Source organism: Mobula birostris, chromosome 19 (genome assembly GCF_030028105.1).
Source record: "Mobula birostris isolate sMobBir1 chromosome 19, sMobBir1.hap1, whole genome shotgun sequence".
NCBI lineage: Eukaryota > Metazoa > Chordata > Chondrichthyes > Myliobatiformes > Myliobatidae > Mobula > Mobula birostris.
This window is the reverse complement of record NC_092388.1, coordinates 44,865,702-45,154,059: the sequence shown is the minus strand read 5'-3', so window position 1 is coordinate 45,154,059 and position 288,358 is coordinate 44,865,702. Positions and strand designations below refer to the sequence as shown.

Here is a 288,358-nt window from a genome sequence, read left to right as displayed (position 1 = left end):
GAGAATTAACAGGTCAGGCAGCATCCTTGGAGATAGAAGCAGGGTTAATATTTCAAGCTAAAGCCCTTTCATTAGGACAGGGATAGAGAGAAAGTACGTCAGTATTAGACTGCAGGGAGCGTGGGTGAGGGTTGGATAGGACAATGGGAATATATCAGAAATGGTGAAGCCGGGGTGCTCTTGGTATGAGTTGTCAAATTTATCAAGTTGACAGATTAATGGTTGTTATAGCTGGAGGTGGTAATGGCAACAGGCTCCCTCTACCTAGTAAATGCACCCAATGGCATGGGCCTCAAATAGCCTCTGACAACCAAGTCCAGCTCCTGAACTTCACGTGTAGCTTAAGCCCAGGAGAAGGGGTAAAGATGGGTTACGGGCACCTTAAAACTAGCTGCTTCAGGCAAATGGTGCTCATCAGCCAAGGTTGGCAGCTCTTCTAGAAAGAAAACTCTGATCTCAAACCTCCTTTGCCTTGTGGCTATACCCACTCGTGGGGAAGGCTTCGGGAGTGAACTCCAAGGGAAAAATCCAGAGCTGCAGAACCTAAGGCAGTCTTAAGTTGACTTCAACACTGACTGGCAATTCCTGTGACACTGCTGTGGCCAAACTGTATTGGTGTCTGCCGTTCCTTTGGATTCATCAGATGAGTGGAGAGGGGGAGCCCGCTACATGGGCAACTGCTTGCTCCCCATATTCTCCTGCCCAGGCTTGCATGTCCAATATCTAGGATGCAATATCCATGGCCGACTCCAACCGACAGAGGCCTCACTCAGATTATTGATGAGGGAGAGTAAGAACCTATGCTTTTGTTCATTAAAACAATGAAACGAAGACAATTGAAGAGTGAGAACACAGACAAAGCATTGTGAAAGTTATGAAATGTAGTGCTTCAGGACATGCCCAACAGGTCAGGCGATACTAATGAAGAGATTGTGGCGACCCACTTTCTGGCACACACGAACCGGCTCACAACAGCACGCGCAGGCAGAGGGCCGGCCCCAAAAAGGGCGCCAGGCCATCTTCACCAGCAGGGGGAAAATCCTGCGTGCGGAAAGAGTCTGGGAATATGCATTCCCCACAGCAATCCCGCCCCAGGGAGGGCGGGAACGGGAAGGCTTTAAAGTAGGCTGTGAAGTTTGAATAAATCTCTTTCATCGCAACTCTAACTCACCGACTCCGTGTGGTTGTTCTAGCACTGTGTGTAGCACACCGCTACAATTGGTGACTCCGACGGCCCAAACGATATTTGGACCAGAGATGACCGACGCTGCATCTGTTCACACAGTTTCGTTAAAACTGCCAAGCTTCTGGATGCTGCGACCCCAATTATGGTTCGAACAAGCAGAAGCTCATTTCCACATTCGGCAGATAACCTTGGAGTACACTCGCTACTACTATGTGCTGAGCTCCCTCGACCAGGAGACAGCTGCAAAAGTTGAGGAGTTTATACAGTCGCCCCCCCCCCCGGAGGACGGCAAATACACAGCATTCAAAGCCCTGCTCATAAGGACTTTCGGACTCTCACGGCGTGAACGAGTACGCCGCTTAATGCATCTGGATGGTTTGGGAGACAGGCCGCCGTCAGCATTAATGAATGAAATGCTGGCCCTGGCTGAAGGACACAAACCCTGCCTCATGTTTGAGCAGGCGTTCCCAGAGCAATTGCCCGAGGACATATGCCTGCTGCTGTCCGACGCAGATTTCAGCAACCTCCGGGAGGTGGTGGCCCGAGCAGATGTGCTGTGGAATGCCAGGAAAGAGAGAGGGGCATCCGTCGCACAGATCACCAAGCCACGGGCCCAACGACAGACCAGACCAGGCCTGGCAGCAGAGCCCATGAAACCCGGCGACGGGAGTGAGGAGCCCAACGAACAATGGTGTTTCTACCACCAGCGGTGGGGCACAGAGGCCCGCCGCTGCAGATCACCCTGCAAATTCCCGGGAAACGCCAGGGCCAGCCGCCGCTGTTGGCTATGGCCGCTGGCCATCAGGACAGCCTCCTGTACGTCTGGGACAAGCAGTCGGGACGCCGCTTTTTGGTCGACACCGGAGTGGAGATCAGCGTCTTACCTCCAACGAGTTATGATACCCGCAACAGAGAACCGGGACCCACCCTGAGGGCCGCAAATGGCAGCACAATACGAACCTACGGCACCCGCACGGTGCGGCCACAGTTCAGCTCCAGCCGGTTCACGTGGGACTTCACACTGGCTGCTGTGGCCCAACCACTCCTGGGGGCGGATTTTCTACGAGCCCACAGCCTGCTGGTCGACCTGCAAGGGAAGCGATTAGTCCACGCCAAGACTTTTCAAACGTTCTCCCTGGGTGAAGCACAGTTGCCAGCCCCACACCTGGACTCCATCACGCTGTCCGACGACGAATTCACCAGGGTCCTGGCGGATTTCCCATCAGTACTGACACTGCAGTTCACGGCAGCCATGCTCAGACACGGAGTACAGCACCACATCCCGACCCAGGGACCACCCCTCCACGCCCGTGCTCGAAGGCTTCCCCCCGGACAAGCTCCGATTGGCGAAGGAGGAGTTCAAGAAGATGGAGGAATTGGGGATCATACAACGGTCCGACAGCCCATGGGCCTCCCCGCTTCACATGGTGCCCAAGGCAATGGGGGGGCTGGAGACCATGCGGTGACTACCGCAGACTGAATGAGGCTACAACGCCAGACCGCTACCCTGTGCCGCACATGCAAGATTTCGCAGCAAACCTACACGGCGCAAGGACCTTTTCCAAGGTAGACCTCGTCCGGGGATACCATCAAATCCCTGTACATCCAGACGACATCCCCAAAACAGCACTTATCACCCTGTTCAGACTTTTCGAATTCCTCCGAATGCCGTTTGGTCTAAAGAATGCCGCACAGGCATTCCAGCGGCTAATGGATGCGGTGGGACGCGACCTGGACTTTGCATTCATCTATTTGGACGACATCCTCGTAGCAAGCAGTAGTCGGCAGGAGCATCTGTCCCACCTCCGCCAGCTCTACTCCCGCCTGAGCGAATTCGGCCTTATAATCAACCCAGCCAAATGCCAGTTTGGACTCGACACCATCGAATTCCTGGGCCACAGGATTACTAAAGACGGGGCAATCCCTCTGCCTGCCAAGGTAGACGCGGTCCGCTACTTCCCCCGACCCAACACCATCAAAGGCTTGCAGGAATTCGTGGGTATGGTAAATTTCTACCACTGTTTCCTCCCCTCAGCAGCCCGAACCATGCATCCCCTGTTCACTCTAATGTCGGGTAAGGGCAAGGACATTACCTGGGACGAAGAGGCCGCAGCCGCTTTTGTTAAAACCAAAGAAGCCTTGGCAAACGTCGCGATGCTAGTGCACCCCAGAACGGACGTTCCTACTGCCCTCACGGTGGACGCATCCAACACAGCGGTCGGTGGAGTGCTGGAACAACTCATCGGGGGTCACTGGCAACCCCTGGCGTTCTTCAGCAAACACCTACGACCACCTGAACTCAAATACAGTGCTTTCGACCGGGAGCTATTGGCACTATACCTGGCAATCCGGCATTTCAGGTAATTCTTAGAAGGTAGGCCCTTCACCGTGTTCACAGACCACAAACCGCTTACCTTTGCTTTCATGAAGGTGTCCGACCCCTGGTCGTCCCGCCAGCAGTGACATCTGTCCTACATCTCCGAGTACACGACGGACATCCGGCATGTCTCGGGAAAGGACAACGTCGTGGCGGATGCACTGTCCAGACCTACCATACAGGCCCTGTCCCAGGGGGTGGACTATGCAGCGCTGGCAGAGGCACAGCAGGCAGACGCTGAGATCCCCAGTTACAGGACTGCAGTCTCCGGTTTGCAGCTCCAAGACCTCCCCGTAGGCCCAGGTGAGAGGACCCTACTATGTGACATAGCTACCGGCCAACCCTGCCCCATCGTCCCAGCAGCCTGGCGCCGGCGCGTTTTCGAGTCCATTCACAACTTAGCGCACCCCTCCATCAGGACAACCATCCGGCTGGTCGCCAACAGGTTCGTGTGGCATGGACTGCGTAAACAGGTCAGTGAATGGGCCATAACGTGCATGCAGTGCCAAATGGCCAAGGTGCAGCGGCACACCAAGGCTCCGCCGCAGCAGTTCGAACCCACCCGCCGGAGGTTCGACCACATTCATGTGGATATCATGGGGCCCCTGCCAGTGTGGCGAGGAGCGCGGTACCTCCTAACTATGATAGACCGGTTCACCAGATGGCCAGAGGCAGACCCGCTCACCGACACCACCTCCGAATCCTGCGCCCAAGCACTGATCGCAACCTGGGTAGCCCGCTTCGGGGTACCGGCCCACATTACCTCCGACAGGGGCGCCCAGTTCACCTCCAGCCTGTGGTCGGCTATGGCCAACCTTTTAGGATCGCAGCTACACCACACAACTGCCTACCACCCACAGTCGAACGGACTAGTGGAGCGCTTCCACCGTCACCTGAAATCGGCTCTCATGGCCCGCCTGGAGGGGCCTAACTGGGTGGACGAGCTTCCCTGGGTCCTGCTCGGAATCCACACGGCGCCCAAAGAGGATCTGCACACCTCGTCGGCCGAGTTGGTGTACGGCGCACCCCTGGTAGTCCCAGGAGAGTTCATACCAGCCCCAAGGGGGCAAGAGGAGGAACCCACAGCAGTCCTGGACAGACTACGGGAGAGGCTCGGTAACCTGGCCCCCATCCCCACTTCACAGCACGGACAGAGCCCGACCTGCGTACCCAAAGACCTGCAGAACTGTAAGTTTCTTTTTGTACGACGGGGCGGACACCGGGCACCGCTACTGCGGCCCTACGAGGGGCCGTTTAAGGTGATCAGGAACAACGGGTCCACGTTCGTGCTGGACATTGGGGGGAGGGAGGAGGTTTTCACGGTGGACCGACTCAAACCGGCCCATGTGGACTTGGCGCAGCCGGTCCAGGCTCAGGCACCGCGGCGCAGGGGCAGACCTCCCAAACAGAGGCCGATCCAGACTGTGGACATTGGGGGAGGTATCGCCGGTTCTGCGGGGGGGGGGTATGTGGCGACCCACTTTCCGTCACACACGAACCGGCTCACAACAGCGCGCGCAGGCAGAGGGCCGGCCCCAAAAAGGGCGCCAGGCCATCTTCACCAGCAGGGGGAAAATCCCGTGCGCAGAAAGGGTCTGGGAATATGCATTCTCCACAGCGATCCTGCCCCAGGGAGGGCGGGAATGGGAAGGCTTTAAAGCAGGTCGCGAAGTTTAAATAACTTTCATCGCAACTCTAACTCACTGACTCCGTGTGGTTATTCTAGCGCTGTGTGTAGCACACCGCTACAAGATGTAGAATTTAGTACCAATATCAGAAACCTGCAAAGTGCCCAAATGAGAGATGAGGCAATTTCCTTGTGCTTACACTGGACGTATTAATAACTTGGCCGGAGGACACTGACAGATAGGTTGGGGTGAGAGAGTTGCCTTCTAATTGGTGCTTGGTTTCTCCAGTGTACAGGAGACCATATTGTTAATTCACTATCCTAGATTGAAAAAAAATGTGCAAGTGAATTGCCTCTCCAACTGGAAGAACTGTTTGGATCCAAAGGATGGTGGGAAGGTAAGAGGTAGAAGGACAGATATTGCACCTCTTGCATTTCTAGGAGACGATGTAAAAGGAGCAGTTAGTAGAGATGGAAGAGTGGAGCAGGGAAATACCCTTTGTATGAATGATCCATTTGAAATACTGAAAGGGTAGTTTAATGGTGGAATTTTCACTGGAGAGGGCACAGAGGAGGTTCACCAAGATATTGTCTGAGATGGGTGTGTGTGTGTGTAGGAGCAAACTAAAAAGCTACACAGAGTTGGTGTTCGAAAGAACGGGTGATTTATTAAGAAACTGATACGCACCAGGCGATTGGTCAAAACTGATCTTTCTGAGCTTAAATTTGGTACAACATTTACATTCTCAGTTGACAAGACTACATTTTGATAACAGATTAGTTACTACAGGAAGACTTAATTATGTACAGACTAAGCCCTGTTTACAGAATAAAATAAATATCCACAGCTGTAAATGTAAATCCAATTTTCTATTTCAACAGTGGGTGCACACTATAACATAATTAATGAAGTCCCTGCAACTTGGATGTCACTGCTGCTGCATTCCATGTCTCTACTTCTAGGCTCTGTCTGCGCTCCCTGTTATCACATTAGCACAATCCACATTCCTATTTACTGGTTATTAGCTTTCACTATTCTTTCCCCTACAAAAGGGCACTTCAGGGCTACAAGGAGTCTGAATAGAGTGAGTTTGTTTTCCTTGGAGTAGAGAAAGCTGAGGGGAGGGACAGACATAAATGAGATCTGCAAAATTATGAAGGGTGTTGATGGTGCCTATGAATTTCTTTCTCCTATAAATTTAGTATAAGGGTTGGCGCAAGGAATTCAAAGTGGATTTTCAATAAGTTTTTGATTCTTTCAGGGAGCGTTTGAAATCTGGTGCAAACTATAGAAAACTGGATCAGTATAGATAAGTGGTTGATGGCTAGCATAGAAATGCTGGGATGAAGGGCCTGTTTCTATGCTGTGGTTTTATGACTGGAGCATGGGTGGAATCGGATTATTGGAAAAGGGAGGTCATGTGAGACCTCCAGGAATATATCCAACCCGATTTGCTATCTCCGAATGGCGCACCTTCCAAGTGTAACATACAAAACTTTCAATTTTTTTTAAGAATTGAGTCTAGAAACACTAGGCTTTGCCAACTCTTTGATATGAAGCCTAATTCATCTATCATGTGATCAATACATACCATGGTAGCCACTAAATTATGTCGCCAATGTCTATTAGCCTTGGCCTCCTGGACATTCAGTAGCAAATGATTTTTTTTTTGCCTCTCGCTGCAGGCTCCAGACAATACCAAAGGTTATGCTAGGGTAATATCTGACTTTAAAAATACATCTGGATGAGCATGCCAGGAAGTCACAAGCAAATGTTCAAGTTCATTGTCATTCATCTGTATCCACGTAAATCGCCAAATAAAACAACCTCTGGACTAAGGTGCACAACACAGTACATATAACTCACACACAACACAAAGTAATATACCTACAAATAAATTAAGAAATAAGCTATATTCCAGATTCATATTTAGTACAAGGTGCATAAACACTGTAACACTATTGGCGCTTCATAATTGATGAGACCTGGGTGGTGGCAGGAGTTCAGTAGTCTCATGAGCTTGGGGGATGAAGCATCTTCTCATCCCAACAGTCTTTGTCCTAATGCAACAGTACCTCCTGCTTGATGGGAGCAGGTCAAAGAGATGAGAGGTTTGGTTGTAGTTATGTTTAGGGAGGGGAAAGAGTGGTGGAAAGAAAGGATGAAATTGGGATCAAAGTAAATATCGGTATTAATTATGAGATGTAAAAATTGCAATATCACAAAGGATTAAATGATGGCATGTTTAATAGAATGGTTAAATGATTTTATCAACCATTAGCTTATCATTTATCCTTTAAAACAGTCAACAGGTTTTAACATGTCGATTAATGCAAATGCATTTTTCTTTTATTAAACAGGTTAAGGTACATCACAAGTGTTGTTGATTCTAGTTGCTAGAATTTACAAATTCTACAAACGTTTGTAGTTGCCATAACAATAATTTCCAGGCACTGATGACTCAAAGTATAGTTATGTAAGAATAACTGTACCAATGACTGGAGAGGTGATGCACACTTTAATCATGTCATTGGAATCAAGGTTGCTGGAAGAAAACTAGTCAATTAAATTAATGTTGCTTTTGTAACAAATTAATTGTGGATTGCAAGCTTATGAAGTTTTATTGCATTACAAATAGACCATTACACTACAATGGGCCTTTTTTTTCTGTTCGAATTGTGTTCTTTCTTGGAAAAGTTGTGTATAATCTATGTTGAATTTGCTTTTTTTTTGTGAATATTGCTTATCTGACACCATGTGCCTGTGATGCTGCTGCAAGTAAGTCTTTCATTGCACCTGTGCATATGACAGTAAGCTCGACTTTGACTCTGATGTACAGGATACTAGAAATAAAACTGGGTAGCAGAATGTAATTAATTGCTCACAAATGCTTTTCAACTAAACATGCACAGAACTGTCAATTTTGTATAAGATTTATATAATAGCAGTGAAACTTTGAACTGGTTAATATCCTGTGGTCATATAATTATCTCAAGCAAAAACATACATTAATGGAAAATCACTATTAATGTTGCACAGCTAAAATTGTACTTAATTAAAGAGCAGGAAAGGGGCTCAAAATCAGGGAGTACATAATAAATACTTGCAGAACAAATGCACATCTTTCTACATGATTTCAGCGTAAAATGAGCAAATAAAGATTTGCTTTAACTTAATTCATGTAAGTATCATGGTATCTGGAGCATGTAAGCTATCCATACTTCACACTGAGACATCAGAAATAAGTGAGGATGCTTCTCTCAGTACACCATGGTAACTTACAAAGTGGTTCTCACGTGCCCTGTCAAAGCATAGATGTACTTAAGCAAAGGAAAAGCAACATTCGCAACATGCTGGAGGAACTCAACAGGTCGGGCAAAATCCGTGGAAAAGATTGGTTGACGTTTCGGGCCGGAATCCTTCGTCAGGACTGTAGAGGGAAGGGGCAGAGGCCCTATAAAGAGGGTGGGGGTGGGTGAGAAGGAGAAGGCTGGTAGGTTAGCCACCCACTTCAACTCTGCTTCCCACTCCCATTCAGATATGTCCATACATGGCCTCCTCTACTGCCATGATGAGGTAAACTCAGGCTGGAGGAGCAACTTCATATACCGTCTAGGTAGTCTCAAGCCCCTTGGTAAGAACATAGAATTCTCCAACTTCCGGTAATTCCCTCCCCCTCCCTTCCTCTATCCCTATGTCACTCTGCCCCATCCCCCAGCTACCTATCACCTCCCTCATGGTTCCACCTCCTTCTACTCCCCATTGTGTTTTCCCCTATTCGTTCTTCACCTTTCCTGCCTATCCCCTCCCCCACCCCCTTAGCTTTCCTCTTACTGGTTTTTCACCTGGAACCTACCAGCCTTCTCCTTCCCACCCTCCCCCCACCTTCTTTATAGGGCCTCTGCCCCTTCCGTCTACAGTCCTGACGAAGGGTTCCGGCCCGAAACGTCGTCCGATCATTTCCACGGATGCTGCCCGACCTGCTGAGCTCCTCCAGTGTGTTGTGAGTGTTGCTTTGACCCCAGCATCTGCAGATTATTTTGTGTGTAAGCAAAGGAAAAACTGGCTGAAAATAATGACTGATACATCCCAGATAGTGAAATGCACTATTACTTATCTAAAATTGTAATCTAGACAGACAGAACACTTCATAATCTATATAATGTAATGGATTTAATTTGGTGACTTCATCCAAGGGAGGTCGCCGTGTCCATTTAATTCTTTCTGTTAGCTAAAAGTTTGAAGTTCAAAGTAAATTTATTATCAAAGTACCTGTATGTCTCCATATACAACCCCGAGATTCATTTTCTTGCGGTCAATCTCAATAAATACAAGGAACACAATAGAATCAATGAAAGACTGCACCCAACAGGACAGACGACCGATGGCAAAACAATAATGAACCCGGCAGAAAGAGAAAAATAGAAGCTATAGTAATAACAATAATAAATAAGTAAGCGATATTGAGAACATGAGATTGAGTCCTTGGAAGTGTAAATTAGACTATGAGGAGAGATTGAGTCACCTGGGACTGTACTCATCGGAATTCAGAATGAGAGAAGATCTTACTGAAATATATAAAATTATGAAAGGGATAGATAAGATAGAGGCAGGAAAGTTGTTTCCACTGGTAGGCAAGACTAGAACTAGGGGACATAGACTCAAGATTCAGGGGAATAGATTTAGGACAGAGATTAGGAGGAACTGCTTTTCCCAGAGTGCGGTGAATCTGTGGAATTCTCTGCCCAATGAAGCAGTGGAAGCTACCTCAGTAAATATATTTAAGGCAAGGTTGGATGAATTTTTGCATAGTAGGGGAATTAAGGGTAATGGGGAAAAGGCAGGTAAGGTGGAGATGAGTCCATGGCCAGATCAGCTATGATCTTATTGAATGGCAGAGCAGGCTCAACGGGACAGATGGCCGACTCCTGCTCCATTTATTATGTTCTTATGAATCCATAGGTTGTGGGAAAAGTTCAGTGATGGGTGAGTGAAGTTAACCACTGTGGTACAAAAGCCTCCAAGATGGTCCTGGTGAATCATGGTGACATTTGCAGGCTGCTTCTGAAACTAACTCATCGTGGTAAAGATGTTATCTGATCCATTTGACATGTGTTCATGTTACTAGAAAGATTATTTTTTCCCCACACAGTCCGTCCCCATGGCTTCTGGATGTCCCAAGATATTTTATAGCCAAGGACAGCAAACAAAGTAATCAAACTACTGGACACAACAATCAAATAGGAGCAGATAATCAAATTGATCAGGGAAATTAAACAAGTATCTGTGGTAATAAACATTCCTTTTATTCTCTTCACCACCCCCCTCCACGCCTCTGCAGCATGATTTCTAACTTTCCTTAGTTCTCATTAAAGGCTGTCAACCCAAAATGTTTCTTTCTCCGTGGATGCTGCCTGAAATGCTGAGTATTCCCAGAGTCTACTATTTTGGATTCTGATTTCTAGCATCTGCATTTTTATGTTTGAATTGATTTTTTAACTGTTGGTTGGCCAAGATACCAGATAAGACTTATCTACTCTTCTTTCAATTGTGTGGTGCATTCTTTTACATCCGAGGGTAAAATGAACTTTGATTTAACATTTAAAATACAGTGCCACTGACAGATCTGCACTCCCTCTGCTGAGAATGGCCATGGAAATATTATGACAAGAGAAAATACAATTTCAATCAAATAGCAAATTGATATAACATATTCAAAATAACCACATTTATGCTTTATATTTCCTTTTATGAATGTAAATCAGTATGAATCATAACAGTATCTTCAAAGTTTATAATGATTAACTACTGGGAACAATGAGTCACCTAGGTACATGATTTAGGCAGGGCTCAAAAGTAGACTTCTCGGTAATTTCTTCCACTTTCTGTCTGAGTTACCATAAAATTTCAAACAGAGGCAACACTGAACGTTTTCACAATTTTGTAACATTTTTTGAAGCAGCCAACAGCATTTCTCAATTTAATTTTCCTTACATGGATTTCATTCTTTTTAAGTCAATAGTCCAAGCCAGGATTAGGGTGGATAGGTTCTGGCAAACTATTTTTCATGTATGAATGAAGGACACGAGGCTGGCAGTAGAACTGTTATTATCTTAAATCTAAAAACATTCACATTAGCAAATAGTGACCATCAGCGAAACCCCTGGTTTGTATCCACACTCCCTCTCTCACCATACAAAGCTAACTGTAGTAGCTCTAAAACCACTCCAGCTGAAATCAGCAAACACAGAACAGGTCAAGATTATATCCTAGATGTTTTCCTTACTTTTCTTGACTCGTCTTATTTGGCGCAGAGGATGGTAGTTGCTTAGAGTGGTTTCTCAGGATGAAGGCCAATGACTAATGGTGTGTCACAGGGTTTGGTTACTGTTATTTGCTATTTATTGTAAATGATTTGGATGTGAATGCACAAAGCTTAATCAGTAAGTTTGCAGATGACACAAAAATAGGTATTGTTGATAGTGAAGAAGGTTATAGTAGATTTCAAGGGGATTTTGAAAAGCGGGCCCAGGAGTGGCCAATGGATTTCAATACAGCTAAGTGTGAGGTGATGCATTTTGGAAAATCAAACCAGCATAGGACTTAAACTATGAATAGCAGGGTACTATGGAGTGCAATGGAACAGAGTGACCTAGAAATACAAGTGCATAGTTAATTAAAAACAGTGTCACAGGTAGACAGGATGGTGAAGAAGGTGTTTACCATGCTGGCCTTCATCAGTCAAGGCACTGAGTACAGGAGTTGTGACGTTATGTTGCAGATGCACAAGTCATTGCTGAGACCACACTTTGGAGTACTGTGTACCGTTTTGGTTACCTTGTTATGGGAAAGACGCAGTTAAACTGGAAAGAGTGCAGAAAAGATTTACAAGGATGTTTCCAGGACTAGAGTGACTGAGTTACAGGAAGAGGTTAGCCAGGCTGGGTCCTTATTCCTTGGAACGTAAGAGAATGAGGGATGCTTTATAGAAATGTTTAAAATTATGAAAGGCAGACAGGGGCCGAAGTCAGTGACCAGCTCTTTTGATTTGCTGACACTGAGAGAAAACTTGCTCTAAGATAGCATGTCATTAGCTTCTGTCTCTCCTTCTGTACTCTGACTCATAGTTATTTGAGATTCAGCCTACAGAGGTAGTGTCATTTGCAAAGTTGTAGATGGAGATGGAGCAGAATCTGGTCACAGTTATGAGTATACAGGGAGTAAAGTGGGGGTAAACAGTCTGCTTCACCCTAAACAAAACCCAATGTCTTTACTCATCAAAGACCAGAGCACAAAGTTTAGAATGTCATTTCAGCAAAGTACAGACATTTTGTCAGAGGCACCATGTTTCAATGGAATCATCATACCCAAGTCCTGCCTATTCTCTTAGATAAATGTAAAATATCCTGCCCAAAAGTGTTGAAAGAGTTCTGCCTGGGATACCTGCCAATTTTTTTTTAATCCACTAACATCAGCACAATAATGTAATCTGTTCATTTGCAAAGTTTCTATTTATGACATCTTGCTATTAACAAATTGGCTGGCACAATTGTTTCCATTACAATGGTACATTTCAAAAATATTTCTTGTCAAAAGATGTTTTGTCATTGGAAGGACCCAAAAGACTAAAAAAAATCTTAAATTTATATAAAATTTTATGTAGTTTAGACTCACCAGTTGGTACAGCATCTTTGAGCAATTAGATCAAATAGACATTTTAAACTTAATTTGTAACTGCATATTTTAGTAGTTGATTAAAGTTTCTGCCAATTGCTTGATGCAGCTTAAACATGAACTACTATTAATGTTTAGTAGAACCTTAGATTCTTCATCATGTGAAATCTGGCTAGAGTGTGATGGAACTTAACTCAGAACCAGATTTAAATTCACCAGCATATGTTGTGAATTGAATTGACTTTGTTTCTTACATCCTTCACATACATGAGTAAAAATCTTTACGTTGTCTCCTAAATGTGCAATCATAGTAATTTATAATAAATAGAACAGTCAATGTAACATAGCAATACATGCAAATCAGTGCAAATTAATCAGTTTGATGGCCTGGTGGAAGAAGCTGTCCCAGAGCCTGTTGGTCCTGGCTTTTATGCCGTTGGACCGTCTCCCGGATGGCAGCAGCTGGAACAGTTTGTGGTTGGGGTGACTCAGGTCCTCAATGATCCTTCGGGCCCTTTTTTCACACCTGTCTTAGAAGATGTCTTGAATCATGGGAAGTTCACAACTACAGATGTACTGGGCTGTCCGCACCACTCTCTGCAGAGTCCTGTGATTGAGGGAAGTACAGTTCCCATACCAGGCAGTGATGCAGTCAGTCAGGATGCTCTCAATTGTGCCCCTGTAGAAAGTTCTTAGGATTTGGAGGCCCATACTAAACTTTTTCAACCATCTGAGGTGAAAGAGGCGCTGTTGTGTCTTTTTCACCACACAGCTGGTGTGTACAGACCACATGAGGTCCTCGGTGATATGAATGCTAAGGAACTTAAAGCTGTTTACCCTCTCAATCCCAGATACACTGATGTCAATAGGGGTTAGTCCATCTCTATTCCTCCTATAATTCACAACCAGCTCTTTTGTTTTTGCATCATTGAGGGAGAGGTTGAACCCTTCGACACCACTGTGTCAGAGAGTTGACTTCTTCCTTGTAGGCCCCCTCATTATTGTCTGAGATTAGGCCAATCAGTATAGTATCGTCAGAAAAATTAATTAACAGATTAGAGCTGTGGGTGGCAACACAGTCATGGGTATGCAGGGATTAAAGGAGGGGACTCAGTACACAGCCCTGAGGGGCTCCTGTGTTGAGAGTCAGAGGGGTGGAGGTGTGGGAGCCCACTTGTACCACCTGCTGGCGATCTGACAGGAAGTCCAGGGTCCAGCTGCACAAGGCAGGGTCAAGGCCGAAGTCTCTGAGCTTCTTGCCGAGCCTGGATGGAATTATGGCGTTGAGTGCTGAACTGTAGTCCAAGAAGAGCATTCTCACCTAAGCAACCCTCTTCTCCAGATGTGTAAGGACAGTATGTAGAGCAGTGGCTATTACGTCACCTGTCAATTGGTTGTGTTGGTAGGCAAATTGTAGGGGGTCCAGTTTGGGTGGTAGCATGCTGCAGATGTAATCCTTGACCAGCTTCTCAAAGCTTTTGTTTATTATTGAGGTGAGTGCCACAGGACGCCATTGCTTTGCAACTGCAGTACATTGCAATACATAATAAAAACACAAATTACAATATACAAGTAAATAGTGCAAACACTGAAGTAATTTAGAAATACGAACACACAGCTAATGCATGAAGATCTTTTCATTCATGTGTTCTTGGCTCATCTCAACAGCCAATGTTGAAAGTTTCCTTCTAGTGTATCATTTTAGAGTGTCATAATAAAGCTTAAAACAGTTATGGAAAAAATATTGGAATCACTAACTCAATAGTGTAATCAAAAATTTTACATTATCACTTGCATCAAATTATATGTGATGCCATATTTAGTGTTGCTGGGGAAGCTGTTTAAAATAATTGCTGTCAAGAGTAAAGATAAACAATAATGGTTCCAGTGTTCTAAAAATCACAAAGTTGCATTATATTATGTTTTTTTTAAAAAAAATGTTTTAGACCTAGATCGCATTCCTTTGTGATAAGAACACTGCAGCTGACTCCTGACAATAACAAAGCCTTGATACTTCAAAATAATCAGTGGAATAATCATGGATTACTCATTGTGACCGTTCAGTCTGGTTTAAGGATAGGAGTATTTTATACTTGTCATCTTGTTCTCTACCCACTCGAAATTAAGCCTGAACAGTTACTTTATTAAGGTTTCACGATCTGGCAATTTTCTTATCTTTATTCCTATTGGCTAATTGCTCTACTGACATTAGTGAACTGTCATATCAAGCACTCGGTATCTCGGCCTTCATATCTGCTCAATATATGCAGCGACCATCAGTGTTTTATTCATCACAGGAAAAGCCCTCCCCACCATTGAGCGCCTCTACAAGGAGCACTGCCCCAAGAAAGCAATATCCATGATCAAGGATCTCCACCATCCAGGCCATGTTCTTCTCATTGCTGCCATCAGGAAGGAGATACAGAAGCCTTGGATCCCACACAACCAGGTTCAGGAATTTATTACCTTACAACCATCAGGCTCCTGGACCAGCATGGTTAACTTCAGTCACCTCAAGTCTGAAATTATTCCACAACCTACAGACTCATTTTCAAGGACTCTACTATTCATGTTCTCAGTATTATTTATATATTCATTTATTTTTGTATTTGCACAGTTTGTCTTCTTTTGTGCTTTGGTTGCTAGGGTGGGATATAGTGACATATCATACGTTGATAATAAATTTATTTTGAACATTGAGCTACATGGAACAGTCCATGTTCCAACGCAACAACGGTAACACTCCCCAATTCTTTCTCTGCTACATTGATAACTGCATTGGAGCTGCTTACCGCACTAATGCTGAGCTTGCCAATTTCAACAACTTTGCCTCCACCTGCGCTCTTGGTCCATTTCTGACACCTCTCTTCCCTTTCTCAATCTCTCTGTTTCCATCTCCAGACACATCATCCACCAATCCACTGATTCTTGAATATATCTCTTCCCTGTCACTTGTAAAACCCCTGACATAACAGACACAGGACTCCCTTTGCCCACATGGCCCTCCATATACAGCACATCATATTTCACAGCTTCCAGCAACTCCACTGGGATCCTACTACAAGGTACATCTTTCCCCAGCTCTTCCACTCTCCACAGGGACCACACTTTACGTCACCCCCTTGTTCACCTGTCCCTCCATATAGATCTGCCCCCGGCACTTATCCCTGCAACCTTGACAGGCGCAACACCTCCTTCCTAAACTGTCCTTCCAGGTGAGGCAGCATTTCTACCACATTTTAGTTTTGCCCCTCCACCGCCATTTCTGGTGGCCCCCCTCACCCCTTCTTTTCTACTCCTCCACTCTCATGCCCTGCCCATCACCTCTCTCTGATTCTCTTTCAACTTTCCTTTATTCCATGGTTGATTGTCCTCTTCTACCAGATTTTTCTTCAGCCCTTTCTTTACCTCTTTCACATATAATCTCCCAGTTTCTCACATCATCCCCTCTCCCCCACCCACCCATCTTGTATTCCTCCCCCTTCCCCTACCTTCTTATTCTGGATTTTGTCCCCTTCCTTTCCAGAGGCCGATGAAGGATCTTGACCCAGAATGTCAACTGTTTATTTCCCCCTACAGATGCTGCCTGACCTGCTGAGTTTCTCTAACATTTTGTGTGTGTGTTAAGCCATTGGAAGATTAGTTACACCAGCTCAGCTTTTCAAATTTAAAAACAGATTTTAATTGCATAATGTTTTATAAACAGTGGATTCTGGTTAATTTGGACACTTCAGGACCAGTACTTTTTGGCCCAACTAAGTGGCTGCCCCAATTAGTCGAAGTTTCATGGCAATAGTTAAAAAAGGTATAAAAAAGCAAACTACCATTTAACTGAGTAATAAATTATGCTTTTAAGTGAAATACAGAACAGATTAGAATACTAACCATACTATTAGTTCCCAACAGTCATTGACAGAGGAATTCATCCAATGTACATTACTGTGCCCTTTTGATTACTCCCGACCATTTCTGGCATCTCCAAGCCTGAATGCATGAAACTGCAGTGAGGAAAACACTTCTGAATTGTCTTACTGCTTATTACTTGACAGCTATCAGCGACAAAGTTCACTGCTTTTTGAACACAAATATATGCAACTATTTAAAAATTGACCAATGGCCACGCAAGTGCATGCGACTGATGCCAGTTAGAAACCGTTCGGCAACAGCCTTCTGTCCCAATCAAGTGGCGGCTTCCCAAATAAATGAAGGGAATCCCAACTATTTTCTTGGTGAATTTTTATTCTTTAAGAGTTGTCCCAAATAGGTGGCTGTCCCAATTAACCAGAATCCACTGCATTACCTTATTTCCACATACCAGATTATAGATGACTGAAGATAAGCACTCCATAAATATGTAAAATCTTAAGAGATTCAATTTATGCCCCAAAGAGGCATCTAAAGGTAGATGGTTGTGGTAATGGGAAGTATTTCAAGGACAATTTTAATAACTTAAATGTAAAATTACCTTTCAGACTTGTGTATTTTGAAACAATTAGTATGTCAGACCATATTGCAGTGCAATTGAAGCAAAATACTTTTACAACAACTGGCCTCAAGGCCAAGTTTTTCCTCAATTCATCATCTTTTCCGTGCTTTATTGAAAAGCCATATCATAAGAACGATTTTTAAAAGGGTGGAGGATAAAAATGAAGATTGATAATATGAGAAGATATACAAGGAAATAAATCAGCAATTCAGTTGAACAACTGAGAAGACATGGGAGGGTAAGCTTACCTCTGTGAACCACTTCCTTTCGATATCTTGAACTCAACATTACAAGGGCAAGAATCATCCACACCAGCAATGGTCATCAGCTGCAGATGGTCACAAACTAAAAACTGATCCCTTTTCTCTAGAAAAATGAGATCACATTGAATAACAGCTTCTCACATTTTGAGAACAGTCATATTTTGAATGGGACGGATTAGTAAAGACTTTCTGTAAAGTGTGTATCTTCAAACCAGCCTGGAAAGGATTAGGTAGAATATTCTGATCAGAATTACATCACTTCATTTTTATCTTCAAGTTTGCTACAGAGCATTGTTAAAAAATAGAGAACAAATTTGTCAAATACAACACATCTACAATTTCTTGATCAAGGGGATAAAAGGACACTGAAAGTGGATGGAAATGGATTAACCGAAAAAGTAAAATAAATTTGTTTGTAATTTATTAACTCACTGTCTACCCCAGAATAGGCATAAGGACATAGATTCCATTACAAGCAATGGCGGCTGCCCCAAGGACTTAATTGAAAGATGTTTCACAAAATTTTTAAAAAATTAAACAAAAGTAAGAGAAAAAGTTAACAGGCAAAAAAAAATTCTAAGGGAAGAAATAAGTAAGTTTCTGCCATTAATGGTTAACAAAGGGATTGAGTGAACAGAGACATGACACCTAATTTTTATTATAAAAAATATATTTTCCTAACTATTCAGAAATAATCCCGACTGAGAAATGTCTTAAATATTAAAATGTGGATTTTATTTTGAAGTCTCCTTTGTGCCTACTTCAGAGCCACCACGTGAAATAGTGAAATGCTGAGAAAAAAATACTAATTACCCTCTGCAGTCATTAAAATGAAATTATATTATTTTAAATAAATATCCAAAGTCTCTTGTGTGGAGGAAAATTTATTCCAAGTTTCTTTAAATCAGACCAAGTACCTCAAACAAAACTTGCCATGTGAACAAGCAATCTCTTCGCTTCTAATTTCAGTGACACAGTTTAACTTTGCCTTATGTTTTATTTTTAAACAAAATATTTTAACACTATGTTGTTCACCTATGCAGTGTCCATCTCATGACCCTACTGTAAACCATGATGGCCGCTTTCGGTTTCTTTCAATGATCCTCTTCCCGTTGTCAGCCTCTGTTGCTTTCTCCCCCTGGTAAAGCACAACTGTCTCTACTGCAGGTGTGTTAAGTGGCCTTCCTTCCTGCACCTTAATCTGTGCACGTACAAGGGCTGTTTCATGCGCAACCCTTTTGTAGCAGAAGGCACATAGCTGGTGCTTCAGTTTCAAGTAGCCACATTCTTGGCAAACTTCTATGTTGTTCTGAAATAGAAAAAAAATACCAAGTAAGATAAATAAAACTAAACAGAATTGCTGCATCTATTAATCTTAAAATTAAAACATTGTCACACATTTTATATTAGTTACTGATACTTAAGAGTTAATTGATACAAGTGTACAGCTCCAGTAAGGATGCCTTCCACTTGCCACCCAGTCTAACTAAAGCTAAAATAATGACAGTTTGGAGTTTGCTTCAGTTATGCTCAGTCAGTCTAGAGCCTCTGGTCACTTTGAGGTGATCCAGAAAGTTATTTTCATGCTCAGTTCTGACAGTAAGTTACTCACAAGCATTCAGAACACAGAGCATTAACTTACATGTATGAAACTTTTGGCAGAAAGTAAAACTTCATTTTAATCATAAATGGGTTACTGGTTATGGTGACTGGGAAAAAGCAGGGACAGACAAACAAGTTTTAGGGATAGTGGGGGCAGCAAGCACAAAAGAATAAAACAGGATAAAGAGGGTGCTCACTTTAAAGATACTGTATCATCCAATAAAACTCAGATACAAAATGCTCCTTTCATTCCCCAAAATTGACCTAACCTTGGAGGTTACTTCTGGTCTTATAATGATTTCCTGGAACTCACTGCCTAAAATGGCAGTTGAATCAATTTCAACTGTAGCCTTCAGAAAGGAAATTCTCTTGAAAAGAAAAAAAAAATACAAGGTTATGGTTAAAGAACAGGACATCGGGACGCAATGGAAAGAATCTTTCAGAGCACAATTTCCTTCCATGCTCTGCTGCCCCGGAGCATAGACACTTAAAAAATCACTGGCAACAAATAGGTATGTTGGAAGATTTGTCAGGACTTGGGGTGTTAGGAATAGAAAAGGGGGACACAATTCCCGGATATACTCTTGATCGCTGTTGTAAAAATCATATTGTTGCTTATTTATTTATTTACAAGTACCTTAACTTTCTCTAGTTTCTGAACATTCCTTCTCCTGCAGCGGTTAACCTCAATAGTGCGTCGCTTCTTTGGTGCTGCCATCAAGAAGATACTATCCAAGAAGCCAGAGTTGTCACCCTGGTCATTCTCATAGGCATCAGGGTCAAATTGAGGGAAGGCCACTGGAACCTGTATTGCCAACGCAGGAGCTGGAAGCAGAGAAGTAGAAAAAGCAAACAAATTAGAACTCACTGACACAGCAATAAAGGCTATTTATTCATTACAACCAATAAGACTTACATAACTACCCAACAGCACCTTTTGGGATCAGAATCAGGTTTAATATCACTGGCATATGTTGTGAAATGTCCTCTTTGTTGCAACAGTACAATGCAATACATAATAAAAAAAATGTGAATTACAGTAGGTATATATATTAAATAGTTAAATAGTGCAAAATAGAAATAAAAAACGTAGTGAGGTAGTATTCATAGGTTCAATGCCCATTCAGAAATCAAATAGCAGAGGGGAAGAAGCCATTCCTGAATTGTTGAGTGGGTGCCTTCAGGCTTCAGTACCTCTTTCCTGATGGTAGCAATAAAAAGAGGGCACGTCCTGGGTGATGGGGGTCCTTAAGGATGAATGCTGCCTTTTTGAGGCATCACTCCTTAAAAGCATTCTGAATACTATGGAGGCTAGTGCCCATGATGGAGCTGACTAAGTTTACAACTCTCTGTAATTCACTTTGATCCTATGCAGTAGCCCACCACCAGCCCCATACCAGGTGGTGATGCAGCCATTTGATGTAGAGATTTGGTGACATACCAAATCACCTCAAACTCCTAATGAAATATAGCTGCTGTTGTGTCTTTTTTGCAGCTGTGTCAATATGTTGGGTCAAGGATAGATCCTCAGAGATACTGACACCCAGGAACTTGAAATTGCTCATACTTTCCAAACCTGATCCCGCTATGAGGACTAGTGTGGGTTCCCTCATCTTACCGTTTCCTAAGTTTAAAGATTCATTTATTATCAAAATATGAATGCAGTATACAATTGAAATTCATCTTCTCCAGATAGCCAAGAAAACTATGGACGTCGTTCAAAGAAAAATGTCAACACACCACTGGCACAGAAAAAAAACACAAACATCAACATAACCCCCGCCCCAAACACATAAAAAACAAATCATGCAAACAAGAATGTCAAATCCCAAACCGGCACACAAAACTAACAAATTGTGCCAAATGGTAACATGATCATCAATAATCCCCACAGGCAAAAAAATTGCACAAATGGCAATGAGGGCATCAAATCCCAACCCCCCCCCCCGCACAATAAAACTAACACAACATGCCAAACTGCAGCAAGAAAGAATGACCAAAAACATAAAGTATATAAAACAAAACTGAAAGAGTCCAATCCAAGAATTTCAGTAACCAACTCTAACCGGGGGGGGGGGGGGGGGGGGGGGGGGGGAGGATGGAGAGGGAAGGAGTGAGAGATAAATAAAAAATGTATTTATATATCATGGGCTTCAACCCCGTTGCCAAGCTCCTTCGCCTCAAAGCCCCTCGCCCTACCTTCTTGGAATTTTCGCAGAGACAGCAAAGCTCTAGATCAATCAATCTCCAAACTGTATGCAGGCTCTAACAAATCCAGAAACATATTTAAGATAAAAAGAAGACGTAAAAGCATTGAAATAAATGGTTTCGTGGACTATCCGGAATATGTCGCCATTGTTCGTTGGTACCATCTTGTTATATTTCACAATACCTCAGAATATCTTAAAATGCCGCGAACCAATGAAATACATTTGATACGCAACCACTACTGTATTAAGGAAAATGAATTCTGGACTAATGATTAGCCATTTTTTTCCTACAAATACTGCCTTATCTGCTGAGTTTTTTTCCCATCATTTTCTGATTTACTGGCTTCCTATTGTCTTTTCTCAGGAGACCTGGAGACAAGACCACATTTAAATCTGTTCTAGTATACATTTTCCATTGATGTTTTATGAAGAAAAAGCATTTCAGGATGTATATTGTATGTGTTTCTCTGACATTAAATTCAACCTTTGAACCTTTGATCTGGAAAGGCAAGTTAAGAACAGCATTCATAAAACTCTTAAGAACATAATCTGTAAAATATGAGGTTGGAGAACCATGTGGCCAATGCTTGATCGTTGAAGTTTAGATATCTATGAGATAAACTCTGTTAAGCAGGTCAGGAATTAGGAACTGGTGGGAAGTTCTGCAATGTTAAAGAGCAATTAAAGCACTTGTTATCAAAACGGACTCAGGCTACACTAACTTTGGAAGTCTAACCTGAATTATCTTTTAATAAAACAGAAACAAACTATTTAAGAGATTAGAAAGCATTGGTGGAAAGAAGAACTAAGTTAATACTTCAGCTCAATGATCTTTTGTCAGAACTAGACAAAACTGGAAAACCAGATATTTTAACTTGCAGAGAAGGGGTGGAAAGAATAAAGGGAATATTCACAAGAAAATAGGAGTAGGAATGAGCTGCTTGGCCTCTCAAGTTTGCCCTGTCAGTTAATATAATGGCTGAGCAGCACAAAACCCTTAAAAGCCTTTTCTATTCCAGTTCACCATAACCCTCAGTTCTCTGATATTTCAAAAATTTAACTACCTCTCTACAACAGCTACTACTACTACGTCGACTCAGGCCTGGGGGGGGGGGGGGGGCGGCGTCGGGCACGATGACGGATTCTCCACTTCTCCCTCATCAGTGTGTTCAGTTCATCTACATTAGCCACGCCGCTGTCTTCTAGGAGCGTGTTGACCATAGTCTTGGGAGGGCGCCCAGGGTTCATCCTCCCGTGCTTGGGCTCCCATACGATGATTAGGCTGGCAGGTAGCTCGGGGTGGCGTAGACAGTGCCCCGCTAGTTGCAGTCTTCTCTTTTCCATTTTAGTGGTGAGCATCAGTAGGTCATTACAGAGCTCGACGTTCGTCATGGGCTGTTGCCAACACAACGGCCCCAACTGTCTAATCTCCAAAATCCAATGGCATAGAGAATTCACTACCTTCTGCAAGAAATTCCTACACACCCCAGTTTTAATTGACTTTACAGGTTAATGAAATTTCATCAGAATAGGCTCTAAGGTTCCGGTATGGCTATGTTTATTTGTCACATGCACCTTGAAACACACAGTGAAATGCATTATTTTATTTCAAACCAAATCAATGAAAATTGGGTTGGAGGCAGCTGCAAGTTTGCATGCTTCCTGCGCCAACACAGCACGCCCACAACTTACCGACCCTAACCGCATGCCTTTAGAATGTGGGAGGAAACCGGAGGACCCAGAGAAAGCTCATGTGGTCACAGGGAGAATGTACAACTTCCTTACAGACAGTGGCGGGAATCGAATCCCAATCAGTGATCACTAGCACGGTAAAACAATTACACTAACCGCTCTTCTACCGCGTGCCCAATGCTGAAAGCATTAGAGTGCTTTGCAGAATTAAAGTAAAAGGATATTACATATTCAAAATTGTGGATAGACAGGAGCAAGGAATTACTTATATAACAGATTTCATGACCTCAAACTTACATCGCCTAACACTTTAAATTATCTGTCCAAAAGGTGCTGCCTGATATGCTGAGTATTTCCAGAATTTGTCTTTATTTTGGATTTTCAGTATCTGCAATTTCCTGATGTTTGGATTTTTTATTTATCTCTGCTATTTTGCAAAATACACTCAATTCTGTTGAGGCCTGAACTTGTCTGACAAATTCAGTTATGAATAATGAAAGTTAAAGAAATAGAGAAATTGAAAGTATCTTCTGGAAAATGCAACCAGGAACCGAGATTAATCTGTCTGCATTTGTTATTTGATACTTCACATTGTGTTGTTCTGCTAAGCAAACAGATTTTGCCCTGCTTTTTAAAATTTTTCCAAACAACAGAAGCTTAAAGTCATTGCTGAGGTTGTGTAGTGTGACTGTTCTATTAGCAGACAAGCTGGGTAACAGAGGCACAGTGCACCATCCCTGGCCTTAAGCTCTAAGACATCTGTAATCAGTGGCTGTGCCTACAGACATCTAGACCCTAAGTTCTGCTATTCCTTCCTTCCTTGAACCAACTCTGGTCAAAATCTTTGACAAGGATTTTATTTTGCTCACTTCATAAACACGAGATTCTGCAACTGCTGGAAATCCAGAGCAACAAAGAGAAAATGCTGGAGGAACTCAGCAGATTGGGGAGCACGTATGAAGAGGAACAAACAGTTAACATTTCAGCAGGACAGGGCTTGCTTATTTCTCCTAGTACTCCCTTACTTGATGCTCAGTTATATTTGACAGTTTGCCACTGAAATGCTCTAGGAGATTTTTCTGCAGTGAAAGACAAAAATTTCACATTCCACACTGTATTTGACATTTTGATTAATATACAGAAAGACCTTATAGATTTACAGATCGTGAAAAAAAGATGAAATAAACTTGAGTATATTTGTAAGTTCTGTAAAAAAAAGACAAAAACTGGGTAGACAAAACAATACTTTTCAGAGTTAAAGGAATAAAACATCATACAGCAAAATGTAAAAGAACCACCAATGTTAGTCATTGTAATGTAGTCATGACTGCATAAGAATTCGATTGCAACAAACATTAGAATTTAAAATCTGCAGCACAAGGAACTCAAATGCTGCAGTACTCATTACTGGCGAAATTACAAACCATTAAATAGCTCACTGAGGTCCTCTTGTGTTGAGACCAGCACAAGCAAATACACCACGAATATACAAGCAACTGAATGCAAACATAAATTAATGTGACAAGCTACCACTATAAAATTTAACAATGTAAAAAAAAAATTTTAAAGTAAAAAATAATTTTTTATTGAAACTGCAGACAAGACAATGGAAATATTCTTTAGGTAATCTGATTATGAAACAACGGGTTCAGTTGTGACCATGTGCTTTTCACTTGTCTGGTCAACCAAGGTCAGGGGCCTTAAGCCCATAATTCAGATCAATATTTCTGTGTACAATTGAAATGATGCTCCCTTTGGCTAGGAGGTCTATCGTCTGCAGGATTTAAAAGATTAAATCCCCTTCGGTTTCCTTGGTCAATATTATTTCTTCAACTAAACTCACTGAACAATTTGTATTATCACTTTTGACTGCAGGACCTAATTGTGCACAAATTTGTAGTCAGTTTTCTTAAATAATGTTTCAAAAGACATTTAATTGGTTACAAAGTGTTTTCAATGTACCAATGTTGTGATAGAAATTGTATGGCTACGATTTTTTTTTTACTTTCATTGAATTATCATTAGATTAATACAAGATTTTTTCCATATCATTTCTGGTATTTAATTTTTTGGCTTGGCTATTAATTTACTAACAGTGGACCACTCTAATACCTATCAGCTAATTCATCACCTACAATAACAATCTTTGTTCTACTCTTCCAAGATCAAATGAAACAAAGGCTTCTCTGAACTTGACAAAGACTGTACCAAAATAGCAGGAAAAGAACATATCTGCAAAGTCACATAAAGTTTGATATATTACCAGGGCCTGACCAAGTGCACCCCCAGACCTTGTGGGAGGCCAGGGAAGAAATTATATAAGCCCTGGTTGAGATATTTGCTTTGTTGTTAACCACCGGTGAAGTTCCAGAAGACTGTAGGGCAACTAATGCTGTTCCATTGCTCAAAAGGCATCAAGGACAGGCCAACACATGAGCAACTAAATAAATATTGTTGTTGTGTGCCATTGAGTCATCATCGACTCATGGCAACCCTATGGATATGATAAATATTAGATGCTATAAAATCATCTTCAGCAGCAACATTACAGGAAAGGCATGCATGGTATAGTTAACAGCAACAATTTCCTCCAAAGCATTTTATATCCCAATCATAAATCTGTACAAACTACTCAGTCGAATCCATAATGCTTTTATTATACCAAACTTTTGTAACTTTACCTTCTTTTCCTCCCTCCCTGAAATTAATTATTCCAATTGCCAGTTAACCTTTGTACTAAAATAAAATTATTTATATGACATATACTGACTTCACTCTAAGTACACACGTTCTCTAAAACTGTTTCAATATTCCCTATATCAGTATATATAAAAGAATAGTGACATACAAGAGGTAGTAATAGTTTTGAGGTAGAGTAGATTGATAGTGCCCATTTTGCACTCATAACAGCCTAGGAGATCAGCGTACTTTCCATAGACTGGTAACAATGAGAGAACGACTGACGTCCTTCATTGGAAAGAAAGCGGGACAAGCAAGAGTGGAAGAATGGCAGGGTATCCTCATAATTCTGAAGTTATTAACCCTAGACTGCCTGTGGTTGAAAATTTCCCACAATGGAGTGCAGTAAAGCTTCAGCAATCAGAAAAAGCTTAGGTTTGTCAAATGCAGACTATAACTTCACAATGTATCAAGTGAACCACTTAACTAATATCCTGAGGGAATTTCATCATCAGTTCTGTACTTTCCAATTCAAAATGTCTGGCGTAGATCAGAGAAACCAGATGGAAGTACAGAAGTGGCAGAAATTAAATAGTATTTATATGGAGGGTTTCATGGATTCAATTACCCCAGAGTGTTTTGGCCATTGGATTACAGCAAGAACTTGAAGCAGACAATCAATCAATCATGCACTGCAGCATCCAAACCATCAATGTGATAAGAATCACACTAATCTGATCTTCACTGAAGAAATGGGGGGAGAGGTAGTCATCTGAAGGAAAGCACCTGACGACGTACATATCCTTATTTCTTCAATAAAGTATCAACCTGGACACTTGAGCTCAAATTCTGGAGTTAATCTTAAGAGTACAGTACATTCTTTTGGCTGAATCGGTCAGGTGCTACCAACTGAGCACAAATGACAGCCTACAGTGGAGGTATAGCAGAAACAACCCTGAAGTGGTTGAAATCTGATATTTTCTCCACTACCCTTTTCAGTTAAGTTAACTATCCATTTCCCTGCCTGTAGATTCATGTTTCACACCACAATTTCAAGCACAACATCAGGGTTGACACTAATACAGCACTGATGGAATGCAGCATTATAGGAGGTGCAATCGTTCAGAAGTAATATTATGTCATTGGATACTACACCGTCAACTGTATGGTCAAAATACAATGGCACTGTTCAGAAGAACAGAGGCCATCCAATGGCCATCCCTTAGTCTGTAATAAGGCCATTCTTGTACTTCTCTTTCTGGAATGATAAAGGATGCTAATTGGCTTTTGCAACTAAAACAATTCTGAAGTGCTAAGGTCATGAAAGCTATTAGATAAATTTTTGCTTTGCCCTCACGCTGGTAGGTGGAACAAAGTTAAATACAGATGCTGTTGGAATCCCTGATCTATTCCAACGTGGAGTTCTCTTTGAAACTGGTTACAATTATGGACCAAGAAGCACGACCAACTTTCTGCTCAATTACAAAATATAGCATAAATATTTGGAGGACATGTATCTTGTATATTTCCTATAACATGTTTGCTCAAAACAAATCAGTTTTTTCCACCCATTCAAAGCTCTGCACTTTGTAGCTTTAAAACAAGGAGTCTAAATGGAGAGCACTCTTACCCAAATAAGATTGTAGAGACCTGTGCACCATACACAGAATTCTTCAATATCAGATGTAGAACTCAACTGGTCATTTCAAACCAATCAAATTACATAACTGAATGCAATGCAAATAATGTCTTTATGAAAAATCTCAGTATGTTTTTGATTTGGAATACAGAGGTTGTCCTCAATGTTCTGGCCAAAATTTATCTCTCACCTTTTCAATAAGAATTTACTATGCACCAAGTAGTTGTCATGTTCCTACTTTACAGAGTACAACATCGTGGAAGTCACTGAGGCACCAAGTTGGCTGTGAGGTACTTCATCTAACATATACCCGAATCAAAATCAGGTTTATTTTCACCGGCATGTGAAGTGAAATTTGTTAACTTAGCAGCAGCAGTTCAATGCAATCCAAAATATAGAAGGGAAAAACCAAAATAAAATAATAATAATAATAATAAATAAATCACAGTATAAGTATATTGAATAGATTAAAAATCGTGCAAAAACAGAAATACTATGTATTTAAAAAAGTGAGGTAGTCTCCAAGGGTTCAATGTTCATTTCGGAATAGGATGGCAGAGGGGAGGAGGGTGCTTGTGAATTGCTGAGTGTGTGCCTTCAGGCTTCTGTACCTCAAACCTGATGGTAACAGTGAGAAAAGGGCATGCCCTGGGTGCTGGAGGTCCTTAATAATGGACGCTGCCTTTCTGAGACATCACTCATTGAAGATGTCCTGGGTACTCTGTAGGCTAATACTCAAGATGGAGTTGACTAGATTTACAACCTTCTGCAACTTTTTCGGTCCTGTGCAGTAGCCCCCTCCCCCCCACCAAACCAGACAGTGATGCAGCCTGTCAGAATGCTCTCCACAGTACATCTATATAAGGTTTTGAGACTATTTGTTGACATACCAAATCTCTTCAAACTCCTAATGAAGTATTGCTGCTGCCTTGCCTTCTTTATAACTGCATCAATATGTTGGGACGAGGTTAGATCCTCAGCGATCTTGACACCCAGGAACTTGAAGCTGTTCACTCTCTCCACTTCTGATCCCTCTATGAGGATTGGTACGTGTTCCTTCAGCTTACCCTTCCTGAAGTCCAAAATCAGCTCTTTCATCTCACTGATGTTGAGTGCCAGGCTGTTGCTGCGACACCCACCACTCCACTAGTTGGCATATCTCACTCCTGTACGCCCTCTCGTCACCACTTGAGATGCTACCAACAATGGCTGTATCATCAGCAAATTTATAGATGGTACTTGAGCTATGCCTAGCCACACAATCATGGGTATATAGAGAATAGAGCAGTGGGCTAAGCACACACCCCTTAGGTGCACCAGTGTTGATCGTCAGCGAGGAGGAGATGTTATCACCAATCCACACAAATTGTCGTCTTCTGGTTAGGAAGCTGAGCATCCAATTGCAGAGGGAGGTACAGATGCCCAGGTTCTGCAAACTCTCAATCAGGATTATGGGAATGATGGTGTTAAATGCTGAGCTATAGTTGATGAACAGCATCCTGACATAGGTGTTTGTGTTGTCCAGGCGGTCTAAAGCCGTGTGGAAAGCCACTGAGATTGCGTCTGTCGTTGACCTATTGTGGTGATAGGCAAATTGCAACAGGTCCAAGTACTTGCTGAGGCAGGAGTTCAGTCTAGTCATGACCAACCTCTCAAAGCATTTCATCACTGTAGATGCGAGTGCTATTGGGCGAAAGTCATTAAGGCAGCTCACGTTATTCTTCTAAGGCACTGGTATAATTGTTGCCTTCTTGAAGCAAGTGGGAACTTCTGCCCGTAGCAGTGAGAGGTTGAAAATGTCCTTGAATACTCCCGCAGTTGGTTGGCACAGGTTTTCAGAGCTTTACCAGGTACTCATCGGGACCTTTCACCCTCTTTAAAGACAGCCTCACATTGGCCTCTGGGACACAGATCACAGGTTCATTAGGAGCAGCAGGGATCTTCACAGCTGTAGTTGATTCCGTGAAACAAAGGACACATGTGGTCTTAATGTCCCTCTGATTCAGCACTCTAGCTCTGAGTTCATTGATTTTATTCACTGGAGACTGCTCGTTTGCCAGCAAGATAGTCGGTATTGGGAGTTTAAAACTCCGCTTCCTTAAACGCACTTGTATCCCTGATCCATAGCCACGCTTCTTCCATGGAATCCTGTGCTTCCATCCACAATCAGTGTTGTTTCCGTCAGTTTTAAGTAACGATAGATTGTTTAAACGCATTAAGATATCATTGTTGACCGTACTGACCTTGGAAGCAGTAGTGCTGTTAGCTGCATCAGGCTGAAACAAGAATATTGAATCATATCCATTGAGAGTATTGCTGCTACTCGAGTTGCTCTTAGGCGCACCAAAAGTGCTTTTATTCCTAAAAGCATTACATAAATACAAACTCAATGGAAATAGAGGTCAGTTGCACAACACACACAGAAGAAGCAACTTTTCCTTAAAATAAATGGCAATTCATTCAGATCAATCTGCTTTCCGTCCCCAACACCCTTCTTCACACTTCAAAACAGCGACCTCTTGTGTTCACACAGTTCAAATGAATCTTTCAGTTAACCATAAAGACATACAACTGCAGTGGTTTCCAGTGTATTGGGACACATCAGGACCAGTACATTTTGGCTCAATTAGGTGGGTGCCCAATTTGCCAAAGTTTCATGGAAATAGTTAAAAAAAAAAAAGACGCACTGCCATTTAAGTATCAATTTATTTGTTACTTAGCGGCTGTGGCTTGCTGCAGCTGCTCTGGGCTCCGTAACATCTACTTGGCTCTGCACTGAACTTGGGCTGGTGATCATGATAGTCACCATGAAACTTCCCTATCATGCACCGTTTTTTTTTCCTTTTTAAATCACCTAAATTTGTTATTTCAATGCATAATTCAAGTCAATTAAAATGTTGCCCACAACATAAGCTGATAAGTTTTCTATCTTGTCCAGGACAGGTTTTAGATTTCCATGAAGGACTTTGGTATTTGAGACAGATGTTTCCCAGAATAAGTGAAGCCAAGATTAAGAAAGGCATTTTTGTTGGTCCACAACTCAGACAGGTCATCAATGACAGGCAATTTGAAGAAATTTTAGTGGGACCCAAGAAAATCACATGGAAGGCATTCAAGGATGCTGTTGAAAATTTTCTTCCTAACCACAGAGCACCGAACTACATGCAGCTGGTTGACAACATACTTCATGCATACAAAACTATGAAGTGCAACATGTCACTAAAGGTTTACTTTCTGCATTCCCTTTTAGACTTCTTTCCTACAAATCTTGGTGCTGTCAATGACGAGCATAGTAAAAGACTTCACCAGGACATTGCAGTAATGGAGGAACAGTATCAAGGCAACTGGATTTCCATCATTTCTGGCTGATTATTGTGAGAAGCCTCAAGCACTGAGTACAAATGAAAATCATCAAAAACATTTTTAGCTTAGTTGAACTATTGGAAAGCGTCAGCACCGTTATGCAATTGAACTCATTGCATTCGATAAAAGTTAATTTCTTGTTTCTCCAAATTCCTACATGATACAAGTATTCTGAAATTACATATTTGTGTTCAGCTATCATAAACAAAAAAAAAAATTCTGAGGAGGTAACTCTGAAAAAATTTCCTCTCTGGTGCAATCTGCTGGATCAGATTTTTCTTGCTTTACATACTGCCAAGTAGACACTGGTCCTGCAGTTCTAGTACAGTACCACAGCGTGTTCTACAGCTGAGATTTCTCTGGTCTTGCAGTTCAGCATTGAAGACTTGCTTGATGTGTCATGTGTACATCAAAACAGAGTGACAATGACCAACAGAATTCAAGGATGTGCTGAGACAGCCCTCAAGGGTTAGCTTGCTTCTGGCACCATCACAGCACAGCCACCTCTTACTAACCAGTACATCTTTTTGGAACGTAGGATACTGGAGCACCCAAGGGAAATCCACACAGTCACGAGGAGACTGTGCAAACTCCTCTCAAGAGAGTGGCAGGAACTGAACCCTTATCTCTGGCTCTGTAACACCTTATGCACTACCAGGCTACTCAATGCCATCTTGATATCACATGAATTCATGGGATAAAAATGGCTAACCGTTGGCTTTTATAATGCCAAAGTGGTCAGGAAGAGATAGATGGATCATCCACTCAGGACCAACAGGTGGTTGCAAATATTTTGGTCTTTGGAATACTCCTGCTGGGCTCTGCAGGGATTATTCTTAAACACAGTTCCTCTCACACACTTCAGCACTTTGAGCCACGCCACCCAGCAATCCCCCCGATTTAACCCTTCCCTAATCATGGGACAATTTACAATGACCAATTAACCATAGGAAACGCAGTCACGGGGAGAATGTACGAACCCCTTACAGGCAGAGGTGGGAATTGAACCCAAGTCACAGGTATTGTAAGGCTTTGTGATAACCACTACGCTACCGTGGTAGGAACTGCAGAAGGGAGGGTTGGGAATGGGGACGAATTATCTGGGCCAGTCATAACAAATCATAATAGCAGCCTGCCCTTTACGCGTGAAAGACCAAATTTTAGTTCAAATATAGCAAGACTATATTCCTGCTGAAATCCTGAAGCTTAGCAGTGAAGAGTTTCAATCACAAGTTCACAGCCTTATTGCCGATATATGGAAAGAGCAGGTCATTCTAGGAGTCCTCAGAGATGCAGTGATTATGACTATCTGTCAAGATGTTGTTGACTGCAGTAACTACAGACTGGTTTTCCTACTGCCCTCCACTGGGAAAGGCACAGACTCTCACTCTTCCCAACAGCTGAAGAACTGCTTCTAGATTCATAATGTTGACACTGTCTATCAGTAATGCAAAGGACTGCATGGGAATTTAATCAAGAATGTAAGGAATGGCACCAGCCATTATACAAAGCTTTATTGACCTTACCAAAGCTTTGGTTCCATCATTTGAGAGGTAGTGTCGAACATTCTCAAATTTTGTTATCCTCAAACATTTGGCTCTATCTTACACGTGCAAACCATGGTACTAACCAAAGTGTTTGCAATAGAACCAATTTCAATGAAGACCATTGTCAAACTTGGCCGTGTCAATTGTCCCAATAGCTTTATCACCCTTTGTTGTCACAACCTTACATCTCTCTTCCAAAGAAACTAAATAGGAATGGAGCCACTCTTCAGAATTAATGGGAAACTGCTCAATTGAACAGTTACGGTGACTGCATTCTCAATGTTACCCAAACCTCAGCTGTCAAGCTGCAAAATCATACCACACTACCATTCGATAATAAAATTCCATGATGAAACCATGCAAAAAACCCATTTTCTATATCTTGCCAGACTCCTTTCAATAAAAGAATGGAATGTCCCATTGTGGCCTTTCATTAATTGATGACTCCAAATTACTTGTCAACCAGATGAAATAACGTTTCTCCCAACCATGGTGCACCCACAAAACATACGTCACACACACACCACATACAAGTTTAAAAAAAATATAATTGAAAATGCATGTAGTGCACAGCACAGGTAAACAGTAAAATGTACAGTAAACAGCTCACTGTCCCAGTGATGTGATCTCGGTGGTGGCAGGGTATTCATTAGTCTCACAGTCTCAGGGAAGAAGCTGTTACCCAGTCTGGCAATCCTAGTCCTGATGCTCCTGTACCTCCTTCCTGATGGAACTGGGTCAAAGAAATTGTGGGATCCTCCATCTCCACCCTCTTCTTTTTATTCTGGTGCCTACCCCCCTTCCTTTCCAGTCATGAAGAAGGATCTCAGACTGAAATGTCGACTGCTTATTCATTTCCAAAGATGCTGCCGGAGCTGCTGAGTTCCTCTAGCATCTTGTATGTGTTGTTCTTGATTGCCAGCATCTGCAGAATCTCATGTGCTTGTGGGATGGGTGGTAAGGATCCTCAGCAAAGTTTCAGGCTCTTTGTCTAAAACACTCCTAATAAATCTCACAAACTGGGGAAGGAGACCCCAGTGATCAGCTCGGCAGTTTTTTACTGTCCTATGTAGGGTCCGATGCCTTGCAGCTTCCGTACCATACACTGATGCAGCCAGAAAGGATACTCTTGATGGTGCTTCTGTGGAAAGCAGTTGGAATGGAGGCACAGAGCCTCCATTCCTCAACCTCCTCAGAAAGTGTAAATGCTGCTGCACCTTCTTGACTGATGAGTTGGGAGTTGTGGCTCCAGGTCAGATGTCAGTTACGTGCTCACATTACATGAATAGAATAACTGAAGATCAAGACTTCAGCCTCAGGGTCAGGGTCAGGCAGCGATCCTAACACTCTTAAGTGCTACAGGATTATCTGCAACAGACGTCAGGAATCAAACATGTGCTCAATGCTTCCTTACAGAAAAGCAGCATTACAGCTTCCTGGAGCTCTCAGGTCACAACTATTGAAAGGAGGTTTTGGGATGGCACTGAAAACATCGAGATCACAAGAGGTGCCGACCAGATGGATGAACCTCAAACTAACCATCAGCTGTTCCACTTGCAGAACGGCCTGTGGCTCCAACAATGGGCTGGGTAAGCCGCTCGATAATCCACACGCCAGAGAGGAAGCAAGTTATCCTCCACCCTGCGAGGACGCAGTCGATGTGGTATGACATCTGAAATACAACACTAACTAGAATCAAACAGATGGGAACAGCAGACCTACATTTCCCCTCTATACTGTTACCTCCACCTCTAAGCCATACTCGGTCCCTCACCTAGTCGCTGCTGAAGCCCGAACGCCTGCAGCAGAACACTCTCCAGTGCCGTCCACGAATAGGCCAACCGCCGCAGCAGCGCCATTATGGGGAGATGGTGCACCGCGCACGCGCCACCGCCGCAGAAGCCGCGGATTGGATTGGATTGGATGGCGTTCTGGTCACGTGTGAGTCAACCGGCGGAATTTCCCCTTAAACTACAACTCCCAGCGTTCCTTCCACGCATCCATTCCCCTGTTTCTACCGCCGCCCAGACCAACAGTTGTAGTTCCATTTGCCAGTGGCCTCAAGGAAAGCCATCGTAAACGAGTGACGTAATCAAGTGCTCCCATCGTTCCAGAGGGCGAGCGGCGGAAAGATGGCGGATCGCGGGTACAGTTTTTCCCTCACCACGTTCAGGTAAGTGAGGCTTCAACCCCTCAGCCTTTCTACGATTAGATGGGACCCTGGTGCTGGCACAGCTGTTGCACCTGTTATGCCGTCTGCATCTCCCTCATCGATATGACTAGAGCTTCGATATTACAAAGTGCAGTGTCACTGGTGCTGTTCTCCGCTGACACCGGGCACCCAGGGCCTAATCGGGCTGTCAGTTCATTGCAGAGAGAGGGAGAGACAAGAGACCATGAGTGCTGGGATCGGGAGCAACAAACAATCTGTTGGAGAGACCTCAGTTGGCTGAGTAGCATCAACGGAGGGAGGGAGGGAGGGCTGGTGGGGGTAGGTGGGTAGTTAGTAAGGAATTGGTCCTGATGCAATCACCACCCCCTCCCCTCTCGATTGCTCTCGACCCCCTGAGTTCCTCCAGCAGATTGTTTGTTGCTGACCTACTGCGTTCCTCGCCCCTGTTTTACCCCGAATGCGTCTTGAGCGACTTAGTTTCGCTTTCGTTAAAAAGATTGGAGTGGGCGGACTACGGGAAGTATTGGGATTGGAACAGTAAATTCAAAGAAAAATCAGATGTCCGATTTGTGTGCGTTTTAACCAGCTTTTGAAATATTTGGAAATTCTTTAAGGTTTGCTTTCCCTCTGCCCGTGACTATTTTGTATAGGCTATGAGGGCGTAATACAGTTGCTGGAAACACTGCCAACAATTAGTTCAGTATTGAAAAGTAGAAATAAACAAGTAGCCATAAAAGTAGCGGGGATGAAACAATTCTGGTTACTAATATCGTTTAGGCAAGGAAAGTTGCCATCCCTTTATGACTTCAGACCTACGAACCTCAGTCAGTTCAATTAATAGCGTGAATACAAAGAAAAATCCTTCTCCGTTTCTTTTTGAATTGAAGAATAATCTTTGTTCTTCGTCCTTTACTTTACCTGGTTATGCTTTTCAGGCCTTTGCCATCAGTTTTCACTGCTGCTAGGAAGAAACTTGGAAGTTTTGTTTTCAATGCTAGAGCTGGAAGCTAATGCTTTGGATGAGCCCCCACCAAGAAAAAAACTTTAACTGAAAGCTAAATCAATTTTATTGATTTATTGTGTGTTTTTACCAGGTCACATTCCTGGTATGTACTGAAAATTATAATTAAACATCAATTAGTGAGCATCACAATTGTTTTGTGCTTTGAAATGTAATAATCTTGGAATGCTTGTGGGGGGAAATATTCTAGATTTGAAACCTACTCATGAATAACTATTAGGTTTAAAAAGTTACTTGCAGTAAATCTGAGTTCATCAAAGATCCTGAGATTCAGAGTTTATCTCATCAGATGTTTCCCATGCTCCTTTTATGCTCACTGGGGCCACAGATCCTATGCTTCCTTCCTGCTCAGTGGATTCACTGGAAGCTTTATCGTAACATCAAAGAAAAATGAAGATGTTGCGGTATTAATAAATAATATACAATTGGTCCACAAAATCTAAAGAGACTGGCACCACCAAAGTCCCAAACACCCCAAATTATCAGTGTACTTTGCAAAGGAAAGTTAGAAATTATTAATTTCACACAGTTATGCTAATTAATTTTTGTATCTTTCAGTCCTTCAGGGAAACTTGTCCAGATTGAGTATGCTTTGGCAGCTGTAGCCGCAGGAGCTCCAGCAGTTGGAATTAAAGGTATGCACAATAATATTACGGCCATGTAATTGAACTCTGTTTTCCTATTTTTGTTAGGTACTTAACTGGGAAAAAAATGGCTGTATCTCAAAATAGGAAATGGGTATTGTTAATGAGGCAAGTGATTATTGTACTTGAGATAAAATAGCTGGAACACTGCCTTGAACCACTGCAGTAAAAAGTGCTCCCATGTTGCCAATAGTTGTATCTTGATTTTTCATGTGTAGTTGATGGAATGACAATTGGTCTGGAACATGAGATGATTTGTTACTTTGATATCGGAAAAGAGGATCTTGGGTAATCCCCTCTCCACCTTACACCCGTTTTGTTTACATAAATTTGCCCTTGCAGAATTCAAAATACTACAGAAAAACTTCAGTTGCAGAATAAAATTGTTCTTGTAATTTATGTGGGAGGGAAGAAAAGTAAATACTCCATTTTTTCTCAACTTGCGTTTCTTGACACATGAGCTGATGACATGGCATTAAGTCCTGATGTGGATAGATTGCTAGGAACTCAACCCTTCCACTCCCCTACGTGGCTTGCCTCTACTATGATTACTTACAGAACCCTAGTGAATTAAAAGTACAGATGTCTTCTTGAATCTTTCTGGAAGATGCACACTGGTTCACATATCGTTCACATATTGTTAATATGAGTATCATTTAATGACGTACAAGAAAGTTCAAAGCCTTGTATATGTTTACCTATTAATATCCATAACCTGCAGAACCAAGGTTTCTCAAAGGAATTAGTAAATTGGAAATAACTAATATATGAAAAAGCAATTAATGTAGGGAGAAAACGCTCTTGTTACTTGACAAATTGAATAGAATGATATACTGATGCTATTTTTTCATACAAAGTTCTAAATCAGAATTTAGTGATAAACATTCCATAGTATGTTAATTGCTCAAGTAAGAACACAAAACTGCATAGTACCTTATTTGATATGTGCAAACTAGCTGCTATTTTTCTGAATGCCACTGTCAGACATAGCCGTCTTTATAAGATGTTCAGGCACACGTCATTGTGTTATGCTCAGACTGTTATTTGAGATAACATACTGCACATCCTCATTAACTGTGGTTTTCCTCAAATTAAAGTATGAGTATAGGTAGGAATTTTGCTGCACCCACCGGCTTCACTTACCTTATTATCATTTTCACATTCTAGCCCCATATTCCTGTGTTCTCTTAATGTTCCAAAATTTGGGATTGAGTCGTGGTGAGGGACTACAATACAGAATTAATCCACTGAGGTGTACAGAGAGCATGAGTAGTGCTAAATGCAAATTGATTTGTTCTATTGAAATGTGAAGATCTGCATGTGTGTGTGTGTGTGTGTGTGTGTGTAGATACATGAGTGTGTGTGAATATATTCATCTGTTTGCAATTCTGACTATACTTTTTTTTTACAAATTCTCAGCATCAAATGGTGTTGTTCTGGCAACAGAGAAGAAACAGAAGTCTATTCTTTATGACGAACAGAGTGTGCACAAAGTGGAACCAATCACAAAGCACATAGGAATGGTGTATAGTGGAATGGGTCCAGACTATAGGTAGGTGACACAAATTAACATGAAAATTTTTTTTCCTCTTGATAGGTTCTAGGAAAGGAATTTTGGATTTCTTGGTTTCTGATATTTCCGTTTTTTTTATCAGAAAAATCCTGTCTGACTGTTGACTGTTCATTCCAATATCACTGACGTATACTGCATTCTGTGACATTGATCAATGTTGAGTTAAGGAAATGTGAATAATAAGGGGAATGAGGTAATTGGTTACAATTCATTGCTTACCCTGGTCTTGGATGTTCCAATTCTATGGTATCCCAGCCACTTAATTCTAGTTGATGACTTAATGCAGTTGGGCAGCAGAGGTAACAAGTTGGACACTGCATCGTCACTGCTGATTGAAACAGTAAAGTATACAAAGCTGTGTGGTGCTTTTATTAACTCTGCAGATGGACTATCTGGGACCAGATGGTATGGAACTAGACTCTAGAACACATTGAGAAAATTTTAAAGGCGTTACAGAGGTTGAAGAAGTTCTTCAGATTCTCTAGTGTCTTTTGGAGAAGCAGTTGTTTATCCTCAAAGGCATTCAGAGAGCAAATACATCCAACAGTGAGAAAGGACACCAGTTACTCATCTTTCTTCTCTTTTGGTTGTAGATGAAGGTATAATGCTGTTTGTCGTATACAAATTGCAACTTGAAACTTCAGAAAACTTGATAAAATCTCTCAGAATTTAACATGCAAAATTAAAGTACATTGTATTGAGGGTTATATATTGCCATGGATGGAAGTTTGGTTGATAAAGAAGATAGTGTGAATGAATGTTTTTTTTTTCAAAAAGGCAGGCAGAATCAGGGATCAGTGCAGCCCAACTATTTTGGGGATATCAGTAATTTGGTTAGGTATTCAAATATAATATCTTAAAAATTGCCAATTACACTCCACTGAGTGGGTTTTAAACTGTGAATACAGAGAGGCATCAGCATGATTCGGGTAGATCAAGTGAGTGGCTGAATACAAGGATATGCAGTAAATATGGATAAATTCACTTTGGATGCCTGGAGGCCAGTGACCAGTGGTGTGCCTCGGATCTGTCCTGGGACCCCTACTCTTCGTGATTTTTATAAATGACCTGGATGAGGAAGTGGGGGTATGGGTTAGTAAGTTTGCTGATGACACAGAGGTTGGGGGTGTTGTGGATAGTGTAGAGGGCTGTCAGAGGTTACAGCGGGACATTGATAGGAAGCAAAACTGGGCTGAGAAGTGGCAGATGGAGTTCAACCCAGATAAGTAAGAGGTGGTTCATTTTGTTAGATCAAATATGATGGCAGAATATAGCATTAATGGCAAGACTCTTGGCAGTGCGGAGGATCAGAGGGAACTTGGGGTCCGAGTCCATAGGAAACTCAAAGCTGCTATGCAGGTTGACTCTGTGGTTACATTGGCCTTCATCAATCGTGGGATTGAGTTTAAGGGCCGAGAGGTAATGTTGCAGAGGTAATATAGGACCCTGGTCAGACCCCACTTGGAGTATTGTGCTTAATTCTGGTCGCCTCACTACAGGAAGGACGTGAAAACCATAGAAAAGGTACAGAGTAGATTCACAAGGATGTTGCCTGGATTGGGGAGCATGCCTTATGAGAATAGGTTGAGTGAACTCGGCCTTTTCTCCTTGGAGCGACGGAGGTTGAGAGGTGACCTGATAGAAGTGTACAAGATAATGAGAAGCATTGATTGTGTGGATAGTCAGAGGCTTTTTCCCAGGGCTGAAATGGCTAGCACGACAGCGCATATTTTTAAAGTGCTTGGAAGTAGGTACAGAGGAGATGTCAGGGGTAAGTGTTTTTATGCAGAGAGTGGTGAGTGCATGGAATGGGCTGCTGGCGGCAGTGGTGGAGGTGGAAACGATAGGGTCTTTTAAGAGACTCCTGGATGGCTACATGGAGCTTAGAAAAATAGAGGGCTATGGGTAAACCTAGGTAGTTCTAAGATAAGGACATGTTCGGCACAGCTTTGTGAGCTGAAGGGCCTGTATAGTGCTGTAGGTTTTCTATGTTTCTATGAAAAATAAGTTGTTAGATTGGGAATTTCTCATGTACAAATATACTCCAGTGCCCTTGTACACCATTCATTAAAAGCAAGTGCAAAGTCACAGCAGTGTGTTAAGGCAAGTGGAACATTCACCATCTTTGCACTAGGGTTTGAATATAGGAATAAAGGTATTTTGCTGAAGCCACGCATAGAATATTAGGCAATTTTGGTTTCATTTTGTTTTTTAAAAAGAAGTTTATATGTGCTGGTTGTTGGGATAACAGAGATGGCATATGAAAGATTATGTTGACTAGGCTTGTATTCACTACAGTGTAGAACAGTGGTCCCCAACCACCGGGCGGTGAGGAAACAATATGATTTGGTGATATGAAACGATATGAGTCATCTGCACCTTTCCTCATTCCTTGTCACGCACTGTTGAACAAACACACGCACACACCCACCCCTCCACCCCCGGCCATCGGCCGGTCCACAAGAATATCGTCAATGTTAAACCAACCCACGGTGCAAAAAAGTTTGGGGACCCCTGCGTAGGAGATTGAGAGAGAATGTAATTTCATGAAGTTTGACAAAGCTAGGCTGACCAGATGCAGAAATGATGTTTCCCCTCCTTAGGTTGTGCCAAATTATTTGGGTCTGTGATGAGAAGTATCTTCACCAAGAAGGTGGTGTACTTGTGGAATTCATTGTAAAGCACTCCAGAATTCCGGCTACTCAATGAACTTGGAACGCATCTACCTCCTTCTACCTTCTTCCTTTTAATATGCTGATTTGAGTTTACGTTCCCTACAGGGTACTGATTCGCCGGGCTCGAAAGTTGGCACAACAGTACTTCCTAGTATATCAAGAACCCATCCCCACGGCTCAGTTGGTACAGAGAGTGGCTTCTGTCATGCAGGAATACACACAGTCTGGGTAAGTCAGTGATATGGTTACCAAATGCTCAAAATTAAATTACAATTGGTCACTACAAGCACAGGATCCGCACTTGGCTTACTAATTTTTACTCACTTCCTCGATGCGACCTATGCTTGCTGAAATTCATTCAATATTAGCAGCCTTCTAAGGACTTAAATGTATCTTGATTGTTGGCTAAGGAATGGAAGCAAGTGTAGGCCATTTGCTATCTTGCATCCTTCAATAAAATCACAGGTGACATTTTGCCCTAGTGCCAGTTGTTAGCATTACATGTATTTCTCAGTTTGCTTAATGTCTAAAAATCTATTGGTACTTGTCTTGCATATAATGAGTATAAGTGACTCTTGGGTACAAAACTTCAAAGGTATTGCTTTTTTCTGGTGAAGAAATTTCCTCTTAATGCTGTTCAGAATTGTTGACCCTCTTAATTTGAGCCAGTGATCCTTGATTCTAGATATCTCTTTAGGAGAAACATCAGCTGGCATCTGCGCTGTGGCTCCGTGTTTGTAGACAGCAGTGCGATTGCTTCTCATTCTGTCAAACTTTGCATCCACTTACCATCTATTCGTATGACCAACCTGCCACCTAATTTGGTGAATCTTTGTTGTATTTCTTCTATTGCAAATACACCCTTCTTTAGATAGAGAGACAAGATCCACATACATGGTCTTCTAAGTATCTATGGAGAGACTTATGTAATTAAAGCAAATTGCTTTTCTTGTACAGGTGGCCCCCGTTTTCCGAATGTTCGCTTTACGACACCTCGCTGTTATGAAAGACCTACATTAGTTACAGATTTCCCCTGCCATCCGAAGGTAGAGTGTTCCTATGAAACGGTTCGTAAGCCGGAATGTCGTAAAGCAAAGAAGCATTTACCACTTAATTATATGGGAAAAATTTGTGAGCTGCAGACCCAAAAATAACCTACCAAATCATGCCAAATAACACATAAAATCTAAAATAACAGTAACATATAGTAAAAGCAGGAATGATATGATAAATATACAGCCTATATAAAGTAGAAATACTTTTCCACAATCATTGCCTGCACTGTTCTCCGTAGCGAAAATCTCACGCAAGGGCGCTCGGCAAAAACATGGCGCAAGCGCTCTCAGCAGAAAATCTCACGCAAGCACTGTTGGCAAAAACACTCTCCAGTAACCTTTAAGCTGGGAAGCTGCCAAATCATACCAAATAACATGTAAAAATACACAGCTGATATAAGTAGAAATAATGTATGTACAGTGTAGCATCACTTACGGGAATCGGGAAGACAGCGAGCACACTGATGATGGTGTGTTAAGCTGAGTCGTCGCAGGTTGGGGTGGTACAGTGGCCCCCACCCTCCAGGCCACTGACCGATGCCGATCCGCGAAGCATGCAGTGGTGCGGCGGTAGCCGGGAGGCACACAGCACACCTTTAAGAAAAAAGCCGAAATAAACATGCTAATTAATTAGGTGCTGCCCGGCACGTAAATGTCGGCCCAGATCAGAGGCGATTGCTGATTGCGTGGCTTCTGACCTGGGCCGACAATTACGTGCCAGGCGGCATCTAATTAATTAGCATGTTTATTTCAGCTATTTTCTTAAAGATGTGCTGTGTGCCTCCCGGCTACTGCTGCATTCTCCACGAATCGGTATCTGCCTGCGGCCCGGGGGTTGAGGGTGGGACACTGGGGTGTCTTCTCATCATTGTCTGTTTCCATTAGGGCAGGCAGCTCATCTTCTCCTATGACTGCCTGCCTCGATGTCGAAGGTCGATGTTGGTCGTCTGCTGTGGCTGATGTGCAAGGCTTGAAAAACGACAGTATGCTTGACTGCTGAGCCTCGCGCATTTTTCTATCATACAGTTCTTTGTAAGTACTCAAACCATCTTGCAAATATGCCCTAAACTGACGTATCCTTTCAAAATTAAAGTTGTACTTTATCATTGCAGCGAAAATCTCATGCAGTTGCTTCATGTTCAGTTCTGGACAACTTCACTTTCGGTCCATTCGCTACTGCATTCGGTTTCGATTGTTATCCTTTCCTCTTCCAATTGCATCTGCTCTTCATCTATCAGTTCTTGGTCATGGGATGCCAAAACCTCTTCAACATCATCTTCGTCAGCTTCCACAAGCCAAACTCACTTTGTCCTTACTTCGTTCACCATGATCAAAACGCTTAACTATGTCTAGTTTTACGCTAAGTATAACACCCTTACAAGCTCTTTCAGGCTTTTCCTTTTTGTATTAGATCTCATCTTGCTAACGGCTGCTCACAGGCACGTGTTTAAGCAATGCCGGCGAGATTGCCATTCCGAATCCGAGGGGAGAGCGGCTGCTCAGGGTGTGCGCTGCCTTTTTTCGTAACAGTGAGGTTTCATAAAGCGGGGGACACCTGTACCTGTTTTCGCAAACAAGGTGTTTTCACTGTTACGAAAAAAGGCAGCGTGCGCCTGAACAGCCAACCTGCTCCCCCAGTACTGCATTCTAGCTGGCATTGCTTAAACACGTGCTTTATCTCGATTTATTTTGTGCATCCGTTAGCAAGATGAGTTCTAAGGTATGGGAAAAGCCTAAAAGAGCTCGTAAGGGTGTTACCCTTGGCGTAAAACTAGACATAATTAAGCGTTTCAATCGTGGTGAATGAAGTAAGGACATTGTCCGCGCGTTGAACTTGCCTGCGTTCACCATTCACACTATTTATACGCAGAGAGAAAGAATTTTGAAAGCTGCCAATGTTACTGTTGGTTCTGCTTGTAGCAAAGTGGTCTCTCAGTCGGCATCCAATAATGGATAAAATGGAAAGTCTATTGCTTGAGTGGATTGATGGGTGTACAAAGCGTAGTGTTCCGTTGAGTTTTCTTATACTTAAGGAGAAATCACTCAGTCTTTTTAATAAGCTGAAACAGAAAGCACTGGACGATAGTGATATAAGTGTTGCGGAAGTGGAATTTAAAGGTAGTCATGGGTGGTTTGATGGGTTTCTGAGGCGAGGGCGGCTTCATAGTTTAAGCAGTGGTCCCCAACCTCCGGGCTGCCGACCGATGCGGGGCCACGAAGAATGCAGTGGTGCAGCGGTAGTTGGGATGCACCCAGCACCTCTTTAAGAAAAAAGCCGAAATAAACAAGCTAATTAATTAGGTGACACCCGGCATGTAAATGTCAGCCCAGATCAGAGGCGATTGCTGATTGTGTCAGGTGGTTATTCGTATAAGCAAGTGTTAAACTGTGATGAAACTGCAATTTATTGGAGTCTTCCCGATTCTGGTAAGTGAAACTACACTGTACATACGTTATTTCTACTTTATATAGGCTGTCTATTTTTGTGTTACTTGGTATGATTTGGCAGCTTCATAGCTTAAAGGTTACTGGAGAGAGTGTTTCTGCTGAGAACACTTCCGCGAGATTTTCGCTGCACTAGACAGTGCTGCAGAAAAGTATTTCTACTTTATATAGGCTGTGTATTTATCATATCATTCCTGCTTTTAGTATATGTTACTGTTATTTTAGGTTTTATGTGTTATTTGGTGTGATTTTGTAGGTTATTTTTTGGGTCTGGGAACGTTCAAAAATTTTTCCCATATTAATAAATGGTAATTGCTTATTCACTTTATGACATTCCGGCTTACGAACCGTTTTATAGGAACACTGTACCTTCAGATAGCGGGGGAAACCTGTACTAAAGACCAACCTACTGTTAACTTAATTGGTTGTTGTACCTGCGTGTCAATCATCAGAGTAGATTTCTTTACCTCAAGTAGGAAATAAATGAGATGAGAAAGATGAATTTTCTCCAATAATGGAAGCTTTGATGGATTTAAGATCTAAAAAATCCATATGTATTTTAGACCCTTTTTTTTGCAGATTTTTCTGTAATTATGAACTTCATACGAGTTTGTTGCTTTAGGTTCTTTGTACTAATGTTCATTCATACCCCAAATAGTTGCTTTAAAATCTCTCATATAAACACATGTACAGTGGAGCACCCCTTATCCAAATATTCAAAACTTCTGAAATTCAAATTTTTCTTGAATGCCGACATGATGCCACAAATGGGAAATTCCACAAGGCACTAAGAAGGTTCCCAGGTGATGCGCAGGTCTTTGTCCACCACAGGTGGTTTTGAGAAGTGACCTCACATACTCTGAGTGGTTCCCTGTTGGCACCAGTTTGATTTCAGCAGTTTTTATTGCCAGACCTTTGTGCATTACTCATAGCGATTACCATGTGCTTTGCACATTCTCTCCTCTGTATTGTTGAAAATATCAGAAAGGCCTGTAGTTACCCTTATGGGTAATAGTGAAATGAAAAAGGGAAACAAGTCAGGTTGTTACGACTTGATGGCAGTGTAAGTGTGAAGCATCTGACAGAGGAGTATGGTGTTGTAGTGTTCACCATCTATGACCTAAAGAAGTAGAAGGACAATCTGTTAAAATTCTGCCACTGAGACCCTCCACTGGTTGAGATCCACCATGGATATTGCACCCTAGCTCTCCATGTGATGTGTAAGCCAAGTTTGTACAATATAGACAGCCTGTTGCCCCTGCAGCAGGCTTCCCCCAACTCATCTGATGAATGCAAAGGAACAGCAGAGACCCCAATATGGTACCAGTGGTGTTGCTGGATTTGCCAGTCAGTGCTGAACTCCATGTAAGGACTCTAGCTTTGGATTTTTTCTCTGTGTTTACTCCCGAAGCCTTTCCCGTGATTGGTGTAGCCACAAGGCAGCGGAGGTTTGAGATCAGAGTTTCCCTTCTAGATGAGCTGCTGACGAGCCCCATATGCTCGAAGTGACTGGTTTTAAGAAGCCATTAACCCGCCTTTGCTACTTCTCCTGTCAGTAGAAACTGTTCTGCCAAGCTTAGCTAAGCCACACGTGAAGGCCAGGAGCTGGATGTGTTTGTCAAAGGCTATTTGAGTGGCACACCATTGGGAGTATTTACTCTGTAGTGAGGGCTTATCCCCATTACCATCCCTGGCTGTGATGACTTTAAGGAACCATTAAAGTTCTATGTTAAAAGTAATGATCAGAAGATGATGAAAAATAGAAAAAAACACTGCATAAAGTGAAAAATCAAGGTCTGTCATATATTGAAAGAATGTATTTGTGGACACATGCTGCTTAATGGTACGTTGATCATAAAACAAGCAAAGATCTATCACGATGAACTGGAAATTCATGCACAAAATTATCAAAAATATATAAAACTACTTTCAGGGTATAAGCATAACCTGTATAGGTAATGTAAATGGATTTCATGTTTAAACGCGTCTAATCCCCAAATTATCGCATTATATAGATGGAAATATTCCAAAGTCTGAAGCAGTTCTGGCACCAAGCATTTTGGATAAGGGGTGCTTAACCTGTGCTTGCTTGGGTGACCAATTCTGCAATATGTTCTGTTTATAATGGTATTTCTGCAACCTAAGTAATGAAAAGGGCATAGAGAATTTGAGGCTTGATCTTTGCAAAGTTTAAAATAAAATTTCAAACGTGTTGTCTGTAAAATGGTCATAATGATTCCTACCAGGTATTTAGAATTTGTTCATAGCTCTAATTGGAGCAAGAATTTACTTCATAAAGTAATTCTTGGGATGTGTAATGTTCCTGGATATTCTGATGCGACAAGAGACTCTGGCCACTTTATTAGGTATGCCTGTTTGTTAACGTGACAGAAACTCAATGCATAAAAGCATGCAGATGTGGTCAAGAGGTTCAGTTGTTGTGCAGACTAAACATCATAATGTGAAACAAGTGACTCTGACTGTGGAATGATGGTAGGTGCCAGACAGTGTGGTTTGAGTAACTCAAACTAAACCTTCTGAGAGTTTCATGCACAAGTCTCTAGAGTTTACAGAGAATGATGCGAAAAACATGACAGGATGATGACACTAACTCAAATACCCACATGTGGTGTGCAGAAGAGCATCTCCGAATACACAACACATTGAACATTGAAGTGGATGAGCTACAGAAAAATACACACCCTCAGTGGGCCATTTTATTAAGCATAGGACGTACCTAATAATGTGGCCAGAGGATATATTGCCAGTTTGAGCTCTCAAAATGTTCAGCTTTGTATCAGCTGAAGGGCCTGTAATGTGAGGATTGATACTTATATATTTCCTTTTAGTGGTGTTCGTCCATTTGGTGTGTCCTTACTAATTGCTGGTTGGGATGAAGGAAGGCCGTATTTGTTCCAGTCTGATCCATCTGTAAGTACTTTGTTCTCAAGTGGTTTCTTCTCAAGTTTTCTTTGTGTGTAATACAAGTTCTATCATTACCAATCCTTATTAAAATTGCCCAGATGGCATTGTTTTTATAAAACAGAATACATTTTGTAGTAACAATCAATTGCTGTATAATATGTAAGAAATTAAAACTTATCATTAATATGCATCAATTCTTGTGAATAGCATAGAATTTAGGTCTATGAACATTTAGATCTAGTAACCTGCAGAAATAAGATTTTAGAACTCTGGATAGGTCATTAGCTTGCTTTCACTTTTCAGTTTAATTCCAGGCTGATGTAATGAAACTTTGCTATCTGTAACTCTTAAGAATACCATATGAAAACATGCTTGGCCCCTCTCATTTCATTTCCTTGTAAACTTTAGCTGAAACCTTCTAATTGGCAGGTGGTCTCAAAAGCAGTATTCAGAGCAACTGTAAAGCAAAGGGCCTGTAGGTGTTTGAAATCTGGAATGAAAGAAAAAATGTTGGAACAGGCAATATTTCTGGGGAAAGAAAGGACTAATATTTTTGTTTAAAGTCTTAAAGCATAAGACATAGGAGCAGAATTAGGCCATTTGGCCCATCGAGTCTGCTCCACCTTTTCATTATGGCTGATCCATTTTTCCTCTCAATCTCCTGCCCTGACCAATCAAGAATCTATCAACATCTGCCTTAAATATACATACAGACTTGGACTCCACAGCTGCCCATGGCAAAGAATTCCACAGATTCACCACTCTGGCTAAAGAAATTCCTCCTCTGTTCTAAAAGGACACCCCTCTACTCTATTATGGATGACTCCCACCATAGGAGACATCCTCTCTATATGGACTCTATCAAGGCTTTTCACCATTCGATAGGTTTCAGAGGTCACCCCTCATTCCTTTGAATTCCAGTGAATACAGGTCCAGAGCCTTCAAACACTCTCCTTATGACAAGCCATTCAAACTGGAATAATTTTTGTGAACCTCCTTTGAACCCTCTCCAGTTTCAGCATGTCTTATCTAAGATAAAGGGCCCAAAGCTCTGTACAGTACTCCCAAGTGAGGCCTCGCCAGTGCACCAGTCTCAACATTACATCCTTGCTTTTATATTCACGTCCTCTTGAATGCTAACTATGCATTTGCCTTCCTTACCACAGACTCAGCCTGCAAATTAACCTTTATGGAATCTTGCACAACCACTCCCAAGTCCCTTGTGCCTCAGTTTTTGGATTTTCTTTCCATTTAGAAAATAGTCACCCCTTTAATTTCTTCTACCAAAGTGCATGACCGTACACTTCCTGGCACTGTATTTCATCTGCCATTTCTTTGCCCATTTCCCTAACCCATCTTAAGTCCTTCCTATAGGCTCTCTGCTTCCTCAAAAGTATCTGCCCCTCCACCTACCTTCATATTGTCTGCAAACTTTGCAACAAAACCATCAATTCCATCATTCAAATCATTGACATGTAATGTAAAAGGAATCAATCCCAACACACACCACTGTGCAACACTACTAGTCACTGGTAGCCAGTCAGAAAAGGCTCTGTTTTATTCACACTCTTTGCCTCCTGCCAGTCAGCTACTGTTTTAGGAATACTCACAATGCGCTGGAGGAACTCAGCAGGTCAGTTGGCATCAGTTGAAAAGATTAGTCGACGTTTCAGGCCGAAACCCTTCGTCAGGACTGAAGGAAGAACTTTGGGGAGGGTTAGAAGAATGCTGGTAGTTGAAAAAAACAGTAATTTGGAAGACAAAGGGGTGGGGGAGGGGAAGCAGGGAGATGATTGGCAGGAGAACAATACGCAGTAGTAGAAGGAGGCGGAACTATGAGGGAGGTGATGTGAAGTAGGGATAGAGGAAGGGAAGGGGAGGGAATTACCGGAAGTTGGAGAATTCTTTGTTCATACCAAGGGGCTGGAGACCACCTAGATGGTATATGAGGTGTTGCTCCTCCAACCTGAGTTTAGCCTCGCCATGGCAGTAGAGGAGGCCATGTATGGACATATCTGAATGGGAATGGGAAGCAGATTTGAAGTGGGTGGCTACTGGGGGATCAGCATCTGCAGATAGTTTTGTGTTTAGGATCAGCTACTGTTTTATCCAAGCTAAAATCTTTCCTGTAATACCATGGGCACATAGCTTGTTAAGCAGTATCATGTGTGGCACCTTGTCAAAGGCCTTCTGAAAATCCAAATACACAACATCAATTGATTCTCCTTTGTCTATCCTGCTTGTTATTTCTTCAAAAAGCTCCAACAGATTTGTCAGGCAAGATTTTCCCTTAAGGAGACCACGTTGACTACGGCATATTTTATCATGTGCCTCCAGGTACCCTAAAACCCCATCCTTAACAATCGACTTCAACATCTTCCCAACCACTGAGGTCAGACTAACTGGCCTATAATTTCTTTTCTTCTGCCTCTCTCCCTTTTCAAAGAGTGGAGTGACATTTGCAATTTTTGCAGTTTTCCAGAACCATTCCAGAATTTCGTGATTCTTGAAAGATCATTACTAATACCTTCACAATCTCTTCAGCCACCTCTTTCAGAACCCTAGAGTGTACACCATCTATTTCAAATGGCTTATTTACCTTCAGACCTTTCAGTTTCCCAAGAACCTTCTCCCTAGTAATGGTAGCTTTATACACTTCATGACACCTGACACCTGGAATTTTTGCCATACTGCTAGTGTCTTCCACAGTGAAGACCGATGCAAAATACTTAATTGGTTCATCCACCATTTCCTTGTCCTCCATTACTACCTTACCACCATCGTTTTCTAGTGGTCCAATACCCACTCTTGCCTCTCTTTTAATGTATCTGAAGAAACTTTAAGTATCATCTTTAATATTATTAGCTAGCTTACTTTTGTATTGCATCTTTACCTTAATGACATTTAGTTGCCTTCTGTTTGTATATGAAGGTTTCCCAACCCTTTGATTTGCAACTAATTTTTGTTCTATTATATGCCCTCTCTTTGTCTTTTATGTTGGCTTTGACTTCTCTTGCTAGCTACAGTTGTTTTAGAATACATCTTCCTCTTTGGGATGTATATATCCTGTACCTTCCAAATTGCTTCCAGAAATTCCAGCCATTGCTGCTCGGCTGTCATCCCTGCCAGTGTTCTTTTCCAATTTTGGCCAACTCCTCTCTCATGCCTCTGTAATTCCCTTTACTTAACTATAATACTGATACATCTGGCTTAAACAACTTCTTCTCAAAATTCAGGATGAATTGGATCATATATGATGACTTGCCCCTAAGGGTTCTTTACCTTAAGCTCTTTAATCAATTCTGGTTCATTGCACAACACCCAATCTAGAAAAGCTGATCCCCTAAGTGGGCTCAACCACAAGCTGCTCTAAAAAGCTGATCAGGCATTCTGGAAACTCCCCCACCTGGAATCTAGCACCAACCTGATTTTTCCTAATCCACCTGTATATTGAAATCCCCCATGACTATTGTAACATTGCTGTTTTGGCATGCACTTTCTATCTCCCGTTGTAATTTGTAGACCACATTCTTACTACTGTTTGGGGGTCTGTATAAAAATCTCATGACTAAAAGTTTAAAAAATTCAAAAACATCCTTTAAGTTGCAAACTAAAAGATATTTGGGAAGAGTGAAGAGAATGTGTGTGATAGGATGGCGATCTAGAGAGACTGAAGGACAAAACTGGACTCATGCCAGCTAAGAGGGTGATAAAAGCATGTTAATTTTAGCTTTTGAGCAAAGGTAATAATGGAACTAAGATGTAAAGTTAATAAAAATAAAATATTAGAGAATGATGGACATACTCAGCAAGTCAGGCAGCATCTATGGAGAGGAAACACATTGATCATCTGGTCATTTCTAATGAGAGGCCATCAGCCTGTAATATTAATTGTTTTTCTCCTTCTCTCCAAACTATCTCATAAAGATCTTGTGTTGTTATGTTGTATATTCCAACAGGGTGCTTATTTTGCATGGAAGGCAACAGCCATGGGAAAGAATTACGTCAACGGAAAAACCTTCCTTGAAAAGAGGTAGAATAGCGATTGCTCTTCATTTTCAATGAATATACTAAGAAATGGGAATTGGGTGCCCAGGGATATGGGGTTGCGGGGCGGGGGGGGGGGTGGCTTAGACCAATGGCATATCAAGATAACTGAGATTGCAAGCTGAATAATTTTCAAGAGACTAGATGCTGTAATCTGGAACAAAAATCAAACTAGAGAGGTTCACCATGTCAGTCAGCACTGCAGAGACAGAGGAGATGGTTAATGTTTCAAGTCAAGGCCCCCCCCATCAGAATTGGGAGAGTAGAGGGGAAGTAGTCAGTATAAAGAAGTGAGAGTGAGGGTGAGGCAAGGGTTGGTTGGCAGGAGCTGGGTTTGGGGGGAGAATGATGGACAGAGCATTGGGTGGGTGGAGGTAATGAAGGAGGCAGGAAGGTGATATGTGAGACAGGCTGCAGCTGCTGGAATCTGATAAGCAGGGGAGGTGATGAGGGAGGAATGATGGAACCTGTTGGAGAAGGGGATAAAAGACTGTTTAAATATGGTGATAAGCCAATAGAACTGGTTGGGGGTGGCTGGAAGAGTTGTGGATAGATAAAAGGAGCAGATGATGAGAGAAATTTGGGCAATTCCTAGGGTTGTAGGAATAAGTACTGGGGAAAGGAAGAGATGGTTGGGACAGGTATGTGAACTATGGACAGTGGTCCTTGTGGGAAGGAGAAAATGTGTGGGGAAGGGATGATATAACTGATAGTGGGACTCTTGCAGCTGGCAGGAGTGATTATGGTGGATGCTGAGGCTGGTAGGGTGAAAGGTGAACTGCATTTTTTGCTTGTCTTTGCTAATTAATTAAAATGTAGAAAATCTGCTGGTACTTTGATGAATTCTGGTATTTGAGGTATGAAAAGTAGTGGGGAAATAGTCTACAATATATTGTGGATTTGAGCATGAGCATTTTTTCCAAAAGCAATTAATTTTTTTTAAGCTTTAGCAATGATTAAATAAATGATTCTTCTGGGAGAAAAGACATTTATTCAACTTTTTGACTATAGGTACAATGAAGACCTAGAACTTGAAGATGCTATTCATACAGCAATCCTAACACTGAAGGTCAGATACCTTGACTTCTACTGTTAATAAATGCTTTATCTGAAATTACTTTTATAGTGAATGCAGTATGATACTTAACAGATTGAAATATTTCCTTCACAAACAGGAGAGCTTTGAAGGCCAGATGACAGAAGATAATATAGAAGTTGGAATTTGTGATGAGGCAGGATTTCGCAGACTCTCTCCAGCAGAAGTCAAAGACTATCTAGCTACTATAGTTTAACATTCAATAAAGTTATTTTTTTTAATTTGAAAGAAATGCTGGTCAACTACAGATTACAATTTAACTTTTTATTCAGCTTATCTGATTTGACAATGGTTAAATGGTCAGTGCAATGTAAAACTATTGCACAAACATCTGATAAACCTTGTTTTAGAAATGAAAGCAAATTTGCAAAGGTCTGTTCATTTAATTTTTTTTCTACATGTCTATAAACAAAGCAGTTTATACACTTCATCGTTTATACTTCCACGGTGCATATCTTTTTTTCTCCTGATGAGGCCACTGCTTTTAATTGCATGCTTGTCTTTTGTTGTGGTTTAATTAACACCATTTCTGTTTTTTACACAAGGTTTTTCTAAAAATGTATTTTAACCCACCATTATCCTGTGGATTAGAAGAGATTGTTAATGAATTTTTGATTAAGATCTCTTCCTACAGAACCAATAGAAGAGAGTATAGGGAAAATACATTGTAATCTTGTCTGATGCTTGAGCATTTTTTGGAGTTTTCGAATTCTACATGCATACCACACAAAATTTATTGCACATACACCCTGATTAGTCCAACTGGCCCATCGCCAAATTGTTTGTTATAATTCTAAAATCTCCTGTTTTTAGCTCTAAGTGATAAGTCCCATTTCTAGAATCTTGCCTAGGAAGGAAAGTTTTCCAAAGCTTTATTTCAATGAACTGTTTTACAAATATTTAACTGCAATGTGTAAGGACTGTTGAAGAAAATTCTCTCAAACTTTGCTGTACTGTTAACTGCACCCATACTGTGGTGCTAAATCAAAAGGATTTCTGTTGATTCATCACCTGACTTAACTGCATTCTTGCACTCAAATAGCTTTATTAACCGTTTTGATTCAAGGGAGGGTTTGAAAATGGTCAGTAATCACATACATGATATTCCATTCATTCTGAACAATGACTTTGTAAATTTCCTATTCAATATACATTGTTATCTCAGTCATAATCTTGGTCTAATTTGTCCAAATCTCTGAATGTTCAATGTAGCTCTTGCCTATAGTATCAGCTGAAGTTCATTGATGGAGTCCTTGTACTTGAGCCAGATGATTTTGTTGGTGGTTGATGCACTTCACATAATCCAAGCTGATATTTCAATCTGCTACTAATGAGCTGCTGCACAATTGAATATAGTATATTTGGAGTGTGTCTTTGCATCAAAATGACTGCCTCCAATCTGATTCTGGATGTCTCAAATTCATAAACCTTGTTACTTTATAGTTTGTTAGGAGTTCTTCCCTTCCTCCCCCTCTCCATCAAACCATTCTCCAGTTTCAGTCGTAAGACCAAATAATATAGTGTGTGTGTATGTGTGTCAAAAATTACACTTGCAGTTGTTAACAGTCCAGTTAGTAAGATCACAGGAAATTTTTGAAATTTAGGTTGAATTAAGGGAGGCTTCCTTTCTTACTAGAGGGAAAAAATGAAGTAAATATAAGAGAAAAGTGGCTTAAGCAAAGGGCAACGCTAAAAAGACTGGTAAATTTTATCTAGATAGGATGCTGAAGATCGTCATCCATGATCGCTATTATCAGTATAAATACCAGAGAACTATAATCAGAACAACCTGTTTTCACACCCTCTTCCTAGCAAACAAACTATATACGGTCCTACAAACTTTTATGCCCTATCCATATCTAATTTTCAATTCAGTATTCTTGCAAAACGCGACTTAACTTTCGATTATGAAAGAGGCTTATTGAAATTTTATTCTGCGGTTGATTTTGGATGGCCTGATTTCATGGAATTTTATGGACAACCATTTGGTACATAAAGTAAAAATAAAGGCTAATCCAATTTCTCAGTTTTCAGTGTATAGCTTGTAAATTATGCACTTAATACTCAGATCCAGGTTGTTTAATATTAATGTGGGCTTCTGTCTCCATCAACCTACGCAAAAATATCTTAAAACAATGTTTATTGACTTGCTTAGGGAAATAATTTCTGCCTATTTCCCCCCTTTTTATGTACTATATTAAATTTGCCTTTTGTCTCAGTTCTAAAGAAAACATCATTCTCTGGCCCTGGCACCATTCTTAAATGTCCTCCATACCCTAATGCAATCTCTCCTGCAATGCAGTCACTGTTCCCTCTAAGCTGCGAAGCCATACAGTAACTGAAATACTCCCAACGCACAGACCCTTGCTTGCCTCTCAGCTGGAATTTTTTAACATATAAAAGTGCCGCGCAGTTTTCAAGCCCTGTTAAAATTTCCTGCGCAGAGCAATGGTTGATCCGTGGCAGCTGTAAAAAAAAAAGGGAACGTTGAATACAGTGACCAAAATGACACACAGTGCTTCGGTTGAAACTAATCTTGTGTTCTCTACAGTTGAATCGTTGCATCTCCGCCCTCGTGTTTGATATTCAATAAAGGCCGTTCTTTAATGAACGTATTTCAGCAATTTGACAACTGATGTGTCTAATTTCATTCCTCCATCATCAAATATCCCATTTAAATGTTTTTGTGGAAAAGGTGTTATAGTTACCACAACTTACCAGAATCTGGTTTATTATCACCGAAGTGTGTCGTGAAATTTGTTAACTTAGCAGCAGCAGTTCAATACAATACATAATATAGAAGAAAAAAATTATAAGTAAATCAATTACAGTATATGTATAATGAATAGATTAAAAATCAGGCAAAAAATGAAACAAATATTAAAAAATGAGGTGGTGTTCAATGTTCATTTAGGAATTAGATGGCAGAGAGGAAGAAGCTGTTCCTGAATATCTAAGTGTGTGCCTTAAGGCTTCTGTGTCTCCTACCTGATGGTAACAGTGAGAAAGGGGCATGACCTGGGTGCTGGAGGTCCTTAATAATGGACGCTGCCTTTCTGAGACACCGCTCACTGAAGATGTCCTGGGTACTCAGTAGGCTAGCACTCAAGATGAGCAGACTAAACTTACGAACTTCCGCAGCTAGCCCCCCCCCCCCACCCCATACCAGACAGTGATGCAAACTGTCGGAATGCTGTCCACAGTACATCTATAGAAGTTTTTGAGTATATTTGTTGACATAACCAAATCTCTTCAACTCCTAATGAAGTATGGTCACTGTCCTGCCTTCTTTATAACTGCATCGATATGTTGGGACCAGGTTAGGTCCTCAGAGATCTTGACACTCAGGAACATGAGGCTGCTCACTCCACTTCTGATCCCCCTGAGGATTGGTATGTATTCCTTCGTCTTACCCTTCCTGAAGTCCACAATCAGCTCTTTCGTCTTACTGACATTGAATGCCAGGTTTTTGCTGTGACACCACTCTGCTAATTGGCATATCTCACTCCTGTATGCCCTCTCGTCATCATCTGAGATTCTACCAACAATGGTTGTATCGTCAGCAAATTTATAGATGGTATTTGAATTACGCCTAGCCACAGTCGTGGGTATAAAGAGAGTAGAGCAGTGGGCTAAGCACACACCCCTGAGGTGCACCGGTGTTGATCAGCAGCGAGGAGGAGATATTATCACCAATCTGCACAGATTGTGGTCTTCCATCAGGATGTCGATCCAATTGCAGAGGGAGGTACAGAGGCCCAGGTTCTGCAACTTCTCAAGCAAGATTGTGGGAATGACGGTGTTAAATGCTGAGCTTTAGTTGGCGAACAGCATCCTGACATAGATGTTTGTATTGTCCGGGTGGTCTGACGTGTGAAGGGCCATTGAGATTGCATCTGCCATTGATCCATTGTGGCGATAGGCAAATTGCAGTGTGTCCAGATCCTTACTGAGGCAGGAGTTCAGTCCAACCTCATGACCAACCTCTCAAAGCATTTCATCACTGTCGATGTGAGTGCTACTGGGCGATAGTCATCAAGGCAGCTCACATTATTCTTCTTAGGCACTGGTATAATCGTTCCCTGTTTGAAGCAAGTGGGAACTTCCACCTGTAACAGTGAGAGGTTGAAAATGACCTTTAATGCTCCTGCCATCTCAATTCATTGTTATCTCAACTCTATCCATTAAATGCCATCTTTGTGCTTCTAGCTTTATGAGCAGCGTTCTAATTTGCTTGGTGGAACGAAGCCGTCCAAAGAGACGCACCACCCAGCAACCCACCTATTTAATACTTGTGACCTATTAACCTACCTACCGGCATGTCTTTGGACTCTGGGATGAAACCCACGCAGTCACGGGGAGAATGCACAACCGAAATTGAACTACTATCTCTGGAAGCCCCTGAGCTGTAATAGCGTCATGCTAAACCTTACGCTATCGTGGCGCCCCCAATTCAGGCAAACTGAACTTGGTTTACGTAAACTAAAATTGAGGCATTCCTGATCGCTTCATTAACATACTATTCCCCCCAAATATACCATAAAAATGTTGATCGTCAAACAGTAATTTCAAAAGCAGCAAACAAGCCTTACTAAAGCATAATGTTGGTTACACCTTATGCTGTAGGAAACAATGTTATCTTCTACCCAGCATTGCTCAGAATATCTGGTAATATGCAGAACAGTAACTAAACTCATACGACTGAGGCCCCAATCTTTTTTCCCCAAGCTTCCTGCAAACCGCTTGGAGGCCATCATCCCTTTGTCTTGCAGTATATTTTTGCTATATGAAACATAGAAACGTAGAAAACCTACAGTGCAATACAGGCCCTTCGGCCCACAATGCTGTGCCGAACATCTACTTACTTTAGAAATTACCTAGGGTTGCCCATAGCTCTCTATTTTTCTAAGCTCCTTGTACCTATCCAGGAGCCTCTTAAAACACCCTATCATATCTGCCTCCACCACCATCGCCAGCAGCCCATTCCACGCACTCACCACTCTTTGCGTAAAACCTTACCCCTGACATCCCCTCTGTACCTACTCCCAAGCACCTTAAAACTGTGTCCTCTCGAGTTAGCCATTACAGCCCTGGGAAAAAGCCTCTGATGATCCACATAATCAATGCCTCTCATCATCTTGTACACCTCTATCAGGTCACCTCTTATCCTCCCTCGCTCCAAGAGAAAGGGTTGAGTTCACTCAATCTATTCTTGTAAGGCATGCTCCCCAATCCAGGCAACATCCTTGTAAATCTTCTCTGCATCCTTTCTATAGCTTCCACATCCTTCCTGTAGTGAGGCGACCAGAATTGAGCACAGTGCTCCAAGTGGGGTCTGACCAGGGTCCCAAATAGCTACAACATTACCTCTCTGCTCTTAAACTCAATCCCACGATTGATGAAGGCCAAAGTACCGTATGCCTTTTTAACCACAGGATCAACCTGCGCAGCAGCTTTGGGTGTCCTATGGACTCAGACCACACAATCCCTCTGATCCTCCACACTGCCAGAGTCTTACCATTAATGCTATATTTGACCTACCAGAATGAACCACCTCACACTTACCTGGATTGAACTCTATCTGCCACTTTTCAGCCCAGTTTTGCATCCTATCGATGTCCTGCTGTAACCTCTGATAGCCCTCCACACTATCCACAACACCCCGGACCTTTGTGTCATCAGAAAATTTACTAACCCATCCGTCCACTTCCTCATCCAGGTAATTTATAAAAATCATGAAGGGTAGGGGTCGCAGAACAGATCCCCGAGGCACATCACTGGCCACTGACCTCCATGCAGAATATGACCTGTCTACAACCACTCTTTGCTTTCTGTGTACAAGCTAGTTCTGGATCCATAAAGCAAGGTCCCCTTGGATCCCATGTCTCCTTACTTTCTCAATAAGCCTTGCATGGGGTACCTTATCAAATGCCTTACTGATATCCATATACACTACATCTATGGCTCTACCTTCATCAATGTGTTTAGTCACATCCTCAGCAAATTCAATCAGGCTTGTAAGGCACAACCTGCCTTTGACAAAGCTATGCTGACTATTCCTAATCATTTTATGCCTCTCGAAATGTTCATAAATCCTACCTCTCAGGACCTTCTCCATCAACTTACCAACCACTGAAGTAAGACTCACTGGTCTATAATTTCCTGGGCTATCTCTACTCCCTTTCTTGAATAAGGGAACAACATCCGTAACCCTCCAATCGTCTGGAACCTCTCCTGTCCTCATTGATGATGCAAAGATCATCACCAGAGGCTCAGCAATCTCCTCCCTTGTTTCCCACAGTAGCCTGGGGCACATCTCATCCAGTCCAGGAGACTTATCCAACTTGATGCTTTCCAAAAGCTCCTGCACATCCTCTTCCTTAATATCTACATGTTCAAGCTTTTCAGTCGGCTGGAAGTCATCTCTACGATCGCCAAAATCCTCTTCCGTAGTGAATACTGAAGCAAAGTATTCATTAAGTACCTCTGCTATCTCCTCCAGTTCCATACACACTTTTCCACTGTCACACTTGATTGGTCCTATTCTCTCACGTCTTATCCTCTTGCTCTTCACATACTTGTATATCGCAACTTTTTATTATTTGCCCTCCCGTTTCAGGATACTTTGCAATAAACAATAGTATCCTCAATATAGAAATGTGGAAATCTACAGCAAATTATAGGCCCTTCGGCCCACAATGTTGTACTGACCATGTAACCTACTCTAGAAACTGCCTAGAATTTCCCTAATGCATAGTCCTCTATTCTTTTAAGTTTCATGTACCTATCTAAGAGGCTCTTAAAAGATCCTATTGTATCCGCCTCCACCACCGTCGCTGGCAGCCCATTCCACACACTCACCACTGTCTGTGTGAAAAACTTACCCTGACATCCCCTCTGTACGTACCTCCACGCACTTTAAAACTATGCCCCCTTGTGTCAGCCATTCCTGTCCTGGGAAAAAAAGCCTCTGACTATCCACACCATCAATGCCTCTCATCATCTCATATCCACCTTCGGCCAGTCTTTTTCTGTTTTTCTTCGCTCTAGTTGGATTCTTCGCTGCCGTTGCTCTCCCCGCCCTCAAGCGCAGTTTGACAATTTGCATTGCCGCGCTCTCCTACAATTCCCCGAGGAACCATCGGTGTCCAGCCCAGTGCGGTACCAGAAAACCACTTCCATGCCGCTAAAATCCGATATATTAACATTTACGAGCAGTGAATTAAACACTTGGTAAGTGCAATACTGTTGCATTTTAAATAAATAAAATACATCAGAATGCAACAACTGAAAATAAAAAATACAAGTCAAAGGAGAGTTCAGAAGGAAGGGGAAGAGGAGGAAGACGAAGTGACCGCAATGAGAAGCCCAGAACGCGTGACGGCCGTTTCCATGGACACGCTGGACGCTTGGATTGTGCACCGGCCAACGGCTGCCAGTTCCGAGGGGAGAGGCGGTGGACGGTGCGGTGGGACCGGACAGAAAACCGCCCGCACTCGGTGGGGAGTCACGCCGATATCGGCACCAACGGCCCTGCTACAGGAAATCGATACTTCCGCTAGAGGGGAATCTCTGCACACATCGGTAAGCGGTTACTACAGTGGAAATGAGCAATAACAGCGGGAGAGACGATCCACGCTGAACGAGCCGTGACTCAGTCTGTTACTGAGGTCACTTCTGGAGAACCGTGTACACTTCTGGCCATCTGATTTAAGGAGCCGCGCAGTGGCATTGGAGCTGGTTGAAAAAAACCCATCAGTTTGATCTCTGCGGTGGAGGCTTTCTGGCGTGAATGTTGAGCAGATCGTGATAAACAGAGGCCCGGTCTTTTTCACCTGACGTGTGTCCGTTTTTGGCCTCTGCGTACATTTATTGCCCAATTCTAGTAGCATTATAATGGTGGTGTGCGTCATCTTCTTGAATTGTTGCGCCCTTCTGATGAGGGAACTTGCCAAATTTTGTAACTCCAGAAATTAAGAGAAAAACACAGGAACAGGGAGTTTTCTTTAGTGAGCGCTCACATACTGTACGTTGTGGTGAAATGACGTATGCCATCACGTACTTCTTAAATCTAATCCATATACATACCGAAACTATATATATATACACACACACTTACTATACTGTATAGACATCCACAGCATAGTAAATTTTAAACTGTCCCATTCAGGCCTGAAGATTTAATCACCGTGGAGGATTCCTTACTCTTGTGGGATAATGTCTTTCCTGACAAGGGGATAACACAAAGCTGGGTGGCAGTGTGAAATGTGAGGAGGATGTTATGAGAATGCAGGGTGACTTGGACAGGTTGGGTGAGTGGGCAGATGCATGGCAGATGCAGTTTAATGTGGATAAATGTGAGGTTATCCACTTTGGTGGCAAGAACAGGAAGGCAGATTACTATTTGAATGGTGTCAAGTTAGGAAAAGGGGAAGTACAACGAGATCTAGGTGTCCTTGTTCATCAGTCACTGAAAGTAAGCATGCAGGTACAGCAGGCAGTGAAGAAAGCTAATGGCATGTTGGCCTTCATAACAAGGGGAGTTGAGTATAGGAGCAAAAACGTCCTTCTGCAGTTGTATAGGGCCCTGGTGAGACCACACCTGGAGTATTGTGTACGGTTTTGGTCTCCAAATTTGAGGAAGGACATTCTAGCTATTGAGGGAATGCAGCGTAGTTTCACAAGGTTAATTCCTGGGATGGCGGGACTGTCATATGTTGAAAGATTGGAGCGACTGGGCTTGTATACACTGGAATTTAGAAGGATGAGAGGGGATCTGATTGAAACATATAAGATTATTAAGGGATTGGACATGCTAGAGGCAGGAAACACGTTCCTGATGTTGGGGGAGTCCAGAACCAGAGGCCAGAGTTTAAGAATAAGGGGTAAACCATTTAGAACGGAGTTGAGGAAAAACTTTTTCACACAGAGGGTTGTGGTTCTGTGGAATGCTCTGCCTCAGAAGGCAGTGGAGGCCAATTCTTTGGATTCTTTCAAGAAAGAGATGGATAGAGCTCTTAAAGATAGCGGAATCAAAGGTTATGGGGATAAGGCAGGAACTGGATACTGATTGTGGATGATCAGCCATGATCACAGTGAATGGCGGTGCTGGCTCGAAGGGCTGAATGGCCTACTCCTGCACCTATTGTCTATTAAGGGGGGGGGGGGTCACTCTGCCTGACAGGAGAGACTTGTGGCTGTGAAACAATCTCAGGTTCTGGGGCCTCCTCTCAGGTGGTTGTAGGGGTTGACTCTGGGACTGCAGGAAGTGGTCCTGACAGCTCTGGACACCTATCTTCCCCAACAATTGACTCTGCTCTTCTCAACTGATCCATGTGTTATCTCCAGTTGACATCAGATGCAATCTCCACTGTGTGGGAGAGTGGTCCAGTTCTGTCCTAAATCTTTCCAAGTACCCACATTTGATCACCTCTGTAGTCCCTCACCAGGACTGCTTGTCCAGGAGTGAAATGTCAAAGTAATCAAAAGAACTTCTGAGGTTTTATAGTGGCTGGCAAACAGCCTTAAGGTGCATTAGCACCTCCTTCTGAATGGGAGTGTAGGTCAGGATATCTAAATCCTGTATTACATTCTATGAAAAAGACATGTATTCTTAATGGACTGCACTATATATTTAAACCAATAATCCTGTGATCCTTTCTTCAAAATACTGTTAATTTTAAATTATATTTTGTTCTGTGATAACTTTAAAATCAACCATCCCCTCTCTTGATTATATCTTGAACACATCACCAGTATATGTCCAACCATTTCTTGTTGATTAAAATACTCACACCTCTCATTATTGCGTTTTTCATTAAAAGCGAGATACTATTTAACCATGTGCCCAAACCTCAATCTCAATATTATCACCTCCTCCCTGCATTCCTTGACCAGCCGACTTCTTTCTGGATATTATAAAGATGTCTTCCTGTTCTCTCCTCATCCTGTTGTTTTCTCCACATTTTAAAAATGTCACTTTTAATAATATTTTTAATTTCTCCTTTACTGTAATTTATTTGAATGTCCACTACTGATCATCTAGTAGCCTCCTTTGCTAATTTATCTGCTCTCTCATTCCCTCTAATACCAACATGTGCTGGAATCCACATCTAAAACGTATACAGAGTCCTGTCATTTTAATTCTAAATAAGGATTGTATTACAGGTTTCCCCCGCCATCCGAAGGCAGAGCGTTCCTATGAAACGGTTTGTAAGCCAAAATGTTGTAAAGCGAAGAAGCAATTACCACTTATTTATATGGGAAAATTTTGTGAGCGTTCGCAGACCCAAAAATAACCTACCAAATCATGCCAAATAACACGTAAAACCTAAAATAACAGTAACATATAGTAAAAGCAGGAATGATATGATAAATACACAGCCTATATAAAGTAGAAATACTTCTCTACAACGATTACCTGCACAGATCTCCGTAGCGAAAATCTCACGCATGCGCTGTTGGCATAAACGCGCTCTCCAGTAACCTTTAAGCTATGAGGCTGCCAAATGTACCAAATAACACATAACAATACACAGCCTATATAAAGTAGAAATAATGTATGTACAGTGTAGTATCACTTACCGGAATTGGGAAGACAGCTTACCGAGCACACTGATGATGATGTGTTAGACTGAGTCGTCGCAGGTTGGGTGGTGCAGTGACCCCCACCCTCCAGGCCGCCGGCCCGATACATTGCCACGAAGAACACAGCAGTAGCCGGGAGGCACACAGCACATCTTTAAGAAAAAAGCTGAAGTAAACATGCTAATTAATTAGGTGCTGCCCGGCACGTAATTGTCGGCCCAGATCAGTGCCGATTTCCGATTGCACCGCCTCTGATCTGGGCCGACAATTACGTGTCAGCGGCACCTAATTAATTGGCATGTTTATCTCGGCTTTTTTCTTAAAGATGTGCTGTGTGTCTCCCGGCTACTGCTGCATTCTCCGCGAATCGGTACAGTATCTGTCCGGGGCCTGGGGGTTGGGGTGGTGGGACACGGGGGTGTCATCTCATCGTTGATCAGGGCAGGCAGCTCATCTTCTCCTATGACTGCCTGCCTCGATGTCGAAGATTGAGGTTCGTCATCTGTTGTGGCTGATGTGGAAGGCTTGCTTGACTGCTGAGCCTCGCACATTTTTCTATCATACAGTTGTTTGTAAGGACTCAAACCATCCTGCAAATATCCCCTAAACCTACGTACCCTTTCAAAATTAAAGTCGTACTTTATCATTGCAGCGAAAATCTCACGCAGTTGCTTCACGTTCATTTCGCTACTGCATTTGGTTTTGATTGTTATCTTTTCCTCTTCCAATTGCATCAGCTCTTCATGTATCAGTTCTTAGTCATGGGATGCCAAAACCTCTTCAACATCATCTTCATCAGCTTCCACAAGCCAAACTCACTTTGTCCTTGCTTCGTTCACCACGATCGAAATGCTTAATTATGTCTAGTTTTACGCTAAGTGTAACACCCTTACTCTTTCAGGCTTTTCCGACACCTTAGAACGCATCTTGCAAACGGCTGCTCAATGCAACGTGTTTAAGCAATGCCGTTCCGAATCCGGGGGAGAGCGGCTGCTCGGGGCGCACGCTGCCTTTTATCGCGCGCTGATTTTTTTATCGCCCGCTGCCTTTCTTTAACAGTGAAAACACCTTCTGAAAGCAAAAACAGGGTACTTTCGTAACAGTGAGGTTTCATAAAGCGAAGGTTCGAAAAGCAGGGAACACCTGTATCTCATACAGAATGTCTGGTTTTACCTCTGAATGTAAATGTTTTAGATTCCTGATTGTAGTGCTTGAATCAGACAATATTACAACTCTCATTGGTCTCTCCTCCTCTATTCACTGCAAAGATAGTAGTACAGCTGTCATTTCACCTGTATACTCTGAGAAATCATCAGAATCAGGTTTATTATCACTGGCATGTGTCATGAAATTTGTTAACTTAGTAGCAGCAGTTCAATGCAATAGATAATATAGAAGGAAAATATAATAAGTACTGTAATTGATTTACTTATGTGCATATTGAATAGATTAAAAATTGTGCAAAAACAGAAATAATCTATATTAAAAAGTGAGGTAGTGTTCAAGGGTTCAATATCCATTTAGGAATCGGATGGCTGAGGGGAGGAAGCTGTTTGTGAATTGCTGAGTGTGTGCCTTCAGGCTTCTGTACCTCCTACCTGATGGTAACAGTGAGAAAAGGGCATGTCCTGGGTGCTGGAGGTCCTTAACAATGGACGCTAACTTCTGAGACACCGTTCCTAGAAGATGTCCTGGGTACTTTCTAGGCTAGTACCCAAGATGAAGCTGACTAAATTTACAACCCTCTGCAACTTCTTTCGGTCCAGTGCAGTAGCCCCCTCCCCCCATACCAGACAGTGATGCAGCCTGTCAGAATGCACTCCACGGTACATCTATAGAAGTTTGAGTGTTTTGTTGTCATACCAAATCTCTTCAAACTCCTCATGAAGTATAGTCCCTGTCTCGCCTTCTTTATAACTGCATCGATATGTTGGGACCAGGTTAGGTTCTCAGAGATCTTAACCCAGGAACTTCCTTTTTTTTCAAATCTTTTTATTAATATATTATTATACTAAAGAAATAACACGAGTACATTGAAGTAACAACACTTACAATGTCTCAAAAAAGATGTTATCTTAAAGATTGAAAAAAAAATTGTGATAACAAAAAAAACCTACTAAGCAGAAAAAGTGAGAAAAAAAAAAGAACCCATTAGGTATACAACCCTGGAGCCATGCATCATACAAAAAGCTTCTAAAAATAAACATCAAACTGCCAGCAAGAAAAGAAAATATACCAAAAAATTTACAATTAAATCGTGGACCCAGGAACTTGAAACTGCTCACTCTCTCCACTTTCTGATCCTCCTGAGGATTGGTATGTGTTCCTTCGTCTTAACCTTCCTGAAGTCCACAATCAGCTCTTTCATCTTACTGACATTGAGTGCCAGGTTGTAGCTGTGGCACCACTCCACTAGTTGGCATATCTCGCTCCTGTATGCCCTCTCATTACCACCTGAGATTCTACCAACAATGGTTGTATCGTCAGCAAATTTATAAATGGTACTTGAGCTATGCCTATCCACACAGTCATGTGTATATAGAGGGTAGAGCAGTAGGCTAAACACACACCCCTGAGGTGCGCCAGTGTTGATCGTCAGTGAGGAGCATATAGTATCACCATTCCACACAGATTGTGCTCTTCCGATTAGGAAGTCGAGGATCCAATTGCAGAGGGTGGTACAGAGACCCAAGTTCTGTAACATCAATTAGGATTGTGGGAATGATGGTGTTAAATGCTGAGCTATAGTTGATGAACGGCATCCTGACATAGGTGTTTGTATTGTCCAGGTGGTCTAAGGCCATGTGAAGAGCCATTGAGATTGCGTCTGCCGTTGACCTATTATGGCGATAGGCAAATTGCAATGGGTCCAGGTCCTTGCTGAGGAAGGAGTTCAGTCTAGTCATGATCAACCTCTCAAAGCATTTCATCACAGTTGATGTGAGTGCCTCCATTAAGGCAGCCCACATTATTCTTCTTAGGCACTGGTAAGATTCTTGCCTTTTTGAAGCAAGTGGGATCTTCCGCCCATTGTAGTGAGGTTGAAAATGTCTTTTAATACTCCTGCCAGTTTGGTTGGGACAAGTTTTCAGAACCTTACCAGCTACTCCATCAGGACCTTCCACCTTGTGAGGGTTCACTCTCTTTAAAGGCAGCCTAACATCGGCCTCTGAGTCAAATTTCACAGGGTCATCAGGTGCAGCAGGGATCTTCACAGCTGTAGTTATATTTTTCCTTTCAAAGTGGGCATAGAAGGCATTGAGTTCATCTGGTAGTGAAGCATCACTGCCATTCATGCTATTGGGTTTCACTTTGTAGGAGGCAATGTCTTGCAAACCCTGCCAGAGTTGTCATACATCTGATGTCGCCTCCAACCTCGTTCAAATTTGTCTCTTCACTCTTGAAATAGCCTTCCTCAACTCATACCTGGTTTTCTTGTATAGACCTGGGTCATGAGACTTGAATGCCACAAATCTAGCCTTCAGCAGATGATGTACCTCCTGGTTCACCCACAGCTTTTGATTTGGGAATGTACAGCAAGTCTTTGTGGGCACACACTCATCCACACAGGTTTTAATGAAGTCGGTAACAACTGTAGCATACTCATCCAGATTCGAAGATGCATTCCTGAATACAGTCCAGACCACCGAATCAAAGCACCTCACCTGCTTTTTAATGTTAAAATCTGGGACTATCAATCCTAATCCCTAATCTACTACTATTTTTGAAGCATCTGTGTATATTTGTAAATATCCATAATACTTATTTACATAAGATTCAATACATCTTTATTTAACATCACTTCTTTATTTTTTCCATCTCGTTTCACATAATTTAAAATCCATCTCTGGTGCTTCACACAGTTATGGAGGCACATTACTGCCTTATTACTAATTCCAGTTTTTTTTGCTTTTCCTTCAATAGTCCAGGCAAAACTTCTGATATTCCTCCTTTCCTTTTCTTGGCATGGATCTGAAAGCTGTTTAGTTGGGTGATTTTCTCCAGGCTCTTGTAGGTTTACCCAATACGTTAACGCAAGTTCGAAATGTCTCTCCCAACTCCACCTGCATTGCCATCACTGCTGTTGTCATTATCGCCTCACTGATTAACCTTAATGCTCAACTTTGAGTTATATCCAGTTTCCTGAGCATACTGTGTGATGCTGATCCATATACCATACCTCCATAGTCTAGTATTGATCTTATTAATCCTATATATAAATATATTGCTTTCAAGGATTTCCTATTGGCTCCCTATATATTTCCTACTAAATATCGCATAACGTTTAGCACTTTCTTACTTTTGATTATTATTTCTTTAATATGTGTTGACTATGTGTGTCTTTTATCAAACCAAATTCCTAAAAATTTAAGGGTATGCATACTTTCTAATTCTATACCATAATGTTTTAGTTTTAAATATTGCTCTACCTCTTCCTAGTGAAAAACAATATTTTGGATTTCTCTGCTGAAAATCTGCAATCTTCCACCTTTTGAAGTGCCTCTTAAATTTTCCGTATTATAAATTCCACATTCCCACCCCTTTTCCACATAGGTCCTTCATCCATAAATAATGATACTCTGATACCACTATTTAAATTAAAAATATAACATTTATCATTATAGTAAATATTAATGGAGGGGTTCCATTTTCCACAGTTTGCTTACTTTCATAGATTCACACAATGATGGATCTACCAATTTAAAAAACCTTTTATCCAATTTAACATTCAACATCTAATTCCCAATTTTTATAGTTTGATGATCAAACCTCCTTCCACATCATATCATATGCTTTCTCTGCATCACAAATACTGCTACTACATTTTCTCTGTTCAATTGAGCCCTCCTCACTTCATGTTCTAGATATCAATCTGGATCCATGGTTCCTCTTCCTCTCCTAAACCCATTCCAATATTTAAAACCCCCCCCATCTTGTTTCAATATAATACAACAATCTCTAATTAATAGATTTTACCGTGGTTTTACATTAATGTGAGGTTAATCCTATTGGTCTATAACTGGCTGGATTGGTAGGATTCTTGCATGGTTTACATATTGGAACTATGATTGCTTCGTTCCATGCTTCAGGAAGTTTTTCATTTTCCCATACATGATTAAATAACTTTAAAATATCTTTCTTCCCTTTCTCACTCAATTTATTTAGGAAACATAACTTAACTTACTGATCCTTCCCAGGAGACGTTTTCTTCACCTTTATTCAATTCTGTCGTGGTGAACATCACATTTAATGTACCCTCAAAATTTCCATCTGTCACTAATGCTTCCTGACTTAATGTTGCTAAGTTCTCTAATAACGTTTTAACTCTTCTCCTTTTCCTTTCATACTCATATTGTTAGAATTGAGTATTTTAACAAAAGCATGCACTAGCATTTCTGCTTTCTCTACATTGGATACTGCAGCTCCCTCCCCATCACATAACACCGAGTATCCAGTTTCCCTGCAGCTCTCTCTCCATCACATAACACCAAGTATCCAATTTCCCTGCAGCTCTCTCTCCATCACATAACACTGAGTATCCAATTTCCCTGCAGCTCTCTCTCCATCACATAACACTGGGTATCCAATTTCCCTCCCCATCATATAACACTGGGTATCCAATTTCCCTGCAGCTCTCTCTCCATCACAGAACACTGGGTATCCAATTTCCCTGGTGATGCCATTCATTCTTTTTATCATCTTCCAAACTCTTTCAATAGATGTTTGTATTCCTACGGAGTTTCAAAACGTACTCAAATATCTGTTTCGCCTTTCAAATAGTTTTACTTGCTTGCTATTACTTGTGTCTTTTTATACTTGATTAATTATTGAAAATTGTCTGTCCTAAATGCTCTATTACAATGTCTAATTGCTTCCCCACAGTCATTTGTCACCATGGTACCATTTTCTTTTTAGCTCTATTCCATTTCCTTGCTATACTTATTGTTGTCGTTGTCATTATCCCTTCTATAATCTTGTCACATAAAAGATCCACATCCTGATTGATTTCAATATTCTGTGATTCCTGATCACTTATTTCTTTAGATTTTCCCCAATCAGCCTTTTCAAACAGCCGGTGTTCCAGCATACTTTCCTGATCTATTACTATTTCTATTCCCATTCTACATAACACAGGGTAATGATCACTGCCTATTGTTGTTTCTTTCAAAACCTCCCATCAACACTTTCCTGCTGAAGGTGCCATAACTAATGCTTAATCAATTGTTGATTCAGAACTTACAATTTAATGTACTCTTGTCCCACTTCCATCATATATACACATCAGATTTTCCTTTACCATAAATTCTATCACTGCTCCATTGATGTCATCATGCTCCCCCCCCCCACCACAGTGTGCTGTGTGCATTAAAATCCCCATAGAGTACTATACTGTATTTCCTTGCGTACCATTTTGCTCCAGGAATCCCATTTCTAATTTTTACAAGGATTATACAGTAGGTATTAATGATTTTAACTGTACCTTCCTTGTCCATACATCAGTTTCTACTTACTCCTCTCTTTAGTTCTCCATATTGTAAACCCCTTTTAACAAAAGTTGCACACCCACCCCCTCTTCCATTAACTATCATTTCTTACACCCTCATAACCATTAATTACAAAATCTATTGTTGGGTTAAGCCATGTTTCTTACACACATCACATCTGGTTTCTCAGTAAAATTCCTCACACAATTCTTAAATGCCTGTGCAATAACTATTAAGCTTCCAGCATTCCACAGAAGAATTAACAGGGTGAGTATTAGTTACCTTGTAAATGAACCTCAAGACTTGGATTATTCACACTCAGTTCTACTGGCACTTGCTCCCATGGCAGCTCTCTCATATTCAAAAACCTCATTATCACTTTTAACTTTCCTGCTTTAGTTTTTACTGCTCAGAACAATTAACAACGTTTGCCGTGAATTAAACTAATTTATCTGTACTAATCACGAATGTTGAATTTTTTGACTGACCTTGTCTTGCATTTGCATGTGAATCATTTCCTTCTTTAATTCTCTCATTGTGTGATCTCCTAACTGCTTCCACACAAGACACATTATGCTATATCCTCATTTGTTGGAATTCCATTGCTTTTTTTTCTAACTTCACATCCCCCATAGGCTACTATATTGGCCCCACCACAATTCCAACATTTTACTGATTCAGTGTCTGCACTGCACATACACACGTTCTCCTCCACATCTACCACATCTCCACCTTCCTTTACGCACTGTCACTACAAGCCCATATTTCTGATGTTTATAACACCCGAGTGGTGGTGGAACAAGGGCTCTGACATTAAGGCACATGAATCCAACTGTTTCTTTTTCTGGTAATATTGAACCCTGAAATATTAACATGACAGATGTGCTAGCGACCTTTTTTACAATTCCTCACTGCTTTCAATCTTTTTATCTCAGTCACCACCTCCTTTAATATTTTTCTTTAGTTCCTCTATGTTTTCTCCAATTGGTATTCCTCTTCCATTCCACCATTACTACTTGTTATCCCAACACATGCCCTCCATACTCTCCTGCATCGACTCTTCCCGTTGACAACAGCAGTGAGTCCTCGTTCCAGCACCTTGCACTGGGGGTGGGGCCTAGCAACTGAACCTCTTCTTTTTCTTCTTCTGACTTCTAATGGCAGTTGGCAATCCAACTTAAAGGTGCATTACCGCCTCCAACTGGACTGGAGTGTGGTGTAGAGAATTGGGGACAAAAACCCTTACTCTTCTCTTTTCAAATGAAAGCTAAATTACCCCAAACAGCACTATAGACTGTAAGTAGTGAAAGACAATACAGTGAATTAAAGTCACTCCCATAACTTGAAGTTTTAAAATGAAAACTATCAACCCCTAATGATTGTAATGAAGCTGACATTTGATTACTTTCAACCTTGTATGTTTCACATTGTAATAGTATGTGACCAAAACTTTACACAACCCAGAGAGATGTTTTCCAACAAGGTACAAGGAATAATTAAGCATAGTATGCTCAGTTCTAGGTTGTGTCAAAATAATTCCTCCCCCCCCCGCCCCATTTTCCCCGCTTCTCCCATAAACCCTACAGTTTCATGTATTCTGTAAAGGTGTCTTCCCTTATGTCTGCTATCCCATAAGTTTTGCCATAACCCCCCTAATTCTCAACCCTACCAACCCCTTAGCTTCAGATTTGCTAATTGGAAGGTCTATGTCCACCATTGAACTTTTAATAGCTTTTTTACCCAATCAACCCACTCATTTAGCTCTATGTGCAGGAACCTATATAAAAATGTGAACCAATACTTTTATATGAAATAACGTTTGATGAGCTTCCAACAGGAAAACTGACCTACTGCTAGAACGACCTGTTTTAAGACTCATCAAAATCAAAAAGGACTCTGAACAAATTACAACTTTACAAAGACAAATTTCCTCCACCCACTGCAACCAATTTTGCTGTATATACTGATAAATGGTTAGTAAGACATTTCTTTATTGTCATCTAGAATTCATTCACAAAAACAGCCACACCAACATTCCCAGTTAAATTAGCTTTTGACCCATCTGCAAAAGTGGTTAACATTTCAGAATCATTTTCTTTAATATATTGATGAACCAACAGACTCTCAGGCATAACAAAATCTTTAGACTTTATTAAATTGTGTAATCTAAAATCAACTAAAGTCATTGGAAAAAAACAAGGTGGAGTTACCAAAAAATAGTAGGACATCCAACAAACTCATATTCCTAGCGTGATGAGAACCCAACCACCTAAAACTAAAAACACTCTTCTTGTGATGTCTCCAACAGACCTCCAACACAGGGTGATCCTTGCTCTACCCCCTCAAATTAATCCAGTGAGTTAATATCAACTTCACCATCCACAATTGTAAGGGTAATTGTCCCATTTTAACCAGTAAAGCTGAAACAGGGGACGACCTTACTGCACCACAACACAATCTTAAAGCCTGTGCTTGTATCACATCCAAACATTTTACATTTGAAGATGAAGCTGATTCATAAGCCACACAGCCATAATCAAGAACAGATCTAATTACACAAATATAAATGACCAACAAAGATTTTTGTGTAGCACCCCAAGAATATCTGGATCAACACCTGAGAATATTTAATGCTCCTTAATGTTTATCAATTATTTTACTGATATGGTGTTTCCATGTCAACTTATTATTCATCCACATGCCTAGAAAGCTTACCACTGATACTTCTTCAAGAGTTTGACAGTAGAATTTCAAACCAAGTGCAGGTCTATTAATCCTTGTTGTAAAACACGTAATTTGAATTTTGGCTACTGAAAATTTAAATCCCCATCTATTTGCCCACTGCTTGACCTTATTAATCGCTAATTGCATCCTACATACAGGAAAACGGAAATTTCTGCCTCTAAAGCTCCATCATCTGCATATAGTGACTTACCCACCCCAATACCTACTTCAGAGAAAGGGCTACAAACACTGCCTTGTGTGGTCCCATTTCCTATCTCATAGAAACCAGAGTATACCTTGCCCGTCCAAATAAAATACTCAGAAAAAAAAGATTATACAATCTCCCCCACAACTTCCAATTTCTGTAGTTTAAGCAAAAGTTCTTCCTTCCATAGCATATTATATGCCTTTACAGTATCAAAAAATACTGTTATTACAACTTCTTTGTTTGCCTGTGCTTGCAAATCAAATACATTTATTATCAAAGAATGTATAAATTATGCAACCTTGAGACTTGTTTGCTCACAGGTAGCCATCTAGCAAGATACCCAAAAGAACACAATAAAAAAAAATAGACCAACTCCTGATGCTCAAGAGAAAGATGAAAAATAACACAAATCCTGCAAACAATTGAAGTGAACAACAACATTCCAAACCAAAATCGAATCCTCAGATCTGAACCCGGAGCAGCCCAGAGTAAGCCCAAAGCCCAGATCATCATATTAACAGGATCAGAGCACAGCAGCTGGAGCAGTCTTCATAGCCTGAGCACCTCTCCCGAGCAGTGACAATTGATACAGAAGTTAACTGCAGAATAGCAAAGGCAAGTTCTGCTTTCGGTAGACTGCGCTCCACTGTATGGGAACACCGAGGAATCAGCCCAGCAACCAAACTGAAGGTCTACAGAGCTGTGGTACTTACTACCCTCCTGTACGCCTGTGAAACATGGAATCTGTATCGAAGGCATGCAAGACAGCTCAACCATTTCCACATGACTTGTCTTCGCAGAATATTAGGCATCAGATGGCAAGACAAAGTACCAGACACTGAAGTTCTCTCTAGAGCAAGTCTGCCATCAGTCCACACACTGCTAATGAGAGCACAGACCCGGTGGGCAGGTCATGTCATCCGCATGCCGGACAAGCGCATACCCAAGCAGCTCCTTTTTGAGGAATCCTCTGCTGGAAGATGCTCGCATGGAGGGCAGAAGAAATGTTACAAAGACACACTAAAGGCCTTCCTGAAGTCATCTGACATAGACACGACCTCCTGGGAAACGCTGGCACAAAACCACCCTACCTGGCGTGGCCTCATCCCCAAGGGCTGTCAAGCTTACGAAGCAAGGCGCACTGCTGAAGCACAACATAAACGCGAGCTGCGCAAGTCCAGAGCCACCAGCGCACCAACTGCAGTGCTTACACCTGTCTGCCCAACATGTGCCAGGACATTCCGTGCCCGAATTGGCCTGACCATTCATCTTCAGACACACCGCATCCAGTCTCAAAGTGACTAATGGTGTCGAGGTCTTCATCAACGCGATGGACAAACAACAACCATGGAGAGAGGAGTGACCATCACAGAGAACGAGTGAAATCGGCTCTTGTCACAGATCCCGACACCCTGTCTTTTCAGTTTATCTGGGCCAGAGTTTAAATTGAACGAATAACAGAGCAACAAAAGGCTCCGGCCTCCTGGAGAGAGGAGTGAACATCGCGGAGAGTGAGCGAAATCAGCTCTTGCCTCTGATCTGTTAATAAATGATCTGGCCAGTTGTTAATATCACCCTCGAAATGTAAAACTGGATCCAATGTTAATCCACCCTTCAGAAACCCACTCTCTTTTCCAAAATATAGTTCAAACACTCTATTATCATACGTTCCATAAGTTTACATAAATGAGATGTTAATGATATAAGCCTATAACTAGAAGGATCTGACGAAATTTCCCAGGTTTTAGAATAGGCACTACTACTGCCTTTTTTCCATACAGAAGGAAGGTAGCCTACCTCCAAATATGATTCATAAATTTTGATATTATCTCAACTGAGTTGTCAGTCTTATGTCTAATCGTGCAATCGCATATATCATCCTTTCCTGGAGACATCTCGCCTGTATTAATACTAGCCTTCTTAAATTCATACAACGGAAACTCTACATCATAGTCATAGTCATAGTCATAGTCATACTTTATTGATCCCGAGGGAAATTGATTTTTGTTACAGTTGCCCCAACCAAGAATAGAGTATAAATATAGCAATATAAAACCATAAATAATTAAATAGTAATATATAAATTATGCCAGGAAATAAGTTCAGGACCAGCCTATTGGCTCAGGGTGTCTGACCCTCCAAGGGAGGAGTTGTAAAGTTTGATGGCCACAGGCAGGAATGACTTCCTCTGATGCTCAGTGTTGCATCTCGGTGGAATGAGTCTCTGGCTGAATGTACTCCTGTGCCGAACCAGTCCATTATGTAGTGGATGGGAGATATTGTCCAAGATGGCATGCAACTTGGACAGTATCCTCTTTTCAGACACCATCGTCAGAGAGTCCAGTTCCATCCCCACAACATCACTGGCCTTACGAATGAGCTTGTTGATTCTGTTGGTGTCTGCTACCCTCAGCCTGCTGCCCCAGCACAGAACAGCAAACATGATCGCACTGGCCACCACAGACCCGTAGAACATCCTCAGCATCATCCGACAGATGTTAAAGAACCTCAGTCTCCTCAGGAAATAGAGACGGCTCTGACCCTTCTTGTAGACGGCCTCAGTGTTCTTTGACCAGTCCAGTTTATTGTCAATTCGTATCCCCAGGTATTTGTCATCCTCCACCATGTCCACACTGACCCCCTGGATGGAAACAGGGGTCACCAGTGCCTTAGCCCTCCTCAGGTCCACCACCGGCTCCTTAGTCTTTTTCACATTAAGCTGCAGATAATTCTGCTCACACCATGTGACAAAGTTTCCTACCGTAGCCCTGTACTCAGCCTCATCTCCCCTGCTGATGCATCCAACTATGGCAGAGTCATCAGAAAACTTCTGAAGATGGCAAGACTCTGTACAGTATTTGAAGTCCGAGGTGTAAATGGTGAAGAGAAAGGGAGACAAGACAGTCCCCTGTGGAGCCCCAGTGCTGCTGATCACATGTACTATGGTCTGCCAGTCAGGTAATCAATAATCCATGACACCAGGAAAGCATCCACCTACATGGCTGTCAGCTTCTCCCCCAGCAGAGCAGGGCGGATGGTGTTGAACGCACTGGAGAAGTCAAAAAACATGACCCTCACAGTGCTCGCTGGCTTGTCCAGATGGGCGTAGACACAGTTCAGCAGGTAGACGATGGCATCCTCAACTCCTAGTTGGGGCTGGTAGGCGAATTGGAGGGGATCTAAGTGTGGCCTGACCATAGGCCGGAGCAGCTCCAGAACAAGTCTCTCCAAGGTCTTCATGATGTGGGAGGTCAAAGCCACCGGTCTGTAGTCATTGAGGCCACTGGGGTGCGGCATCTTCGGCACAGGGACGAGGCAGGACGTCTTACACAGCACAGGAACCCTCCGGAGCCTCAGGCTCAGGTTGAAGACATGGTGAAGTACTCCACATAGCTGAGGAGCACAGGCTTTGAGCACTCTTGTACTGACACCATCCGGGCCTGCAGCCTTGTTTGGGTTGAGATGTTTCAACTGTCTTCTCACCTGTGAAGCCCACTCTGGTGGTTTTGTGTGGGGAAGGGGTATAGTCACGAGAGCAGAGTGGGGGACAGTGAGGAGGGGTAGGAGGGGAGAGTGGAATATGTGTTGGTTGGGGGCGGACAGCAGATGAATCATGTGGGGGATGGGCAGGGGCCACAATGTCAAATCTGTTAAAGAACAGGTTAAATTCATTGGCCCTGTCCACATTGCCTTCAGCTCCTCTGTTGCTAGTTTGCCGGAACCCAGTGATGGTCCTCATCCCACTCCAGACCTCTCTCATGTTGTTCTGCTGGAGTTTCCACTCAAGCTTCCTCCTGTACCTGTCTTTAACCTCCCTGATCCTGACTTTCAGGTCCCTCTGTATTGCCCTCAGCTCCTCCCTATTTCCATCTCTAAACACCCTCCTTTTAGCGTTCAGGATGTCCTTAATGTCCCTTGTTACCCATGGCTCGCTATTTGAATAAAAAGGACAGTTCTTGTTGGAACATTGCAGTCCACACAGAAGTTGATGTAATCAGTGATGCACTCTGTGAGCCCATCAATATCCTCTCCATGTGGCTCACAGAGTGCCTGCCAGTCTGTCACCTCAAAACAACCCTGGAGCGCCTCATAAGCCTCCTCCGACCATTTCTTCACTATACAATCATTACTACAGCAGACTTCCAACACATCAGAGTATTCACTATGAACCTTATTCCTACATTTTAATCTCTTCACTTAAATTATCTTGATTATGAATTGCAGCAGATGATCTAGCCAGTAACTCAATGTTCCCTATTTCAGTAACAATCATTTTACCCTCATCAAACAATACTGGAATATTATTATCCCTATGAACCCCTCCCCATCCCATTTTTATAGTCATTCCCCAAACATCTCCAAGTTTGATCTCCCTTCCAATCTTATCACAATATGACCTCCAATAAACCTTTTCTGCAATCTTCACCACTTTCCTTACCATGGCTTGGACAGCGATATTTCTTAACTTTCCTAAACACTTTACTTCTCTACCCAATTGCCTCTGCACACTCCTCAGTTCATTGTGGCACAGCCTTTCTCCTATTAGTGCCCTTATTAATAGGAATTGCTTCCAACACAGTTTGATGAATAAGGTGACATAGCCCTTCAGTACAAAAATCCACATCATCCTCCACATTCAGCCCTGACAAACATTCATCACATAAAACCTTGGCTTCTCCCAATTTACTTTACCGAAATTCCACCTCCTAAAAGTGACCTCCTGTCCCCGATATAAATCCAAACCCAAGCTTATAAATATACGAAAATGATCAGTCCCCAGTGTTTCATCACCCATAACATCCCACATACTCACTCCAGACAGTATATTCAAAACTAAAGTTAAATCTATAGCTGTTTCAGAGCTATTATGAACATTAAATCTCATACCCCTCCCATCATTAATACACATAAGATGGGAAATATTTAAACATTTTTCTTCAATCAACCCATTACCACCATTCTGTGAACAGCCCTACAGTGAACTATATGCGTTAAACTAATTTTGCTGTATCTATTGCACCATATCACAAGGCCATAAGGCATGGGAGCAGAATTAGGCCATTTTGCTCATTGAGTCTGTGTCATCATTTAACCATGGCTGATTCATTTTTCCTCTCAGCCCAATTTCCTGCCTTCTCCCCATATCCCTTCATGCCCTGACCAATCAGGAATCTATCAATCTCTGCGTTAAATACACATACACACTTGGCCTCCACCGCTGCCTGTGGCAAAAATTTCCACAGATTCACCACTCTCTAGCTAAAGAAATTCATTCTCATCACTGTTCTAAAAGGACACCCCTCTATTCTGAGGCTGTGTCCTCTGGTCTTCGACTCTCCCACCATAGAAAACATCCTCTCCACATCTACTCTACCAAGGCCTTTCACCATTTGATACGTTTCAATAAGGTCACCCTCATTCTTCTGAATTCCTGTGAATACAGGCCCAGAGCCATCAGACACTCTTCATGTGACAAGCCATTCAATCCTGGAATCATTTTTTGTTAACCTCCCTTGATTCCTCTCCAATTTTAACACATCTTTGCTAAGATGAGGGGCCCCAAACTACTCACAATACTCCAAGTAATGCCTCACCACTGTTTGTAAAGTCTCAACATTACATCCGTGCTTTTATATTCTAGTCCTCTTGAAATGATTGCCAACATCACATTTGCCTTCCTCACCACAGGGTCAACCTGCACAAGAACTCCCAAGTCCCTTTGTGCCTGTTTTTTTTTGTATTTTCTCTCCATTTAGAACATGGTAAACTCTTTCATTTTTTCTACCGAAGTGCATGACCATACACTTACTGACACTGTATTCTATCTGCCGCTTCTTTGCCCATTCTCCCAATCTGTCTAGGTCCCTCCATAGCCTGTCTACTTCCTCAAAACTACCTGCCCCTCTACCTATCTTTGTATCATCTGCAAACTTTGCAACAAAGCCATCAATTCCATCATCCAAATCGTTAACATAATGATTAAAGAATCGGTTCCAACACAGACGCCTATGGAACACCACTAGTTACTGTCAGCCAACCAGAAAAGGCTCCCATTATTCCCACTCTTTGCCTCCTGCCAGTCAGCTACTGCTTTATCCATGCTAGACTCTTCCCTGTAATACCATGGGCTCGTAGCTTGTTAATAGCCTCATTATTGTCAAAGGCCTTCTGAAAATCCAAATACAGAATATCAACATTAATACAGACTAGATGTCTCCTTTGTCCATCCTGCTTGTTATATCTTCAAAGAATTCCAACAGACTTGTCAGGCAAGATATTCCCTTGAGGAAACCATGCTGACTATGGCACATTTTATCGTGTCTCCAAGTGCCCCGAAACCACATCCTTAACAATTGGCTCCAATATCTTCCCAACCACAGAGGTCTGACCAATTGGCCTATAATTTTCTTCTTTCTGCCTCTTTCCATTCTTGAAGAGTGGAATGACATTTATAATTTTCCAGTCTTCTGGAACAATTCCAGAATCTAGTGATTCTTGAAAAATCATTACTAATGCCTCCACAAACCCTTCAGCCCCCTCTTTCAAAACCCTGGCCAGGTGGCTTATCAACCTTCAGACCTCTCAGTTTCCTTCTCCCTAGTAATGGTAGCTTTATACACTTCATGACTCCTGACACCTGGAACTTCCACCACTCTGCTAGTATCTTCCACAGTGAAGACAGATGCCAAATACTTAATCAGTTCATCCACTATTTTATTGTCCCCCATTACTACCTCTTCAGCATAGTTTCCCAAAGGTCTGATATCCACTCTCACCTCTTTTACACTTTATGTATCTGAAGAAACATTTGGTATCCTCTTTAATATTATTGACTAGCTTACTTGTTCCATATTTAACTCCTTAATGACATTTTTATTTGCCTTCTGTTGGCATTTGAAAGCTTTCTGTCCTCTAACTTCCCACTTATTTTTCCTCTATAGTATGCTCTGTCATTGGCTTTTATGTTGGCTTTGATTTCTCTTGCTAGCTACAGTTGTGTTATCTTGCCTTTAAAATACATCTTCCTCTTTGGGATGTATATATCCTGTACCTTCCAAATTGCTTCCAGAAATTCCAGCCATTGCTGCTCACCTGTCATCCCTGCTAGTGTTCTTTTCAAATCAGTTCTGGCCAACTCCTCTCTCATGCCTCAGTAATTCCCTTCACTTCACTGTAATACTGATACATCTGTCTTAAGCTTCTCCTCCTCAAAATTAAGGGTGAATTTGTCAAATTTTGATCACTTGCCCCCAAGATTCTTTTACCTTAAGCACGCTAATCAATTCCAGATCATTGCACAACGCCCAATCTGGAATAGCTGATCTCCTAGTGGGCTCAACTACAAGCTACTGTTAAAAAGCCGTCTTGCAGGCATTCTAGAAATTCCCTCTTTGGAATCCAGCACCAACCTGATTTTCCCAGTCCACCTGCATATTGAAATCCCCCGTGACTATTGTACCACTACTCTTTTGATATGCATTTTCTATCTCCTGTTCTAATTTTTAGATCGCATCCTTACTACTGTTTGGGGGTCTGTATGTAATTTCCATCAGAGTGTTTTTATCCTTGCAGTTCCTTGGCTCTATCCACAATGAATCAACACCTTCCAACCCTATGTTACCTCTTACTAATGATTTGATTTCATTTTTTATCAACAGCACAACGCCATCCCCTCTGCCTTCCAGTCTATGCTTTCAATCCAATGTATATCCATGGACATTAATCTCTCAGCTCCTTTTAATCTTCTTTCAGCCATGATTCAGTGATGCCTACAAAATCATACATGCTAATCTGTAATTGTGCTACAAGTTCATCTGCTTTATTCTGTTTTGTGCATTCAAATGTAACACCTTCTGACCTGTGTTCACCCTTTCCGATTTTGTCTACCTTTTACTTGCAACTCATTTTGCCCTATCATCAGCCTCTCCTTGCTAGGAGACTCACTACACATTGCCTCTATTTGTAAACTAACTACTTCATCTTCAGCACTATCACTCCAGTTCCCATCCCCCTGCCAAATTAGTTTAAACTCACCTGAACAACTCTAGCCAATCTGCCTGCAACAATATTGGACCAACTTGGGTTCAGGTGTAATCTGTCCCTTTTGTACAGATCATACCTTCCCCAGAAGAGGTCCCAATGATCCAGAAATCTGCACCCCCGCCACTGCACCAATTTCTCAGCCACACATTCAGCTGCCAAACCATCCTATTCTTACCCTCACTGGCGCATGTCACAGGCAGCAATCCAGAGATTACTACCCCGGAGGTCCTGTTTCTCAGCTTTCTACCAAGCTATCTAAATTTTCTCTTCAGGTCCTTCTCACTTTGTCTTCCTATGTCATTGGTGTCAATATGCACCAAGACATCTGGCTGCTCACCCTCGCCCTTGAGAATGGCATGGACCTGATCCGAGACATCCTTTATCCTGGCACCATCCGGATGTCTCTATTGCAGCCACAGAACCTAGTCCCTGTTCCTCTGACTAAGGAATCTCCTGTCAACACTGCAGTCCTCTTCATCTCTCTGCTCTTCTGAGCCACAGCACCAGGTTCAGTGCCAGAGATCCAGTCACTGTGGCTCCCCCCTCGGTAGATCGTTCTCCTCAACAGTATCTAAAGTTGTACTCTTATTATTGAGAGGAATGGCCACGGGTGTACTCTGCAATGGCTGTGCATTTCCCCTCCTTCTCCTGACAGTCACCCAGGTACCTCTCTCCTGTGACCTAGGGGTAAATATCTCCCTGTAGCTCCTATCTATCACCTGCTCGAGCTATGTATACTTCCTAATAAATCAACAGCAAGTTTTCCACAAGGATTGTAAAAATTAACCACTTTAATATGCCTGTATGCTGAATTAAATATTTCTACAAGTGCACTCACATTCACAAATCTATACTCTAAACTTTTCCTATAAAATAGGCAACACAACCCCCTCTACCAACTAACCTATCACGCCTAATAACAAAATAGTCCTGCAAAGCAAAATTTAAATGTGGTAACAACTAGGTTTCCTGAATACATATAACACTGGGTGGATTTGACAAATCTGAAGTAAACTTCTTAAAATCTTAATCATTGGAAATCAGGTTTATCACAGTCCACTGCAATATTCTTAATCCCATTGTGTACCTTTACAAATAGAGTGGGATACAGATACCCTGCCCATCAGAGCTTCATCTACAGGTTTCAATATACCAAAATACTTTTCTGCAGCTTTCACAATAATTTTAATTTTCTCAGTATGACCAGATGTCTCTGAGCAGTACAATTCACCATATCCATTATAAACACCACAAACTTCATTTTATCCACTAGTAAATTTATCTTTATTAAGATAAATGTGATGCTGAGACCAGACTTCACAGTCTAGTCTCGACTGACAATATTTTATTAACATTCTGTTTAACTTTTTGCAAAGCCTCTGCATAAGATACACCCAAATGTACTTTAATCTGTTGAACTGTAGCTGCCTGCTTAAGCATTCAACATCCTCTATAAGCTGCGGCTTGTTCTCCTCCACAATTACAACAGTTAAACTTTACACTTTCTCCACAATCTTCATACTTATGTTTCCCCTGACATTTGCCACACCTTAGTTTTCCATACATACTCCTGTAATATGCCCAATTCTCTGACATTTAAAACATCTAAACCGAGCTGAATACAAGCTTATATGTTATAAGTAACATACCTTAAGCTAACTTTATCAGGGAGTTTCACCTCATCAAAATAAATCAAAACATCTTTTCCCCATTTCTAACTAATTGCAATCTTTTTACCTCCTTAACCTTACTTCCCAATAAATTAGATTTAACCTCCTCTATCGAAATCTCCATCGGAATACCTCTGATGACACCCCCTATCACCTCTATTTTCACAAGGCCACATGGTTACTAGCTTTTTACTAAGCAAAGTCTTCACATGTAATGCCTCCTTACACTGTTTTTTATCCTTACAAATTATTAACACATTCCCTGCTCTCAAAATGTGAGCACAATACAGCAGATTTTAACTTTATAGTTAATGAGATTGATGGAAGGAGGCTGTTCTGGATTCAATTTAAACACAAATACCTTAAAGTCTTCCGATCTTTTTTTTAAAGAAAATCCCTCTCTTGCCCTCCATCACTGAAATCACTTCTATATTATGTTTCTTTTTCCATTTTCCAGATCTAGATTCAACATCATTCCAACCTCATCCTGCCAACTGCACTGTCCCCCAACCTCCATTTCCAGTTTCTTTTCTGGATCCTCTGCACTACCTGAACCTACACTACTTCAAAACGTCCCCACTCCTATCATAGACCAGCAACACCAACTGCCATCCAAACGACTTACAAGCCTTCAAACCCAAGTCCACTGAACCAGCTGCTCCTCCCTAACTCAACTAGACCTCTTGACCATGTCTGTGTGATTTTATACATTGAGTTAGATATTTGCATTAATGAGCAGTTGTTCCTAATAAAGTATACTGAGCATATCCACAATAGTGAACAATATCCAATGGACATAAATATATGCACTAGTAAATAATAGTGCAATAGAGAAAATTAATTATGTTAAAGAGTGAAGGTAAATTATCAAAGAGAGCTACATGAATGTATATATTGAAGGTGAATACATGTATACTTTGGTTAACGATGTATGTACACTGGAGATTGTGCATTTTATTGTGCAACATTTGAGCAATGTATCCATATATAAGGGATTTTAGGGCCTATAAACATAGATATTGCTTAAAAATATACAGGTTTTAGAGGAAAGTAAATACATTTAATACTGAATTATAAATGTAAATTAATATTAACACTCAAAATAGATAAGCCATGCAGGAAATAGAGACATTAGAGGAAAAGTATGTATATGCAATGGTAAGAAATAGGATTAGATAAATAGATATAATGAGAAAAAATGTACAGGCAAGTAATTATCTTCAAGAATGTAACTTGTTCATTTTATTTTGGTGCCTTGCTTGTAGAACATGATGGTTCTCGAGTTGATGACAAGCAAAGAACAGAGGTGCCAAGGGCCTTTAAAAGTGAGATTGAAGGCCAAATAGCAACACTTAATTAGGTGGTGTGTTACATCTTTGCCTAAGACATCGTACTTTTGAAATGTAGTAATGTCACTAGTACAAGTTTTTAATTATCAAGAATATACATTGCAAGCACTAATTTTCATTGAAGACAAGGTGGATAAAATTATACAGTATATGTCATGCAAATGAGTAGTTTTTAAATTAGTCAATTATTTGCAGTTTGTATAAAGATCTGGATGATTAAAAATCCCTAAGGATTAGAGCTATTAACTCCTGGCTTAGGCACATAACACAAGAAATGTTAAAGTTTTTTTTGCATAAACCTCACTAAAAAGGAAATAATTTTATCAGTTCAGTGATGTTTATTTTCAATACCATGTTTTCATGATTACAATCCAATTCACCTTCTAGTTGAGTTTATGTATTATTGCTTATGTTACACTTACCCAGTGTTACCAAATGAAGTAAAAATAAATTAGTTAAAATTAAGCAATTAATATAAACCAATGAATATAAAAATTAAATACATTATTAGCCATCAAAACAATTGCTGATAAAAGTTGCAAAGCACCAACAAAAAATCTAAAAGTGCTCTGAGCAAATTTAAACTTTGAGTTCCAATCACTTATATATTCATTAATTTACCTTCTTAAAATGAAAGCAGATTCCACTTGATAAATAGGTAAGGTACTTTTCAAAACATACTCTGCAAACTTTACTGTTTGACCAAAAATAACACTTCTGTTTTTGTTCTCTAGAGCTACTTGCAAGAAATAAACAAATGTCTTCCTCTAGTCAATTTAGTGACTGTGGTAAGTCATTTACCTTTTGTTCCAAATATGTTAAGTTAAAGCACAATTTAAATTTCATGAGATGGACTGTGCTTGTTTTTAATTTGCCTATTTTAAATCCATAAACCTATGGTGACATCATTGAGCAGTGATTCAAAGTTTGAATGCTAATTGTAGCAATGTTGGATACTGCAATGCACTTTGATTGGTCGTAGGTCTAGGACCTATACTCTATGATGACTGAAGAAATCTAACATTAACAGGAAATTTCATTCTGCAGTTGACTGTTTTTCTGTTCTCTGTGATGGCACCTTACATCAAGGATTGCAGATTGTTAGGATCTTATTTATCATATACACAACATGTCCCTTATTTCAATAATGGTGTTGGCACTTAATGTCAAGAGAAGATGATTAGAATGGGCAGAGATCAGCCCATGTGTCGGTGTGTTTCTGTTTGCTGCATGCTGGCCTAGAATGCTTTTATTTTCTGAAAATTCAGTGAAACAAAACAGTATTATTAAGCATATGAACATCTGACTTCATGATGGGGGAAATAAGTTTGCCAAAGCAACCCATTAGCAGTCTCCTGGAATCCATAGAACTGAATTCTAACAACTTTGTTTGTGTTAGGAATGACTCAGACCATTGAAGAGTTCCCCCTCCCCCCCCTGCCAAAATTTCCTAAAGACTTCCTTTTCTGACAGACTCCTTGGGCCACACTTAGTTAAATGCTGTCTCAATGGCAGAGGAAATTCAGGAATTCAGTTCTTTTGCTCATTCTTGGACCAAAGCTATAATGAAGCCATGAAATTTTGCAAGAATTTTGTTGAAGTGCATGAAGTAAAGATTTAAAAAGTTATTGGTGCAACTTGTCAGTGTTTGATTATGCAAAAACTAGGAAAGCACGTTGGAGATAATGAAAGGGAACTGAAGAGAAGCTACTGGAGGACCATCTCTTGCCTTGTAAGACTTCGTGGAAGCGGAATGAGATGAGGGAAGGCTTATTTAGTTGAATGATAGAAATGAAATATGGGTTCAAGTGGGTGTGCTCGGCCTCATCAAAGTACATCCTGCTAATTTTCTCAGATGGCAATACCTGAAGCAGCTTTTGGAAAGAGAAACAAGAGTTCTGATTGAGGTTTTCAACTTGAAACACTAACCTTGTTGCTATTTTCACAGATGCTGCCTGCCTGTTGTGTGTATTTCAGCAATTTCTGTTCTTATTTTGGATTTCCAGCTCTGCAGTGTTTTGATTTTTATTTATTAAATAACAGCATCCATGGAGTCTATTTTATTCTATTTGTTTAAAGATGAACCTAATAGGTGCTTTTGCTATGTTAAAAGCAGGTTAAAACTGAAAACTGTGGGAAGAAAATTATGTAGAATCCTTCTCTCAGGTGATTTTAACTTCCCCTCTCATCAAGGAAGAAATATTACAGTCATTTTTTTCGTGTGGTCTGGATATATGATTATGAAAATTTGGACCAGAAATGGATTGCTTTATATGAAATTTGCATTTAATTTTGTTGAAAACTTTGTTAAGGATAGTTTGGAGGAAATCATACAAATTTCAAAGCACAGATTTTTTTTGGTGGGGGGGGGTGGTTCTGTTGTAGGCATGGTGATGCTCAGACTTGCTGCTGTGTGCAGTTACAAGCAAAGTACACCTGGAAGTCACTTCCATGATCCATGTTGGATCTATTTTTCTTCACTGGGCCCTCTGGGAAATATTTGTTGACCCATCAATGGATATACTGTATATCATTGTGGAGTTAGTGCTGCATTTCAGATTTTACTTCATTCATCTGAAAAAGCCATATTACTCATATATGACTTAATTATGCAAGAACTTCATGTATGTTTTAAGCCTGCTATGTTCTTAATGTTACTGGCTTTGTTCAATAGTTCCCTTTTAATATTTGCTTTTATTCCTTCATTGATTTTCTGTTTTAGCCTTGCATTTTTCCTTTCAATGATCCCTCTGCTCTGTTTAAATGTAATACTGTATTTCTTTTTTACCTTAATCTTATCTAGTCTGATCTCCCTATATGTTTCTAATATAACCTGACCCTTAGATCTTCTGGGTCTCTGCTGTGTGAGAAGTATATTCAAGATTTTCCTGGTTGTTTAGAACTATTTAAACTTTTTCCACAGTATTTCCAAAACAGAACTGAGTTTTGACCCATTCTTCTAAGACTCCAATTGCAGATAAATTCTATTTTATAGGATGTTGCCTTAATAGGTAACGTAGCAAATGCTAGTACTGGTAGAGAGCCTATCCTTTGGCAGTACACCAGTTTGTTGATATGTAGTTTGTAGACCAGTTTGTTTGTAGATTTTTTTAATGATATTATTTACCAACAGCCACAGATATCTAGGGTTAATATTTTCGGTCAATGCTAAGGGATTACTGTATTATCAGAAACAGTCCTTAGGGAGAGATGTTGAACTTTGGCTTCATCTGTTCATTATAGTAGATGAAATGGACATTACAGACCCTATAGCATTATTCAAGGTCAAATGGTAATTTCCAATGACATAACTGATATTATTCACCCAACCAAAAATACCAGACAAATGCTAATTGGTCATTTATCTCAGTGCTCTGTGTGCTGTCTAGCTGTAGGTGAAAATTAGAACATACTGATTTTTAATGTCTGATTGGGCTAGGCTAAGGCAGTGCATGTTTGAAAAGTGTTTCCTCTTGACTTTGTATTGTAGCATTGGGTATTACCATCCAGAATGTGCTATAATACAATTTGGAACATGTTGCACATAATTTTAATTGTATATGTTAATTGAAGTAGTTTCATATTTAATCCACTATACCTTCAATCCAATTTTAAAGTTCTGTTTTTATATTTTATCTGATTTAGACAGACATTTTATCTGATTCAGACAGACACTACCATTTGCAACCTGCAGACTCAATTTCAAGGACTCTTTTCAACTCTTGCTCTCAGTTTTTTTTAAATTAATTTTACCGTTTGTCCACTTTTACACATTGGTTATTGTCAGTCTTTGTGTTTTGTGTCATTTTCTTTGAAATTCTATTGCATTTCTTTATTTCCCTGTAAATTCCTGCAAGACAATGAATCTGAGGGTAGTATATAGTAACATAGGTGTACTTTGATAATAAATTTACTTTCAACATTGAACTTTGAAATGACATAGCTTATTGATATTTCTGCCCCTTTGAACCTTGTAGTTTTTCAAAATCCCCAAATTTGATTCAGAATTGTGTGTTCAACTTGACCTGCAGAGCTTGTGTATAGTTAATAACCCAGAACAGTTTTCAATGAGTTCTGCACTGTCAGAGGTGCGAATCTTTAGGTAAGACATTAAAGTAGGGTTCTATCTGTTTATTGTAATGATTCAGATAGGCATTCAGATGGAAAGAAAAAAGAAGTCTGTAGTAGGTCCGACATATATCTTACTTTAGCTAAAACTATTAAAATAAAAACTGACTTTCATGCATTTTCTTTCACAACCTCTTGAATTCACAAAGCGAATGAAGTACTTGAGGTGTGATCATTATTATATTGTGGTAAACATAGCAGTTAGTTTTGGACACAGTAAGTTCACACTGTTAGCAAAGTGGTTAACAGATAACCAGATAATCCATTTTGCTGATGTTGGTTAAATATTGGCCAAGATACTAAAATTTAATTCATTAGGTTTTTGCCTTCTTCTCTTCAATTTCCTGCCATGCACAATGTAACTACTGTTTTTAGCTATGTGTAGATTCAAAGTAATCCAATCAATACTAAATGCTTAAAATTCCTTCTAAGAGACATGGGAAGATGCTGCAAAACATTTAAGTAATTTCTTGAAACCTTTTCTCCTTTCTTTCACTGTAATGCTGAATGAGTGGCTGTTCACACTTGTAGACAGAATTTTGATACGTTATGGTGAAGAAGAAGCAGGAACATATTTACTTTCCAAAATATTTCTTTGATTCACTAGATTAAATGTAGGTTTTTCTTAATTAATGAATGAATGGAAAATTTAACAAACACATCACAATCAAATAGATAGCTGTCCTTATTAAACAGTTAGACTCAGCCAGATCTTCCAGGAGATCAGGTATTTGGAAAAGTGAGCTTACCTAGATGTTGTTTTACATTAATACATTTAATAGCAAATTAAAGTTTCAAAGAGCTGCTACTTAGCAAGAGTAACATCTGGAAGGTAACCCTTAGTGGATCACTGCAGCTAATGATGCCTGGTGTTCTCATCATTGTCCAGCAGATGGGGTTAAATGTCATGACAGATTACTGAATATAGAATTCGGAACTGTATATCATTTTGCTGCATGCAGTTGTCATCAAGAGTTCCATTTCAGCTGATGTTTTTGCAAAGAAATTCCAATGTGAACAGCTACACTTTAAATAGAAACATGGATGGTTGTTTTTTCTTTGAATATATAATACACATGACAAGATGGTGAGCAAAAGCTGTTGCTTTCATCACTGCTCGACACTTATATTTTTCTCATTATTTTTGAGCATTAAATACCTTTATACTTCAACAATTTTAACAATGCAGACTATCTTAAAACAGATTAATATTCCGGAGAGGCGAAATGAAATTGGAAGACAACAGCTCATAATAGTTATCAAAGAACTGTCATTTCACACCTTTCAAAAGGCAGAGAATTGTCAAAAGTCAAATATTTTGCTGTTGTGATTGTCCTCAAATTGTCCTTTAAAAAGCATTAATGCATTTGCAGGGCTTGAGTTTCTTCAAACAAGTTGTCATTGGAGAGTCCAGAAAAGGTTCACAAGGGTTGATTCCAGGAATGAAGGGTTTAACAACTGAGGAGCGTTTGGCAGCTTTGAGCCTGCCTGCACTCACTGGAATTTAGAAGAATGTGTGGGGATTTCATTGAAACTTACCGAATGGTGAAAGGACTAGATGAGGTGGATGTGGAGAGGATGTTCCCTCTGGTTGTGGTATCTAGAACTAGAGGGCACAGCCTCCAAATTGAGGGGCAACCTGTCAGAACAGAGATAAACATAGAAACATAGAAAACCTACAGCACAATACAGACCCTTTGGCCCACAGAGTTGCGCTGAGCATGTCCCTACCTTAGAAATTACTAGGCTTACCCATAGCCCTCTATTTTACTAAGCTCCATGTAAAAGTATCTTAAAACACCCTATCGTATCCGCCTCCACCACCGTTGCTGGCAGCCCATTCCATGCACTCACCACTCTCTGAGTAAAAAACTTACCCCTGACATCTCCTCTGTACCTACTCCCCAGCACCTTAGACCTGTGTCCCCTTGTGGCAACCATTTCAGCCCTGGGAAAAAGCCTCTGACTATCAACATGATCAGTGCCTCTCATCATCTTATACACCTCTATCAGGTCACCTCTCATCCTCCGTCGCTCCCAGGAGAAAAGGCCAAATTCACTCAACCTAGTCTCATTAGGCATGCTCCCCAATCCAGGCAACATCCTTGTAAATCTCCTCTGCACCCTTTCTATGGCTTCCACATCTCTCCTGTAGTGAGGTGACCAGAACTGAGCACAGTACTCCAAGTGTAGTCTAACGAGGGTCCAATATAGCTGCAACATTACCTCTTGGCTCCTAAATTCAGTTCCATGATTGATGAAGGCCAATACACCGTATGCCTCCTTAACCACAGAGTCAACCTACGCAGCTGCTTTGAGCGTCCTATGGAGTCGGACCCCAAGATCCCTCTGATCCTCCACGCTGCCAAGAGTCTTACCATTAATACTGTATTCTGCCATCATATTTGACCTACCAGAATGAACCACTTCACACTTATCTGGGTTGAACTCCATCTGCCACTTCTCAGCCCAATTTTGCATCCTATCAATGTTCTGCTGTAACTTCTGACAGCCCTCCACACTATCCACAACACCTCCAACCTTAGTGTCATCAGCAAACTTACGAACCCATCCCTCCACTTCCTCATCCAGGTCATTTATAAAAATCACGAAGAGTAAGGGTAAGGGTCCCAGAACAGATCCCTGAGGCACTTCACTTCAAAGAGTGGTTGTTGACAGGTCATATATGACCTCCATGCAATATATGACCTGTCAACAACCACTCTTTGCCTTCTGTGGTCAAGCCAGTCCTGGATCCACAAAGCAATGTCCCTTTGAATCCCATGTCTCCTTACTTTCTCAATAAGCCTTGCATGGGGTACCTTATCAAATGCCTTGCTGAAATCCATATATTCTACATCTACTGCTCTACCTTCACCGATGTGTTTGGTCACATCCTCAAAAATTTCAATCAGGCTCGTAAGGCATGACCTGCCCTTGACAAAGCCATGCTAACTACTCCTAATCATATTATACTTCTCCAAATGTTCATAAATCCTGCCTCTCAGGATCTTCTCTGCCAACTTAACAACCACTGAGGTAAGACTCACTGGTCTATAATTTCCTGGGCTATCTCTACTCCCTTTCTTGAATAAAGGAACAACATCTGCAACCCTCCAATCCTCCGGAACCTCTCCAGTCCCCATTGATGATGCAAAGATCATTGCCAGATGCTCAGTAATCTCCTCCCTTACCTCCCACAGTAGCCTGGGTACATCTCATCTGGTCCCAGCGACTTATCCAACTTGATGCTTTCCAAAAGCTCCAGCACACCCTCTCTTAATATCTACATGCTCAGGCTTTTCAGTCTGCTGCAAGACATCACTACAATCACCAAGATCCTTTTCCATAGTGAATACTGAAGTAAGGTTTTCATTAAGTACCTCTACTATTTCCTGCGGTTCCATACACACTTTCCCACTGTCACACTTGATAGGTCCTATTCTTTCACGTCTTATCCTCTTGCCCTTCACATACTTGTAGAATGCCTTGGGGTTTTCCTTAATCCTGCCTGCCAAGGCCTTCTCATGGCCCCTTCTGGCTCTCCTAATTTCCTTTTTAAGATCCTTCCTATTAGCCTTATAATCTTCTAGGTCTCTAACATTACCTAGATCTCTGAACCTTTTGTAAGCTTTTCTTTTCTCCTTGACTAGATTTATTACAGCCTTTGTACACCATGGTTCCTGTACCCTACCATAACTTCCCTGTCTCATTGGAACGTACCTATGCAGAACTGCACACAAATATCCCCTGAATATTTGCCACATTTCTTCCGTACTTTTCCCTGAGAACATCTGTTTCCAATTTAAGCCTCCAATTTCCTGCCTGATAGCCTCATAATTCCCCCTACTCCAATTAAACGCTTTCTAACTTGTCTGTTCCTATCTCTCTCCAATGCTATTGAAAAGGAGATGGAATTATGATCACTATTTCCAAAATGCTCTCCCTCTGAGAGATCTTACACCTGACCAGGTTCATTTCCCAATAGCAAATCAAGTATAGCCTCTCCTCTTATAGGCTTATCTACATGTTGTGTCAAGAAACCTTCCTGAACACACCTAACAAACTCCATCCCATCTAAACCCCTTGCTCTAAGAAGATTCCAATCGATATTTGGGAAATTAAAATCTCCCATCACGACGACTCTGTTATTATTACACCTTTCCAAGATCTGTTTGCCTATCTGCTCCTCGATATCCCTGTTACTATTGGGTGGCCTATAAAAAACACCCAGTAAAGTTATTGACCCCTTCCTGTTCCTAACGTCCAGCCACAGAGACTCCATAGACAGTCCCTCCATGGCGTTCACCTTTTCTGCAGCCATGACACTATTTCTGATCAACAGTGCCACGCCCCCACCTCTTTTGCCTCCCTCGCTGTCCTTTCTGAAACATCGAAAACCCGACACTTGAAGTAACCATTCCTGTCCCTGAGCCATCCAAGTCTCTGTAATGGCCACCACATCATATCTGAAAGTACTGATCCACGCTTTAAGCTCGTACGCTTTGTTCACAACACTCCTTGCGTTAAAATAGACACTTCTCAAACCTTCGGTCTGAGTGTGTCCCTTCTTTATCACCTGCCTATCCTCCCTCTCGTACTGTCTACAAGCTTTCTCTATTTGTGAGCCAACCACCTCTTCCCCAGTCTCTTCAGTTCGGTTCCCACCCCCCAACAATTCTCGTTTAAACTCTCCCCAGTAGCCTTAACAAACCTCCCCACCAAGATATTGGTCCCCTTGGGATTCAAGTGCAACCCGTCCTTTTTGTACAGGTCACACCTGCCCCAAAAGAGGTCCTAATGAATCCCTGCCCCCTGCTTCAATCCCTCAGTCATGCATTTATCCTCCACCTGATTCTATTCCTATTCTTACTGTCGTGTGGCACAGGCAGTAATCCCGTGATAACTACCTTTGTGGTCCTGCTTCTCAGCTTACTTCCTAACTGCCTGTAGTCTTTTTTCAGGACCTCTTCCCTTTTCCTACCTATATCATTGGTGCCAATATGTACCACGACCTCAAGCTGTTCTCCCTCCCACTACAGGATATCTTGGACGCGATCTGAAACATCCCAAACCCTGGCACCTGGGAGGCAAGCTACCATCCGAGTTTCTTCCCTGAGTCCACAGAATCGCCTGCCTGACGCCCTAACTATAGAGTCCCCTGTCACTGCTGCCATCCTCTTCCGTTCCCTACCCTTCTGAGCCACAGGGCCAGACTCTGTGCCAGGGGCACGGCGACTGTTGCTTCCCCCAGGTAGGCTGTCCCCCCCAACAGTATTCAAACAGGAGTACTTATTGTCAAGGGGTACAGCCACAGGGGTACTCTCTAGTACCTGACTCTTCCCCTTCCCCGCCCTGACTGTGATCCACTTGTCTGTCTCCTGTGGCCCCTGTGTGACCACCTGCCTATAACACCTTCCTATCACCTCCTCGCTCTCCCTGACCAGGCGAAGGTCATCAAGCTGCATCTCCAGTTCCCTAATTCGGTCTCTCAGGAGCTGTAGCTCGACACACCAGGTGCCGATATAGCCGTCCGGGAGGCTGGGAGACTCCAGGACCTCCCACATCTGACACCGAGCACAGAAAATTGGCCTCACACACATACTTCCTCCTTTCTGCAAATAACACCGGTAAACCTACCTCGCCTTGTCCCAGTACTGCCTAAGCCCGTTGAGTCAAAGCCCTTTCACTCCGCTGCCTGCTCCGAATGCTCAGATAAGTTGGAACTTTTTTAGCCAGAGAGTAGTAAATCTCTGGAATGCTCTGCCACAGATTGCAGTGGACACCAAATCCATGGGTATATTTAAGGTGGAAGTTGATAGTTTGCTGATCAGTCAGGGCATCAAAGGATATGGTGAGAAGGCAGGTGTATGGGGCTTAGTGGGATCTGGAATCAGCCATGATGGAATGGCGGGGCAGACTCAGTGGGCTGATTGGCCTAATTTTGCTCCTATGTCTTATGGTCTATGGTCTAAGTTTAAGTCCACCACAATTGTCCATTCCTTTTAAGCCATGAATTAGCTAGTTTCGTCAATGACATTTAATTACCATGTAAGGACTTTGACCTGTGAGGTCTTTTCAGTGATCGTGTAGCAAAATTAATACTGAGCTTTGCCCAATTAATAATTATTTAACACTAAATTTATTTATCCAAATCTTTAGAGATTTATGTAATGTTTATGTAAGTTTTTTTAGGTTCTAGCTGCAGTCAATCATTTTGAGTCTATACAGTTTAAAATAGGTTTACACGGCCAGTTTTCCAAACCAGACAGTTAATCCAGGACCCAGCAAACTTCCCAGCATTTGTAAGAAAACAGTGCCCTCTTGTCATTATCAGGAAATTATTTTCTAGTTACTGGCAGGTTCATCCATTCTGTTAAGGTTTCTGAGAAGAATTGAAGATGGACAATTGGGAAAGGAAATAAAAGAAAAGTTAGTGCTGCCCTGTACAGAGTGCAGAGGAGTTTCACCAAGATGCTGTCAGGAGTGGGGACATTTTGGTTTTAAGGAAAAATATGGATAGACTATATTTGTTTTTCCTGGAACAGAAGAGGCTGAGTGGTGACCTGACTATTTGTATAGGATAGGAATATATATGAATATACACTTAGTAGCTACTTTATTCGGTACCTCCTGTACCTAATAAAGTGGCCACAATGAATGTTGATAGTCTTCTGCTGCTGGAACACATCCACTTCAAGGTTTGACATATTGTACATTCAGAGATTCTCTTCTGCACAACACTGTTGTAATGTGTGGTTACTTGAGTTACAGTCACCTTCCTGTCAGCTTGAAGCAGTCTGTTCATTCTTCTCTGACCTCTCTCATTAACAAGGTGTTTTCACCCACAGGACTGCTGCTCACAGATTTTTTTTTTTGTTTTTCGCACCATTCTCTTTAAATTTTAGAGACTGTTATGCATGAAAATCCCAGCAGATCAGCAGTTTCTGAGATACTCAAACCACCCCATCTGGCACCAGTAATCATTCCACAGTCCATAAGACATAAGACAAAGGAGCAGAAGTCAGCCATTCGGCCCATCAAGACTGCTCCACCATTTTATCATGAGCTGATCCATTCTCCCATTTAGTCCCACTCCCTCACCTTCTCACCATAACCTTTGATGCCCTGGCTACTCAGATACCTATCAATCTCTGCCTTAAATACACCCAGTGACTTGGCCTCCACTGCTTCCTATGGCAACAAATTCCATAGATTCACCACCCTCTGACTAAAAAAATCTCTTCGCATTTCTGTTCTGAATGGGCGCCCTTCAATCCTTAAGTCATGCCCTCTCGTACTAGACTCCACCATCATGGGAAACAATTTTGCCACATCCACTCTGTCCATGTCAAAGTCACTTAGATCACATTTCTTTCCCATTCCGATGTTTGGTCTGAACAACAACTGAATCTGTTGACCATGTCTGCACGCTTTTATGCATGGAGTTGCTGTCACATGATTGACTGATGTAAGGTGTAGCTAATAAAGTGGCTACAGAGTGTATTTTCCTTTGATGACAATATTTAAAGTAAGAGGGCACGGGAATACGTGAGAGAGAGAGATTTACGGGGAATCTGTAATGTGCTAATTGTCGGAGTTTGATGTCAGAAAATCTCTCATTAGGGTGAACCCTTGCAAGGTGTTAGGCACTGATGGTGTACCTGGTAGGGCACTGAAAATCTGTGCCAACTTACCGGTGGGAATGTTCAAGGCCAGCTTCAATCTCTCACTGTTGCAGTCAGAGGTCCCTACCTACTTCGAAAGGGGTGATGATCATACCAGTGCCCAAGCAGAACAGGGTGAGCTGCCTCGTTGCCCATCATCCAGCTGCACTCACCTATATTGTGATGAAGTGCTTTGAGAGGTTGATCATGGCCAGAATCAACTCCTGCCTAAGCAAGTACCTGGATGCACTGCAATTTGCCTGTTGCCACAATGCGTCTGCCGCAGATGCAAACTCAGTTGTCTTCTACTCAGTCTTGGGTCACCTGGACAAAAGCAATACATATATTGTTTATTGATTAAAGCTTAGTGTTCAACACAATATTCAGTACTAATCAACAAGTTCCAAAACCTGGGCCTCTGTCCCTCCCTCTGCAACTGGATCCTTGATTTCCTCATTGGGAGACCACAGTCCGTACAGATCAGAAATCACGTCTCCTCCTCACTGACAATTAACACTTGAACACTTGTGTACCTGAAGGATGCTTAGCCCAGTGTTCTATTCTCTCTACACCCACAACAGTGTGGCTGGGCATAGCTTAAACACCGCCTATAAATTTGCTGATGACACAACTGTTGTTGGCAGAATTTCAGATGGTAATGAGGAGGCGTAAAAGAGTGAGATACAGTAGATCACCTGGTTGAGTGTTGTCGAAATGATAACCAACAACCTTGCACTCAACATCAGTAAGATTAAGGAATCGATTATGGACTTCAGGAAAGGAAAATTGTGAAGCAATCCCATTAGTCTCATTCTAATCAGTTTATACTTGCAAGCTATTACATCTTTGGATGATATTGTAAGGAGGAAAATGATATGACAGAATTGGATACAATGGATCTATATGATATTACAAGTAGACATTGGTCACTATGGTAGCATTGCAGCTGGTGCAACACTATGACAGCTCAGAGCACAGGGATTATTGAATTCCGATGGCCTCAACCTATCATTGTCTGTATCAGCATGACCCCATCTATGAAAGTGTTTTTTTTGTGCGATGAGGTGAGGGCGAGAGTTGTTCATGCATGTTGTGTCCTAGGATTTGGAGTTCAGTTCCAGCACCGTCTGTATAGAGTTTGTGTATTCTCCCCATGACCGTGGCTTTCCTCTGGCTGCTTCAGTTTGCAACCACAGTCCAAAGATGAGCTGGTGAGTGGGTTAATTGGTCATTGTAAACTGTCCTGTGATAAGGTTAGCGTTAAATAGTTAGGTTGCCAGGCAGCGTGGCTCACAGGACCAGAAGGGCCTGTTCCGTGCTGTATCTCTAAATAAAATAGATAAAAAATAGTGGCAATGTCTGAAATAATAGCGGAACTAATTGAAGGCATTTCCATTGAGTTAGACAATGGAAGTTATGTGTTAGGAAGCTCATTTTTTACTTAACATAGCAATATTTGGAAGTCAAGACTCAGTAGAGTTTTACTTAGCAATACCACTGTTCTCACCATTATCTGGCACATAGGGCTAAAGTGATGACGGGTTCCAAAATATGATATTCAGGGTTTTAGAAAGTCTGCTTGTACTTCTTACAACTACTGTTACATTCGATTCTGCAATGTTTTTTATTTTATGAAAATGGGTGTGATCAGTGATTAGTATTAAAAAGAACTAGAACAACATCAAAACAAATTGGATGCAATTTTAATAGTGATCATTCAACATGCTTGTAACATTTTAGTAATTAACACCATGGGATTAAATTTATTGGATTAATATAGGCTTTCATTTCCAAACCCTTATATTTTTACTGAATGTAGCAATTTCATTTGGGGAGATCCACAAGTGAAAACAGATGTGAAGAAGATAACAGAGAAATGTACCTTTATAGCTAATATCTGTGACGAAAAAATTCTTAGTTGCAGGGGTGTTGATGTTTATTTTGTTAACTACATTGCTAGGTTATAGCTTAAATCTGTCCACTTTTATTGAGAGAGATAAAGCCTAAAGTGGATCTATACCTATACTGACAGGAGGAAAACAGGCTGCCCAACTAGTTACTGAACAGTCAACTATTGAAGCACTTTGCAATAGGCAGGACCTTCTAGTTATCATTGGAATTTGTCCTTTATCTCAATCTACATCTGCTTCTCCCTTATTCCATTATAAGGAATGTTTCCTGACATTCCCATGCCCAGTGATCCCAATTGCACACCACATTTCCTATGGGACAATACTACTGGGGCCTCCCAATCATCTCCATTCCAGCCATCATCAGGTCAAATGCTTCCTGCAGCTATGTTTTCTCTTATGATCAGGTCCTAGGTCACAAGTGACCTCCCATCACAACTGGATCTGAGCTCCACAATACTATCTGCTTCTCGCCCCTACCATCCTTTTAACTATTGGATCCCACTCTGTAAATTGGACCTCAGACTCTAGGACTGTTACCAACTCAGCTTCTCTCAACCCAGCTTACTTACAGGCTGATGCAATTGAGATCCTTGTCAATGAGGTGAAGTGCAGGCAAGACATTGATATGGAAAAAATGACATTAGCCTGAAATTAAAATCTATAGAACTTGCTGGAAGCTAGAAATTTTGAGTTCAGTTACACTGCTTGCCCCAAAGCACCTTCCCCATTTCTAATTTATATATAAATGGGCCTCCACTAGTGGCAATGAGGGGTACCATTTGACATTAGCAACTGCACAGCCTGCACTATGCAGCATTATCCTGCTGCCTTTTTAAAATTTATGTACCATTCATATTATTACATCTCAATCAGGTCAAGTTCTCTTATTGTAATGCCTAATTCCTGGAATGATTTATTTCTGTTTACACAATGCTGTTCTGACATATTGATTTATGTGTTGCAGTAAGCAGTGGAGAAAGACATATGTAGCAGACTCGAGTTCTAATATTGACTGCTTCTTAATCTTGCCTGTCATGATTATTCCCTTTATTGAGGTTATGAATGAATCACACCTTGGTGACAAAACAAATGCCAGTCACTGCAAATACCTCAATTAAACTCTAACGAGGAAACTGTTGATGTTTTAGATCCCTAGTTTTGCTATGTGTTTGGCTTTAGGAAATTTATGTCCTTATAAAGATGATTTTAAAAAATCTATAAATATTACATATAGCTAACTCCCTGTTTTGATTCTTTAGAGCGTCATCAGTGACATATCCTTAGTTTTGGAATACTTTCCAGGACATAACATTAATACAAGCATATTTTTAAAATAATAATATCTTGCTTGATTAATGTAGAAAACCAAGTGTTTTCTCCTTGTGGCACACACTTTGCAGCTGATGGGATTGCTTCTCACTTGCTCCAGTGAACCGATTTCAGTTCTGACCCCTGGTGTAGTCGGTGTGGAAGGTGCATGTTCTCCCTTGATTGCATGGATTTCTTCTGGGTGCTGCGGCTTCCTGCCACATGCCGAGGATGTACCTCCATTGGTAGATTATTCAGCCACAGCAAACTGGCATAGTGTGTGAGTGGTAAAATCGGGAGGGGAATTCAGGGAATGTGAGCAGAATAATATAGTATTAGTATCAATAGTGAATGCCAGATTGACTGGCTGCTCCTTCTCTGCTATTTCATCCACGATTTAGCATTTTACTTGTAACTGTTTTTCTTTTATTCCATACTTTGCACTTTAAACATCTAATGTGGAGAGACAGGATTCTATTTGTTTTTTTTTCTTATTTCCCATTTCTATTTTTGTGTTGTAATTCTAAAAATACAGTTTCTATATATTTTGGCTTTTTAAGTTGATGAAATGCAGATAATTCATTTTGGCTTCCTCCTGAGATTCTCATCATTGATTCACTTCACATTCAGAGAACTCTGGATACAACAAGGGCTTTGAAACTAGACAATTAGAGGCTGGTAAAATGACGGCTTACGCCCAGAATATACTGCATTGTAAGTGTTCTGTTACGATACTGGCATCTACTTGACAATGTGGAAAATTGCCCTGCAACAGCAGAAACCTAGTGCAGATATTGTCATGTAGACCACATACAATCAATTGTTGATGCAAGGTATCATTGATAGAGGGCGTCAAGCAGCATTAGTATGCTTACCAATGTCTAGTTTGGCTTTCAGTGGGAGAAATTGGTTCCAGGTCTCAATCATAATCTTGGGGCCAAAGAAATAAATTCCAGAGATAAGCTGGAAGTGACTGCCCTTGATGTCAGGCATTTGATTGAATGTAGAATTAAAAAGCCTTGAATTCAATGGACATTGAATGAAAGGAATATATTTTGTGCATTGGAAGATAATTGTGATTGTTGGAAATCAATCTTGCCAGCCACAGGGTATATTTTTCCTCAGAAAAATGTCTTAGGCCAACCCATCTTCAATTGTCTAATCAAAGATTTTATTTCAATTTGTAAGGTAAGGAGGGATGTTTTCTGATGAATGTATAATGCTTAGTTACTTCTGCAACTCTTCAGAAAATAGAGCATTCTATGTTTGCATTTAGGAAGACCTGACAACAGTAATAGGTGGTGATAATGTTTTTGTACAAAGGTGCCAGGAATCTCCAACAGAGTAAATGTAATCACCTATTGTTGATGTTCAATGGCCATAGCATTGTTGCCATCAATATTCTGGAGCTGAGTTTAAGATTAGATCAGTCATGATCTTATTGAATGGTGGAGAAAACTGGTCTCCACTTGTTCCCATTTCTTGCATTCTTATTTATGAGTATTGAATGGTGTGGCCTGCCCCTCCTCCTCCTCCTCCCCCTCCCCCCACCCTCCCACTCCCTCCCTCCTCCCTCCCCTCTCCCACCCCCTCCCCTCCCTCCTCCCTCTCCCCCTTCCCTCCCTCCACCCTCTCCCCTTCCCCTCCTTCTCCCTCCCCTCTCCCCTCCCCCTCCCAGTTTAACATCTGAAAGACAGCATCTCTAGGAGTGCAGCACACCCTCACATAGTGGCAGCATATATTTTATACTCAAGATGCTTATGAAAAGATCAAACAACATTTCATAAAGGTTGAGTAGTGTGAACTGGGTGATAGCTAGAACAATAATAAGATTATTCCAAAATAAGCAGTGAATCAATAAAGCAGAACAATTAATTGGAATAACATTTTAGTAATGGGGTAATTAATTGACAACAACAGTAATTGATGAGTTAGAGTACCAACACTGGTGCCACATTATATAGCAAATGGTTAATTGTACAGCAAAGTTTACCTACTCATAAAATAGTCTTATTTAAAGAACAGACAAAATAGAAACTACATAAATTTCTTCCACTTGAGTAGCGTAACTTCTCCAGAAATGAATACTGATTTGAAGATTGTTATGTACATATAATTAACTTTATGTACATAAAATTAACTTGACTGATTGGCAAGATGTCAAATTTAGTCCACTTCGGCTGGCTAAATTAACATCACTATGTACATCAATTTCACAAAGTTACCTGTAAAATTGTTTGAAGTATGCAACAAGCCAGTTAGAGAAGAAATCTGAGAACACTGCCACACATTGTAATGCTTTTTACCTTTTATAGATTGGTTTTACCACATTCCTCGGAAGCCAAATCAAACTGACAAGAGCCAACTGCAGCTTCCACCAACTTCCCAGATCCCAGGTTTGAGTGACCTTGCAGAGCCTCACAAGGAGATCACTTTTGAGAGACGCAGATTATGGATTAGGGACACAGATTCAGATTATGTAAAGTTAGCCAAACAAGGAGGCAGGGCAGGTAAGAAGGAAGTCATTTTATTTGAAGAGTAATTGTGCAATTGGTTAACCCACTTGTGAGATATTTACAGATAAGAACTGTAATTCATTTGGTTTATTACGGCAGTTGGAACTTCATGATGATTCTTAAATTCTTCATACATGATTTAGTGAAGACCCCTTGTATGCTAATTAAATGTGTGGCAATTGATTAAAAGTTTTCTAGATTTCTGAACGACAATATTCACTAATTGTAGAAAATAGGAAAATAAGTACTGAATTTTATCTATCCATTCTGGGAATATTTCACCATTAGTTATATTTGGTAATATCTTTAATCTGTACATAAAACCAGGATGCAATTATAATTAAGTAACAGCTTCATAATTTCTGTCAGTAAATCATAATTTATATGAATATTAACAAGGTAAAGTAATTGCATTTGAAAGCCAGTTCTAAGAAGTGTTTTTCCTTACTTTACAAATTATATTCGCCTACCAGAACTGGAGCTGTAGTTAAACAACATTACAAACAACAGAGAACAATCTATTTTAAAGATTTGAGAATGTATGTTGGAATTTATTAGCAGCAACTAACAAAACCATTGGATGACATCTGATGACACAACAACTTTAGTGCTTAGATGATACGATATGTTATGATATATAATCTTGTCTGGTTATGTAGAAGTGAAGCTTGCTACTTGGCATATAGGTTTTGGAGATACCTGACCAACAACATAAACTCATTAGTTTTTCTTTAGTTAGTCACTTCCATGTATTCAGCTTGAAGTAGAGTGCCTATAAATTTTACAGGGGAGATTTAATCCATCTATGTTGTCTATATTTCCTGCAACAAAAAAACTTGTCTGATTTGGCTCTTGTACTATAACTTTATGGTCATTGTCTGCGTCCTTGAGCATCAGTTGGTTCTCTGCTGCTCATGTGTTAGAAGTGTATTCCTTTGGAACTGAAAAGCACATGAACTAGGGCTAGTTCAAAGAAGAACAAGGTATTGTGTGCTACTGAACAGACCTTGCCAAATCAAAGTTCTTATTCACAGTTTCCAGTGCAGGACATACAGAGGAAAATCGGTAAGTCCACGACATGGAATAATGGGGGAGAGTGGTTTAGAGGTGGGGCTGCTGCACAGATATTGAAAGAGAAGTCTGCACCAAACAGTAGGTAAATGGGAATGTACCTGCGTGAAGTGTGGTTGCCACTAATCATGTTGGTGGATGGGAGTCCAGCAGTAATGGGGGGGAATTGATGTTCAGGATTGATGAGGGAAACGGGGCTGAGTTGGCATATTAGTGAGTAGTAAGGGGTTTAGGTTGGGTTGGCAGGTCAGCATGAGGCTAATTGAGGCTGACCAGTTTGTTGAATTAGATGTATGTAAAGATTGCGGGGGGGGGGTGTAGTCAGGTGAAAATCACAAATTTAGGAGGAGACTGTACGGTAGCCAAGTGTTATGGATTTGTGGGCATCATAAGCCATGCATATATGTGTAAATATCCAAGAGATTGATGTCATCATGTGAGAAAAGATGTGAGAAAGAGATTTGTTTAAATCTGCAAAGAAATATACTCACCAATTTGTAAAAATAGTGCAAACAAAGAAGTACCCACTGTTGGTCTCCAGAGTGTATATCCAATTACTGTGTGTTGTGTCAACACAAGACTGATCTGGATAGAAATTTGTGATTGCTTGATTTTCATTACCTTTTAGTTTTCATTGAAACTGAATCACAAAGCATGCGAAAATGTGGTTCTGGACAGTCCCATTCCCAGGCATTTTCATTTGGTCTGTTGATGAGAAGTTTTACAATGGGATATATTTTTGGATTCCCAATGATGTATTTACATGTAATTACTCATTCAAAGGAATGTTTCCTTTAATGCTTTGGTAGCTATCTGTGAAGTAGTATAATCTGTGCTGCCCCAGCAGCAAAGCAGGGCAGTTTAAATTGCCCACTGGACACCGATAGGTCACGATATTTTATACTGGGATCACCAGTTGGTGAATGGTAACATTAAACATACTCTCAAAGCAACAATGGAGTTTTGGACCAGTGGTGTTTTGGCCTGATTTTGGTGTTTTAGAAGCATCAATGGTGATTTGGCATTTGGCAAAAAAAGAAAGAAAAATACATCAGCTCAGTATTGTGATGAAACTGCATGAAAAGTTTTCAGCCAGCAGATGGCAGAATTGAACTACTGTAATTGAGATTTTTTTTCTTGTTTCCCACTAAAAATGCGACAGAATAAATATGTATAAAATTCAGGAGGTTATAGAATTATAATTCATTGTTTTTCAATCATTTTTATAGTTTTGCTGTTTTCAGTTGTCTGTTTCTTACTCCAATTATCTGCATTACAGGGTGTTGGGAAACAATATTTACAGCTCCAAAACAGGCCTCCTGAAAATGGTTTATCATGCTGATTTCTATGTGTAAGATCATGCTTTAGTCCCTTCAGCCTGTAAAGCTCTATGAAATGGTGGTATCTATTGGTATTGGTCTGTTGTTGTCACAGGCACCAAGATACAGTGAAAAGCTTGCCTTGCATACTGTTCATACAGACCAAATCTTTACACAATAAGATATATGAATAAAGTAAATCAAAGGCAGTATGGAATCAAGTTAAAATCTACAGAGCAAATGCAGTGCAGGTAACCAATAAAGTGCCAGGTCAGAATGAGATAGATTATGAGGTGAAGAGTCTATCTTATTGTAGGAAAGGTCCATTCCAGACCCTGATAACAGTAGGATATCTTGAGCCTGGAGGTACATGCCTTCAGCCTTTTGTATTCTGCCCAATGGTATCTAGCAACCAGACCTTTTACTCTGTTGCATCTGATCTGGCTAATGAGTTGGAAAAACATAATTCTTAAATTGGATGACTAGGATGATTTTAGATAAATATTAGGGCAAGTCCTTATCCCTGGCAAGGTAGCTGACCAACTATGATTGTATATGCACTGTATCGACAATTTTACAATGCATCTTATAGTGGGCTGGGTGATCTCTTCTGGGAAATATACAGAAAATCAATCATATTACATATGCAGTTTATTAATTTACAGTATGTTCATTGTTGTTGGTGAGATAAAGATGTTTCTTGAAATTATTAAATGTGATATACTGGGATGTCTAGTCAGTTCAACTAATCAGTACGTTCAGAACCATTGTTTGGGTAAATGGTTTTGTATTGTTTGTATGTCTCTGTACTGACCATTGAACTGCCTGCAACAAGACTGCGATAGAAATACAGGAGAAGAAAATTAGGACTTTAAAAGTCAATCGGCCCATTATTTTTAATAAATACAAGCAAAGTCATTACAGCATTTGGAATTCTAAATCTTGCTAACAAGAAATAGCCACCCACCTGTTAATTCAAAGGTTAGACTTAAAGGGGGAAATCATGTGCTAAGTGGGATAATAAGATGTCACTGTTAATTAATTAAGGAATTAATTTTGATGCTAATTGATAATTACCATCATGTTAAAGTGGATATTTGCACATTTAACATTCAAATTCTGTATTGATTAGACACATTATTGCACTATGTAAAATTTAAATTTCTTTTGAATATTTCATTAATTAGCATAATGTACTTAAAATGCTTACATCACACCAAAAGGTAGATTAAAAATGCAGAAATTGCCAAATACATGGTAGCATTTGTTAATCACATTTTTAGTCAAGGTGATTTAGTATTGGGGTGGAAAGGGCAGTGGGGGGATCACAGGGTAGGAGAGTAAGCAAGCAGACACAAGGTGGCTGCGAGGCAGATTGTTTATCAGGGTGATGAGTTCAGTGTATAATTGGAGTGGCAAATTCTTGAGCAGGTGCTAATGATAGTTCGAAATTGCAGGGTTAAAATATAAAATCACTTGGAAGGGAGCACATAAATCTTAATGGGGATACTACATAAAGAAAAGTTAGTGAATTTTTAATATAGAGTAAAATATGATAAAGCAGATAATGGGGTTGTAATGTGGGAGTTTGTGGGCAGCAAGATTATCTTGATTGAATATCTGCAGTGGAGACTGCTCCTTCGAATTTAATCTGCTCACTCAGCCATTATGTGAAACAAAGATACTCCAGTGCATAAGGGAGAGGGGAGATCTCTGGATGATTTGTTGTAGACTTCAGCCATCCCTTGCAACAAGGGAACAGAAGATGGTTGTTGAAATTGACAATATACAAAATAACAGGAAATCAAATGGGATTCAGTACTCTCCGGAGGAAGGACTGCCAGAATCATGGTCATGATGTCATGGAGTGGGCATTGGTATCCAAAGAGGAGACAATGAGGGAAAACACAATGTGATGGTTAAAAAGAACCCAATAATTAAAGAGGACAAGTAGCATCATTTAAGAGTCCTAAATGAAAAGGACTCTTAAATGATGCTACAGGGTGAAGGATATCTTATACCAGTTTATAACAATATTTACAATATTTAATAGGGAAGTAGTGCACCCAAAGTGGCCTCCTCTACATTGGTGAAACCCAATGTAGACTGGAGAACCTTTGCTCCATTAGCAGCAAGCAGGATTTCCTGTGGCCAACCATTTTAATTCTATTCCCCATCCCCATTCCATCGTGTTGGTACATGGCTGTGCTGCAACAATGAAGCTACTCTCAGGTTGGAGGAGCAATAGCTCTTTGTCTGGGTAGCCTCCAACCTGATGGCACGAACATCGGTTTTTCTAACTTCGGGTAATTTCTCTTATCTCTTCCCTCTTCACCCTTCTGCCGTTCCTCATTATGGCTCCCCTCTAACCACTTCTCTTCTCCTCACCTGCCTATCACCTCCCTCTGGTGTCCCTCCTCCGTCCCTTTCTCCCATTGTCCACTCTCATCCTCCATCAGATTTCACCTCCCCCCCGCACACCCCACATTCTTATTCTGGTTTCTTTCCCCTTCCTCTCCACCCCTGAGGAAGGATCATTGCTAGAAACATCACCTCTTCATTCCCTTCCATGGGTACAGTCAGATCTGCTGAGTTCCTCCAACATTTTGTAGCGAGTCTGGTCTTTGGGAGCAGCAGATAGAAAGTATAAAGCAAGAGATCTTGATTGGAGAGTAACAGAAGCTAGGAATGGATTGCAAGTGTTCGCATCTACAGATCTTTCCTGAGCCATGTACACACTGACATAGGGATAACAATATAAAGGTAGAGACCACGTGGCTAAAGAATTCCTATAGAATTCTAGAATGATAGTGTTATAGGGCAACACTGTAGGAGGCATAGCCTAATTAATTATGTTTGAAATTACTTCAGTCATGATGGAGGATATAACGAAAGGTAATCAGTCAGTGAAGACTTTTAAGTGTATTTTAAGAAAACTTTGAAGTGTGTGGCAGTTGTGAAATGTTAAAATGTATAAATATAGAGATTAAACAAGCATGCAGCAAACACTGCGTAGTTTTAATGGGGGAAGTATGTAAAGAAACTTACAAATGTTACGGTAAAATTCCAATGATCCGCTCAGAAAAGACAAGGGTTCAGTGACAGCTTCACATTTTCTCACCTTTTACTCCATTTACAAGATCATTGTCGGTATATCTGATCTCTTTATATCCCTTTGTAGCCTCCTTTATCCTCTTAACAATTTATTTTCCCACCATCCTTGCGGTATCGGCAAATTTAGTAACTATACTTTTATCTTAATCCATACCAAGTCATTTATATAAATTGTAAAAAAGTCTTAACACCATTCAACATGGCACATATTACATCTTCCCAACAAGATAAAGAACCATTTAAGTTAAAGTCTCTTTCATTCACACCAATATGTTATCTTGTACCTTGTGAGCTTATATTTTCTGCGATAGTTTTTGTTGCTGAATCTTATAAAATGTCTTCTGGAAATAAAAGTTCCCATGAGATCATTGCTTCTCCATGATCTACAGAGGGTTATCTTTAAAGATCTCCAATTTGAGTCACAGAGTCGTAGAACACTACAGCATAGAAACCAGCCCTTTGTCCCGTATAGTCCATGCTGAACCATTATTCTGCCTAGTCCCATCGACCTACACCTGAATCTTAGCCTTCCATACCCCTTCTATCCATGTACCTATCCAAATCTCTGTTAGATGTTGAAATCGGTTCTGCATCCATCACCTTTGCCAGTTTAGTCTATACTTTCACCACCCACTGAGTAAAGAAGTTTCCCCTCATGTTCCCCTTCCACACTTAACCCATGACCTTTAGTTATAGACTTGCTCAACCTCAGCTTACTTGAACTTACCCTATCTATATCCCTCAGTATTTTGAATACCTCTATCAAATCTCCCCTCATTCTCCTACACTTCAGGGAATAAAGTCCCAACCTTTTCAATCTTTCCCGAAAACTCAGGCCCTCAATTCCCAGCACCATCCTTGTAAACCTGTAAATTAATTGGCAAATGTGATTTCCATTTCACAAAGCTATGTTAACTTTGCCTAATTGTCCTATTTTCTAAAAGTATTGGTACATTTTTAACAAAATATTCCACTATTTTCTTCCAGACGGACGTAAAGCTAACTGATCTGTAGTATCCTATCTGTGCCTTTTTGAATGAAAGAGTTATATTCATCTAATAAACCTTTCACAAATCGTGGGAATTTTGAAAAGATAAAAGCCAAGGTGTCAAATATCTGCAAGTTCCAAGAACTAGACCTTAATTCCTCCTTGTGCAACTGGATACTTGATATCCTCACTTGCAGACCTCAGTCAGTATTGAGTGGCAACAACATCCCTTCTACAATCACTGTCAGCACAGGTGCACCACAAAGCTGTGTGCTTAGCCCTTTGCTCTACTCACTTTATACCTCTGATTATGAGGATAAATACAGCTCCAATGCCATATTTAGGTTTGCCGATGACACCACTATAGTTAGCTGAATCAAAGGTGGTGATGAATCAGCATACAGGAGGGAGTCTGAAAATCTGGTTCAATGGTGCCAGAACAACAACTTCTTACTCAATGTCAGCAACACCAAAGAGGTGATTACTGACTACTGGAGAAAGAAACGAGAGGTCCATGAAGTAGTGTATTTGATATTTCAATAATACTGTAAATATAGTTTATTTGTTTACATAATTCACTACAGGTGATATGTAAGAAGTATGTGAATGGCATATGTTACTACACCACCACGCCATGTGTTCACGCTTCACTAAAGTACACTAAACTAAGTATACCCGCTCACCCCGGCTCCCATGTTCTTCTTTCAATTAGTTTCTGGAGTTACAAGACATAATAGTGGTGATGAGGCAACAAACTCAAGATGACTACCTTACCTGGTGAAGTGCAGCACATTTTTTTTTCATCACAAGGGGAGAGAGACGGTTGAGTTATAAAAAATCATGGCATTCTTCTGTGCAAGTGGAGCAAGACGGTCGAGTTTAAAAAAAGGCAGAAAACTAACAAAATTCCCAGTTTCATAAACAGTGAATACTGGGGCGATGATAACAATAATAAATAAATAAATACATAAGCAGAAATGGCTGGCTACATCGGAAAGATAGAGGCTTTTGATTGTACAACAGATAACGGGATGATGTATACTGAACAAGTTGAGCAGTATTTTGAAGCAAATGAAATAGCTAATGAAAGCAGGTGCCAGTTGTGCTGAGTGTAATAGGTGGGAAAGCATACAATTTGCTTAGAAGTTTGACTGCTCCAAACAAACCAACAAACGAGTTTTGCTGAATCATGAGAGTAATGCAGGAATATTTAGAACAGAAACCATTGCTGATTGGAGAATGCTATATGTTTCATGAGCAGAATCAAAAGGAAGGGGAGTCCATTTCAGTTTAGCTGAATTGAAGAAGCTGTTTGAGCATTGTCAGAACAGTGAATGGCTTAATGATGCAATAAGAGACTCAAAAACAGCTCCTAATTGAAGATCAACTCACATTAAAAACAGCAGTTGAAATCACTGTAAACAGCAGCCAGAGATGCAATTGAGTATGAACAAAATTGCAGCATCTGAACAAAAACCACCCTGGCTAAACAAACTATGTTACTGTTATGCCAGGGGATCACATACACCAGAACAATGCAGGTTTAAAAGTGAAAATTACAGAAAATGCAACAAAGTAGGACACATACAAAGAGTGTGTTGGGCAGACAAAGATAAATAGACTGCACAGGGAAGAGAAAACATAAAAAGACAAGTTGTAGTTTCAAAAAGAGCACTAATCTGCATGCTGTTGATGAAAAATCTGATAATGATGAGTGACAAAGGATTGGGTAGCCTTGAGATTTATAATTTGGAAACTAACAGGAGACAGTAACTATCCAGAAGTGAATGATGAATTAATTAAAATGGAATTGATCACTGGGTGGCTGCAGATATCCAACTAAGAACTTGTACTGGAGAAAAGGTAACTCCTGTGGGAATGACCTTAGCAGCAGTGAAATACACCAACCAACAAGCCACATTGGGCTTATATGCGGTAAAAACAGCAGGGCCAGCATTCTGGGGTCATGAGTGGCAAAGGCAACTTGATTTGAGATCCATCCACCGTTTATATGTGCAACCCTTGCAATAGAATCGGTTGAATGCGAATTAAGAAAGGGTACTGGATGATGCCACAAGGACAGCATTGGAAAAATCAACCATATCAAAGATAAAATAGTTTTAAGTGAAAATGCCACACCCAAATTTTACACTACCTGGTTTCTTATACCATGCATGATAAAGCAGCTAGTGAGCTAGATTGCATTTAGGCTGGAGGAATTCTTTCCAAGGTTGAGTGGGCAATGCCGGTCATCCCAGTAGCCAAGAAGAATGGGTCTGACAGGATCTGTGGTGATTTTAAGGTCACCATCAACCCAGTAATGAAAGGTCACCATCAGCCCAGGATAGGGTATATCTTTGCAAACCTTTCTGGACAGAAACACTTCAGCAAAGTGGACTTAACTGAGGCCTACTTACGGATGGAGATGGAAGAAGAATCCAAAGTTTTTCTGAACAGAAACACTCACAAATGTTTTTTATCACTATAATAGGATTACTTTTGGAGTAGCATCTGCACCTGCACTCTGGCAGAAAACTATGGACCAGGTACTGCAAGGCTGCCCAGGTACTGAATGTTACCTGGATGACATCAGTGTTACTGGTAAGGATGACAAGGAGCGTCTCCAAAGTCTCAAGACAGTGTTAAAAGATTGGAAGGTTATGGGCTCAGAGCACTACTTTAAATCAAGCATTACTTACTGTGGTCACACCATTGACGCACCAGAATTATGCAACTGTGCTGAGAAAATTAAAGCAGTGGTGGATGCCCCAAGGCCAAACGATGTGTCACAGTTGCAGTTCCTTTAGGGTTTGTCAATTACTATAACAGGGTCCTGCCAAGACTGGCTATTATGCTCCACCCCTTGAACTCATTACTACAGATTGGGAAGAGCTGGCCAAGGACAAAGCAGCATGAGGTGGCTCCCTAAAAGATAAAGGAAATGGTGACATGAGACACTGTACTCGCACATTATGACCCACGTTGCCCAATGAAATTTGTCTGTGATGCTTTGCCTTATGGTATAGAGTAGGTGCAGTCATGTCTCATATTATGCGTGATGGAAGTGAATGCCCCATAGCCTTTGCATTATACTCCCTTACCACTACAGAGGAAAAATACTTATCGATTGATAGAGAGGCCTTGAGTCTGGTTTGATGCGTAAAATGTTTCAACCAGTACTTGAATGAGAGAGGGTTTACCCTCGTTACTGATCATCAACCACTAGTGTCCATTTTCAATCCACAGACATGCTCCACTAACAGCAGCAGCACGAATGTAGAGATGGGCTCTGTTTCTTGGAGAACACAATTACAAGATCGAATTCAAGAGGTATCTAATCATGGAAATGCTGATGGATTTTCACATTTACTCTCAGAAAAGGCTATACCTGAAAAATTTACAAAAGAGGACGCTCCTGTTGACATATTCTTTTTAATCCAAATCAAAAGTCTTCCTGTTACAGCAGAGCTGATCCAAAGGGAGACCAAAAAAGAGCCCTCACTGTCTTAGGTCTACAATGCCACCCAAAATGGCTGGAATGTGCAGCAGAAATTCTCATTTATTCCAGCGCTGGGATAAACTTGGCCTTGACGGTAATTGCCTTATGTGGGGATTGAGAGTTGTTGTACCATCCAAGCTGAGAGCTAAGGTGTGGAAGTTTATATCTTAGCAGAGAGAAGTTTTGTGTACTTAATTTCTCAGTAATATTTGAGTAATACTGCAAATATATTGTTTGATTAAGCATTCTTTGTTTAAGTAATTCATTGCAGGTAATATGTAAGAAGTACTTGAATAGTATATGTCATTACACCATCACGTCATAAGTCCGTGCCTCAATAAACTAAAACTAAGCATATATGTTACCTTGGGCTCCAGTGTGTTTCTTTCAATTAATTTCTGGAGTTACAAAGCATAATACATGAGCCAGTCCTCATTCGGGGGTCAGAGGTGGAGGGGGTCATTAGCCTTAAGTTCCTTGCCATTATCATTTCAGAGAGTCTGTTCTGGCACCAGCATGGAAGTTCCATTACAAAGAAAGCACAACAGTGCCCCTACTTCCTTAGCATTTTGCGCAGTTTCATCATGTCATCTAAAACTTCGACGAGCTTCTATTGATGTAGAGTGGAGTATATCCTGACTGGTTGCCTGGTATGGAAACACCAATGCCCAAGACTGGAAAACCCTACAACAGGAGGAGAATACAGCCCAGTCCATCACAGTCAAAGACCTCCCCACCATTGAGCCCATCTACAAGGAGCACTGCCACAAAAACCACCATCTATCACCAAGGACCCCCACCATCAATGCCATGCTCTCTTTTTGCTGCTGTCATCAGGTGGAGTCACAGGAACCTCAGGTCCTACACAACCAGGTTCATGAATTGTTATTACTTTTCAGCCATCAGGCTCCCGAACCAGCATGGATAACTTCACCCATTTCAACTGATTCACAACCTATAGAGGCACTTTCAAGGACCCTACAACCTGGGTTCTCAGTATTACTTATTTATTTGTATTTGCAGTTTGTCTTCTTTTGCACGTTGTCATTTGTCAGTCTTTGTAGTTTTTCATTGATTCTATTGGTTTATTTTGTTCTACTCTGACTGCCTGCAAGAAAATGATTCTCAAGGTATATGGTGACACAGATGTACTTTGATAACAAATTTACTTTGAACTTTGAATATCTCATCAGCCACTTCTTTTAACATTCTTGGACGAGGTTATCAGAATATGGAGAGTTGTAAACCTGCAGCTCTAATACTTTCTCTGCTTCTGTGCCTGTGATTTTCTTTAGTTACTTCCTCCCTTCCAGAGATTTGATACATCAATGTTACTTGTGTTCAGGGAAGTGAAAACTGATACAAATTCCCCATTCAATTGATCTGCTATCTCCTTGTTTTCTATTATTAGTTTCCCACATTTTATGGGACAAGCACTCATCTTGTTAATTTGATTTTGAATTTCTATAGAAATTATGACTAACTGTTTTTAGCTCAATCTCGTTCTCCAGCTAGTTTTCTTTCTTTAATTAATATTTTAAGTTATTTGTTGCATATTTGGTATTCTGCCCAGTTTCCTGACCGGTTAGTTTTCTTTGTGCAATTATATTTACTCTCCTCAAGTTTTACCGTTTTACATTAGCTTTAAATTCTTACTTAATCACAAATGATGTGCCTATCATTGGGATTTTTCTTCCATGTTGTTTTCTATTCTGTGTTTTCTATAAGTTACCCTGTGACTGCATATTGATTGACTGATCCCTTAATGTAATTTATCAGTTTGTTTTATCTGGTTCTGCTTTCAAGTCCTCATAATTATTCTTATTTAAATATATATACTTGTCTGAGACCCTTTCTTCATTCCCTCAAACAGAATGTAAAATTCAATCATAATATGATTGTTAATACCTAGTGGTACCTTCATTACAAGGTTATTAATTAATTGTATCTCACTGCATGACAGTCCATCTAGTATAGCCTGATGTCAGGTTGGCTGTATAAGTAACTTTTCTGAAAACACTGAACTCCTCATTTAGCCTATCCTTGATTATCTGTTTATTTTTCAGTTTACAGAGATATATCAAATATAAATCCCCATGAAAATAGCCTTTTAAACAATCACAAACATGAGAAAGTCTGCAGATGCTGGAATTCCAAAGCAACACACACAAAATGCTGGAGGAACCCAGCAGGTCAGGCAGCATCCATGGAAATTAATAAACGGTTGACATTCCAGGACGAGACCCTTCTTCAGGACTTGGGTCCTGAATTTTATGTGCGTTTCTTTCTATGTACCCTAACTTACTATGTGGTTACTATCAGGGTGCTTGCAAACCATTCCTGCAAGTACTTCTTGGTCTTTATTATTTATCAAGTCCACCCAAACCTTTTTTAATATTCTAGTATCCTGAATTTAAGTCACCCTCTTTATTTCCCCAAGACTAACATTAACTAGTAGATCCACTTTCCTAGTCTTTATGACTTCCATTATACTGTAGTCATCGCAATGGTCACATACCCCTCCGATCTAAACAACCTTGCAGCCTTGTCTCTGCAATGGGCTTTAGTTCCTGTTCACTCTGTTTGCTCTCCACTCCATGTTTTATTTTGAATGCTACACATACTCAGACACCAGTCCTTTGCTTTCGTTCTTTTATCAGTTAAGTCTGCGGTATTCTATCATGACCCAACTGGTGATTTATAAGGTTCTCTGAACCCTTACTTTCTGTGCCTCGGACACCATAAGGAAGTATTACATACACCTTCTTCATCACCATTTATACATGTCCAGCGATTTGCTGGCATGCATTCGAGGTTTCCTCTGCTTCTCAGAATTACCTTATCTTGGCTTGTTGTCTATGACTACAATAACTCGCGTGAATTTGGTTTGAGTCCACTCCAGGTTTGAAGGCCAGTGACATGGACGTGGAACACCTGTGGTTAGACGTTGGGCTGGCAGATCAGTGTGGACAAGGGCTAGTGACCTTACCCCACCCCCACCCCAGGGTCAGCGAGTTTTATGTGGGTTTCGGAGTGGGAGTTTCATGCAGGTAGGAAGAACGAGGTCTGATAACCTTCTGAGCATGCAAATCAATGAGACTGGAGTTCAAAGTCTACTGTTCCCTGTCAATGGTGAGTCTGGAGCTCGAAACCTACTATTTGGTGATTGGGAGGTCCTGGGGTTGATGTTGAGAATCGAGGCCTGAGTGTCAATCAGAAGTCTGGAATTCGAGGCCCCGAGTCTGCAAGCTCTGGGAGTCCACTGCAGAAGTCAAAGGACCAATGTCTGCAAGTCTGGGTCCAAGTCTATAAGAGGCTAAAGATGTCCTGAGTTGGATGATTGTGTATGTGCATGGTTGGGTGGGTGGTAGGAATGTGGCTTGTTTTGCTGTTGTTGTTTTGGTGCCTCTTGTGTTCTGTGTTCTGGAATATGTGACAACAAATACAGGCTACCCCCAGCACACCCTCAGGAGTGTTGTTTATTAATGGAAATAACACATTTCACTGTATCTTTTGATCTACACATGTTAAATTTGTATCTCGAATCTTCAATCTTCAATTTGCTACCTTTCTGCCCATTTGACTAGTTCTTTGATAGATTCTTCTAATCCAACTTTTTTTCTTACTGTCAACCACACATCTCTTGTGTTCTCTGAAAATTTTTAATTACTGTCCCTTTTAGATCATGGGTACAAATCTCATGGTGTCAAGTCGGATTTCTTTTTGTTCTTTGAACATGTGCAGCTTCCCCACTTGAAAGGGATTGAATGCATCTACCCAAAGGTTTTTAACTGGATTCCACTCAATGACCAAACAACTTTTCCTTTTTCCTCCTTTTATTTTTTGCATGTGTGGCAGTTTGATAGTTCCGTTAGTTCCATTAACCATTTGCCATTATACATTAGTCACTAGTCTTTAGACACTAGTCATTAGTCATAAGACACTAGTCATAAGACATAAGGAACACTGTAGCTTGGGAAGATCTTGACATTGACGTCCCTCACGATGCCTTTGCTGTCTGGGTTAGTATTGATGACTCTGCCAAGCTTGAAATGTCCTCTCGGTGCATCTTGGTCACTTAACCAGATGATGTCCCCAACAGTGACATTTCTCTGTGCAGTATGCCACTTGCTCCTGACAAACAAACAAGGTCCAGCGAGTTGGCTCCAGCACCTCCAGAACTTGGTCACCTCCAACTGCATTGCTCAGAGTCTTTTGTAGGGGTAGCTGGAAAAGTCAAAAGTTTTGAACTCCCCACTTTGTGAGATGCTCGACCAAGTAGAAGAGAGTTGGGTGTGACAGACTGAATATAGTCTTCCCGGCTCTGTACCCTGGCATCAATTGGGTGCTCATTGCCAAGGTTGGCTGCTATGTGAAGAGTTGTCTGGAACTCGTTGTGACTGAGCCCAGACTCCTTCCCAAGACTCTGGAGTGCTCTCTTTACAATGCGTACAGCGGCTTCTGCAGCACCATTCCTGTGTGGAGAATCAGGTGGATGGATTTTCCACATCCATTTTTTGCCACGGTCTCCTGCAAGGCTGCTTCGTTCAGGCCGTCCGAGAATCTGTACAGCTCCTCCAAGACTGGTTTTGCTCCAATGAAATTGGTGCCTGGATCTGACCAGATCTTTCTTGGATATCCCCTGATTGCTGTGAACCTTTGATAGGCCATCAGGAATCCTTCGGTTGATAGGGTGTTTACCAACTCTGTGTGGATGGCTCTGCTGGCCACGCAGCAAAAGACCACTCCCCAGACTTTCAGCGTTATTCTTTTCTTGATGTCATCTTTTACTTAGTAGGGTCCAAAGAGGTCCACCATTGTGAACTGGAACGGTGCAGCAGGTTCAGTTCTTTCTGGTGGCAAGTCACCCACTACTCGTTGACATTTCCTTGCTTTTGCATTCCAGCAGAGCATGCAGCCATCGACAACTTTTTGGGCAATTTTCCTTCCCCTTATGACCCATGCCTTTCTTCTCATCTTGAGCAAGGTTCCGGCCACTCCGACAGACTCTCATTGTGGGCCTCCTGAGTTAACAGTGTGGACACCCAGGCATCATAGGGCAAGATGGGGACACCAACTTGATCTTCTTTGAAGATTTGCACTCGGCCACCGCAAACTAACAGCCCAGAGTCTTGGTTTTCGTAGACTACCAGCCTGTCTGTATTGGTGCTTGGGAAAATTGTGCCCTCTTGTGCTGCTAGAAAAATGTCTCTTGGAGCACTTCTCATTCCCTTACTGAGATGACTCCTGTCAAAGAAACTGCCTCCCACTTTGGACTGTCCATGGCTTGATCTTGTCCAATGAACTTTTTTGCTGCCCTGCAGATCCATGCAACTAGTCGAGTTAGAATACTGAATTGCTTGATATCCACAAGGCTTCGGATGGCTGACGCTGCAGGCGGTCTCCATTGTTCTGTTTTGACCTGGTACTGTTTTTGTGCTGGTTCTTGTTTCTTTGCCTTGGCCCTTGTCAAAGCAGCAACAAATGCCTTCTTTTGCGACTTGTTGATGCTTTCCCTGGTGGTGGCTGCTAGTTCTTTGGCTGATTTCATCGGCCACTCATTCACTGTCAAACTCAAAAACTTTGGCCCATTTTGCCACTCTGAGTCTTCATCCAGGTCTTGAGGGCTGGCTGCTCTGGTGATTCCATCAGCAATATTTTGCAGACCAGGAATCCACCGCCAGTCCTGGATCCCTGTGCTGTTTTGAATCCCTCCGATCCTATTTGCAAAGAATGTTTGATAGCCATAGCTTTCTCGTTGTACTGCACCAAGGACTGTCTGTCTATCAACGAAGTAGTGCCACCTCCCATCTTGGATTGGGCTATGCAGCTCAAAGTACTTTCTCAGGCGTGAGGCAAACACTGCTCCCCACATCTCTGCTTTGACAGCATCACCTTTGTGATCCAAGGGAGTTAATTTGGCTTTAGATTCCACCAGCCTGACGATTGAGCCCTGGTCCGAGTTCCAGCTCAGGTACATCACTGCTCCATAGGCGTGCTTGCTTCCATCCGAGAACGTGATTGCCCAGGGTTCCTTCCTCAGTGAAGCATGGGGGAGTCAGTGCTCTGGTGAACTTTACCTTGCCAAGTTGAACGTACTCCTCGAAGAGCTTAATTGCATCCTCCCTGATGCCATCTGAGAGTGCTATGTCCCATGTGTCTTTCACTGGACACCTTTCGCCCTTTGCCTCTTGGAACGCCCTTCGTACCAGAATAGCTTCCTTCTGCTTAGCAGGAGTTACCAGGCCGACTGGGTCATACAGCCCTGATACTTGGCAAGTATCTCTTCGTGTCAGGGGGTTTGGCATCTGGTCTCTGATTTGCTCTTGTAGAAGGTCTTGGCCAAGACTCATTTTTTTCTTTCTCTTCAAGAAATTAATTGCAATCATGACATGCAGCTTGCCCTCCTTTACTGTGTAGCCCAGGCCAAGTGCCTTGTTATCATCATCGCGCATTTTGTTTGGCAAGACTATGGCTTCTGCCTTGAACTTCTCCAGCTTGTCATTGTACTCTTTCCTCCCACTTTGCCCAGAAAAGACCTAGGGCTTGAGCTCAAAACCAATGGCCTTCAGGACCTGCTCCACATTTGCTGTGATGGATTTCAGCTGGTCAAGGTCGTTGTGGGATGTGAGAATGTCATCAACGTAGCTGTCGTGTTGGAGCACCTGCCGCTCCTCTTTGAAGTGGGTGAAAGGAGGGAGGTTAGCAGTTTTGCGCATTGCTAACTGCGCAATGCACCCTGCTGGTTTATCTCCGATGTTCACTCGTGTGATTGCATATTCCCCCAGCTCCTCGTCCTCCGAGTCCCGCCAGAGGAGTCTATGCAAGTGCACTTCTCGGTCTTCCAACCAATTGTTCGCCTTTTTTATGTCACCCAGAGCAGTGTATACTCCACCCCTAAATCTGAGTAGGACAGTGCGAATCTGGTTGAGGACATCTGGAACTTTCATTAGCAGGTCGCTCAAGCTCACGCCTCTGAACTTTTGGCTGCTGTTCCACGTGAGTCTCACTGGGGTCGTGACAGAGTGTGGATTCGGAGCAATAAGGTGCCTCACGTACCAGACTGGCCTGTTCCAGTTGATGACCGTGTCTTTGGACAATTTCATTGCACGCTTCGATCGATCGTGTCATGCACTTAAGCAGTGTAAGCAGCTTTCCATTCGGGTTCTTTGGCTAGTTGCTTTTCCGTCCTGAGAAATGTAGCCTCGACTGTTCTTTTATTGTTTGACAAGGAAGCTGGATCTTCTAACCAAGGATATCTGGCGTGCCAATGTGGTTCCTTGCTGTGGCAGTCACCTGTGACATAGGTGAGGCCTCTTCTTACAACTTTAAGTTCCTTCTCCTCAGCAAGAGTCATTACTTTGCCGCCCGGCTGGCAGTTTCCACAGCGGCAACTCTCGCATTTTGACTCTCATGCTGCGCCAGTACTATCCCACTTCCACCACTCTAGGAAGTCCCGGTTGGTGCTTGACGTACCTGACTCCTGGAGCTTGATGCCATCCTGTTTGTTTGGTGGAAGTTGCTCTGGAACTCTGCTGGTGAGCTGCTCGTACTTTACAGTAGCTGCTCTCATTGACCTTGCAAAATGTGCCTTGGACATGCGGGCCGACACAGACAGCTCTTCAAAGAGATCAGGATGTGCTCCTCTGACCGCCTTCCCCAGTGGTCCGTCCCACAGCACGAAGTCCCCAACAGCTCTGGTTCTCTGAGGGGCTAGCTGACCTTCTCTGTGGCTTATGAGTAAATTTATTTCTCTGGGTCTCACAAGTTCATCAAGCGGTATGTCTGTGAAGAATTTCTGCAGTTGCTTCGGTGTCACATATTTGTGGACATTTGCAATGCTGTCTAGTCCATAACAAACCAATTGGTGTGACTTGAGAGTGCCCTTGGGAGTACTTACTCTGATTTTTAGAAGGTACCGCTTTGTCTCCACCTGAACCTTCATCTCCCCAACTCCATGGACGACGAGAGTGATTCCCTCACTTCTGAGGTTCAGTCTGCTTGCAGCCTTGTGGGCTATATAATTGGTGTCTGAAGCCAAGTCAATTAATGTCCCGATTTTTTGCCCAGCATTAGCTGTGACCTCGAGAAGCATCATAATCACTGGCAGCTCTTGCAATCCACTTTCCACCAGAAGGCCTGGTTTATCTTACACAGTGCTGAAGGCTCTGGATACAATATTTGAAAATACATCGCGACATTGTTTGGCCAATTCTGGTGAAAGTTTGCTGAAGAACTCCTCTTGATCCTCTGTATATTTCTTCCTGCCTTTATCTTCCTCTGGACCAAATCTGCTCTTTTTCTGACCTGCGCTGTTTTTCTTTATTTCAGGATTGGGGCACAGATAGTAATCAAAGTTGCTGGTGAACGCAGCAGGCCAGGCAGCATCTCTAGGAAGCGGTACAGTCGACATTTCAGGCCGAGACCCCTTGAGCAGTTTCTCGGCCTGAAACGTTGACTGTACCTCTTCCTAGAGATACTGCCTGGCCTGCTGCGTTCACCAGCAATTTTGATGTGTGTTGCTTGAATTTCCAGCATCTGCAGAATTCCTGTTGTTCACAGATAGTAATGATGCTCAGGAGTATGCTCATCCTTGCAGTCTTGGTTTTTACACAGATAGGCGGGTTTCCAGTATGAACTGTCATCATGAACCTCGAGACACCTCTTGCATTCCCCCAACTTTCTTACTGCAGCCTTTTTCTCTGGTAGCTTTAGTGCTCGAAACTGCTTGCAAAAGTAGAGCTTCCTTTTGTGCTTTCCATCACCGCAGAGTACACACCCTGCATGGTCGTCGCCTGACTTGGTAGACTTGGTTCTGGCATGTCTTGGCTCAGCTCTGGTTTCAATTCTACTTGGCTCTTCATCCCTCAGTTGCTCGAGCTACTCATATATGCTCTCTTGCCCTTTGAGGAATTACAAGAGACTGTCAAACTGATTATCTGGTGCCACAGCATTTCTCCTGTCAGCAACGTAGACCAGCCATTCCTTTTTGAGTGTTTCTGGAAGTTTACTTTCAATTGATTTTGTCACCAGTGGATTTTTAATAGCACCCGTGTCTCCAAGGTCACTCAAGTCATGAAGTGCCTTCTCCACAGCTTGAATTAATTCCACTATTTTCCGTGATTGATGACTTCTGACAGCTGGCATTTTCTGTAACTCTGCCACTATTTCAATAGGAATGCATGTTTGATTTCCATAGCAGTTTTCTAGAACATGGAAGATGTCATCTGCAGTGTTATAAGTAGTGAGGCGAAGGTCTCTTCTGATTTTGTCATCAAGACTGTCCAGTAGTTGAACCTTTTTCACCTCTCTTGAACTGGTCGGCTCTCCCTGCCTCTGGAGTGCTTCCCAGTCCTTTCTCCACCTGTGAAAATCACGTTTGCTGCCAGTAAACTTGGGAAGGGCTGTTGGTTTCAATCTGATGGCTGGAGTGGGAAAATTGGAAAAGCCCAACGCCGTCGGTATTAGTCTCTTAGCATCCTCCTTTCTCCTTGCCTGTATGAAGTGGGCCTTCTTGGAAACCAACTTGGGGATGTGGATTTCGAGCCCCTTTAGGTGACTCTGAAGGTTCTTCTGATCCCCTGGCGGGATCCATCGTTTCCACTGACCATGCACCTCCTTCGCTGTCTTTACCAGTCCTTGCAGGTGGTTAAGCATGAAATCATACGCCTCCTGGTTGCCATCGGGTTGTACAGCAGTGACGTTTTCACACTCATCCTCTGCTGCTTGTAGTGCTGTGAACAATTCAACATTTCCAAAGTTGGTCCAAAGAGTCTCCTGGATTAGGCTTCTGACCTCCTTTAGTTTCAACTCACACTCATCTGCTGTCTTTGCCAGGTTCGCTTTTTGCTGTTCAGTTAACACAGCTACTTCCTCTGTGTTCAGCTCCGCCTGCAGTTCTGCAATGAGTCCGGCCTCCACACCATCATTGGCTTCCATGACTTTCGCAGCTTCTATTGTGAGTTTATTGAAACTGACCCTGAGCTCCTCTTTAGACATGTCTTCATGGGTCCTGGTAATACTGTTGACAGATGAGAAAATAATCTTTTTGCTGTTGTTTGCTCTACCTTGAGTTGCTCAACTGATTTCCCAATAGCTTGATCAGCCATGTTTGATTTCCTCTGCAGGCCGTTCGCAGGTGAGAAGGTAAGTACAACTTTTTAATGATGCTTTGATGTTGTTTTATCTTAACTTGATTTTCTTCCTTTTTCAGGATTCCAGGTTATTGCTCCTGCTGTTCCAGCTCAAAGCTCCCAGATTTCAGTTTCCTGGTCAGCTAGTTTTTCACTGTCAAGTCAGATTTCTTTTTGTTCTTTGAACATGTGCCGCTTCCCCACTTGAAAGGGATTGAATGTGTCTACCGGAAGGTTTTTATCTGGATTCCACTCAATGACCAAACAACTTTTCCTTTTTCCTCCTTTCATTTTTCACAAGTGTGGCAATTTGATAGTTCCATTAGTTCCATCAACCATTTGCCATTAGACATTAGTCACTAGTCTTTAGACACTAGTCATTAGTCATAAGACACTAGTCATATGACATAAGTCGTTAGTTATTAGTTACTAGACATTTAGGTGAAAAACTGGCTACCTCTGTGTACTTTGTAGACGGATTCCGACCTGCACCTCTCTGCTCCTTAATAGACTGTTATGTTTTCAAACCAGACGACCCCTCACGAAGGTTCCCGAGCTCTTCTTAAACCTCGCATCATTTCCCAGAAGTGCCTGTGCATGATGATCCCCGTGATGCGAAGCTCGCGTTGATCCAAAACACAGTGACAGCAGTGCTCTTTCCCATGAATCAGTCTCTGAAGTTATTTAAAGTTCAGCATCTTACCGCAGATTCCAGCGCTGCTCCTGGACTGCGGCTGTGATGCTGCTGGGTCCTCCCGGTGTTCTGAGCAGAAGCAGCACTCAGGCAGTGGGTTCCATCTGGTCATCAGTGGATTCTTGCTATTACTTTTAAATGTCATTTTCTTTTGCCTCTAGTTTGACTTGACACATAGAGTAGATGATATATTATCTTTGCAAATGCCCCATAAATGGCCATTAAATTTTATTCTTTACTAATTTCCATTGAGCTAAATCTGAATTTAATATACTTGTCCTTTACATTCCATGGGTTCACCTCATGGAACCTTATCAAAAGCCTTGTTAAATTTGATGAGGCCTACATTTAATGCACTATCCGCATAAATCTTTCTTATTATTGCTCAAAAAGCTTACTTGTATGGGACAAGCTATTCCTTGTTTGTACATCTTCTCTCAAAAGTATTTGACAATGTTTGGTTAACCAATGTCCTTCTAAATAATAATTGATCTTGTCTCTCAGAATGTTTCCCGGTGATTTATGCATCAGGGATTTTGTTAGCTTAAGTTATCTGTAATTACTTGCTGCACCTCTTTCTTTATTTTTAATCAACAGTACCATGTTATCAGCCATCCATTCTTCTAAAACCTTGCCTGTACCAGAGAGGATAGAAACATTATGATTAGAACTAGTGCTGCTTTTCTCACTCTCTTCTGTTAATGGCCTAGTGATGTAACTATTTTCAAAGATAAGAAACACTGAAATATTTGATTGCTTTCTAACTTTATATCATACAATGACGACTACAATGTCTGTATGGATACCGATTTTAGTGATGACAAATTCAAAGCATTCATTAAAAATCACGTGTGTTTTCTACCACAGAAGTTGGATTATATAAGCTTCTCATAGTAAATTTGGGCTTTGTTCTTCATTTACCTGTCTCCAGTTTGATCTCTGATCTCTGATCTTGTATGCTTTTGGTTTTCCTATCAGTAATTTTAGGCTTTGTTCTTTATTTACCTGCCTTTATGTTCCCTCTGTTCACTCTTGCTTTTAATAACACTCATCTCAGTTTCCTAGGACCTTGCTCTTTATTTACCTTGTGGCATATTTTCCCCCTTCTTAAATACAAACTAAAACTCTGCTCTGTAACATGTTCATCTGTTCAGTGTCACTTTGCTGAAGCTGTCTTATCCCCTGAGAACCCCATGCCCACACTGCCTGACTCCAGACTCAATCCTCTGTGATAGCATTGCCGCTTCCAGCGGCAGTTCTGACATTCATTAACCAGTTGTTAAACATGGTAACACCCTGGGCAACCCTGGCCTCAGAAATATTTCTTTGATACAATCCATCTCTCTCCCACCTCCTGTGCAACTTAAAATTAACATATATTAAAGTTGCTGGTGAACACAACAGGCCAGGCAGCATCTCTAGGAAGAGGTACAGTCGACGTTTCGGGCCGAGACCCTTGGTCAGGACTAACTGAAAGAGCTAGTAAGAGATTTGAAAGTGGGAGGGGAAGGGGGAGATCCAAAATGATAGGAGAAGACAGGAGGGGGAGGGGTGGAGCCAAGAGCTGGACAGTTGATTGGCAAAAGGGAAAGGATATATGGCTGTGATAGCGAGTCTGAGTCAAAATGTGGTCGAACAGTTGAAGAGTCGAAGAAATTACAGATGGGGAGCAGTGAGTGATGGTTTCACTGAACTCCCGTCGAAGAGAAGATTTAAACTTCTTCAGTGTAGGCATCACCGGAAGAGGCTTCGCAGTAGTGAATTTAAAAACGCAAACATGAGGAATTCTGTAGGTGCTGGAATTTCAAGCAACACACATCAAAGTTGCTGGTGAATGCAGCTGGCCAGGCAGCATGTGTTCTTGCTTTCTTCATTCCACTGCTAGGTCATTGACCTGAAACATGAACTCTGCTTCTTTTTATCTGGATGCTGTCAGAATTCCTGAGTGCTTCCAGCACTTAATGTTATTTTTTAATTTCAAATTTCCACCTTCTGTAGTACTTTACTTCTTCACCACCAGTTCTCTAACTCCCCCTCCCTCACTGCACCTCCTCCCTCTTCATGCTCCACTTTACACCCTCTACTAATTCCACAATGACCTTGGGTTTATTGGCTCCTTCTGTCTTGCATGTAAAGAATTTGAGCACAGGAGCTGGAGGAGCTCACTATAAAACTGGTATGGGGCCCTACCTTTTAGACTGACCTGCATTTAAATAGTATAATACAGAAAAGCTTATCAAATGTTGAAAGAACCAAGAATATGAAAAAACAGACGATGCCAAGATTGAGGTCCTGGCACTAGGAAAGTTCAATCATATATAACAGAATAATTAACTAAAGTTACCAGCTACTGTTTTTCACTCTGTTAGAATCTTCTTATTGGCTGGAGATTTATCTCAAATACCATTAATTCAGAATCTAACCACCCTACCTCCATAAATGAGTGGTTTATTTCATCTGGCCACAACTAGGGTGAAAGGATAACTTAATTTCTATGTCCCTCAGAATGGTCTAATACATTCCAACCACTAATCTCTGTTTAAACTTAGAAACTTCTGACCTTGTAAGATTTTGTAGGCATCCCCTACCTCACGAGCTTCACTCAAATACCTGCCTCTTTTGCTGGCACTGACCATGCTGATATTGAGTCAAACCAGCGGCTGAAATAGGTCAATGCCTTTTGAATATGAACATTAGCATTCTCTTTTATTAATTTTCATTTAATAAATTTACTGAAGTTCCCTCAACACACTATATATAGGTTGAACACATTTTCTGTTTCAATTTCATTTCAGTAGAAATGAACTCCAGTACTTTGTTTGGCAAAAAGATCCTGGGTTCAATTATCAGACTTCACTCAATTAGCCAGGGCATTAGCTGGAGTGCTGCTTAAAAAAAGCAAAATGGGATGACTTTGATACTTCTATTTTAGCAGTGAATGCTACACAAATGACCTACTATAAAAGATAAAATAAAAATATTGCTGAATAGCGAATATTTAGAGATATTAAACTATAGTTGGATGGTGGGGCAGAGATGCGTCACTCTCAAAGGAGGTTTAAGGTGCTCCTTCCCTCCACTCTCCTGCAGGTCATCCTTGGGCAAAGTGCAGCACCTGCTTAGCCCCCTGATCTGGGTCACTTGATGCCATGGGAGCAGCTGGTGAATATCACAAGACCCAGACACTCTGATGAGTATTGATTTTGGCAAGGGTCACCTGTCTTATAAAGACACTGCGCAGAAGAAGGCAATGGCAAACCACTTCTGCAGAGAAGTTTGCCAAGAACAATCATGGTTGTGGAAAGCCCATGATTGCCCATGTCACACGACATGGCACATAATGAATGAATGAACACTGTAGTGTCATTTATTGCAATGTGAGAAAGGAAAAATAATTTACACAAGATATCTTCCTTTAACTTCAACCACAAAGGAAAATATTCCCAAATGCTGTGTAATGTAATTTAAACCCAGAAATATATTCAGCATAAGAAAACGTTTTCCAACCTGTGAGTGTGAATTGGAGTGAGAAATGTGGCAGAGCAATTGCAGAGTTTTGTACCTTTTGGGTAGTTGGGTTGGAAACGTACATATTTCCTGCAGCCTTTCAACAGGCTTTCTCTCATTTGCACCTTAATTTTACTCAGCAGTCCTACAGTGCCAAGGGAAAACAGTGCATCTGTTTTCTGGCCAAAGAATAAAGGAAATTCACATTTTTCCATTATCCACTATTTAAAATGAGTATTTGAATTAAAGTGTGGAAATAGACTGAGTCTATGCTCTCCAATGTTTCCCTGATGGAAGAGGGCATATCTGGATGTTAAATAATACCTTGCCCCCAGGAAAGTATGTTGGCTCCCACTGTTGCGCATTGAACATTAACAATAGGCATTTCAATAAGCTATGTAGGGTTACCAGTCTCCATGAAAAATAATGCAAAGAAAAAGAACAGCAGGGCAAAAAGTTAATGTTCCTTACCTACTAGCAGAAAATGAGAAGATTTATTTCTTAGATGTATTAGATTCTGAAAAGAAGAACATCAGGAAGGGAGGAAGCCTGTCTAATTTGCTTTTGATTAATTAATAGGATGAAAAATTGGCAGTTCTTTCCTATGGCTGTTTAATTTGCCTCAAGGTCCATACCACCCAAATGTTGGATCCAGATTTCAGCTTAGTCAGAAAAAAAAGTGTTTTCACTTTTAAGAGAATATTTTCACTTCTAACTGAACTAAAAATCTTCTGTACATCCAAACTACAGATTTGCTGAGGCATTTTTCTCCTCCTCCAAGGAAGTCACCTCCAATTCCCAGCTCACAACCAGAATGGTTCACACATGTACCACCATCCCCTACCAAGACCAAGGGGTAAGTATACATGTGTTTCTATTTGCAATCCATTGAATTTGAATTGTGCATATTGTGTTCAGCATATCTCAGATAAGTAGAGGTTAAAGTCTAACATTAAGACAGGTACTTTTTTCAGACAGTTATACAAAGATGTGCAATATTTAATGCCTGCACTATTGGATGTGAAAAGCATAAATGGGTGTTCTCACACATTGCATCTTCAGTAGTCAAGCGGTTATCCAGCTGTCTTTTCTGTTGATGAGTAAACAAGTTACCAGGTTATATTCGTTTCTAATCTGAGTTCTGGAGGAAGCAGATGAGAACAATGCAGATCCCCTTATATAATATGCTGAAATATATTTGATTCTCGAGCCATTCCTTTACATTAGTAGGCAGATATCACTACTTAAGAAAGATTGGGAATCGAAGCCAAAGGGATAAAACAAGTTAGCATAACATCTGTTAGCTTAGCCTTCCCCATAATTTTGTAAGGTTTCCGAGGGTGGTTAATGGCAGATGCTGAAATTCCAAATCAAAAACAGAAGTTCAGAAATACTGAGCACCTGAGTGTGCAGGACCTCACTGGGAGTATTATGTGCAATTCTGGTTGCCCATCGATAGTAAGGATGACATTAAGCTGCAAAGGGTAGAGAGAAGATTAACAAGGATGACAGCGAGGCTGGGGGTATAGGAGTGCTTTTATAATAGGGATAGGCTGGGACGTTTTCCAGAGTGTATGAGGCTAATGGGTGACATTATAGAGAATCATGGCAGACATAGATAAGGTGGATAGTCACAGTCCACTTCCCAGAATAGGGGGTCCAAAACTAGAGGGCACTAGAATCAAAATCAGCTTTATTATCAGTCTTATGTATGTGAAATTTGTGGTATTGCGGCAGCAGGTCAGTGCAAAGACATACAATTACGATAAATTACAAAATAAATGAACAGGGCAAAATAAAGAAATAATGAGGCCCTGTTCATGGACCATTCAGAAATCTGATGACCGATGGGAAGATGCTGCTGCTGAGTCATTAAGCATGGGTTTTCAGGCTGCTCTATCTCCTCCCTGATGTGGTAATGAGAAGAGGGCACGTCCCAGATGGTGAAGGTCATTAGTGAGGGATGCTGCCTTTTTGAGGAATTGCCTTTTGTAGATGCCCTTGATGGCGGAGAGGGTTGTACCCATGATGGAGCTGGCTGGGTCTACAACCCTTCATAATGCCCCAGACCCCTTCTATTACCTGAAGGGTCCATGGAGCCCAGGTTGGGAGCCCCTGCTCGAGAGCCTCTTCTGATCCTAGCATTAGAGGAGCTATACCAATTGGAATGTTCTTTATTGTACATCTGTAGAAATTTGTAATAGTCTTTGGTTACGTACTAAATCTCTTCAAACTCCCAATGAAGTAGATAGCTGGTGTGTCTTCTTTGTGATTAGATCAATGTGTTTGTGCAGAGGACATATCATTGGAGATGTTGACACCCAGGAACTTGAGGCTGCTCACCCTTTCAACTAGTGAGCCCTCAATGAGGACTGGTGTGTGTTCCCTCGACTTGCCCTTCCTGACGTTCACAATCACTTCCTTGGTCTTACTGCTGTTGAGTGTGAGGTAGTTGTTGCATCACTACTCAACATGAAACAAACTGCCAGAGATGGGTATAATTTGTGTTTAAAAGATATTTGGACAATTACAGTACATGGAAAGAAAAATTTGGGGATATGGGCCAAAGCTGGCCAAATGCAGCAAGCTTGGATAGACATCTTGGTTGGCATGGACAAGTTTGGCTGAAGGCTTTTTTTTAATGTGTTGTATGACCCTGATTCTAGGTCAGGCAACTTCTATGGAGAGAGTTGATGTTTTAATTGTGTATTGTCATGTAACAGAACTACATATTCAAATTTCCAGCTATGCATATCTTGCAATGCCAACATTGGGCTTTAATCAACAGTTCCAGAAGGGGCAATGTGACACCCAGCTTAATCCAGGCCATAACCACAGCAACATGTAGACCATAGTGCAAGCTGTCAATGACACCAGTAGAGGGAATGAATCTTTCCAATTCTTTTGTCCTTTATACAAGTTCAACTTGCAATTTACAAGATGTATGACTTGGGTTCCCTAACCAGATAGCTTTATTGAGTTTGTGTGTTACACTGTCAATACAATAGTATCTGTACAAATACTATTAATAGTCTTACCACTTAGGTACTGCATTCACAAATTGCAAATTAGCTGATACTTTCTATGTATGAACACTTTTCAGATAATTAGTCTGGGCTGGATGTACTTTCCTGAATTGACATTTTTACATTACAGGTTTCCCCTGCTATCTGAAGGTAGAGTGTTCCTATGAAACCTTTTGTAAGCTGAAATGGCGTAAAGCGAAAAAGCAATTACCATTAATTTATATGAGAAAAATTTTTGAGCGTTCCCAGACCCAAAAAATAACCTACCAGATCATACCAAATAGCACACAAAACCTAAAATCACATTAACATATAGTAAAAGCAGGAATGACATGATAAATACACAGCCTATATATAGCAGAAATAATGTATTCACTGTGTAGTTTCACTTAGCAGAATCAGGAAGATTTAGCCAAAACTGATTTGTAGAAAAAAATCGGCATGTACACGCACGTGCATACACCTGCCTGTGCAAGGCTTCACGGTCACGATAGTCTTTCTCGGGGTAAACACAAGTTTAAAGCAGGCGCCTTTTTTCGTAAAAGCGAAAATCCTCCGGATTTCTTTCGGTTAATGAAGACAGGTACTAATGTAGGTCTTTCGTAAAAGCCAAATGGCATAAAGCGAACTTTCGTAAAGAGGGGACTCCTGTATAGTACAATTCCTCCAGCTGCAATGCTGAAGTTAAGATCTCCCAGTCTTTATCTTCATCTTCCACCACTGTGGGTGCAAGGGCAGCTCTATGATCAGTTCCCAGCTGGGTACTGAGGCTGCACTCTTCTGGTACAGTCATTAACATGCACCACGTGCTGCTTTATTTGTTGCTCTCTTATCACATTGATGGAGATTTCGTATGAAAGTATAGAAGTTGATGGGTCCAGTTTTATCCGTCTAAATTGTCCTTCTCAATTGAAGAGGTAGATTTAGTAGAAAACAGAACAATCCATTTTCCTGCTTATTAAATTTCCACAGCTATACATTTCTGCTAACAGTTTTCTTTCACTTCTACATTTAACAGTTTAAATCTATGAGAGTAATTATACACAGCTAACTAAATTTAGCTTTGGACTGTAAAAATATAGCCAATGACAGTGCATTACTCAGTAATTATATATGCACTGACTCATGGTCCAATTCACTAAATGTAAGAAATGGATTTCTCCTTATACTGTAGAATTCCATTAACGACATACTCAGAACTCTGCTAGTGCCCAAATAGCAGATTTTATGGACGATTAATTCACATTTTTAAGCTGTTGCACAGTATAGTAATACATTCCCAGGGCAGCAGCTTCCATTTCCACGTACTAGAGCCTTGGTTTGCTAATGGGAATGAGATTCCCAGTGCATTACAGAGTGGGTGTGAACTGAGATCATGGTTTGTTGATGGGGGCTACATCAATCAGAACACCTGTGTTAGGGAAGCAATGAAAGGAAAATGGAATGCAGGAATTGAGGCTCCAAACAATACCTGGTGAGCTAGATGCCAAACCTATCAGTTTTCTGAGTAGTCAAGTAATAGATTCTCAAGAGTTTTACCTCTGCATCCTTAACCTCCTATTTTTGACATCATGTTTATGAATTAGTCTATAACATCCTCTTTACAACCCTAATATCTTCCTGAGACTTGGGCTGTAGGTTATTCATAGGTTCAGCAATACCCTTTTGCTTTTAATTTATACACCATTTACAAAGACTAGATCACCAGGTGCTTTAATTGACTTTTAAATGATTTTTTCTCTTATTTTAAGGATAACATTTAAATGCTGTCCAATTATTATTCACTTAATATAGAAATGGTTTTAGTTTTCAAGCATAGTGCAGATTTAAGGCTAAAAAAGCAGATGCCTGTCCAGTTTTTATAAGACTGGATATTTAAATGTTACAGTGTTATAATGTTAAAGTTGAATATCACTTTACTTACAGGGTTCCTAAATGGTATTTGCCTGAGTACATGGTTCATGAGGAGTTTATTCCAAGCCGTTCTGACAAGAAGTCGAAATGTAGACCTCATGACTCTGATAAGACAACATTGGAAAAGGACAATGAAAAAGAAAACGAAGCAAAAGTAAAGGTGCCTGGCATTTAGTAGACTCCATGATCATTTCAACCATATACTTATGCTCAAATTGTAAATATTTGGGAAAGTCATATTTATCTGAATAACTCCAAGTTAAAATAAATTAGGAACATAGTTATGGCTGTTTTGGTCATTTCCATTATTGATCAGCTGAGATCTGAACACGCTAATCTGATCTGATATCTAAAAACTGTTCTACACTGAAAAGGATGATGATGTACCTCGCTTAAAAGATGTCTTCTTTGCACGTTATTCTTTTTTTTTCTCAAATTTAGAAATTAAGTAAGGATGTATGTTTAATTCTCCTCAATCCAGAGAGGAACGTGCACAAAATGCTGGAAGTTCTCAGCAAGTCAAGCAGCATCCAAGGAAATGAATAAATAGTCATTGTTTCAGGCCAAGACCCTTCTTCAGGAACTTCTGAGTTCCTCCAGCATCTTCAGAATGTTGCTTTGGGTTTCCAGCATCTGCAGAATTTCTTGTGTTCGATCTAGAAAGGATTTGATAGCCTATCTGTTTAATAATCTGCCTCATTTTACTTTTCATTGAAGTGAATCAGATGGAAGTACAAAGAGATTTGTTCAGAAGTTAAGTGCTGTTATCACACATGATTTCTTTTTATGTGCTACTTTCCATTCAGCTAGTCACTGGATCTGCGCTTCCAGCATTTTAATTATTAGCATGTAGAAATGTCAACATACTTTGTACTTGTGTATTCTTTAGGTAAGTCACTTTCATGAGTAACTTTATTCAGTATAAAGCTGTCATCACAATGCATTCCTATTTCTCAAATCTTACACGCAGACGTAAAGCTCTAGACAATTCTAATTACTACCTCAGTCTCAATCTAAATCAAGTAGCTCAAGCAATATCAACAAAGACACCACAATTTTGAAATGATGGTATTTCCACATAAGATTCAAATTAAGTAAAGTGAAAATAATGTTATTGATTATACTTAATTTCAAAATATACTTTGAAAACCATTAATCCTTATTACAAACATTCAAAATGCATGTGGAAATAGAGTGTATAGTCCTCCCTTTAAATGTTGGCCAATTATCGTCACTTAATATTGATAGAGAACTAATTAAGGCTTTAAAGTATAGTGCAAATTGAAACTTAAAGAAGCAGACACTTGTCAGTTTTTATAGAGCAGGATGCTTAAAAGTAAATTGGTAAATTAAATTTATTTACTATTGTCACATGTGCTGAGGTACAGTGAAAATCTTGTCTTGCATTACTTATAATTCAGATCATTACGACGGTGCTTTGTGGTGGCACTGATAAAACAATAACAGATGAAAAAGGTTCTGGTGCTTTCCCAGCAAATATGACGGATAAACTCTTCTCAGGCTTCCAGCTGGGTACAGGTATTGACTCTGCCATCTTCATCAGGGATGAAGCCTGGGCATGTCTAGTCCATGGTATTTTTACCCCCATCGTCTGTCCCTCCTGATTGGTTAGTCGTCATCCAATCAAGTTTCCGACAACGCAATAGAAAGGAAGGACATAAGCCGGGAAGATGTGGAATCGATATGGGTAGAGCTGCGTAACACTAAGGGGCAGAAGACGCTGGTGGGAGTTGTGTACAGGCCACCTAACAGTAGTAGTGAGGTCGGAGATGGTATTAAACAGGAAATTAGAAATGTGTGCAATAAAGGAACAGCAGTTATAATGGGTGACTTCAATCTACATGTAGATTGGGTGAACCAAATTGGTAAAGGTGCTGAGGAAGAGGATTTCTTGGAATGTATGCGGGATGGTTTTTTGAACCAACATGTCGAGGAACCAACTAGAGAGCAGGCTATTCTGGACTGGGTTTTGAGTAATGAGGAAGGGTTAATTAGCAATCTTGTCATGAGAGGCCCCTTGGGTAAGAGTGACCATAATATGGTGGAATTCTTCATTAAGATGGAGAGTGACATAGTTAATTCAGAAACAAAGGTTCTGAACTTAAAGAGGGGTAACTTTGAAGGTATGAGACGTGAATTAGCTAAGATAGACTGGCAAATGACACTTAAAGGATTGACGGTGGATATGCAATGGCAAGCATTTAAAGGTTGCATGGATGAACTACAACAATTGTTCATCCCAGTTTGGCAAAAGAATAAATCAAGGAAGGTAGTGCACCCGTGGCTGACAAAAGAAATTAGGGATAGTATCAATTCCAAAGAAGAAGCATACAAATTAGCCAGAGAAAGTGGCTCACCTGAGGACTGGGAGAAATTCAGAGTTCAGCAGAGGAGGACAAAGGGCTTAATTAGGAAGGGGGAAAAAGATTATGAGAGAAAACTGGCAGGGAACATAAAAACGGACTGTAAAAGCTTTTATAGATATGTAAAAAGGAAAAGACTGGTAAAGACAAATGTAGGTCCCCTGCAGACAGAAACAGGTGAATTGATTATGGGGAGCAAGGACATGGCAGACCAATTGAATAATTACTTTGGTTCTGTCTTCACTAAGGAGGACATAAATAATCTTCCAGAAATAGTAGGGGACAGAGGGTCCAGTGAGATGGAGGAACTGAGGGAAATACATGTTAGTAGGGAAGTGGTGTTAGGTAAATTGAAGGGATTGAAGGCAGATAAATCCCCAGGGCCAGATGGTCTGCATCCCAGAGTGCTTAAGGAAGTAGCCCAAGAAATAGTGGATGCATTAGTGATAATTTTTCAAAACTCGTTAGATTCTGGACTAGTTCCTGAGGATTGGAGGGTGGCTAATGTAACTCCACTTTTTAAAAAAAGGAGGGAGAGAGAAACCGGGGAATTATAGACCGGTTAGCCTAACGTCGGTGGTGGGGAAACTGCTGGAGTTAGTTATCAAGGATGTGATAACAGCACATTTGGAAAGCGGTGAAATGATCGGACAAAGTCAGCATGGATTTGTGAAAGGAAAATCATGTCTGACGAATCTCATAGAATTTTTTGAGGATGTAACTAGTAGAGTGGATAGGGGAGAACCAGTGGATGTGGTATATTTGGATTTTCAGAAGGCTTTTGACAAGGTCCCACACAGGAGATTAGTGTGCAAACTTAAAGCACACGGTATTGGGGGTAAGGTATTGGTGTGGGTGGAGAGTTGGTTAGCAGACAGGAAGCAAAGAGTGGGAATAAACGGGACCTTTTCAGAATGGCAGGCGGTGACTAGTGGGGTACTGCAAGGCTCAGTGCTGGGACCCCAGTTGTTTACAATATATATTAATGACTTGGATGAGGGAATTAAATGCAGCATCTCCAAGTTTGCGGATGACACGAAGCTGGGTGGCAGTGTTAGCTGTGAGGAGGATGCTAAGGGGATGCAGGGTGACTTGGATAGGTTGGGTGAGTGGGCAAATTCATGGCAGGTGCAATTTAATGTGGATAAATGTGAAGTTATCCACTTTGGTGGCAAAAATAGGAAAACAGATTATTATCTGAATGGTGGCCGATTAGGAAAAGGGGAGGTGCAACGAGACCTGGGTGTCATTATACACCGGTCATTGAAAGTGGGCATGCAGGTACAGCAGGCGGTGAAAAAGGCGAATGGTATGCTGGCATTTATAGCGAGAGGATTCGAGTACAGGAGCAGGGAGGTACTACTGCAGTTGTACAAGGCCTTGGTGAGACCACACCTGGAGTATTGTGTGCAGTTTTGGTCCCCTAATCTGAGGAAAGACATCCTTGCCATAGAGGGAGTACAAAGAAGGTTCACCAGATTGATTCCTGGGATGGCAGGACTTTCATATGAAGAAAGACTGGATGAACTGGGCTTGTACTTGTTGGAATTTAGAAGATTGAGGGGGGATCTGATTGAAACGTATAAGATCCTAAAGGGATTGGACAGGCTAGATGCAGGAAGATTGTTCCCGATGTTGGGGAAGTCCAGAACGAGGGGCCACAGTTTGAGGATAGAGGGGAAGCCTTTTAGGACCGAGATTAGGAAAAACTTCTTCACACAGAGAGTGGTGAATCTGTGGAATTCTCTGCCACAGGAAACAGTTGAGGCCAGTTCATTGGCTATATTTAAGAGGGAGTTAGATATGGCCCTTGTGGCTACGGGGGTCAGGGGGTATGGAGGGAAGGCTGGGGCGGGGTTCTGAGTTGGATGATCAGCCATGATCATAATAAATGGCGGTGCAGGCTCGAAGGGCCGAATGGCCTACTCCTGCACCTATTTTCTATGTTTCTATGTTTCTATGTTTACAATTGAATTCCAGTTCCTACTTAGACGGAGACCTTTGTCTTTGTTAAAATTCTTTTGCTCTAGTTTTGTTTCAATGGCTTCCTTCACCAGGCAGTCCCAAAAGCCATTTGCGTGGCACAGTATTTTTGTGCCGTCAAAATCAATCCTATGGCCATTGCAAATGCAAATGTTTGTACTAACAGAATGCTGAATAAATAACAGGGGAAGTGCAGTGCAGGTAGACAACATGGTGCAGGGCAATAAAGAGACATCTTACTGGACCATTTAACAGTCTCATAATAGTGGAATAGAAGCTGTCCTTTAGCCTGGTAGCATGTGTTTACAGGCTAAATGGGGGATTCTGCCAAATGGGGGATGGGGGAGAGGAGAAGACAGAATGTGTGGGGTAGACTGCTTTGTAAACTAAAGAGGACCTGTAAATCACTTTAAAATAAAAGTCTAGTTTTGGGAGCTAAGTCCAGCCATTGATGTAAGGAAGATATCTGGCCCATTGTGCCACTGCCCAAGGAGCTGGTGGTATCAGATAGGACTACTCTATATAAGAGACATTTAGACAATCATGTAATGGGGCAACATGTAGCCTAGTGGTTAGCACATTGCCTTATTGTGCCAGCGATCACTGATCAGGGTTTAATTCCCAGTCATGCATGTGACCACATGCCTTTCCTCCCATTTTCCAAAAACATAAGGTTAAGATTAGTAAATTGTGTGACTGCGATGTTGGTGCTGGAAGCATGGCAACACTCGCAGGCTGCCCTGCATAATCCTCGCTGATTTGATTTGATGGAAACGAGTCATTTCTCTTTATGTTTTGAATGTAAGTGTGGCAAATCAGGCTAATCTTTTTAAGTAAGTCTTAGAGAGATACAGATCTGTGGAGCAAATGGAATTAGAATGGTCAGACAAATAGATTGGCATGGACCTAGTGAGTTGAAGGGCCCATTTCTGTGCTATACAACTCTATCACTCTATTATGCTCAAAGTCAAAGTTGAGTTTCTTGTCATATGCACAGGTACAATGAAAAAATTGTTTGCAGCATCAGATGAGCAGCATTCACAAGCAAAAAAAAAAGAACATAAATTATACACAATTTTTACAAGAAAGAACACAATCAGAACAAAAAAAAACAAAGTTAATTCTAGAGCAAAGTGGCTCTAGTGTTGCAAAATGAGATAGTGATTAGGATTTTGCAAGTTTACTAACACCTTGTGCAGGTAGTGATCCAGAGATTCCCACTCTTGAGGTCCTGCTTTTCACCTTGAGATGCATCTGTGTTGATGGTCAGTGCGGAGAAGTTGTTACCAGTCTTTACTGACTGAGGTCTGCTGATGAGCAAGTTGAAAATCCAGTTGCAGAGGGAGGCAATAGAGGTGTTTCTATAATAAATGAGGTACTGATTAAGTAGAATTTATACCTGCCTTTAAAAGAGAGTTGCACATAAGTTTAAGAATTATATGTTGATAGGGCAGGAGGATGAGTCAAACTGGTTGGTGCTTAATGTGCACTGACATAGTGGACCAAAGGATCTTATTCTGTGGAATGATTTTATGCCTTTTACTGGGTACTTGTTATATTTATGCCATGTTTGTCTATTTTAAACATTCTCCATCCTGCTTATGAATTCCCTTTCAAAATGTTACTTGAAATTTTTGATTTGGTAAATTTCATTTCAGCTCTGTCATTATCCGTTTCTTCGATCTGCTAATCTTCATGGTTTGAGTGTGTGTATCGGAATAAATCCTTTTTCACAGCCTGCATGATTTCCTGTGAATAAAACTTCATCAGTAATTTACCCATTCCTGACTTGCAAAGTTCTGCATCAAGAGTGTTAGCGATATCAGTGCAATGTTAGGCTCATTTGTTGCAACTTTAAATGTCTTTAGTAGTAGTGTTTGTAATGATTTTTTTTCATTAAAATACCAGATAGTTTTTTTGTCCTTTTCATCATTGCTAGTAAATGTACTGTATACTTTATTTCAATAACAGAAGTATTTATACACTATAGCTGAAGTTGCCAAAGATAACAGACAAGAAGCAAAGAAACAAATGGTTCACTAAGAAAACTGTGGAAGGTGAAAATAAATTTCCAGCTATGTAAGTTCCAATATCCAAAGTGATATATTTTCATACAGGTCTAAATATTTTGCTATTTTTAATTAATGCCAATGTTTGAATAGAAACTGTCTTAAGTAATTTATTTTGCAATTTATTAGCTGCTAATGAGCACGGTCAGAGAAGTAGCAACATGCAGTTAATATTTATTCGTTATTTAGGAGCCACTGACTGGGGCCATCCCCAACTAGCCTTCGTACTCATGAATGAAGCACAATAAGTTAGCAAGCAAGCCCCACATGTGTAGTTAAGAAGGCAAATAACACATGGGCCTTTATTGTGAAGGGGTTGTAGTTTAACATTAGGGAGGTTTTGTTTCAGGTATACTAGGAATTGTTGTGACCATAGCTGGAATGCTGAAATACTGTAGACTACTTTGGCCTGCTTACCTAAAAAAAGGATGTAATAGCATTGGACGTAGTCCAAAACTGATTCACCTGGCTAATTCATAGGATGAGAAGGTTGTTCTATCAAGAGAGGTCAGACAGTTTTAGTCTGTATTCCTTGGAGTTTTGAAGAAAGAAGGATAATCTTATTCAACCATATAAGATTCTAAGTGAGCTTGACAAGGTAGATGTGAAGATGTTTTCACAAGTGAGAGGGTAACAAACAGGAGGGCATAACCACAAAATATGAAGCCAGGCACTTAAAGGTGTGGTGAAAACAAATTTCTTCTCCCAAAGGGTAGTGAATCACTGCAATTCTGTGTCTTGGGGACTGGTGGAGGCCAGACCATTGGATATATTTAACATGAAGGTGGATACTGTTTGAAAGATTGAGAGTCTGAGCGTTATGGAGAAATTACACAGAAGAGTAGTGGAGACAATCGTAAATCAGATATAATCATATTAAATAGCAGAGCAGGCTTGAGGGGCCTGGGGATGTTTGTGAGGGGATGGTAGTAAGTCACCTTCAAATTTGGTAACTTGCTAGGCCATTCAAGAGCATTTTTAAGAATGAAGCCACCACCATACCCCATGGTGTTGAAAGCTTTTATAATTAAAGTGATGAGAATCTTCTTTCTAGCTTGGATGGGCCTGTATTTTTATCACCATTTAGCCATCAGCCACAATATGGCTTACCTGTGACCAGCTTTGAACTGCAGGTGTTTCAAATAACTGTCAGCTTTTGAAAAGAGTCCCTGAAAAGATCCTACTGTTGATCCTGTGTTTCCCTGCAAGAAGAAATAATTTATCTGTCTATGTAAATAATATCCTCCAACGTTTTCAAATATTTGAACTCCTTGCCATTCTAATAATCCAGACTGTGCGCCTTGCAAGCTTAACTGTGGTGACAAGAAATGCTCACAACATGTTAGATTTGGTTTAACCAAGGCTTTGCATGGCTATATCACAACAAAATATATCACTGATAACAATGTTTCCCTGTGGTAAACAGAAAAAAGGGGCTGATCATTTCTGACTTCTTAAACTTGGCCACACATAACGAAATGACGCTGTTTCTTCCCCTGAAATTAAACAAAGTAACTTGACTAAAGTCCCTTGCTTGAGTTTCCTTCAAAATTTATAATGCAATTTTAAGATATAATCAAATCTATACTCAAGGGAGTCTTAAAACTTAAATTGTATGATGGGGGATTGTGTGTGTGTGTTTGTGTGTGTGTGTGTGTGTGTGTGTGTGTGTGTGTGTGTGTGTGTGTGAGAGAGAGAGAGAGAGAGAGAGAGAGAATGAATTGTGCAGGTCAGCCACAAATCTAGAAAAGGAAAATGAATGCCTGGATATATTAACATTATCTTTTCAGTTTGAAGCAGCCTCTAACCAAGATACGTTCACACCATCCCTGCTCACACCCTCATCAATCTGCTTCCCTACACATATGTTCAAGTTACCTTCTGTGACTGGCAAAGCAGTAACTAACAGAACTTTGAGGAGTCCCATGTTTAAATTCTCATTGCATATGAAAAGAGATAAGAATTTCATTGAAATGCTTAATAAATAAATGCAACAATTACAAAATAACTTTAAATTATCTGAAAGCACAATAACAAACTTTTCATTTAGGCCTTTACCAAAGAAAAATGAACCTGTAAATTTCACCAAATTAATAGCAAATGGGTATGCTGAAGAGTTGATCCAGCAGCAAGATGAGTGGAAGGAGTTACCACCAAAGATTAAAGAACCTAGAGGTACTGATTTTCAGGAACTTCTGTAATTTGTGATATGAATTTATACTCAGTTTTCATTCAGAGGAGATAGTAAAACAGTGAATGAAGGCCATGGACGTTCCTATTCTAGATTCCTTGAAAATTTCTTGCAGAGGGGATGATGATGTTGAAAGCCGAACTGTAATCAATAAACAACAACCTGACATAGGTATTGCTGTTGTCCAGGTGGCCCAAGCCCAGTGGAAAACCGGTGAGATTGTGTCCGCTACAGACATGTTGTCGTAGTAGGCAAATTGCAATGGTTCCAGGTCCTTGCTCAGGCTAGAATTAATACTAGCCATGAATAACCTGACAAAATACTTCATCACAGTGGATCTGAGTGCTACTAGGTGATGGTCATTGAGACAGCTCAGCCTGCTCTTCTTGGGCAACTTTTGACTACAGCAGTGAGACATTGAAGATGTCCTTGAGTGTTCCCATCAGTTAGTTGATGCAGATTTTCAGTACCCTGTCTGGTACACTTTACCTTGAGAAATTGTAAATAGCATTTAATCCAAACAACTGTGAGCTGTTGCACTTTGGGAAGTCAAATGTAAGGGGAAAGTATACAGTAAATGGTAGGATCCTTAGTAGCACTGATCTTTGAGTGCAAGTCCATAGCTCCCTAAAGTGGAAGCACAAGTAGACAGGGTGGTAAAGAAGGCATGCAACATGTTTTCCTTATAGGTTGAGGTGCTGAGTATAAAAGTCAGGAAATCACACTGCAGCTATAAAACTTTGGTTAAGCCACATAAGATATAGGAGCTGAAGTAGCCTATTCAGCTCAGCATTTCCTCTGCCATTATCCTTCACAACATCGTCCTCCTGACTTCTCACCATAACCTTTGACACCTTTACTAATCAAGAACCTATTAACCTCCACTTTAAATATACACAATAAATTGACCTCCACAGCCTATGTAGTATGTGGCAATGAATTCCGCAGATTCACCACCCTCTGGCTAAATAAATTCCTTCTCATCTCTTCAAACATCCTCTCAAGTCCACTCTATCTGGACCTTTCAATATTTGATTGAGCCATCAAACGCTCTACATACATTAACCTTTTTGTTCCTGGGATCATTTTCATGAACCTCTTTTGAACTCTCTCCAATGCCAGCACATCCCTTTCTAGATAAGGGCCAAAATTGCTCACAGTACTCCAAGTGCAGTCTGACCAATGCCTTATAATGGCTCAGCATTACATCCTTGCTTTTAAATTCTATTCTTCTTCAAGTAAATGCTAACATTGCATTTGGCTTCCATACTACCATCACAACCTGCAAGTTAACCTTTAGGAAATCCTGCATGAGGACTCCCAAGTCCTTTTGCAGCGCTGATTTCTGAATTAGCTTGACAAATAGAAAATAGTCCTTCTACCAAGTGCACACTCCTACAATGTATTATATCTGCCACCTCTTTGCCATTCTCCAAATCTGTCTGCAGACTCGGCGCTTCCTCAAGACTACCTGTTCCTCCAGCTATTTTTATTTTGTCCACAAACTTGGCCACAAAACATCAATTCCATCATCCAAATTCTTGACATATAACGTGGAAAAAAGTGATCCTGACACAGACCCCTGCAGAACACTACTAGTCAGAAAAGGCATTTGTTATTGACACTTTTTGCTTTCTGCCAGTCAGCCAATCTTCTGTCCATGGCTAGTATCTTTCCTGTGGTACCATGGGCTCTTATCCTGCCTCATGTGCAGCTCCTTGTCAAAGGCCCTCTGAAATTCCAAGTAAACAACAACCACTGACTCTTCTTTGTCTATTCTGTCAGTTATTTCCTCAAAGAATTCCAACAGATTTGTCAGGCAATATTTCCGCTAAAGAAAACTATGCTGACTTTGGCTATTTTACCATGTGTCTCCAAGTACACTGAAAGCTTTTCCTTAGTAATGGACTCCAATACCTTACCAATCACTGAGTTCAGGCTAACTGACCTATAAATTCCTGTCTTTAGGGGTGACATTTGAACTTTACAGTCCTCCGGAACCATTCCAGAATCTAGTGATTCTTGAAAGATCATTACTAATGCCTCCACAATCTCTTTGGCTTCCTCTTTCAAACTCTGAGGTGTAGTGCATCCAGTCCAAGTGATTTATCATCTGTAGACCAATTCAGGTTTCCAGGCATCTTCTTCTTAGTAATAGCAACTACACTCGGATTTCTGGCATACTGCTGATATCTTCCACAGTGAAGACTGATGCAAAATATTGATTCAGTTCATTTGCCATTTCTTTGTTCCGCATTACTACCACCCCAGCATCATTTTCCAGTGGTCCAATATCCACTCTCACCTCCTTAGGTATATGAAAAAACTTCTGGTCTCATCTTTTATGTTACTGGTTAGCTTAGTGTCATGTGTTTTCGTGATATCATTCTGGAAAAACATTTTTATCATTTCTTAATGTAATGACTAAATGACAATAAAAGGGGACTGCATGTCCTCATAGTCATAATCATAACTTCATATTTCATCTTTTCTTTCCTTATGGACTTCTTAGTTGCTCCTTATTGCCTTCTGTCGCTTTTTAAAAGTCTCCTAATCCTCTAGCTTCCCACTAATTCTTGTTATATTTCATGTCCTCTCATTCGATTTTATGTCGTTAAGCTGCGTCTGACGTTGTTGTCTGCCATGGTTGCCTCATCCTCCCTTTAGAATACTTGTGCTTTTTTCAGATGCCAAGTAAATCTAATGGTCTGAATGCCCTCCTACTAGTATCTATGTCTGCATCAGCATGGAAATTATTTACTGTGTCTCAATTTGGTGGATATGATGCTGGACATTTCTTTTCCAAAAGACAACTGTACCAGAAAATTTGAAAAGCACTGCACAAAACTCCATTCACTTTGTATCATGATTTACACGGAGAAAGGGGAGAGCGGGTGTTTTAGTGACCGCTGTGTCAGTTGTCTACAGTATCACAAATGTATCTATCAGCTTAGAATAAAAAGCAAGAGTACTAGTTCAAGCAGTAGGCTGGAACTTTTACCTGACATAAAAGTACAACCCGGAAGAAGATATTAAACAAGATCTTTTCTATCTATCTCCTGCGTGTTAATAATTCCACAGCAACATTCAAGTAAAGTTAGGATGATTCCCTGGTCTCCTTGGTGGACATTTCACATAAAAAACTGCTTTTGCACCAATTAATGTGACTTTGAAAGGCATCACAGTTGCAAACTTCATTACATACGGTACATGGAATGCAGATGTATCTTGGTGGTGGTGATGGGGGGTGGAGGTGGAGGGAGTGTTAACCGTACACAGCTTCAGGATTCAAGATTTAAGATTGTTTGATGTCATTTCTGGTATACAAGTCTAAAGAAGATTGAAATCATTGTTGTTCTGGATCTGATGCAGTATAACAAAAACCACATTAAGATAAAGAACACAATAATAAAAAGAAACACAATAAATGTAAATACATAAGATCGTTTATGTATACAGATTGAATCTATGTCCATAAAGTGATGCTAGGCACAGGAGTGTCTACATAAAGTGGCCGTGACAGGAAATGAAAAAGTAGTGGTAGTGTGGGGTGTGGAGGGGTGAGTTAATGAGTGGAGTTGTTGATCAGCCTTATTGCTTGGGGAAGGTTACTGATTTTGAGTCTGGTGCTCCTGGTGTTGGATGCTGTGTAGCCTCCCGCCAGATGGAAGTGGGATAAGCAGTCCTTGAGCAGAGTGGGTGGAAACCTTAATGATGTTCCAGGCTCTTTTGCGGCACCATTCTGTATATATGTCCTGCATATGTAACTTGAAATGTTATAAACATATTAAATTTTATCTACAGACTTGGTTCCTTTAAATGAGTTCCAAGAGGAGTTTAGAAAGAAAGAACCTCTTAGAAATGCAAAACCAAAGGGAAGAAAAGCTATTTCAACTAAATATCCATCCAAGACTCTGCAAGTGATCCCATAGATAAAACATCACTTACTCTAAACAAGTAAGTCAGCCTCGCACCACCTAAACATCTTTCATTGATTTTTTACAACAGCAGCTCTTAATATTCAGCGATGTTGAACAACATTTTAAAACACCATTTTTGGCAGTTAGCATATTAATAACAAAGTTTATGGACAAATTTTTGTTAAGTTTCTGTTAGTGGAACATACAATAAATGTTTTCAGCGTGGATGTCAGAGGTGCCCTTTCCGTTCCAGGAGAATGGCATTCTGTGCTTGCCCTGATGGAATTAGTAATGCCAGAAACCATACTGTAGATGTCAAGGTGTTGGTGGTGCACAGCTGACACCTGCTGGAGCAGCACAATGGGAAGATTTAACTTCATCTCACTGCTGCCATTTTGGAGTTCAACGGGCCGGCCATTGCCCTCTTCAGGATGTTTCATATGACATCTCCTTAAAGGGATTGTCAGCTATGTTCAGACATATTGTGAATTGTTTCTACCAGTTAGTACTGCAATCTTAGACCTAATCATCCTATTTATTTAATATGTACAGAAAGTTCCATGGCAGATTGTGAAGTCTTTGTGCTGACTTAAGTGTCTCTGCAAAAACTAGTTGTTCTCAGACTTGGGAAGTGGAAGAATAAGCAGAGGTGATACATGAAAAGGAAGAGGATGAATTAGGAGAAGAGCTCAAAACAGAAAGTCATATTCACCCGAGGCTTCCCGTTCACTTACTGTAAGACATCCACACTGAAGCCTGCATCTCACACCCATCAGGTGCAATCTCTGAGCAGAGCTAGTGGCTGTAAAGTCAATGTGACCATGAAATACTCTTAGCCATGGCTGGAGCTATTTGTAATGTCTATAGTTTGTGGCCAACTGACATTTTCCATTTAAAAAGAACTGCCTACTTTTAATTCTGTCTTGTCAGATAATTGGCTGTTGGCTTTGGAAAGAATGCTGTGCTTGGCATGGTGTAGGATCATTGATTGCACAATACTTTGTGGGTACCCCACATAACATCTTCAAAATATGCTGCAACTGAAATCTCCATATCCAGTGACCACTTGTAGTAAATAAGGCAGGCAGTGCTTGAGAAGCCAGATACACTTAATAGCCACTTTATTAGGAACACCTGTACACCAGTTCATTAATGCAGATATCTAATCAGCCACTTAATGCATAAAAGCACTTAATGCGGCAGCAACTTAAAGCATAAAAGTATGCAGATATGGTCAAGAGGTTCTGTTGGTGCTCTGAAGAAACTCAATAGGGAAGATATGTGATCTAAGTGACATTGACTGTGGAATGATTGTTGGTGCCTGTCAGGGTGATTTGAGTAGCTCAGAAACTGCTAATCTCCTGGGATTTTCACACAAAACATCCTCTAGACTTTACAAAGAATAGTGCAAAAAACAACAAAAAAAATCCAGTGAGCAGAAGTTCAGTGGGAAAAAACACCTTGTAAACAAGAGAAGTCAGAGGAGAATGGCCAGAGTGGTTCAAGCCGACAGGAAGGTGACAGTAACTCAGATAACCACGTGTTACAATAGTGGTGTACAGAAGAGCATCTCTGTAGACACATCACGTTAAACCTTGAAGTGGATGGGTTACAGCATCAGAAGACCGCAAACATACACTCAGTGGCCACTTTATTAGGTACAGGAGGTACTAGATAAAGTAGGCTGTGAGTGTACATTGATGATGTTTTCATTCTACTCTGCCCACTCTGCCATTCTCATTTAAGCCCCCAACAAATGTGTCTAATGACAGATTGTTTCATGACCCAGTGCCCAACCTATTCAAACTTAGGCTGCAAGCACATAATGAAAGCTAACATGCTGCACACAATTTAATACAACCGATTGTTGGCATGTTAAAACAGTCCTTCTGCTACTGAGAACTTAACAGAACAGGAAACTAGATTCATAGCATACAATATTAATATGAGGGCACATCCCTTGTTTCATGTAGACGCTAAGCAGCTGAGGAACAGGGGAGGGAAAACAATAAAGGGAAAAAGCAACATAGAAAACTCCTTTCAGACTAGACTGTGAATAACATCTGAAAGACTCCTGATTAAGGGTCTCGGCCTGAAATGTTGACTGTTTACCTTTTTTCATTGATAATGTTGGCCCTGCGGACATTCTGCAGTGATCAATAAACCAATTGTTTGGAATCAAATGACCTTGCTTGGTGTCTTGGGGTGGGTGTGTGTGCACCCGCGCCAAGCTCGCCCCAGGCACTCCTTCTCTGCCACCTGTCCCACACCTCTCCCACATGTTCCATCTTCACCACTTCCAACATCCTTTCCTCCTGCCAGATTTACAACTCATTATCCACTCCTTGTTGACAAATACAGTACTGTACAGAAGTCTTAGTCACCCTAGCTATATATATATATATATATATATATATATATATATATGCGCCTAGGACTTTGCACAGTACTGTACTTTATTTGCTGGTTTCCCATATTAGATCCGACACATTTTCCCTTTATTAAACCATGCTTTATTTGTTTAATGACATTAAAATGTTTTATATGTCATTACCACCTCTTTATACCTTCCCATTACATCTTTACAGCTTACTGCCTCTCCAAAATTTGTGTAATTTGCAAAATGAATGTATACTTCAATACCTTTTCATCCAATGTTTGATTAGATGGTTGTCAAATGTTAATACCTTGAGGAACACTGGTCACAAAATAGCCAATCAGATATCATTCTCTTCATTTCTAACTCTGCAATCCTATCAGCCACCTAATTGCCAATAGTAATTATTTAATAAATACATCTTTTCATTCTTATCCATCATAGAGTTAGCTGTGCCAATTTTTAATAGATTCATATCCCTACAGCAATTCTTTTCTCCTAGTATCATGCAATCTATTTGGACATTGTTGCTGTTATAGCTGAAGTACGTTTGTAGTTGACAGTCTTCCCAGACCATGATTGGTCCCTAACATTCCAATTTACAATTTCACCTTCACACATTAATAGGGCTACAAGTCTATTACATTGTGTGCACATTGTCAGCTAGTTCAACTGCAACTGCTACATCAGCCAAATACATTGTACAATAAACTTTTCTTATTAAAATGGTTGGTTTCTCCATCGCTTCATTCTTAAGTTAATGGAGTGATACGATGAATTTCTAAATCAGGGATACCTGGTCCAACTACAAGCTTTTCACATCTTGTATATACTGTTAACTAGTTTAACCAGAGCAGCCAAATTGCCCAAGGAGATTGCTTCACAAATTACCCAATTTTTATTTCTTGTAGATTTAATTGGTGGCCCTTTGCAGATAGCCTGCTGTGGGTAGGGATGTCTTTATCTCTAAAACCCCTTGGAAAAATTACTGGGACTAATATAATATGACCAAAACAATCAAAGATGAGAGCATCCTCGATGTTAACCCATCGTTACATATTCTATCTTCCCCTCAATTCACATTTACTTTTGATTTAAAGGCTGTAGAGAGTTAAAGTGCAGACCTCTTAATTTCCTCTACTCCCAGCATTGGAGGCTTATCCTTGTCTTTTTTTCATTTTTGATACCCAAGAACTACAACCTGATTTTTCAGTGATTATGAAGGTACTAAAACTCAATTTCATGTGTACAGTATTGAATCAAGTACTGCCTTTGTGCCTAACTTAAACGTCTACACTTAAGGGAGATATCGGGCACAAGTGATCTGTTGCTAGAACGTGGTGAAAGAATAACAGATACCAATTCACTGTTTAGATGCTTAGGACACAAATGAATAGTTTATTCAAGCAGATTAAGATGATTAATGGGTGTGCAAATTGAAGCTGCCCTTGTGCTGTCTGTGCTTGAAGTCAATGGTTTGAGATGTGCTGTCAGAAAAACCTGCACGGAAACTTGTACGCATTCTTAAAGTTTGCACTCGTGATGTGATGGAAGTGGTGGAATAAGAGTTTAGAGTGATAGTTGATTAAGTTCTCCACCATTCACTACCCAAGATCCTGGGTGGTAGTGAACTTCTGTAATGTTGTTTGAGAATATTCTTCCTACTTGTGCCCCATAGACATTGGGAAAGCTTTGGTTTGTCAGGCAGTTTTCACTTGCTGAAGGATACCTAGCCTCTAATCTTCTCTTGTAACCCCAATATTTGTATGACTAGTCCAGCTAAGTTTCTGTCAATTATGGGGGGACTCTGAAATAATAATGCAATTAAATGTCAAAGATAGCTAATTAAACTCTTTTAGAGATAGTCATGACCTGGCACTTCTGTGGTGCAAGCATAATGCTACTTATAAGTGAATGTTTGGATGTTGCCTAGGCCTCGCTGCATATAGTTGATTGTGCATCACAAATAATCTGTTCATCAAGGAAATAGAAGAAATTCTCGTTTAGGTAATCGAAGTGAATTTATAAAGCAAAATGAATTGATTGCACCTTGGATCTTGGAGAACTACACAATTTAAAATGAAGAACCAATTGAGTTGAGATTACAGACTGGGCGAAATAATAATAAATTAATTCTCAGAGTGGTTCAGTGAAAAAATGAAGGCTATTCTATAAATGATAGTCATATCTCATTATTGTTTTGCTCTAATGGAAGAATACACTTTCCTGGTCTTCCATTAAGTGTGCCAGTCACTTGACAATTACAGTTACTGTGGCCAACATTAGGGAAACTATCGTAGCTGACCCTGTGCTATGAGTGCTGAGGGCACTAGTCACCTTCAGAGCCAGAGAGAGAGAGCAGAGTATGCTAGTGACCACTGCTGCAGATTCAGAAACAGTAGATGTTAGATCATTTCAATGCTGAAACATATTAGTACACACATTATCTTCCAGGCATCTTGAGATATTTTATTCATCTATTCAATGTGAATTAGATATTATTTTAAGTATGTATCAGAAATGGTATTGGAAATGATATGGCAAGTGTGGATTGGGACAGGCTGTTTTCTGGTAAGGGTGTACTTGAAAAGTGGAAGGCCTTCAAAAATGAAATATTGAGAATACAAAGCTTGTATCTGCCTGTCAGAATAAAAGGTAAAGATAACAATTGTAGGGAACCTTGGTTTTCAAGAGATATTGAAAGAGAAAAAAGGAGGTGCACAGCATGTATAAGCAAGTAGGAACAATTGAGCTGCTTATGGAGAACAAGAAATGTAAGAGAACACTTAAGAAAGAAATCAGGAAGGCTAAAAGAAAGCATGGGATTGCTCTAGCAGACAAGGTGAAGGGGAATCCCATCGGATTCTACAGATATGTTAAGAGTGAAAGGATTGCAAGGGACAAAATTGGTCTGCTGGAAGACCAGAATGATAATCCATGTGTGGAGCCAAACCAGATGGGGGAGATCTTAAGTGCATTCTTTGCATCTTGTATTTACTTGGGAGACGAATACAGAGTTTATAGAAGTGAGGCAAAGCAGCATCAGCTTCATGGACCTTGTACAGATTACAGTGGAGGAGGTGTTTTCTACCCAGAGGCAAATCAGGATGGATAAATCCCCAGGGCCTTGCAAGGTGTTCTCACAGACCCTATGGGAGAAAAGTGCAGAATTTGCTGGGCCCTAGCAGAGGTATTTAAAAAATTTTTAGTGTCACAAGAGGTAACAGAGGATTGGAGGGTAGCCGGTGTTGTTCTGCTGTTTTAAAAAGGCTGTAATTGGAAACCAGGAAATTACAGGTTGGTGAGTCTAACATCAGTAGTGCAAAAGTTATTGGAAGGTATTCTAAGGGACAGGATATATGAGTATTTGGCTAGACATGGACTGGTTACAGATAGTCAGCATAGCTTTGTGTGTGGTAGTTCATGTTTAACTGATCTTAAAGTATTTTGAGGAAGTTACCAGGAAAGTTGATGAAGGCAGGGCAGTAGATGTTGTCTGCATGGACGTAAGCAAGATATTTGACAAGGTCCCGCATGGAAGGCTTGTCAAGACTATTCAGTCACTCGACATTCAGGATGAGATAGTAAATTAGATTAGACATCGGCTTTGTGGAAAAGCCAGAGAGAGGTAGTAGAAGGATGCCTCTCTTACCGGAGGCTTGTGACTAGTGGTGTGCCCGCAGGGATCGGTGCTGGGGCCTTTGTTGTTTCTCATCTATATCAATGATCTAGATAATAATGTGGTTAACTGGATCACCAGATTTATGGATGACATCAAGATTCAGGGTGCAGTGGACAATGAGGAAGGCTATCATGGTGTGCAGAGGGATCTACATCAGCTGAAAAAATGGGCTGAAAGATGGCAGATGGAATTTAATGCAGACAAGTGTGAGGTTTTGCACTTTGGTAGAACCAGCCAGGTTAGGTATTACACAGTGAATGGTAGGGCACTGAAGAGTGTGGTAGAATAAAAGGATCTGGAAATACAAGTGCATAATTCATTGAAAGTGGTGACACAGGTAGATGGGGTCATAAAGTTAGCTTTTGGCACACTGGCCTTCATAAATCAATGTCTAGAGTACAGAAGATGGAAGGTTATGTTGAGATTGGATAAGATGTTGGTGAGGCTAATTTGGAGTATTGTGTGCAGTTTTGGTTACCTACCCACAGGAAAGATGTAAACAAGTTTCAAAGAGTGCAGAGAAAATTTACAAGGATGTTGCTGGAACTGGAGGAACCGAGTTATAAGGGAAGATTGAATAAGTTAGGACTGTATTCTTTTAAACGGAGAAGATTGAGAGGAGATTTGACAAAGGTATACAGGACAAAATTATGAGAGGTATAGATAGGGTAAATGCAGGAAGGTTTTTTATACTGAGGTTTGATGGGATGACAACTAGTGGTTATGGGTTAAGGGTGAAAGGTGAAAAGTTTAAGGGGAACATGAGGGGAAACACCTTCACTTAGAGGGTCATGAGAGTGTGAAATGAGCTGCTAGTACATGTGGTCCATGCGATCTCGATTTCAATGTTTAAGGGAAGTTTGGGTAGATACATAGATAGTGAAGGGTCGATAAGAGTAGGCAGTTTAAATCATTTCAGCATGGACTAGATGGGCCAAAGGGCCTGTTTCTGTGCTGTACTTCCCTATGACTCTATGTCACATCATATGTAAATGCTCCCTGACTGATTTCTTACTGTTTCATAGGGATCACAAACTGAAAATGCAATACTTGTGGTACACCTTGGAGCTAGTTTAATGGTGACATTACAGTAATAATTCAATTTGTTCACGGAACCATAAGACATAAAAGCAGAATTTGGCCATTCAGCCCAGTGAGTATGCTCTGCCATTCCATCATGGCTGCTCTGTTGTAACCCTCAATCCTATTCACCTGTTTTCTCCTTGTAGCTTTTGGTACCTTTACATATCAAGAAGCTATCAAACATTGCTTTAAACATGCCCAATTACTTGGCCTCTACAACTGTCTGTGGCAATGAATTCCACAGATTCACCACCCTCTGGCTAAAGAAATTCCTCTTCACCTCTGTTCTAAATTGGATGTTGTCTATTCTGAGGCTGTGCCCTCTGGCCCTAGACTCCCCCACTATTGGAAACCATGTTCACTGTATCTAGTGTTGAGGGACCAGGTGAGATTATCTATTATGTGCACTTCCAGGATCTTGGTGCTCCTAACTCTCTCCAGAGAGGAGCCATTTATGTGCTGTGAGGAGTGGCCAGCCTGTACCTTCCTAAAGTCGATCATTATCTCTTTAATGTTGAAACGTAAGTTGTGCTCACAACAGTCTACAAGCTGCTCCACCTCCTTTCTGTACGATTGTTGTTGTTGATGAAGCCAGGCACCTGATGATCTGGTTTGCAGTGGGTCTGGCAGTATAGTTATTATTCAGCAGCATGAACAGCAGCAGGCTGAGCACACTGCCCTGGGGGTTGCCAGTGCTCAGCGTGGTGGAGCTAGAGATGTTACTGCCAACACAAACTGACTAAGGTCTTTCTGTCTAGATGTCCAAGATCCAGTTAAAGAGAGAGGTGCTGAAACCCAATGAGGACAGTTTACCATCTGTTTCTGAGCGAGGATTGTATTAAACACCAAGCCGAAGTTAATAAACAGCTTTGTGGCGTATGTGGCCCATTTTTCAGGTGCAACAGGATGGGTGCAGGGCAGAGGCAGTGGCATTGTCAGGGGACCGATTTGGATCACTGAACCTATTGTCCAGCAGCACTTATATCCATTGTGACGAAGTGCTTTGAGAGGTTAGTGAAGAAGCATATCTACTCCTGCCTGAGGAGCAACTTGGACCTGCTCCAGTCTGCCCATCGTCACAACAGGTCAACATCAGATGCCATTTCATTGGCTCTCCGCTTAGCTCTGGAACATCATACTCCAGGGTGCTCTTCATTGATGACAACTCTGTATTTAATACTATCATCCTCTCAAAGTTAATCTATAAACTCCAAGATCTAGGTCTCAATACCTCATTGTGCAACTGGACCCTCAATTTCCTCACTTGTAGACCCCAGTCAAGTTTGGATTGGCAACAACATCTCCTCCACAATTTCCATCAGCCCAGGTGCACCACAAGGTTGTGTGCTTAGCTCCCGCTCTACTTGCTTTACACCTATGACTGTGTGGCTAAGTACAGCTCCAACACCATATACAAGTTTGCTGACGACACCACTGTTGAGGACTAAATCAAAGGTGGTGACGAATCTAAAACCAAACAGCTGATTATTGACTACAGGTTGAGGAAACCGAAGGTCCATGAGTCAGTCCTCATCAAGGGATCAAAGGTGGAGAGAGTCAGCAGCTTTAAATTCTTTGGTGTTATCATTTCAGAGGATCTGCCCTGGGTTCAGAAGGCATGGCATGTCAGGGCCTCTAATTTCTTAGAAGTTTGCATGGATTTGGTGTGTGTAACTGCACCGGTCCAATGAAATAATGCCCAGGCAACATAGATGTCCTTGAAGATGTATTTTTATTTCTCTCTCTCTCTTTTTTCAGCAGACACCGTGAAAACTATAAGAAAATAAAGGACATAAAGTTTGAAACATACATCTCTCAGTCTTTTAAAGTCTCTCAAGCTTGTGTCCGCCGATAAACAAGCCCAAACACATTAGCACATCAGAAGTGTGCTGAAATCAAATAAATCACTAAAACGTATCACATTGTTCATATAAAGACACCTCAACAACATTATATAAAACAAATTAAGAAAAACAATTACTGTGTGTGCCTCTTGGACCACATGCAGAATGAGGTTATTTTAGGGCTATGTGTCTTTCTCTGCTTCCGTGTTGGTTCTGACCCAAAATACCACAGTCATGCTCTTATTAAACTCTGGTCATGTGACCTGTTAACTCTGGTCATGTGACCCGTTACACTCTGCATTAAATAAACCTTACATAAAATATTTTAAGGTGATAAATTAATCACGAATTTATGACAAAACATATAAAGTAAACATTTCAATGAAACCTGTCCCTGAGACAGTTACACTCCCAACAAATTACTATGATTTATGATAACCTTTATACAAATATTTGAATAAATCTAGTAATTTCCAGAACAAAATAATTGGTATTTGTAACAAACTCTAAGGTCAAGGTGGATACTTTAAACTCTCCACACAGGTGGGTTTAGAAATTAGTTCCACTGGGACACATTTTAGTTGTTCTCTACAAGGACAACTAATTTATGAATAGGACGTTCAAGAATGGATGGATTAATGAGTCTTTGACCCTCTTTTCCTAGCTTTTTATTTCCTAATTGTATTGTGGCTCTTCGCACCAGTCCATCTTCATCTTCACAAACATCAAGCACTCTTCCAAGTCTCCATTCACTACAAGGAATCCCTTCCTCTTTTACAATGACAATATCTCTAATCTTCACATTTCATCTTGAAGAGTGTCAGTGCTGTCTGAGGGTGATGTTTGCTAGATATTCCTTCTTCCATCTACTCCAGGATTTCTCTCTCAGATATTGCACTCTGCGCCACCTTTTCCTGGCATACAGACCTTTTGCCATAGACTTTCCTGATAGAGGCAGTGGGACAGAGGTTTTCATGGTAAGTAAATGGTTTGGTGTAAGTAGCTCTAGGCCTTTGGAATCATTGATGCTGTCAGTGGTGAGTGGGTAGCTGTTTATAATTGACATGGCCTCATAGAAAAAGGTTCTCAAAGAAGCATCATCTAATCTTCCAGCGCGAGGACTGAGCTTAGGACGCTCTTAACTGTCCTGATCTGCCGTTCCCAAACACCTCCCATGTGACAGGCATCAGGTACATTCATGGTGAAGTCACATTGTTTTTCGGCCAGGTAAGCTGTCAATTTGTATTTGTCCACTTCCTTTAAGGCCTTTGTCAGTTCATTTTTCGCTCCAACAAAGTTTGTCCTTTGATACGATCTGATTTGTCTTACAGCTCCACGGATAGCTATAAAACATGATAAAGCATTTATGAAGGCATCAGTTGTTAAATCTTCCAACATTTCTATGTGAATTGCCCTGGAGGACAGAGGTGAATATGAGACCATATCTCTTGTACTCTTTACAACCTTGCTTAATGTGAAGTGGTCCAAAACAACCCATCCCACAATATGAGAATGGTGTCGAGGTATCAACACGGTTAGCAGGAAGATCCGCCATCTTTTGCATTTCTGTTGGCCTGCAAGCTTTCCTGCACGTAACACATTGTTTGATATAGTTTGCCACAACTTTGCTGCCACCAACAACTCAGTAATCATTTTCTCTCAGTTCATTGAGGGTTTGTCCTCTGCCTTGGTGCTGAGTTTTTCCATGGCAGTAACCTAGGATCAGACATGTGACCATCTCTTGGTAGGATTCAAGTTGAGAGGTAAAGAAGCCTTCTTTAATCGCCCTCCCACCCTGAAAACACCATCTTGCAATACTGGGTCAAGCTGGAACAATGGTTGACTGTGTGGCAGTTTGTCATGACTCAGTATTCGCATTTCCTCTTTGAAGGCATCCCTTTGTGCCAATTTTACAACCACAAGACTGGCCTTTCTTCTGTCTTCGACATTTATGGGCTTTGCTCTTTTGGTTCTCTTTGCTCATTCTCTTTGCAAGTTTGCGCATTCTTCCTGTATGCAAGTGGTTTTCCTCTGGGTGCTTGACAGACCAAAGACATACAAGTTAGTAGATTAATTGGTCGTTGTAAATTGTCCTGTGATTCGGCTGGGGTGAAATCAGTGGGTGACTGGGCAGCACAGCTTGGTGGGCCAGAAGGGCCTGTTCTGAATTGTATCTCTGAATACAAATTTTAAATAGTGCCAAACCACCAGGTTCAGGAACAATTATTGCCCCTCAATCATCAGGCTCTTGAAGCAGAGGGGACAACTTCAATCACCCCAACAATGAACTGATTCCTCAACTTAAAGCCTCAACAACCTATATTCTCGATATTTATTGCTTAATTATCTATTTATTTATTTGTTTCTTTTCTTTTTGTATTTGCACAGTTTGTTGTCTTTTGCACACTGGTTGTTTGTTTGCAGCATTTCATTGATTCTATTGTGTTTTTTCCTGTTTACTGTGAATGCCCACAAGAAAATGAATCTCAGGGTAGAACATGTACTTTGATAATAAATTTACTTCTAACTTTGAAAGTGATAAGTGAACTAGAAAGGGTCTAGTGAATCAGGAAGCTATGATTTAATGCGATCCATTATCAGGCACTCAAAGCACTTCATTATTGTTGCAGTCAGTGCCACTGGACAGTGGTCATTAAAGCAGGTTGCCATCACCCTCTTGGGCACTGGGATGATGGTAGCTATGTTGAAGCCTGGGGGTCAGTGGACTGCTCTGTAGAGATGTTGAAGATGTCTGTTAGAGCCTCTGTTAACTGGGCTGCACAGTCCTTCAGCACCTGATCAGGTGTGTTATCAGGCCCCACAGCTTTATATAGGTTGACTCTGGCTATGGTAGCAAAGTTGTTAGCATAACACTTTGCAGTACAGACCACCTGGGTTCAATTCCCACTACTGACTGCAAGGCATTTGTATGTTCTCTCCATGACCGTGTGGCTTTCCTCCGGGTGCTCTGGTTTCTTCCCACAGTCCAAAGGTAGGTTAATTGGTCATTGTAGATTATCCCATGGTTAGGCTTGGATTAAAAATTGGATTGCTGAGCAGCGTAGCTTGAAGGGCTGGAAGAGCCTATTGTGCACTGTATTACAATCAATGAATAAACAAACGAACAAACACATACACACGAGTCTCATCAGGGTCTTTTTACCCTTGCAGCTTCTCGACTTTTTAACTAAATGTACTTGGGCCTTTCTATCAGAATTTACTTTCTCGATCGATTTATCTATTGTCAAAGGCTGTAGACTCAAATAAACACCTCCCCCCATCCCTTCAGCACACACAAAATGCTGGGAGCTCAGCAGGCCAGGCAGCATCTATGGGAAAGAGTACAGTCGACATTTCAGGCCGACACCTTCCCCAGCCCTTGTTTACGTTCTATTTAATCTTGCTCACTGAAATTTGCATTCCATATTTCTCAAATTTGATTGTTAGAAAATGGGGATGCAATAATGTAGTGGAGTATGTTGCTGATCTTTCTTTTCGTTTCTATTCCTCCGTGCTCCAAATCTATCCAAAGATTGACAGAGGGTAGACAGAAAGTCTAGCGTGATATATCTCACTGACTTAAGAAAAATGGTACCACTTTGCTACTGTGGTGAAGACAAGCTACTAAGCCTGAAGTAAAGAAGCAAGAAGAGGAATTGAGCCCTCAGGGAGGGATAGCGAAGGCATGTCAGCAAATACCTAACACTTAGCATACATGTTTTAAAAATTTATGCAACATTTCAGGAGATTTCAAAATGAGCTAGTTTTCTGTTTCCGTAAACAGAATAAACTAGAAAGTAAACATCTTCTAGCAACATAAAATCGAAGATGATAGATTAAGATGTCTGTTCAATCCCACCTCGTAATATATGTCTAATAATGTAATTTCCGCAACAATATATGGTATTATTAGCAGCAAATTAGACTATCAATTAGAAATTATATGTGATTATCAAAAGTAATTGCCACAGAATATAATCAGTAATTCTCTTATAACTAGTACCAATATGCAAGTTTACTTGGGCTCTCTGTCTTGAGAATTCAAAATGTAAAGACGGTGCAGCATTATCTTCAAATTGAGGAATACATCTTAAGAACTGTACAATCTCAGGGTCATTGTGCTTCAGCATTTCTCTAATAAGAATGGAGGGCACAGATCTAAGTAAAATAGTAGAATGAAATTATCAGCACATGGCTACATTTTGTTTATTCTTGAGACATAGGTGATGCTGATAAAGCAACACTTTTGCTCCTCAACCCTAAGTGCCTTAAAAAGATAGAAGTGATTTCCACATGAACCCTTCCCCCCCTCCCCCCCGAATCATTGCAGTCCCTGTAATGCTGATAATCCACATGGCCGTCCAGTGATACTGAAAAAAGTAGCAATACAAGTCAGAAAGATGTGGAAATGAATTTGAGGCACCTTGTGTTCCCACTATTTTGAGTATTAAACTACATGTTTATGTGTCTTAGACTGCTGTTCTGCTTCTAGATCTCAGTATTGAAAGAGCCTATTAAAAGGGAGCAATGCACAATGCTCACCCTCACTCGCTGTCACAAAATTTGGTGATACCATCTTCCATCTCTTCTACCTCATTACCATGACTGCCTGCTACTTGCACATATCATCCTGGAAGCATGAAAAACCAGGCACAACAGTTTCAGTTCCCACTGCTCTCATTTGTATTCAACCATTCCTTCGATACCTTGGGTAATCAAGTCAGCAAAGGAAAATATTAAAATATTTTTGAAATCAGTTCTAAAATTTGATTTAAATATGCAAGTTTAGTCTACATTGTATGCAAATGGTTGACTTCCATTGATTTTTAGTTTTCCATTAATGTTGCAAGCAGTATCCATTTCAAAAATTATTGATGTGTTTAATCAATGTGTTATCCGATGAAATACATTTTACTTTTACAGAACTGTGGTAATTACTAGAACTAATGCTGCCCTATCAGTGGAAACGGATGTAACTTGTAACATGTTGATGTTATTTCATGAAAACAGTCCAGGAATAAATGATGAATTGGGCTTTCCAAATACAAATAAAATAAGTGATGTTTATGTTACTTCCCTTCAACCACTGATGTTGCAATGACTTGTGCTGAATAGAGTAATGCAATAAATTCCCTATTTTATATTCATAGTTTCAAAGACATGCCAACTTGAACCAAGGCCTGCAGACAAGATGTGAAAATGTACAAATTGTGAAGACATCTACTATCACAAGACTAAATAAATACTTTTAGTGGAAAAGAGACAGCTGCAAGATAATAGTTATCGGCTCTTGGATTAAATGTTATATTTTTGTATAATTATATTTATCCTTAGTAATAATAACAACTTTGTTTTAATTACTTTACATCTAAAGGTGACAACTTAATTCTTATTATTAATTTAACTATATACAGTATATATAATTAGATACCTTTAAACAATAAAAGGTAAAAAAATGATTTGAGCACAAACAGCTATTTAGTTAATATTTAAGAACTACACTGATGTCAACTGGAATATCTTTCACACTTTCTCTGAATACAAATATGAATATGCCACTGCTGGTCAATGAAAATATATTACTTAAAGAGCATAAAATCCTGCTTCTAAGGTTATTGAAAATTCATAAGTAGCATTAATTTTATATTTAATATAGTTAAAATAGGTGTTCCTGCACTGATTCAATAATTTTTTATAGTTAAGCTTTTCAAAAGTACCACTGCATTCCTTTTGACCTTCGCAAATCAACAGATGAAAATTTGCCAAGTTACTACTCAGATATAAAGGGGATACAGAATTTTCAAAGGTAGTTTTGGCTCATAACACTGGAGGAGTTCAGCAGGTCAGGCAGCATCTACGAAAATGAATAAACAGTCGATGCTTCGGGCTGAAACCCTTCATAACTGGAAAAGAAGGGCGAAGATGGTAGAATAAAAAGGTGAGGGGGGGGGGGAGAGGACAAGCTAGAAAATGATAGGTGAAGCCAGGTGGTTGGGAAAGGTCAAGTGCTAGAGAAGAAGGAATCTGATAGGAAAGGAGATGGACAATATGAGAAAGAGAAGTAGGAAGGGCATTTGGGCGAGGTGATAGGCAGGTGTGGAGAAGAGGTAAGAGGATAGAGTGGGGAATTGAAGAAGAGGGAAAAAGAAACAAATTACCAGAAAGAGAAATTGATTGTTCATCCCATCAGGTTGGAGGCTACCTAGGTGATATCTGAGGTGTTGTTCCTCCATCGTGGCAGAAGAAGAGGCCATGGACCAACATGTCGGAATGGAAATTGGGAGAGAAATAAAAACGTTTGGCCACCAGGAAATTCCATGACAACCTTATAATGATACAAAAAATGTGTTATCTGTTGCAAAGATAGTCCTATATTAGCTTAGGGCAGCCGCTTTAAACCAAAGCAAAGGTTCAGTAACAGATTATTACTGAAGAGGCTGCATGTTAATCAAGGTGGAACAAAGCTTTGTTGAGTCAACATAGACATTAAGCCAACTAAATGGAGAAGGGGAGGACAAGTAGGGAAGACTAATATGCACTGGACAATTGTGTAAGACAGGAAAGGGCAAACTCGCAGGTTATTTTACATTGGTACTCATTTTCTTTTCTTTCCCAGTCAATGAATTTGTTCAAAATTGTAAGGGATAGCTTTGGTTATCTTCAGATTGAAAAGTTTATTTCCCTGCTTTTCAATTCTATTTCTGCTAAATCTATGTTAGATATAAGGGAGGCAGTTTGGCAGGAATAATGTCATGGGGGGGGGGGGCGCTGGGAGCGGACCCAAATGCAAGGCACAGACATTGAAGTACTAGGAACAGGACAGGACTAGAGACTAGAGTTAGGGACGTGACTGGATGCAGACTAGGAACTGGGACAAGAACACAGACTTGGGCTAGGACATTGGCTAGGCAAGCGGGACCAGGACCTGGAACTGGGAACTAGGAGCCTGGGCTTGGACTCTGAGCTACAGACTGGACAAGGACCCAGAACCTGGGTCTTGACTCGGGCTCGGACCCCAGAACTAGGCGAGGATATGACATGGCTACAGGACTGGACATGGCTTGGGTTCTTCAAGGTGAGGACATGATGAGGCTTGGGTTCTTCGAGGCAAGGACATGTCAAAGCTTGGGTTCGGACTCCGAGCCAGCGACTGGACAGGGATCCAGAACCTGGGTCTTGACTCGGGCTCGGACTCCGGAACTAGGCGAAGACATGATGTGGTCTAGGCGAGGCTACAGGACAGAATGAGAAACCCCTGGGCAAGATGAGGGAACTCCAGCACAGGACGAGGCACATGGACAGGATGAGAACACAAAGCCTAGGCTTGATCGAGGAAAAACAGGAACGCAGAGCCTTGGTCAAGGGAGAACAGGAACACAGAGCCTTGGTCGAGAGAGAACAGAAACATGGAACAAAGAGTCAGGACTCCTCCTATGCAGCAAGACATAGGGCCAAGGCTCATACACAGAACACTGAGAGACAGATCTCCACTCAAGGTAGCAGCAAACAGCTGGACCTACCTAGCAAAGGCATGGACACAGAGACAGTTCCAAACAATGAAAGACCATTCCTTATCTAGACACAGCAAGGCTCTGGTCTTGCTCCAGCAGTAGAACTTGACGGCAAAACAGGCAAGGCTTCAGAAGGAATGGGAAGAGAAGGGAACAGTCCAGCAAATGAAGCTGAACCAAGGAGCTATATATGTAGCCAGCCCAAAATGTGAATCAGGTGCCTCAATTAGAGCACCCAACAGAACAAGGGAAAACCAGAAAACCTGGAATAAGGAACGACAGACCCGACAGTGAACCAGAATGTGGACTTCACGGACTGGACCATGAGAGTACTCCCCCCTATATGGGAGCCTCCTGGCAACTCAAAAGGCTTCCCCAGACTATGAATGACACGGACAGGTGGGGGGGGGCATTCAACAGGAGAGAACCCAGGATGGCAAGAGTAACACGACAGTGTCTGTGTCACTGGGTCTATGCTTGGCTGGACTGTTCTGTCATAAGGGGGGCACTGGGAGTGGACCCAAATGCAAGACACAGACACTGAAGTACTAGGAACAGGACAGGACTAGAGACTAGAGTTAGGGACGTGACTGGATGCAGACTAGGAACTGGGACAAGAACACAGACTTGGGCTAGGACATTGGCTAGGCAAGCGGGACCAGGACCTGGAACTGGGAACTAGGAGCCTGGGCTTGGACTCTGAGCTACAGACTGGACAAGGACCCAGAACCTGGGTCTTGACTCGGGCTCGGACCCCAGAACTAGGCGAGGATATGACATGGCTACAGGACTGGACATGGCTTGGGTTCTTCAAGGTGAGGACATGATGAGGCTTGGGTTCTTCGAGGCAAGGACATGTCAAAGCTTGGGTTCGGACTCCGAGCCAGCGACTGGACAGGGATCCAGAACCTGGGTCTTGACTCGGGCTCGGACTCCGGAACTAGGCGAAGACATGATGTGGTCTAGGCGAGGCTACAGGACAGAATGAGAAACCCCTGGGCAAGATGAGGGAACTCCAGCACAGGACGAGGCACATGGACAGGATGAGAACACAAAGCCTAGGCTTGATCGAGGAAAAACAGGAACGCAGAGCCTTGGTCAAGGGAGAACAGGAACACAGAGCCTTGGTCGAGAGAGAACAGAAACATGGAACAAAGAGTCAGGACTCCTCCTATGCAGCAAGACATAGGGCCAAGGCTCATACACAGAACACTGAGAGACAGATCTCCACTCAAGGTAGCAGCAAACAGCTGGACCTACCTAGCAAAGGCATGGACACAGAGACAGTTCCAAACAATGAAAGACCATTCCTTATCTAGACACAGCAAGGCTCTGGTCTTGCTCCAGCAGTAGAACTTGACGGCAAAACAGGCAAGGCTTCAGAAGGAATGGGAAGAGAAGGGAACAGTCCAGCAAATGAAGCTGAACCAAGGAGCTATATATGTAGCCAGCCCAAAATGTGAATCAGGTGCCTCAATTAGAGCACCCAACAGAACAAGGGAAAACCAGAAAACCTGGAATAAGGAACGACAGACCCGACAGTGAACCAGAATGTGGACTTCACGGACTGGACCATGAGAGTACTCCCCCCTATATGGGAGCCTCCTGGCAACTCAAAAGGCTTCCCCAGACTATGAATGACACGGACAGGTGGGGGGGGGCATTCAACAGGAGAGAACCCAGGATGGCAAGAGTAACACGACAGTGTCTGTGTCACTGGGTCTATGCTTGGCTGGACTGTTCTGTCATAAGGGGGGCACTGGGAGTGGACCCAAATGCAAGACACAGACACTGAAGTACTAGGAACAGGACAGGACTAGAGACTAGAGTTAGGGACGTGACTGGATGCAGACTAGGAACTGGGACAAGAACACAGACTTGGGCTAGGACATTGGCTAGGCAAGCGGGACCAGGACCTGGAACTGGGAACTAGGAGCCTGGGCTTGGACTCTGAGCTACAGACTGGACAAGGACCCAGAACCTGGGTCTTGACTCGGGCTCGGACCCCAGAACTAGGCGAGGATATGACATGGCTACAGGACTGGACATGGCTTGGGTTCTTCAAGGTGAGGACATGATGAGGCTTGGGTTCTTCGAGGCAAGGACATGTCAAAGCTTGGGTTCGGACTCCGAGCCAGCGACTGGACAGGGATCCAGAACCTGGGTCTTGACTCGGGCTCGGACTCCGGAACTAGGCGAAGACATGATGTGGTCTAGGCGAGGCTACAGGACAGAATGAGAAACCCCTGGGCAAGATGAGGGAACTCCAGCACAGGACGAGGCACATGGACAGGATGAGAACACAAAGCCTAGGCTTGATCGAGGAAAAACAGGAACGCAGAGCCTTGGTCAAGGGAGAACAGGAACACAGAGCCTTGGTCGAGAGAGAACAGAAACATGGAACAAAGAGTCAGGACTCCTCCTATGCAGCAAGACATAGGGCCAAGGCTCATACACAGAACACTGAGAGACAGATCTCCACTCAAGGTAGCAGCAAACAGCTGGACCTACCTAGCAAAGGCATGGACACAGAGACAGTTCCAAACAATGAAAGACCATTCCTTATCTAGACACAGCAAGGCTCTGGTCTTGCTCCAGCAGTAGAACTTGACGGCAAAACAGGCAAGGCTTCAGAAGGAATGGGAAGAGAAGGGAACAGTCCAGCAAATGAAGCTGAACCAAGGAGCTATATATGTAGCCAGCCCAAAATGTGAATCAGGTGCCTCAATTAGAGCAACCAACAGAACAAGGGAAAACCAGAAAACCTGGAATAAGGAACGACAGACCCGACAGTGAACCAGAATGTGGACTTCACGGACTGGACCATGAGAGTACTCCCCCCTATATGGGAGCCTCCTGGCAACTCAAAAGGCTTCCCCAGACTATGAATGACACGGACAGGTGGGGGGGGGGCATTCAACAGGAGAGAACCCAGGATGGCAAGAGTAACACGACAGTGTCTGTGTCACTGGGTCTATGCTTGGCTGGACTGTTCTGTCATAAGGGGGGCACTGGGAGTGGACCCAAATGCAAGACACAGACACTGAAGTACTAGGAACAGGACAGGACTAGAGACTAGAGTTAGGGACGTGACTGGATGCAGACTAGGAACTGGGACAAGAACACAGACTTGGGCTAGGACATTGGCTAGGCAAGCGGGACCAGGACCTGGAACTGGGAACTAGGAGCCTGGGCTTGGACTCTGAGCTACAGACTGGACAAGGACCCAGAACCTGGGTCTTGACTCGGGCTCGGACCCCAGAACTAGGCGAGGATATGACATGGCTACAGGACTGGACATGGCTTGGGTTCTTCAAGGTGAGGACATGATGAGGCTTGGGTTCTTCGAGGCAAGGACATGTCAAAGCTTGGGTTCGGACTCCGAGCCAGCGACTGGACAGGGATCCAGAACCTGGGTCTTGACTCGGGCTCGGACTCCGGAACTAGGCGAAGACATGATGTGGTCTAGGCGAGGCTACAGGACAGAATGAGAAACCCCTGGGCAAGATGAGGGAACTCCAGCACAGGACGAGGCACATGGACAGGATGAGAACACAAAGCCTAGGCTTGATCGAGGAAAAACAGGAACGCAGAGCCTTGGTCAAGGGAGAACAGGAACACAGAGCCTTGGTCGAGAGAGAACAGAAACATGGAACAAAGAGTCAGGACTCCTCCTATGCAGCAAGACATAGGGCCAAGGCTCATACACAGAACACTGAGAGACAGATCTCCACTCAAGGTAGCAGCAAACAGCTGGACCTACCTAGCAAAGGCATGGACACAGAGACAGTTCCAAACAATGAAAGACCATTCCTTATCTAGACACAGCAAGGCTCTGGTCTTGCTCCAGCAGTAGAACTTGACGGCAAAACAGGCAAGGCTTCAGAAGGAATGGGAAGAGAAGGGAACAGTCCAGCAAATGAAGCTGAACCAAGGAGCTATATATGTAGCCAGCCCAAAATGTGAATCAGGTGCCTCAATTAGAGCACCCAACAGAACAAGGGAAAACCAGAAAACCTGGAATAAGGAACGACAGACCCGACAGTGAACCAGAATGTGGACTTCACGGACTGGACCATGAGAGTACTCCCCCCTATATGGGAGCCTCCTGGCAACTCAAAAGGCTTCCCCAGACTATGAATGACACGGACAGGTGGGGGGGGGCATTCAACAGGAGAGAACCCAGGATGGCAAGAGTAACACGACAGTGTCTGTGTCACTGGGTCTATGCTTGGCTGGACTGTTCTGTCATAAGGGGGGCACTGGGAGTGGACCCAAATGCAAGACACAGACACTGAAGTACTAGGAACAGGACAGGACTAGAGACTAGAGTTAGGGACGTGACTGGATGCAGACTAGGAACTGGGACAAGAACACAGACTTGGGCTAGGACATCGGCTAGGCAAGCAGGACCAGGACTAGGAACTGGGAACTAGGAACCTGGGCTTGGACTCTGAGCCAGAGACTGGATAAGGACCCAGAATCTGGGTCTTGACTTGAGCTTGGGCTGGGACTCCGGAACTAGGCGAGGACATGACATGGCTACAGGACGGGAGGTGGCCTGAGTACTTCGAGGCGAGGACACGATGAGGCTTGGGTTCGGGCTGTGAGCCAGAGACTGGACAGGGACCCAGAACCTAGGTCTTGACTTGGGCTCGGACTCGGACTCCGGAGCTAGGCAAAGACATGACGGGGTCTTGGGAGACAGGACTAGGTGAGGCTACAGGACAGAACGAGAGGCTTCAGGGCAAGACGAGGGAACTCCAGCACAGGACAAGGCACATGAAGCCTAGACTTGGTCGAGGGAGAACAGGAACGCAGAGCCTTGGTCGAGGGGGAACAGGAACATGGAACATGGAGCCGGGACCCCTCCTTGGGAACAGGACTTGGGGCCGGGGCTCTACACAGAGTCAGTGACATGCATAGCTGATTTTGAGGCAAAAGGCTTGGATCTGTTTGTTTTCTTTCAGAGGTGTGTAGCTTTAGTTCAAGATAATAATTTAAAATAGTTGAACAATGGAATTGGCTCCTTACATCCCTGCTTTCTGAGATCAGTGTGCTACCAATGGTGATTAGAAGAACCTTGGGTTCAGGTACATAGTTCAACAAAAGTACTGGCACAGGTAGTTAGGGAGGTGAAGATGCATAAGGCAGGTTTGCCTTCATAGGGTAGAACATGTCAGCATTACTACCATGCATAAAGATTCATAGTCATGACAGAAATGGACCCTTTAGCACACCACATCCATGTCAAACATTATACACATTTACTCTAGTCCCAACTGCCCCCACTAGGGCCATACTCTATATGCCTTGCCAATTGAAATGCTTGCTAAGTCTCTTAAACAGTCATTGTATCTTATTCCACCACCTCAAAGGGCAATGAATTCCAGATATCAACTGCTCTTTGTGTTAAAAAAAGCCTTCCCCTTAAATTACCTTCAAAATAATATCCTCTCACATTAATCCTATTATCTCACACTATCGTGTTTTTGATTGAGCTGCATGGGGAAATGATTTTGACTCACGTATGCCTCTCATGATCTTTTATCAGGTAACAGCTCAGCCTCTTTCAATCTAGGGAAAACAAGTCTAGCCTATGCAATCTCGCCCCATGTCTAAAGTCCTCCAATCCAGGCAACATCCTGGCCATTCACCTCTACATTCTCACCAGCACAACGACTTTCCCAAAGTGTGGCAACTAGACCAGTGTGCAGTCAGTGCAGTCTAACCAGTGTTTTGTAGAAAGGCAACACTATCTCCAAACTTCATATTATATGCCTCAACCTTTGAAGGCAAGTATGGTATATGCCTCGTTACCACCCGAACTACTCCGCTACCATTTTTAGTGAACTATGGATTTGAACCCCAGAGGTTCCTCTGGTTATTAGCATTCCATAGTGCCCTACCATTTACAGTACATGTCCTTCCCCTATTTGAGTTCTTAAAAATGTTTCATTGGCACTTGTTGGAATTACATTCCATCTGTCAGTAATCTACCCAACTTTCTATCTGATCTGTCCTGCTGCAGCCTTAGACATGCGTCCTTGCTATCCATAACACCACCAATTTTCACGTCATCCACAAGCTCCCGAATCACTCCTCCTGAATTTCAAGGATCCCTCCACCAACCCTGTGAGGCATGACTGGTCAGGAAGCAATGGGTCTCCAGTCTACGAGATGTTTGAAGAATTTTCCTGATGGGCTCCCCATGCTGGCAGTTACTGAAGTGAGAATGTGGTTAATGCACACAAACCCAAGGAGCACATACATTGTCAACCCACCTCCTCCATATCCTATCGAAAGTCAAAGCATGCTTTAATGGGGCAGAGACCAATCACTTAGCTGTGCAAACCGCTGGATAGAAGGCTGTTTGCCTAATGATTATAGCGCAAGATGACAGCAAGGCGGAGTTTGTAAGACAGTGACAATTATAACGAAAGAGCAGGGCAGGAGGCTGGAGAGAGTCAGAAAACAAACTGGAGAAGAGTAGATGGTTGAAAAAAGGTGTGGAACTGGAGGAATGGAGGAGGAAGGGTGCATTTTGGATGGGTGCAGGAAGTTGCAAAGGTAGAGAAGACAGGAGGGACCAAGGAGCCAGAGAGCAGGGGTTATAGGGGTACAGAGGTTTGGAAAGGCTCAGAAAATGAGGTTGGAAAGAGATCATTGGAGAGGTGTATGAGTTCGGAGACAAAAAACAGAGTTCAAGTGAGTAGAAGTAGTGCAGGAAATTTGGAGGACAGAGGCAGAGGACTAGTGAAGCAGGTTTGAAAGAGCAGGAGATTAGAGACTGGAAAGGGGATTGAAGATGGAGAGTACCAGAGGCAAGCAGTGCAGGTTTAGTGGGAGAAAGAGGCTGCAGGTGCAGAAAGTTGGAGAGGAGAGGAGGTTTGAAGCCTACCTGAGGTTTCAGGGGCAACTGGATAATGTCAGGAAGTTAGAAAGAACCAAGAGGCCAGAAAAAGGCAAATAATTAGATGGAGGCATGAAAATGGAGGGTGCAAGAACTACAAAGGGAGGCAGGAACTTGGAAAGGGGCAGGAGCCGGGAGCAGAAGATCCAAAAGGGAAAGTAATTGGAAGGAAAGAAAGTGAAAGATATACTGGGGAGATGGAAATGGAGAGAAAAACCAAGTACAGCAAAATTCCTTAAACTTCATCGCAGCGTGAAGCGGCCGGCCGGCGATGCTGATGTGTCCAAAACGTGGAAGGTGTGAATATTTAGTATTGCACTATAATTATACACATTTTTGTTTCGAAAATGTGCTGTTAAGTGTAAGAGTTACACAACCTACTGTCCGTTCTGGGTGATGGGAACGTTGTATAATTCTTTATACGTACAATATACGGCCATCAAATACTAAAAGCTAAATGGAAACTTTTGTTTCCTGTTCTGCACGCCCACCGCGCTGTGTATTTAAATACCCAATCATTTTGGGCATTTAGGCCAGTGGGCCAGGTTTTGACTGAAGGTCTTCCGACCTGAGCAGTTCGCTTTGTTTTCTTCTCGGCGATTACTGCCTGGCCGGGCGACGGCGTGCGCCGAGTCCCAGGATGTGCAGACCTTGGGTAGCAGCGGGCAGGGCGGGCGATCGTTTAGCCCATCGATGCCTGCCTCTCGTTTCTGAAGCATACGCCTACTCCCAGCCTCGCAGTCCGCTGTCACTGTGGAAACGGCGCAGCCGAAGTGTAGGGACGGGAGGCCTGTTTGTGGACGTGCCGAGTATAGCGTCGTCCCCGGGGTAAGTGCACAACCGGTCTTTTCGGCGCCGAGGTGGGATGGGGAAGATGTGGCGATGCTCCTTCATAACACATCATGCTGCCGACGGAAGCACTGACTTCCGGCGAGACTCTTGCCGTTCTCTGCGGGACGCAGTGGTGACCACTCGGCCCCTCATCCTGTTCCGGCACCCGGCGATCTCCGCCTCCTTTTCTTTATCCCATATCCAACCGCTTCCATCTCAAAAACCCACCCAGCTGCCTAGTCATGCGCCGCTCAGTAAACTGACTTACAATGTATTGTCTTCCTGATGCGGAGAGTGCCCGGGACACGCTTCTTAGAAATCGTTCCTCTTTTGTAGTTAATTTCATTGTTACTGTTAAGTCTGGTGCCTTACCGTCCAGAATTCTCGGCATTTTTCGGGATGTTCTTTATATTCCTTCCAACCCCTTCTAAATTCTAATATAATGTTATTTAATCTATTCATATTTTTCTTAATTTTAATTTCAGTCTCAGGATAATGATTACACTCTGTAATTGGCCCACATGTTCTCTTCCTCATCCTCCTTTTCCTAATGTTATTTTGTAAAAGCAAACTACTTGTGATATATTTTGCATTGTTTAGCTCACATTTCGTGAATATTGTTCATTGTGTTTATAAGATTCATCGGGATTTCTGCCTATTTTACTTTAAAAACTTGTTTTGTTAACTTTCCTTCTTTTTAAGCTTTATGGGTCACATTCCTTTCGACGCAAGTTGCTGTTTCGGCACCGGGCGCTCTTTGCCTTGAGTGCTTCATGAAGTTAGTACCTGGCAAACGCCTTGTTTTTAAACTTCACCACGCTGACACACAGGCGTCACCCGGATACACGCTGGGACATCCACTCTACACCTAAACGTCATAAAGCCACTACCGAAACACTCCTCACCATTGCGACATCTGTTTGTCTAACCGGTTCTGTGTCAGTCGCATACTGACTCTGTTCGCGAGAGAAGCCTCATCTTTGAGCCAAGCATCCTGCCGTCCAATAAGGCAAGTAGCAGGTTCGGCTCCCAACTTAAATGCCGGAGAATGTGAAGGATGGACAGAGAGCTGCCAGGGGAAGTGGTTGGAGAAGATGAGGGTTGAGAGTGAATGGAGGGGATTGAGAGCGTTGAGCAGTGATTTAGACGGTGGGTGCTGGTGTGGAGGGAGGGAAGGTGAGACGGGGAGAGAGGCTAGGCAGTGTGTTGAAGGTGGGGGGTGAAATGGGCAGATGGGAGTGGAGAAGCAGATAGCTGTAGAGGGGTCAGGTAGAGGGGTGAGAGCGGGCAGGAGCATGATTGGGGTGGAGTGGGGACAGAGTGATGGGAATGTGGGTGAGGTGAGGGCAGTATGAGTGAGGAGTTGGAGTGTAATGAGGGAAGTGTGATGGGTGGGTGGGGGCGGGAAGAATGAGGGTATCGTGATGGGAGAATGTGAGCGGAGAATTGGGTGGGCGCCAGAAAGCGATTGGGGGAGTGGGTGCGTGGGTGAAGATGGCAGGGGGATGGAACGGATAGTTGGACTGTGAAGGGAGATTCTGGGTAGGATCAAGAGTTGGGAGACAGTGGTGGCAAGTGACAGGGAGATGATGGTGGTGGGGAGGTGTTGTAGTTAGTTGATGGCTGGGACAGAAGGGAGAACGTTAGAGTTATGGGAAAAATGAAACCAAAACAAATGACAAGTATGAGGTAGTGGGGCAGTGCACAGCAATCAAACCTCGCCCAAATTCAGAGTATGGACTCTGCATCTTAGATTAAAAGTTTGGAAAATGCTTAATCTGTTTTTTTTGTTGTTTCTTCTTCCTCTCCATTTGCCAGGCTCTAACCCCTCCCTCTCTCTGTTTTCCTTACTCTCCAATACACTACACTTCCTCTTTTTAACTATGAAATTATTGTTACTACAATATTGCTTCACAATGTATAACTTCCATTTTCATAATCAAGGTTCCAAAGGTACATTTAATGTCAGAGAAATGTATACAATATACATCCTGAAATTATTTTTCTTCACAAACATCCACAAAAACAGAGGAGTGCCCAAAGAATGAATGACAGTTAAATGTTAGAACCCCAAAGCACCTCCCCAGTTCCCCCCTCCCACATGTAAACAGCAGCAAAACAATGACCCCCCCACCAGCAAAAAAGCATCGGCATCCCCCACTGAGCACTCAAGCGTGCAGCAAAGCAACACAGATTTGCAGTATCCCAAAGGCTACTCGTTCACCTGGTAATTCGACATACCGCAGGCTCTCTCTCTCTCTCTTTCCCTAAGGAAAAAAGAGGTGACCCTGTTTCACAGCAAGAGGGATGATATAACAAAACAACTCGCTGATTTATGATGTTAAAAGTCTGTTGCAGCACTTTTTTCGAGCTCTGTGCCCAAAGAACTCGGGTCTCTGGGCACACAACCAGCAACCAGCTTGCTGCTTTCGATCTTCCGTCTCCCATGACACACCAATTTCCTGCAGTCCGCCCGCCTCCAGAGCCACAAAATCCCGAAACCCTGAAGGTGCGCTAGTCTTCTAGGCTGCGTTCTTGGCATATCGAATAACGGCCAGTCATGAGACCCGACAGCAGGTCCCATTCCCGCAAAGAACCGAAGTCAGCGTCTAACTCCAGGTCAGGGTCTTCAAAAGGACCGTGAAAGGGAAAGACAGAGATATTAAAGATAGAAGTAGCGCTGTTTCCGAAGATGCAAAGGAGTCGCCGTTTCATTTCTATGGATAAGCTATTTTCTCTCTTTCTTTCTCACAATAAATTAAAATTTCGTTATGTTTAAAATGTTGAAAAAGGATCTAGTGCTTTCTCAGTGTATATGTCAAATAAACGCCTCTCAGGGGTATAAATACCACCAGACTAGACATGGTTGGTAAGTTGATGGAGAAGATCCAGAGAGGCAGGATTTATGAACATTTGGAGAAGCATAATATTAGGAGTAGTCAGCATGGCTTTGTCAAAGGCAAGTCATGCCTTACAAGCCTGATTGAATTTTTTGAGAATGTGACTAAACAAATTGATGATGGTAGAGCAGTAGATGTAGTGTATATGGATTTCAGCAAGGCATTTGCCACATACCCCAAGCAAGGCTTATTGAGAAAGTAAGGAGGCATGGAATCCAAGGGAAAATTGCTTTGTAGATCCAGAACTGGCTAGACCACAGAAGACAAAGAGTGGTTGTAGATGGGTCATATTCTGCATGGAGGTCGGTCACCAGTGGTATGCCTCAGGGATCTGTTCTGGGACCCTTACTCTTCGCGATTTTTATAAGTAACCTAGATGAGGAAGTGGAGGGATGGGTTAGTAAGTTTGCTGATGGCACAAAGGTTGAGGGTGTTGTGGATAGTGTGGAGGGCTGTCAGAGTTTACAACGGGACATTGATAGGATGCAAAACTGGGCTGAGAAGTGGCAGATGGAGTTCAACCCAGATAAGTGTGAGGTGATTCATTTTGGTAGGGCAAGTATGATGACAGAATATATTATTAATGGTAAGACTCTTGGCAGTGTGGAGGATCAGAGGGATCTTGGGGTCCGAGTCCATAGGACTCTCAAAGCTGCTGCACAGGTTGAATCTAGTTAAGAAAGCATACGGTGCATTGGCCTTCATCAATTGTGGGACTGAGTTTAGGAGCAGAGAGGTAATGTTGCAGCTATATAGGACCCTGGTCAGACCCCACTTGGAGTACTGTGCTCAGTTTTGGTCACCTCACTATAGGAAGGATGTGGAAAACATAGGAAGGGTGCAGAGGAGATTTACAAGGATGTTGCCTGGATTGGGGAGCATGCCTTATGAGTATAGGTTGAGTGAATTCGGCCTTTTCTCCTTGGAGCGACAGAGGATGAGAGGTGACCTGGTAGAGGTGTATAAGATGATGAGAGGCATTGATCATGTAGATAGTCAGAGGCTTTTTCCCAGGGTTGAAATGGCTAGCATGAGAGGACACAGTTTTAAGGTGCTTGGAAGTAGGTACAGAGGAGATCTCAGGGGTAAGTCTTTTACGCAGAGAGTGGTGAGTGCGTGGTGCCAGCGATGGTGGTGGAGCTGGATACGTTAAGGTCTCTTAAGAGACTCCTGGACAGGTATATGGAGCTCAGAAAAATAGAGGGCTATGGGTATCCCTAGGTAATTTCTCAGGTAAGGACATATTTGGCGCAGCTTTGTGGATCGAAGGACCTGTATTGTGCTGTAGGTTTTCTGTGGCCAGGCATCATCCCTGAGGAAGATGGCAAAGTTTGTCTTCGGATTCCTGAATAGCTCATTCTGATAGTATCCTTAACAGCAATATTGCGTTTCTTGTACCTTCGTCTTTCACAAAACCACATTGTTCTTTACCTATTTCAGCTTGTATCTTACTTTTAGCTCTTGTCATCAAAATTCTTAGAAGTGTCTTGGTGATATGACTCATTAAACTTATGGTCCTATGTAATTCACATTCTATTGCTCCAGGTTTCTTAGGAAGAGTCATAAGTTTTTTTTTCATCTCTTCTGGTATTATTCCATCTCATAAATGTCATTGATTAAATCAGTAAGTTTTTCAATTCCAAAGTCTTCAAGGGTGATAATTTGTTCTATTACTAATTCATCAGGACCTGCTGCCTTTCCTTTCTTCATCTTATTTATTGCATTACGAACTTCAGATTTTAAAATACTTGGACCTTCAATGTTTTTCTTAATTTCTGGTTTTTCACCTTGATCGTCTTCAAACAATCCCTGAACATACTCAGTAGATCTGTTCATAATCTCATCTTTTTCCATAATAATGGTGCCATCCTTTGCTTTCAAGCATCCACCTGAAGAACAGAGGAGCTTTTTACCAGTGATATTCTTGATTTGTTGATGTCACCTTTTTGGATCAGTAATAGGGATTCTTTCCAATTGCTCACATTCCTGGTTTAACCATTCTTCTTTGGCTTTTTGACATAAGCTTTTAACTTTTTTATCTAAGGACTTATATTCTATAGGATTTGCTTTCTTCTGTCTCCTTTCTTCCATTAGATTTTTGATTTCATCTGTCATCCATTTATTCTTTGTGCTTTTTTCTTTGTTTAGGAATCACTGACTTTGCTGATTCCACCAAGGCATCCTTTAGAGAGTTAAATTTCATTTCTACATGATTGCTATCATCTTCAATAGATTCTATTTCTAGACTTTGAAATCTATTCCTTACTTCAATTGTAAATTTTTGTCTTAAGTTTTCTTCTTTAATTAATTGCAAGTAGTTAAGGGATTGTTCAGGTTTTTGCTTCTTTAATTTTTTAAGTTTTACTTTTACATGACATACTACTGGGTTATGGTCACTATTACAATCTGCACCTGGATATGTTTTGCATTGAGTCACTGAGTTTCTAAATCTTTGGTTTATACTAATAAAGTCAATTTAATTTCTAGTGTTATCACCTGGACTTTTCCAGGTCCACAAGCATCTTGGGTGGTTTTTAAAGTAGGTATTCATAATGACCTGATTATTCATCTTGCACCATTCTACCCATTTCTCGCCTCTTTCATTTCTTTCCCCTAGTCCAAATTTTCCTATGGTATTTCCATCAGCACCTTGTCCTACCTTAGCATTTAGATCTCCCATAACAATACCAATATCTTGAGATTTGCATCCATTCTTTGCTTGTTCAAGCTCTTCATAGAATTTATCTACAAACCCCATTTCCAGAAAAGTTGAGATATTTTCCAAAATGCAATTAAAAACAAAAATCTGTGATATGTTAATTCACGTGAACCTTTATTTAACTGACAAAAGTACAAAGAAAAGATTTTCAATAGTTTTACTGACCAACTTAATTGTATTTTGTAAACATACACAAATTTAGAATTTGATGGCTGCAATCCACTCAACAAAAGTTGGGACAGAGGCATGTTTACCATTGTGTTACATCACCTTTCCTTTTAATAACACTTTTTAATCATTTTGGAACTGAGGATACTAATTGTAGTAGATTTGCAATTGGAAATTTTGTCCATTCTTGCTTGATATAAGACTTCAGCTGCTCAACAGTCCGTGGTCTCCGTTGTCTGATTCTCCTCTTCATGATGCGCCATACATTTTCAATAGGAGATAGATCTGGACTGGCAGCAGGCCAGTCAAGCACACGCACTCTGTGTCTACAAAGCCACGCTGTTGTAGCCCATGCAGAATGTGGTCTGGCATTGTCCTGCTGAAATAAGCATGGACGTCCCGGGAAGAGACGTCGCCTTGATGGCAACATATGTCTCTCTAAAATCCTAATATACGCCTCAGAGTCAATGGTACCTTCACATACATGCGACTCACCCATGCCATGGGCACTGATGCACCCCCATACCATCACAGATGCTGGCTTTTGCACCTTTCGCTGATAACAATCTGGATGGTCGTTTTCATCTTTGGCACAGAGAACTCGACGCCCGTTTTTTCCAAAAACTATCTGAAATGTGGACTCATCTGACCACAGCACACGGTTCCACGGTCTTTCGGTCCATCTGAGATGAGCTCGGGCCAGAGAACTCGCTGGCGTTTCTGCATAGAGTTGATGTATGGCTTCCTCTTTGCGTAATACAGTCTCAAGTTGCATTTCTGGATGCAGCGACGGACTGTGTTGAGTGACAATGGTTTTCCGAAGTACTCCCGAGCCCAGGTGGCTATAATTGTCACAGTAGCATGACGGTTTCTTAGGCAGTGCTGCCTGAGGGCTCGAAGATCATGCGCATTCAACAGTGGTTTCCGACCTTGCCCTTTACGCACTGAGATGTCTCTGAATTCTCTGAATCGTTTCACAATATTATGTACTGTAGATGTTGAAAGACCTAAATTCTCTGCAATCTTGCATTGAGAAATGTTCCTTTTGAACTGACTAACAATTTTCTCACGAACTTTGCTTGCAAAGACTGAGCCTTTGATGGACGCTACTTTTATACCCAGTCATGATACCTCACCTGCTACCAATTAGCCTGCTTAATGTGGAGTCTTCCAAACCGGTGTTACTTGAATATTCTGTGCTCTTTTCAATCTTATTTTAACTCTGTCCCAACTTTTGTTGAGTGTGTTGCAGCCATCAAATTCTAAATTTTTGTATGTTTACAAAATACAATTAAGTTGGTCAGTAAAACTATTGAAAATCTTTTCTTTGTACTTTTGTCAGTTAAATAAAGGTTCACGTGAATTAACATATCACAGATTTTTGTTTTTATTGCATTTTGGAAAATATCCCAACTTTTCTGGAAATGGGGTTTGTATATCCTCATTTGTTCCATCTGTTGTTGGTGCATATACCTGTACAATTGCTAAATCGAATGGTTGTCCTCTGAATCTAACAAGGAACACTCTTTCTGATATTGCCCAATGCCCTAAAACACTTTTTGTCATGTTTTCATCCATAAGAATTCCTACTCCATTAGTGTGGGATGTTCCACAAGAATAAACTAGTGTTTTATTTCGATTCTGACATGTTCCAGCACCTATCCAGCAAACTTCGCTAATTCCCAAGATGTTAATCTTTAGTCTTTCCATTTCATTTATCATATTGTCCAATCTTCCTGCTTGATATAGGGTTCTTACATTCCAAGTGGCAATAATTTTCTTTTGTGTTGCTTGAATTTTATAAGCAGCAGCTTGATGACGTTCGGGGATCCCCTGCTGACCAGAATCAACCCTACCGAGTGGAGCATCTTCAGAATTGTCTTGAAGACCCTCTTGACGCTGTTGTTGTGTGATACATCCTTTCACTGGAAACTCTAAATCTAGTGAAGTTGCAATCCTTATCTTTTTCTTCCTCAAAAGTTAGGGTCGGTCACAATTTGTGGCAGAACCAGTAGAGCACCTTCATCAACTTTATTCCAGCATTGAAGTGAGTGGCCACGTGACATCATTGAGCTGAACTCCTTTATGACTGATACTTGACATTACTTTATTGTCGCCAAACAATTGCTACTAGAGCGTACAATCATCACAGCGATATTTGATTCTGCGCTTTGCGCTACCGGAGTACAAATCAATAGTAAATAGAAAAAATTTAAATTATAAGTCATAAATAGAAAATAAAAAAGGGAAAATAAGGTAGTGCAAAAAACCGAGAGGCAGGTCCGGATATTTGGAGGGTACGGCCCAGATCTAGGTCAGGATCTGTTCAGCAGTCTTATTACAGTTGGAAAGAAGCTGTTCCCAAGTCTGGTCATACGAGTCTTCAAGCTCCTGAGCCTTCTCCTGGAGGGAGGAGTGATGAAAAGTGTATTGGCTGGGTGGATCGTGTCCTTGATTACCCTGGCAGCACTGCTCCGACAGCGTGCGGTGTAAAGTGAGTCCAAGGACGGAAGATTGTTTTGTGTGATGTGCTGGGCTGTGTTCACAATCTTCTGCAGCTTCTTCTGGTCTTGGACAGGACAACTTCTATACCAGGTTGTGATGCACCCTAGAAGAATACTTACATTATCATGTTTATTCAATTACAACTTTAAGCAAGTCTACAGGGAGTTTGGCCTCATCACGTAGGACATCAATAGCGTAGCTCCTTGGCAGCTAGCCAGCTAGTTTAAATTAGGGGCCCCCAACCTTTTTTGCACCACAGACCGGTTTAATATTGACAATATTCTTGCAGACTGGCCGACCCGGGGTGGGGGGTGCGGTGTTAAACGTGACCGGAATATAGGTGATAAGTCAACTATAAGTCACTTGTAAGTGGCTAATACACTCAATTTCATTTCTAAAGGGGTTTATCTAATGAATTTAATATTAAACACACAACGCATATTTTCCTCGCATGAATGTAGTGATAAGTCAATTATAACAGTGGCCCCAAACCTCTGGCCGCGAAGAATGCAGTGGTATAGTGGTAGCCAGAACGTACCCAGCACATCTTTAAGAAAAAAGCTGAAATAAACAACCTAATTGATTAGGTGCCGCCCGGCACGTAATCAATTAGGTTGTTTATTTCAGCTTTTTTCTTAAAGATGTGCTGGGTGCGTTCTGGCCACCACTGTATTCTTTGCGGCCGGGAGGATGGGGACCACTGAATTATAAGTCACTTTTAAGTCAATAGCATCATAACATTTTAAGTAACATTTGGATATTAAACACACAGCGCATATTTTCCTCGTATGAACATATAAAATCATTGCAACACACCAATATCGCTGAATCAGTGGGAGCCCTGGGCTTGTTTTCCTGCAACAACATAGTCCTATCGAGGAGTGATGGGAGACAACGATACTCGAAGGGGGTTCCTTATGTCCAGTCTATTCTGCAGTTAAGTTTTCGTTGCATTCATTGAAGAAAACCCCGCTTCTCAGAGATATGTTGGAAATGGAAGCAACGTTTTCAGTGCTTTCATGGCTATCTCAAGATTTTTAGCCTTGACTTTGATCTAGAATGCCAGCAGAGATGTTATGTCAAACATACTTTTCAGCCCTCCAACATTTGCAAGCTGGAGGAGTTGATTTTTTCCCGCGCTGACATGGATGATTCACCGGGGACATTCACAATTGGGTCACAGACCCATTCCTTTGCACGTCTTGGGTCACTGATGACCTCGTGTGCGTTAAAATTCAACAGTGGGTGTGACAGGGAATGAGGAAAGGTGCAGCTGACTCATATTGTTTCATATCGCCAAATCATATCGTTTCCTCGAGGCCCGGTGGTGGGGACCACTCTTAGCACGAAGAGAGACCAATCAGGATGCTCGCTCTCCCTCTCAAAAAGATCTATTTCCGGGATATTGTATATAATTTCCGGGCATCAGGGAGCCACTATTGATATGCGGGAGACTCCCGGAACTTCCGGGAGAGGTGGGATGTCTGAGAATGTAGAATTGGTAGGGTTAACTTAAAGCCTATTATTTTAACCATCCTCAGCTGAATTCCTACTAAAGGTGGGAAGTTAAAATAGTGGTCTCTTTTTGTTCTCTTCACATGGATACTGTTAAGAGTTTGCAGTATTTTTGTAGCATTAGAGCGCATTCTCAAATTAGTTGCCATTCTTCCCTGAATGTGTAGTGATAGTGTTTTAACAGTAGATGTTGGGGCACTGTTCTTGATGGAGATAATGGTGGTAAGAATACCGACGGTTCTAAACGATGACACTGGTAATGGCAGCAGCAATAATGGTGATTGTGACAGCAGTAGAGTGGAATAATGGTAAATACTTGAGCAGATGGCTTGTCAGAACAAGTAAGATGAGTAAAGCAATTTTCCCTTTTGCTAACTAGATGGTGACATAAGTAATGTAGCTCATTTGATTCAGGCCTATGAAAAGACCAGACTTGCTTAAGCTGGCTATGTTTCACAATTGGATGACAAATTGTCAGTCATTTTGTTTTGAACAGAAGTGTGAATGAGACATTCTAAAACATGCCAGGGGAAGAGTTTGTTTTCTGGTAGTTTCATTTCAAGGGGATTGAACTAAGTCTGATAGAATATGATGTCTTTTAAAACATTATGGAACAGATTGTATTATTTATGTTTTTTGTTGATAACAGTGCATTGTCAATATGAAGATCATCCCCATTGCCATTACTTTAAATGTTTTGCAACTTTATTATTTTTTATATGTGGCAATGAATCTGGGCTTCAGTACAAGGTATTTATTGCCGTGCCTAATTGAGTGAGTGGCCGGGATTGTATACGTGGGAAGTTGTTGATGAGTATTGGCAAATACTGTATGTATTGCAGAGGCTAAAGGGTTGGAAATGATAGCTGGTACTTATTGCTTGTCCATTCGCCTTCACATCCATCTCAGTCATTTGGGTTTTTCCTTCACATCCATCTCAGTCATTTGGGTTTAGACATATGGACCAAAACCTCTAGGTGATAGTGTGAAAATTGGAAGTTTGGTTAACAGCAAGAACACAGGAAACCACAAAAGACCCTAAAAGTTTTAAGTGTATACAACCACTGCAAGTATGTACATGTGGATGGAGGCATAGAAAAGTTAAGCATGAAGTTGTGTTATCTATTTTCAATAGTTTTGCCTCAAATTATGACCAGGGACAAATATTGTGCAACTGTCCTGGAGAGCCCACAGGTAGCATAAACGTTCAACTATTAAATGTATTATATGTTTACATTTACTTGTTATTCTGTCATTAAATGGCTAACATTTTTATTTCAGTGTATGCAATGGCGTGTGGCAAAAAGGATGCACATGAAAAGGAGACAACCCCTATGTAAGAAATGCCATATTCTTTGCTATTTTTCATTCACTCAAACTGGGTTGCAGTAAAGCATATTAATGGCTGGTAGCTTGAACCGAGAATTTCTCACATCCTTAGCAAAATAATGGGACAGATTTTGAGAGAGATACTCTATGATCAGCAAAATTGCTGGTGGATTCCCATAACCTAGTGAAACGGGGATTTCTGTGCTGATGCACACATACACAGGTTGTGGTTGAGTACTTGAATGAGTGGTGGGTGGACTGGCCACAGTAAGTTCCCCATGTAGTAGAGGTAGAGTGCATCACAGTATCCATTGGGTCAGCAGTGGATGGTGGGTTTGCGGTCTCAAAATTGTTAAGGGTAGGACTAATGTTACTTAATCGTCAGTGTAGTCTCAATAAGCTGAAGGACCTGTTTGGACTTGTATGTATAACTGATAGGGGCACACAGCCATTTCATCAATATTGCCAATGTAAATGATTCCAGTCCAATTTCATTTTCTACTGTTGACCTAACAATGACGTTAGGGTGTGGCTTGTTTGGAGAACTGACGGATTACTGTGTTGGTTCAGCACAGAACTGAGTGTTATGCAACTAATTACACGAAGAGGACTCTGCTGCTTGACAATGTAATTCCTGCCTACCTCTGCAATATCATTTTCTGTGTCAACACATTTACTGCTTCATTCACCTGTAGCTACTAGTAGATTCCGCATTGTGATCGTGAATTTCAGTTGTTATATCCTGCCACGCTTCTGTCTTGATAGATGTCCAAACTAAAGAGATTAACTCATTGAAGCCCAGCTTCGGGACTCATCCTGTCAGTTTAAAATAGCTAAATTAGGCAGAGATTTTGCTTTGGCTTATTGTAAATTGACTTAGTTGACTAACCTTTGTGTGCAACTACACAATGACAGTACAGTGGAAGCAAATCTTTGTAGAAAAATGTATTGCTGAGACCAGCAGATGCTGTTTGTATGTGACTGGATGTGGGAAGCATTTATAAGCCAATCCCAGTACAAAATGCAGACTCATGAACAGGCTGATAGAATAGCTTGTTTACTAGGCTGGTTATTCAGAGATCCAGATCAATATATCCTGATAAAATTAGTTCACATTCTACATCTGCCAGTTTGAGGATTTTAATCAATTTGTTTAAAAAATGTCAGCCATGAAATTAAGTGAGCATGAGTTTGGTAAATTAAATGGCCAATAAGTTCATTGCACCTTCTAGAGAAGGAAAGACCAAAATCAGACCACGCTTGCAATTATTAAACATATTAATGCAGTGTTAAAATTAAACACATGTTTATAACATGGAATGCTGTTGATGAAAATAGTCAAGGAAAGCATTACTCGTACTAAGCACCACGTACAAAATGCTGGAGGAACTCAGCAGGTCGGGTAGCATCTGTAGAGATGAGTAAACAGTTGACCTTTTGGGCCAGGACCCTTCATCAGGACTGAGAAGGAAAGGGGGAAGATGCCAGAATAAAAAGGTGGAGGAGGGGAAGGAGGATAGCTGGAAGGTGACAAGAGAAGCCAGGTGGGTGAGAAAGGTAAAGGGCTGGAGAAGAAGGAATCTGATAGGAGAGGGGAATGGACCACAGGAGAAAGGGAAGGAGGGTCACCATGGAGAGGGGATAGGCAGGTGAGAAGAGGTAAAAGGCCAGAATGGGGAATAGAAGAAGAGATGGTGGGGATGGGAATGATTTTTACTGGAAGGAGAAAGGGGTTCTCATGCCATCAGGTTGGGGGGTCCCCGGACGGAATATAAGGTGTTGCTGCTCCACCTTGAGGGTGGCCTCATCTTAGCACAAGAGGAGGCCGTGGACCGACATGCTGAAACACGAATGGAAATTAAAATGTTTGGCCACTCGGAAATTCTGCTTTTGGCAGATGGAGCAGAGATGCTGGACGCTGTGTGTCCACCCCCCAATTCACAGCTGGTCTCACCAATGTAGAGGAGACTGCATCAGGAACACCTGACACAATAGACGACCCCAGCAGATTCGCAGGTGCCAAGTGCTGCCTCACCTGAATGGACTGTTTAGGGCCCTGAGTGGAGGTGAGGGAGGAGGGGGACAGGCAGCTGTAGCACTTGGGCTGCTTGCAGGGATGAGTATTGGGAGGGGCGAATGGACAAGGGATTCATGGAGGGAGTGATCCCTGCAGAAAGCGGCGGGGTGAGGGGGGAGGAAGGGTGTGTTTAGTAGTCGGATCCCTTTGAAGATGATGGAAGTTGTGGAGGAGGATGCATTGGATGTGGAGGCTCGTGTTGTAGGTAAGGACAAGAGGAACTCTATCACTGTTAAGGCAATGGGAAAATGGGATGTGCTCAGATGTCCGGGAAATGGAGGAGATGCGGGTGAGGGCAGCATCAATGGTGAAGGAAGGGAAACCCCTTTCTTTGAAGGAGGATATTTCTGATGTCTTGGAAAGGAAAGCCTCATCCTGGGAACAGGTGCAGCAGAGGTGAAGGAACAGAGAAAAGGGAACAGCATTTTTACAGGACGTAGTGTAGGAAGAAGTATAGTCAGATAACCATAGGAATTGGTAAGTTTATATAAGATTGCTTGGTACTAATTAATATAGTAATTTCAGAATAATACCTGATGAACAGCAGGCCAGGTTGATTGTAGGTAAACCTTGAAGAATTACTTACGGATTAATGGTGTACAGGAGCAAATCATTTTGTCTCTAGAATTGCTTCATGCTAACCCAGGCAGCTTGAATGGTATCACTTTTACATGACTTGGTCATTTTTGATATTATTTTGTTACACAAATCAATAAAAATATTATTTAGATAGTTTTAACCAGACTAGATAGAGAATTGAAAATCAGAAAATCAGAAATTCTATTCCAATCTATAAATTTGTAATTAAACTGATGGATTGTGTGGAGCAGAGGAGAGGGTTGTGTGACAAGTAACTGGCTTGCAGAAGAAGGAGTAATTTCTGCAATTTTATTTTGAGGAATCTGTATGCCTCCAAGTTTTATACTTTAATATACAGGCTAGTTTATCAATAAATTCTCTACTATGCCCTGTGATAGATTTTCCTTCCATCAGAGCTGACATGTTTACCAGACCAGCAGGTAGCTGACCTGTGAACTAGACTTGCTGTCAGATTGAAAACAGTTGCAGACAGATTATAGCACAGGCGGAGGCCCATCAAGAATGTGCTGGCTCCATGCAAAGGCATTCTAACTAATCCTAATCTCCCCTCCATTCTCAAGGTCCTGCAGTTATTTTCCCCTTTCAAGTCTTTATCTGGTTCCCTCTTGATTAAGTCTGCATTCACCACCTTCTCTTCACAGTGCATTAGAGATCCCGACTGTTTGATGTGCAAAGAAGAAAAGCTTTTCCTCACGTGTTTGCCAGTCATCTTCCCTGTATATCACTTGGTCCTCATCACTTACAGCGGTTGAGCAGTTTCCTGCTGTATAGACCCTTCATGATTTTAACTAGTGGTTAGCACACCGCTTTACAGTACAAACGACCCGAGTTCAGTTTCTGCCACTACCTATAAGGAGTTTGTATGTTCTCCCCCAGACTGTGTGGGTTTCTTCCCACAGTCCAAAGACATACCGGTTGGTCATTTAAATTCTCCAGTGGTTAGGTTAGGGTTAAATTTGGGGTTACTGGTCAGTGCGGCTCGAAGGGCCGGAAGAGCTTACTCCACACTATATCTCAATAAATCAGTAAATAATAAATGTTCACACCACTTCCAAAATTACCGCAGCTTCTCCACTGTGCCCATGCAAGTAAAGTCCATAATCCCAAGAACCTTTCTCAAGAAATTTTATTTGGCACCCTCCCTAAGCCTTCACATCTTTATGGAAGTGTCATGCCTAGTGTTACACACCAAGTTGTGACCAAACTAAGGGCTTTCACACTCTACGCCTCTAACAGATTAGAATAAGTAGAAGTCAGTAAAGACTGATACAGAGTACTCTTTGGGTCTTTAACCACCTAGCCACACCCCCCTTACTTGCCTTTTGCCTCTGGAAGATTTTTGGATTTCTTTATTTTTAAAATATTTTCAGTATTTTCTCACACTTTACTGCTTTCAATTTACCTTATCTCTTCTTTGGTCACCCAGGAGACTTTGCTTTAATTGTCCCACCTGCCTTTGCCTCTCTTGTGGACTGGGGTTGCTGTGATAAGTGGAAACAAGTCTTGATGGAGCAAATTAATTTAAATCCTATCCATATTTCCCTGCCTTGCTGGCGTATCAGGAGCATAAACTGGTCTTTTTAAAGCTCTCATTAACAAACCATCTATAGAAACCCGTAAAATATAGAGTGCTATTTCATATTTTTCTTCTTGACAACACTACAATGACTGCTATTAGATTCAGTTAATTTCTGATGTGATTTCTACAAATGGTACTTAATTTATATTTAACATATTCCTGATACATAAAAGCAAGAATAGCAATGGCAAGTACAACATTTACAGAAATGAGAAACATCTTAATGAACAAGAAAATAGCAATTGACATCCACCTTAGAACTCTCAGCTGCTACATTCTTCCTATATTGATGTACGGCTGCGAGTCATGGACCATCACAAATGCAATGGGAAAAAGAATCAATGCTGCAGAGATGTGGTTCCTCAGAAGAATGCTATACATATCATATACGGACAGGATAACCAACGAAGAAGTTCTACAGAAAACGAAAAAAAAAATGTACATTACTTAAAAACATCAGAAAACAGCAATCAAAATTCTTTGGACACATTACGCAAAGAAAGACATTAGAACATTGAGTTACAACTGGAAAGCTGGAAGGAAAAAGAAGCAGAGGCAGACAGAATGGAAATGACAGATGGATTAACATCATGGTTAGAAACAGGGGAGGCAACAAAACTACAATTCGGAGGGTCAGGGACCATGATGGATGGAGAGACATGATCCCCCACGCCGAACGGCAAGGCACCTAATCTAATCTCTGATAAATTGGAAATCTATGCTTTCACCAATGTTAATACCAGACAGATATAAGAATTTTCATGGGTTATATTTTGCAACTGCCATGACATATTTGTTATTGGAAAGACTTCTCGTTAGAAGGTTGCTGAATATCTCATTCTTCTGTGGCTGGCTGCATGCTCCGAGCTCAGTCGGGAGGTGCGCAATGGGTACTGACCATGCGCAGTTGTTCAGGGCTGGCTGAATGCCACTTGGAAGTGTAACGGCAGCAGCTTACAGTAGTACTGCTATTCCTCTGCTCAGTTCAAAAGCTCTTGCCTGTTCAGGTAAGTGTTTCCACCACTGCAGTGAATTTATATAAAACCTGCTTTCTGTAGATAAGCTCAATATTTATAGACTTTAACTGTCATTTATATTAAGTTATTTTCTAGGACCCTACAGCAATTCAGCTCAGCTATTTGTAGCTATCATTGCATAAAATATTTGAGTGCACATTTCTAATGATGCTTCATTATTAAATATTAATGCCTCCAGTAGGCAAATTGAATTATGATGAAAATATACTTGAAGGATCCCAGCTTTTAATTATTATTTTTAATGATACTTAAGCATCCATGTGATAAGCATTACCAGCGGCATAAACTAGCTGCACAAGAAGCTTGCTTTAATATAACACCTTCAACCTGTACAAACAGCCCAGATCATAAAAGTTGCCAATCCATAGATGCAGGGGTTCAGAGAGATAAAAGCAAGATATCAAAGAGAAAATCTCTAAAAGCCTCTTTTAAAAAAAAATTAACAGGATTAGTGTGGGTATTCCAGACAGTTGTTTCTAGGTAGCAGTTATCATCAGAGAAACACGGAAAATATCTATGTCAGAGTTTGAGTGACCACATCTTCAGAGGATTGTAGGTTTTAGGGAAGGTTATAAAGGAGAGAGAGAGATCAAGAAGCATTTTAAAGGCATTGTTAAAAATATTAAATCTGAGGCACTCTGAGACTGAGACCCAGCATTAGTGTGTGAGGACAAGACTCAATGTGGGATTAACTAGTGATGTTTTGAATTTATTAAAAGCAAGGAGGGTACTGCAGTAGTAGAATAGAGAGGTGAGAAAAGGAAGATTTCATTGGAAGATGGGATTGTCTATGGGGAAACTGGTATTATTTTTGAGGTAGCCTCGAGAATAAAGAGGATCTGGTGCTGGAAGCTTCAGTTTGGAAGTGAGTGTGGTGTTAATCCTCTCCGGAGTGCCCAGGGAACAGAATGGAAACGGTGACAAGGGCAGGGTAGTTGAGATGGATGATGGCTTAATTATTCCTTGTATACCAAGAGGAAGTGACAACTTATGTGGACGAGCATTGTGATGCAGTCACTGAGAGGGTTCAACAGAAGTGCTGTGAAGTTTACAAACTGGAACTTACCAGTGTGCAAGCTAACCCTTATCTGTGCATTTGTTGACAAAAGGCAGGATGTAGATAAAGAAAACATTTTTACACACGGGCGCGGGGGGCACCTTGATATTGTAGTGAACAGTTCAGTAATCAATGAACCAACAAGAAACAAATCTCCCAAGTACTAAACCAATGAGAAACTCTGGAAATGGTGACGAGCATCGACCCAAAACATCGGCTGTTCATTTCACTCCATGGGCGCTTATATACACTTTATGCCAATGTAATACCAACTCAAACAGAATAACTATTTAGAGACACAATGAGTTTCAGAGTAGGATATCGTGACCTATATATATTTTGATTAAAAGAAATTACCTTACATTTTGAAAAAGTGCAGAAAATCTTTGGGTTGCCGATATATTGGCATAAAGTGTATATACCTGTATTTACTCACTGGATATGTGTGTTATGGAAGGACAAGATTAATTGTTCATCTCTAATTGCCATGCTATAAGATGAGTCAGTACCAAGTAAAGCATACTCCTAGTGCAATTGGATGGGGAGTTCCTTGATTTTGACCCAGTGATGATGATGTAACAATGACATATATATATCCAAATTAGGATTGCATGCAAATTAGAAAGGAAGTTGGAGGTAGTAAGGTACTAAATATTCATTCAAGTGCATGCTCTCTTTTTTTTGAGATAAATCACAAAGCCAAACCTAATGAAAAGGATGTTAGTGTGCCATGATATGTTTTTCAAACAGCAGGGTCCAAGACTCATTCCTCAACCAGTATCAAAATAAAGGCATTTACGTACAGTATGCAAGTTGCTTTAGACTTTTGAAGTTGAACATACTTTCATCTCTTTATTCATGATATTTGGAGCAGGGCTGAGCTACTGCCCAGTGAGCTATAGTCTAAACTGGCAATCACATATTCTTCATTTACTAGCAGAGATACAGATTTGAAACACAAAAGGCAGCAACGTCCTTGACATCAAGTAATCAAAAAGCATGTTGCAGGAGGGAAAAAGGGGTGGCAACAGCTCATATAGAAGAAATGCTGTTTTCAGCAAAATTTAGCAAATGGTCCAGAATTTACAGCAAGCCACCCACTCTTGTTGACTTACAAACAAAGCATGTGTATGGCAAAGTTGCTGGTGAACGCAGCAGGCCAGGCAGCATCTCTAGGAAGGGTCTCGGCCTGAAACGTCGACTGTACCTCTTCCTAGAGATGCTGCCTGGCCTGCTGCGTTCACCAGCAACTTTGATGTGTGTTGCTTGAATTTCCAGCATCTGCAGAATTCCTGTTGTATGTGTATGGCATCAGTGTGATTTCTTCCTTTTGATTTCTCCCAGCGACACCTAAAGTTCAAAGTTATGCAACCTTGAGATTTGTTTCCTTACCACAAAACAAGAACCCGTTTAAAAAAAAGACCAGCAAACACACATTGTATAGAGGGAGAGAGAGAAAAAACTAATAAAATTAAACAAATAGAATTTAGAACACAAATGAAAGCAGTTTGCAGGTCTGTACGGCTAAGAATGAGCAAGGTGTTTCACAATATAACACTGTAACATAAAGGAGAGGGTTTGGTGGTTGGAGAAAGGGGCAATGGTTCTGCAGGAGGAAGAGGATGGAGTGCATTTGAACAAGTCAATACACAATAGAGAATAGGTGCAGGAGTAGGCCATTTGGCCCTTCGAGCCAGCACCACCACTCACTGTGATCATGGCTGATCATCCACAATCAGTACTCCGTTCTTGCCTTCTCCCCATATCCCTTCACTCCGCTATCTTTAAGAGCTCTATCTAACTCTTTCTTGAAAGCATCCAGAGAATTGGCCTCCTTCCACAGATCCACAACTCTCTGGGTGAAAAAGTTTTTCCTTAACTCCGTTCTAAATGCCCTACCCCTTATTCTTAAACCGTGGCCTCTGGTTCTGGGCTCCTCCAAAATCGGAAATATGTATCCTGCTTCTAGCGTGTCCAATCCCTTAATAATCTTATGTTTCAATCAGATCCCCTCTCATCCTTCTAAATTCCAATGTATACAAGCCCAGTCGCTTCAATCTTTCAACATATGACAGTCCCACCATCCCGGGAACTAACCTTGTAAAGCTACGCTGCACTCTCTCAATAGCAAGAATGTCCTTCCTCAAATTTGGAGACCAAAACTGCACACGATACTCCAGGTGTGGTCTCACCAGGGCCCTGTACAACTGCAGAAGGACCTCTTTGCTCCTATACTCAACTCCCCTTGTTATGAAGGCCAACATGCCATTAGCTTTCTTCACTGCCTGCTGTACCTGCATGCTTACTTTCAGTGACTGATGAACAAGGACACCCAGATCTCGTTGTGCTTCCCCTTTTCCTAACTTGACACCATTCAAATAGTAATCTGCCTTCCTGTTCTTGCCACCAAAGTGGATAATCTCACATTTATCCACATTAAACTGCATTTGCCATGCATCTGCCCACTCACCCAACCTGTCCAAATCACCCTGCATTCTCATAACATCCTCCTCACATTTCACACTGCCACCCAGTTTTGTGTCATCTGCAAATTTGCTAATGTTACTTTTAATCCCTTCATCTGAATCATTAATGTATATTGTAAATAGCTGCGGTCCCAGCATCGAGCCTTGCGGTACCCCACTAGTCACTGCCTGCCATTCTGAAAAGGACCCGTTAATCCGTACTCTTTGTTTCCTGTCTGCAAACCAATTTTCTATCCATGTCAGTACCCTACTCCCAATACCATGTGCTCCAATTTTGCCCACTAATCTCCTATGTGGGACCTTATCAAAGGTTTTCTGAAAGTTTGGGTACACTACATCCACTGGCTCTCCCTTGTCCATTTTCATAGTTACATCCTCAAAAAATTCCAGAAGATTAGTCGGGCATGATTTCCCCTTTGTAAATCCATGCTGACTCGGACTGATCCTGTTACTGCTATCCAAATGTGCTGCTATTTCATCTTTTATAATTGACTCCAGCATCTTCCCCACCACTGATATCAGGCTAACTTGTCTATAATTCCCTGCTTTCTCTCTCCCTCCTTTCTTAAAAAGTGGGATAACATTAGCTACCCTCCAATCCACAGGAACTGATCCTGAATCTATGGAACATTGGAAATTGATTACCAATGCGTCCACGATTTCTAGAGCCACCTCCTTAAGTACCCTGGGGTGCAGACCATCAGGCCCTGGGGATTTATCAGCCTTTAGTCCCATCAGTCTATCCAACACCTCACAATGAAGAAAACTAGAGACAGTCCTGTGAACTGCACCCTATATTACACTCTCGATATAGGTCAGGCCATAGGTTCTATCTAGTTTGATAACGTTTCTCTTGTGGTTACATGATTAGCTTTACTTTTAAATCTTTTTTTGAAGTATAATTAAATGCATTTAGAATGAATTACAAATAAGATGACAAAAGCATTTAATAACTTCTCAGTTATATATGGGTGCAGTGATTTAAGTACTGTAATGCAAAATTTATTCTGAAAATATTACAGTCAATAGTGTATCTTCTTCTTCCAGAGAACAATGTGTCTATGTATCAAATCCCTATCTATCAACAATGAAAGAGGATATTTTGTACCATTTTGACCTAGGCACTAGAACTCATGATCTTCCTGCTATGTTTGGTGATGTTAAGGTAAGATATTGGTTTGATTGTCGAAATATCAACACATGGTTTTTTTATCGAAAAAGTAAAAAATATTTCTTCTTTTCTGCCAGTTTGTATGTGTAGGTGGAAGTCCATGGCGAATGAAGTCCTTTATTCAGTACATGAATGAGTTTTTGGGATTGGGATGTGCCACTGCTGAGGTTCCTGATATCTGTGCCCACACTGACCGTTATAACATGTATAAAGTGGGGCCAGTCTTAGCGATCAGTGTAAGTAATTATAAATAACAAGGAACGGAGATAATATGTACCTGCATATAGTTTATTAATGTTTGGTGTAAGGTGGTTAAATTATCAGAGTGTAGAGACTTGGACAAATAATCTGAGTTCAGAACTCACTGTAAGACCTTGGACTTTCATAATACAGCAAGAAATCTCCCATCTTCACCAAGCCAGAGCATTGCCTCAAAAAGGGAGCATCTATCAGTAAGGCCCCCAGCACGCAGGACATGCCCTCTTCTCATTGCTACCATCAGGGAGGAGGTACAGGAGCCTGAAGACACACACTCGATAATTCAGGAACAGCTTCTTCCCCTCTGCCACTAGATTTCTAAATGGACATTGAACCCATGAACACTACCTCACTACTTTTTTCTTTCTTTTTGCACCACTTATTTAACTTTTTAAACTTACTTTAATTTACATATTTTGTTATTACGTGTTGCAGTTTACTTCTGCACAACAACAAATTTCATGATGTATTTCAGTGATACTGTACCTCATTCTGATTTGGAACCTAGAGAAACTGCAACACAGGACTCTATTCATGGTAAAGACTAAAAACACCATGCAATGGGGAGAGCTAAGTGACTCAGATCAAAGCCTTTTAGTCCAGAATAATAGTGACTAACTAGTTAAGCAGCAAACTAGAGGAGTGACTCCAGGAATGCCCAGTCCAACTGATGGCAAGACCCAATGAGTGTTATGAACACAAGGCTGAAGCACGTTCAGCCAGAAAGGCTGAGTGGATGATGTACGGTACGGTGTGAAAGTCGTAGGCATATATATATATATATATAGAACGGGTGCCTAAGACTTTTGCACAGCACTGTATTTGTCAACGTGCAGTGGAAATAGAATTTGTAGATCTGGTGGGACCAAAGGATGTTGGGAATGACGAGCAGGGGTTTGGAACAGGTAGCAGAAAAGGAGTGCCGGGGCAGGAGGTGGCGCGGGTATCACTGAGGTACCAGGCAAAGTCACTTGATTCAAAATAATTGGTTTATTGATCATTACAGAGTGTCTCTCTGGTGCTTCCCACTCCCTCCCCTCTCCCTTCCCCTTTTCCCAACCAGAATTCCCCTCTCCCTGCCCCCTTCTCACTCTCAGTCCATGACAGAGACCCATATCAGAATCAGGTTTATCATCACTCACATATGTCATGAAATTTGTTTTTTTTTGTGTGGCAGCAGTACAGAGCAATACATAAAATTACTATGCAAATGTCTTAGCACCCTAGCTATATGTATGTGCAAATGCAAATATCACAAGCATAAAAAGTAATTAATGTTGAATTTCTGCTTTGTTTCAGCACGGCATAGGGATCCCCTCGATCTTAATCATGTTACATGAACTCATCAAATTGCTTTGCCATGCCAAGTGCTCTGATGTTGTTGCCTTTCGTATTGGCACCTCTGGTGGAATAGGTACAGTATTCTAACCAATAAGTGGCTGTCAACTTTGGTACGGTATTTATCTCAGTGATATATTTGCAGAATGTCATGCTTGTTGACATGGAATCTGACTTGCCTTTGAGATCCTTTGCCAAAGTTCCCTCACAGGAGCAGATGTCACCATCTGTCCATGACACTGAGGAAAATAGGATGTCACACCTGGGATTATACCCACCTCCTTGCTAAGTATGACCGTGTTCACTTACCCACTGTTACCGTAAGGTAGGAGCTACAGAAACCTGAAGGCACACACTCAGCAATTCAGGAACAGCTTCTTCCCCTCTGTCATCTGATTTCTAAATGGACATTGAACCCCTGGACACTACCTCACTGTTTTTAATATACGGTATTTCAGTTTTTTTAATCTGTTCAATATATGTATACTGTAATTGATTTACTTATTATTTTTCTTCTATTTATTTATTTTTCTCTTCTATATTCTATATTGCATTGAACTGCCACTGCTAAGTTAACAAATTTCACGTCACATGCCAGTGATAATAAACCTGATTCAGATTAAACTTGAGTTCAGCACCACTTAAAGAAACTTCCCATCCTTGGTGAAGACCCTCCTTTATCCCCCTGGACAAATGCCACCACTAACTGACACTGACTCAAACTGACCTGGGTAAAATCATCTGGGCCAGCATATCCCTTGCCCTGTATTATTTTTAAGCCGAGGATCAGCCCAGGTTCATGGAAAAGTGCAGTAGGCATACAAAAAAAATTATGAAATGCTTGTTTAGATAAGGTGAAAAATCTACAATATTAGTAAACAGCAAAATAAAATAATTGCAATGTCTGCAATAGGCAGAATGAAGCAATCTCACAAGCGATTGATCAGGTTGGAGGTTCTACAGTGCTCTCACATCTAGTTTTAAATGGTGGGGTGGTAGACAATTGGGAGAAGGCAGCCTCAAACCTATCTTGATCCTTAACGATGTCACTTTCTAAAGGCAAAAGTGAAGCATCTGCAACCGTATTGAGCTCAGAGTGCGGAGGGATTATTCATCTTGGCTTCCTCCTAAAAGAAACTCATAGTAGCCAGTCTTAAACTCTGGCCACTTCTCGTGACTTTATGAAACAGCTCAGAGAATTGGCTAAAACAAATGCTATCGGAGGAAACAGCATCTGGCTCTAGTGCTGCTAAAGACTTGTGCTCTAGAACAAATGTACTGTATATTTATAGTCATCCGCCCAGCAGTGTGGCAAATTGCCAGAGCACATCTAGTGCTACATCTAGAAGTAGAACAAGTCCAATCTGGTTAACCACTGTCTAGTCAGTGTTCTCAACTATCAAGATAATGGCAGGATGTCATCAGCACTGGCATACGGTGGCACTCACTGATAACCTGCTCATCACTGTTGAGCGTGGGGTTCCTGATCCTCGGCAGTATCAAGGCTATACACATCGGTTCAAACGGTAAGGCTGAGTAATTGCAGGCTGAAGAGCTGAGTTTTAGAAGTGAGATGGGACTTGCTGTCATTGATATGAAGGCTGCATTTGATGAGGTGCAAGGATCCTTGGTAAAACTGAAGTTGCCAGACATCAAGGGAAGTACACTTCCAGCGGTTGGAGTCATACATCATACAGAGGCAGAGGGTTGAGCGACCATGACCACAGCACAAGGACATCGCTGCAGAAGTCCTTCATGAAAGTGTCCTAGACTTGTTCGTCTTCAGTTGCTTCATCAATGATCTATTATTATTGTAAGGTCGGAAATGGAGATGTTTGATTCTAATCACAATGTTTCAGCAAATAAGGCAGTCCACAGGTGCACTCAGCTAAAGGTAGGTAGCATTCAAGCATAGACTGAGAAATAGCACGTAATATTTGTGCCATAAAGATGCCAGGCAATGGCCATCTCTAATTATCCAGCCCTCTTGACTACCATCCCATAGTGGCTACAGCGTTTCCCATCTACAAAATGTAATGCAGTGATTTGGCTGGGCTGTGCTGACAGCATATCTCAAACCCGTGATGTCTGCTACAAGGGCAGCTGGCGCATACGGACACCACCACCTGCAGGTTCCCCTCGAAGTCATGCTTCATCTGAGCTGGAAGTAAATCGATCATTCATTGCCAACAGCCCTGAATCCTGCACGTCTCTACTCCACAGCACCAAAGTGCTCTCACCAGAATTATTTTAGCCGGTTAAAAGTATGCCTTGTTACCACTCTTTTAAAGAATGACCAATAAATGCTGACTTGATTACCAAGATCCTAGGAAATTAATTAAAGTATAAACTGGGTGGGTATCCTATGACATATTTAGACCCAAGCTTAACTGGAATGTTTTGGCAGAATGTAGATCTCTTTCACCCAATCCTGACGCAAATATTCAGAGTCTAGAGGGCTGACATTAGGCGGCTCGGCTGTAATGACATTAAATCCAGAAAAGCAGCTGAAATTTGCTGCAAATAACTTGCACAAGTGCGATTGCAGAATGATTTAGATGAGGTTTGGAAAGTGAAACAATGGGGAGGAGGCCAAAGGAGGAAGTCTACAGTGAAAGTCAGAGGTCCTATGGTGTGGTGAAATTAATTCTGGTGAAGTGTGGTTGTTTTTTCCAGTCAATGTCCAGCTTTGGAGACAGGCATGGAGGGTGAGTGGATCTAGAAGTTAGTTTAAGGTTAGGATATTAGAGTCTGTACTGTATAACACCTCAGAAGGAAAATATGTATAAAGACATTGGTGGCAAAATATGTGGTCCACTAAGATCTATAAATGCATATCCCCAAGGGAGGGATTTTCTGTTCAAGAACAACATTGTAGCAAGTTGAGCCGTATTACAGAGGTATATAGAGGCGCTTTGGCTCACTGAGTCAGTACTGACTGAAAACACCCATTTACACTAATTTTTCTACATTAATCCCATTCTTCATTTTCCCCACATTCTCATCAATCTCGCCCCCCCCCGCAAGATTCCACCACTCACCTACGCACAAAGCCAACTTACAACAGCCGATTAACATAGCAACCTGTGCATCTATGAGATGTTGGAGAAAACCCGGGCAAATACAGGACAACACGTACTTTCGAGATGGACTTGTGGAGGGAAACAAGATCATCAATCTGAAATGATGACTCTCTGATTAGAACTTGGATAAGTTAGAACTAGATAGCAGCAGAGAGGAGGGAGGGGTGGAAATAATAAAGGACATTATTTGTAATGGGGTGGAGACCAAGCGAGATGGAATGATATATTCTGTTTCTCCCAGCTGAAAGAAGATTATGAACTAACTCCCTGCCGCACAATACGAAATGTATCATTCAAATCTTCCTTGTTCTTAATTCTGACACAAATGTCTTCATCATTCTCTTTCTTTTACTTCAAAATGTATGTATTTTTTGAACTTTTTTTTAGTTCTGGTGAAGATCTTCAATCTGCTTTTGTTTCCTCTAGGTGCTGTCCAAGCTGATGAGTTTTCCCAGCATTTTATTTTGATTATGTTTCAGTCTTCCAACATCTAAAGTATTTTTATTTTGTGATTGTCACTGAGTTAGCCAATCAGTAGGATTGTTGTCAGCTCAGGAAATTATTTTAGCCGTGGGCGTGGGCTGGCAGCGTGCAGCAGTGGAAAGGAAAAGTCGGGGAGAATAATTCAGGAAGTCTGATAAAACAGAATCCATATGAATGTTATAAAAAAGAATTAAATAGTGGTTTGAAAAAAGCAGTGGATGAAAAGGTGCAGTGAGTAGAGAGGTGGAAAAAAGTAGCAGTACAAACGTGAAGGACTGTACACCCTGTCTCCATGCTGTGACTCTCCAGCGATATGGATATAAATATTGCACTTTAAAGACAGTATTGCCATTTACAATTGCCCAATGGGTTAAACTTTACTCATTCATAGTTTTAGTGTTTGTTGTTCAAATAGCCCCCTGTCATAAATCTAAAATATCATGTTTTTGTTAAATATATTTTCTATTGTGCACCTAATCAAATGTATTTGATTGTGTAAAACAGTAATTTTACTATATTACTTGTGTCTCCAGAATAACCACTGTCCTGATCAATCCATCCTAAATCCTGAACATCAAATAGCTATTAATACACCATAAGTGAATCTTTAGGTTACCATGCTAGTATAAAGCATGATGTACTGATGTCATGAATCAATAAAAATGGAAAATTGTGTAGGCAGCCATCGATTCCAGGGGATCACGGGTTTGTGCCTCTGGTGGACTGTGTCCTCTCCAAGGTGCAAGCCTGGGTGGGAAGATTTGAAGAACCAGTTGTTGCCCATGCAGCGGGCTCCCCCTCTCCACATCACTGATGTAGTCCAAGGGAAGGGCAAGCACCGATACATCTCGGTACCAGTGTTGTCGCAGAGGTTGCCAGAGTGAAGTTGTAAACAACATCAAACTGTCTTTGGGACCCCGGCTCCGGATTTCTTCCTTGGGGTTTACTCCCGAAGCCTTTCCCATGAGTGGGTATGGCCGCAAGGCAGCAGACGTTTAAAATCAGAGTTTTCCTTCTCCTAGGCAGGCTGCTGTCCAAGGCTGACGAGCCCCACCTGCCCGAAGTAACTGGTTTTGAGGCGCCAGTGGTCCGCCTTTGCCCCTTCTCTTGTCAGTAGAAACTGTTCCACCGGGCCTAGTAGCTAAACCACACATGAAGGCCAAGGGTTGGACTTGGTTGCCAGAGGCACACGCCATTTGGAGCACTTTATAGGTAGTGGGAGCTTATCCCCACTACCACGCCCAGCTATAACAACCTTAGGAACCGAAAAAACATGGAAAATTATCGCCTACTTGCCTACTTATAAGAAATGTTTGATAATATGTACGCACATATGGAGATCTTTAAAAAATAGAATTTGGCAAATAGCATGAAAAGACACAGCATATGTGAGTAGAGCAAACCATTGTTTGTCATAGCACTTATGTCATTTTCCTTGTACTTATAAAAATAAACATAAAAAAACATTGTGTTAAGAAGAATCTAACAATTCTTTAGTGGTGTATATCAGTGAAATGACCAGGTGTTATGTGTTGACCAAAGAGAGGTGGCAGGACTTCTTAGCCCTTTTCATTACGTGTCCTGTTCCATACAGGAAAGTGAGGATACGTCCTATAACTAAAGCAACCACATGCAGCAACTGGTGTAAGTGACTGAGGTCGATAATCTGGATTTTGGACCTTGAGCAGTAGTTGGTTTCATCCAATGAATGACTGCCTCATGGATAGCATGGTTCTGGAGGTGGCCATCCAACAACCCAAGTGTCTACAGAAAGAAAAGGAGTGGGTAACCAGTAGACCAACTGGACACATCAGGTAGGAGGTGCAGGAGTGCATCGCACTCTACTGGTTCTACAGGTGAGAGTTGGCTGAGTCAAGAACATGGGAGCTGATTTGAGTATACACTTAGACAAGAGCTGATATGTTTCAACAACAGCCTCTTAAAACACTTTATCACTGTGGATTTGAGTGCCACTGGGCAATAGTCATTGAGGCTGTTCACCAGGCTCATCTTGGCCACCGGTATGATTGAAGCCTGTTTGAAGCAAATGGGTACCACACAGTGGGAGCAAGAGACTGAAAATATCCATGAAGATACAAGCCAGTTGGTCAACACAGGTGTTCAGTATTTGGCGAGGTACTCCATCCAAAGCAGATGTTTTCCTTGAAGAGAGCCCACGCATCATCTTCAGATACTGAAGGTAAAACATCATCAGGAGACGTGGGAGTGCCTGATGGTTCCCCCCTGTTCTGGTGGTCAAAGCAAGCATAGAAGGCACTGAGCTCATCTGGAAACAAAGCTCTGCCGTTCCCCATGTTGCTAGCTTTAACCTTGTAGGAGGCGATGGCATTCAAACCCTGCCACAGCTGTCGAGCATCCCTCATTGACTCCAGTCTAGTCTGGATCTTCACTTCTCCCGTGAGATAGCTTTCCTGAGATCATACCTGCACCCCTTGTAGCATTCTTGATTTTCAGACTTGAATGTCTCTGATCTGGCCCTCAGTAAATTCTGAATTTCATGATTCATCCAGGGATTCTGATTAGGATAGACCCTGAATGATTTCATGGGGACACAATCACCCACAGCTTTTTTAATAAAGTCTGTTACGACCCTGGTGTAGTCATTTAGTTCAACAGATGAGTGCTTGAGCACAGCTCAGTCCACTGACCCAAGGCAATCCTGTATCTGTTCCTCAGCGTCCTGTGACCACCTCTTGGTTGTCTTGATCTCTGGAGCCTTGCTCCTTGGGTTCTGTCCGTATACAGGTAGTAGAGTACAGCCAAATGATCCAACTTGCCAAAATGCAGTCTCAGGAAGGAACAACAGGCATTCCTTATCATAGTGTAGCAGAGGTCTGGTCTGTTGGGATCTCTGGTGCAACTAATTACATGCTGGTGATAGTTGGGCAAGGTTTTCTTCAAACAAACCTGGTTAAGGTCACCAACTATAATTTGAAATGCATCAGGATGGGCTGTTCCTTGTCTGTGGATGACAAAGTGCAGTGTTGCAAGTGTTCGGTTATAGTCGGCCACTAGTGGTATATAAATTGCGGTCAGAACTCCCAAGGCAAATAGAATGATCTACGTTTTATCATTAGGTGTTCCAAGTCAGGGAGAGGGAGAGGAGAAATATTTTCCTATATCTATAAATGTAATCCAGCCCAAGGATCTCATTGAACAACTGTAAAGCATTCTGAGAGAGAAGGGTGAAAAGGCAGGGATTATTTGTATGTTGTTTCATAGCCTATATTGTACCAATGGCATGAGTAGAATGATGGCTGGGGCCTTCCAGGAAGATTACAAAGAGGTGGGGATGAAATTAAACGCAGGATTTCAGCAATAGGAGTCTGTGAATTAGAAGATGATGAGTGCACTAAATGAGGGTTCTGGTTTCCTGATCCAGAAACGCGAGATTCTGCAGATGCTGGAACTGCAGAGACCCGCACACAAAGTGCTGGAGGAACTCGGCAGGTCAGGCAGCATCTATGGGGAGGAATAAATAGTGGACATTTCAGACCAAGACCGAGGAAGGGGGAAATGCCAGAATAAGAAGCTTGGGGGAGAGGAAGGAGTACAGCAGAAGGTGATAGGTGAAACCTGGTGGGTGGGGAAGGGGATGAAGCAAAAAGCTGGGAGGTGATAGTTTGAATCTCACGGCTGGAGAATTTAAAATTGATGAATTACATAAAATCCAGATTTGTGCTTTAGCATTAATCTCAGTAATGGTAAGCTATTATCTCAAAAATTGTTGTCATAATATCAAACTGGACTCCTCCTATTCTTAGAGGAAGAAAATCTGCTGTCCTTACCTGGTCTAGCCTGTGCTCCAGATGCACTAGTGTGGTTGACTCCTAGTTGTCCCCTAAGCTCAAGGGTATTTGGAAACAGATAAGAGTCACCCAGTATTGCTGGGAACAAGTGAACAACACAAAAAATAACAAAGTGATGCCTTGTGCAAGAATACTGTGTGATGTTGACATCATGCTGGTATGCAATTACTTACAATTGAGTTAGTGACAAAACTTGGTCTGATTTATTAGAGCCTATGTTGGATCAGATTTCTACGCCATAAATTTCTGTGGCCCCATGCTCATCAAGGCTGTTTCACTTCTCTCAAAAAGCAGTCAGTCCCAAGCCGTCACCTTTTCCAAATCCTGTGTATTACTTTCTTCCTGGCATACATGTGTAAGCTATAAATGAATCTCAAATCAAATTATAGAAGGCTGTGGTTTTTGAGTCACCTTTTTTTTTTCATTTTTCAGGTGTGCAGCCAGGTACAGTTGTCATCACCAAGGAGTCAGTGAATCCTTTGTTTAACCCTGTCCTCGAACAGAATGTAATGGGGGTAACTCAGTCTTATCCAACTGCACTGAATGGATATCTGGCTCAAGAAATGCTTAACTGCAGCAAGGAACTTGATAAATTCGACACCATCCTTGGTAATACGCTGTGCACAACTGATTTTTATGAAGGTAGGAAATACACTCGTAAAGTATACTTGACTATATTAGAGGCTTTGGATTGATACACTTAAGTCTCAATGAAAACAACTATCAAGCAGTATGAAAGAAGCATGAATATATCACTTTAATTGATTAGGTCTCAGCTGAAGGATTGTAGGTAGTCTGAGGCCCATATGTCAGGGAAAGGCCTTACAAAAATTTAGAGGAGATTTTGCTAGGATATTAGTAATGCATTGGATTTTAGTTATAAAGTTGTAACTGAAAATGTTGAGTTCTGTTTTGGCAAGAATTTATCTCACCATAGTTTATTTAAGGAGCTTAAGGTAAAGGAAACCTAAGGAGGCAGCGACTACAATATGATTAAGTTCACTCTGCATTTTTAAAGGGAGAAGCTAAAATCAGAAGTATCGGTATTACATTGGAGTAAAGGAAACTACAGAGGAATGAGAGAGGAACTAACCAAGGGTAGTCGGAAGGGGACAATTAGCAGGGATGATGGCAGACCAGCAATGGCTGGAGTATCTGGGAGTAATTCAGAAGGTGCAGGATTGGTTCATCCCAAAGAAAAAGAAGAAGCACTTTAAAGGGAGGATGAGGTAATCATGGTTGTCAAGGGAAGTCAGAAATAACATAAAAACAAAAGAGAGGACGTACAATATTGCAAAAATTAGCTGGAAACTGGAGGATTGAAAGCTTTTAAATTTAACAGAAAGCAATTAAAAAGCAATAAGGAGAGAAAAGATGAATTATATATGTAAGCTAAAATATAAAAGAGGATACCAACATTTTTTTTAGATATATAAAGAGAGACAAGAGAGGATATCGAACTGCTGGAAAATGGTGCTGCAATGGTAGTAATAGTGACAAAGACATGGTGGACTAACTGAATAAATGTTTTGCATCAGTATTCACTGTGGCAGACACCAGCAATATGCCAGAAAATCAAGAATGTCAAGGGGCAGGAGTGAGAGTAGTGACTATTATTAAGAAGAAGGTGCTTGGGAAACTAAGTTCTGAAGGTAGATAAGTTGCCCTAGCCAAATGGACTACACCCCAGGGTTATGAAGGGGGTGGCTAAAGAGATTGTGGATGTATTAGTATTGATCTTTCTAGAGTCACTAGATCTGGATTGGCTCTGCAGGACTGGAAAATTGAAAATGTTACTTCAGTCTTCAAGAAGGGTTGGAGGCAAAGACCGGAATTTATAGACCAGTTAGCCAGTTGGCAGGATGTTGGAGTGCATTATTAAGGATGACGTTTTGGGAGTATGTGGACGCACACGATAAAATAAGCAGAAGTCAGTATGGTTTCCTTAAGGGGAAATGTTGTCTCACAGATCTTTTGGAATTGTTTGAGGAAATAAGAGGCAAGAGAGACAAAGGAGAGTTAGTGGATGTGGTTTACTTGGATTTTAGAAGGCCTTTTTGCAAGGTGCTAAACAAGAGCCCGTGGTATTACTAGTATGAGCAGAAAACAGGCTGACTGTCTGGAGGCAAAGAGTGGGGATAAAAGGGGGCCTTTTCTGGTTGGATGCCAGTGTCTAGTGGTATTCCTCTGTAGTTTGTTTTGGGAACACTTCCTTTCCCATTGTATGTCAACGATCTGGATGATGGAATTGATGACTTTGTGGCCAAGTTTGCAGATGATACAAAGATGAGTGGAGGGGCAGGTAGTGTTGAGGAAGCAGGGAGTCTATAGAAGGACTTGGACAGATTAGGAGAATGTGCAAAGTAGTGGCAGATGGAATACAGTGTAGGGAAGTGTATAGTCATGTCCTTTGCTCGAAGAAATAAAAGTTGTGATTATATTCTAAATGGGTAGTAAATTCAGAAATCTTTGGGAGTGCTAATGCAGAATTCCCTGAAGGTTAACCTGCTGGTTGAGTCAGTAGGAAGGAAAGCAAATACAATGTTAGCATTCATTTCAAGTGGATGTACTGTAATGCTGTAGCTTTAGAAGATATTTGGAGTATGCTGAACAGTTTTGGGCTCCTTGTCTTAGAAAGGATATGCTTCTGTTCTAGAGGGGCCAGAGGGTGTTCATGAAAATTAGCCTGGGAATTAAAGGGTTAATGTTGAAGAGCATTTGATGGCTGTGAACCCGTACTCGCTGGAATTTAAAAGAATGGGGCAGGGTGCGGATCTCATTGAAACCGATCAAATATTGAAAAGTTTACATAGAGTGGATAGGGAGATTATGTTTGCAATAGTGGGAGAGTCTAGGAGCAGAGGCCACAGCCTCAAAGTACAAGGATGTCCCTTTAGAACAGTGACGAGAAGGAACTGCTTTAGCCAGATGGTGGTGAATTTGTCGAATGCATTGCCACTGACAGCTGTAGAGGCCGTTATTGGGTATATTTAAAGTAGAGGCTGATGGGTTAAGACGATTGAGACAGATAATAAATCAGCCATGATTGAATGTTAGGGCAGACTCAATGGGCTGAATGGCCTACTTCTGCTTCTGTATCTTATTCTCTTAACAGGATAAGGGGGTTTTGATTGGTCAGAAGGTGAAAAATAACTTCTCATGTGATTGGATCAGCAACCAGAGGTCATAAATTCAAAATGTTGTGTGCTATGTAACTAACTTTACATGGTTAATGCACCAATTGCTTTTTTTTTTGGTTTCCTCCTTCACTATTGCAAATTGCTAGTTGCATGGGTCATAGTGCCAAGCAGGCGTCTACACCCACAGAGCTAGAATGTGGCATTGGCAGAAATAATAAACAGCTGCTGGTTAGTAGAGATCAGGCTCCTAATGGCAATTGGTGTGCACCAGTTAGGATATCAACTAAGTAGATGATCAATGTGGAGTACATTTCCACGTCTGGACCCCAAAACCTGGGAAGTTTTCAAGCAAATTGAAGTCTCCTTTAATACTGAAGCAGATCTAGCATGCTGGAAGTAAATTATGGCAGCGTATTCTCAGTGTGTATCTCGGGTCGCTGGGTGTCATAATATTTATCTAGTTGTCTCCATCAGTTACTTCATCAAATGCACAGGGGACTTGGAAAGGAAATTGCAAAGGCAGACTTGTTAAGTCCTTAATATTATAGAAACTATAGGAAGACTGAAGAAAGGCTCTAGTTCAAAGAAAATTTATTATCAAAGTACATATACTGTATGTCACCGTGTACAACCCTGAGAATCGTTTCCTTGCGGGCTTTCACAATAAATACAAGAAACACAACAAAATTAATGAAAGGCTGCCCCCAACAGGATGGACAAACAATCACTGTGTAGCGTGCAGCAAACTGCTAATACAAAAAAAAGAAAATAAATAATAATAATAAATAATTAAGCAATGAATATCGAGAACATGAGATGAAAAGTCCTTGAAAGTGAGTCCATAGATTGTGGGAATGGTTCAGTGATGGGGCAAGTGAAGTTATCCCCCTTTGGTTCCAGAGCCTTTTGGTTGAAGGGTAATAACTATTCCTGAACCTGAGGCTCCTGTACCAGCTTTCTGATGGCCACAGTGAGAAGAGAGCGTGTCCTGGATGGTGGGAGACCCTTATGACAGCAGTCTGTGGAGGTGAGTTTAGTGTCAGGGAGGGCTTTACCTCTGATGGACTGGGCTGTAACCATTACTTTTGTAGGCTTTTCTGTTCAAGGACATTGGTGTTTCCATACCAGGCCGTGATGCAGCCATTTGCTACTCTGCACCACACATGTACAGAAATTTGTCAAACTTTCAGATGACATGCCGAATCTTAGCAAATTTCTAAGAAAACAGAAGTGCTCCCATGCTTTCTTTGTAATGGCACTTGCGTGCTGGACCCGGGACAGATTCTTTGAAATGATAACACTGAGGAATTCAAAGTTGCTAACCCTCTCCTCCTCTGATTCCTTGATGGAGACTGGCTCATGGACCTCTGGTTTCCTCCTCCTGTCGTCAATAATCATCTCCTTGGTCTTGCTGACATTGAGTAAGAGGTTGTTGTTGTGGCACCACTCAGCCACATTTTCAATCTCCCTCCTATGTGTTGATTCGTCACCACCTTTGATTTGGCCAATGGTTATAGTGTTGCTAATAAACTTAAATATGGCGTTGGAGCTGTGCTTAGCCTTACAATCATAAGTATAAAGTGAGTAGAGCAGGGGACGCAGCCTTGTGGTACACCTGTGCTGATAGAGATTGTGGAGGAGATGTTGCTGCCAATCTGAACTGACTGTGTTCTGCAAGTGAGGAAATCAAGGATCCAGTTACAAAAAGAGGGTATTGAGGCCTAGGTCTTGAAGCTTATTGATTAGTTTTGAAGGGATGATAGTATTAAATGCCGAACTGTAGTCAATAAAGAGCTTCCTGCTATGTGTATATGCATCTTCTCTGTCCAGGTATGCCAGGGTTTAGTGAAGAGCCAGTGAAATAGTACCTGCTATTGACCTGTTGTGTCAATAGGCAAATCGAAGCAGATCCAAGTCGCTTTTCAGGCAGGAGTTGATCTGTTTCTTCACCAAACTTTTAAAGCATTTCATCACAGTGGATGTAAGTGAGACTAAACGATAGTCATTGAGGCAGGTTACCATGTTATTCCTGGGCACTGGTACAATTGAAGCTTGAAGCAAGTGGGTACCTCAAATTGCCAAAGCGTGATATTAAAGATATCGGTGAATTCTCAGCCAGTTGATCAGCACAGGTCTTTAGAATTTGGTCAGGTACCCCATCTGGGCCGGATGCTTTCTGTAGGTTCTCCCTCTTGAAGTATACGCTCACATTGCCCTCAGAGACTGAAATCACAGGGTCATTGTGTCTGTGGGAGTTCATGAAGCTGCCTCCATGTTTTGACGGTCAAAGCGAGCCTAAAAAGCATGGAGCTCATCTGGGAGCACAACTTTGTTGTCACCTATGTCACTTTGTAGGAGGTGATAGCATTCAAGACCTGCCACAGCCGTTGAACATAATTTAATCCTGGTCCAGAGTTGCCTCTTTGCACGGGGGATGGCTTTCCAGAGATTGTACCCGGACCTCTTGTATTTTACTGGGACACCAGACCTGAATGCCACTGATCAGGTCCTGAGCAGTTTGCAGATCTCTTGGTTCATCCAGGGCTTCGGGTTGGGGAAGGACTCTGAATGATTTTGTGGGGACACATTAGTCTATAAGTTTTTATAAAAACCATGACAACTGTTGTGTATTTGTTTAGATCTTCTGATGAGTCCTCGAACAGGGCCCAGTCCACCAACTCCTGTGACCACCACTTCATTGCCCTTACTCTGGAGCCTTGCTCTTACCTGTAAACAGGTAGGAGGAGGGCATCCAAGTGATCAGATTTCCTGAAATGTGGTCTAGGCATGGAACAGTGAACATTCCTTATCAGAGTATAGCAGCAATCAACTGTGTTGGGACTACTGGTGCTGCAGGTTACATGTTGATGATAATTGAGTCGAGATTTCTTCAGACAAGCCTGATTGAAGTTCCTAACAATGATTTGGAAGGTGTAGTGGCAGGTTGTTTCTTGTTTGCTGATGTTGGCACTCGGTACCTCGAGCAACTGCTTAACATCAGCCTTTACCAGTGTGTAAACTGCAATCAGGATAATGAAGGAGAATTCCCTTGGTAAGTAGAATGGTCAGCACTTAGTTATTAGGTGTTCCAGGTCGGGTGAGCAAGAGTGCGACAAGACTGTTGAGTCTGAGCACCACGGTGTTAATCATGAAACACTGACCCCCCACACTCTATAACTGAAGTAAAATTTCTTTCCCTTTAACTTCCATTCTTCTTGAGAATAACTGAAATATTCTAGGTGGTTATTTGATCTTTTCTTCTTATATCCATAAGGAAACATTTATGACATGCAAACCTTCCAGCTGATATGAGAAGGATTGAAATTCTGTGCTGAATTTGGTTTTGATAATGATTCTGAAAGAATTTCTCTTGCTTTCAGATTTGTCTAGGTACAAAATAGTTTAGTATTCTAAAATTAAGATCAATGTTTCCATTGGGAGAAAGGGTTTTAGTGATGGTTGTGGATTGTGAATTGGAAATCATGAAAATTTCTGTTGAAAATCTCAGAGCTGATGAGCCATTAGTCTATTGTCTTAATCAGGAGGTGGCAAAATCTCTTTTACTTCTGTATTCAGAGAAGATTTTTAATAAACAAAGATTTTACGAATGTAAGAAAATGTAAGAAAAGGGCATCAACTCTTTAAGGGCATCAATCAAAATGTTGGACATACTTTGATTAGGCAACATTTATAGAGAAAGAGAACATTGTGAAATACTCAGAAAGTTCTCTGCTTTTGCCTTTAAAATATCTAGTAAAACTATCATCTTTAATTTTTTAACAAGGTAAGATTTAATAAAACAAAAGCCAGCATAGTTATATGGCTTAAATAAACCAGATTCAACTACTGGACATTGATAATATTTCATTGTCAGTTCAACAAGCAACAATACTAATTCTGATCTCCAGTTTGCCTTTCCCTATCAGCCTCCCTCTCTTTTTGTTTCCCTTCTTCCTCTTTTTGTTGGTTTTTTGTTTCAATTTTCAGCAACACGTCAAATTTTGAACTGCAGTCTGTTGTTTTGATTCTGACTACAGAGTTCTTCATTCGTGTTTATATTTTACTTTTAATCAAATTGCCTCAATTTTGTACTTGGATTGATATCATGACATAGTTCTTGGCATCATGTGATTTCCAGAATCTCCTCAGTGTCCTTAAAGGTTAGATAAGGTTGTACATACAAATTTCTGGCCTCATCAGTTTAAAAGAGAAAAAAAGTGTCCTGGAAGGTCCAATACCATTTAGGATAATTTAAGATTCATTGCCTTGGAATTTAATCAAATAATGCTCCATTTTTTTTTGTTGAAAATTGACTTTCTGGAGTGAAATATAGTAATGGCCATTTCCAGGTCATTTCACGTCACTCTGGAAGTCAGCTAAGCAGTAATGGGAGTTACATCAAATATTAACATCAGTCAGAGATAGAGTGATATCATTCCTTTCTTTTGGAAGTCTGCAAGAGAAACGTGACCAAGTGGCCCTGAGAGCTCTAGGATAACAAGATCTTCAGCACGTACTACTGGACAGGGATCTCCTTATGGAACTCTGCTTTCCCAGTTCTGTGCCCTCCCACGATCACACACTTTGCTGAGCCTCGGCGACCCAGACCGTCCCTCCCTCCAAGCTCTTGCTTCGCCCCCCCCACACTCATAGCACGGTGTGGCACACAGGTCCTGGGTCTCTCATCTTGTCCTCAATCCCCATAAAAAGGTTCCTTACAATGAAGCTGCAAAAGAAACTGACAGATGGATAACCTACATCCCAAGATTTTGCTACTTTTCAAGTCCTAACGAAGCTCTTGAGGCTACGGTATGTCAGTGACACATAGAGGCACTGAAAGACAATGGTACAACATACAGTGCCTTGAAAAAGTATTCAGACCCCACAACTATTTTCACATATTATGCCTCGTTTTCTAAATCTAAAATATATTGAATTAGGATTTTTGAGTTAACCTACAAAACATGATGCATCATGTCAAACCAAAAGAAAAATTCCAAAACCTGTCCACAATTTACAAAAAATTAATAACCAAAATTGTGAGGCTGAAAAAGTATTCATCCCCTTTGTAATTGCTAAGCTAACTTTTCTCAGGTACAATACTGTATATGGCCTTACCAATTCATTGAATTTGTTGATGTAGAAAATTGGAGGATAGCCTGTTTTCGATGAATTCATAAGAATAAATGCCCCCTCTCTCTGAAAGGTAAAACAGTATGGTAGATTTTCAACAGCTCAAACCAAAATGAAGGGAAAAGAGCATTCAAGACAAGACAGGGAAATGATAATAGAGAAACACAAATCTGGGACGGGTACAAAGGCACCGAACAGTGCAGTCCATCGTGAAAAAGTAGAAATAATATGAAACCACAGCCACACTGCCTAGGTCAGGCCGCCCCCTTAAACCTAATCACCAGAGAAGAATGGACACTTGCAAGAGAGACTACTGTGGTGCCAACAGTCACTGAGTGAGCTGCAGACCATCCCTAAGGCCTTGCACAAAAAGGGCATTAATGGCGAAGTGGCAAGGAAGAAGCCCTGGCTGAAAAAAAGAATATCCTTGCCCAAAAAGACTTTGCAAAGTGTCACTTAGAAGATTCTTCCACATCTTGACAGTAGGTCTTGTGATAGGGTGAGACTAAAGTGCAACTTCGTGGCCTCAACTCTAAGCTGTACGTGGGGCATAAATTTGATATTGCATATCAATCAGTTAACATCATCCGTATTGTAAAGTACGGTGGAGGTAGCATCATGCTATGGGGATACTTTTCAGTAGCAAGGTCTAGAATTCCTGTCTGCATTGATTGGAAGATAAATGCTACTAATTACAGTGAGATCCTGGATAAAAATCTGCCAACCTCTGTCAGAAAGCTTAAACTGGGGAGGAGGTCTGCCTTTCATCAGGATGATGTCTCAAAGTACACTGCCAGAGCAACCATAGAGTTAAATGAAGAAAATTGATGTGTTGTGTGGCCTAGTCAGAGTCCTAACTTTAACCCGATTGAACATCTCTGGCAAGACCTCAAGATTGCTGTCCACTGCTGCTCCCCAACTAAGCTAGCCCAGCTTGAGCAATTTTGCAAGGAGGAATGGATAAATCTTGCAAAGCTAATGGAGACTTCTCCAAAAAGTCTACTGGCTGTAGTAGGTGCAAGAGGCGGTTCAACTAAGTACTAAGCAAGTGGGGATGAAGACTTCTGAATTGTTGATATTTCAGGTTTTTCAATTGTTAGTTTTCATGCTTTACGATTCTTCCTGTTTTCTGGGCTCTGCTGGGAAAATGGAACATGTGATTCACAAATAAAAATTCTCAGTTAAATTGATCAAAATCCCTGGTTATAATACTTATTTATGTGACAAAAAATTGGGGGCAGAATACATTTTTGTTTTATAATGTGACTTAATTTTTAAAGTTATCTATCTATTACACTGGTATTAGTAAAAATAAGCCAAAGAAAAGAGAAAATAATAACAAGTAAGTAAGTTGTAAAATTTAGCTGATGTTCAAAACATGACATCAACTATAATTGCCCATTTAAATTTTTTTTTCAATAGATACCCAGAAACAACTACACCTGTAAGCCATTAGAACTGAGCTTACGTTAGTGTTTAGCAGGAGTTGTTTTTGTTTTGGTTTGCGTTATGTTCTTAAATTGCCTGCATAATAACAACACTAACTTTCAAAAGTAACTTACTTGTACAGAATGATCTCAGATCTCATGAAAATACAAGGTTGTTCCTTTCCATTTAATCAACATGCTACTTACATGAGACCCATTCAGCCTGCCAAACTACTCCATCCCTTGTGATTCATTAATCTGGTTTTATCCTGGGATGGCTGGCAGCTTGTGGCAAAATAATTTATTTCCGCGTTTAGAGTAAGTACCTCTCATATGGTTCTGTTGATCTATAAATTTAGCTCCACTGATGTAAATATTGACTCTCAAAATTGGTCCCACAGGTGATATTTCAGTCATTCAAGCATTCTGTCATAAAATCCTTCATCCTTCTCTTTGCTTGTAAGACCTTTCTGAAGAACTCCTCAATGTTGCTTAGCCAGTGTGAAGAATCATAAAAAAGTGAGGGATGGAAGGAGGCCATTTATGTGTGTGTGAAGTGAAAAAAAAATTAGACAATGAGTGTATAAGCCTGCAGGCTTCTACGTAACTTAAAGATACTACTTATTATATCTTAAAGTCTGTGGAGCATGAGACTGTGGAGTGAGTTGGAGACAGTTCCTTGTGGATTTTACACGTCAGTTTGAAAAAGCAAATGGAGCCTCTTGGGACTTGTCTGCGGAGTAGGAGATTGCCTAGGTTGTTAGTAATTTAGCAAGGGGCAATAAAAAGAGGGAAGGCGTAAGCGGAACGGCCATCGTGGGAGTGAGTCAGGGTTAGAGTGGGAGGCTTCGGCTCAGCAGGCTTCAGTGAGAACAGTTGGAGGCTAAGAGTGCTGAGTCATTTGGAATTATTTCGTTGATTATAGAACTTAAGCTTAAGAAGTTAGAGCCACACATAACAAGTGTAGACAGGATGGTAGTTCAGGCAGTGGAATGCTCCTCCTGTGACATGTGGGATTTCAGGGTACCTGATAACTACATCTACAGGAAGTGTACCCAATTTTGGCTCCTGACTGACAAGGTTAAAGAACTGGAGCCGGAGCAGGATGCACTCAGGGCCATCTGGGAGGCTGAGAACCTCAGAGATGAGTCTTTTACTGAGATGGTCACACCCAGAGTGTGGGCTTCACATAGTAGATGGGCGATCACCAGGAGAAGTAAGGGGAGTGAGCAGTCAGTGCAGGGTCCCCTGTGGCCATTCCCCTCAGCAACACGTATACCCTTTTGGATAATGTTTTTGTAGGGGGGGAATGGAATGGCCTACCAGGGCACGTCAGTAGCAGCCAAGCCAGTGGCACTGTGGCCAGCAAGGAAGGCTAACGTCAGGCAGAGTGATAGTGATAGGAGACTTGATAGTTAGGGGAGTCTAGAAGATTTCATGGCCACAATGCCACAAGTGTGTATATTGACTCCCTGGTGCTAAGGTCAAGGTTGTCCCAGAGCGGCTGTAGATTACGTTCGAGGGTGGGTGAGCAACCAGAGGCTGTGGTACATATTGGCACCAAAGACATGGGTAGGAAGTGGGAAAAGGTCCTGCACTGTGAGTATAGGGAGTTAGGAAAGAGGCTGAGGAGCAAAGCCTCCGTGGTAGTAATCTCTGGATTGCTCCCAGTACCACGTGCTAGGCAGGGCAGGACCAGGATGACAGTACAGATGAATGAGTGGCTGGGGAACTGGTTCAGGGGGCAGGGTTTCAGGTTCTTGGATCATTGAAGCCTTTTCTGGGGCAGGGGTGACCAGTACAAGTGGACGGGTTGCACGTAAGCTGGAGAGGAGCCAAAACCCTGGCCGGGAGGTTTGCTAGTGTTACTTGGGAAGTTTGGCAGGGGGGTGGGAACCAGAGCATCAGGTTAGAAAGTGGAGAGATGGAGCAGAAGGTAGATGTCAGGGCAGGAGCAAAGTAATGGATATGTTGAGGTGGATAGTTTGAAGTGTGTGTATTTTAATGCTAGGAGTATAATGGGTAAAGGTGATGAGCATAGGTAAGTGCAGGGAACTATGATGCTGTGGCCATTACAGAGATTTAGCTGAGAGATGGATAGGGATGGGTGCTTAATATCCCAGGGTGTTGATGCTTTAGAAAAGATAGAGGGGGAGGTAAAAGAGGTGGGGGAGTTGTACTACTAATCAGGGACAATAGCTGCAGTCAGAGGGGACATAATGGAGGACTCGTCCACTGAGTCTGTATGAGTATAACTCAAAAATTGGAAGGGTGCAATCACTCCAATGGGATTACACCACTGACCCTCCCAATAGCTAGCGGGACATTGAGGAACAGATCTGTAGGCAGATTAAGGAAAGATGTAAAAACAATTGGATTGTTGTCGTGGGGGACCTCAACTTCCCTAATACAAACTGGGACCTTCTGAGTACAAGGGGTTTAGATTGGGCAGAATTAGTTAGGTGCATCCAGGAGGGTTTCTTAAATCAATATGTAAATAGTCCAACAAGAGGAGGGGCTGTGTTGGACCTGGAGTTGGGTAATGAGGCTAGCCAGGTGATTGACCTTTCAGTGGGTGAACAATAGGGAAAAGTGACAACAGCTCCTTACGTTTTCAGATACCTCTAGACAAGATAAGTATGGACCTTGTGGGAGATTATTAAATTGGAGAAGGGCAAATTATGAGAGCATTAGGCAGGAACTAGGGAGAGTTAACTAGAAACAGCTGTTTTTGGGCAAATCCACATCTGACGTGTGGAGGGTGTTTAAAGACCAACCAGAGTACAGGATAGGTATGTTCCAGTAAGAAGGAAGGACAAGGATGGAAAGATACGAGAACCTTTGATGTTGAGAGAGGTGATGAATTTACTCAAGAAGTAAAAGGAAAAGTGTGTAAAACTTAGGGAGTTGGAATCAAACAGAAGCCTTGAGGATTGTAAAGAAGCCAGAAAAAATCTCAATAAAGGGAATTAGGAAATCCATGCAAACTCCTTGGCAAGCAGGATTAAAGACCATCCCAAGGCATTCTATACATGTATCAAGATCAAGAGGGTAACTAGAAAGAGGGTAGGATCACTTAAGGATAAAGAGAACAACAATTGCTTGGATGTGGAAGACCTGGGTGAGGTCCTTAATGAGTACTTTACATCAGTAGTTACAAAGGTGAAGGATGTGGAGGAGAGGGAGATCGATGCTAAGAATATTGATATGCTTGGCATTTTGAGGTAAAAGAAATGTTGGATCTCTTAAAGAACATTAAGGTGGATAAGTCCCCAGGGCTGGATGGGATATACCCCTGGTTATTGAGAGAGTTAAGTGAAGTGATTGCTGGGGCCTTGACTATTACCTTCATGTCCTCTCTAACCGTAACAAGATCCCAGAGGACTGGTTATTAGCTAATGTTGACCCATTATTCAAGAAGAGAACAATCCTGGAAGCTATAGACTATAAGTCTCACATCAATGGTAGAGAACTTACTGGAGAGAATTCTTAGGGATAGGATTTATGAGCATTTGGAAAACCATGGCCTGATTAGGGAGAGCCAGCACGGCTTTGTGCAGGATAAGTTATGTCTTACTAAAAAATTGAGTTTTATGACGAGGTGATGAGGGTGATTGATGAAGGTAGAGCTGTGGATGTTGTTAACATGGATTTTAGTAGGTGTTTGATAAGGTCCCTCATGGGAGGCTCATCCAGTAGATTAAGATACATTGGATCTGTGGTGAGTTGGCCATTTGGAGTGGGTTGCTGGTAGAAGACAGGGTGTAGTGGTTTAAGGGAGTTGTTTTAGCTGGAGGTCTGTGATTAGTGGTGTTCTGCAGGGATTTGTGCTGGAACCTCTGCTGTGTGTGACGTATATGAAGGAGCTGGATGAAAACGTAGATGGGTGAGTTAGTAAGTTTGCAGATGATCCAGCGATTGGTGGTGGTGTGGATGGCATAGCAAAGCAGCAAAGAATACAATGGGATATAGATCAGTTGCAGATATGGGTGGAGAAATGGCAAATGAAGTTTAACCCAGTCAAATGTTGAGTTCAAAGAAGTTATGTTGCAGCTTTATAAAACTCTAGTTAGACTGCAACTAGAGTTTTGCATACGGTTCTGGTCGCCCCTTTATAGGAAGGCTGTTGAGGCTTTGGAGAATGTGCAAAAGAAATTTACCAGGATGTTGCTTAGATTAGATGTGTGTGCTGTAATGAGAGATTGGACAAACTTGGGTTGTTTCCTCTGGCATGCGGAGGCCGAGGGGAGATCTGACAGAGGCTTATAAGATTATGAGAGGCATAGATAGAGTAGACAGGGAGTATTTTTCCCAGACATTGAAATGTCTAATACCAGAGGTCATGCTTTAAAGGTGAGGGGGCTATAATTTCAAAGGAGATGTGAAGGGCAAGAATTTTTACACAGAGAATGGTGCGTCTTTAGAATGTGCTGTCTGGGGTGGTGATAAAGGCAGAAACATTAGAGACCTTTAGATAGACACATGAATGTGAGGAAAATAGAAGGATATGAACATTATGTAGGGAGAACAAATCAGTTTAGCTGGCCATTTGATTATGGATGTAATTGCTTCAGAACGTCATCGTGGGGTGAAGGACCTGTTCATTTGTTCTATAGAACTGTTCTGTTTTCTATATTAAATATGATGGGAATTTCTGCCTTTCTTGGCCTTTCATGTAATGATTTTGGACCATGTCACTCCTTGGATGAGACTTCTTTTCTCAATATGCCTTGAAACTTTCCACCAACTATCTTCTCACACATTAACCTGTGTCAGAATTTCCATCATGAGAGATGCATACCATCTACTCTTGGTATTCAGAGTCCTTACATTAACTCTGACCCTCAAAATTAACATACTCAAACAGTTTTACCATTAATCATAAATTTTGTAGGCGCAGTATGTAAATACCGGATATCCTGTGGCGAGTGAGTCATGTCCTTGCATTGTCTTTCCAGCTATGAGGCTCACAACAACAGTAGTGGAATAAAAGCAGGAAACGGTGGATTTGCAGATCAGGGAGCTTCGGTGGAGGAGGAAGCTAAGTTATTCTGGCTGTTTATTGGAACTAAAAATGAGAAAACAGATATGGTGGAATACTTCCCGTTTGACTGGCTAAGTGCAGTGGTACAACTTTGAAGCGGTTAAAACCGTCCAGGATGAAGCAACCCTTGATTAGCACCCAATCGAAAATTCTGTTCGTCTTTGCCAACACCATCGCACCATGGCTGCAGTGTGTTTGGCTGCAAATTGTCCTGTGATTCCTCATGTGGGCCAATTCTAGCTCTTCCCAAACCTGTGACTTCTACGGCATTAAGATCAGACCAGACCAGCAGCAGGGGCAAGACACCGGTGAGGTTGCACTTGGAATATCGTGTTCAGTCACCCTGCTGCAGGAGAGATATCATTAAGCTGGAGAGTGTGCAGAGGAGATTTACAATGTACAGGACTAGAGGGACTGAGGTTAAACCTAGGAAAATGATTGGTAATATTACAGAGGTGTATTAAAATCATGATGGACACAGTCAGCTGAGTACACATAGTCTTTGTCCCAGAGTTGGGAATCAAGATCTAGAGGAGATCGGTTTAGGGTGGGAGGGGAGAGATTACATAGAAACTTGAAGGACAACTTTTTCACTGAGAGGGTCATCCATGTTTGGAATGAGCTGCCCGCAGAAGTAGCTGGCAGTTGTATTATTATCAGTAGAGCCTGTTTCCGTGCTGTATGTCTCTGTGACTCTCAGAGCAAATGGAAACATTACCATCCACAAGTTCCCAGTTGGGCATCACTTTCCCTTCCCTTTTGCTCGAAATGTATCCTGTAGGTGCTTGCCCAGTGAAGTTGTGGGAGTACTTTTGCAGAACGATTGCCCCAGTTCAAGGAGCTCATTGCTATATCCTGAATCGTTGGACAGCTGGCAGCAATAATGGTGGACAACGTGCACCACAACAACAAAGGAATTTAAATCCAGTTAAATAATAAACGCAGGGCTTGCCAACAATGTCCAAATCTGGGAAAATAAATAATCACACTTTTAAATATCCTATGGACATGAATAACAGGCATGAGGCCAAGTCTGAAATATTACAAGAAATTAACATAAAATTATATATTTTTCATCTTAACTGGGCACTGTACTTTGAAGTATTTATCATAATTTGCATACAAAAATTGTTTTATTGGGGTAAGGGAGGTGTCTTAGGCATTCATGGTGGTGTTATGCATTAACACTTATACCACCTGCAAGGAAAGGTAGCACTTCAGTGCTCTTTTATCGCAAGAAGTGGTTGTAAAAAACCTGAAGCTATTATCACTTAAATAATTTCTGCAGGTTGCTTTGGAGAAAGTTTTAACAAATCACTGTGAAGATGCAGGAAATCACTGACAGCAGCAACTGGATTTCTGCACTTCTGCAATTATCTGCACTTGTGTGGGCTCCAGAAAATGCTGCAAGGTTTCTTCTATCATGGCAAGGAATGTTTATTCACTCACCTTTATTTTCTCACCACAACTTATGAGCCAGTGATTTCTACTGGAAGTTAAGGTATGGCGTTGTTTTCCTTTGACGGCCTCAGCTGTTTCATTAATGGCAGGGATTTATTGTTTTGCCACAAAATGAAATCTCATATGGGCTGCACAATATATTGTTTTCTGCCATTTCATTGAAATAGCATTATCACTAATACTGCGCATCAGTTGAGAAGATTTAATAAATAGAAAAGTGCAAAATTTGAGTGGTCAGAGAAAGTAAGCCCTGCCCATCAGTCCAGCTGGAAGTTACTGTTTATGAACGAGAACTTAGAACCAGAAATCTGAGGTTATCAGTGAAGCTATAAGTCTCCATAAAATCCTCAGAAAAGATTGTAACCCTCCACTGAATAGAATGAAGTGGATGAAATTTTCAGACACTGTTTTGAAAGGAAAGAAACAGACATGACAAAGTGCAAATTTACTAGAAACAATTGAACAGTTTATGACCTCCATCCACAAGCTGTGGTTGCACCTCTGAGTATGAGCGTGTCAATCAAACTGATTTTTCCCTATTGTTAATATTGCTGCTGACATCAGATTCTGCTTTCTGGAGACTAAGCCCATTGGCAGTCACTCATTATCTATAGTGACAAGTTGTGCCCTTAGTGGTTTACTTTTGCCGTCAGATTAACCATCATTCATCTATGGATCCATGCACTTTTGAAGTGGTTCTCCACAAATTGTAGTTGTTCTGTGTTGCAGAGGAAGTATTGTTGCGGAATAAGGTTCTACAGCAACATCTGCTCTGTACAGTATGAGAAACATCTGCAAGGAATGTGTAGAGTCATGTACACTGAGTGGTCAAAGCAATGGAGCATTTAGTGCCATGAAAATGCTGCATTTCTTTCAGATCAACTCCTCCTGTGCCACCAGCCCCCACCACCTCTTCCAAAGGTGCTGTACACATGTCCGTATCTGCTGGTTATCTTTTATTATTTAATGTGCAGTCATAATTTCAGTAGGGCTTTTCGTGAGTTGCAATAGGAAGCCATTCATTCGATCTAGTTTTTATCCAAAGTGTGCTTGTGCATTCCTAGAGGTGACTCCTGGGAATGACTCTGTGTGTAAAATGACAGGGAGTATCTTTCATAAAGTAGCGCCAAAGTAAATTGGAGGATTATCGCCTATTCTTTTCCTGGAATCCAGGGAGTTATTATTTTTGAGCTTTCTTGGAATTGCAATAATTTAACTATAGAGACACCAGTTTTTATTTGATACATGACTCTCAGGTGCAAGCTATAAACATTTCACCCGTGGAGTGTAATAGCCAAGAAGTTGTCAGAACCAGACTGCTTATAGGTATTGCAAAGACTCTCTTTCATCACTTCCTACGGCCTACTTAAACCAAATGTCTAGTTTTATTTCCCTCTGTAATGCAAAGGCGCCATGTCTTAAAGTAGATTTGGGCTCCCCGAAGACATAGTGATATCCAAATCAAAAATCCAGGCGTAGAGGCATATTACTTTCGATATTTTCGTAGGCCAATTCATTATTAATTCTCTGCAGACAGGCATGTTCTGTAATGCTTCCCATACAAACAGGCAGAATTTACATGCCAGCTTAAAGTTACTTAACTGCTAGAGCACATTTCAGGGATATTTTAGCACCTGGTTATCCTCCTACCTGCACGCAGGTAAAGCAATTCTCCAGAGGTAAGAGCAACAAAGAGATGGTCGTGGGAGGCTGAAGAGCGACTAAGGGGTTGCTTTGAATTGGCGGACTGGGCCATGAATAAACACTCATCAGTACTTGTACACCAGGGATCTGAACGTACACACCAGGGATCTGAACATGTACACCAGGGATCTGAACCTGTACACCAGGGATCTGAACGTGTACACCAGGAACTTGAACGTACACACCAGGGATCTGAACGTGTACACCAGGGATCTGAACGTGTACACCAGGGATCTGAACCTGTACATCAGATATCTGAATGTATACACCAGGGATCTGAACCTGTACACCAGGGATCTGAACCTGTACACACCAGGGATCTGAACATCTCCACCAGGGATCTGAACGTGTACACCAGGGATCTGAACGTACACACCAGGGATCTGAACGTGTACACCAGGGATCTGAACGTCTACACCAGGGATCTGAACGTCTACACCAGGGATCTGAACGTGTACACCAGGGATCTGAACGTACACACCAGGGATCTGAACGTGTACACCAGGGATCTGAATGTGTACACCAGCGATCTGAACGTGTACACCACAGTTGTAATGGACGTTATAAAAACAGCCGTAGATGAGTGCGTCCCCATAAGATCATTCAGTCTTCCCCAACAAGAAGCTCTGGATGAATCGTGAGATCTGCAGTCTGCCGAGGGCCAGATCAGTGACACTCAGAACTGGTGACCAAGACACAAGAGGTCCAGGTGTGATCTCTGGAACACCATCTCATGAGGGAATTAGCAATTCTGGTCGAAACTTGAACCTTTGAGGGATCCTCGACATCTGTGCCAGGACTTGAATACTATCACCTCCTACAAAGAGAAACCAAGTAATACAGGTGACAATAACACATACACAATGCTGGAGGAACTCAGCAGGACAGGCAGCATCGATGGAAAGGAGTAAACAGTCGATGCTCTGAGCTGAGACTCGTCATCAGTACAGGTGCACAGGCCGTGCACTTAGCCCCCTGCTCTTTTTGCCTTATGCTTAAAACTATGAGAGTAAGCACAGCTCCAGTGCCATATTCAAGTTTGCTGATGACAACGTTGCAGAATCAAGGTGGTGATGAATCAGCATATAGGAGAGAGATCAAAAATCTAGCTGAATAGTGCAACAAAAACACCCTCTCACTCCATGACAGCACGGCCAAGGAGCTGATTGTTGGCTACAGAAGGAAGAAACCAGGGGTCTGTAAGCCAATCTCCATCGGGGATCAGAGGTGGAGAGGGTCAGAAACTTCCTCAGTGTTTTCATTTCAGAGGCCCTCTCCTGAGTCCCACATGTAAGTGCCATTACAAAGAAAATGGCAGTGCCTCTACTTACTTAGAAGTTTGCGAAGATTCAGCATGTCATCTAAAACTTTGACAGACTTTGATAGGTGTATGGTGGAGAGTATATTGACTGGTTGTATCATGGACTGGTGTGGAAATACCAACGCACTTGAATGGAAAAGCCTACAAAGGTAGTGGATACAGCCCAGTCCTTCCTTACGTACTGCCTGTTGCATCTGCTGGCATTTTGGTCAGCAATGAAGATCCTTCATCTCTGTCTGTCCTTGGCCATCTTTAGTCCTGGCGGTGATCAGGTCTTCCTTCATCGTGCCAGTAGCTTCCTCTTGGATTTCACTACTGTCAGCCATGCATGTCCTGGGTAGAGCTTCAGGAATACCATTGCACACTGATGCAGAAGGATTCTTCATTGCTGTTTCTGTAACAGTTGTGTTTGTCCAGTCAGGGTTGAACTCCTGAACCTGGATACTGGTGGGCCCCTCTTTGTCAGGGCTTTACCCTTTGACCTGTTTGGCATGGGTGATCTTACCAAGAGCCAAAGTATAAGCTTCTCTGGGTCACTGAGACACACAAGCCTCCAAACTACAACCAGGTTGTGGTCCATTTGGTGGACAGCCCAGTCTGTCATGATTAAAGCCGTCTGCACCATTGAGCACATCTACGAGGAGTGCTATTGCAGGAAAGCAGCACTGATCATCAAGGACTCACCATCCAGGCCATGCTCTCTTCTCGCTTCTGCCATCAGGAAGAGGGTACAGGAGCCTCAATACCTACACTACTGGATTCAGGCACAGTTATTGTCTTTCAACTATCAGGTTCTTGAACCAGAAGAGATAACCTCAGTTAACCTCACTTACCTCATCACTGAACTGTTCCTACAACCTATGGACTTCCTTTCAATGACTCTTCATCTCATGTTCTTGATATTTATTTTCATAGTGTTTGGTCTTTGTCTGTCTTGTGGATGAAGTCTTTTCATTCATTGTATTCTGTTGCTATTATTTACTCTACCTGCAAGAAAGTGAATCTCCGGGTTGTATATGGTGACGTGTTATGTTGCTTGATAATCAATTTATTCTGAACTTGGTCTTCACGCTATCTATTATTTCAAAACTGCTGATGATTAACTTGATATCCCTTTGCATATATCTTTTGAGAGCCATGTTTTTGCAGATGTATGCAATTTTCAAATTTGTTTGGAAGGACAAGATGGTTAAAAGGCTAAATGTCTTCCTGTCATGTTCTTCTTCCTGCAACAGTAAACACCATCCCTTTTTTTCCTCAAGAGACTGTCTGTGTTATTAATTCTTGTCGCCAGTAATTCTTCCAGTAGTTCATTTTAGTAAAGCTTCATTAGACTGGGGGTTAATATTCCTCTTTTTAAAACTGAATTTGATTCTCCAGAGTACTGAAAATATTGTTAATATCCAGGCCCAGTAACCAAACGTCTTCTCTGCAGCAGTATGTGTTCTTAAGCAGTTACTGTGTACCACCTCTTGATACATTAAACCTGGGGCATCCCGGCAGCATGGAGGTTAGCAAGACGCTATTACAGCTTGGGGTATTGGAGTTAGGAGTTCAATTCCAGTGTTTTCTGTAAGGAGTTTGTACATCCTTCCCGTGGAATGCATAGGTTTTCTCCAGTTTCCTCCCTCAGTCCAAAGACATACTGGTTAATAGGTTAATTGGTCATTGTAAATTGTGCCGTGATTAGGCTGGGTTAAATTGGGGGTTGCTGGGTGGTGTGGCTCGAAGGGCCGGAAGAGTCTGTTCCATACTGTATCTCTAAACAAAATCAAATTTTCTACATTTTTTCTGGATAAAGTGTTATCTCTGATCTTTACTTTCTGAAAGGAACCTTACCAGCAATCTTCTAGCCGAGCACATCTTTAATAAGAGAAGATTTGCTTCAGAGTCTAAAATTGTAAACTTAATAATTAGTTTGCAATGGTTTCTCGTAAGAATGCTGCAGTTTCTCAATGACAGATGTATCCTGCACATCTGTCATACTTACCCAAAAACATGGAGTTTCATGTTGATAGCATAAGGTGTAGCAATTACATTCCTCAGCTAGTATTCAAGAGGTTAAACTTATAAACTAGAGGCATGCTCAAAGTTCATCACTGCAACAGAGATATTTAAATGGAGTTATGTAATTTGTAGCTAGAAAGTTAATGTCTCTTTAAAAATTTAATTTGATTCATTTTTTCAGGAACAAAATCCTGAATCTTTACCCACTTTGATCTGTATGAGAGTTTGCACCTTGTTCTAAAGTGGTCTAACAAATTGCTTAATGTACGACCAAAGTGTCTGGAACTTGTGAATGAATCAAAAACTATCATGTTATGCATCTGTCAGAGCATAAAATCTAATAGAGCTGTGTGCAAACATGTTTATTAGACTTCTGTGAGCTGTTATTATTTTCATATGGAGAAAAATATGGATAGCATATGTTAACAGAGAATACTTTATTGTGCATTTCTAGTTGCTTCACAAACTTCACTGTTCTATTGATATTAAAAATATTTTACTACAGTTCTTGTGACTCTTCTGTAACCGAATAATAATAACAATAATGCTTTATTGAACCTGAGTGGGAAATTTTTTTGTTACAGCAGCAACATTTGAAAACACATGTAGCAGTGTGCTTAACTAATAATAAATACAGAATAATATAATATGCACAAAAATAGGGTACCAATGTGTGCAATAATAATGGGCAGAGTAATAAAGCGGAGACTATTGTACTATGACATGTGTTCTTCTGTCGCACAGAGATGAATTTGTGTATCCTTATTGCATCTGGTAGGGAAGATTTTCTGTAACGATCCTTGTGACAGCGGAGCTGAATGAGTCTGTTCGAAAGGGGGCTCCACGGCTTATTCAGCAGGTCATGGAGAGGATGTGCCTGATTTTCCATAAGGATAACAGTTTAATTTGAGTCTAATGAGGAAATTGACCACGTCAATAATATTTTTATTTCCTGCAGGCCAGGCCCGTTTAGACGGTGCTTTCTGCCACTACACTGCCGAGGACAAGATGAATTACCTGCATGCTGCCCATAAAGCAGGAGTTCGGAACATTGAGATGGAGTCCGCTGCATTTGCAGCCATATGCGCCCGAAGTGGATTACCAGGTAACCATATACTTGTGCAATACTTCCCACAGGGGTATTGAAATTTCTTTGTAGAATATTTCTTAAAGTTACATTATTGTACTTTATAGACTGCATAGTGTTCTATTTACAATAAGTGTGCTGCTGCTTTAATAATTTTTAAAAAGCTGGTTATTAATACCTGTAGCTCACCAAAATAATTTCTGCTTTATTAGAACATATTTTTCATTACTGAAAATGACTTACCGAATGGAAATTGTTTTTAGCTTTTTGAAGTGAGCAACTGTTGTGTGGAATTACAGGTTGAGAACCTCTAATCTGAAATTCCAAAACACAAAAACCTCTGAAATCCAAAACCTTTTTGTGCGCTGACGTTACATCACAAATGGAAAATTCCACATTGTGCTGAGAAGGTTCTCAGGTGATGTGAAGGTCTCTGCACACCACTGACAGTTCTGAGCAGTGACCTTGCATCTGTAGTGAACAGAAGTTAATGGAAATTAGAAAAACACTACATAGAGTGCAAAATGAAGACCTTGATTGTGTACTGTCAGGGTTGCAATGAGCACATGCTGCTTCACAGTACGCTGATCGTGAAGCAAGCAAAGATCTATCACGACAAACTGAAAATTGAAGGTAATTGTGAATATTCAGCAGGCTGTTGCAGAGAGTTAAGAACAGGCACAGCGTAAAATTTTTAAAGCGTCTGCTGATCACAAAAACCTAACACCTGAACAAGTCTGCGAAGCTGATTGTTTTTTTTAACCTTACATGACATTTAATTTTTAAAGCGTCGCTGTTGAAAATCTAACACCAGAACGAGTCTGTGATGCTGATTGTTTTCATACCTTGCATAAAACCTGTAAAAAAAGGTAAAATACAAATGCAGCATCCTGTTACCTTTTAATCAAAACACGCATTGTAGGTGGAGACTGAAAGCCTGCACCTTTTAATCAAAACACGCATTGTAGGTGGAGACTGAAAGCCTGCCGTTGTTTGTTGTTGCTAAACAGCTGATTCCGGTATTCCCCCAGCGCTGTTGCCTTGCTTTTGTTAGCCTGCACACGTTATATTTTCATTATATTAATAGTACCGTGTGTAATATTTTTTACTGTTAAGTACATACGAGTGATGAACAAATGTAAGAGAAAGACTGCACACAAATTCAGAGTCGGAAATGATGCCAACCCTGAGCTATCTCATTAAATATTCCAAAATCCCAAAAAATCCAAAAATCCAAAACACTTCTGGCCCCAAGCATTTTGGATACGCAGCTCATCACAGCCTCTTGTTCGGACGTAATTTCACATACGCTAAGACTTGGGTGTTTGTTTTAACATACCTACCTCTCCTAGTAGATGACGTCTAAGCACATACAATAATCAAAAGACACAGTCCAGCCAGATTTATTTATTTAGATCAGGGGGGTTCCCAACCTAGGGTCCCCCAGTTAATGGTCGGGGTCCATGGCATAAAAAAGGTTGGGAAGTCCTGAATTAGAGATACAGCGAGGCAAGGAACAGGCCGTTTCAGCCCACCGAGGCACTGTCCAGCAACCCACCTATTTAACACAGCCTAACAGAGGCACTGAACACCACAGCACAGAGTCAGGCCCTTTGGCCCATCTAGTCTGTGCTGAACCATTAACCTGCATAGTCCCATCGACCTGCACACGGACCATAGGCCTCCATATCCCTACTATCCTTGTACCTGTCTAAATTTCTCTTAAATGTTGAAGCCACACCCACGTCCACCGCCTGCGCTGGCAGCTCGTTCTGCACTCACCATCCTCTAAGTAATGAAGTTTCCCCTCGGGTTCCCCTTAAACATTTCACCTTTCACCCTTAACCCTTGACCTCCAGTTGTAGTCTCGCCCAACCTCAATGAGGAACGCCTGCTTGCATTTACTCTATCTATGCCCCTCATAATTTTGTATAGTCCATCAAAACGCCCCTTAATCTTCTACACAGTAGGGAAAGAAGTTCTAAGCTATTCAATTTTTCGCTATAATCTGCACTCTTTCAATCTTATTTACATCTTTCCTGTAGGTAGGTGACTAAAACAGCACACAAATTAGGCCTCACCAACATATTATACAATTTCACATAATATCCCAACTGATGTTCTCAATTGAGTTATAAAGGCCAATGTGCCAAAAGCTTTCTTTATGACCCTATCTACCTTTGACACCACTTTCAATGAATTATTGATTTGTATTCCCAGATCCCTCTGCTCTACCGGACTCTATCGTTCACTGTGTAAGGCCTACCCTGGTTTGTCCTCCCAAAGTGCAACACCTCACACTTGTCCACCTTAAATCCCATCTGCCATTTTTCCGCCCATTTTTCCAGCTGGTCCAGATCACACTGCAAGCTTTGATAGCTTTCCTCACTGTCCATTACGCCTCCAATCTTGCTGTCATTAACAAATCTGCTGATCAGATCTACCACATCATCATTCAGATTATTGATAAAGATGACAAATAACAGCACCGATCCCAATAGCACACCACTAGTCACAGGCCTCCAGTCAGAGAGGCAACCATCTGCCAAGCGACTGAACCCTCTTGACCAGCTTCCTATGCAGGACCATGTCAAAGTGACCCAAAAGTCCATGTAAGCAACATCCATTGCCTTGCTTTCATCAACATTCCTGGTAACTTCCTCAAAAAACTCCATAAGTTTGGTTAGACATGACTTTCCATGCACAAAGCCATGTTGACTACTCCTAATCAGTCCTTGTCTATCCAAATACTTGTACATTTGATCTCTTAGAATATCTTCTAATAACTTTCCCACTACTGATGTCAGGCTCACCAGCCTATAATCTCCTGGCTTGTTCTTAGAGACTTCCTTAAACAGCGGAACAACATCAGCTATCCTCCAATCCTCTGGTACCTCACCTGTGGCTAAGGATGTTTTAAATATCTCTGCTAGGGTCCCTGCAATTTCTACACTTGCCTCCCACAGCATCCTGGGAACATTTTTAATCCCTCCTGCTCTATCACTTTTAAAAGTAACTCCGGAGCATCGAGCTACCAGCCCTACGCCTCCTGCAACCAAGTCTCACTGATGGCTACAGTGTCATAATTCCACATGCTGACCAGTGCCATAGCTCATCTGCCTTTCCTACAATACACGCTGCATTGAAATACATGCAGCTCAGGACATCAGTCGCACCATGCTGAACCTTTTGATTCCTGATTTTGTACGTAATCTTAACAACATCTTTCTCCACAACCACTCCACCGTCTGTTCTGGCACTCTCTGGCTCCTATCCCCCCACAACTCTAGTTTAAAGCACCCCCCCCCACCCCCGCCAGCCAAATGCATCACTAGCAAACCTTCCTGCTAGGGTATTAGTTCCCCTTCCAGTTCAGGTGCAAACAATCCCTTCTGTACAGGTTCCACCTTTGCTGGAAGGGAGCACAATGATCCAAAATCTGAAGCTTTCCCTAATCATAGGACAAGTTACCATGACCAATTAACCTACTAACCAGTACATATTGGTTAGTAAAAGTTTTTCTAAGTATGTTAAAAATGTAAGAGAAATGAGAGTGGATATAGGACCGCTAGAAAATGAGGCGGGAGAAATAATAATGGGGGACAAGGAGATGGCCAATGAACTAAATGAGTATGTTGCATCAGTCTTCACTGTAGAAGACACTAGTGGTATGCCTGATGCTGTAGTGTGTGAAGGAAGAGAAGTGGGTGCAGTTACTATTACAAGAGAGAAGGTGCTCAAAAAGCTGAAAGACCTAAAGTTACATAAGTCACCCAGACCAGAGGAACTGCACCCTAGGGTTCTAAAGAAGTTCTTAGAGATTATGGTGGCATTAGAAATGATCTTTCAAAATTAATTGGACTCTGGCATGGTGCCAGAGGCCTGGAAAATTGCAAATATCACTCCACTCTTTAAGAAAGGAGGAAGGCAGCAGAAAGGAAATTATAGACCAGTTAGCCCGACCTCAGTGGTTGGGAAGATGTTTGGGTCAATTGTTAAGGATGAGGTGATGGAATAGTTGGTGACACAGGACAAAATAGTACAAAGTCAACATGGTTTCCTTCAGGGAAAATCCTGCCTGACAAACCTGTTGGAATTCTTTGAGGAGATTACAAGCAGGATAGATAAAGGGGATGCAGTGGTCTTTCAGAAAGCTTTTGACAAGGTGCCACACAAGAAGCTGCTTACCAAGTTAAGAGCCCATGGTATTACAGGAAAGTTACTAACATGGTTAGAACATTGGCTAATTGGTAGGAGGCAGCGAGTGGGAATAAAAGGATCCTTTTCTGGTTGGCTGCCAGTGACTAGTGATGTTCTGCAGGGGTCAGTGTTGGGACCACTTCTTTTTATGCTGTATATCAATGATTTAGATGATGGAATAGATGGCTTTGTTGCCAAGTTTGCAGATGATATGAAGATTGGTGGAGGGGCAGGTAGTGTTGAGGAAACAGGTAGGATGCAGAAGGACTTAGATAGATTAGGAGGATGGGCAAGAAATTGGCAGATGAAATACAATGTTGGAAAATGCATTGTCATGCACTGTGGTAGTAGAAATAAATGTGTGGACTATTTTCTAAACGGAGAGAAAACCCAAAAATCTGAGATGCAAAGGAACTTGGGAGTCCTTGTACAGAACACCCTAATGGTTAACTTGTAGGTTGAGTTGGTGGTAAGGGAGGCAAATGCCATGTTAGCATTCATTTCAAGAGGTCTAAAGTAAAGGAGCAAAGATGTGATGTGGAGGCTTTATAAGGCACTGGTGAGGCCTCACCTTGAGTATTGTGTACACTTTTGGGTTCTTCATCTTAGAGTGATAATACAGAAAGTTTGAAGTTAATAACTCATCTCCTTCTACATGGTTTTCGGTTGGGCGCCAGACACTTGGAGAGATTCGGCGGGGGGCGGGCACCCGGCGCTCGGCTGGGGACCATGGTCGAGTGGTCGGTGACTTGGGCTGGCTCCCCCACTGGACGTAGTCTGGTGAGGAGGGTGTGAGGACACCCAGCAGGACTAAAAAATTAAGACCTGACAAAGTGCGGATGAGCTCCTCGTAAGCCAACGGCCATCTTCCGTGGAAGAGATTAAAGCCTCACCACGTATCTGCGAATCGTATGCTGTGCACATAGTTAGAAGAGACATGATGAACTTGGGCGCTGCACCGGGTGCCTGGACCTGCCCAAGGCCTCCGCCTAAGGAAAGGCCGAGCTTGAAGAAGCGGCCGCGGCTGGAAGCCGACACGGCCTCAGGCTCGAGTTCGGCAGGGACAGCGGCGGGCGGTGCCAAGGCGGCCAGCGAGAACAAACTGGAGGAGAGGCTGTACTCGGTGCTGTCGCAAGATCGAAGAAGATGGAGGTGCATAGCCGCCAACCCCGGATTCGGGACGGCACCCACTGACTGACTGACATCTTAGAAAAGATGTGCTGGCATTGGAGAGGGTCCAGAGGAGGTTCACAAGGATGATTCCAGGAATGAAAAGGTTATCATACATGGAATGTTTGATGGTTTTGGGTCTTTACTCACTGGAATTCAGAAGGATGAAGGGGGATCCCATTGAAACCTTTCGAATGTTGAAAGGCCTGTACTTAGTAGATGTGGAAAGGATGTTTCCCATGGTGGGAGAGTCTAGGACAAGAGAGCATAGCCTCAGGATAGAGGGGCGTCCATATAAAACAGAGATGCGGAGAAATTTCTTTAACCAAAGAGTGGTGAATTTATGGAATTTGTTGCCACATGCAGCTGTGGAGGCCAGGTCGATGGGCGTATTTGAGGCAGAGATTGATAGGTTTTTGATTGGACATGACACCAAAGGTTACGGGGAGAAGGCCGGGATCTGGGGTTGAGGAGGAGAAGAATAAAGGATCAGGCATGATTGAATGGCGGAGCAGACTCGATGGGCCAGATGGCCTAATTCTGCTCTTTTGTCTTATGGTCTTATGGTTTTGGGACTGGGTGTGGAAACCGGAGCATCCGGAGGAAACACACGCAGTTATGGGGGGAACATACATGCATCTTCCAGTCAGCACTGGAATTCTGGAACTCCGGAATGCCCTGATCTGTAATAGCATCATGCTAACTGCTATGCTATCATTAATGGATCTGGTGTGAACGTATGTGTTGAGCACATCCAGTTGAGAGAGTGTCCATGGACTGTTCAGAAATCCGATGGCAGAGGGAAAAAGCTGTTTCTAAAACATCGAGTGTGCATCTTCAGGCTCCCGTACAAACTCCTCCTGCTATTTCTGGTGGACTGTAGGGTAAGATGTGGTTATAAAAGATGCAGAGAAAGATCAACAAACTTCCTAATTGTAGAGAAGAGCACCACTTGGCCACCAGGACTCATCGTGAGGACTCCAAACGCTTTCTCCATGTGGTGCTGTAGCTATTTTTATAAAGAAGGATGCTGCTCAAACTGAAAGTCAAGGAGGAGGGGGGTATCCTGTGCAACAACTGAGCCTAAGAGATGGATTTGTATCATAATTCCACTTAAGAAGACGGAATTTCTGACTCCAACCATTGGCGCAAGTCAGAATGTAACTTGCTTTTGAGCAATGCTTGGAGAAGTGGCAACAGAGACTTTGGCAAATGCAGATCTTGACGAGTGGGTTTTGGAAAAGATGTTCTGCAGTCTCAGAGTCCCAAAAAAACCCAGAAGGAGATGAAATAAAATATCATTGGCAGAAGATGAACTGAAAGCTCATTTCCAGGCATTATGGCCCATTGATCTAGTCCCAGTGTTAGAAAACCTCATGTGAAACTGGTGCCACCAAACACGATTTACCTACAACCATAATACACACACACACACAATCACACAGACACAATCTCACACAAACGCACACACACACACACACACACACACACACACACACGCACACGCATGCACAATCACACAAACACTTCCAGCTATACAGTCATGACTGGCATTTCACATGCATGCTCACTCACTCATGAGTCACCCTTCAAACCAACTTAAGCTTATAGTCAACCATGACAAAAAATGTTCACATTCAATGTCATGAAGACTTATCACTTTGATTTTCAGGTAGGCTGCATTTTCCATTGTATATCAATCACCTCTTATGGACAAGTGGGGGATGTGTCTATCTCCTCCTCCTTGACTTTCAGTTTGAGCAGCATCCTTCTTTATAAAAATAGCCACAGCACCACATGGAGAAAGCGTTTGGAGTCCTCACGATGAGATTCTGGTGCCCAAGTGGTGCTCTTCTCTACAATTAGGTATTTTGTTGATTTTTAAATATTTATTCATTTTTGGGATGTGGGCGTCACCAGCTAAGCCAGCATTTATTGCCCATCCCTAATTGTCCTTGAGAAGCTGGTGATGAGCTGCCTTCTTGAACCACTGCAGTCTCTGAGGTGTAGGTACACCCACTGTGCTGTTAGGGAGGGAATTCCATGACAATGAAGGAAAGACGATATGTTTCCAAGTCAGGATGGTGAGTGACTCGGAGGGGGATTTCCAGGTGCTGATGCGACTTCTCTGTGCCCTTTATAACCAAGTCTTACCTTGCCACCCACCAGCTACAGGAGGAGGATGCGATTCTTGACTGGATCTCTGGCAGACGTGCATGCACCACATAGAATATTTGAGGCAATCAATATGGGGACATTCCTGTAAAGGAGATATGCAAATTAAGGAAAATGCATGTTTTGGATCATGCTGATACGGAGGAGGCGGGCTGTGAGGAAGCTTGAATGAAGCATACCTCCAGCATGGAGTGGTTGTATTGTATCCGTTCTGATCAGTACAATAATGCTGTGCCTGGAAAGAATGATCACAACCGTTGGTGGACCCTGTGGAACTTCCACTCTCATATTCCTGTAGCAGCAGACTTCGCCTCTTTTCCTTCTCTGGTGATACGATGAACAGCTTTGTGACACCCTGGACCTGTGCATCTACTGGTTTTGTTTTATCAACTGCGTCAACCCTTATTCTACCCTTTTTACTCCTCAATCAGCTTGCCCCTTGCTTTCAGTATCGAAACTCTTTCTTCTCATTTTCACTCCCTTCCAGTTTGTTCCCCCCACTCCATTTTCCACCCAAAGAGGTCAGTGGTTACATTCACACATCTGCTGCTACCTGAAGTCCTTTGACTGACGAAGATCTCAATTTCATGTCAAATTAAACATGATTTCACTTTATTAAATTGATGTGATGCTTCTGATGCCGATGATTTCCTAATGGTTCACAAAGTGCAGTGCAGGACGCTATGCATTTAATTCGCAAATTATTTGGGAATTCTTGATGTGCTTTGTAGTGATTACCATAGCCTAATTCACGGATAAGCATTGAATGTTTGATGCCTTGCCTTCTGTCACTAACAACAAATGCCATAGTTATGCATCTTTTAAGCTAAAAATGAGGTCCCCCTCCCCGCCTTTTCCTTCTCTTCTCCTTGGGCCTCCTGTCCCATGATCCTCTCATATCCCTTTTGCCAATCACCTGTCCAGCTCTTGGCTCCATCCCTCCCACTCCTGTCTTCTCCTATCATTTTGGATCTCCCCCTCCCCCTCCCACTTTCAAATCTCTTACTAACTCTTCCTTCAGTTAGTCCTGACAAAGGGTCTCGGCCCAAAACATCAACTGTACCTCTTCCTAGAGATGCTGCCTGGCCTGCTGCGTTCACCAGCAACTTTGATGCGTGTTGTTTGGATATCAAAGATGTGAACAAAAGCCAAGTTTCCTAACCGTTTAACTTGATTTCTCTTTGAACAGGTGCAGTCGTCTGTGTCACTTTGCTGGACAGACTGCAAGGCGATCAAATCAGCAGCTCCCATGAAGTGCTTTCTGAATATCAGAAGAGACCACAGACATTGGTTGGTTATTACATAAAGAAAAAACTCAATACCAAATAATGTTACCTGTCTATGTTGATTCTTTTAATTTTCCATCTAGAACTTGTACTAATTTTAACATTTGAAACATTTTTCCATGTTTCGCACATTATTTCTATGTATTTTGTATATTCTAAGAAAAGTTCACCAGTATATTAGTTGCAATGTATCATCAGTAATTCATGGTAATGAGTTACATTTTGTTAATATTATTGGTTGGGAAATAAAGAGATTTAAAATACAACAGTGAGTGTGATGAATTGAACTGTGTAAAATAAGGATCAGAAATTGGAACCATGTGATAATGTTTTTGTCAGTGGAACATGATCAAGCTCCTTTTATTTTACGAGGATTAACGTGATAATTTCCCGGTAAGGTTGCACCAGTATTGACATTTGATCGGACATTTCTGGCAGCCATTCAAGCTTATCAATCAGTCATTGTGGGCAATTGGAGTTCAAAGTCACAAAAGTTGTGCAACAGTTTTACTTGAAAAGTAGAACTTTGAATTAGTTACTTTTCTCATTATCTAAGAGGCCAACGTGATGACATCCAGGCGACTTGACTCTGCAACTTCAGAATTCACTACAGGGCTGCTCAAAGTCCACAGAGTGCACTTAAGTTAATAGGATGTGCTTTCTGTAGCACTTGGCTGCTGAGATGTGTCGTGAATTACTAGAAGTGTCCTCAAGACAAGGGCTAGCAATTCAAGGTAGGTAGAGGACCGTAGAGGAGGAGACTAAAATATTCCCATCTGTGAAGAGCCTTCTTATCTGGATCTCAGGTAAATAAGATATTAAGGCACAGGTTTTAAGAGTGTCATCACTGTTATACTTAATATTCTACAGGAGAACTTTGCCCAGAATTTTCTCTGTATACAAGGCACATTCACAGTGATTTGCAATTACCCCAGTTCAGGATTATTTGATTTATTTACTGAGATACAGTGTGGAATAGTCCCTTCCGGCCCTTCGTGCCTTTCCGCCCAGCAATCCCCGATTTAATCCTAGCCTAGTCACGGGACAATTTACAATAACCAATTATCCTGCCAACCGGTACGTCTGTGAACTGTGGAAGGAAACTGGAGCACCTGGAAGAAACCCATGTGGTCACGGGAAGAACGTACAAACTCCTTACAGGTGGCAGCGGGAATTGAACCCAGGTCGCTGGTACTGTAAAGCATTGTGCTCACCACTACACTACTGCAACTCCCTATTCTGAGGGACCACAGTATATCTCTGCTATGAATTGCAACACAATGGTTATTATTGCATTAGAGATCACGTTGGCAATACATGGAAGAAATTATTTCACCTGCTTAGATTTCAGTGAGGATTATTATGCACCTACTGGGTTTTAGATTTTGCCAGGATTGTTGGATCTCCATGAGTTCAGGTGCTCATTGATTTTGGCTTTCCCATCAACAAGAAAGGTTTCCAGCCTCTCAGTGTGCAGTTTGTTTTTGATGACGTGCCGTGCTCCTGGATGGATCATGACTCATGCACTCTGAGGGAGTCTGACATCTACAACATCTGCACTGCCCAGTAAGATGGATCCTGAGGGCCTGGATTGCCTTTCTGCTGCTCCCCACAGCAGTGCGCTTCCCAGCCATGGCAAACGATGGCTGCTGCAAGTGGTACAGGATAGAATGGAAAACACCTTTGTTTGCTTGTAGGGCTCTGCCCAGCACACCAGATTTTGTTCTCTGCATTGTTCTGGCATGCCGGACAGTACCGTACAAGCAAACGTGGGGGACTACATTAAAGCAAGGCCTGCTGCGTGACCTTGCAAACCATAGATAGCAGTGGCTGTCAGACAGAGCAGTCAGTAGACCTGGTGCCTGAGGGTCATGGTGTGGAGAATGAAGAGCAGCAAAGGAGGAAGAATGCCAGCTCAGCACCCTAGGTCTTAGTCTCTAAAGGTAGATATAAGATGCTTTCACTAGTGGGAGAGTCACCAACAAGGAGCGGGCTGAGGTGCAGAGAAATTTCTTCTCCCTGAGCATCGTGAATCTCTGGAATTATTTACCATTCTCAACATTAAATATATCGAACAATCTGGCCTCCACCAGCCTCAAAGCCAGATTATTAGATAAATTTAAGGCTGGGACAGATAATTATTTGAAGGACTAAGAAATTACAGAAATTGGGGAACTACCATGGAATTGGGGCCACCATATGTGATCATATTGAATGGCTGGGCAGGATTCAGGATCCTGGAGGCCTACCTCCTCCTGCTCCTACTTCCATGTGTTCTATAGCACAGAAATGTAGAAATCCCTGCTTCAGTTATTTAAATGGGTTGCTGCTACATCTCTGCATTGCTTGATGAAGGACACTTTGTTAAAAAAACTGAGGTTTAGGAAGCAAGGATCAGATGGGTCAATTGAGAAATATAGGGTAGGAAGAAAGGAGCTTCAGAAGGGGCTGGGGAGAGCAAGAAGGGGGCATGAGAAGGCCTTTGCCAGTAAGGTAAAGGAAAACCCCAAGGCATTCTTCAATTATGTGAAGAACAAAAGGATGACAGGAGTGAAGGTAGGACCGATTAGAGATAAAGGTGGGAAGATGTGCCTGGAGGCTGTGGAAGTGAACGATGTCCTCACTGAATACTTCTCTTCAGTATTCACCAGTGAGAGGAAACTTGATGATGTTGAGGACAATATGAGTGAGGTTGATGTTCTGGAGCATATTGATATTAAGGGAGAGAAGGTGTTGAGTTGTTAAAATATATTAGGATGGATAAGTCCCCGGGGACTGATGGAATATTCCCCAGGCTGCTCCACGAGGCGTGGGAAGAGATTGCTGAGCCTCTGGCTAGAATCGTTATGTCCTCGTTGTCTACGGGAATGGTACTGGAGGACTGGAGGGAGGTGAATGTTGTCCCCTTGTTCAAAAAAGGTAGTAGGGATAGTCCGGGTAATTATAGACCAGTAAGCCTTACATCAGTGGAAAACATCAAGTTCCTTGGGGTGCAGATCTCGGACAATCTCACCTGGTCCAGGAACACCACTGGGATTGTGAAACGGGCCCAGCAGAGATTGCACTTTCTGAGGAAGCTTAAACAAGCATCACTCCCCACTAACATCTTAACTACATTCTACAGAGGCGTGGTTGAGAGTGTGCTGACCTTTTGCATCACAACCTAGTACTCCAGCAGCAGTGCTGTCCACCAAAAAGCCTTCACAATGCACTGGAGAAACTCAGCAGGTCAGTCAGCATCAGTTGAAAAGATTAGTGGATGTTTCGGGCCGAAACGTCGACTAATCTTTTCAACTGATGCTGACTGACCTGCTGAGTTTCTCCAGCACATTGTGAGTGTTCCTTTGACAACAGCATCTGCAGATTATTTTGTGTTGACAAAAAAGCCTTGCAGAGGGTGGTTAGGGGAGCAGAGAAGGTTATTGGGGTCTCCCTACCTTCTGCCCAAGACCTCTTTCAGAGTCGATGCCTCCAGAAGACACGGTACATCATTAAAAACACCTCACACCGTCTCCATGAACTGTTTGTTCTTCTGCCATCAGGCAAACGTTACAGGAGCATCAAAACTAAAACCAGAAGGCTACTAAACAGCTTCCTCCCACAGGCAGTCAGACTGCTAAATAGCTGCTCTACCTGACTCTGCTTTGGGCACTTTTAACTTGCACTGGACACTTATAACTTGATTTTAACTGACATGTGGCTGTTGTTTTTTTACTATTTATTGTTATGTTTATTATTTAGTGTTGCGTTTGTTATGTTATGATTGTACTGCTCCTGAGAAACGCTGTCTCATTCTGCCCAGCAGAGCTGATGTACGGTTAGAATGACAATAAAGTTTTTTGAATCTTGAATCTTGAATCTGTGGTGGGAAAGCTGTTGGAAAAGATTCTTAGAGATAGGCTCTATGGGCATTTAGAGAATCATGGTCTGATCAGGGACAGTCAGCATGGCTTTGTGAAGGGCAGGTCATGTCTAACAAGCCTGATAGAGTTCTTTGAGGAGGTGACCAGGCATATAGCTGAGGGTAGTGCAGTGGATGTGATCTATATGGATTTTAGTAAGGCATTTGACAAGGTTCCACATGGTAGGCTTATTCAGAAAGTCAGTAGGCATGGGATCCAGGGAAGTTTGGCCAGGTGGATTCAGAATTGGCTTGCCTGCAGAAGGCAGAGGGTCATGGTGGAGGGAGTACATTCAGATTGGAGGGTTGTGACTAGTGGTGTCCCACAAGGATCTGTTCTGGGACCTCTACTTTTCATGATTTTTATTAAAGACCTGGATGTGAGGATAGAAGGGTGGGTTAGCAAGTTTGCAGACAACACAAAGGTTGGTGGTGTTGTACATAGTGTAGAGGATTGTCGAAGATTGCAGAGAGACATTGATAGGATGCAGAAGTGGGCTGAGACGTGGCAGATAGAGTTCAACCCGGAGAAGTATTAGGTGGTATAATTTGGAAGGACAAACTCCAAGGCAGAGTACAAAGCAAATGGTAGGATACTTGGTAGTGTGGAGGAGCAGCGGGATCTGGGGGTACGTGTCCACAGGTCCCTGAAAGTTACCTCACAGGTAGATAGAGTAGTTAAGAAAGCTTATGAGGTGTTAGCTTTCATAAGTCGAGGGATAGGGTTTAAGAGTCGCAAGGTAATGATGCAGTTCTATAAAACTCTGGTTAGGCCACACTTGGAGTACTCTGTTCAGTTCTGGTCACCTCACTATAGGAAGGATGTGGAAGCATTGGAAAGGGTACAGAGGAGATTTACCAGGATGCTGCCTGGTTTAGAGAGTATGGATTATGATCAGAGATTAAGGGAGCTAGGGCTTTACTCTTTGGAGAGAAGGAGGATGAGAGGAGATATGATAGAGGTATACAAGATATTAAGAGGAATAGATAGAGTGGATAGCCAGCGTCTCTTGCCCAGGGCACCACTGCTGAATACAAGAGGACATGGCTTTAAGGTAAGGGGTGGGAAGTTCAAGGGGGATACTAGAGGAAGGTTTTTTACTCAGAGAGTGGTTGGTGCGTGGAATGCAGTGCCTGAGTCAGTGGTGGAGGCAGATACACTAGTGAAACTTAAGAGACTACTAGACAGGTATATGGAGGAATTTAAAGTGGGGGGTTATATGGGAGGCAGGGTTTGAGGGTCAGCATGACATTGTGGGCTGAAGGGCCTGTACTATGCTGCACTCTTCTATGTCTATGTCTAAAACTAAGGCCTTGACAATTATTCACAGATGTAAACAGCTGTGTAGATAATTGGCATGTATTGTGGGGACATGAAATTTCTTTCCAACACACACAAAACTCAAAGTTCAAGTTCAAAGTACACTTATTATCCAAATGCGAATGCAGCATACAACCTGAAATTCGTCTTCTCCACAGACAGTCACGAAACAAAGAACCGTCACGGAACCAACTTTCAAAGAAAAACATCAAACATCAAACACCCCCCGCCTTCCTTGTGCGCAAACCCAAATCACGCAAACGGTGACAAAAAGAGTGAAAACACAGAATATAAAACACCAAAATCATGGTTCAGCCCAGTTCAGCTCAGTGTTTGTCATCTGTAGGCTGTACCAACTCTATAATCGCTGAAAAAGTAGCAACAAAGAAAGAGCCACCAGAACTAGAACACATCATTAAAACCGAAGTGGAGTCCAAATCTACGATCCGCGTCGATTAAAGCTTGCTCCAGCCCCATTCTTGTGTTTCAGTGATGTCTCTCTCCCAATGTGGAGCCGTGAGTGGGGAACCACCATATGCAGACGCCTTCTCCGGCAACGACAGCGCTGAACTCTCACTTGTATCCACACCTGCCTCTATGTTTTCAATCTTCCCCGAAGCTTTTATCGTCTAGAGATGGAGTTGATCATGGGCCTGTGCCTTGTCTGCTGGCTTCCATGAGACAGGCTTTGGTCGCAGCCTCACGGAACATTCTCGGAAACAGCAAATGCCAGATCATGCGCTTGGCCCAACATCACGCCACCAGAATGTAGATTATAGACTCTAGCAGCAGCAGAACCATATTTGAGCTAAAGAGAAGTGAAAACAACTGCTTTGAGGATGTCGCCTTGGTAACATTTTTTGCTGCTGCCATCTTTGCTATCCTGCACCCCCCCATCCAGAAAAAGTCCAGAAATATCATGAAGAAGTCCACTCACCCTGCTCACAGATTGTTTGTCCCACTCCCATCATGGAAGGGGCTATGCAGCATCCACACCAGGATTACCAGATTCAAAACGTCTGCCACCTCCAACGGGATCCCACCACCAAGCACATCTTTCCCTCCCCCCTCTTTCTGCTTTCCGCAGGGATCGCTCCCTATGCGACTCCCTTGTCCATTTGTTCCACCCCCCCAATCCCTTCCCAACGATCTCCCTCCCAGCACTTATCCTTGTAAGCAGAACAAGTGCTACACATGCCCTTACACTTCCTCCCTCACCACCATTCAGGGCCCCAGACAGTCCTTCCAGGTGAGGTGACACTTTACCTGTGAGTCGGCTGGGGTGATATACTGCATCTGGTGCTCCCGATGCGGCCCTCTATATATTGGTGAGACCCAATGCAGGCTGGGAGACCGTTTCGCTGAACACCTACATTCTGTCCGCCAGGGAAAGCAACATCTCCCAATGGCCACACATTTTATTTCCACATCCCATTCCCATTCTGATATGTCTATCCATGGCCTCCTCTACTGTCAAAATGAAGCCACACTCAGGTTGGAGGAACAACACCTTATATTCCATCTGGGAAGCCGCCAACCTGATGGCATGAACGTTGACTTCTCTAACTTCCATTGATGCCCTTCCTCCCCTTCACATCCCTTATTTATTTATTTATTTGTTTGTTTGTTTGTTTGTTTGTTTATTTAACCTCCTTCCCCTTTTTTTCTCCTTCTGTCCCTCTCACTATAACTCCTTGCCTGCTCTCCACCCTCTGGACTCCCCTCCCTCCTCCTCTCTCTCCCCAGGCTTCCCTTCCCACGATCCTCTCTCTTCTCCAGTCTGGTATCCTTTTTGCCAATCACCTTCCCAGCTCTTAGGCTACGTCCACACTAGACCGGACTATTTTGAAAACACCGGTTTCAAATAAAAATGACAGGCATCCACACTAGGTGTTTTTCAAAATATCTCTGTCCACATTAAAACGGATATTTGGGCGAATCTACCCCTACTGCGCAAGCGCAGACACATCTACAGAAAACAAGTGAAGAGGAAACGGTATAATATTTACGTTTCCACGGCCGCGTTGTGCTATTTCCATTGGTCATGAACTAGAGTACCAACAACAACAGCGAAAGGAAGTTTTCAACAATGTCTTCGAGGAATACAAAGAAAACCTCCACTGGAAAAAGCAGACCGGACTTCTTTGTTTAGACAGACAATGAAGTCGAGCTGTTTCTGCGAGTTACAAATGACTATAAAGTCAGCAAAGCAGTGGAGAACGTGGAGATGTTTAACTCCAAACAAGCTATTAACGTAGACAATAAAGTAAACAACACACGCATGAAGCCGTCCTCGACCCAAGATCAACAAGATCAATCTTCTGCCACCAGACCTGCGCAGTAATTCTGACATTAATATTTTTAAAGATAGACTCAATCAAATCAATTTAAGGGATCTAGTCAAAAAAGCTCACTTTACAATTTAACTCTCACGCTGTTCACACCGACCACGCGTTATAACAGTTGTCCGGCGGTGCTTGCACAGTACCAAGCAGAAGCAGAAAAAGCATTGTTGTTGTGGTGTTGTCATGACCGCGTTTTTAAATATCTTTGTTTACCCCGCCCACACTACAATGTGCAACAAGTATTTTCAAATTTACACACTCTGGAGAGTGTTTTAGAAAAGCTCCGTTTTTGGGGGATGAAAACGCTGTTTCAATGTGGACCGAGGGTCAAAACGAAGAGAAAAAGCTTCGTTTTCAAAATTATCCAGCATAGTGTGGACATAGCCTTAGATCCACCCCTCCCCCTCCCCCTCCCACTTTCAAATCTCTTACTATCTCTTCTTTCAGTTAATCCTGACGAAGGGTCTCAGCCCAAAATGTCGACTGTACCTCTTCCTATAGATGCTGCCTGGCCTGCTGTGTTCCACCAGCAATTTTTGTGTGTGTTGTTCAAAAAATGTCCTTCCCTGAAGCTATCAGGCTAATCAGCACCTTCAGTCATTAATCCACACCACCACTGCTTTATTATTTCCTGTCAGAGTCACCATATTATAGATACTCCTGTACCAACTGTCACTTTATGTACATACAGTCTATGTATACAGTATAAGATAATCTAATGAGGTTGTATTTACTAGAGTCATGGAGCACTATAACATAGAAACAGGCTCTTCAGTGTGCAGAACTATTAATCTGCCTCATCCCATCAGACTGTTCTCAGACCATAGCTCTCCACACCCATGTACCCATTCAAATTTCTCTTGAATGTTGAAATTGAACCCATAGCCACAACTTCTGCTGGCAGCTCGTTCCACACTCTCACCACCCTGAGTGTAGAAGTCAGCCCTCACGTTCATCTGAAACATTTTACCTTTCACCCTTAACCCCATGACCTCTAGTTCTAGACTCAGTCAACCTCAGTGAGAAAAAAAACCTACTTGCTTTTACTCCATCTATATCCCTTGTAGTTTTGTATATTTCTATCAAATCTCCCTTCACTCCGAGGAATAAAGTCCCAACCTCTTCAACTCTTTAACTTTGGTTTTCAAGTCTTGGCAACATCTTTGTAAATTTTCTCTGCACTCTTTCAATCTTTTGACGTGCTGTATTTCTTGTAGGTAGGTGACCGAAACAGCACTCAATATTCTAAATTAGGCCTCACCAACAGCTTATGCTTCAACATATCATCTCATCTCCTGTAGTCAATGATATATGAAGGCCAGTATGCCAAAAATTGCGTTCTTTTATCGTGGTCATTATGTTCATAATATTTTCAGTGGTGCATCGGATCCAGAGAAACAATCATTTTCCTCTTCTTTATACTTGTGCACTGAAGAATGGCAATAAACGATCTTGAATCTTGAATTTTCTCCAATTGACTTGTGCTAATTTGTTTACAGACTTTTGAGAAGTTCATAGTTGGTTTGGATTCAAGATTTAAGATTCAAGTTTGTTTAATGTAAGTGTAAAGGAGAACAAAATAATTGTAATTCCAGCTCTGATGCAGCACAAAAAAACCATAGTAAGATAGATAATACAATAATTAAAAAGCAATGAAGATAAATACACATGATAGCTCGTACACGTAGGATGATTTAATGTACATAAAGTGATGCTAGGCACAGGATTGTCTGTAGATAAGGTGACGCTGACTAGTGGTGGTTCGAGGTGTGGTGGGGTGGCATAGTGGATAGAAATGTTGGTCAGCCTTACCTCTTGGGGAAGGAAATTGTTTTTATGTCTGGTAGTCCTGGCTTGCTACAAAGCCTCCTCCCTGATGGGAGTGGGACAAACAGTCCATGAGCAGGGTGGGGCACCGGTGTTGAGGGTGCAAAGACACCAATAGGCATATCTTAACTGCTTTCAGAACCACCTTGGTGAAAGATGAAAGCTTGCTCTAATTTAGTATTGCCTTCATAAGGTACAAAAGTCTGGTTTCTTCGTGGAGGTTTTCCTATTTGTATACCAATAGGGATACATGAGGCTATCAGGCAGGAACTTGGAAACATAAATTGAGAACAGATGTTCTCAGGAAAATGTATGGAAGAAATGTGGCAAATATTCAGGGGATATTGGCGTGGGGTTCTGCATAGGTATGTTCCAATGAGACAGGGAAAGGATGGTAGGGTACAGGAACCGCGGTATACAAAGGCAGTTGTAAATCTAGTCAAGAAGAAAAGAAGAGCTTACAAAAGGTTAAAAAAAACTAGGTAATGCTAGAGATCTAGAAGGTTATAAGGCTAGAAGGAAGAAGCTTAAGAATGAAATTAGGAGAGCCAGAAGGGGCCATTGACCCTAAGCTAAGATTCAATCAGAATGGTTTTCGGCAGAAGCGCACAACAGTAATGCAAATACTTGCCCTCCGTAGGATCAGCGAGGAAGTCGAGAAGAACAACCTACCAGCTGTGCTTACTTACATCGATTTTCGCAAAGCTTTTGACTCCATTCACCGAGGTAAAATGCTGAAGATCCTGAAAGCTCGCGGAGTGCCAGACCATCTACTGAGAGCAATAGAGTCCAACTATACCAAAACCATGACGAAAGTTGTATCACCAAACGGAGAAACAGCAGTGTTCAAGCTCCTAGCTGGAGTGCTGCAAGGAGACACTCTGGCACCCTACATCTTTATAATCGTCCTTGATTACGCTCTGCGTCAAGCTACCAAAGATCATGACAAGCTTGGTTTTACTATAAAGCCAGGACGAACTAGTTACGCTCACAGATCTCGATTTTGCAGATGACATAGTCCTGCTGTCTGACCAGATGGAGGAAGCACAGCAGCTACTGACAAAAGTGGAAATTGAGTGCAATAAAGTTGGACTTCATCTAAATGCTAAAAAGACAGAGTACCTGGCATTTAACTGCGACTAAGGTACTCTCAAGACTGTAGAGAATGATACCATTAAGAAAGTCTTTGACTACAAGTACCTCGGGTCAAGAATGATGAGTTCGGAGAGGGACATAAAGATACGGAAGGCGCTGGCGTGCAGGGCTATGAACGACATGAAGGAAATCTGGAAGTCGAACCTGACCAGAGGGCTTAAAAAGAGGATCTTCATAGCAGTTATAGAGTCCATTCTCACATATGGATGCGAGATGTGGACACTCACCAAGACTATGTGAAAGTCTCTAGATGGTTGCTGTATACGAATGCTCCGGATGGCTCTGGACGTGAGTTGGCAACAGCACATGATGAACGTTGAGCTATATGGCGACCTACCGATGCTCACCACTAAAATCGAGGCGAGAAGACTACAACTAGCGGGGCACTGTCTACGCCACACCGAGCTACCTGCCAGCCTCGTCATCATATAGGAGCCCAAGCATCGGGAGAATGAACCCTGGGCGCCCTCCCAAGACTATGGTCAACACGCTCCTAGAAGACAGCGGTGCGGCTAATGTAGATGAACTGAACACACTGATGAGGGAGAGTGAGAAGTGGAGATTCCATCATTGTGCCTGACGCCGGCCCCTCAACCTGAGTGGCCGTAGTAGTAGTAGTAGTAGTAGTAGTAGTAGTAGTAGTAGAAGGGGCCATGAGAAGACCTTGACGGACAGGGCAAGTGGATAAGACGAGAGAGAATAGGACAAGTGTGACAGTGGAAAAGAGTGTATGAAAGCGGAGGAGATAGCAGAGGTACTTAATGAATATTTTGCTTCAGTATTCACTTCAGAAAAGGATCCTGGCAATTGTAGGGATGATTTACACTGGACTGAAAAGCTTGAGCATGTAGATATTAAGGAAGAGGATGTGTTGGAGCTTTTGGAAATCATCAAGTTGGGAGAGTCGCTGGGACCAGATGAGATATACCCCAGGCTACTGTGGGAGGCGAGGGAGGAGATTGCTGAGCCTCTGGCAATGATTTTTGCGGCATGAATGGGGATGGGAGAGGTTCCAGAGGATTGGAGGGTTGCAGATGTTGTTCCATTATTCAAGAAAGGGAGTAGAGATAGCCCAGGAAATTATAGATCAGTGAGTCTTACTTCAGTGGTTGATAATTCGATGGAGAAGATCCTGACAAACAGGATTTATAAACATTTGGAGAGGCATAATATGATTACGTATAGTCAGCATGGCTTTGTTAAACGCAGGTCATGCCTTACGAGCCTGATTGAATTTTTTGAGGACGTCACTAAACACATTGGTGAAGGTAGAGCAGTAGATGTAGTGTATATGGATTTCAGCAAGGCATTTGATAAGGTACCCCATGCAAGGCTTACTGACAAAATAAGGAGGCATGGGATCCAAGGGGACATTGCTTTGTGGATCCAGAACTGGCTTGCCCACAGAAAGCAAAGAGTGGTTGTAGACAGGTCATATTCTGCATGGAGGTTGGTGACCAGTGGTGTGCCTCAGGGATCTGTTCTGGGACCCCTACTCTTCATGACTTTTATAAATGATCTGGATGAGGCAGTGGAGGGATGGGTTAGTAAATTCGCTGATGACACAAATGTTGGGGGTGATGTGGATAGTGTGGAGGGCTGTCAGAGGTTACAGCGGGACATTGATAGGATGCAAAACTGGGCTGAGAAGTGGCAGATGGAGCTCAACCCAGATGAGTGTGAGGTGGTTCATTTTGATAGGTCAACTATGATGGCAGAATATAGTGTTAATGATAAGACTCTTGGCAATGTGGAGAATCAGAGGGATATTGAGGTCCGAATCCATAGGACACTCAAATCTGCTGTGCAGGTTGACTCTGTGATTAAGAAGGCATACGGTGCATCGTGGGATTGAATTTAGGAGCCAAGAGGTAATGTTGGAGTTATATAGGACCCTGGTCAGACCCCACTTGGAGTACTGTGCTCAGTTCTGGTCGCATCACTACAGAAAGGATATGGAAACCATAGAAAGGGTGCAGAGGAGATTTACAAGGATGTTGCCTGGATTGGGAGCATACCTTAGGTTGAGTGAACTTGGCCTTTTTTCCTTGGACCAATGAAGGATGAGAGGTGACCTGATAGAGGTGTATAAGATGATGAGAGGCATTGATCACGTGGATAGTCAGAGGCTTTTCTCAGGACTGAAATGGCTAACATGAGAAGGCACAGTTTTAGGGTGCTTGGAAGTAGGTACAGAGGAGATGTCAGGGGTAAGTTTTTTACACAGAGAGTGGTGAGTGAGTGGAATGGGCTGCCAGCAACAGTGGTGGAGGCAGATACGATAGGGTCTTTTAAGGGACTCCTGGACAGGTACGTGGAGCTTAGAAAAATAGAGGGCTATGGGTAACCCTAGGTAATTTCTAAGGTAAGGACATGTTCGTCACAGCTTCGTGGGCTGAGGGGCCTGTATTGTGCTGTAGATTTTCAATGTTTCTATATTTCTATACCAGTGGAACATTGGTTTTTATCGAAAGGGAAATATAACATAAACTAGAGAAAATATCTGTGGTTTCAGTTACACCAAACTCCACAGAGAACACAGGATTTGCCTTTAATTGTTGATCCACAGAAAATATATGTTGTCTTCAGAGAAGATTCAGAACTGACTTTATGGATGAGTTTTGTAAACCTGGTGTATATTGCCTTTTGTTTAGCAGGTTAAGGGTAATCTAATCATGATGATTTAATCACTGTCATTGACCAAAGTCTAGTGGAAATCCAAAACACACTCCCCTAGTTGTCACTTACCCCTGCAAGTATGATAAGTGCCACACCTGCCCCTCCACCTCCTCTCTCACCACCCACATCCCTGCAAGTGTGACAAGTGCCTACATCTATCCCTACGCCTCCTCTCTCACCACCACTGTGGGTCCCAAATGACACTTCATCCGTGAGCATGAGTCTGTCAGGGTCATCTATTGTATCAGATGCTCCCAGTGTGGCCTTTTCTACATCAGTGAGACCCGACATATATCGGGGGTGGGGGGGGGGGTCTTCATTAAGCATCTTCGCTTCATCTGTTGCAAAAGACAGGATCTCTTGGGGACTGCCCATTTCAATTCAACTTCCCATTCCCATTCCCATTCTGTCTGTTCATGGCCTCCTCTACTCCTATGATGAGCCCACACTCAGGTTGGGGGAGCAACATCTCATAATCCATCTTGGTAGCCCCCAATCCAACAGCATGAACATCAATTTCTCTAACTTTTGGTAACCACTGTCCTTCCTCTTTTCTCTTTTTCTATTTTCCTTTCCAGTTCCCTTCTTCTCTTCTCTTCACCTGCTCATCATCTCCCTCTGCTGCCTCCTTTCTCCCGGAATCCACTGTCCACCTGTCAGATTCCTTCTTCTTCAGCCCTTTACCTTTTTCACCCATCACCTTCCAGCTTCTTGCTTAATCCCACCCACCCACCTTCCTGCGCACCTGGATTCACCTATCACCTACCAGATTGTACACCTTCCCATTGCCCCACCTTCTTTACCTGGCTTCTGTCCCCTTTCTTTCCGGTCCTGATGAGGGGTCTTGGCCCAAAGCATCGACTGTTCAGGGGATCTCCCATCCACTGCTACCAACCTTATAGTTCCCACACCTCGCACTTCCCGTTTCTACCTCCTACCCAAGATCCACAAACCTGCCTGTCCTGGCCGACCTATTGTCTCAGCTTGCTCCTGCCCCACTGAACTCATTTCTGCATACCTCGACACTGTTTATCACCCCTTGTTCAATCCCTTCCAACCTATGTTCGTGACACTTCTCACGCTCTTAAACTTTTTGATGATTTTAAGTTCCCTGGCCCTCACCGCTTTATTTTCACCATGGATGTCCAGTCCTTATATACTTCCATCCCCCATCAGGAAGGTCTCAAAGCTCTACGCTTCTTTTTGGATTCCAGACCTAATCAGTTCCCCTCTACCACCACTCTGCTCCATCTAGCGGAATTAGTCCTTACTCTTAATAATTTCTCCTTTGGCTCCTCCCACTTCCTCCAAACTAAAGGTGTAGCTATGGGCACCCGTATGGGTCCTAGCTATGCCTGCCTTTTTGTTGGGTTTGTGGAACAATCTATGTTCCGTGCCTATTCTGGTATCTGTCCCCCACTTTTCCTTCGCTACATCGACGACTGCATTGGCGCTGCTTCCTGCACGCATGCAGAACTCGTTGACTTTATTAACTTTGCCTCCAACTTTCACCCTGCCCTCAAGTTTACCTGGTCCATTTCTGACACCTCCCTCCCCTTTCTAGATCTTTCTGTCTCTGTCTCTGGAGACAGTTTATCCACTGATGTCTACTATAAGCCTACTGACTCTCACGGCTATCTGGACTATTCCTCTTCTCACCCTGTCTCTTGCAAAAACGCCATCCCCTTCTCGCAATTCCTCCATCTCCGCCGCATCTGCTCTCAGGATAAGGCTTTTCATTCTAGGACGAGGGAGATGTCTTCATTTTTTAAAGAAAGGGGCTTCCCTTCCTCCACTATCAACTCTGCTCTTAAACGCATCTCCCCCATTTCACGTACATCTGCTCTCACTCCATCCTCCCGCCACCCCACTAGGAATAAGGTTCCCCTAGTCCTCACCTACCACCCCACCAGCCTCCGGGTCCAACATATTATTCTCCGTAACTTCCACCACCTCCAATGGGATCCCACCACTAAGCACATCTTTCCCTCCCCCCCCCTCTGCATTCCGCAGGGATCACTCCCTACACAACTCCCTTGTCCATTTGTCCCCCCCATCCCTCCCCACTGATCTCCCTCCTGGCACTTATCCGTGTAAGCAGAACAAGTGCTACACATGCCCTTACACTTCCTCCCTTACCACCATTCAGGGCCCCAAACAGTCTTTCCAGGTGAGGCAACACTTCACCTGTGAGTCGACTGGGGTGATATACTGCGTCCGGTGCTCCCGATGTGGCCTTTTATATATTGGCGAGACCCGACGCAGACTGGGAGACCGCTTTGCTGAACATCTATGCTCCGTCCGCCAGAGAAAGCAGGATCTCCCAGTGGCCACACATTTTAATTCCACATCCCATTCCCATTCTGACATGTCTATCCACGGCCTCCTCTACTGTAAAGATGAAGCCACACTCAGGTTGGAGGAACAGCACCTTATATTCCGTCTGGGTAGCCTCCAACCTGATGGCATGAACATCGACTTCTCTAACTTCCGCTAGGCCCCACCTCCCCCTCGTACCCCATCTGTTACTTATTTTTATGCACACATTCTTTCTCTCACTCTTCTTTTTCTCCCTCTGTCCCTCTGAATATACCCTTTGCCCATCCTCTGGGTTTTTCCCCCCCTCCCCCTTGTCTTTCTTCCCGGACCTCCTGTCCCATGATCCTCTCGTATCCCCTTTTGCCAATCACCTGTCCAGCTCTTGGCTCCATCCCTCCCCCTCCTGTCTTCTCCTATCATTTTGGATCTCCCCCTCCCCGTCCCACTTTCAAATCCCTTACTCACTCTTCCTTCAGTTAGTCCTGATGAAGGGTCTCGGCCTGAAACGTCGACTGCACCTCTTCCTAGAGATGCTGCCTGGCCTGCTGCGTTCACCAGCAACTTTGATGTGTGTTGCTTGAATTTCCAGCACCTGCAGAATTCCTGTTGTTTGTGACTGTTTATTCCCTTGCATTGATGTTGCCTGACTTGCTGAGGTCCTCCAGCATTTGTGAGTGTGCACAGGATTTCCAGCATCCGTAAAATTTCTTGTGTTTATGATTTGCTGCTCTCATAAAGGTTGTGGCTGCCCCATATGTTGAAACTGAAGACTATTTTTAATAACTGCTTGTTAAGTATAAGCATTAAAGGACTTGGATTGAATGGGAAACAAAGAATGAAATGGGTTTTGAATTGATCACAGTCAATTGTCTCAATGGCCACCAGTTAAAAAGTTCTATACTCACAGATTCTCCAGTGCTGATCTCCATCAGCCGCAAAATTTTTTGAGACAAATTGGTAGCAGTAAATTCAATTATTATTTAGAATGTATTATTGCAAAAGGAACATTTAGTGCAGTGTTTAAAATTAAGTTTCTTACTATGGTCCATTATTAAGGAACTCCAGCACCCAGGGCATGTACTTCTCACTGTTACCATCAGGTAGGAGATACAGAAGCCTGAAGGCACACACTCAGCGATTCAGGAACAGCTTCTTCCCCTCTGCCATCCGATTCCTAAATGGAAGCTTTGAACACTACCTCACTTTTATAATATGTAGTATTTCTGATATTGCACATTTTAAAATAATCTATTCAATATATGTAATTGATTTACTTGTTTATTTATAATGTTTTATTTTATTTATTATTTATTTTTTCTCTCTCTCTGCTAGATTATGTATTGCATCGAACTGCTACTGCGAAGTTAACAAATTTCACGTCACATGCTGGTGTTAATAAACCTGATTCTGATTCTGATTTGGTAGAAATTTGCTGTTTAAATTGAAGGGGCAAGTTCCTTTCAGTTTAAAGACATGTGAAGGCTGAAATGTTTCTAGGATCATCGTTCAAGCCTGGATACCCAGTTGGGTACAACATTTTGCTGCCCACAGAAACTCATCTCCACCTTATGCTTGATTCACAACAGCATGCGTATCTGGTTGCTAACCAATCCCAGTCAAGACTAAGCCACGGTAGCCTGGAGTTACAGCTGAGGGTGTCAAAGTTCAGAGTTCAGTTCCAACGCCGTCTGTAAGGAGTTCGTACGTCCTCCCTGTGAACGCGTGGATTTCCTCAGGGTGCTCCGGTTTCCACCCACAGTCCAAAGGTGTGCTGGATAGTCAGTTAATTGGTGATTGTAAAGTGTCCTGTGATTAAGATAGGTGGGTTGCTGAGCGATGCGGCTCTTTGGGTTGGTAGGGCCTGTTCCATGCTGTGTATCTAAATATATAATTATCAGCATCATTCCCCAGGATTCTTCTCGATGAATTTTGCTGCAATGTTGCACCTCACCTCCCAACTTCCCAGGTGAAAGGACAATTCGGATGACACTACGGAACCGAAGTCACCTGTACTTCAGTCGTCCAGTAACAGTCTGCCATCAACACCCGTGTTTGCTTGTACTCAAGGGTCACGGTCCAAGATTTTGTTTACCATTTTGTGTGCCTTGCACTGCTTACTTGTTCATTGAAGCACACCAGATGATTGACCATATGCTCCACACCCAAAAGGCTCAAGGAAAGAGCTTCAAGTTTGGATATGGGTTCAGAGAGGGGAATACAGTAATAGCCTAGTTTCATTTTAACGAGAAGAGTCAAGCAGCAATTGTCTGCTCAAATTGAACTGGAGGTTAAAATCGTAAGTGTTTCTTCACAAGCAACCATGTCCAGAATCTATTCATAGTACTCAGAGCAGTTGTGGCAGTATCTGAGGGGAGCTATAATCTTATCACCACAGCGGTGGATTGCTTATGCATGCAAGTCATGTTTTAACTGGGGAAGATACAAAAGTAAAGTTGTTTTAAAGCTCTCCTTGTACAAATAATTACGGCAACATGGTTAGTGCATCACCTTACGGCACTGGCGATCACCACTGTCTGTAAGGAGTTTGTACGTTCTCCCCGTGACCGCGTGGGTTTCCGCCAGGTGCTCCAGTTTCCTCCCACATTCGAAAGACGTGCGGGATAGGGTTAGTGAGTTGTGGGCGTGCTATGACGGTGCTGGAAGTGTACAGGCACTTGCAGACTGCCCAGCACAACACTCACATGCATTTCACTGTATGTTTCAATGTACATATGATGAGTAAAGCTATTCTTTAATCTTTCAATATTTTCAGTCTTGAAATGCACAACCCAGAACTCTGTTAAAAATAAGAACGCAAATGAGAAAAATTCTAAAAGGTGCCTGATACTTTAAGAAGTCATCAGCTGATGATGGTTGGATCTCCCCGTATATCTAAGTATAGAAGGGAACTTGTAGCACATATGCTCCGGAAGTAACTTCCAGTTATACCAGACTTCAGTTTAATTAATTTTAATACTTAAGTGAATAGTTGGCTTCACTTCAGGTGGATTGTGGTATGCGTGCTCAAAAAGATAACGAGGACAGGAAATGGCACAAGTTCAGCTGTATGGATTTCAGCCACAGTTTCATTTAGATCTTTTAAGCATCTACTCCTGCTCCCATGTCACAGATGAGAAAACAGATTCAGAACAAGGATAATTCAGTTCTACAGAATGCCAAAGAAGTTGTGGAACTCAACTGGCAGCCCTCGGCCTACATTTATAATTAAAAGGAGTCCCGTCCAACTTTTAAAGATAGGGGAATTAAGGTTTCTGTCCTAACAGCAGGAATATCTTCAACTGTGCAACATTTAAAGCGGGATTTATGCTCTCAGCCTGTGGAAAGAGGCAATAATATCCTTGCGCTGGAAACATTTATTTCCCCCAGTTGGACCTCTGAATTGTGTTGGAAGAGCCTGAAAACAATTCTCAAACATGATCCTCGGTGTCTGCATTGTTTAAGTCAATATCAGTTACAATAAAATGAATTATAGCCCATTAAATTCAACGGGTTTTGTGCAATTGTCCATGTTATCATTTGGATTTGGTAGTTGTCAGCTTTGTAGCTAGCAGCTAACCAAGGTAACAGCTAACAGAGGCCATTTCCTACAAAGCAGGGTACAGTTACATGCTGCCATGGGTCAGAAGTCAAAGTCAGGAGCAACTAGGCCTCATCAGTTTGGTGCAGAGTCCTTGACAACAGAGCATCTAACAGACTCTGCTAGAAGCAACACACGCCAAATGCTGGAGGAACTCAGCAGGTCAGGCAGCATCTATGGAAAAGAGTAAACAGTCCAGGTTTCGCGTCGAGATCCTTCAACAGAACTAGAGAATAAAGATTTTAGGTCAGAGTGTGGGCAAACATATGAGGAGAAGTGGGATCTGGGATCAGGCATGATGGAATGGCAGAGCAGACTCGATGGGCTGAATGGCCTAATTCTGCTCCTATGTCATGTGATCTTATGGAGGGGAGGAAGAAATACAAGGTAGTAGGTGATAGGTGAAACCAGGAGAGGGGGAGGGGTGAAGTAAAGAGCTGGGAAGTTGATTGGTGAAAGAGTTAACGGGCTGGAGAAGGGGAAATCTGATAGGAGAGGACAGAAGGCCATAGAAGAAAGGGAAGGGGGAGGAGCATCAAAGGGAGGTGATGGGCAGGTAAGGAGATAAGGTGAGAGAGGGAAATGGGAATGGGGGATGGTGAAGAGGGGGGGGTGGGGAGCACAATTACCAGAAGTTCGAGAAATTGATGTTCATGCCATCAGGTTGGAAGCTACCAAAATGGAATATAAGGTGTTGCTCCTTCAAACTGAGTGTGGTCTCATCACAACATTAGAGGAAGCCATGGACTAACATGTTGGAATGGGAATGGGAATGGGAAGTGGAATTAAAATGGGTAGCCTCCAGGAGATCCCACTTTTTCTGGTAGACAGAGCGTGGGTGCTCGGTGAAGCAGCCTCCCAATCTATGTCTTTTTTCACTGATATACAGGGGCCACACCATGAGCACCAGGTACAGCAGATGACACCAACACACTCACCGGTGTCGTGTCGCCTCACCTGGAAAGACTGTTTATGGCCCTGAATGGTGGTGGGGGAGAGGTGTAAGGGCAGGTGTGGCACTTGCTTTGCTTACAAGATTAAGTGCTAGGAGGGAGGTTGGTGGGGAGGGATCAATGGACAAGGGAATCACATCGGGAGAGATCCTTGTGAAAAGTGGAAAGCGGTGGAGGAGGGAAGGGTGCTTGGTAGTGGAATCCCATTGGAGGTGGCGGAAGTTACAGAGAATTATGGGCTGGATGCAGAGGTTAGTGGGGTGGTAGATGAGGACAAGAGGAACCCTAGCCCTGGTGGGGTGGCGGGTCGATTGGGTGACAGATGTGCATGAAATGGAAGAGATGTGGGTGAGGGCAGTGTTGATGGTGGAGGAAGTGAAGCTCCTTTCTCTGAAGAGGGAGGACATCTCCTTGGCCCTGAAATAAAAAGCCTCATCCTGAGAGCAGCCATCCACTTCTCTCAATTCCTTTGTCTCCGAAAAGTTGACTGTTGAGGGTTTCGGCCCGAAACGTTGACTGTTTACTCTCTTCCATGGAGGCTGCCTGGCCTGCTGAGATCTTCCAGCATTTTGTATGTGGTGCTGGGATCTCCAGCATCTGCAGATTTTCTCTTGTTTGTGATTACAGTCTGCCAGAAGATGGGGTGGGAAGTTAAGCTTTATTTCAGATTAGTAGAAGCATGTAAAAATTATAAACACAAAAGTCTGCAGATTCTGGAAATCCAACGCAACAATTATTGTAAATTAGAATTATAGTAAATGCTACAAAAGAGTTAATAAATGACAAAATAATGAAGTTGCTTTAAAAATACTTCATAAAACTATGAAGTAATTAAAATCAGTAAACTAAATTGAATGAATGCAAACAATTAACCTTTGCTCGATTTCCCATTTCTGATGAAAGGTATTTGACCTATAATATTAACTCTGTTTATCTTTGCATAGATACTGCCTGACATACTGAGTGTTTCCAAAATGCGTGACCCCCTCTGGGATGAGACACCCTTTCATTGTTGGAGACCCTTCCCCAGCCAACTCAGCCCTTCCCTTTGTGGTATCAGAAGGAGCCTAGACTGTGGTCTTTCATCATAGAGCCTTGGCACTGGCTGCACCAGGCTGCAGTATGCCCCCTCAGCACGTATGCCTGCCAGACTTCAGCATTCCCTTACAGGCACCTCGCTGTGCTGGGAAACCAGTGAGTTTCGAGCAGACTGACAAGTGTCTTTAATTGAGTTGATGACCTTCCAGCAGCACTTGGTACCTGTCTCAGTGCGTCTCCTTGGGAACAGCCCACATAACAGAGAATCTCCTGTTATGCATCTGCTTGGGATGAACAGGGACAAGGACATTTGCATCCTGCTCCAGGCCTGTTCCGTACTTCTCCACTTCGATGATCAGTTTATCCAGGGGTGGGGCAGGTGGGGTCATAGATGGATAAGAAATATATATACATGAACATAAATGATCAGTGCATAAACCCTTACATTTGTCATCAGTGCATTCAGTAGTGTTAATTTATTTTAAGGTCCATAGCACCATTGCCACTCATTTGATACTCTGGAGTAATACACCATTTCAGAGTTTATGTCTTCCACCAAGTCACCTGCATAATGATGAACCATTCATCTTATATGGGACGACACAACGTACATGAAAGTACAGTGGATTCCAGTCAATCAGGCCATCCGTTAATCGGGGTAGCTGCTTAATCGGGCCAACTCTTAAAGAATAAAATCTTGTCGTGAAAATAGCTGGGATTTCTTTTGTTTATTTGGGACACTATTCAGCATAATTGGGACAGGAGACTGTTGCTGAACAGTTACTTACACGTGCGTGGCCATGAGATACGGCACCGTGCTTTGATCGAACAATTTTTAAATGGCGCGTGTTTCTGTTCAAAAAGCTGTGATTCTTGTGATTGATAGTTGGCGAGAAATGAGCAGTAAGTCAATTTGGAACTGCTTTGTTTGTTGCGGTTTCACTCAAAGTAAATTTATTATCGAAGTACATAAACAACCTTGAGATTTGCTTTCATTGTGGGCATACTCAGAATATCTAAGACACGTAATAGAGTCGGTGAAAGTCTGCACCGAACAGGACAGATAATCAATGTGTAAAAGACAACAAACTGCACAAATACAGAAGGAAAAAAAAAGAATTAATAATAATAAATAAATAAGCAATAAATACCGAAAGCATGAAATGAAAAGCCCTTGAAAGTAGGTCCATAAGTTACGGGAACAGTTCAGTGAGTTGAGTGAAATTATCTCTACCAGTTCAAGAGCCTGATGGTTGAAGGGTAATAACTGTTCCTTAACCTGTGGTGTGGGTCCTGAGACTCTTGTACCTTCTTCCTGATGGCAACAGCAAGTAGAGAGCATGGTCAGAGTGGTGGGGTCCCTGATGACGGATGCTGCTTTCCTGCAACAGCACTCCATGTAGATGTGCTCATTGGAGGAGAGGGCTTTACCTGGTATGGAGTGGGCCGTGTCCATTGCCTTTTGTAGGATTTTCTGTTCAAAGGCATTGGTATTTCCATGCCAGGCTGTGATGCAATCAGTCAATATACTCTCCATCACACATTTATAAAAGTTTAACAAAGGTTTGGATATTATGTTGAATCTTTGCAATTTTTAAAGCAAGTAGAGGCGCTGCTTTGCTTCTTCATAATTGTGTTTCCGTGCTGGGCCCAGGACAGATCCTCTGAGGAATTCAAAGTTGCTGACCCTCTCCACCTCTGATTCTCTGATGAGGATTAGCTCGTGGACCTCCAGTTTCCTCCTCCTGAAGTCCATGATCAGTTCCTTGGTCTTGCTGACATTGAGTGAGAGGTTGTTGTTGTGGTACAACTCAGCCCAATTTTCAATCTCCCTCCTAAATGTTGATTCATCACCACCATTGATTTGGTCATCAGACTTAAATATGGTATTGGTGCTATGCTTAGCCTTACAGTTTTAAGTAGAAAGACCATATGGTCTTATGGTCTTATAAGTATAAAGTGAGAGGAGCAGTGTTACCAGGTTTGGATATGGCCTAAGTGCAGAGTGAGAGATACTGAAGCAAGTTGATAGTTCACAAACTTTAATGCGAACGGTGTTAAAGGGAAAATAAAACAATAAACTCTCGGCCAAACATGGCCGTTAACTAAAACTCTCAAATGGAAAATGAAGCCTACACTGCAGCTAAAAAGAACATTTAAACATTAAACGAATACTGCTAGTCTTCAGAGTCAGTTGACTTGACAGTCCAATTTCTCAGGGAAGGCCGAATGCAAACATGCAGCGAAGCGTTGCTGTGCTCTGTTCAAGTCTTGACAAGCACTACAACAACAAATATGGAGTTAAGTACTATCACAATTAGATAATAATTAGCTGACACGTGCATATTCACAAGCTCAATTGCCATATCTACTGCGCTCCTGAATCTGTGGTTGTGACAAGCAGATTGGATAAGCACACAGCTTTGTGGTGCACCTGTGTGATGGAGATTGTGGAGGAGATGTTGGTGTAAATCTGAACTGACTGGGGTCCGCGAGTAAGGAAACAAAGGATCCAGTTACACAGGAGGTATTGAGGCCAAGGTTTAGAAGCTTATTGATTGGTTCTGAGGGGATTATAACACTGAATGGTGAGCTGTAGTTGATAAAGAGCACCCGATGTAGGAATCTTCGCTGTCCAGATGTTCCAGGGTTGAGTGTTGAACCAATGAAATGGCATCTGCCGTGGCATTCAGGCTTGGAGATATGAGAAACAGCCAGGACTGTAAATGAAACAATTTCACTACTTCAACAAGTTAGGCACGATGAAGAATTAGAAGACATCAACAATCATCTTGAATGTTACAAAGAAAATGAAGATTTGCAGGATGCAGCAGTTTCTAACCTGTGTCTGTCTTGTGCACTTGCGTGGCCATTAGACACTACATCGTGCTTAGAATGAACAGTTTTAAAATAGCGTCAGTTGCATGTGCTTGTGTTACGTTATTCATTTGGTCCAACTGACACTGAATAAAAAAGCAGTGATTTTTGACACTAAGTGCCTGCGTTGATTTTGCTCATTTACAGTCAATCAAGAGAACACACTTTCGTACACTGTATGAATTCCTCTATTGATAACTATTAGAATTAATACATGTTTTATAGTATTGTAGTAATATCAGTAATGTTCTAGTTTGTTCGGTATTTTATTTAAATACATAATTTGTTATCCAGTTAAACATAGTTTATCTATTTTAAACTATATCCATGAAACTTTGGTTATTTGGGACAGCCACTTAATTGGACCAAAATGCAAATGTCCCGATGTGTCCCAATTAACCGGAATCCACTGTTCATAGATTTAAACTAGAAATATTATGTATGCATTTCGATAGCTCATGATGTCACCAATATGCTTTACATCCAAAGTTTGGTCACAGCTTCAATGCAAGAAACTCAGTTGAAAATTTCACACAAGATCCCACAATCAGCAAGGGGTAGATCACGAAGTAATCAATTTAATTATGCTGGTATGAGAGACCAGATTTGGTCGGGACATTAGGAAGAATTCCTTTACACTTTCAAATGATACAATAGGATTATTTTACCTCCACTCGCTGAGATAGATGGACCCTCAATGTAATTGTTCACCTGAAAGACAGCATCTCAGACAGTATAGCACTCCTGAAGAGCCAGCCTGGATTTTGCGTGCCGATCCCTAGAGCTCTCGAGTTTCTAACACGGAGGCAGCTGTGGTCATATTGGCTAAGTATTATCATACAGTTATATAAGACCTTGGTCAGACCCCACTTGGAGTACTGTGCTCAGTTCTGGTCACCTCACTACAGGAAGGATGAGGATACTACAGAGAGAGAGTGCAGAGGAGGTTTACAAGGATGTTGCCTGGATTGGAAAGTGTGACTTATGAGAATAGGCTGAGTGAACTCGACCGAGAGGTAATGTTGTAGTTATATAGGACCCTGGTCAGATCCCACTTGGAGTACTGTGCTCAGTTCTGGTCGCCTCACTACAGGGAGGATGTGGAAACCATAGAAAGGATGCAGAGGAGATTTACAAGGATGCTGCCTGGATTGGGGAGCATGCCTTATGAGAATAAATGGAGTGAACTCGGCCTTTTTTCCTTGGAGCGACGGAGGATGAGAGGTGACCTGACAGAGGTGGAAAGATGATGAGAGACATTGATCGTGTGGATAGTCAGAGGCTTTTTCCCAGGGCTGAAATGGCTGACACGAAGGGGCATAGTTTTAAGGTGCTTGGAAGTAGGTACAATGGGGATGTCAGAGGTAAGTTTTTCACACGGAGAGTGCTGGGTGCGTGGAATGCACTGCCAGTGATGGTGGTGGAGGCGGATACAATAGGGTCTTTTAAAAGACTCTTTGATAGGTGCATGGAGCTTAGAAAAATAGAGGGCTATGCGGCTGGGAAATGCTAGGCAGTTTCTAGAGTAGGTTGTATGGTCAGCCTGTGGGCCGAAGAGCCTGTAATGTGCTGTAGATTTCTATGTTCTGTGTATTAGTTGGATTGGCAGCCTGTCAGGTTTTATTTTGTGGAAAACAGGAGACAGGAACTGCAGCAATTCATGCAGCCCTGGGAGCTGGATTGAGCAATCATGTCTAACCTCAACTCCATCTCCTCTCCCATGTTCCATTTCTTTTTCTGACTGGATGAGGGCTCATTGACACTGCATCCAGCTTGGAAGATCCGTGTACTTCCATTGGGATAATTTGTGTAAATGCAAGACATTTGTACCCACTGAGCACTGGCCTGGCTCAGCGTTGGCACCGAATCAGAGGCTTGCAAATGCAAACCTCGCTTCAGAGAGGGAAGGAGTGACTGCCCTCCCCTGCAGGATTTGTGCGGAGCCGTTGGGCTTCTATGACAGTTCAAAGCCCTGATGGTATTTTTATTCCAGTGCCAGCACCCAATTATCAGAAGGAAAAAACCCACGAAAACTGCTCAGTTTCCACCTGCATGGATTTCTCCGATGTCTCTTTAGCATCCTGCAAAAAAAATGTGATGCGGCAGTGGTTCGAGCAAATTCAATGAGGCCGAAACCATGTAATCCACTAATCCTTGTAAGGCCACTATAATTAGAGTTAATTTAACAATGTAAGATTTTGCTCGGCCTGGATGCTTTGGAGTATTTACTTCGTAATAAACCAAGGACTATAATCAGACAATGTAAGTAATGACCGTGCTGCATTTAGGATCAGTTCTGCCCTATTAGCTCAGCTGTTTCAGCCACCAGCAATGTTAAATATTTGACCTGAAGCCTTCAGTAATTCTGTCTCTAGTACCTCACCATGTAAACACCTTACCTTCTCTTTAAGCAAATGAATCGTAATTCTTTTGGCATTGGGCCCTATTGTACTAGGAGACAAAGGGAGCCTTTTAAGGTGTATCTTTTAGCATTACGTTAAAGAATTACCTACAGAAATTCAATTAGCAGCGTAGCTTCAATGTTGTTCTCAGTGGGAGCAATGGAGGTTGACAGATGGCGGTGGTGTTCGGACGAGCACGGTCCATGGTATTCCGACTGCCCAGCTCTCAATTCGCACTGACAGTCAGCAGGACGTCCTGCAGCAGGCTTTCATTGATGAGACCTGCACTAATGTGTTTCAGACCCACTGCGCAATAACTGTCCTGCCAACATGAGCACTGTGCCGTGAGCTAATGTCGACCTGCAGCTTTTGATCTTATTCCACCTGATCAAATGAAACCTGTTGATGAAGTAGAAATAAACACCGGCCAAGTTTTACCCACTGAAAGTCTCTCATTCATGGATTGTATCCTCAAACTTCTCCTTAGTGACAGTGAACTGTAGTTGGAATTACTTGTTAAGTATGTTAGTGTCAGCGCTAAACTAGGTAACCAGGTAGTTTCCTAAGGTTGTCATAGCCAGGGGTGGTAGTGAGGATAAACTCCCACCACCCATAAAGTGCTCCAAATGACGTGCGTCCCAAACAGCCTCTGACAACCAAATCCAACTCTTGCCCTTCACGTGTGGCTTAGCTACTAGGCCCAGTGGAACAGTTTTTACTCACAAGAGAGGGGGCAAAAGCGGACCACTGGCACTTCAAAACCAGTTGCTTTGGGCAGGTGGGGCTCGTCAGCCTTGGACGGCAGCCTGCCTAGGAGAAGGAAAGCTCTGTTTTTAAACTTCTACTGTCTTATGGCCATACCCACCCATGGGAAAGGCTTTGGGAGTAAACCCCAAGGAAGAAATCCGGAGCCAGGGTACCTAAGGCAGTTTGACGTTGTTTACAACTTCACTCTGGCAACCTCTGCGATGACACTGGTGCCAAGCTGTATCAGTACTTGCCCTTCCCTTGGACTACATCAGTGACGTGGAGAGGGGGAACCCATTGCATGGGTAACAGACGGTTCTTCAAAGCTCCCTGCCCAGGCTTGCATCCTGGTGAGGACACAGTCCACCAGAGGCACAAACCCATGATCCCCTGTGATCGATGGCTGCCTACTACTAAACCAGGCAACTACTACTCAACACAGCCATTCAGGTAGGCATTTTAAGTTTGAAGAAGTTCTGCACCTCTTTAGGGTTGGTTATGGGAGCACCATACAAAGGATGCACCCGTCCCTGGAAAGTGATTAGCCTTGCCTACCTCCTGCTACACTTCCTGTAATTTGTAGTGGTGGATTAGATGCCGCAGATTTGGTGTTTCCCAAAAGGGCAGAAACCTCATCCTTGCCAATTCACTCACCATATGGACGTATACAATATGGCAGAACAATTTGGTACAAACTTTTCGTACAGTATGGCAGAATTCACACTTGTATTTTGGGAAGCCAAACCAGTGAACGGTTGAGTCTTAGGAAGTGTGGTAGAACAGAGTATTACAGGAGCAGAGTTTGATTAAATCAATATCGCAGGCAGACAAGGTGACGAAGAAGATGCTTTTCACACTGGCCTTCATCACTACAGGATTTAGGACATTATATGTGTAGCCTGGGGAAAAGTACACGCTCAGGACAATAAAGACTTTTTCAGGTTTTAATTCCTTTATTGGTTTTCAATGTTTAAATGCCAGAAGAGGGTCGTGAAACAAAATGAACTAATTTACAAACGTACAACCAGTTCTTGCTGTTACAATCTCAGTTTAACTTTCGATCCACACCCTTGTGTATGAACAGAATTGCATATGCAGTACAAAAAAATACCAGAACTAATACGGTACTAATACGATAGTGGCAATCTTGGATGGTGAGGAACTTTGTATAAGCCACGCTACCCAGCGTCGATTTCTTCACTCGTGGAAATCTTTCCTCACCATGCCCAGCCTCGGGAGGAACCTGATTCCAACGCCTTACCACGTCTTCAGCAGAAAGCAAAATGGTCTCCCCACTATCCCGTGCATGCGTAATGACATCACCGTCTCCCTTAACGGCACAGACAACTATTCTAGCATTACCCGGATGGATGCCTAAGTACACTTTTAATGATACTGAATAAGATCTGACGGTCACCCGGTTACATATGTCACAGCTGTAAGATGTTGATAAGACCACACTTGAAGTTACTGTGTACAGTCACTGTAACACTGCTCTAGGAAAAACTGGAACAGGTGCAGAGAAGATTTATAAAGATGCTGCCAGAACTCAAGGGCCTGAGTTACTGGTTGGGCAGGCTAGAAAACGATACTCCCGGGAGCACAGGGGTGACCTTATAGAGGTGTATAGAACGATGAGGAGAACGGGTGGGATGAACCACATGGGTCTTTTCCAGGGGAAAGAGAAATAAAAAAAACTAGAGGTCAGAAGAAAGGAGAGCTAAGGGGCTACTTCCTCTTGCAGAGGGTGGAGTGTACATGGAATGAGCAGCCAGAGAAAGTGGCTGAGACAAGTATAAGACTTTTAGATAAGTACATAGGTAGGAAGCATTTGTTCATCTGTTTGTCAATCTAATTATCTGTTTATTGATTGAGATATAGCGCAGAATAGGCCCTTCCAGCCCTTCGAGCTGTGCCGCCCAGCAATCCCCCGAGTTAATCCAAGCCTAATCACGGGACAATTTACAACGACTAATCAACCTACCAGTTGGTAGGTCTTTGGACTGTGGGAGGAAACCGGAGCACCCGGAGGAAACCCACGCAATCACGGGAAGAATGTACAAGCGGCAGGGCTGATTGAAGCCGGGTTGTCTGTAATGTAAAGCATGGTGCTACCATGCCTTTTAGAAGGATGTGGGCTATTATAGGCAAATGGAACTTCTTTGGTAAGCACCATGGTTAGTATGGAACAAAGAGATCTTTGGGTCCACGTCCATAGACCCCTCAAAGTTGCTGTGATAGGGTTGTTAAGAAGGCATATGGTGTGTTGATCTTCATTCATTGGGGATTGAGTTCAAGAGCCACGAGGTAGCGTTGCAGCTCCATGAAACCTTAGTTAGACCACACTTGGAATATTGTGTTCAGTCTGCTCTCCTCATTATGGGAAGGATGTGGAAACGTTAGAGAGGGTGTAGAGGTTACTTACAAGGCTGCTTCCTGGATTAGAGAGAGCATGAGGATAGGTTGAGTGAGCTGGGGTTTTTCTCTTTGGAGAGAAGGAGGATGAGAGGTGACTTGATAGAGATGTTCAAGACGATAAGAGGCATAGGTCGAGTGGACAGCCAGGGATTCTTTCCCAGAGGGGAAATGGCTAATACGAGGCAGCATGCTTTTAAGGCGGTTGGAAGAAAGTATAGTGGTGATGTCAGTGGTAAGTATTTTGCATAGAGCGTGGAGGGTGTATGAAATGCAGGCGTATCAGGAGCATTTAAGAAACTCGTCGACAAGGACCTGGATGATGTAAAAATGGAGGGCTATGTAGGAGGGAAGGGTTGGATCGATCTCGAAGGGCCCTCCGTTGGTCAGGGTTGACCATGGATGTTGCGGTCCTGGCTGTCTACATCACACACAAGCCAATACGCAAGGCAGGGCAGTGCAATACGGAGAGCAAGCTGTTGCCCACGTAGCAGGCACCCCCTCTCCACACAGCTGATGAATCCAAATTATTGGCAGAGACCAATACAATTTGCCACAGCGACATTGCGGGAGGTGTCGGTCAGTGTTGAACTCAACATAGGATGGCTTTAGGGACTGCAGCTCCGGATTTTTCCTCGGGGTTTACTCCCGAAGCCTTCCCCAAGAGTGCGTATAGCCGCTAGGGAATGGAGGCTTGAGATCAGAGTTTTCCTTCTCCTGGATGAGCCGCGAATCCTGGCTGATGTGCCCTATCTCCCCAAAGTGACTGGTCTTAAGGCACCAGTAACCCATTTCTGCCCTTTCTCCTGTCAGTAGAAATGGTTCCGCCAGGATTAGTAGCTAAGCCACACGTGAAAGCCAGGAGCTGGACTTAGTTGTTAGAGGTTACTTGAGACACAAGCCTTTGGGAGCACTTACAGCAATAGGTAGTGATAACAACCTTAAGGAACTGATTGATCTTAGAGTAGGTTAAAGGACCATCTGAACGCCATGAGCCGAGGGGCCTGTACAGTGCTGGAGTATTCTATGATCTATATGTGGACACTGTCCCTCAGGAACACTTGCTCCCACTGCAGTTCTGCGACATCTGAGGGGTCTGATGAGGCCAATGTGCACTCGTAGATTCCTCCACAGTGGGGGGGGAGGAGTTATGTTGTTTGGGAGGTTGTCCCTTTCTCTGTGGATAGCATCCCATGTGTTCCCACAGTGCTCAGTTCCTTCCCAGGTGCCCGGTCTCCATTTTGTACAACTATGTCAGGAATTCTCAGCCTGGGTAACCAAGATGGCAGCAGCAGTCTGAGGCACCTCTTCTCTTACAGGATGACTTGGCCCAATCCTGCAGCAGGCCTCACTGCACCATCTATGACTACCACCCTCCGCACCACACCACCTGCAGATCATCGGGTATCACTGGCCCATGTGCAGGTTGCTGGAGTTCTTGAGTGCTGTGTGTGATGGGGTTTCTACATTGGCACCAGGCCTTGACTGGTGTAGCTCCTGGGATCGGGGAAGGCAGCGACAGGCGACTGGGGAGGGTGGTTTTGGTTAAAGCAAGTGGCAGTGAATGGGAATTGGAGTGGGGAGTGTGCGCAGACGGGTCAGAGCTGAGACAGAACACGTGGGAGAGGTGGAAGTCCATTGCAATGGGAGGGGTCTGGAGTAAAGGGGCAGAGGAGTGGAAATCAAGAATACCTGAAGGTTGGTAGAATTGGGTGTTGGATGGGTGATGGTGGGAAGAGGATGGAAAGAATTGGAGTGGGTGGGGTGTGTGAGAGAGGGTGAGCGATACTGAGGGGCAGAGTTAGTGGGAAGAGGAACAGTGAAAGAAAGTACCACAGGCAACAGGATAGAGGGTGGTGATGCTGAGGAAAAGGACAAGGGGTAAGGTCACGTCTACCTGTTTATGCTCAGAGCGTGGAGCATGGTGTGTGTGTGTATGGTCTGTGCGCCTGTATCTGTGGGCAGAACCTTCCCTCTGTGCCATTGAACCAAGCCCCGATGAAACAGCACTGTTTGGTAGCTGACGTGCAACAGCCACGCTTCATTAACGGGAACCGTGCACTGACGATTCTCCAGTACAGCCCAGTACATATCACTGCTGATAAAGAACTGACCACACACGTGTCAGCGGCTGAAACTCCTGCAGATTATACTGACCCTTACTCTTTTCTCTGCTGTCACAATGAAACTTAGAGCTTTGAAAACAGACAAAACCATCATGTTGGCCCTTTGCTGACAAGTTTCTGTTTCTCCACTGAGATAACATATGTTTTTGTTCTCTCTGGTTGTTGTGGCTCCTCAGAATGACTCCGAAGCTTTGGGGTTGCTGCACTCATACAATATGGTTACACAGTGATAGATACCTACAGTACAGGAACAAGCCTTTCAGCTAAGCTGACCTATTCTGTTATCAATGTTCTACACCGGTCTTATTAAACCCATCCTTATCTGCAAATGCTTCTCCTTTCTTCCTCATGTTCTTATCCAGCTTCTGCTATAATACAGACATGTTTTTTGCTTCATTGAAGATTTTGGTAGAGACTTCAGCATACTAACATTTAATTTTTCCCCTGAATTTTCCGTTGGATTTGCTTACCGATCTGGCAAATGAAGTATTATAAAACAAACCATGAAATTGTCCATTTTGACAGAGAAAAAACAATACTAGTGTGTGGCTTGCAAAGCCTGATATGCAGGTTCAGAGAATAGGTTGTAATGTTAACAGAATAATACACACAAAATGAGTCCTGAGGAAGGGTCTTGGCCCGAAATTTCAACTGTTTACTCTTTTCTAAAGACTGACTCGCCTGCTGAGTTCCTCCAGCATTTTATGTGTATTACTTTTGACTTCCAGCATCTGCAAGTTTTCTCTTGTCTTTATTGTTAACAGAATGTTATTTTTTATTGTGAACAGAATTAAATACAAAATTAGTGAAGTTGCACTTTGAATATGTTGGGCATTGATCAGACTATGTCTGGAATACCGTGAGGTAAAATCGTTCCTTTTAAAGGAACGTGAGTCTTCAGACTCTCATCCTAAAGGACAGTGGAAATGGATTTGTTGAATAGTTTTGAGACAGAATTAGATAGATATCAATTAAGAAACAGGGCAATAGATTCCCATGGGTGGATATACATGGCTGAGATTACTAACTGTTCTATCAATATAATAAATGGTGGAACATTCTTCCAGTTCAAGTTGGTTGTAGTTGGTCCCACGTATGTTTGTACATATTTTGATTCTGATTACACAAGCAGATAGTTTCCTCATTATCTTTGGCCAAAATTCAACACCTCACACCTATAGAACCATAGAACCATAGAGCACAGAAACAGACCTCTTGGCCCTGCTTGGCTGTGCTGAACCATTTTTCTGCCTAGTCCCACTGACCTGCACCTGGACCATATCCCTCCATACACCTGTCATCCATGTACCTGTCCAAGTTTTTCTTAAATGTTAAAAGTGAGCCCGCATTTACCACTTCATCTGGCAGTTCATTCCATACTCCCACAACTCTCTGTGTGAAGAAGCCCCCCCTAATGTTCCCTTTAAACTTTTCCCCCCTCACCCTTAACCCATGTCCTCTGGTTTTTTTCTCCCCTTGCCTCAGTGGAAAAAGCCTGCTTGCATTCACTCTATCTATACCCATCATAATTTTATATACCTCTATCAAATCTCCCCTCATTCTTCTACGCTCCAGGGAATAAAGTCCTAACCTATTCAACCTCTCTCTGTATCTCAGTTTCTCAAGTCCTGGCAACATCCTTGTAAACCTTCTCTGCACTCTTTCAACCTTATTAATATCCTTCCTGTAATTTGGTGACCAAAACTGAACACAATACTCCAGATTCGGCCTCACCAATGCCTTATACAACCTCACCATAACATTCCAACTCTCATACTCAATACATTAATTTATAAAGGCCAATATACCAAAAGCTCTCTTTACAACCCTGCCTACCTGTGATGCCACTTTTAGGGAATTTTGTATCTGTATTCCCAGATCCCTCTGTTCCACTGCACTCCTCAGTGCCTTACCATTAACCCTGTATGTTCTACCTTGGTTTGTCCTTCCAAAGTGCAATACCTCACACTTGTCTGTATTAAACTCCTTCTGCCATTTTTCAGCCCATTTTCCCAGCTGGTCCAAGTCCCTCTGCAGGCTCTGAAAACCTTCCTTACTGTCTACTACACCTCCAATCTTTGTATCATCAGCAAACTTGCTGATCCAATTTACCACATTATCATCCAGATCATTGATATAGATGACAAATAACAATGGACCCAGCACTGATCCCTGTGGCACACCACTAGTCACAGGCCTCCACTCAGAGAAGCAATCCTCCACTACCACTCTCTGGCTTCTTCCATTGAGCCCACATCTAATCCAATTTACTACCTCTCCACGTATACCTGGCGACTGAATCTTCCTAACTAACCTCCCATGTCGGACCTTGTCAAAGACCTGACTGAAGTCCATGTAGAAAACATCCATTGCCTTCCCTTCATCCACTTTCCTAGTAACCTCCTCGAAAAACTGTAACCTCTTTGAAAAGCCCTAATAGCCTGGTTAAACATGACCTACTGTGCACAAAGCCATGTTGACTCTCCCTAATAAGTCCCTGTCTATCCAAATACTTGTAGATCCTACCTCTTAGTACTCTCTCCAATAATTTACCTACTACCGACATTAAACTTAACAGCCTACAATTTTCTGGATTACTTTTAGAGCCTTTTTTAAATAACGGAACAACATGAGCTGTTCTCCAATCCTCTGGCACCTCACCTGTAGATACCGACAATTTAAATATATCTGCCAGGGGCCTTGTAATTTCAACACTAGTCTCCTTCAAGGTCCCAGTGAATACCCTGTCAGGTCCCGGGGATTTATCTACTCTGATTTGCCTCAAGATAGGAAGCACCTCCTCCTCCTCAATCTGTATAGGTTCCATGACCTCACCGCTTGTTTGCCTTATTTCCATTGACTCCATACCAGTTTCCTTAGTAAATACAGATGCAAAAAACCCATTTAAGATCTCCCCCATTTCTTTTGGTTCCATACATAGCCGACCACTCTGATCTTCAAGAGGACCAATTTTATCCCTTACTATCCTATTGCTCTTTATATACCTGTAGGAGCTCTTTGGATTATCCTTCACCTTTACTGCCAAAACAATCTCATGTCTTCTTTCAGCCCTCCTGATTTATTTCTTAAGCATTTTTTTTCACTTTTTATACTCCTCAAGCACCTTATTTTCTCCCTGTTTCCTATACATGTCATGCATCTCTCTCTCTCTTCTTCTTTATCAGAGTTCCAATATCCCTTGAGAACCAAGGTTCCTTATTCTTATTCACTTTGCCTTTAATCCTGACAGGAACATACAAACTCTGCACTCTCAAAATTTCTCCTTTGAAAGCCTCCCACTTACCAATCACATCCTTGCCAGAGAACAACCTGTCCCAATCCACACTTTTTAGATTCTTTCTCATTTCTTCAAATTTGGCCTTTTTCCAGTTTAGAACCTCAACCCTAGGACCAGATCTACCTTTATCCATGATCAAGTTGAAACTAATGATGTTATGATCACTGGAACCAAAGTGTTCCCCTGCACACACTTCCGTCACCTGTCCTAACTCGTTTCCTAATAGGAGATCTAATATTGCATCCTCTCCAGTTGGTATCTCTATACAGGGTATATTGATTTAGAAAACTTTCCTGAACACATTTTACAAACTCTAACCCATCTAGACTTTTAACAGTATGAGAATCCCAGTCAATATGTGGAAAATTAAAATCCCCTACTATCACAACTTTATGTTTCCTGCAGTTGTTTGCTATCTCTCTGCAGATTTGCTCCTCCAATTCTCACTGACTGTTGGGTGGTCTATAATACAACCCCATTAATGTGGTCATACCTTTCCTGTTTCTCAGCTCCACCTATATGGCGTCGGCAGACAAGCCCTCTAATCTGTCCTGCCTGAGCACTGCTGTAATATTTTCCCTGACTAGCTATGCCAACACCCCCCCCCCCCACCCTTCATCCCTCTGCCTCTGTCACATCTGAAACATCAGAACCCTGGAACATTAAGCTGCCAGTCCTGCCCCTCCTGTAGCCAAGTTTCACTAATGGCTATAATACCGAAATTCCATGTGTCAGTCCATGCCCTCAGCTTGTCAGCCTTCCCCACAATACTCCTTGTATTGAAGTAGTCACACCTCAGAAGATTATTACCACCACACACAACCCTTCTATTTGTGACTTTTCATGAACTTCTAACATCATTTACTTTCACTCCCGCTCCACTATCTGCTCTGGCACCCTGGTTCCCATCCCCCTGCAAATCTAGTTTAAACCCTCTCCAATAGCACTAACAAACCTCCCTGCAAGGATATTGGTCCCCTTATAGTTCAGGTGTAACCCGTCTCACTTTTACAGATCCCACCTGCCCTAAAAGAGGTCCCAGTGACGTAGGGCGCCAAAGGTTTATCAGGAATCAAGACTATCTTCATGTTCGTTCTGTGACTCATTTCTAACTCCTTTCCTTACTTATTGTTGGTTGTTCGTCCATCGTTGATGTCGATGAGGACCTCGACACCATTATGATGGTGTCGAGACTAGCGCGTGATTTGGATTTAAGTGAGGGAGAGTTGCGCAGCGTCAGCCTCACTCTCTCTTCCCAATTCCCATCTGTATCCAATGGCAAGACAGAGTCTAGACGGCTGGAGATGGGACTAGGCACAGTGGATGACCAGGATGTCTTCTGTGTCTTGTCCTGCTCTACATATTCCACGACGCTTGCAGAGACCGCCTTCTTGACCGTTGGACCTTCCATTGGTCTCATCCGCTCAATCTGCCGGAGTCTGTCTTCACATGCTGGGATAGACAACTCCCTATCTCACCGAGGGTTTGAGACCCGTCGGCTACCCTCACCTGGTTTAGCCGGCTTGTCGAAGCCGTTGCCCGGGGTGTGGCTGCTGTCGCATGCAAACAGCTACGGAGAGCCACAGGTGAGAGCTGGGTTCCAGGTGGGGACCAAAGGTGGACTAACCGCCCAGAAAAGGACACGACATGTTCCCCCACCAGAGGTGCTACCCCTCCCTGACACCCCACTTATTGTTAGCAGCTTCTCAAAAGCATTGCATTCAATGTTGTCTGCAAAGGATTCAACAGGATCTCTGATATTAATTCCATGCTCTTTATATTTGATTATAATTTTTTTTGTGTTTTTTATACTCTTTTGCCCTCTACCAATATTAAACTATTTGTAGATTTATTCTTAATCCCTTTTCAAATATAGGCATAATACAAAGCACCTTACACATCCTTCATTCCTTCTGTCGAATAAGTTTACCTGTCTTTTTTCTATTTTAAATTTCTTCTCATCTCTTCCTCTTGTGCCATATTTAGTGAGCGTATCAAACACATCCGTAGTTGCTACATTCCTGTCCTGATTTTATGTCTATTATTGATGGGCCTGTGGAATACAGGGTGTCCCTGGATCAACATTTGTATGAACAGCAGAGCAAGTCTCCTCTTTGGCTCCACATTTAGTAATTATTTTCTTATCAGTCTTACATGCATTTAATGCCTTTCTTTACAATACTGTGCTGATGTGGTTATTGAATCCAGTGAATTTGTGTATTTGACAAAATCAACTTTAGGAAGTCAAAAAAGAGAACCCGTCTGCCATCCTAGGGATAGCCCGCACTATTGTCCTGTGCATTCCTTCACAGTTTCTTTTTACATACCTAAATAATTTTGTGATCACTTTTACCATCAATTATTTTGTTGTTCTCATCTTTATTGCCAGTTCTACTTTTTCCATTTTAACTTGTACCTTTTCATCTATGGTATTTTATTGTTCCCTCGCCTTGTTTTTAATAGAATATATTTTTCCAAATCTCCACTAAAATTCCTCACTGTTTCATCTCTTTGTTTGGTAATTTGATTTCCCAGTTTATATCCCTAATTTCAATTCTCATTCATTTAAAACATTTTCTTCAAATCAATCATTTCTTAAAAGTTTCCAAGTGTTACTTTTTACTTCTGACATTTTTGTCACTTGCTTGGTTTCTTCTAATAGTTTCTGAATGTCAACCGTTGATGGGCTTGCACTTAGCTGAGCTGTGGGTTTGACCCCACCAATTGTCAATATTTTCATTAGCTGTTTCATTAATGGCTTGTTCTGATTTCTGCATCTGATGGAACCTGCGTGCCTACAGCTCAGCCACTATCAAGATCACAGAGCAAATTAATACCGGGAAATCCAAAAGTACTGAGTGTAGATCTTTCTCACAGGGAACCATTGAACACAGGTAACTGGGAGAAAATTCTGATTCATTGTAAAACCTCTATTTCCTTTTCCTTTTCTAATCACTGAAATTATTTGGGGTTAGTTAAAACACTTCATTATTCCAAATATTTTACACCTTCCATTGACCTTCGTACCTATTTAAAAAAATATTTATTTATTTATTGAATGATTGATTGAGATGCAGTGCCACCCAGCACATCATCAATTTAATCCTAGACTAATCATGGGACAATTTACAATGACCAATTAAGCTACGTCCGAGAGGACCAAAACCTTGTTGTAGGGTTTAGAGGCTTGCGTATCTCAATGACCTGGGGAGCTATGTTGGCTGGAGTCAAGGCCTTGTGGTTTAGCTCTTGGTAGGGTCACCCTTGCCAAAAGGGACAAAGGGCAGGGGCCATACTCAGAGTGGTCCACCATTTCTCCAGGTTCAGGGGTTTAGCTCAGGGCTAACAATCCTGACTGGTCAAAAAACAGTTGTTACAAAAACAGCAATGAAGAGGATGGAGGACTTTCATTGCTGCCCTAAACACCAGCAGTAAGTAATTAATCTACCAACCGGTATGTCTTTGGACTGTGAGAGGAAACCAGAGCACCCGGGGAAACCCACACAGTCACGGAAAGAACATACAAACTCCTTACAGGTAGTGGTAGGAATTGAACCTGGGTCACTGGTAGTGTAAAGCGCTGTGCTAACCACAACACTGCCATGCCACCCTACCGTTCCACTTCCCTATCATTATTAGATAACCTGGACAATACTCATTTTAGCATGGCCAATCACTTGTATAACTTTAATACAAATTAAATTATTCTATTAATTATATCCCTTTCCCCTGCTGCCATTTTATTTCCACTGAGCACAGGTGCAGTTTCTTTCTTCCCCATACTTCTAAATAGGTTATTACTACATGATGCAGTTGTCAGTCCTGTTCCCTATGTGCCCATATTTCAGTTACCTCTGTAATATCTGTTTTCTTGTACAAGTTTCACCTCCAGCTCTCCTCATATACCATGGATATAATTTACTCCTGAATGAAGCGCTCTAGGACTTTGAAGCATCCAAAGAGGAGATTGCTAGATCACAATCACCTTTAGGACTTTAAAAACTGCTGCATTGTGGTCAGTGTTTGCTCAACGCAATGAAAAGGTGAAACGTCTGCCGATGTTCAAAAATCAGTAAAAAATGAACTGTCGCGAGATATTCTGTGAGCCTGACAACAGCTGGAGAGGAAAGAATAGAGTTCACGCTTCAGGATAATGATCTTTCATCTGAACCATCACTGGCCTGAAACATTAACTCTGCTTCTCTTTCCTCAAAGCAATTGAACATTTCAGAATCAGGTTTAATATCACCAGCATGTCTTGTGAAATTCGTTAACTTTGCAGCAGCAGTTCCATGATTTTCCACATGAAGTATACTCTGATGCCTCCCACATGGAAAGACTGAGGAAGGCTTGCATAATGAATACAAAAGGAGGGAAATATTTATGTAAATTGATCATAAATGTGAAATTATTTACATGGACTCTGCACTTCCTTGCTGTGGGAGATAATCTACTGACAAAAACTCTTTTATTTCTAGCGTCGGACTCGGTGCCTTCTTACATTCCCAGTTCTTAGAGTAGATTGGGGTTTCTCTATTAAAGTTTCCTTCATTGACTGCTTTTGTAAAGAACATCATTTACATCAAATGGTGTCGAAAGTTAATGATCGATTGTTACAAGCTGTTCGGGTTGGCTTCATGAAATTAATCACATTCATTGGTTTCGGCTACTGCTCTGCACCTCTGTGGCAATCATGTGCTTAATAAGCAGTCAAATACTTAAAAGTTCAATTGTACTTCAACTCTCAGCATTGAATCTCTGGCTATTTTTTCCGCCATTTTCCTCTGCCTTTGAGGAAAGTCTGTTTTGGTTTAATTAATTACTCAATAATTTGAGTAATTCAAAATGATACCTTACTTCCTGCTTTAACATTGATATCCTGTCCACTCAATAATTTGTACATTGAACTGATACTAATATACTAATATATAAAATGGGCTGCAGTCCTTGCCTGCTGTGAACTTGACACAAATCAATTTTGCCATTCCATCTGTTACGAACAATAACATCATCCCTGACTAGCAATATTAGTCCTTCCCTCACTCCTATTAGATTGCTCTAAGACATTTAATACCGCTCCTGATTGCAACTTCAGTCAATTTATAAGTAGATGATTTATCTCTATGCTTTTAATATTATGGCTGCATTGAATGTATGACTTGTCCACATTTGTTCATCTACCCAGGTCTAAAGTCCATGATGCATGTCTGCTCTGATTCTGCCTCTCAACAGTGTAATAATTGTTTGATAAAATTTTACAACCCTAAAGCTCACTCCCAGATTGTGTACTTGGGAAAACTATCTGAACACACAAAGGGTGGATGAATTAGTAGGTAATTGTAGGTAGGTAGGTAGTAGGTATTTTCTGCTTGGTAGGCTTGTCCCGAAGGTTAGAAGCCATGGGGTCCAGGGTGGGATAACAAGCTGGATCCAAGATTGGCTTGGTTCTCTTCGAGTCTGCCTACCATCACTGCAACAGAACCTCTGCTCTAATACAGAGCTCCCTTAGACCTCAGCAATACAGCAGTCAGCAGGCCAGGACTGCAGCCCAGCCCCTGTGTCAATGGCAGACTGTGCTACCAACAATCCAGGCAGCAATGGTGTGAATTGATGTACCACAGTAATGTCAGTTTAATTTTTTCCCAGTTCCTTGGGGAACAATATGAATTAAGAAGTCTGTCGGGTAGGGCAGTGGTCCCCAACCACCGGGCCGCAAAGCATGTGCTACTGGGCCGTGAGGAAACCATATGAGTCAGCTGCACCTTTCCTCATTCCCTGTCACGCACTGTTGAACTTGAACATAGGGTTGGCAACTGTCCTGTATTTGCCGGGACATCCCATATATTGGGCTAAGTTGGTTTGTCCTGTATTTCCCCCGCTAAGGTAGAGCGTTTCTATGAAACCTTTTGTGCTGAAATGGCGTGAAGTGGAGAAGCAATTACTATTAATTTATATGAGAAAAATTTTTGAGCGTTCCCAGACCCAAAAAATAACCTAGCAAATCATACCAAATAACACATAAAACCTAAAAAAACACCAACATATAGTAAAAGCAGGAATGATGTGATAAATACACAGTCTATATAAAGTAGAAACAATGTATGTACAGTGTAGTTGGGAAGCCAATTTGTGGGATCGGCACATATGTGCATGCGCACACCATATGCACACGTTGTGCATGCGCACACATGTGCCCACGCAAGGCTTTATGGTCATGGTAGTCTTTCCTCGGGTAAAGTGTACCGGGATTTGACCGCTACTTTTTCCCTTATTTGGGAGTAAGAAAGTTGGCAACCCTCACTGTAAAAGACATGTTGAGGTGAATTTAACCCTCCTTGAGCACCCCCCCACCCCCCCCGGTTGGCCGGTCCGCAAGAATATTGTCGATATTAAACCGGTCCACGGTGCAAAAAAGGTTGGGGACCCCTGGGGTAGGGTTTGCACCTCCACCAAAGGTGATGGCAGCCATGGATAAATCCACCCAATGCCATGCTGGAATAGTATCTGAAGTCATATCCTCCCTGCAGGTTGGAAGGAAAGCTGGCACAATCCCAGGGTCTAGGACTGCTGTGGGGTTTGTCAGTCCCTGTGAGCATCCAGTGAGGAGTTCCACTGCATTAACTGCAGTCACACTGCGACTGTTCCCCCCCCCCCCCACCACCACGTGTATATGAGTGGAAGTTGAAGCATGGATTTCATATGAAGACAGGCTGGAGGTCCTCTGCCTTTGGCCATTGGAGCTGCATGGCCCAGACAGAAGTGATGAGTGTTGAATGTGGTCTGCATTTAGCAGTGGGGGCATTAGTTAAGAAGTGGTAACTCTTCATCCTGGACAGTTTGACAACAGTATTGCCCCACTGAAACATACCACGCCCATGGCCTCTGAGGGACAGATTTTGGTGCTCATCTTGTGTTTAACCGGATGAGTATTTTCAGACTGATCAGAAGGAGGGGGAGCAATCATCATCATGATGCGCTGTGCTGTACGACATGGGTGATCCTGGTCTTTGAGCATGATTGTTCCAGGCAAATTTTTCTACAAGAGGCGTTTTGCCATTGCCTTTTTCTGGGAGGGGGCAATAGTGAGTTTGATTCCTTGCAGTGTTTCCACGGAATTGCAGTGAGCAGAAGCCTTAATTTGACATTCAGCCAGTTCTCATTCTTGAACAATACTCACAAAGTGCTGGAAGAACTCAACAGGCCAGGCAGCACCTGCGGAGAGAAATGAACGGTCATTTCAGGCCAAGACCATTCAACAGGACTGGAAAGAAAGAGGGCTGAAGTCAGAATAAAGGGGTGGGGAGAGGAGAAGGTGATTGGTGAATCAAGATGAGAGGGGGAAGGTAGGAATATAGTGGGGGGGTGGGGGGGAGACAAAGGTGATGATGTGATAAGCTGGGAGGTAACAATTGGAAGAAGTAAGGGGCCAAAGAAGAAGGTATTTGATAGGAGAAAGCAGTGAACCACGAAATAAAGGGAAGGAAGTGGGGAAGTAGAGAGAGGAAGGTGGAGGTGATAGGTAGATAGGTAGAGCTGGGGAGGGGAAGAGAAAGGGTGAAGGGGCCAGAGGAATGAGGGAAAACAAAGGCAGGTGGGGGGGGAGGTTTGAGGCAGAGGAGAGTGGTTACCGGAAGTTAGAGAAATGGACGTTGATGCTGTCAGATTGGAGACCACAAAGAGTGAATATGAGGCTTCCAGCATTTTATATCTTAATTTTCTATTTCTGGTATCTTAGGCATTTTTTTAAAAATTTCTAAGCCACATCAATGCTGAAAAATGGTTTTCAAGATGCATGACAAGGAGGTCATGGAAAATGTTCCCTGAAACATAAAACAAAACGCCAGATGCTGCAAATCATAAATGAAAACAGAAAATACTGGAAACACTCAGCAGGCCAGGCAGCATCTGTGGAAAGAGAAACAATTAATGTTTCAGATTCAAGATTCAAGATTATTTAATATCATTTCCAGTACACAAATGTAAAGGAGAATGAAATAATTGTTACTTTGGATCAGTTGCAAAAAACATAATAAAATAAAGAACACATAAAAAACACAATAAATATAAATATGTAAGATAGCTTATGGCAAAGGTATGATCTGTACAGAAAGTACCTGAACCTGAGAGGGACCAATATCCTTAAAGGCAGTTTTGTTAGAGGTGTTGGGGAGGGTTTAAACTAATTTGGCAGTGGGATGGGAACTGATCTGATAGGGCTGAGGATAGGGCTGTTGATTTACAAGCAGAGGCAGTGTGTAGTGAGATTGTCAGGAAGGACAGGCTGATGATAGGGCAGAATTGCAATCAGTGGGATGAGTTGCAGTGCAAAAAGGGGACATAATTGAAAAGGGTGACAGACACAGGACTGAAGGTGTTATGTTTCAATGCTGTTGGATTTCTTTGAGGAAATAACAAGCAGGATTGACAAAAGAGAATTTGTGAACTTGGATTCTCAGAAGGCCTTTGACAACGTGCCACACTTGAGGTTGTGTAAAAGGTAAAGAGCCCATGGTATTAGAGGAAAGATGTGAGCATGGATAAAGCATTGGCTGATTGTCTGGAGGCAAAGAGTGGGAATAAAGGGAGCCTTTACTGATTGGATGCCGGCAACTAGTAATGTTCTGCAAGAGTCAGTGTTGGGACCTCTTCAGTAGTGTTGAAGAAGCAGGGGGGCTGCAGAAGGACTTAAATTAGGAGAATGGGCAAAGAAGTGGCAGATGGAATACAGTGTCAGCATGTGTATGGTCATGCACTTTGATAGAAGGAATAAAAGCATGCGCTATTTTCTAAATGGGAAGAAAGCTCAAAAATCCGAGGTGCAAAGGCACTTGGGAGTCCTTGCGTAGGATTCCCTAATGGTTAATTTGCAGGTTGAGACAGTCGTGAGGAAGGCAAATGCAATGCTAGCATTCATTTCGAGAGGACTAGAATATAAAATCAAGGATGCGATGCTGAGGCTGTATAAGGCACTGGTGAGGCCTCACTTGGAGTTTCCTGGACAGTTTTTGGACTCCTTATTTAAGAAAGGATGTGCCAACATTGGAGAGGGTTCCGAGGAGTTTCACAAGAATTATTCTGGGAATGTAAGGCTAATCATACGAGGGGCAAACCATATTGAATAATGTCTCTGGGCCTGTACTTCTGGAATTTTGAAGAATGAGGGGTGACCTCGTTGAAATCTATGGAATGTTGCAAGGCCTAGATAGTGTGGATGTGATGAGGATGTTTCCTGTGGTGGGAGAGTCTAGGATAAGAGGGGACAGTCTCAGAATAGAAGGACACCCATTTACACCGGGTATGAGGAGGAATTTATTTAGCCAGGTGGTGGTGAATCTGTGGAAGCCGGTCATTGGGTGCACTTAAGGTAGAGGGTTATGTGCTCTTGATTTGTCAGGGTGTGAAAAGTTACAGGGAGAAGGCAGGAGATTGGGGTTGAGAGAGAAATAGATTGGCCATGATGAAATGGCGGTGCAGAGTCTAAGGCCCGAATGGCCTAATTCAGCTCCTATGTCCTTTTGTCTTATACACTGTAGATAGATTGATTGCATGTTCATGAAGTGACTTGAGACTCAGGAGTTTCTGTACGTAAGGAAATGATAAAGTAGTGGTGGTTGGAAGTGTGGAGGGGTGGGTTAGTGGGTGGAGGTTTTGATCAGCCTTACTGCTTGGGGACAGTAACTGTTTTTGAGTCTGGTGGTCCTGCTGTGGATGCTACATTGATGGGAGTGGGACAAACAGCCCATGAGCAGGGTGGGTAGGTTCTTCATGATGTTACTGACTCTTTTATGGCACCTTTCCATTTCTAGTGATTCTGCAGTCTGTGATGAAGTGTGCTGTGATGAAAGAGTGCTGTTCAACAGAGGGACATAAGATGCAGGGTAATGAATCCCTGAAAGTGGCATCGCAGGGGAAGAAAACTTGTCTTCATTGTCTTCTTTGGACATGGCATAGAACAGTGGTCCCCAACCACTGGGCCGCAAAGCATGTGCTACCGGGCCGCGAAGAAACGATATAATTTGGCAATATGAAATGACATGAGTCAGCTGCACCTTTCCTCATTCCCTGTCATGCACTGTTGAACTTGAACATAGGGTTGTCAACTGTCCTGTATGTGGTAAACCATATATATATGTTGTAACTGGGTTAACTGTCTGGACACACCCCTCTGCTGACTGCCCCGTGGCTCCTCCCACAGAATCCTGTATAAAGGTGTTTCGTCTTGCCCCTCCCCCTCAGTCCGGAGGCAGACACTCACCGTGGAGGTCGTGGAGGTCGTATTGTACAGCGAATAAAATTGAAGCACCTTCAATAACTCCAAAAGACTGAGGTTTGATAAAATACTGAAAGGCTTTTATTCGCTGTACAATACAACCTCCACGACCTCCACGGTGAGTGTCTGCCTCCGGACTGAGGGGGAGGGGCAAGGCGAAACACCTTTATACAGGATTCTGTGGGAGGAGCCACGGGGCAGTCAGCAGAGGGGTGTGTCCAGACAGTTAACCCAGTTACAACATATATATATGGTTTACCACACTGTTTTAGCCGGGGCATCCTGTATATTGGGCTAAATTGGTTTGTCCCATACAGGACTGCCCTTGTCCTGTATTTCCCCCGCTAAGGTAGAGGGTTCCTATGAAACCATTCCTAAGCCGAAATGGCGTAAAGCGCAGAAGCAATTACCATAAATTTATATGGGAAAAACTTTTGAGCGTTCCCAGACCCAAAAAATAACCTACCAAATCATACCAAATAACACATAAAACCTAAAATAACACTAACATATAGTAAAAGCAGGTATGATATGATAAATATACAGCCTATATAAAGTAGAAATAATGTATGTACAGTGTAGTTTCACTTAACAGAATTGGGAAGATTAAGCCAAAACCAGATTTGTAAAAAAAAATTGGCACGTACATGCATGCGCACACAGGTGCCCGTGCAAGGCTTCATGGTCATGGTAGTCTTTCTCGGGGTAAACACAAGTGTCCTGTATTTGACTGCTACTTTTGTCCCTTATTTGGGAGTGAGGAAGTTGGCAACCCTATCTGAACACCACCACCCCACCCCACCGTCGGCCAGTCTGCAAGAATATTGTCAATATTAAACCGGTCCGCAGTACGTAAAAGGTTGGGGACCCCTGGCATAGAATATAAGAGCTTGGACAACGTGTTCAGCTTTACACACTTAGAGTATAGTGTGTAGCTTTAGTTACCACAGGAGAGGAAGGATAGGAGGCAGTATAGAGGAGATTCCCTACAATGCTGCCTGGATTTGAGCAGTTCAGTTATGAGGAGAGACAGGATGGGCTAGATCTATCTTCTCAGGATCAGAGGAGGATGAGGGACGACCTGAGGACTAGAATATGAAAGCAAGGATGTAACATTGAGGCTTTATAAAGCACCGGTGAGGATTCACTTGAAGTATTGTTTCAGGCCTTTTATCTAAGAAAGGATGCGCTGCCACTGGAGAGGGTTCAAAGGAGGTTCACAAAAATGATTCTAGGATTGAAAGGCTTGTCATATGAAGAGCATTTGATGGCTCTGGGCCTGTTTTGACTAGAATTCAGAAGAATGAGGAGTGACCTCTGTGAAACCTATCATGATGAAAGGTCTCAATAGAGTGGATGTGGAGAGGATGTTTCCTGTGGCGGGAGAGGGCACAGACTCAAAATAGAGAGTCATCGTTTTAGAACGGAGATGAGGAGGTATTTCTGTAGCCAGAGGGTGGTGAATCTGTGGTATTCATTGCCATGGGAAGGTGTTTGGGGCCAAGTCTTTATGAATATTTAAAGCAGAGGTTGATAGACTCTTGATTGGCCATGGCATGAGGGGATACGGGGAAAAGGCAGGAGATTGGGGCTGAGAGGGAAAATCGGATCCACCACGATGAAATGGTGGGGCAGACTCAAATGACCTAGTTCTGCTCCTGTATCTTATGGTCTTATGGAGCTGATAGAGGTACATCAAACTGAGGGCATAAATAGGGGACATTGCCAGAATCTTTCTCACATAGTAGGGATATCGGAATCAAAAAGGTATTAGTTTAAAGTGAAAGGAGGGAGGTTTACAAGGGATCAGAGGCGTGTGTTTTTATTTTCTCACACAGAGAATGGTTGGTATCAAGAATGTATTGCCTGAGGAGGTGGTGGAGGGAGGTGCTCTCAAAACATTTAAAAATAATCCTGACAAGTATCTAAATTATCAAGGCTATGGAACTAACGCAGATAAATGGGATTAGTAGTGTTGAGTATAATGGTCAGCACTATTGTGATGGGCTGAAGGGCCTATTTTGAGCTCTTTGTGTGTACAAGTCTAAATGTTGACTTACTAAAACAATTAACAATTTACACTGTGAATAACCTGTTACAACCGTTTGTTATACAATCAACATTTTTATAACAGCGGCACAAGAATGTCTCTTAAATCTTTCCCCAAGCGTAGTATCAGTAATAGCACCGATTATCTTTCCATTCACTGTTTGAAACCCTCCGTCATAATGATGCCTCGTTATGCCTCGTATCTGCAGATGCGCTCAGAAAACAGAATCCGTCTGCTCCAATAAACACACCAAAGAGGAGTGTAAACGAGAAGCAGTGTTGGACAGTGAATTGGGGGAACACAGGAAACTTTGCCTCAGGCAGAGGCTGTTACTTAGTGTAAGCTAAGGAAGATCCAGACCTGAAGAGAGAGCTATGGAGAGGTTAGTTTTGAATTGCTTTAAACGAGCTCAAACAGAGGTGATGGACTGGATGGCTTCTGCTCTCCATTGGTGAACATATTGTATTGCATGGGAGAATTCTCTTACCCTGAAAACATGAGCAGTAACCTAGCAGGCTCCCCCAGTCTTATTCCACTGTCATCCAGGTGGGTGCAGTACCCTTCTAGATTTCCACTCACGCTCTGGCTCAGCTTTACTCCAGTATATCCCGGCACCAATTAAAGATCTGGCAGCACATTAACAGTTGTAAGTTATCTAAACTCTGTGCCGCCAAAGTAAACCATTGGAGACAGAAGGAAGTGCAGATGCTGGAATCTGAAGCAACACCCAAAAAGCTGGAAGATGTGGTCGAAGAGCAGCAGAGAGCACAGAAAGGGATTGGTGAGAGAGGGTCTCACAGAACTCTGTGCAGCAGAGATCGTGGGTGGTGGGGTGCGGAGTAGTGAGACAGGGTCTCTCAAATCCCCTGCATCTGGGATCAGAGCGAGGCAGCAGGGAGAGAGGGTCTAAGAGAATTTCCAGTAGTAGAGATCGCAGAGGGGGCACATTTAAAGAGAGGTCACACAAAGCTCCAAGAGAAGCCATGGGGCCTTTCCAGACAGAATTGTAGTAATGAAAATGCTATGTGAGAGAGGAATATACACTGCAGGGGAAAACTAACAATAACTAATTCTGGGAAAGTGTGCTTTTGAGCTTAATGCTGTATAGGGAGCAGTGGCAATGGGAGGGTGCAGAAGCAGGCATACGGAGAGATGGCAGGTATTTGTAGGGTGATGGAAAGACCTCCAACTCTCACGGTACATTTACAAGACCACAGCCTCAGAAAGCTGTCTCAACTAAATGCCCCCTCATCTGTCACCTGTACAGCTGCCACTCCTTTTCCCAGTATCTTCATCCCAGTACATTTGATGCAATGGACCCTCCTGCTTTGTGCTTCTGAAATGTCTGCCTTCTTCCTGAGACATGTCTTTGCCTCTACCATGGACGATGGAACTCACAAGAACATTTCCTCTGTTTCTCATACCTCTGTTCTCACCCTCTCCCCACCAGAGTCCCCTGCTGTTTACCAGCCTTCATATTTCATGCATTCCTCCGTAGAACTCCCACACTCAGCTGTGCCCTCAGTCCCACAGGCCATCTGGAACTTCCTGCTACATGCCTCTTTATAGTCAATCCCACTCCTATTCCCATTGATCTGCCTACCGTCTCCTCCACTGCAACTGAGAGGTACAACATTCGCCGAAGGATCTTATCTTCTGTCTGAGCACCTAGAAACCTTCTGCAAAGAACACTGAGTTCTCTAACTTCAAGAAAACTGCTCTCACTTTATTCCGATGATCATATTTGTCCCTTTTTCACTTTAAAATGCCTTGATGCCTTGCAGACAGACAGTATTCATGCCCATTTCTCCAAATGCGTCTTAACAAATCTCCAGATCTGCCTCACTCCTCACTTCTCCTCGTGACTCCGCTTTGAAAACTCTGATCCCTCCCGTCTTCCCCCAGTTCTGAGGAAGAGCTCCAGATCGAAATGTTAACTTGATTTTTTTTTCTTTCCACAGATGCTGCTTGATTGGCTGAGTTCTTCTGGCGTTTCAGTTTTGATTTAAGATTCCAGCTGTCCTACTTGTTTTTAATATAACTACCAGCTGGTTTTGGTTGTCAGAAGATGGAACACTAACTGGTTACCAACAATTTTACAGGTGCTGCTCTAATGTGAGTAAATTTTGGCTTTGATCTACATATGGCAGTGACTGAAGAAAGGGAAGAGCCTCCGTAACTGTCCAGCACCTTGGCACAGAGTGTTTGCACATCTTTGGAGCTTCAATACCCAGAGATAAGAGGTCTGCCAACCTCCTCTGCAGAGCCCATGGCACCCCCCCTGGTGTTACATGAATGGAGTTCTCTCACCAAAGATCTGAAATTCCAGAACTCCATTTCTTGCTTATTGTGTTTGAGTAGGTACTTCTGGAGATCATTGCTGACTGTCTCTAGAGAGGAAGAAGAGAGCAAGTGTCCAATAGCACTTGTCCCACCATCAACCTGACCACCTGAATATCATTAGTACTGCCCTGAGTCAAATGGATGTTAAAATGTCACCTCAGGCGCAGTGACTCATGGGTAATATCAGAAATGATGTCAACATATATACACTTGAAATTTTGTCATAGAGCATATTTAACACCGAGAATTAGACATCAAATGGGACTGGTTCCTGACCCATATTACTCATTTTGCCCCCACGGAACCGTTGGCTCTTTTATACATGTTGTATGGGAATGTCCAGGGGTTTTTAGTTTGTGGGGGAAGGTTATCAGTACTCTTACAGAACTAACGGGGGTACAATTATCAATGGACCCCACTGTACATCTTCTAAATGATGACTCCCACCTCTCCCTTATGGAAAAAAACACGCAAAATCTGGATGGCAGGCCTGACTGCAGCTAAGAAGATTGTAGTCCAGCATTGGAAACCTCCCCATGATATTTCAAGTACTCACTGGCTTTGGAGCTTTTTGGACATTTCTTACCTGGAACTATCATCAGCAAGAGTAAATGGTGCACGACCAAACACAATCTTAATGTTGGCAAATTTGATATCTAACTTAAAAGATCTTTTGTAAAAATAAGAATGCTTTGTCTGTGTATGTACTACTATTCAGTTGGTTGGTGGAGGGGAGAGGAGTGGAAGGGGGATGGTGATGAAGGTTGGGGGTGGCTGGGTTAAACAGTCAAAATGTAATTGGCAACTGGTTGCATTGAATGTAATTTGTTGGTGTTGCAATAAAAAATTAGTAAAAAAAAAAGAAATGATGTCAACATGATGGTTGGGTTTGGACACTGACAAAGGCAAGTACAACTGGAACATTTATTATTACTTGTTTCTTCCAATATTCATAATGTTTTCATTGCAAGAAAGCATGTGGCCATTTAATTAAAGTTCATGTAAGTTCGAGCACCATAAGTTTCAAAAGCATTCATTAAATTGATTCCAAAGTGCACGGTAATTTTTTCAATTAAATGGAGCATTAGCATCCAAAGGTCAAATATTAAAGATAATTTCCAAAAGCTCTGTACAGGATGACCAGATTGTGCGAGTGAAGCTGAAAATATAATTTCTGGGGGGAAGGAGATCGAAAAGCAGCAAAGTTATGAAAACTTCAATAGAAACTAAATTACATTAGACTGCACCTTGCTTGGTTTTAGTCCCAACATTCCTGAAAAGGTGGGGACAAATGGGAAAAAAAATGAATTGAAGATTGTCAATGCTGTTTTTAGACATGTTGTAACTCACAGGACTGACTGCAGGCTGGAATTATGGACAGTGCCGACAGCACTGTTCCTTCTAAGCTATGCGGTGCACGGTCTGCACAGTCACTGAAATGCTCCCATGCACATAGCCTTCATTGCCACGCAGCTGGAATTGGACGCAGCTAGCAAAAGCTTATGAAACGTGAAAGATTTTCTTTGTTGTACTATATTTCATCATGCCCTTCAATTAGTAAATAAAATCAAAAGTATGTGAGTTTTCGATTTTCATCCTAAATATTCGTAGAATGCATGTTACAAAAAAAACTTTTAAATTGCCATGTTAAATTTTTTCTGCTCAGAGCAGTGGTTGGTTTGTGCAGCTATTAAAAAAAATTAGAGGAACGTTGGCTGACGGAAATCATTAAAATTATTAAAGTTCCAATAGTGTGGAGTTATTGGTATTTTTATTTGTGAATGACCAGAAGCCATACATATAAAATTGTCATTAACACTGACAATGTTGAATTTAGAAAGAATTTATTTTCTCTGGGAAGGTTAGGTGAGGCGATTATTGGGGGGAAAGGTAGGTTAGTTGGTTGAAATGAACTGGGATGTAAATTCCCAGGAAGCATTGACAGGAGGGTTGACGTACAAGGCTAAGCTGTAGTACTGCTGTAAAAATGAGTCAGAGTATGAGAAAGAGATAGAGAGCTTGGTGCAGTGAGGGCAACATTTCTCACAATATCAGCAAAACAGAAGAGCTGGTCATTGACTTCAGGAAGGTGGTGGTGCACATGCTCCCGGCTACATCAACAGTGGTTGGGAGTTTCCAGTTCTTAGGGGCCAATATCACCAATAGATTTTCCTGGTCCAACCACAGCCAAGAAAGATAACCAATGCCTCTACTTCCCCAGGAGGCTAAAGGAATCTGGCATGCCCCCTTTGACTCTCACTAATCCATATTGATACTCCATCCTATCTGGATGCATAAAGGCTTGGTATGGCCATTGCTCTGCCTGTGATGTCAGGAAACTGCAGGAAATTGTGGATGTAGCTCAGTATATCATGGAAAACAACACCCCCCCCCCACCCCATGAACATTACTTGTTTCAGTAAAACAGCCAGCATCATCAAAGACCTCTCCCACCCCAGGCAGTAACCCCTCTCTTTAGGCAGAAGACACAAAAGCTTGAAAGTACAGTATGTACCACCAGGCACAACGACAGCTATTCCACCCCTCCCACCCCTGGCCACTGTTATAAAACTATTGAATGGTTCCCTAGTACGAAAAGAATGACCCCTGGCCTCACAATCGACCTCATTATGATCTTGCACCATTTTGCCTGCCTGCACTGCACTTTCTCTGTAGCTGTTATACTTTATTCTGCATTCTGTTATTGCTTTAACTTGTGCACCTCAATGCACCATGTAATGATCAGTTCTCCGTGAACAGTACGTAAGACAAGTTTTTCACCGTACCATGGTGCATGTTCAACACAACAAGTTCAATTCTATTTCCAAATATTTTATGCCCCCTACAGATGAAACAACACTAGCTGCCTTTTCATTTCATAACCTAGATCTTGTTGTTGTTGTTGTTCAGTCGTATTAGTTGAGTCCGACTCATTGTGACCTCATGGACCATAAGTTTTCACGGCAAGATACAGAAGTAGATTGCCAGGCCTTTCTTCCGCGCAGATGCTGCTGCTGCCCAGGTCGGGACCCGGCTGGATTTGAACTCAGGACCATTTGCCTTGAAGTCCAGTGCTGATGCCACTACACCACCAGCCGGCCTAACCTGGACCTCAGGTTCTGCTCTTTGATTCTGTTCCTTGGGAAGTTGTAGTTTCGACTTCTTCACACCCCCAGCCCAGTCACTTGGATTTTCAGTGAGAAATTAGTCTGACTGCACTGAGTGGGTTGGTGAATGTGCTATATAGGTGTATGGTGACCCTATGGTGATAAAATGTAATGCAGCTATAACCCCTTTGGCAGGAACCACAAGTAACCATTTTCATTGATGAAAGTGTTTGTGAAAATAAAATACAGATTAATTAGTATATCACACAGAGAACCCATCTGCCTTGACAGAAAAACAATAGACTTTGAGTGTATAACTATGATGCTATAACCATGCTAACACCCCAGTTTACAACAGTTGCTGATCAAAAGGTGAGAAAATCTACAGTGGGCTCCTTCCTGCAACTTTTCCATTAGAATTCAGCAAACTGACTTGATTCATTTAAGCTTTATGTCTCAGGGAGCTGGAGCCAGCTGAACAGACACTTTGGCATGCAGCGTCTATACATCATGTCAATAACAGAAACATCCAAGCACCACTTTGTGGAGACTGTTGGCCAGAGGACAGATGAACCGCTGCTGTCTCTCTCAGCGTCAGGACCACACATCTATCCTGTGAGATATAGACAAAGATGGGTAAATACAAAGAGAATGGTAGAGACAGAGACCCTATAGAAATAGGAAATGTCATACAAAATGGATTCTGATAGAACTGTATAAAGAGGGAGAAAATGGTAAAAAAGATCAAAAGTCATGCAGATAAAAACAGACAGAATTGTAAAGGAAATCGAGAGACAGTGAACTAGATAGCTAAAAATAATACTGTTTAGATTAAGACATGTAATCAGAAATAGGGATATATTAGACAACAGGGAGAAATGGAAAACAATATGTAAAGGGAGATAATAGCAGATTCCTAGTGAGAGATTAAGTCCAGGAATGAAGACATAGAGAACAAAGACAGAAATCGATAAAGTAAGCTATATGCTTAGGGTGAGATGGAAATAGAAAAACGGATTTACAAAAAATTTACAGAGATTAAGGTAGATAATTTAATAGAAACAAAAAATGGCAGACAGAGAGATATGATGTCTTAACTATATAACTCGGAGAAATTAGAAAAAGATATGAACAGGTAAAAATGCAGAAATTAAGAAAAAGTGATCCATTTTGAGAGAAAAGGAATTGCTATTTCGAAGCATTTAAAGCATTAAGCATATAGATAAAGCTAGATAAAAACATCAGTAGATAATTTGTTCCTGAGGTGGAGCAACAACTAATTTATTCCTGAGGTGGAGCAATAATTAATTCATTCCTGAGGTGGAGCAACAATTAATTTATTCCTGAGGTGAAGCAACAATTAATTTATTCCTGTGAAGCAACAATTAATTTATTCCTGAGGTGGAGCAACAGTTAATTTGTTCCTGAGTTGAAGCAACAATTAATTTATTCCTGAGGTGGATTAAAAATTAATTTGTTCCTGGAGCACCAATTAATTTATTCCTGAGGTGAAGCAACAATTAATTTATTCCTGAGGTGGAGCAACACTTAATTTGTTACCGAGGTGGGGCAACAATTTATTTATTCCTGAGGTGAAGCAACAATTAATTTATTCCTGAGGTGGAGCAACAGTTAATTTGTTCCTGAGTTGAAGCAACAATTAATTTATTCCTGAGGTGGATTAACAATTAATTTGTTCCTGAAGTAGAGCACCAATTAATTTATTCCTGAGGTGGAGCAACAAAACAATAGCAATTGGGAACCATCGTATTTATACATACAAATAAGTAAAGCAGAATTGTCTTTTTGGGTGACCAGCACACTTCACAAATTAATACCCCTCTGTGTGAGGAACATGATCACTGTAATTTCAGGAAAGGGAGGAGGGCTGGGGGACAGTGGTGATAGTGGAGGAAGAGTGGCTGATAGGTTTCGATGATTGTGGAACGGGAGGAAGCAAACAATTTGATTTGGGAGATTGTGGTAGGCAGATAGGGGGAAAGTAATTCAGGGGAATGCTAGGGGGAGGGAGGAGGAGGAAACATATGAGGGGAGGTGAATGCTGGAATGCCAGTTTGTGGTATGGAGTTCAAGGAGTAGAGCAAGCTGTCATAAATAAATTGGGAAACTAATTATGTAATCAGAAAAGTGGAGGAAATTACGAGGGAAATTTTGACCCGAAACAATCTGCTGGAGAAACTCAGTGGGTCAGCCTGCATCTGTGGAAGCAAAGCTATCGTCTATGTTTTAGGTTCAGACCCTGCATCGGGACCCCACATGTTCTCCAGCATTTTAATGACATCCAGTTCTGGACTCCCACCACCTTATCATCATTGAAGACTTGAAGGGGGAAATGTTGGGAATGGCTGGAAATGTTTTGGTTTGGGAAAGGGTGAGGGGTCTGTGAATGTGGCTGGAGGGGGAGAAGTTCAGAAGAGTGATGGGGGCATGAAGAGGAGATAGAAGGGTGATTAGAGATTGGGAAGGATTTTAAGAAAGAGGAGATTAGCAATGAAGAAGATTAGGGGTTGGGGAGATGGGAAGAGGAAGGACACAAGAAAAACATATGAAAACCGGGGTACGAGGGAGGAGGCTGTGAAAGAGATAGTGTGTGGTAAGATTTGCAGCAGAGAAATTAGGAAGAAGGAGATTGCAATTAAGTGGAAGAAATTGGGATGTGGTTGGAAGAAGCACAGGTGAAACTTTAGATGTGGTTATGAAATATCTACTGACTGTGAGATCAGATGTGAAGAATTTTAGGGTTGGGATGTGGTTGCAGACTATTAGTAGGACGGGAGGGATGAGAGAATGGTTAATGAGAGATGTTCTTAGGTGAGTATATTTGGTTTGATGGTATCTCTAAAGAGAAAATACGGAGGAGATGGCAGAAGTGGGAAATGGTGTAGTTGCTTGAGATTAGGTAGAAGCTCAAGGGTCTGGCAGATGGTGAGAAAGAAAAGGGAGCGGGTTGAATATAGAACAAAAGTGATTTGCATTCACTCTGAAACCAGATGAGCATCTCTTCTCCCTTTTCCTAAGTTGAAGATTTGCCACGGGCAGCCTCCAACAGCCTCATTAAAGACTGACCTATAACAAGCAGAAATGAGAGCAAGGGGGAATTTCAGACTAAGCCTGTGAATTCATTCCTGTTCCAGGCTTCAGACTTGCTGAAAGGCAGCAGCCCAGTCAAGACATGACTCATGCTGAGCAGTCTGCACGTGAGCAAAGCTGCTGACCGACTTCTATACAGATAAGGCTGATTTATGCACGTGTGTATGGGCTACGCCGTAGGCCTGATTTATACTTTTGCGTACCCCTACGCCGTAGTGAGCATGTGTAGTTGTGTCTGCGTTGCTCTGCAATTCACCGTCAAAACGCTAGTTGGCGGTGGGGTTTCTATGCCACTGTCTTCGTGAGAGACATGGACGAGGAAATGAATTTCAAATATTTTCGGGTGTTGGCAGGTAGATTTGATGATTTGGTTCATCATCTCCAACCATTTATTTCGCATCAGTGTACAGACATGGCGGAGAAAAGCCACCGGAAATGCGTAGGAGGAAATGCGATGCTACCAAGCAGACCAATCACCGTTGTTGCGACATGTAAGTTACATTTTTGGGGAGGTGCACGTCACCCTACGGCATAGGGTACGCAGTACCTACGGTGTACATTTGATGCAGAAGTATAAATTGGGCTGTAGATGTCCCAGCATTGTGTACGTGCACATTCCACATGAGGACAACTCTGAGGCAAATGGGCCATGGGAGCAGACGAGGTTCAGGCTCTGAGTGAGGAGATCTGTGACCCAGCGTGCCCATCTGCCCGCCTGCGGCATTGACTTTGCTGGCTTCCCCCGTCCTCCCAAGGAGGCTGCCTCCTGCCCCAGCCTGTGCTTTGCAAGTAAATGTTTCTGTGCGAGAGACACCTTGCAATTGGCCTGTGGACATTTTTTGTTCATCAATCAGAAATTTCCACATGCAGGCACCTTCAGTGAATGCCTGTATGAGGTGCCTCTCTGCAATTCCCATTCTCGTAGGCGGGTTGTTCCAGAAATCGTAACCTAAGTAACTAATTAAAACAGCTGGCATATGATTTCTTAGCAACCAGCATTTGCTGCTGTTGAGTCGGTAAGGAGACTAAGAACATGGCTGGAGAGAGAGAACATTTTTGATGGCAAATTGTTATGTGGAATTAAAAGCCATAAGCATCAGCTAGCATTATACTGTATGTATTGGGTGCAGTCATTATTGACCAATTTAGTTAAAAACCTTCCTGTCTCACTGTCACCAATGGAATTAAACATAGAAAATTGATAAAGAATGGAAAGAAGATTAAATGTGGAGCATGTATTTGATTTTCACGAGCCTGACTACTTTCCCTCATTTTACTTTCCTGATGCAAATTAAAAGATGATTGTATGTCAGACATCCCACCCTGCAAAAACTCTTTTCAGGGAGGTAGCACCATCAATTTGCGGGAGACTCCCGGAACTTCTGGGAGAGGTGGGATGTCAGTAATAGAGTAGCTCCTTAGCAGCTAGCCAGCTAGTTTAAATAATATTAGCTATGCTAATGAACGAATGACACCTGTTAAACTCACCTCAACATGTCTTTTACAGTCTTAATCCACCATGGGCAATAGAAAAGTCACTGTTGCAAAACAGTGCGGCGAGCAACACTGTCATTACTTTTGACCCCTCCTAGGCAGGAGTACACTTTAGTGTAGTCTGGGGTGACATACGTTTTATATTTTGTTTTTTTGGAACACTCTGCCACTCTGACATTTTTTGGAACTCTCTTGCTCTTGCTCGAGCTTTCTCGTTCGTGGTCGCTCTCTCTTGTGCTTGCTTTCTTGCTCTCGCTTTCTCTCTCTCTCTCACGCTTGCTTTCTCGCTCTCTCTCAAAAAAATTGATTTCCGTGATATTGTATATAATTTGTGGACATCAGGGTGCCACTATTAATATGCGGGAGACTCCCGGAACTTCTGGGAGAGGTGGGATGTCTGGTATGTATTACAACCCCCCATACCCTCTTACTTGGGGGAGCTCTGATGTTCTCCCAAATGTCATGAGGTCCTCTGTTGGCCATGGCCGACCATGAATATTGCGATCTAGTTGTCCACGTGGTATGCAAGCCAGGGCAGTAAGGTATGGAGAGCAAGCTGTTGCTCACGCAGTAGTCTCCCCTTCTCCGCGAAGCTCGGGAACGGCAGAGACTGATACAATTTGGCACCAGCAGCATCCCAGGAGCTGCCAGTCAGTGTTGATCTCATTGTAGGGCTGCTTTACGGACTCCTGCTCCAGATTTTTCCTCAGGGTTTACTCCTGAAGCCTTCCCATTGAGTGGGGTATAGTTACAAGGCAGTGGAGGTTTGAGATGAGAATTTTCCTCCTTCTAGATGAGCTGCCAGCCACAGCTGATGAGCCTCATCTGCAAGAAGCAACAGGTTTTAAGATGCCAGTAACCTGCCTTTGCTCCTTCTCCTGTCAGTAGAAATGGTTTCATTAGGCTTCGTAGTTAAGCCACACGTGAAGGCCAGGAGCTGAGTTTGATGATCAGAGGCTATTTGAGACTCACACCATTGGGAGCATTTAATAGGTTGTGGGAACTTATCCCCACTACCTTCCCTGGCTATGACAATTTTAGGCACCCACTAAATGTAGTAACTGATAAAACCAAAAGAAAATGAAGCAACCAAAATGTTCAACATGCCTTCATAAAGACTTGACCTTATAAATAAACAGCCTTTCTAAGCCTGAAGTAAAAATAGAAAAAATTTCTGCGGGTCAGAGCGCATCAGCAGGTCAGACAGTATCGATGGAGAGAGAGAGAGAGAGAGAGTCTCAGACCTTAAACATTAACCTTGTTTTTCTCTCACAGCAGATGCTACCCAACATGCTGAGTACTTCCACCATTTTCTGCTATTTTTTAATTTCAAATTTCCAACAGAGGTTATTTCTGAGTTTTGCGCCTTTGGAATGCGTGAAAACACTCACCAAGCTACCTGAAACAATGAAGTCCTACAAAAGTGGAAGATAACCAGCCTTCTCAACGTAACTTTTTAAGTAAGTATGCCACCTGAGTATGAAGCATCACCAAAAAAGAAATTACAAGCCTCCTTTTGGCATTTAAAGGGGAAAAAAAATCACCCGGTGCTTAGAACCACCATTCTGTGGGTCACCAGTGGAATTCAACTGGACCAAGTATTAAATACTCTGCACAGTAACTCTCAAAAAGATGATGAACATTTTCCAGTTCCCTGGATGTGCAGTATGTAGATCCGATACTCAGGAACTTCAATTTCATAAACAACTATATTTTCTTAGCACCCGGTCCACAACCTTATACATGGCCCCTCTTCACTGCTGATGTGTATAGTTGAAATGTGCCTCAGCTATTTTTTAAACTAGTGCTTCCAAAGCTGATGATCTCTACTAACAAAAAGGTTAAAACTAGAGGGCAGTCAGGACCCCACCACATGAGAGCATCCTTCCAGTTAAACAACGTTCTAATGGAAATAACTAGCTGTTCTTATCATCTCAGAGCCAAAACCCTGGACTCAGCACCTATAGGCATTTTTGGAAAGGTTTAACCACTAGGACAACATGGCCCAAGAAGGCACTGCAGCATTTGTTTTTCAAGAATACTAAGGGATAGGCGTTAAATGTCACCCACATTGTGCGTCTGATGGGAAAGTTGGCTTCCATTGTGAAGTGAGGACTTTGAAATGATTGAGGACTGTGATTAATTCTGTAATAATGACCTCCCAGGCAGACACACTCCATATTAAAGGCACCATCTGGCTCCCATTGATGGAAATCAACTGTGGCTTATTTATCCATAAACACGGAACAAGAATGACAAAGTCATTTACCATTGACGTGAAAGTCAAAAATGGCAAACAGAAAACGGAAAATAAATGTTTCAAGGTACTTCGGAGTAATATGGTCGAAGAAAAGATGAGACAGGGACATTTTAGAGATATTGTAGGAGCCACCAAATAACCAGCAAAGTGGGTTTAATTGATGTTTTAATGGATGCAGAGAGGTGGAGGTACTAAGAGGTTTCTGAAGACAATTCTAGGACCAGGATGCAAGTAGCTGAAGGGACACCAGCTAATGGTGGAATGAAGTGCCTGGAGATGCACAAAAGGCCAAAGTATGAACATGTGAATCACGGACAGGAGTTCCTCAAGCTGACATGTTTATTTAATAAGATCCTGGCTGATCTCAACTCCATATTCCTGACTGCCTACATTAATCTTCCCCTCACTGTTTATCATGAATTTACCTCTTCCTTAAACATATTGAAAGAACATGCCTCCTCTGCCCTTTTGAGGAGGACAGTTCCAAAGACTCACATGTTCTGAGGGAAGACAAATTTCTTCATCTCTCTGCTAAACGATCGACCCCTTAACTTTACATGAGGAGCACAAGGATCTTGGAAGATTATAAGCTTTGGAACCCATGGCCTAACTAGGGAGAGGCAGCATGGTTTTGTGTGAAGGAGGTCGTGTCTCGCCAACTTGATTGAGTTTTTTGACAAGGTGATGAGAGAGATTGATGAGAGTAGGGCAGTGGATGCTGTCCACATGAATTGTAGTGAGGCGTTTGACAAAGTCCCTCATGGGAGGCTAATCCAGAAGA

General features: G+C 42.2%; 4 protein-coding genes across 8 annotated transcripts; 3 read left to right on the top strand and 1 right to left on the bottom strand.

Annotated features, from left to right (window-relative positions):
* Positions 1-18,467: 18,467 nt before the first annotated feature.
* mrpl32 (mitochondrial ribosomal protein L32) lies at positions 18,468-34,237 on the bottom strand. Of its 2 annotated transcripts, none has more exons than XM_072283527.1 (3): positions 33,886-34,033; positions 19,854-20,041; positions 18,468-18,923 (listed from the first exon to the last, which is right to left on the bottom strand). In XM_072283527.1, exons 1-3 carry the CDS (start codon positions 34,016-34,018, stop codon positions 18,666-18,668), a joined length of 579 nt encoding a protein of 192 aa, XP_072139628.1. In that variant the 5' UTR covers positions 34,019-34,033; the 3' UTR covers positions 18,468-18,665. The 2 variants fall into 2 exon arrangements, with proteins under 2 accessions (XP_072139628.1, XP_072139629.1); XM_072283528.1 differs by lacking the exon at positions 33,886-34,033 and adding an exon at positions 34,121-34,237 and having other exon boundaries at positions 18,470-18,923.
* Positions 34,238-34,422: 185 nt separating this feature from the next.
* On the top strand, positions 34,423-54,624 carry LOC140212559 (proteasome subunit alpha type-2). Its single transcript, XM_072283526.1, has 8 exons — positions 34,423-34,519; positions 36,099-36,175; positions 37,604-37,736; positions 40,538-40,660; positions 46,782-46,863; positions 50,817-50,890; positions 51,916-51,973; positions 52,080-54,624. Exons 1-8 carry the CDS (start codon positions 34,479-34,481, stop codon positions 52,194-52,196), a joined length of 705 nt encoding a protein of 234 aa, XP_072139627.1. The 5' UTR covers positions 34,423-34,478; the 3' UTR covers positions 52,197-54,624.
* Positions 54,625-59,401: 4,777 nt separating this feature from the next.
* LOC140212350 (uncharacterized protein C7orf57 homolog) lies at positions 59,402-156,828 on the top strand. Of its 3 annotated transcripts, none has more exons than XR_011889699.1 (9): positions 59,402-59,584; positions 83,801-83,854; positions 100,398-100,592; positions 125,674-125,779; positions 129,876-130,023; positions 136,221-136,309; positions 138,350-138,474; positions 152,510-152,623; positions 152,728-152,762. XR_011889699.1 is itself a non-coding variant. In XM_072283057.1 (9 exons), the coding sequence occupies exons 2-8, from the start codon at positions 83,824-83,826 to the stop codon at positions 142,420-142,422; spliced, it is 822 nt and encodes a 273-aa protein (XP_072139158.1). In that variant the 5' UTR covers positions 59,402-59,584; positions 83,801-83,823; the 3' UTR covers positions 142,423-142,447; positions 156,547-156,828. The 3 variants fall into 3 exon arrangements, 2 of the variants coding, with proteins under 2 accessions (XP_072139158.1, XP_072139159.1); XM_072283057.1 differs by lacking the exons at positions 152,510-152,623; positions 152,728-152,762 and adding exons at positions 142,295-142,447; positions 156,547-156,828; XM_072283058.1 differs by lacking the exons at positions 152,510-152,623; positions 152,728-152,762 and adding an exon at positions 156,547-156,827.
* Positions 156,829-166,389: 9,561 nt separating this feature from the next.
* upp1 (uridine phosphorylase 1) lies at positions 166,390-228,207 on the top strand. 2 transcript variants are annotated; one of them, XM_072283524.1, is made up of 9 exons: positions 166,390-166,648; positions 167,354-167,660; positions 177,740-177,794; positions 187,671-187,788; positions 187,872-188,030; positions 189,352-189,466; positions 197,219-197,428; positions 218,982-219,128; positions 227,845-228,207. In XM_072283524.1, the coding sequence occupies exons 3-9, from the start codon at positions 177,748-177,750 to the stop codon at positions 227,982-227,984; spliced, it is 936 nt and encodes a 311-aa protein (XP_072139625.1). In that variant the 5' UTR covers positions 166,390-166,648; positions 167,354-167,660; positions 177,740-177,747; the 3' UTR covers positions 227,985-228,207. The 2 variants fall into 2 exon arrangements, with proteins under 2 accessions (XP_072139625.1, XP_072139626.1); XM_072283525.1 differs by lacking the exon at positions 167,354-167,660.
* Positions 228,208-288,358: the final 60,151 nt, after the last annotated feature.

Bases quoted from the DNA above. Each gene is read 5' to 3' on its own strand.
- LOC140212350 (XM_072283057.1), top strand. From the start codon at position 83,824: ATGTCTTCCTCTAGTCAATTTAGTGACTGTG. The intron at 136,310-138,349 runs GTAAGTTCCAAT...CTTTTCATTTAG, and splicing joins GAAAATAAATTTCCAGCTAT to GCCTTTACCAAAGAAAAATG. The intron at 138,475-142,294 runs GTACTGATTTTC...TTTTATCTACAG, and splicing joins AAAGATTAAAGAACCTAGAG to ACTTGGTTCCTTTAAATGAG.
- upp1 (XM_072283525.1), top strand. From the start codon at position 177,748: ATGGCGTGTGGCAAAAAGGATGCACATGAAAAGGAGACAACCCCTAT. The intron at 189,467-197,218 runs GTACAGTATTCT...TTCATTTTTCAG, and splicing joins TGGCACCTCTGGTGGAATAG to GTGTGCAGCCAGGTACAGTT. The intron at 197,429-218,981 runs GTAGGAAATACA...TATTTCCTGCAG, and splicing joins CACAACTGATTTTTATGAAG to GCCAGGCCCGTTTAGACGGT.
- LOC140212559 (XM_072283526.1), top strand. From the start codon at position 34,479: ATGGCGGATCGCGGGTACAGTTTTTCCCTCACCACGTTCAG. The intron at 34,520-36,098 runs GTAAGTGAGGCT...TGTATCTTTCAG, and splicing joins TTTTCCCTCACCACGTTCAG to TCCTTCAGGGAAACTTGTCC. The intron at 46,864-50,816 runs GTAAGTACTTTG...ATATTCCAACAG, and splicing joins TGTTCCAGTCTGATCCATCT to GGTGCTTATTTTGCATGGAA.
- mrpl32 (XM_072283527.1), bottom strand. From the start codon at position 34,018: ATGTCATACCACATCGACTGCGTCCTCGCAGGGTGGAGGATAACTTGC. The intron at 20,042-33,885 runs GTTAGTTTGAGG...CTCTGCTTCCAG, and splicing joins TGCAAGTGGAACAGCTGATG to CTCCTGCGTTGGCAATACAG. The intron at 18,924-19,853 runs GTACTTGTAAAT...TTTCTATTTCAG, and splicing joins AGAAACTAGAGAAAGTTAAG to AACAACATAGAAGTTTGCCA.